The following is a 244846-nucleotide window of genomic DNA, read 5'->3' on the forward strand; positions in this document are numbered from 1 at the left end:
CTCGTGAGCATAGGCAAAAAGAGTGCGGTGTGTGTGCGTGCGGGGTAACTATGGCGAGGACGTGAGAGAGGCCAAGAGGAAGAGAAGTTGGCAGGCACTGGTAAAGCGCCGCAGCGTGTAGACTGGACAAGGGCTTGGCAAGCAGCCTCAGCAGGAGGAGGCAGCGCGAGGTTCCCTTCCCCCTACGCCCGCCCGTCCGCCCGCCCGCGGCAGCCTGTGGCGCTCAACCGCCAGCCAGCCAGCCGGCCGTTGGACAGAGTTTTGCTTGCTCCCCTCCTTGCTGCCTCTGCTCCTTCTCCCCCATGTCTCTGCCTGTGGTGCTGCCGGGCTCCTGCTGCCCCATGGCCAGGCTCTCGGCGGTTCCCGAGGCGGTCAGACCTTGCTCAGCAGCAGCAGCTGCCGCCGCCGCCCAAAACCCGTCGCAGCCTCTGCCTCTTCCTCTCCGGCCCCGCTGGTCCCGCTCCGGTTTGCAGCAGCCCCGGCCTCGCCCAGCCGCTCTTTCCCCTGCGGCTTCCCGTCCGGCCGGGGCCTCGTCCACTGGGGGTCCGGGGCTGCTGCCGGCCAGACCTCTGCTGTCCCTGGGGCTGCTGCAGCTGATTTTGGGTAGCTGCATGGTGGCCCTGAGCTTTGGGGCGCTGTCTCTCAGCAGCTCCCCGCAGGTGAAGAACTCCTGCCCTTTTTGGGCTGGCTCCTCGGTAAGTGGCCCCATGCAGGGCTGGGCCCCTTTCTTTTGTCTGCGGTTGCCTTCTAGCATATAATGATATCACTGGGACACGTGCTGGATCATTTTTGTAGGAGCTAATGTTTGTTTTTAGCATCCCCTGTATTATTTTATAATTAAGGCAGCGCTTCTTTTTTCTCTGTGCAGCTTTTATTGTGTTTGCCCTCACAACAACCCTTCGAGGATGAACAGTATTATCCCCATTTTCCCAGTGGAGAATTAAGGCAATGAGAACTGATTTGTCAATGGCGAAAGCTGATTCCTTTTTTTTTTTTTTTTTAAAGAGAGATTTAAGAGGAGCTGGAAGGAATGGAGAGTAATTTCTAGCAGAGTGGCCAGGTCAACTTTTGAGACCTAGTTATATCTGGTATTTGTTGCACAGTGGGATAATCTTTGAGATGCTCCAAAACTGTGATGTTTGGATCTGTATTATAAAAAAGAGCATGACATTAACAGAGCTGCTCATTAGAATACTTTCAGAGGTGAACCATTGGGAAAGTACAAAGAAAGAATCAGACAGTGATGTGTTCATTTACTTGACCCTGAAGGTTTTGTATTGATAGTCCAATAATAGAAGTGTGTAATACTTGGTTGGGTCACATGATCACTCTGACCCTTCATATCTGTATGAAACCCTGATATGGGAGAACCATACATTTGATAAACAGCCTCAAAATATCTCTCAATTACTGTTCATCCTACCATGTTAAACCAGCTAGATTAAAGAAGATATGTGGTTGTGGGTAAGCTTTCCCCCCCCCCCCCCCGTCACCAGCTTAATATAGCAGGTGTTTTGGCTCCTTTTTTGCTTTTCAAAAGGCTTCCTATTACCATATGTTCTTTGGTAAGTAACCTTCATCCTAATCCCAAACACAAAGCATAAAAGTAAGCCTCATTGATTTCCATAAAATTTGCTGCCTATTTCATATCTAATCATTTGCCTACATGTTGCATCTATATCTGTCTGTCTCAGAGGGTTACAAAGCTCGTTAATTTTCACGTAGCTATACACAAAGTTCTAACTGATGAAGCAATGAATTTTTAATATTTCAGAAAAATACATGGGAATCTTACAATTGTCTTCTAAGTTTTCCAGGTTATAATTCATGATTTTAAAACTATTAATATTTGCAATTTTATATCAGTTGGTTACAGAATGCCTGGTTATGAGTTGGCCAACAATTTTAGATATTTTTATTTTTGTGGAGTTCTGGCGAATGTAACCATTTGTTCCTGCAGAGATAATAGAGGTGGGGAAAGATGAGTACAGATTCAGAATCTAGTAGTAGGCTTTCTATAATCTTTGCCACCCTCTTCAGATTAATATACGTGTGCACTTATGTGCACTGCTACGCCTATAGGCCATTCAGGTTCCCTGTAGATACAGGTATTTTACACTTTGCAAGGTCTGACATCTTTTGGGGTAGGTTAATCACAATAGCTGGGTTTGCTCATAATGCTGACCCGTAGTGTGAGATGTTGAGTTCTTGTTGTCATGATGTATAGACCCAACAATGCTAACAAGCCATGGTTTGTTAAGTATGAACAACCCAGAAAGAAACCCCATGGAACCAGTTTGCTTGATCAGGCTCATCTCTTCTTTCCTAAACATCAATGGGATTTTTCTGGATTGTTAGTAAAGCAAAAACTCCAAGAGTGGGCTTGCTTGCTACTGCATGGCCACAACTAGGGTTGAACAACCTGTAGTTAGCCATTATTCTGAACTCAATCATGGTTTATTGTTGGTTTGTGAACTCTGGTTTAAACTACCAGTATTGTTACATGTGGAGCCAACTGTGAGTTGTTCATGGATAGTTTCACCAGGCCAGAGAGGCAGCAGGCAAGAGTGGTCGAAAAACCCTAGCTGCTCTACAGTGCCACAAAGGCATTTGGGTTACAGAGAGGGAGCAGGTGGAGGAAGAAGGAAAAAGCAGCCTTCATCTGCCAGACAAAACCTGGATAGGACAACTAACCATTGGTTAAATAAATCATGGATCGGTGATATGTATGAACCAGGTCTATATTTCAGTTCTTGTAAAATAAAGGTTAAATGTTTTCTTCAAGAAATGTAATGACTACTATTCAAAGCCACAGTGCAATCTTGATATGCATGGAAAATGAAATCCCTTTACTACATACACCCTTTCATGACTAATCACTAAAGCATATAATTGCAAAGCTGTTTCCATGTGAGCACCTAGAAATTTTAATACTTTAAGTTAGACCTTTGAGTGACTCAGAGATAAGAAAAGAATTCCATTTCCCATAATTTGTGTTACTGCAGTTACTGACTACTTCATGACCAATTTAAATGAATCCATTTTGAAGTTCCATTAATTTTGTAAATAATAATATGCCTTTATTCATTCATGTTCAGTTTACTTTCCCACATCATTAAAAATATTAGTAGTGACATGAAATATGAGAAAAGTTTGCTCTTAGAATTAATGCAAAGTTCAAAGGAATTGTTAAGACATGGTTGAAAATACATGTATATAGGTTCTAAATAGCACTGTGCTGACTCCACGCTATCGAGGTATTGAGGCCTACACACATATGCTGGTACATATGGAAGCCTCCCCTTTCCAGATGTTTATACTCTATGCACAATGCTTGGGGTGCAATGTGCCATGTACAATGTTGGGACCAGGGCTTCATAGTGTGGTCCCACTCATATCTTCAGGTATGTTGTTTAAATAATGCCGCAAAATGGCTATTGTCTATACTTACTGGCATTTGTTCCCCAGGGATTCAGACAGGAATCTTTCCCAACCCATAAATTGACATGCCAGGGATTGAATCTGGGACATTTTGCATAGAAAGCATTTATTCTACCAGCAGTCTTTTATGTGTGTAACCCTAGTTGGATGAAGAACAATGTATTTATTTACTTTATTGCATTTCCGTAGCTGCACGTACAAGGTGCTTTTGGTTTCTGACACCTACAGTGCCCCATGTAGCAACTGATCGTTTAAGCATAGTGCCAATCAGATCATAAATTGTGTTCATCATCTAGCTGGAGAGGGTGGAACGGGGCACTATGACCTGCACTCAGTCTTCTCTCTCTCTGGAACAGTTGATTGACACAATCACTGACAATGCTAACAGATCTGTATCTACCACAGTCCACTGCTGTACATATGTAGAGGTGGATCAGGGCCTACATGGGTAAAGTTATTTACTCCCCAGGGCCAGCCCTACCATTAGGTAAAGGGAAGTAGTCTCCTCAGGTGGCAGATGTTGGGAGACGGCAGCAAGTTGTTGGAGAAGAAAAATGTGGGCTATGCGGCTTGCTCTTCACCTCCTAAATTAGCCTGCTCCTTTCAGGTGCAGTGGAAGATGCTATCCTACCATCAGAGTTGAAGACAGATTTATCTGCCAGTGCAGTCGGCTTTTAGGCCTGGGGTGCCATCTTGTTTTCTGCCTCAGGCAGCAAAATGTCTTGCATGAGTCCTGTGACTCCCTACCAATGATCATCACTGGTTGAGTCCTCAAACTTGAATCCTCAAATTTTCTTCTAATATTAGATGGTTTGCCTTGAATTTTCCCTAATTTTAGTCAGTTTTTAATAAAAAAAGAAAAGATCTAAAATAATATCTTAAATATGAAACCAGAAGTATTAGTTGTACTTAAATCTTTTGAAGTCAATGAGCAGTTCTAGTTGCTACTAACTCATCTCATTGATTTCTATGGCACTTTGAAATTGATTTCAAGGGTATTTATGTGCAACTAATTTTCTTTTGATATGAGCAAAAGAAGTAATCTGGAAATCAGCATAGTAAGTATTGAAGAAACTTAGAGAATTGTCAAACTACATGGGGCTTTTATCACATGACTAGGTGATGATGATTTCATATTTTTAAAAGATACTTTAAATTGTTTATATATTCTCTATATAGAACTAGTTCAATTTTAGATGTGATATTAAAAGTGATATTATTGAACTGGGATTACCTATAATGGTTTAAAGAAATGATATATATTTGTATTATACAATCATTTTTATCACTCTGTTCCATCAGAAAAAAAAGTACGCTGCAGAAATATATATTGGGCTAAGTAATCTAGTTTTGACAGCCTGTGGGGAATGATTTGACAAGTTGCTTATAACAGAAACCCAAATAAGAGTAGTTTCTTTTTTCTTCCCCACCCCTAACCAATTTTTGGAACAGATTTAAGTTATGTGATTTTGTAGGCTGTTTGGTGAATATTCCAGGGTAAAAAATAATACTTTGCTCTAGTTTTCTGAGATTATTTTGTCCTTAATATTCTCTCTTCATAGGAAGTGCCTGCTGGATTTATTTCCTTTTGTATTTTAAATAATTTCAGATAGTAAAATAACCTTGGAGGAGCGATCTAGGATAGGGAATCATGTAGCAATGCAACATTAGTTTTTCATTATTTATTATCAAGATTCATATCTTTCCTTTCTATAAATATCCAAGTTGGTTTATAGTCGAAATTAAAATGCATAATAGCAACAAACAGCAAAAATCAATACTATCAACAAAAAGACTAAGCTAAAAAACTGAAACGGCAGCAAAAGGATCAAGTTAAAAGCTTGATTAAGTTAAAATTCTGCCAAAGTTCATTAGAATAAATCTATTTGTGGTGAAGTCAGGCAGATCTTTCCTGGCAAGACTGTTTTCAACACAACTTAACATTTCTTTATATTTGTTTTTAGATTCTTTCCATAAAAATGCTTAAACCTGGGTTTCATTTCATCTCTGTGTTAGAGAAGTTTGTGTTTAATATACACTTGAAGAATGGGACCTAATTTATTTATTCTTCATTACTTTTTGATATATGCTTAATCAGTTGAAGAATAAAAGAAATAATGAAACAAAATTTGGCGCTTTTACCAAAGCAAGACAATCGGCCTCCTATAGTCAACACAGAAGGTGATTTTCTATATAGTTATAGTAGAATTTAAATGTGTGGAATACCCTTGAAGACAAGAAGGGCAATTTAGTGCTGTGCTGCATCCTTTGCTCCAACATGTGCTGCTCTGTTTGCTGACCCTCTTTAGCAGAGCTGTGCATATGTAAGTGATGCACATGCATTGTGTGCACAAGACACTGCAAGCTTCATGCCCAAAGTGCATGTTCCTGATCAGTGTGACCTGACACAGTAGATGCTGAGCTCTTATGCTTTAATCAGCAGAATTTTGCCAGTGCTTTTTAGAGCTTCACAATAAGTTACTTTCAGCGTGTAAATGATGAGTGATTCACTCTCAATTCTTCATAACTCTTTGTTTTATTGTTGCAGGTTATTTTATCAGGAATTATAGGATTAACAATATGGAAGAGACCAATGATACTTTTGGTACGTGTTGGTTAAAATGTGGTATTGGAGCATATCACAAGATTTTCTTGATATAACAGCAGTACTGTTAAAAGTGATATGCTTGCTTCCCTTTTAAAAATGATCTCTGAAGGAATACAGCCATATTAAGAAGTATATTTGTTTTATTTGTTCATGCTACTAATGATAGCAACAATGGGACTTCTGTTGCTATTGATAAGGGGTAATTTTGTATGTTGTGTTTAGCACTTTTGGCCTGCTTGAAGAATATTTCTTTAAAATACAAATGTGCTTATTTTAATGTAATCTATATAATTGGAACTCTATTTGCATACATGAAGTTTGGCCTAGTTTTGAACAATTGATTCAGAAAAAACCTATAATAAATGTGAGCTTACCTTCTTTCTAAGTATTTAATACTTGAGGTATTCGGTCTTTGTGGTTAAGCAGCTTTTGTTAGTGGCTTTCTAGTAAGAGCCTGAGTGTCGGAAGGACATGTAGTTTTCAGATAGCTTTTTATTTCACATAGTAGTTTTCCTGTTCTTATTGGTTGTTAGTTATATGATATAAGATTCCATTCCTTTTAAATACATTAAGATAATTTGATAGGTTATTTAATGACACTGGTCTTTAGATTCTTATAAGCAGTGATTTTTAGTTGATATCACTTGGTGTCTAGTGCTATTGCAGAAACATTGTTCTTATTCTATATTTGTTACAGTTGTATAAGAACATATGTTTGTACATTATTGTTTGGAGGAAGGGTGTACATATTTAATATTATTTTATAAAATGCTTTCCAAAGAGAGATTAAGGGCTTAATCCTGCTAGATAGAAACCTCTGATCCTGAAGGGTTGTGAGTATCCAGTGCTGTACAGGGCAGCTGCCACTAGGGAAGGAGGAGCGACAAAGGTGATTTTCGCTTCTTTTTTTCTTCTAGACTGAGCCCATCTAACAGAGGTGCACTGGTGGGGGCACTGGTGGGGAGGCGCACTGGTGGGGACTAGACTGGCCTTCTCGTATCCTGGCCTCTCCCCACCCACCGGAACGCCCCTGTTCGACGTGGTCTTCCAAGGCTGCTTTTGTGATCTCAGAAAGCAGCTGGTGGAGTTCTTTTCATGGCAGCTGCAATGGGAAGTGGACAGGGTAGCCCCCCTCCCAAGGTTGTAGGAGTTTCTATGGTTTTGGGAGGGGGACACCAATACATTCAGTGGTCCCTGAGATACTGTCAAGGGACTATAGGATTTCTTTCCCTGGTCAAGCAAGTGGTAAAACCCACATATTTTCATGACTTCAAGGTATTTACATTTTAGTGGATGATACTAGCACACGATCGTTCTGGGGTGGCACATACACAAGTTTAGGCTCAATCCAACAGAATGAGTGGATTAAATTCTGAATCCAATTTTTAAAATTGTGAGTAGCCCCAAGAAAATAATTTGCAATAAGACCAGTGTCTAGTGTAGTGTGCCCTAGTAGCTGCTGTGCCATCAGCTTCAGTATACCTGGCTTTGCTTATCCCAAGAAAGTCAGTTAGACCCTATGATGCAGCTTTCTTTGTTTTTATAATATTTATGGTTTAAGACTAAATCCTATGCATGTTTAGACAAGAAAAGGTCCTACAGCTCCCAGCATTCTCAAAACTAAATAAAAGTTTCTACTCTTTATGGTTTTGATCAGAGGAGTTTCCTCTGTTGGATAAAGGTGTTTTCTCTGTTAGACAATCCTCTGGATTTAGTCCTGCAACATTCAATCTGCTAATTTTACATAAACATTAAACATGCTTGAAAACAATGATTAATACTACTTGTTTATAAAGGTTTCTGCTCTTCAAGAAATTTTGTGTTTAATATTGACTGCTTTGTTTCCTCATACTCGTTTTCTATGGCATAATATTTCTTGTGTGTGTGTGATACATGTTTTCATAGATGTTTACTTCTTTGCTGAAAATTTTTTACTCCCTTTTTACCATGATAAACATACTTTTAGATCCTTAACAATAATGTGATCCTGCTTCATAAAGTTGCTTTCAGGATATAGAACAAAAACAACTTTAAAACGAGTAACAACAACTATAATTGTTGTGAAGAACCCAGAGAAAGTTGGCTATTGGGCAGTATACAAATGTAATAAATAAATAAAATTTAATAAAAGGCAGTTGAAAAGCAAAAGTAGAGAATTGGGACCTATTTTTGCTGGACCTAAATGCTGCATACGCATCAATATAGGTAGAGAGCTTAGCAGCTGATGCTAAATTGACATCCCTTTCCAAATAGCAGTCTAGTGTGAAGTGAGATTGAAGAAACAGGAGCTTGTAGTTGATGGAAAGATTGTAAAAGAGAAATAAGTGACTTCTTATGAATAGAAATGTTCCGTTCCTCCCTTTCTTGGAATTTGTATATCTGATTAACAAGTTGATGATTGGAAAGTGCTTCTGTGCAGGCCAACAGGGTCTTCAATTTACATCATTTCCTCTCTTCAGTTGCAGTCTCTCCCTCTCTGCTGCATAGCACGTAATTCAAGCAGGGCCCTCAGCAATCAGGAGTAGCTTTGGGGACTGCAAGGGGCTGCAGTGGGAAGGAGGAGGCAGGAAAGCTCTGTTTTGCAATTCTGCTCACTGTCCTCTGGATTCAATCCATATATTTGTCATGTCTCCTGGTAGAGGCAGAAGTGGCCGTGGATCAGGACACATTTTCCTTGCTGTTTGTTTAAACCTTTATTCTGTTTTTATCATATCCTTCAACGAGTGTCTGTATGAGATTTACCTCAAACTCTCTAGAGTGTCTCCAGAGGGGTGCACAGTTAGATTGAAAGAGCCAGCAAGGCTTGGCTTTATCTGGCACCTGCTGGGGCCCAGGAAGGCAACTGCTGTAGCACCCTGGTCTTGCTGCTGTTTTTCCCTCTTGCCGTAGCCGTGTCCCAGAGAAAGAAAGCAAATGAGTAGCAACAGGAAAAGCAGCCGCTGCAACTACTTGCTTTTTCACATGCCATCTCGCGCTGGAAGTAGTGGAAATTCAACCACCACTCAAAGGGAACTTAGGAATCTGTCTTATACTGACTCAGAGCATTGGTCCATCTAGCCAATATTGTCAATGCTGACTGACCGTGTTTTGAGGCTGGATTCTTTTCTAGTCCTACCTGGAGATGCTGGGGATTCAATTTGGGACCTTCTGCATTTATTTATTTATTTTATTTATTTATTACATTTTTATACCGCCCAATAGCCAAAGCTCTCTGGGCGGTTTCTGCATGAAAAGCAACTGCTCTACTACTGAGTTACAGCCCCTCCAGGGAAAAAGGGAGAATTGGGCAAGTAGTGGCTGTTGATGCTGCTCCCCCAGAGGGAGGAGGTGAGGTCAGGGCTGGAGCTGGTCTTTAGTTAGCCAGCTGCCCTGGGACAAAGCCAGCAGTCAAGACTAAAGAGTAAGTCAGAAGCAAAGGACAAACCAGGAGACATAGGGCCTTGCTAGACCAGGCCTTAGCACGCCTTCCAACCCGGTTTCCCTGCTGTGCGTCCAGATGACGCACAGGGGAATCCGGCGGCAGGCCGCAGTGAGGCCTGGTCTAGTGCGCCATAAGCTAAGTCGCTTATGGCACGCTTTTTCCCCAGCTCCGGCCTCAGGCCGGGGCTGGGGGAAGTGTGGAGACTTCCGCAGCTTTTCGCGGCTCCTCACTTACTCGCGAGGAGCCGCGAAAAGCCGCGGACCTGGTACAGCACTCATAGGAGCGCTGTGCCCATCGGCGGGGGTGGTGGAAGAGAGGGGAGGGCGAAGGATGGGAGGGTGGGTGGCACGGGGGGAGGGCGGGTGCGATCGCGCTGCCGCCGCCCGAGCAAGCAGCCGAGCGGCGCTTGCCTGGGCAATGCTGCCCCATCCCGGGCATTGCCCTGGCAAGCGCCGCTCGGCTGCTTGCTCAGGCGGCGGCAGCGCGATCGCACCCGCCCTCCCCCCGTGCCACCCACCCTCCCATCCTTCGCCCCCCCCCGTTTAAAAAATAAAAATAAAAAAGCCACTTACCTTCCCGGAGTCTTCGGGCCACCCGCGGCCCCTTTAAACAAACAAAAAAAAATGGCGGACGCCGCAGGGCTTCCGTCTTCCCTGCGGCTCTGCCGTCTGGAAGCGTGGGGGAGGCGCGCTAACGTTAGCGCGCCTCGGCCCCGCCTCCCTGCCGGCGTAAGCCGGCAGGTCTAGGAAGGCCCTTAGTCAAGGAGTAAGCCAGAAGCCAGGACCAAGTAATAACCAAGGATATAGGAACACACCATACTCAAAAGACCTTATTGCTTAAGCAAGACTCAACTGGAACGGGAAACACTGTTAAACTCCTTCCTGTCCCAGAAGATCCAATGGCCAGACTACATGGATAGAGTCAATCCAGGCCCTAAAGGTGCCACCTGTAATTTAGTGGGTTACCACACTGGGTAGTTTTCCACATATCCCAGATGGAGTAACATCTTCTACTCCTTGTTGCTGTCACCACTACTACTTGTGGGGACAGAGGCTGAATGCGAAGCAATGGCAAGGAGGAACGAATTCTGTCTCCTTGCTTGCCCACTTGTGTTCTTGCTTTAGGCCAGAAGTCATTCAGAAAGTAAGCAAGCAAGCAAGCGACTTTTCTTGCTTCTCCTTGTTGCTTGCAGCAACTTTGATGGTGAGGAACACCAAGGAAAAGTGGCTGATGGCAAGGGGTGTGTGGACACTGAGGGTGTCTTGCCTCTCCCCAGTGCTGAGGCTGGCTCTAGAAGATCGCATAAATGACTCCCTGAAGCGTCATGATGTTCTGCACTTGCTCAGCAGGAAACCTGTATTGTATTACTGGGAGACATTTTTCTGCCCAGACAGCTTTGGCTATTGGGCAGTAGAGAAATGCAATGAATGAATGTAAGTTACTCAATCAGATTAAAATTTGCATTTGTTATCCCTCTCAGGAATAACCTCTGGAAGTAATCCTGTATCTTGAAATCCAATCTGAATAAAGGTTTATCGAATGAATTGGGATTTCCTGAATAGTCTCAGATTTTAAATACATACAGTCAAACATCCAGGAAAGTGTTGGGGCATAATCCATCTGCTTATTCAAATTCACTGTGTAATTTCCCCACTTTGAGACTCAGCTAAATAAATGTGTGTTGTAACAACAGTGTATTCTGTTCTATTTTTGGTAGTAGAGGAGGAAGTTAACCGTAATTGAATCTTCCAGATGTGCTTGTGCCCTTGCTGGAATATAAAATAATTTTGTTTATATTTTACTATTTGCACTGTAAAGCATCTTCAGCAGCTGTCCTTCACTGCAGTGTGAATTTAGATATTTTATCCTGAGGTTTCATAATATTGAATATACTGAAAAACAATGTAATAAGTATAAGTATTAAACTGAAATAAGTATCAAACTCTGCAGACAGTATTTAAAAGTTCCTATACAAACTTGTTGAGATTAGGATCCTTCATATGGTTATAAACTGTAGGAATTTGTCAGAAACAGCATATATTTAGGCGTATATTAAATTGAATACAATGTACAAAGTATGAGGCATAGAAGGCAAAAGTAAAATATGGAATGATGACAAGTTTGGGATGTTTTGGTAAGATGCCAAGTCACTTACAATGTGTTGCATTTTTTTTATTTTGTTCCAGGTTAACTTGTTTGTTTTGCTTTCTGTTATCTGTGTTCTCTTGAATCTGGCGGGATTTATTCTTGGATGCCAAGGTGCTCAATTTGTGTCCAGTGTACCTAGATGTGATCTGGTGAGGAATTTTACTGATTATGTCTGAATTATAGATAGTTGCAGTTCTTATTATAATATAAGGCTTTAACAATCTTGGAAGACTTTAAAATGCAAATATTTTATATCAAAACTGCAACATAAAATATATCATCTCTCCCATACTAATTTATCTATTTTTATTCTGCTTTTTTCTTTTTTTTACTCATGTGGATCACAGAGTAGCTTAGGGTGCAGTCCTATTGTGATTCCTGTCAGCCTCTGAAATTGGAAGCTGATGGAAATCCTATCCCAAGTGGGAGCCTCCATGCTAGAGCCCATCTTGCATTTCTGCTTGATGGGTAATTTCGCCTATCTTGCAGCAAGTGTCTTGGAGAAGGAGGGAAGGAGATTCGGGTGGCCATGGGAAACAGCATAAGGCAGCTGCACTGGTCCCTCCCATTCCCGGGAACACCACCTTATCCCTGTCTCCACTCCGTTTTCTGGGTGCAGAGAGGTAGCCAGTGTGATTCTGGCTACCTTTATCATCAAATAATAAACAGACCAATCTGTGAACCTTTGAATTCTCTGTTCAAATCCTATTCCTGTACTCACTTTCCCATCAGCCTTTGGCTTTCTCACTTATTCTGTAACCATCAATTGACATGAAATCTTAGAGTGGAATTACACAATGACTCACTTCACACATTAGGGTAAGCGACTGTGGGTTAAGTAATGCATACTGGCTGCCGTTTTGAATATGCAAGCTGTGGGAAGGTGGGGTGTTGCAGCTTGTTGTGTCAAGTGAACCTGGCTATTGTGGGCTGTTATATGGTTATTCAAGAGTTGCTTAACCCTCAAATAACCCATGACTCCCAGATTCACATGACATGACAAGCTGTATTATGCCCCCACAACAGCTTGCATATCCAAAATGGTGGCTAGCACCTATCTAGGAGCTGCACAGGTTTATTAATTCATGGTAACTTCATTGTGATGTGCAAAAGTAAAATATGGAATGATGACAAGTTTCTTTTGCAATAAAATAAAATAAAAATGGCATACCCGTGATGTATTCTGATCCTCTGTTTTACCCATATAATTCTAATGCTTTTAGATTTGGGCTTATGCAATCTTCTGTTTCATTATTCATTATTTAGTAGATATACACAGCACAAATTTTCATGTTTTTTTAATTCCAGCCGACCTATATAAGCAGTTTCCCCCCATATTTATATGAGGTAATATAAACTGTTTTGTAATGGCAGGCATTCAATAAGATGACCTTTTGGGATTCTTGAGACTTTAAAAGCTTAGAGATTTTTTACACACTTCCATCAATGCTCAATATAACCAAATATGACATCTGCAGAAGCCCCCATATGATCGGGGCTAGTTCTTTAATCTATATTGATGAATTGAAAGATTTTCTGATATAGACAAATGTGTAAAATGTGACATATGTAATAGCTACTGTGTTACACATGACAGTTATTCATGTAATATATTTATTAGGTCAGTGATTGCTTTATGAATTTTAATTCTTTGCTTCACTACAGTGCATAAATTTTGATGGTAAACTGTAAAATGACCGAAGTGACTAATACAAAATTCTAACTACCTTTCTTGGTATTAAAGGTTGACGTGGGTGAAAACAAGTTTTGTTTCTGTTGTGAAGAATTTCTGCCAGCAAAATGCACAGAGAAAGAAAATGCATTGAAGCTGTATCCAGTCCAGTCATGTAGCGCAGTTCACCTTCTACTCAAGGTGAGGTCAGCACCTAATCTTGACTGCACTGGCAATGAGTAAACTGCTGTAAAAACAACAGTGGTATTGCGTAATTCCTTGATGTATAGTAATGTTGATTGCCTTCAAATGTGTTACGACTTTTTTTCTGAGCACTTCTCCATTGTTTTTTGTTCAAGGCATAAAGAGGGGAGGGGGAAGAAGCTGACAGAGAGGACTTATAGAATAAAGGTAGAATTTTCCACAACATTTTGGTAAAGCTGGTGATAGCTCACTGATTTCTTCTTGTTTTGTTATAAACTGCTCTGAGGTTCACAGAATTTGACTCCATATAAATTCAATCTCACACCTGTGGATGGAGACATGACCAAAATACTTGAATATGTCTTTAAGGGCCAAGCACTATAATATAATATTCACGTTTTTCCTTGAGTGCATCAGATTCTTTTATAAATAGCCAGGGTGGGGTCTCTAATCTGGACCAGGACCCTGGGGTGAGAGGTAGAAGGGCTTGAACCCTTGTCTTCCCCCTTGTAGTCCAGATCACCACACACACACACACGCATACACACCACATATCCATGCTATATTGCATGGGGAAAATACTTGCACACAACTACAAACCATGTAAATAATGAACTCTGTGGTTGCTTCTGGAGTCTTGCTGTAAACAGGCCTTCTCAGAAATAGACATGGGCCATCAACCATGCGTTATGATTCACAAATAGCATGTGTCATTAGAGCCATGTGAGAAGCAGCCCTAATCTAGTGTTCTAGGAAATCTGTATAAATAATCATTATCTTTAACAAACATTACAGGATTAGAGAAAGCTATTACTATTATATTTGCTTATATGTTAGTAGCAACGAAACGTTGTATATCTGGATTAAGGGGAGGAAGATGAATAAAGTGCACACTAATGAAAAAGACAATACCTGAAAGGCACAGGGTTTTAGGGGGTATTGGCAAGCTGAAAGGCAGTACTTGTCATTATGATACGCAATAGCTGGTCTGTAGTTGGTAGGTTTGTCTGTGTATTTCAGAAACAACAAAAAAGATAATAATGAGTGCAATGGAATAATTAAAATGTAACCATCCTTTGTCTTGAAAGTCAAAAGACTTGGTTTCTTATATAGATGTCTGTTGTGCTTTATAGAAAATGTCCAATTAAAAAAAATGATGCTCATCCTCTTTGTGTCGTGTATTGACTCACCTTTGTATACGTTAATTACTTTTGTAGTCCTTTTTTTGTTCCACAGAAAGTTCTCTTTGCGCTCTGTGCTTTGAATGCTCTGACCACCACAGTATGTTTGGTAGCTGCTGCCTTACGTTACCTGCAAATATTTGCCACAAGAAGATCCTGCACAGTAAGTGAGTGCCAGGCACAACATAGATTCCCTTCTGCACCTCTGCTTTTTAAATACTATCTTACATGAATTCTACCTATTTAAATAGCCTTTTTAAAAATAAAAACACTTTTTTTTTTACATTTTGTTAGGAAGAATCCCATGTTCATGTAGAGGATGCTGAAGAACCAGGTCACATTTCTGATCCGGAAGATTTTGTGCCACCTGTCCCCCCTCCATCATACTTTGCGACGTTTTATTCTTGCACACCTAGGATGAATCGCAGGTAAAATGCTGACACTCGGATTGTTCTGGATATTTTGGGTCACTGTCTGATAACTGATTTAACCAACTGCACTTCTTCCTATTAGTGCTGCCACTTTCCTTGAAATCACGATTTAGGTGTGATTCTTCCCCACCCACCAAGTGGTACCTACTGTAATTCTAGACTGACTGCAGGCTATAATTTTGTGGTTTTCATCTAAGAGCTTTGAGACATTTGAGTCTGTTTAAGAGAAATGTAGTAATAAAGTTGTGTTCCCTTGAGCCAGGATAGAAACTGATTTCAACTATTTCATGTTACATGTGCAGCACGTAGGCCATTTGAAACAGCTAAGGCAGATTTTAAATCACGTTTTCCATTTAAACCTCGGATAATATTAAATAAAAGTGCATGTTAATAGCTTTTCCTGAGCAGTAAACATACTGGGTGCATTTGGATGATAATGGGGCGGGGTGCGTGGGTGGGTAGAGAAGCCATCATGGCTTCTTGTCCTGCCCTTGTGCGCGCTGTCTGCATGCTGGTTGTTTACATATCTATCCGCTCTGCAGCAGGGTTTGGCGTGTCGTCTAAACCCGGTGTGCAGCAGGGGTGGCTTCGTATCCACCCTGCAATGCCTAATGCAAGTTGTGGGTTTTAAGATGGGTACAAAGTGATCCCTGTAATGTCGCGTGCTGGGATCGGACTATACGCCAACCCGTGCTGCAGTGTGGGTAATTATGTAAATAATTGGTGCATGTGCGGCATGCACGGGCAGAGGGAGAAGCCACGATGGCGTCTTTTCCACCGATGACTGATTAACGTCTAAACAGAACCTTAGGTACAATAATTATATACAATATAGTATATTGGTAGTCTCTGCTGAGGGAGACTTGGTTGGCTCTCTCTCTCTTTTTCTTCTGCTAGTAGGCAATTTTATTTAGACACTGGTTTGCTGGGGAAGGGGTTTTAATTAGTTTGGAGATATTTACTGCTGTGTTTTCAATGGTGTTTTTTATTGATTTTATGTTTTCATCAACATTCTCTTTTTTATTATTAGTGCTTTGATCACCATTTTGGCAGAAAGGCAGAATATGCATTTAATAAATAAATAAACAATAGAAAAATATTTTTTATAGTTAATAATATCATTTCTATGTTTGCAATTTAGGAAAATGGTACATTGCTGATTTGATTACTTTTCTTCATTACGTGGGTCAAACTATATTAGATTAATTATATCTATAAAATAAAAAGTACATCGTATTTTTATTTCAAACATGAACTTTTGTTAGGTGTTTTTGTACACATTCAAAAGATTGTTACAAGGTACACATTCAAGGGACGGTAATTGCAGACCAAGTTCCTGGAACTTTGTAGTTTCCTGGGCTGAAATAAGTATTCCCATTAGAGGGGAAGTAAATGTTCCTGTTTGGAGTGATAAATGTAATAAATTAGTAAATTGCAAGTCTTAAGTAGTTTAGGGTGCAATCCTTTGCATTTTAGACAGAAAAAAGTCCTACGTCTCCCAGCATCCCCCAGCCAGCATGCTGCGAGTTGTAAGACTTCTTTCTGTCTAAACATGCATAGATTTGCACCCTTAAGGGCATGAAATAAACATGTAGCAATATCTTGGTGGATTGTTCTGGTGAGAAACTGGACAGCATCTCCTGGAACCAGTGCTTAGATCCCAATGCATATGATTTGTCAGACCTTGAACAGCAATATCAATTTCATAATTAATATGTTTAGTAAATGAACTGTTGTGACATATTTATAATATCTAGTTAAAAACCTGTTCAGTTAAGAAAAAAAATGCACCCTGGCTTCAGAGTCATTTTGGCATTCTGTTGATGATGTTGCATATCTTAACTACTTGTATACCGTCCTTCCACTACAAAGCATGTAGTGGGGGGAAAATCAGGGTTAATTGATGTTGGCCCTTAAAGGGAATTTTAGAAACTATTGCCTAAATTTTCAGATGTAGAATTCAAATTCTTCTTCCTGCTTCTGTTCCAGTGCTGCAATCCTATAGCACATCCTTTTAAAATCAAGTGCTTCCTTCTGCACTAGTTCCTCGTTCATTGTTTAATTGACTGCTGTATATTATATTTCCATATAATATGTACTGAGTCCTCTAATCCTGAATTTCTCTGCATAAAATATTACTGAGTCCTCTGTTGTGTGGCGCTCCAGGTGTAGCACTGCAACTCCCATCAGCCCTAGACAGCATAGCCAAAGTAAGGGATGATGGGAATTGCAATCCCACAACATCAAGAGGGCAAATTGTTCTCCATCCCTGCCTTAAAACCTTGTCACTGTGAGACCAAATCAATTCCGTGTGAAACAAATTATGTTTAGACATTCAGCTCTTACCAGGCACTGAAGTAAGCAAGCTATATACAAACACTTCATTTTATACATGCTGAGCATTTCACTGATACCTGCAATCTTGTTGTCTTACCAGTAATGAAAATACTAATTAAGTAATTGCTAATTAAAATAACAGTATTAGCATTAAGGCTTGCACAAGAGCTTCCACATGAAGACTAAGGAAGAAGGAAAACAAAGTGAATACTTTCTCAGGGTTGAGACTGAATACAGAATTATGTGATAGAGTAGAATTATAAGTTTGGTCAGAGGGCAAATGTGCAGATTGAGTTGTTTTATTTTACGTTTTGTTGGGGTTGGAAGAATTCTGAATATGAGTTTGGCAAGGAAAATAATTAGGTTTATTATCACAGCTGATAACTTTCCTATTGATTCATCATCCTAACTACAATGTCAGAAAACAACAACATCATCATCATCATCATTATTATTATTATTATTATTTGTATCCCGCCTTTTGCCCAATACTGGGCCTCAAGGTGGCCTTACAAAGTTTAAAACATACATTGTAAAACCAAGGAAAAGAAATGGACAATAAAATAAAATAAAATAAAATAAAAATAAAAAAAATCATTGTTATGGCAAATCCTACCCTATAGGCCGAAAATGTTCTTTATTTTTAATGGAGAAATGCTCAAAATTTTCACTCATTGTGTACATGCAATGCATCATTTGAAAGTCTGTGGTATTAATAAAATTCAGCACTTAATTGAGGCCAAAATTTCCTGTTGATCTCACAGTTCAAAAAGAAAGGATGTCCATGTTGTTCTAAATAATGGACTGTCTGCTTCAAAGTTTTTAAGACCTCTGTGATATCACAGTAATTGAGCCACTGGTAGCTCTATGCCTTGTGATACCTGGGAGCTGACCTATAAATCTAGGGTCACAAAGCTCATTCACAAGAATAATCCAAGTCCCCTGCGGTATCAGAGGCTTCAGAAGCTTAAAGAGAGGCATAACAAGCAAAGCATAGAAAAGTAAAAAGGAAAGTTGAGTAAGGTGGGGGTTATTCAGAACAAATCTTCTTGAATCAAATTCAAGAAATTTTCTTTTTAACTATTTTTTCTTGTGGGTTTGTTGTATTTTGTTTTGGAAAACTAATGCAATCTTTTTTTTTAAAAAAAAAAAGTATGGTGGGAGTATATGACACTCAGGTTTGCAAACGGTCATGGATTGTTATCATGATGAGCCTTTAGTCAGTCTTTATAATAATGTGCTATGGGTTATGACAGTGGCAGAGCCTGCAAATAAATCCTCAGGCATTGATTAGCTGAACAGATGGAGTCCTCGGAAAAGTGGTCTTCATGTAACTCCTACCCCTTCCTGCTGTCCTCCCCCTTCTCTCATGCCTACACTTCCACTGGCCAATGGCCATGCCCCAGGCAGCCACATGTTTGACAGTAGTGAGAAAGGGGCGCTTTACATCAACAGCTCCTCCACCCAGCGGGAAACTAGCCAACCAGTGTTTCCAGTTGGGTGGAGGAGCCCTTCTCTCACTAAGGCTGTACATAGAACTGCTAGGAGGTGTGGCCAGCAGGTGAATTCATTTGAAAAGGATTCATTTGAAGTCTCCTTCACATTCTAGATGCTAGGAGTAAAACCAAGCACAAATTTTCAGAGGAGGTCTCCTTTGAAGAATGTGAGCAGTGATTTTGACCAGAAATAAAACCTCCCATTGGTTTTGGGACAGACAGAATTGTGTTAGTATGATAGGCAGGTTGAGAAGAAGTCCAAGGAGGTAGGAAGCCTGGAAGTTAGGATGGTCTAAGGCAGGGGTACACGGAATCAGCAGTGTAGTGAGATGAAGGAAATTAAGGGAAGACCAGGCAGAGGCCTGGAAAAAAAAAGTCAGGGAACTGAGGAAAGGAGAACCTGCAAACTTGCTAAGGACCGTATTTGTGGCAGAAAGGGGTGGAGGCGTCTGGGTAGCATGCTGGCTAGGATTTTAGATTTGTGATTTAAATTTTCTGAGACGGTTAAAATCTTTGTTGCATTATTTATCATTGTTGTTTTTCTCCTGCTTTATTGTGTGTGTCTCTTTGACAACATTTTGTTATAAGGCGGCATATAAACATAATAAATAAATAGGAGCTAGGGTGGTTGAATGAAGCAGGGTAGAAATAATAGGAAAGAAATTAGATGCTTGAGGAAGCAATAGCTGGCGGGAGCAAAGGAAAGGTCCAAGGAAAAGTTAAGAGGGGTCATGTTATGCACTGGAATAGAATTTCTACCTTTTTTCTGACAGAACTATGCTTTTAAAGACTATGATTGGCAGAAATGTAAAAGTTGCTTTGGTGAAACAACAAAAGCTGTAATTGTTACTATCTTGCCTATGATGCAACTTCTATTTATAAGGGCAGAAAAAGCAACAATCCTATAGAGCAGCGGTTCTCAACCTGTGGGTCGGGACCCCTTTGGGGGTCGAATGACCCTTTCACAGGGGTCACCTAAGACCATCGGAAAACACATATTTCCGATCGTCTTTGGAAACTGTATTGACTGAACTATGTCATGTATCATCTTTTGTATTATTAAAGCTATTGTTATGTATTATTTTCATTAGCAAACCATCCCATGACAATGGATCGTGTAGAGAAGAACGAAAATAATTTTATGGTTGGGGGTCACCACAACATGAGGAACTGTATTAAAGGGTCACGGCATTAGGAAGGTTGAGAACCACTGCTATAGAGGGTTAAGAAACAGGAGAGGGCTGTAAGCTGTGAACAAGCAAGAAGCTCTTGCCCTGTTTTATGCCTGTAAGAACAGCCTGGTACAAAAAAGGGTTTCCTGCGATGAATATAAATTCATGGGGAAATTTTTACCTCTTGAAGTCACAGGAGTAAAGCCAGAAAAAGATGAGCACACTGTAGGCAAAAACAAGACAGGCTATGGTTTCCAGGTTCATATCAGAGAAGACACCTGCACTTTTGAAGAGATTCACAGAAAAGGAAAATTCCACCAGGTGCAACGTCTCCAATGCATGTAATACTATGAAGAGAAAAGCCATAACAAGTGAAATTCTCACTTCAATACAAATTCATACAGGCGTACTTTCAAGATAACCATGGGAAGTTGGAAGCCAGGCTCAACAGGTAGTGGAGAAAGGAGGTGAATGTCAAAAGCCTATTTGAACTAACCAGGAAAATCTACTATGGTGGCATAGAGCCCCACATACCCATGCTCCCTGTGTGTGGCATAAGAGACTGGCATGGTGGGCCTACTTCTATCCCAAGAGTGGGGGACCTTAGGCCCTCCAGATGTGGTTGAACCACAATTCCCGTCATCTCTCACTATTGGCCATGCTGGCTGCTGGGGTAATGGGAATTGGATTCCAACAATGTCTGGAGAACCACACATTGCTCACCCCTGCTTTACCTTCTTGGGTTAGTATTTTTACCCTGGCAAAGGTATTTCCATTGCTGACTAGCAAGATGAGTAGGTTCTGGCCTTCATTTATTTGGACTGCAGTCAGGCATCAACAGTACCTAGTCCATCAATATAATATAAAGCTATATAATGTGTATCTTAGCTGGCTTTTAGATTAGGTCACCTTCATTTATGTCTATGTCTTTCCCTTCCTTTCCTCCAGATAAGGCAGCTTTATGAGGTGCCTGGAGACAATCTGACCACTTTATAGTATGAGGCAGCAGCAGCAGTTGCAAAGACTCACAAAGGGAACATGGAAATTGCTTGAACTACTGGAAAGAAAATTTATTGTCCAGCATGAAAGACTAATACAATTCAGGCCATTCCTTGACTCTTCACTTAGTCTGATGGATATACCATGAGTCATTCCTACATGAATTCCCTTAATCAAAATGGAAACAGAAAGCAAGGAGTGTAGAACCAAACCAACAATTTAATGGGAAGCCTGAACTGGAATATTCTCTTATTATTGCATTCAAGAGGCAGCTGGACAACCATCTGTCAGGGATGCTTTAGGGTGGATTCCTGCATTGAGCAGGGGGTTGGACTCGATGGCCTTGTAGGCCCCTTCCAACTCTGCTATTCTATGATTCTACTTTTCCTAGCCCCAAATTAGGGCACATCAATTCAACTTAACACGGTGTTGAGTCAACTTTTTTTAACCAACGTTTTTGTTAGCTTGTGCCTCTTCTAGGCGGGCTGCTTATCTTATTAGGTTGCACCTTTTTGAATATTGGTAAACATTCTTATGCTGCAGAGTTTGGGGGTGGTGAAGCTAATCTTTTGAAGCTTTTCTGATGCTATTTTTTTAATGTACATGTTACATCATTCTATTTATTGTCCAGTTTTTTTTCTAACTTTTCACCACTTTTCTATTTCAAACACTCAAAGCAAATTACAAAAGGTATAGACAAAAATAATAGTTTCTCCATCCTACCTTTACTCCAGATAGAGGTCTACAGGAGAAATATTTGTTAGTCTTCAAGAAAATAATTAGATTCTTTTTTTTTTAATCCTTAATATCACAGGCACTAACAAATAGGAGACTAAGGTACTTCTGAAACTATACAGTAGGAATAAATGCAAGTGTTGTTTTCTAAACAAAATACCTTATCAGCAACAGGAAATGTAAATTTGAATGCTGGGAAAATGTGATGGCCTCCCCACTAATGTGAGAGGCCATCTTGATGGGGAGAGGATTGGATTCAATTTATAAATGTAGGGAAATAGAATCCCATGTTGTTTTGATAAGGACAAATGAGTTGAATTGAAAGAGTCTTTTTACATGTTATCTTATACCTTCTGTTGGAGCATAGTGCAAGGAAAGTGCTCTTTGGATTCAACTCTATATATTTGCCCAGTTTCACTAGCCTTGTCATTGTTAGATTTGCTGGTGAATTTTACAAAACCCTCTATTTTGGGAGTTAAACTGCTGTGGCTGCATTTTTGACTAGACTCCATCCCATCCAGGATTTGGTCTGAAATACATATGCAACAGCCTCTCATAGCTTTCGAGCTGCAAATGAAGGATCTTTGTACCACCAGTCCAGTTTGTGTTACTTACTAGAGAGGAAAAGGGACGGATGAACTGACCAGAAAGTCTTTAGGCCCAAAGGCTACAACAGAGTCTTCATTTCGTATTTGATGTGTCAGGGAAAGATGGGATCATGGGAACACAGTATTTGTTGGTCTGTTAGTGAAATGTAGAAATAGGAAGCAATGCATACTTGTGAAAGACCCCTTCTCCAGCTTAGCTTAATCAGGATTCTCTAAACGTATTGGTCATGTATAAGGCATACATTTTAAAACTTGCAGCAAGTTATTAGATTGCAATATTCATTAACCCCTAAAATCAAAATGTACTATGTTCTCATTAGGACACTATGTAAGAAGTATTTATTAATCAGTGGCTAAATTGCATAATGATAAGGTTTCTGCCTTCAAATTCCCACATTCTAGAAATGTATGTAATCAATTAAACATCCACTTAAAAACCCAAAATCGTTAAGCAAAGCCTCATGTGAAATGCTTGCTTTGAGAGTTACTTATCTTCATGTTTGTTTTGTTCAGTGATAAACAGGACAGAGAATGTTAAAAATAGGATGAAATGTTAAACACTAGGATAATTACATGCAATCAAAACTGACATTTACGAGACACAGTAGGCACATAAAAATGGAATCTTAGCATGGTTTGCATTTCAGTAAAGAGAGCCTAGAATGTATTCATAGATACCCATTCTCAGGACATCAGAAATAGATTTCATGAATTTTTCATGATCACTGCACTTGGTTCTGACACTACCTGATCTAGAATTAGCTATGCCGCAGTAGAGATGGCTTTATGTACCTGCAGCCTAAGTGTGAAAAACAAATGTAAAAAATTAATAGAATATTAGCAGCACAGAGCTGCACGGGAGGGACTCCCTATCTGGCGTTATAGATACCTTCCTTGCTAGCCCTCTACTGAGTGTGTGTTGTGTAGCTTGCTTAAAATTAAGGATGTTTCTGGCTATGTGTGTTTTCCATATCTCACACTATGGGTATCTAGGATTTCGAGTCTAACTTTCAGCATTCATTTAGCTGAGCAGTGATAGAAAATATTTGGACCCTCTATACTTTTGACTGGATTCAGTATTAAAATGCTTTGGTACAGTTCTTTCTTCACAGAGAATAATTCCTAGTTGGGTTCTTTTAAATGCCTTGTGAAGATTTTTGAAAGAGCGTTCTAGAAATTGTTCTTCAATTAAAAAAAAAAGATTGTTAATGGTCACTGAGTTCTTTGGGAGCACGTTTAGTAGAAAAGTCAAGAGTTTTTTTTTATAGTTGATACAAACTGTTTCTCCCAGGGTTCTGGGTTCTGATGTCATTCCGTTACCTCATATTTATGGAGCCAGAATTAAAGGAGTTGAGGTTTTCTGCCCACTTGATCCCCCACCTCCTTACGAAGCTGTGGTGAGCCAGATGAGTCATGAGCAGGTACTGTTTACTGGATTCCACGAGCTTAATGTGCGTTCACAGCAGTCCAGGATAAACCATTTGATACTTCAGTCTATTGAATTTGCTTTTAGTAAGGGCAAATGTTTATTAAGTTTTAAGATCCAGCAAAGTCGTTCAAACAGGAATGAAAGATGCTTAACCTAATGTGGATTATATGCTTCCTAAATCTGAGTGTAACATTTGAAGCTGATAAATAGAAAATATTATCCTCAATTTTAAATAAATTTGCTGGCTATCTGAGCTTCTAAAAATGTAGAAGGTATTTAAGTATACATTTTTAATTCTAAAATTTAATATTTTTCCCTTGGGGAGGAGGTACTCTTCCTTGTTTGCGTAATTCATTCTAATAATAAAGATAATTTGGTTTTAAACAATAGAATTTAGGCTTCTTTTTGTGTGTGCTTATAACCCCCTTCAAGTATGGCCCAAGAATGATGTGCTTGCTGCCTCTTTAATATGGGTTGGTCTTTGGGTGAATGGTAGGCGTCTATTTTATTAGCATGCTTGAAGGGCTGTTAAATTGCCTCTTTGGTAGAAAATTGGTTATATTCTTTTATGTGTAAATATTATAAAGTGTAAAGAATGACTTTCTATTTTTGATACTGTTAATTTTCTGTTTAGGAAGGTGCATTTCAGATTGCAGATATCGCAGAAACTGTTAATGGCCCTCCAGGACAAAATGAATCTCAAGGTAAGGATGGCTTTTTAAAGTGTTTTGTTAGGGTTAATGATAAATAACAAAACAATATGATCTCCCCCCTCCCCTCTAATTGAAACGTTTTTTTTCTTTCTGGAACATGTTTCCTGCTATGGTTTACAACAGTATAGCATCCGTTTTATTTCTTCCTTTTCCGTATAGACATGTTTGTTGTCTCTGACATTTGAATTGTTCACAGTTTAGGGTACTAAAGGTGAATCTCCCAGCTTGCTACAACACTCTTACCTTTAAGGTTTTCTTCCCATGGTATCGTCCTTACTACCGTATTTCTCTTAATTTATTCAAATTCGCCTTTCTAAAATCCATGGTTTGTGTTTGACTGTTTTTTTTACCAAACTGTTTGTCAAAATCATGAATTCTAACAATGTGTGGTCACTTGTACCCAATGTTCCCACCACTTTAATATCTTCAGTCAACTCCTCCCTGTTAGTAAAAAACCAAATCCAAAGTAGTAGATCCCCTAGTGCCCACCTCAACCTTTTGGAAGAGCAAATTATCACTAATATAAGTCAAGAACTTTTCTGACATCTTGTGTTTGGCAGAATTAGTCTTCCAACAAATATCTGGGTGGTTGAAATCTCCCATCACAACCACTTCATGGTTCTTCGAGGCTTCAGTTATCTGCTTTAGTAAATATTCATCTAGCTCTTTTGATTGATTTGGTGGTCTGTAGCAGACACCTAGCAAGATATCGCATCTGTTAGGTTGCCCTTAACCCAGAGGCTTTCAACACTTGTGTTTCCATCAGTCCAGTGGACCTCTGAACACCTAAGTTCTTTTCTGATTTACAGCACTACACCACCGCTTCTCTTCTGTTGCCTGTTCCTTCAAGCTTAATGTTCCACTGGTGTGATTCATCCCACCATGTTTCTGTAATTTCTATTATGTCGTACTTGCCTTGGTGGCTTATGACATCCAGCTCATCTTGCTTGTTTCATGAATTAGTGTAGCGACATATAAAATAATAGGTTATACTCACTGTGTTCAGTCTTCTTTTCACTTTATGCTTGTCTTTTCTTTGTTAAGCTAGTTAATTCCAATACACTTTGCTTTCTTGCTGTATTTAATCCATTACTTGCCAATCCATTACTTCCCAATGGTCTTATAACTACCACCCCCTTGCATTCTAGTTTAAAGACCTCCTGACCAGGTTAGCCAGGGTCCAGATGGGGAAGATCTCACTATATGGTGATCGCGAGATCCTCCCCCTCAGTCTACATGTGGCGCGTGACGTCCTGGGAGTAAGAGGACATTACGCCTGCCATTTTGTTTTTGTTTTTATCCGAAATGAGCGCAAGAGCACTCCTACAAGAAAGGTGTTTTTTTTTTAAAAAAAAACATCTTCCTGATCCCCCCACCCCCGATGGGCACAGAGCTCCTGAGTAGCTCTGTGCCCTGTGCCTGGTTCCCGGCTTCTCGCACTTAGTTGTGAGGACCCGGGATGAAACCGGGACAGCGGCCCACACCTCCCACGGTCTCGAGACAATCCTGAGACCGCAGGAAAAACCGGGATTAAAGTGTAGAGCCATATCCCGGGGCAAGGGAGGCATCATCCCTCCCTTCCCCTGAAATCCCCTGTGCGCCATGTGGACACACAGGGATGATCCTGGGGCGATCCCCGGGATATCGCCCCGTCTAGCGATGCCCTATCTTCCAAAGATGTACTTTCCCTCATTAGTAAGATGAATTCCATCTCTGCAAAGCAGCCCCTCATCTCTGAAGATTGTACCATTGTTGGAAAACCCAAATCTCTGCTGCTTGCATTAGTGTTGCAGCCAAGAGTTCACTTGAAAAATTTCCCTTTCTCTTGATGATGATGATGATGATCATCATCATCATAATTTCTTACCCGCCTCTCTCTTTGGATCGAGAAGTATTGACCAGAAGTATTCATGAGAATACTACTTGGGCGCCAAGATCCTTCACTCTCCTGCCAAAGACACAAAGTCACTTTTGATATGTTGGAGGTCATGCCTTGCGGTATCATTTGTGCCCACATGAATGAGTAGAAAAGGTCTGTGATCTGCAGCTCCATCAAGCCTTGTCAGTCTTTCTGATACGTCTTGGATTCAGGCACTTGGGAGACAGCATATGTGTCAAGATGAAAGATCAGTTCAACAAATGGGAGTTTCTGTACCTCTCAAGAGCCACGCCATCTTTGTTTGCTTCTTCTTTCTTCAGCCAGTGAAGAAAGAGGAAGCTGCTCATCCTTATTGTGGGACAGTAGCTTGAGGCAAAGCAGCGGGAGGGGAAAACAAATTACCAAATAAGGGATTTGGGGGTGCGTGGAGCTACTTGCTCACTCTGAAACCATGGACCATGCGTTGCCTGAATATGCCTCCAAGTGAAACATGCATTCCTGATATTTAATATCCATTGCTTTTCACTTGATATAGACTTTTGACAAAGGAGCATTCCACAGAACTGCCTATACTGCTCCAATTAGAATGGATTTTGTTGCTCTATACTTAGTGTGGGTAGAATATAGCAAACAGCAGCAGTAGAAGTGACCATTTTAAATACATTAAAGTGTAACAATTTCAAATAGATTAAAGTGTAACTTCAGACTAATGCAAAAAAAGTATTTTGCCTATGAAGGAGTTGTGAAAGTTTTGTTAAATATGTCTGTGAATAAGCAGTGGATTTTAAGATAGAGATAGAGATAGTTTAAGTTATATTTAGAATAAATTCATTTTAGTACTGTATAGAAATAATGTATCCTTTCAAGGAAAGGCTGACTTACAGAAACTTTACTGTTCACTGAATGGATAAGAACAGACTTACATAGATTAGGACTGACTCATAGTTTCTTTCTGGTAATATAATGCTAATGCAGTTAGAAATGGGGGGGGCAAGGAAGAAGTATGTTTAGGACTGATTCTCTTTGTCTATTTGGCAGTGCTTGGCAACAGCATTGATTGCTTGTGAAGTTGCTGGATGACGCTAAATCTATATGTAGCAGAAACTCTGAAACCTGGCTTTCTTATAGAAGGAAGCCACCATATCCCTGGGGCCAGGCAAGGCTTTTGACTTCTAAACCAGAATAACTTATACTGGGTAGTAATATCCCCGCCCCAACCTACTGCTACTCTCTTATTGATTGTCCTCTGAAGGCTACCGATAAAGATATTAGTAGAAGGCTTTCTCAGTTCAAGATGTTGATCTCAGAAGCAAATAGAACTCTGCAGCTCAGGTGGATTTTGTTTGGAATTATTTTGGAAAATGCAACTATTTATTTTGATAGGTAGTGGGCCAAGATGATTGCACATGCACCCCCAACCTTACTTGTTCTTAAAGCCTGTTTTATCAATTTGGTATCATAGAAGAGTGAACTGAGCTTGTTATTTTTGCCCACAATGGTTGCTACTTCATGCTTGACAGATAAGCAGAGGTGGTGCCATTGATTTTTTTAAAAAATTCCTTCAGTCTTTCTTAATTAACTGCTTTGTTCCTCGCCCCTGCTCTTTGACAGATATATAATATCAGTGTAATAAAATGTATTTATTTTTATTTGTGTAATGGATTTGTAACCACCTTTCGGGGTAGATTATCTTCCCAAGCTGGTTTACAATAATCAATAAAACCACCTAATAAGATCATATAAAAACAACATTAAATTATTAAAATGTAAGATCACTCACACTGGAAAAACCATGATAGCTGCACATAAATCAATAGGTCTTATGAAAGCAATCAGATAAAAATAACAGCAGCAAATGAAAACTTTAAAATAGTGGCAGCTGGTAAAAACAGTTACAGCACTATAATCACTCAAAAGCTGACAAAAATGAAAAAGTCTTTAGAGCCCAACAAAAAGCCAATAAAGAGGCCTTTAAAATATAATGAAAAGGTGGTTCTGGATAGGCTGAGGAAGGAGAATCCTGGATTGGTAGGATTTCTAGACATGAAAATGGGTACCAGAAAAAATCTGGAGAAAATACAAATACACAACAAATACATCTTTACCATCTTGTCTCGCCTTTTTGGATTCCTCATATTACTGAATTAGCCCTGGAAAATGCTTCTGTCCATATACATTCATTTTCATTCATTTTATTTATGTCATTTCTACTCTACCTTTTAGGGCAAACCCTCATAAGGTGACTTACAATAAAATGTTTTAAAGCAATGCAACAATGGAATAAATAATATGTAATAAAAACAGCATCAGTAACGGGCTGGCTGAGGGCCAATAAACTAAATCTTGGCAAGACGGAAGCCCTGTGGGTGAGTGATTCCCTAGTCGGGAGTTAGGCTCATTGCCTGTTCTGGATGGGGCTGCAGTGCACTCCCTCTGAAAGATCAGGTTCGTAGTTTGGGGGTACTCTTAGATCGTCTGTCACTGGAGGCTCAAGTGGCCACGGCGGCTCGGAGTGCCTTTTACTAGCCTTGGCTGGTTTGCCAGCTGCTGCTTCTCCTGGACAGGGATAGCTTGGTCACGGTGGAACAGGCACTGGTAACCTCAAGACTAGATTACTGCAATGTGCTCTATGTTGGGCTGCCCTTAAAGTTGCTCCAGAAACTGGAGCTAGTGCAGAATGCTGCAGCTTGGATGTTGTCTGGAGCTGCCCCTTTCCAGCATGTAACTCCTTTGCTGAAGGAACTGCACTGGCTGCCAGGCCAGGTTTAAGATTCTTGTACTAGTGTGCTAAGCCCTAAACAACTTGGGACCAGGATACCTGAGAGATCACCTTCTCCCCTACCAACCTACCTGATCACCGAGGTCATCCGAGGGCCTGCTCCTGGTGGTTCCACATAGACCCATCCTCTGATTGGAGTCCACCAGGGGAAGAGCCTTCAGCGTGGTAGCCCCCTCCTACGGAATTCCCTGCCTCTGGAGGTCAGGCAGGTGCCAAATTTGTATTCCTTTCGGCACTTCCTGAAAATATCGCTGTTCCAGGAAGCCTTCCCTTGATGATTAGCCACAGTTCACTTTGCATTTCGCTTCTTTTAAAAATCTATTTTTAATGTGTTTTTATTTTATCTTCTACACCGCTGCAAAATTTTGAATGGGGAGTGGTATATAAATATTGTAAATAAATAAATAAAATAAAATAAAAACAATTAAAAATAGAGCGGGACCCAGCAATAAAATCAATAAAAATAAAATTGGCAGAATAAAAGTGTCTTTAGGGTCCATTTAGACCACATAAGAAGGGACCATACACAGTTCTTAGATGAAAGAAGTGGTATGAGTCCCTAAGAAGAGCTCTGCAGGATCAGACTACAGCTTTAGCTACTCCACCATTCTATTTGCTCAGGAGCCATCCAAATGCCCATGGGAAGCCTACAACTAGGGTGTGAGTGCAACTGATATGCAGAAGTATACTGCTTCCAATTCTGGAGGTAATACTTAGCCATCATGACTAGCACTCCCATGAATTGGTCTGATCCCCTTTTGAAGTCATCCAAGTCGTTGGCCATCACCTCCATCTTGTGGTAGTGAATTCCATAATTCTACAAGTATGGAACCACCACTGAAAAGGCCCCGTCCCTGGTGCCTGCCAACCTGATCAACCAGGCCGAAGACCACGGCCTGGGGCTGATCTTAGGGCCGTTACAGGTTCATGCAGTGTAGGCAGTTCTTCCGATAACCTCATCCCAAACCAACCATTCAAGGCTTTCAAGGTTAGTGCCAGCAGTTTAAACTGAGCTTTGAAACAAATGGGTAAAAAGTCAAACAGATGTGCAAATGCATTCTGATGGCTGAATTTTGCGTCAGCTCATGTTTTTTAATGATCCTCAAGAGTGCATGAAGACTATTTTGTTGTTGTTGTTGTTGTTGGCCCTCTCTAAATGCTACCAATAATTGCAGTGGTTTTAAATAAATGCTTAAATAAATTCGTGTGTGTGTTGTTTATGTAGGGGGAAAGGTTTGTGGTTTTTTGTATGTAGGCTACTATAAACCTAGCAGAAATGAATAGATCCGGATTCCTCTCCAGTAGTGGTTACTCTGCAGTCTAATATGCTGTGTCACTTTCTGTCAGAATCATACAGCCAGTGCTGGAGTAGCAGCTGATACCCTGTGGCAGGAAGCCTGGTGTTTTATTCCTCTAGGAGTGAAGTTCATTCAAATATTCACATTCCTGACTTGCGTATTTAAAATATGAGAAAATCCTTATTTTTAAAATAAAGCTTCCCAGGCTTCTGTGAAAATGACATATTAAAAATACTTGCCTGTAAGCATATCAGTTTCCCTTTAATCTTAGTCCAGTAGACCTACTGCATAGACAGTAGAGTTATATATTAAGGCCATAGCTAGGTGCTATATAAATAAATAAATAAATAATAATAATAATAGACCTAAGGTTTATTCCTGGATCATCCAGGGGTCAAACCTGTTCATCTAGGTGACACACAGGGGATCCAGTGCTCAGGCAGGGGCAAACCCTGGATGATCCCAGGATAAACCTTAGGTCTAGCTGTGGCCTATGATAAAGCACCCATTTAGTGTCTCCAGCCTGGTTTGCTATAGGATGAAGCCCACTTTCAGTGCTTACTTAAGCCTTGCAAGAGATGCATTCTCTGTATGAGTTGTTTATTCTGAGTCTAATGGCTTAGTGGATAAGAAAGGAATTTGGAATCTTGTGTTGAGGTTATCACAAGGCTCTCAAGTCAAGTGCAACCACTTTCTTAGCCATGCTTTTTAGTTAGTTCCCTTTCCTTGCATCCTTCTCCAGTAACTGCTATTTTTCCTTGGAGTAGTCAGGTCTAAGGTTGCTTTCTCCAACTCGGTGTACTGGTTCACATGCTAGTCAGTTGATGTACTACAGGGGTGCAAAACTTCCAGGTTGTGGGCTAGATCCAGCTTGCTGGGCACCCCAGTCCAGACCGTGGAACCTCTAGGGGTTCCTCTATGAGCAAGCTAAGGTTCCAAGCCGTGCGCCCTGAAGGAATCCCCTCAGAGGGCACCCTCTCCCCTCTTACCTCTGATCTGAGATTGGAGATCAAAACTTTGTAAGACTGCCTTGAGGCCCAGTATTGGGCAAAAGGCGGAATACAAATAAATATAATAATAATATAATAATAATATGTTCCCCACTTGAAATAGCTACTTTACCACTTGGTTGAAGCACAGTCCATAATATGTGTGCTCCATACCTTTAGAAAAAAGACCCCGTGTTTGTCATGACACCTGTGTATGTGAAAATTTGCATATGCGTGTGAATGGGAATGTATTACCACACATTTGTCCTAAAATTTGTAAGGTATTTTATTTATATTTTGCTTTACTGAGTAATCTGAGCATAGTAAAAAAATATTTCTCATGAGTACCTATTGTTGATACTGATAGCAATCAGTAATTCTACTTTTATAAATATATTACTGTAACTCGTAGTCAGGGTTGATAAAAATCAAAGATTTTTTAAAAATAAAATTACAAATCAGACTTTAAAAAAAATCAGATTCTGAAATTTTCTTAAAACAATTAGTAAAAAATAGAGCCTTGGTCAAAGATATCATCATGAATACTAATTATACAACTTCTAATTATATTCCATGAATATCTAGACAGCAGTTTATGGAGATGGGAGATAACTTGATCAATCCGATTCCGCACTGCAAGTGGTGTTCAGAAGTGCTTGCTTGCTCCCTTGCTCTCAAGGCCTTGCCTCTCTCTAAGTGCAAAGATAGAGAAGGTCAATGACCAGAGAATTTAGGGAGATGGAGTAGATCTAAACAAGGAGGAGAAGGAGTCTGGATAAAGATGCAAGGGATAGGGAAAGGGAATAGGAAGTGAAACCAAAAGTGGACACAACGTATTAATGCAGTCCTGACTCCTGAGGAAACTTCTGCTAAATGTATCCTCCATTGTAGAAGGGAAATACCTAGTTAACCATTCAAAAATCCATGTATATTTTGTTAATGTGGTTGTTTCATTATTCTTCTGATTAATTTTCCTTTTCCACAACCTTATTAGTACAATTTAAAAGCCTGTTTGGTGATGGTGACACATCATGGCAAAAACATCATGATTAATAGAACAGTTGGAGCTGGTTCATCTCCTGAATGACTTCACAAATTCATTCTGCTTTAGTACTAAGATTACCAAATTATCATCCCATTTTTTGATGAAAATTAATCCAAAATCAATTCAGAATAATTGCTTAATACAATAATGTACCTCTACTAAAAATGATAATTAAATAGAATCTTCCTCACCAGTGATATAAACTGTTATTTAAATCATTAAAATTCAGTGATTTGGAGAAACAATTTAAATTATCATTTAAATCAATTTGATTTAAATCAAATCAACGCTACTGGTAACTTTACTCTTTGAAAATGTAACTCATTTCCAAAGACGAAGTTTTTTTAAAAATGCATTGCTAGGGAGACAATATTTGGTTTAAAATCACCATGGAAATCGAACTAAATTTGCAATACATCTCCTAAGGATCTTTTTATCTATGTAGTATGTGCAAGCTTATGCTAACTGGTTTTCCTGTCTGTCTGTCCCTCCCTCCCTCCCCCCCCCCCTCTCTTAAATAGATGGAGATCCTCTCAGTTCTCTGACTAGAGAGGCCACCTTGAATCCAGATCCTAGTTTGGCACCTGCAGGAAGCTGCAGGAAAGTCCTAAAACCTCTCAGGAAACGATCAAAAAGTGATCCCGTGGTGCATGGCTTTCCATCCAGAGGTGACTGATTTTCCCCCTTAACATAAATATGCTCTATTTCTTTGTCTGAGGCCAAACAATTAAGGAGGCATATTTGCATATAATGGTGCTTGATCTCCAGTGGGACTGATGCTTTAGAAGGGCATGTTATCTAATGTAAAAATAATGTGTATATCTACTTTGTTAGTGTGTGTAATTTGACTCATCTCAGATCCCAGTGGAATTTTGACCCATCCCTAGACATGACTGGCGCCTAAAACCCTGTGCTTTCCCTGTGCTATCAAGATTAGCCGCTGCCACCCCGCAGCAGTGAAAGAGCGGGATTTTGGATCATTGTGGCAGCAACGCGCCACAAAAGAATCATAGAATAGAGTTGGAAGGGGTCTATAAGGCCATTGAGTCCAACCCCCCTGTTCAGTGCAGGAATCCATCTTAAAGCATCCCTGACAGATGGCTGTCTAGCTGCCTCTTGGAGGCCTCTAGTGTGTGGCCATAAAGACAGCCCCATTGTCTTGCTCCAGAGAAAAAAGTCCTTCTCTATGCAAGACTAAATAATATTTAAACTCCTTTCTTGCCACCATCACATTTCAAGGTAACCAGATGTCTGAGTTTTCTGGGTCAGGTTTCATGCTTCTAGCATAGAATCAAGGCTACTTCCTTGAAATTAACAGAATAACCAGAGAGGGGCTGTAAGTATTGTTTAGCCTGAGTATGGAATAGCTATGTTAAGTCACAGTAAAAATGGATGCATATATCTTTGAAAGAAATATATCTTCACTAGCAGTTGCCTTTTTCTGTTTTTTTAAAAGCATTAAAGTTTCATATTTTTAAGCTAACAAGATTAGCAGGTACCCTTTTTGTTGCTTTCCAAAAATAGGTGACCTTACTTCTGTATTATAAGAGACCTTGTGTACATATTTTCTGCTGCTTGATCTTTAATAATTTTAATATAATGAAGTAACTTTTGCTCTGGTCCCCATCCCATTGCACTAATAATCCTCTCCCTTTTTAACCTCAACTGTTTGTCATCACTAGCATCTTTGTTTTAATTTTCATTGGGTCTGTCTTCACTAGGCATCACCAGCAATGAATCCTAGTCCTGTGCCCAGTTTAACTTTGCAAATCTGTCTATCTACTAGATCACAGTTTGATTGGCTGGTAGGATTAATGAAAATTTATCCTAAATAAATCCATATGCAGATTCTGACATTTCTTCTTGGCTAGGATGATTAAAATAAGCAGGTCTTCTATCCTGCATAAGGGAATTCTTTCAATCGTTCACTGGTTGGTCCATAGAGGCAATTCGCTCCTGTGACAGGGGGACATTCATATATCAGAACCCACCCACCACACTTAAATCGCAAGTATCCATGGTGCAGTTCTCATATCACACTGCTGATGTGATAGTAAAAGCAGATTTTCTCTCTTGTTTGGTCCTCTGGTATGACTTCTGACAATCATTACCAAATTGTTTCATTCAGATATTATATTTGACGTACATTATTTGATTATTTCCTTTTAGTTATGGGATTTCACGCTCTGTGTCTTTTCTTTGAAGTTACCCAGATGCATCAGTGATGCTTTCTTTTTGTCTCCAGCTCCAGTGCTAAGTTGTGAAGCTGCCACTCAAACAGAATTAAAACCACAACTGGCTACTGTCATTTTGCGAAAGAGTTTGAGAGCAAAGGCTTTGCGCTCGAGGCCTCGGTCTTTGATAGACTATAAATCATACATTGATACGAAGCTGCTTGTGGCAAAGTTCCTGGAGCACTCCTCGAGCAGCATGACCCCTGACATACACGAACTAGTGGAAGACATAAAATCTGTCTTGAAATCAGATGAAGAGCACATGGAGGAAGCCATCACCAGTGCCAGCTTCCTTGAGCAGGTAGTTTATTATTGTAGCTGAACTCCTAAATGTTTCTTTTGGCTTCCGGAATACAGATTCCGTTTGCAGCTGTACTTTTGGAAAGCACATCATCTGACTGATGAAGCCATGATAAAGGTCTTGTTTTGATAAGACCTTTATCATGGCTTCATCAGTCAGATTAGACAATTCGGGGTTCCATTCGTTGGAGGGACTGAATGAAATGCTGGAGAAACCTATTGAAATTATATATTGGTCACTTTTTTCACTCTGGTGAAACTCCCCCAAAACTCAGAGCTAGTTAAAAGTGGCAAGACGTGGTGGGTGTTTTTTGTTGTTGTTGAATAACTAGTTACCTGAAAAACAAGTTTCCAACCTCACCCCTTTAGCAGCGTCAAAGAGGAAGCAGGACAAGCCTGTACTAACTCAACTTTCCCCAACTTAGTGCCCTCCAGATGTTTTGGACAGTTCCCATAACACATGACCATCCTAGCTGGACTGATGTGAGTTGTAGTCCAAAACATCAGGATGGCATTAGGTTGAGGAAGGCTGTAGTAATTATATATGGGAGTAGTGGTGGTGGTAACGCAAGAAAGAAACACCCTTTATCCAGAGCTAAGGAACAGGATTCGACTCAGTTGGAAAATAACTAAAGGGAAGATGGTATTTATGGTTAAAGCTGTCAGAGAAGTTTAACAGTACATAAAAATATGGGTCAGATGTAGCCCCGTCTACCATTGGGCATCCACAGCTCTCTGGCTGCAGATGGGAGGGGGATAGGCTGCAGGGGACTCTTGCACATGCAACAGTGCAAACAGGTGGGAAGGTGGGGATAGAGCAGGGGCCTGAATTATCTCTGAACTCTTAATCTCTCTGCCACTTTTGATTTCCTAAAATAGACATTATTTCCGATGTGTAAGATTTCATGGGGAACTAGGAGCAGAAGCAGAAATGGCCCAGTTTTTTAAACCAGCCATCCTGACATGTTTCTTTTTTGCTTTTAAAAATTACTTTTAAGAAAGTAAAAAAAAAAGTGAATACAACTGGATTGCTGAATAATGCTGGAAATAGGAATGAATGCTAGGGCCCCACCAATAATGTGACCAGGAGTGAGAGTGCATACACCCTGTAGTCTTGGGTTTTGGGTATGCCATGAATAAAAACATATTCAATAGGGTGTATGCTCAATTTCCAAATTTACATGTAACTTTAGTATTTTTCTTTATATTGCATGACTCATTTTAAGTATTTGAAGTTTAAATTTTCGTTATGAAAAGTGACTCCTTAAATAAGAACAGGTATGGAGAGGTTTCATAAGGAACACTTAACAGTTTTTCAATTGTAATTTCCCCTTTTGCTGTGAAGGTGATGACCCCTGCTCACCCATCCACATCAAGAGCCCATACACTGCCTTTCAGACGGCACCCAGGACTCCTGCATTTGGATAGCTGTGGGGATGTGAGTACTTTCACTACTGCAGAAACCCGACTGCTAGACAGGAGAACTCAGAGGACAGAGAATGAACGACCTCATAGTCTCATTGGAGTTGTCCGGGAAACAGTGCTCTGAGCTCATATCTGTGAGACTCCTCCTCAGATGCAATGGATTGGATCCGATTTAAGTGTGTGCAACTGGGCTAGTAGAAGCAGACTTCCCCACCCCTTCTTCTCCATGGCAGCCCTCCAGTCCCCTGAACATACTACACAGAGGGTTGGGGAATCCTGCAGAAAATTGGGTGGAGGCATCTTCCGTGAGCAGAGACCTTCTATCCATGGAAGACAAATCTTGGATCCAACCCAGTGAACAGACTAGGAAACCATTCAGTGACAATGCAAGTTGATGGGGAAATCACTACTGCTGTTTTAGGAAACAATACTTAAGGACACTCCTGGAGGAAGATATATAAAAACCTCAGTATGTTCCGATTCAAATCTGTCTTTAAAACAAGGATATTCAGGTGCAGTTAGCATATTTGAGAAGCACTTTTCTCTTTTTTGGATGTGGGGAAGAAACAAGACTATGTACATTGATGTTTATAGAAACAATTTATTCTTTCTACTTAAACTTATTGGAAGCACTTACTATAGGTCTCTGGTTTCACGTTTGATGAATAGTTACAATTGAGTGGTTTTTGTTTTGTTTGTCTTAAAGAGAGTAAAGGACAGAATTAGCCACCTCTGCGGACTTAATGGTGTTAAATGAAGGAAGATTTCCCCCGCACCCCATCCCTCTGTTGCAGAGCAGCACTGCTTCGCTGGGTATCAGTGGAGTGATGCGTTCTGTAGCAGGCACAGCACATCCTGAAGCCCACTTACTCAGCTGGACAAATACACAACAGAGAAATCATATTGTCACATTATCCACGTTAGGGTAAAATTAGCATCAAAATAAAGCGATCTCATGGGCCTTAGCTAGACCGGGCGAAATCCCGGGGCGAACCCTGGGATCGTCCCTGTGCACCCACATGATGCACAGGGGACCCCGGGATCAGGGAGGGATGATCCCTCCCTTGCCCTGGGATCTCACCCTCCACTTTGGGCCCGGTTTTTCCACAGTCCCGGGCTGAGCCTGAGAGCGCGGAATGTGTGGCTCATTGCTGCAGATTGACCCAGTTCTGCACGATTACTCGCACGGAGCCAGGAGCGCTGCGCCCATCGGGGGTAGGGTGGGGGGAGCAGGGAAATTAAGTTAAAATTTTAAAAAAAACTTACCTTTGCGCACGACTGTCTTCTTTTAAAAATAAAAAATGGGCGCGATGCCTCTCCTCCTGAGGTCATCGCACCTTACGTGTAAACGGAGGAGGGATCTTGCGTGAATCACAACGCGAGATCTTCCCTCCTCCGTCGTGGGATAGAAGGTAGGTCTAGCTAAGGCCATGGTGTTCCTTTGAGCCATGGGCTGAGCCCAGCTATATTTCTTCTTAAAGCTGCTGCATTCAGCTGATCATTTGTCGTCATGTTTTCCTAAAGGGAACTTACCTGCTTGAAGGCTGAGGAATGGAGGGTGGGGGCAGCTTAGGGTTGCTGTGCTCAGCTGGCTTTGTGCTTTTTTCAGAGCTTAGCCTTGAAGATGAAAGGTTGAGTTAAATGTTGTTCTGTGAGAGAGTTGCTTCCAGAGCAGTCTTACTTCTTGCAAAATCTGTGTCCTTGGCCAAAATGTAAGTCCTGTGGCCTTGGAGGGAGTTCTTGCAAACAGTCTATACTAATTATTTGACGGCTCTTTCCTAAATATAGGAATGATTTAGACTAGCATCTGCTTGAATCTTGCATGTTACAAAGGCACTTCCATGTTGGAAAATTCTCAAGGATTCATTGAAATATTCACAGCGACCTCAGTGGGGAGAAGAGTTGCCTAGCTTCTTTTTTACTCACTGGGGGCCTTGCTAGACGAGGCCTTAGCGCGCCTTGAGAGCCAGTTTCCCTGCTGTGCGTCCACATGACGCACAAGGGAATCTGGCCCCAGGCCGCACTGAGGCTTCCTCTAACGCGCCATAAGCGAAGGCGCTTATGGCGCGCCTTTTCCGCAGCCCCGGCCTGAGGCCGGGACTGCGTAACGTCTAGGAAGGTCCATGGCTTTTTGCGGCTACTCGCTTACTCGCGAGTAGCCACGAAAAGCCACGGACTTGGCACAGCGCTCATACGAGTGCTGTGCCCATCGCGCCAGGGGGGGTTGATCCGGGGGGGGGGGAGATGGGGGAGAGAAGGCTGGACCAGCAGGGGAGGGGGATGGCGGAGGGCGGGAGACGGCGAGGGGGGGGGCGGAGGGCGACGATGGGGACGGTGGGGGGGGCGGAGGGTGACGACGGGGACGGTGAGGGAGGGCGGATGGGGGTGCTTAAATAAAAAAAAACCTTACCTTCTCCGGTGGCTTCGGGCCCCACATGGCCCCTTTAAAACAAACCAAAAAAAGGCCAACGCTGCAGGGCTTCCGTTGTCCCTGCGCGTCAGCCGTTTAGGCGGCTGGGCGGCGCATGTTAAAGTTAGCGCGCCGTCGCCCCGCCTCTCTGCCGGCTTATCCCGGCAGGTCTAGCAAGGCCCTGTGAGTGTAGTTGACACCATTTGTGTGCACCTCTCCCTCAAAAAGAGTGAGTGTTTCCCAACATATTCAGAATCCAGAGTGACTCATTATATTCTGTTGCTATAAAAATGAAAGTGCTTCATTTAAGGCAAAGCTTCTTAAAGGGAAGGTGAATTTACAGTTGAGCAGCATTTCCCGTTTGGTTATTGATTTGATTAGAGCAGGAGCGGATCTATGTATTCCCCCCCCCAATGACTTACATACCGTATTTCTTTGATTCTAAGACGCCATTGATTGTAAGACACACACTAATTTCAGTACCACCAACAGAAAAAAAGCTTTGATTCTAAGAAATAATAAACGCACCTGCGATTTTAAGATGCACCCTGTTTTTAGAGATGTTTATGTGGGGGGAAAAGTGCGTCTTAGAATCGAAGAAATACGGTATATATGTTTTTCCCAACAGGAGTCTGTGGGCTTCATGCGAGTATCAGTGCTACTTCAATTTTCTCAAGCTTCCTGCTGCTCGCCATTGCTCACCCACATAGCTCAGCTCTCCAGCTGCTCATAGGCCTTAGCCCAAGAGGTGAACATTGCCAAGACAAGGAGTTGGAAACGTTGGCCTGCAACTCCCATTGCCCCTAGCCAGCATAGCGAATTACAGCCCAACATCTGGATGGCCATACGTTAGCCACCCCCTGGAGAAATCCGGATGATCTTTCCCCCTAATGTATAGAAAGTGGTGTGCTAATGCCTTAAAACTTGCTTTTAGGCAGGTCTTTAGGCAGGCCTATCAGAAATTAAGCCACTATTACTTTACGCCAGGAGTGGGGAGCCTCTAGCCTGTGATGCCTCCTCTCCTGTGCTGCAGTTAGACTTTTAAAAAGCCAAATGGGTGGTTTGGGCAGCATTTTCAGAGAGGCACTGCTGGGGACAGGAGGGGAAATCACCACCATTCCCATATTCCTTTTCAAAGGCCCAACTGCCAAGTGGGAGAGGATTTGGGTGTGGTGTGGTATGGGTGGGTGTGCATGAGAGTGGGGGTGGGTACCCACTAGTTTACTCCTGTCCACTTTTGCAGACCCTCTCCCATTTCTGACTTGTGACCCCTCCCCTACCCAAAGATTCTCCAAAAGAGAATGTAGCCCTCTGGCTGAGTTTTCCGCTCCTGGTTTACACACTCTTCACAAAGGAGACAATAATAACCATTTCTGTTGTGGTTTGAATATTTAGAATCAGCGCGTAACCTTTAAACAGAGAGCAGATCTACACGGAACATCCTCTTTGCGATTTCTGGGTTTTGTTGCATTATAAAAGATTACCATAACAGCCTTACTCTGGGTGATATTGTAGTGCAATTCAGAGTATGTTCATACAGTGAAAAGTCTGGTTCTCTCTTCTACTACCCCCTGAATAGGATTTTGCAGGGAAATATCAGTTGGTTAGTATCTGTACATTGTGACTGTCAGCAAATTTAATGCTTGTGGATTGCTGCCACAATCTCTCTTTGCACCCCAGTTTCTAGCCCTGTTGGGATTATTTGATCTAGGAGTAGATTCCAGGCAGGGTCAAATCCCAGTCTTCGTCTAGCTTAAAAACAAAATCAGTCATGCTCAGGACATGCAACAGCACCTTGGTAGCACAATTATCATCAGAGGCTCCAATCACTGGTGCGATCAACCATGTATAACAGTCATATTTCCTTGCTTCAGGACACTGATGTTCACCAAGGGTTGGGAAATTGTGGCCTACCACATGTTGGGCTAGAATTCCCATAATCCCTCACCAGTGGTAATGCTGGCTGGAGTTGATGCAAGTTGGAGTCCACCATAATCTTGAGTGCCATAGCCGCTTCTCCTCTGCTGTAGAGTAATAGGATATAGACTGAATAGCAACAGTATGATGTAACAGGTCCATCCTAACAGCATTCCTCTGGGGATATATTATGCTCCCTGCAAGGCTGCAGGACCATTGAGTAGTGACAGTAGTTATCCTTGAGCACATTTTGGCATGATAGCATAAACCCATTGCTTGCTGCCTGTTCTGAGTGATCATCTGTGCAAACACTTGGGTTCTGTGCCTATTCAGAGCCAGCTCTGGGAACTCTTAGGACCTGAATGCATGGAAGCAGGCATTGCAATGAGGATTACTTGGAACCCTAACTTCTAGAGGTAGGTCTCACACTGGGTGAAGTTGAGAAATCCAAATAGTGGAGAATTCAACAGTTCACAAGGTTTTCCACATGGTCACGGGTGTTAGACGGACTAAGACAGTACTTCCCCCACCTCGATAAAGATGTTCTAATGCTAGATTATTACAACTGCCTCTTAGATGACTTCTGAACAATGCATCTTCTACCTCTCTCCTGAACTATTTTTTGTCTAAAAATGATAGCTACAGCTCAGTGCAAAAAAGAAATTTCACAGAAAAACATCTCTTAATGACAGCTCTCAGGAAAAATGGGACTGATTAGAGCTCGGATCCAACACAGAGCTGCTAGTGGAAGGATACTGCTGGTGGAATGTGGGACCCTCCGGAGGAGATTTGGAGGGCACCTGGGAACCTGCAGTGTGGAGGAGAGGATGTGAATGTCCTAATCCGCCAGCAGAATCCCACCACTGGCAGAATGATGCTGGATTTCAACCCTTGGAGCGGGAAGTGCTCTGCCCAATATGGATGTAAGGTTTATGGAGTTCAGAAATGTTGTGGAAATGGGAACCCACTGATAAATAGGTAGCTCAGTAGGAATTAAGACTTCCTAAATCAACATTAACGAAGTCTTGGTTGTATCTACTGCCTTTTTGTTGTTGGTATGTTTGCTTTTTATTGTTGCAAATCTTACAGACATTAGCACTCTGTTAAATAAAGGAATGTAGCACACATAAATACATCACAACAAAACAGAGGCCAACAAAAAATAGTAAAGTAAAAAAAAAAATCAAATCCCCCAGACCCACTGCTGCTGCGTTATAGAGAAATGGGGGCTGAGACTTGTGACAAGAGTCTGAAAAATTACATTCAGTAGGTGTGCAGTATCAACATTCCAGGCTCTCTCTCATATATATATATATATATATATATATATATATATATATATATATTAGAGCTCATCAAGTTTAGTGTTTACAAAGAACAATATTGTTACAAATACAATACTATACTTCTCCCGACGCTTTTCAATAATTTCTATTCACCTTTACAGAACAATAGTACAACTTTATATTCTTTAGTACTGTGCTCTCCCTCTCGTTTTCTCTCTCTCTCTCTCTCTATATATATATATATCTACACATACAGACACACACACTTGCCATCTTCAGACACCAATTTCTTTTTATTCCCGGAAGTACAAAGAACTCCCTTCCCTATCCCCAAAAGCCCTGAACTTGGAAAATCCCAAAACATATTGCAAATTATAATGCAGTTCAGACACACACATAGAAAAATGGTAAATCAAGAGGCAATTTCAATCTTGTTGTAAACATGGTAGAGTTAATTCAGCATACAAATAGGCAACTATCATCCTTGCAGGATTTTTGCAAACTGGAAGGAGTGTAAAATAAATTGTTCCTTTCATCCCATAGAGAATGTCATGTTTCCTATAACAACAAAGAATGTTTTAAACATCAATTTCCAAACAATTATCTCACTTTTCACTCCATATTCTTCAAATAATATATTCTAAATTGAGAACTCTAGGGTTAGTTTTTTAAAAAAAATGGACTTTGAAAATCAGTTTGCAGGATAGGCTCCCCTAAGCTGCATGACTGGCATTGATTTCTGTGAGTGCAAGAGCATTGTTCCCAACTTCCAGAGTCACGAGAATCAGCACAGCTAAATCCACATCTGGTTGTCCCAGCCCCTGCAATTGTGGGCACATGTGAATATGCTGAGGAGTGGCTACTGCTCTGTGAACCAGCCCATTTGTCAACTAGTGTGAGAACTTGCTGCGATAGAGCCAGAAGAACAGGCCAGAAGAGGTTTAAGACATGGATGATTTTACTCCAACATGAAAATATTTGAAAGATGATAATGGTGATTCAAGTTAAGGACATAAGCAAGTTTATACAACATTGGTTTTATTATTATTGTTGTGGTTTTAATTATCTGTCCTATTCTCAGTTGTACCCAACTATCTTGGCCTGTCTCACTGAAGTCTGAAAAGAAGTGTCTTGGGTAAACCTGAAATAGAAGGAGATCTATTCTGGGAGTCAACGCTGTTGAGAAGTAGGTTTTGAGAGCTACCTTAATCAGTCAATTTCTGGAAAAGTTGCTCTGTATATAGAGAAATGGATTTAGAGCAGGGGACGTTTTGTTTTGATTCAGCGAAGTGAAGAAAAACGAGATTAGGAGGAAGAGATATTATGGTGTTTCTCTGATGGAAAGAAAAGGCTATGATTTAGCTGGGGCTGGTAGGAGGAAGTATAGAAATATACTATCTACACTGGTTACTATACATATATGTATAGGGGCGCTAATATATTATGTATGTGGTCTTGTGTAAAATGGATGATCTCTCATTAAAAACTGTGCTTATGGATTGCTCTCAATCGGAGATAACCTCAGACTAAGTGCAAACTATCAATATTAACCTGGAGTACTAACATTACTGTGTCTGGTGATTCTACAGCTTTTACTTAATACGGCAATTCTGCAGTGTCGTCGTACTGAACATATTCAATTCCTAACTGATGTGTGCATATGTGGATGAGTATGACTTCTATTTTCTCCGAAGTCATTAGTCTTTCCTACTGCAGTCCTCCATTTCAGAGTTGAAAGTTCAACCCCTGCCTATGGGCCTCAGTCTAAATCCTCATTTTTAGGCCATCTGTGGGTGGGGAAGGGCTTTTGGACTAACTTCTATTTTCATCTCACTACATATAATTTGAAAAAGTGCTGAATTAAATTAAATGCCCAGAAATCCAATTGCAAAAATAATACTTTATTTTGTTTGTTTTGCTTTAAAAAGAACAAAGTGGTTTTTTTAAAAGGACTTGTTTATTATATGTATATTCTGCTCTTATAAAGAGCTCCTAGTGGTCTCCCATTCAGGTTGCTGATCACATCCAAACCACTTAGTTTCAATAAAGCAACACCATCAAATTTGGTCCAAACTTTCTATGAAATTTAAATATACACAGCCCAACCCTATGCAGAGTTGCCCATTTGTTCCACTGGGTTTAGGTGCATCAAAGAGGCCAGGATTGGCTTGCTAGAGTTGGCCTGGCTGAAAGATTCTATTCCCCCGCGCCTGTATATCGGTTTCCTATAACACTACTATATAAGCAATATAATATATTCATGTACAACTCTTTTGTAAATGAAGAAAGAAACTAGCACTCCAGTCTTGTCACTATTCCTATGTTGCAGAGCCACTTCTGGCAATGCATAGGGATTGGGCGCATAGAGCTGTAGTAATTGCAGGCCTCCTAACAGGCTGTTTGTATCACAGTTATCTTAAGTGGTTCAAGGTTCTATCGCAGTACCAGCCTCTCACCCTCCCAGAGCTTCTGTGTTTGTTGTAGGGGGTTGGGATCCACATGCATTTACATATAACACCCATGCAGGGCACTGAATCCCAAGGAGGACACCATTACATATCTAATGCAACATGTGTGCACAATGCACGTCCATGCAACATGCAAACACTCAACCTGGTACACCAGTGTTGCCCTGGCCTGAACACTAAATTGGGCTGCCACCTTACCCCTTGTTATTCCGCATTTCCTATTTTCCAACACCCCCACACAATTATTAGATTCCAGAAGGGTAACCATGTTAATGGTTATAGCAAAACTAATAACAAATATTGGGGCACCTTAAAGATCGAGACATGTATTGTGAGTGAATCCTTTATGGGCTGCATCCCCCCAAGGCATATGCCAAATAAATAAGTGTTTTAAGGTGCCACAGGACCTACACTTTTGTGTTTTTGCCAAATAGTTTTACTACAAATATTACAGTCTACACTGACCTTGATTTTTAAATACCATAATCAAAACTTTTTGGAATACTCTTTCATTGCACAAGCATCTACAGTAATTGAACATACTCTTTTAGCATCCCATACGTGGGATTAACTTTACATATATTTATATATATTTATATATATATATTACAAAATAAATTAAATTTATACCTTCCACTATTCTATTATGGTCCAAAATTAAAGAGAAATTGTCTTAAAAAATTAAATACAAACTTTTGGACCAAAGATATGTTAAAAGTAAACTGGCTCAGAACAACAAAACAATTTAGAACTGTATGTAGACCTGTTAAAAAATCATAAATATCAAGCCATACAGTTTAAAAATGTGACAACCTATTAGGCCACGTACACATACATACACAAAATGAAAAGGCTTAGAAAGTCAAGATCTGACAGCACTCTCTCCCCACCCACGACCACATTGTTTCTGCTGGATATTTAGTATTTTATCACTCAACCTTAGAAAGAAAGTAAGAAATAGAAAAGCCATTTGCAAAAATCATGCTGCACCTAAAAAATAAAGGACTTTTGGGAAAGCAGGCAGGGAAGCTTACATCCCAAGGAGTGAAATTGTGAACGCACATATCCCAGAGGCAATGTACATTTTAGTGCCGGAGAATTTCCTGCATGGGATAACTACCACCTTTCATTGACAGTCCCCAACATTAGGGAAGGTAGTGCTCACCTGAAAGTTGGGTTAGCAGCAAATTTCCTTCTTCAAACATAACTCAACTTTTTCCTTAGGGCAAAAATTATCATCTTGCTGCTCTCCTGACATACATAGCATAGCAACATTATAGGATAAGCAGGTTAACATCCTACTCTTAAGAGGAGAATTTTACCCCTTTGTTTGTTCTATTTGGTGAAAAGAGCTTTCTAATTTATTTTCAGTCAGCGTACCTGTGTTTTCTGTCTTAACACCCGCAGAAGCACAAATGGCAATGTCACTAACAAGTGCATGCGTGTGGGTGTTGTGTTGTGTTAAAGAAAACCTTGGTTATTTTTCTGTTCTGTGAAGAATTGCATGAAACTCTAGTACTAAAAAGGTGCAACCAAAAATGCCATCTTGTACACAGCAGAATGAGAAAAGGTGAGAAAAGAGAGTGAAAGAGATGTTGCTGCAGACACCAAAATGCAGCACAAGAAAACACCACCACTAATGGAAAATGTCCTCCATCCACACCGGGAGGGTGAGCTTTAGATGTAAACTGGTTGTTCCTGTGCAGTCAAGAGTCTGTACATGGCAGCTGGCATGGTCTTCATATGAATCTGGAAGAAGGAAAGCAGGACGGAGTCAGTAGTGTTTCCCAAAACATTAACAAAAGAAGCTAGATATCTTGAGCTGGATCCAGAATTTGCCTTCTGCAAATGGAATGGCACCACCACCACCACCACCAACAACACCTATTCATACCCTGCTTTTACCTCCAAAAGAAAGGAAACCTGCAGCAACACACACACACACACACACAAGCACAAGACAACCAATATGAAACAAGACTAAAAAACCACACCCTACAATAAAACTTAGTGGGGTTGGAAATAGTTTTCTCTCCCCGCTCCTTCCCATGGCAGCCCTCCAGAGAGTCAAGAGACCCTGCTGAATGGGGTGAGCTGGGGGGGGGGATGGGTAATTCTCCCCCGCCCCCAAATCAGGCAGAGGGACCTTCCAAGAGTGGAGCACTTCTTGCAGAAAACAGATCCTGGATCCAAGCAATAAACTTTTAATTGAAATCAGTATTTCAAAAAACAGTTAATAATTAATGCAAAATCCATAAACAATACTATATCGACAACAAGGGGATAATAGTGGAGCTGAAAATACACAGTTACACCCCTACTCCAGCAGTAAGTATTCTGAACCATTTAGTCATACAGTTAAAGGAGACAAATCCACACTGAAGAAAGAAGCCAAGAGCCTCTCCACATGAGGCTTTTATTGAGTGCTCATGATTTTTCATTCACAGTAGTTTGCGGGTCCTTTACATGTTGCCATCTTCCAGAGCCTCTCCTGTGCTTTGCAGCCATTATTGCATTTTTTTCCTAACGAGGAATCTTTGCTTATTTGGCATTGCAGAATCCTTGTGCATTTGAAAAATTTCACTATACCAAAGCGCCACCTAGTGGTTGTATAATGGCATATCTAGAAAGGCAGAGAAAGAAAAGCCCTGGACAAAACATGTAAAGGAGCCAATCTTAATCCTGCAAAGAATCCGAAAGGAGAAGCCTCAGTAAAGGTGTGGTTAAAAGCCCCACGAGAAGAACTAGGCACAACTGACCTATTCAATAATAGCACTGGATACAAAAGGACCAGCATGTCAAATCTGCCCTTACTGCAGGTTAATACAAAGATAGAAAAAAGGGGTGGCCACACTCTGCTCTCATGCCAAATGGACAAAGTTCCAGAGGCAAATGCCTGTAGCAGTGGTCGCAACTTTGAAGCTCAGACATTCATTCAATCGTCTGTCATCCAGTGGAAGCTCACACTGGAGGAAGGATAATTTTTGTCAATTCCCTCTCCCCTTTCCCGTCCCAAGCATCCCCCCCCCACTATTCTGGTGGGTCCCCGAACTCTCTGAAGCAGGGGGAAGGAGGAATCGGCAAAAATCACCTCTCCATCATCACCATCCTCCAGGAGTGTCCCATGAGCAGAATTCCAACCTCAGAGCTCAGAGTCCAACCCTTTGTGTTCAGAAGTGAGGGGAATGTTCAACAAAAGGGGAAAGAAAGCAGCAGATGTACTCTCAGAGAAGATATATTACCTGAAAGAGTTTTTAGTTTTGTGGAAAGGCTATTCCGCTACCAACATGTATTACCTAATAAGTCCCATTGAACTCAGTGGGACTTACTTCCAAGAAAACATGCATATGATTGAGTTGCACTGAATATCAACAGATGCTGACATCCACTGAAAGGGAGCCAGTGTGGAGTATATAAGGTTATCTTTGGTCTTTTTAGACCTGGAACCCATCTTTTAACCACACCCTGCAACACAGAAGTAACTTTTGTTTATTTTACAATAGTAATTCCTTTATCTCCTTCTCACTTTTGCTATCTGTATTTCTCCTCTCCCGCCATCTTTTATATAATTTTCTAAAACAACAAAAAGGGTACACGAGTGTGGCAGCACTAGTGTGACCCACTGTAGGTTAGGCTGTAATCCAGTTGTGGGTCACTTGAAACCCACCTGTTGAAAACCACGGTGGTAGTGACCAGGGAGATCCGAATTCAAATCCCTGCTTAGTGAGGAAGCTCACTGGGTTATCTTATCCCTTCACCTCAACTTACCTCACGACTTTGATGTGTGGATTAGCCCAGAGCTCCTTGGAAGATAGGCAAGATCACAAGTGTGATAAATGCACGCGGCTAGAGCATGGCCATTGAGCCTCTTAGTCTCAGCAAAAGCCACAGAGCCACACTCAGTACCAATGGGTCACCTCCCCACATTTGCTAATATTTTTCATTCAGTGACAACAATTACGACGACACCAACATTCATATGAGATTGCCAGCTCCTACCTCACCAACCGCATTGGAGAGAATGTGAACAATCTTTTCGTGAGGGGTTGCTACAACACTCTGCCCATTTATTTCAATAATTCGGTGGCCCACTCGTACCCCTCCTCGTTCTGCAATTCCTCCTCTCATAAGGCTACAGATCTGGAACAACATCAGACAAGAGTTAGGCACTGAAAATATAAAATGGAAGGTGCTTCAGTTAGAGCAAGAAGCAGCCCAAACATCATTCTCCCTTGATTACTGCAACCTTCCCCAACCTGGTACCCTTCAGATGTTTGAGACTCCAACTCCCAAGATTCCTGATTGCTGGGTGGGACTAAGTTGTAGTCTCAAACATCTGCAGGGCACCGGATTGGGGAAAGCTGAATTACTGCAACATCACCTGGGACCTTGTTTGCATGGACCCTTTGAATTTCGATGTCAGTGCTCGAAATATGTTAAATGGAGCCATTCACACATTTAACTAAGAATACAAACTCTGGATCATCCATTCACTAGAGAAGGAGCAGCAGATTCTCCTCCCCTTCACTACAGAGCCGATGTAATGAATTAACTGGGCACTCTGTGCTGGTGCCCAATAGTGCAGCGGCCCTGCTTGTGTGACTGCATTCCCCCATCCCTTTTGCGGAAGCAAGATCACAGGAACGTAAGGAGCTACTTTGTACTGAGTCAGACCATTGGTCCACCCAGTTCTGGTCACCGCACCTAAAAAAGGATATGATAAGAGCTGGGGGAAAAAGTGCAGAAAAGGGCAACTAAAACGATTAAGGGGCTGGAACATCTCCCCTATGAGGGAAGGTTACATCAACTGGGATTGTTTAGCTTGGAAAAAAGGAGGCTAAGGGTGTGTACAAAATTATTCATGGTATGGAGAATGTGGCTACGGAGACATTTTTCTACCTCTCTCAAAATACTAGAACCCGGGGTCATCCCATGAAGCTGATTGGTGGGAGATCCAGGACAAATGAAGTACTTCTTCACACATGGTTAAATTATGGAACTCACTACCACAAGATGTACTGATGGCCACCAATTTCGATGGCTTTAAAAGGGAGGTTGGATAAATTCCTGGAGGAGAAGGCTATCAATGGCTACCAGCCCTGATGGTCGTGTGCTACCTCCAGTATTCGAGGCAGTAAGCCTGTGTGCACCAGTTGCTGGGGAACATGGGTGGGAGGGTGCTGTTGCACCATGTCCTGCCTTGTTGGTCCCTGGCCGATTGGCCACTCTGTGAACAGAGTGCTGGACTAGATGGACTCTTGGTCTGACCCAGCATGGTGCTTCTTAAGTATTCTCAACACTGACTGATGGTGGCTCTCCAGGGATTCAGGCTTTTTCTGCCCTACTTGGAGATTGAACCTGGGGCCTCCTGCATGCAAAGCAGGCCACGGCTGATCACATGAACAGGGTTTCCAAGCAGGTGTCTGCAGAGAGGCCCAGTCTCATATGCTGCATCAACGCTATGAGGCTGAAGAAGGACCTGCCGCTCTTCCAGCACACAAACAGAGCATCAGCCATGGAGAATGGAGGGACTGGGGCACAGAGCAATAAGTCACTGTGGACTGCCTTGGTTGTAAACAAAATCTGTTTATGTAAAGAAACATTCATTTAAAAACGTAAAGCATAGTTCCTTGGAATATGACTTAAACTTAAACTCAATAATTTGGTGGATGTATAGTAAAGTGAACTGACACGGTAAAGAGACATGTAACTGCATACTGGTTTTGTCATAGAAGAACACAGCATCAACTTTTTCTCTTGGGGCATGGCCATACTAGAAATGGGGTGGGTGGTGTTGACATTTTTTAAAGTGTGAAAACGTTAACATCTCTCTGCTGCTGCATAATGCGAGCCAGAGACACTAGAAACTGAAAAAGCAATTCAAGCAATGCTTGTGAAAATGTGTTACAAGGTACAAGCTATGTGATCCCATCTGACTTGTCAAAACGTAAGAATGCTTCTTGCATGTCTTATAGAGCGTGCTTTTGCAGATTTTGTTCAGAGTCCATGTATCAATCACATCAAGGGAAGTCAAGGATCATATTTACCAAATCACCAGCAGCTTTAGCATGGCATCTTTGGATTGCATTTCCTTACCACTGAATAACTATGGCCATGCTTCGCACTTCTAGGATTAAAGAGCGTAGCAGACTGTACACTCAGCAGCTCTCATTTTACAAATGAAGCACTGGAACGTTGTCCCCAACCTGCCTGCCCCAAACACACACGCACACACACTCTTTGTGTTGCATTACCCCCATGACCTCAAGCAATACAATTAAGATCTCACCATATGGCTCCATTGTTAAATTCCCAAATGCTATTCATTCATTCGATTAACCCTCATGTCCTTAATGTTGTCTTAATCTAGTATGCAGATAGTGACACTTTGGGCTGTACACATGTGCATAAAAGCAAAGTGTTTTGTAATTAACTGTTCATTTTGCTTTTTAAAGAAAAGAACTACAGGATAATAAACTGTTACGGATGCCAAATGCTACTTACAATGCCATTCTGTACACTGAAGCCTAGCTGATATCTGAGGTCTGGTCTTCTGATGAGGACAGTAGTTACTGGAGGACATCTCACTATATTCAGCTTAACCCTGGCCTGGTTTTTCAAACCCTTAAAAACAATGTGGCAGACAGAATTTTATATCATTTTGGCAAAAACTCTGATGGGACATTAACATGAAAGTTATACTTTAGCAGATCAACTTGATGTGCACTTTGGTAGCATTTTGCTTAATTTGTTCTGATTTATTTTATTTTATTTTATTCATTTATTTTATTTGTACCAAAAATGCCACTCAAGGCAGATTACAACCATTAATAAAACTTATAAACAAATACATTAAAACTCAATTAAAACAATTAAAAACACAAGAATAGAGCAAAAACAGCATCCATTTACACACCAAAGGGCCACTTGAATAAAGAGAGGGCAGAGAGGGGGCAAACCCAGCCTTCCTTGGCAGGGAGTTTTACAGCCAGGGAGCAACCACCGAAAAGGCCCTCTTTTGCATTGCCACCAAGCACGGCTCTGAAACCGGTGGTCTTGAAAGAAGGACCTTTCCCGAAGATTTTAAGAACCAAATAGGCTCTTAAGTGAGGAGGTGGTATTTCAGGTAGCCTAGTCTTAAGCCATATAGGGTTTCATAGGTTATAACCAGCACTTTGAATTCTGCCCATAAACAGAGCCAGTGAGCTGTTGTAACAAGGAGTCACAGTGCTCCCTGTAACCAGCCCCAGTCAACAGTTCGGCTGCTGGTTTCCGAACAGTTTTCAAAGGCAGCCCCTTACAGAGAATGTTACAATAGCCCAAATGGGATGTAACCAAGGCACGTGTGGCCGTGGCCAGATCAGACATCTCTAGATGGCACACTAACCTCAGCTGTACAATGCACTCCTGGCCACTGCTGAAACCTCAGCAGTCAGGTTCAAGGCTGGTCCAGAAGTTCACCCAAACTGCAAGCTGGAATTTTTAGGGGGAGTGTAATGCAACCCTACTTGAATCCCTATTCCACGACCTGCCTTTTGACTAACCAGGAGCCCTGGAGTCTTGTCTGGATTAAGCTTGTTTGACCTTATTCAGTCTATTACTGACATCAGACACCAATCTAGAACTAGAACAGCTACCTTGGATTTGGATGGAAAAGAGAGACAGAGTTGGGTGTCGTCAGTATACTAGCGTCAGTGAACCCCCAAATGCCAGACAAGGTCTCCCAGAAGTTTCATGTATAAGTTAAATAGCATGGTGCCTTGAGGGCCATGGCATCGAACAGGAATCCCCCAGCACCAACTTGCCTCTCCAAGGAGGACTGGAGCCTCTGTATAACCTTGACTCCCAGTCCCATCTCAGACAGATGTCTCAGAAAGATGCTGTGGTCGATGGCATCGAAAGCAACCTAGAGGTCCAGAAAAACCAACAGGGACATACTCCCCCGGTCTAGTTCCTGGAGTACATTGTCTACCAATGCAATGACCAAAGCAGTCTCTGACCCATAAACAGGCCTTGAAATGGATCTAGATGAAATGGATCTAGATAATCCACATCATGCAGAAATTCCTGGAGCTGTAAAGCCACCACACTCCAGCACCATGCCCAAGAATGGAATATTAGAGACCAGCCAGAAGATATCCAATACAGTCGGGCTCAGGGACTGTATTGGATAAACAAAAGCCTTATCGCTGTCTCTTTCAGGTAAGATGGAACCACCTCTTCCCATAAAAGAGACATTTACCACTCCCCTTGCCCACTCAGCCAGCCCACACCCTGGCTGCTTTTACAAGCCAGGAAGGGCAAGGGTCCAGCACCCAAGTGGTAGGTCTCATTCACCAAGGGTCCTGTCCACATCCTCAGGTTTTACAATTACAATGATCACAACTTAAAAAAAATGCAATGCAGATGTTATGAAACCTCTATATAAACAATGACTAATGCAAAAATCCATAAAGGAAGGGAGCACATCACACTGACTCACATGGTTTCCCCTAAGAAAAATTACTAGAGTGGCAAGGGATTCAGGCACACAGGAGTGGCTCACACATCACTTGGGAAACATATGCATTTGTCCTGAGCCACTTCATTTGCAATGAAACAGAGTAGTGAGCATATGCAAGATCCTATGAATTAATCAGGATTAAATAATCTAGAAAGTACCACTCACTGGTAGCCATGACCACCAGCATCTAGAATTATTTGTCAGGAAGCACTTGAAAAGTGTGTATGTGTTTGGTGACTGTGGAAAATTCTACCCCTTTATTACTCTAACCAAAACCACTGATGTTGAATCTACTGCCACAGAATAAGATGGCAATGAGATGTTAAAAAGAACCATTCCATTTCAGACCACATGTGAGACATCACATTTCTGAATGCTCTACTGTGCGATAATTAATATACAGATTATATAAATATTTCATTCTTGCAAACAGAAAAACCGGGAGCTGTCTAGGCTAGAACCTCTGCCCCAGATGTGCTAGTGTTGTTGCTTTACAAGCAGATTGAAGGGGGTACAATCCATGCTACCGACTCAAATCCTACCAGCTCATTCTGCTGCATTCATAGATATGGCTGAGTATGAACGTGCAGTTAATTTGTGTTGAGTAACTGGAGATAATAGGAAAGGAAAGTCTCTAGTCCAGAATTAGCACGATTTTTCACAGGTCTGCCCGCTACTGACCGAAGAGAGAAACACCCCACGTGTGGAACCTGGTGGCAATTATATGTAAGAACACCTCCTTTCTCTTTTAAAGGAGGCTTTAGTTTGATCTTACTGGTCACAAATCAGTGATAGCAAAGACCGAGTCTTTAAATTATGTAGGGCTTCAGTGATTTGAGACTTTTTATGGAACAGCTCCTTGAATTGCACCTTCAGGGCTACACAAAGCCAGTGTAAACTCTGAGGCACTGGTATCAAGTGCTTCTGGTGGCCCATCTCTGTGAAGATGACCCAGGTGCACCTTCCAAACAGGCCTCAAGAGTAGGGTGACCATATGAAAAGGAGGACAGGGCTCCTGTATCTTTAACAGTTGCATAGAAAAGGGAATTTCAGCAGCTGTCATTTGTAGGCATCTCGCACCTGGTGAAATTTCCTCTCCATCACAACAGGTAAAGCTGCAGGAGTTATACTGCACCTGTACTGTGACCAGATTTAAAAGGGGGCAGGGCACCTGCAGCTTTAACTGTTGTGATGAAGAGGAAATTTCACCAGGTTCCCCATATAGACAAATGACACCTGCTGAAATTCCTTTTTCAATACAACTGTTAAAGGTACAGGAGCCCTGTCCTCCTTTTCATATGGCCACCCTATGACTCAAGAGCAGGCCCACGCACAGCACATGGCAGCAACTCATCTCAAAGTCACAACGGGTGGATGTCAGGATGTGAGGGGGGTGCCAGAAGCCCAGAGTGGAAGTGGAGGTGGCTATACGTAACACACTCACAAACAGACCAATACGGCCCAGATCTATGAACCAAACCCCCAGAACCCCAATGGCTTTATGAACAATCCCTTTTGGAAAAGTCAAAGTAATACTAATTCCTACTACACAATAAATATGGTCTAGAGAAAAGGTAGCAAGAGAAAAGGGGAGGAGTGGTAATGCAGAAGAAATGGAGGTGGCCTGCTTTTAATACAGCCTCTGACCACCTTCACTTTAGTACAGACTGACCAATTCACACAATTTCAGCCTATCCTGTTTTTGTTAACTACTCCATTTGATATAATTTGATATCCTTTTTAACTCAACATCACCAAATGTCTCTATCCCTACTAGTACATATGTGAAGTACAGGCGGTTTTTATCATGGCCTTTTGCAAAGGCAGGAAAATGACGTTTGCCCAAAGCGACTATATACATACACCACAGACCTATTCATGTGTTTAACCTTTCCCTTTATGGTCTATTTTTTCCCTGCCAGGGCCTTTTCCTCCCTATCAATATTCACAAGGGTTATATGTGAAACGAACCCCCAGAGAGCTCCAAATGCCAAAGCCCCCCCCCCTCTCGTCTCCATCTATACTACTGGGCTCAGCTTGTTTGTTAATCAAGCAAGGAGGCAAGAATGTGCATGTGGGAAGCCAACGCAGTAAATAAAAAGGCAACCCTGACAGGAAGAGAGGCATTTCAGCAGCCATCTGGCATACAAAGGCCATCAGACATTTTCATTTTGTTTTATAGCTTCCACTTTGGGGCGGTTGGGCTTTATTTATAGTCCAAAATGTGCCACCCTATCCAGACTCAAACATCATCTGTACACCATATGTTTGCCCATTAGCCTTCCCAGTTTGCGGGGGGAATGAAGGGAAGTCCCAAGTTGCCATTTCGATATGTATTTATTCCACAAAGGCCAGCTCTGCTGCTAGCAGGCGCTCTCCGTCGTATCATATACTCCTTTTTTATTTTTAAAAAAGGTCTCCTGGCATATATAGTCTCACATTATAAAAATCCAACTCTCTTATTTATAGATCCTTTGGAAGCAGTTTGTACAAGATGTCTCCTTTTGCGAGCGCTGGTATTTATACTAGGCACATTTGTAGAACCAATGCTGTCTTTCTGGATATGTGAATAAGAGCTTTTCGTATCAGCAGCCAAAAAGATTTTCATTTTTGATCAGTGAACTACTTGTTTAGGTCATATGTATGTATGTATGTATGTATGTATGTATGTATGTAAAGTCTGCCTTTCCACGTAAGTGCTGACGGAATCTTAGATAAATCATTTAAAAAACACATCCATATCATAAAACCCATTCACACTTTTCACTTTTAAAGCCCTAGACTGCTCACCTGAAGGAGCATCTCCTTCTCCAGGTGCCCCTCCCCCCCCCACCACCAAAGAAGTCAAGGTGAGCGGCTACGAGTGGGAGGGCCATTTCAGCGGTGGCACCCCTTCAGTGGGATGCCCTCCCTAGAGAGGCTCACCTGAGGCCTACATTATGCTATTTTTCAGCACCTGGCATTTTAGGAACTGTTTTTAGTGTTTTTAGATCTCAGTATTGTTTTATCTCTGCTGCTGGTTCTTATTTTTTATTTTATTGTGCACTGCTGATGGTTTTATCTTGCTTTTATTAGATTTACTTCATTGTTTTATTGCTATTTTGTATATTATCTTTTTAAAATGTACTCTACCCAGAGAACTTCCAGCAATTTAAAATAAAGAAATACCAGACTTGTTCAAGAAAAGACTGAAGTGAATAGAATTGTTTTTACTCGGTGCCTAAATAGCAGAAGTGTTGATGCTAAAAGAACCTGACTGGAGAGAGCATTCTAAAGACAGGGTGCCACACAAAAGCACGGGCTGATGTTAAGATCATTTGTTACTCATGAGAAGGTGCAACAAGTGCATTAAATTCCCATCCAGACAGGCAGTTCAGAAAGATGCCATGATTACAGTAAGCCACTGAGAGGTCCAGGAGCAGCGATAGGGTCATACTCCCCTCATCTATCTACCAGTACATATCATCAACCAGGGCAGTTTCAGTATTAAAACCAGGTTTAAAGCCAAACTGAAATGGGTCAAGATAAACTGTGTTCTCCAAAAGCACCAGGAGTCTGATCATCGCTACATCTTCAAGCCCCTTCCCCTAAAAGCGGACCTTTGTAAGTGGCTGGTAGCTGATGCAATTGTCAGGGGCCAAAGACGGCTTCTTCAGGAGCGATCTAACAACTGCCTTCTTCAAGGCACCCAGGACCACTTCTTCTCTTTAATGAAGCGTTTGCCATCTCCTGAATACAGCTGATCACTTCCCGCCATCCAACCTGATAATATTTTTTCAACATAGAAGGTCTCAGATGATGTAAACTGGTAATGGACCACCCCTCTCTCCAATCAGCCTCAGATTGCCATCAACTTGCCCAGCAGAGAACATTTGATTAATTGTATCCCCTGTATGAAAGTAAGGAAGCCCTTAACCATGTATTAATCCCTAGATATGCAGAACTAGGCCCATGGTTCCTGACCTGATCTATCAATGGGGGCAGCATGGAATATAGGAAAATGCCTCATCAGACCACAGGTCCATCTAGCTCACTATTGTCAACACTGTCTGGAAGAAATCGCTCTCCAAGGCTTCAGGCAGGATTCTTTCCTCATCTTACCTGAAGAGGCCGAAGATTGGACCAGGGATCTTCTGCATGAAAGGTATGAACTCCACCATTGAGCTATACCCTCGACTCATAGCTCCAGTCAGAAAGCAACAATTAATTGTTACATTAATTGTGGGTTGTTATTTTACTATACATGATACACATGGTGATATCTCTGTCTATAACTTTGATTACTCCTGAAAAAAAGCATTTACTCAGTTTTTTTAAAATTCATTTTCAAAGAAATGTAATGCTCAGCACTTTGTGGACTTTCCCTCTTTGATTGGGAGTAGTGCTTTGGTTTTTAGCTTATTCATTAGTCACAATAGTATCGAACAGATCATAAATACTTACCAGCCTTCCTCAACTTGGTTTTCTCCAGATATACTGTCCTGGGATGTTGGGAGTTGTAACCCAATAAATCTGGAGGACACCAGGTTGAGAAAGGTTGATCTATTCTATGTAGGCATTTAAAAATCCATAAGCATTTACATGAACAAACAAATCAGTGATATCAAGTCAAGGAGGTGCATTCTCAACCAACCTATGCATTTTGCAGGGCTCCCTGACCCCTGCTGTTTTATGCAAGGCAAGGGGAAGGAGAAGGGTGCATTTAAGTTGCTATAGGGTGATATAGGAAAAATGAGTGACCTGTATGGCTTAGAAAGCAAATCTAGTGAACGTGCAGATACCTGGCAACAGGACACAAAAGCAATGGGATATTCAGACCAGTGAAGAGGGAATGGCTCTCCCGAATGTGTAAGAATTTTCCATCTACCTTTGACTGCAGATGCGTACCAGCAACAAATGCCTATTAGTTGCACACATGACCCTTTTGGACACATGCAGCTTTGGATCAGCCTCTCATGCTCTGGAACAAGGGGACAGAATTCCATTTCAGAGAAGCTTTCAGAAGCTGCATTCGAGTGGTGGGTGGGACCAAAGGAAAAGAGGGTGGAGTCAAAATCCCCCCAAATACTTGCATATATTTAATTTAAAGCTCTCGCTGCCAGCACCCTTGGAGAAGGATTTCAACCTTTCAGGATGGGGGGAAATGCACAAAAGCCAAGAAATTGCCAAAGAATTGGTGGTTGAGGGAAAGGAGGCATGGGTATATTGGGAAACCTGGAGGGCCACATTAGAGGGCACTCCCAGGCCTGAGTTCCCCACCACTGCTCTAGAACTCCATCATTGTCACACTGCCTATCCACTGCAGAGTTTTTGAATTCCATTGGCTTTTATGGGAACTGAGATCTTGCAAGTGACCTTTAAGATTGCAGCCTGTGCTCTTGCTATCACGATTGTACATTAGTATGAAAAGAACAGAGGCAAATGGATCATCTAATTGCTGAATGGCCAAAAATGAAAGTTAGACTTGCTGTTCTTGAGTAGAATTCTACAGCAATGATTTACTGTCACCTTCTATCACTCAAAACAACCAACCTTTTGTTAAAAATCGCTGGACTTCAGCAATCACTGCATCCATTTGAACAAGGTAACGAAGTCTCCAGTTTGCTAGCTTGATTCCACTCACATCCTCACTATTCAGTTTAGAAGCAGATGTACACTGCTTTGCATTTTGGGTTGCCAATATGTGGGTCATTTACTGTTAAGAAGTAAAGGCAGTCCCCACAACAAGGCAGATCCTGCAGTACAGAGGAGACATGCCGAGGGTGGTGGTGGTGGTGGTGTCTCTATAGCAACATGATAGCAGCAGCATTTCTCTAAGCGAAGCGAAAAGGGAATGCAGCCTAGCGAAAATGTCCTCAAGACTGAATCGTATCTGTTCATTGGGGAAGGGTTTTTAGGATGTTTTAATCATGTATGCTATGTTTTTAATCAGTTTTTAATGTGTTTTATATTCACTGTTGTTCCTCGCCTCGATCCAAGTGGAGAGGTGGGTAAGAATTTATTATTATTATTATTATTATTATTATTATTATTATTATTATTATTAGTCTAGCAAAAGAAAAGGACACCTGCGGCATGGGTGAGGCGGCAACTCTGCCTCAAAAAGAAAGAGAGAAATGGATGAAAAAGAAAAAAGAATGGTGGGATAACTAATCCCGGTAACACTCAGAAACATAAGAAGGGTGACAACGGAATGATCACAGTGTGGACTGTGATCCAGAGCAGCCATCCCCTAATGTAAACCAGCAGATTCTGCACGATGGCTTTCGTCTGCTGGCTTGAGTTAAAATGAGCATACGGACAGAGCGCAATAGCTGAAAAGCTGCTCCATGCTTTAACCTGCCAAAGAGCTGACAAGTTTGGTCAACGTCTTTGTTGGGATGCACGTGATCGGGGGCCCTGTTTTAAATCAAGTGCATTTTCCGTACCTTTATGATACTCTGGCATGTAGAGAGTGGGAGGCCAACCAAGCTAGTCCCATTGATTGACATGATCTGGTCCCCGATGTTCAACTTCCCAGATTTCTCAGCTGGTCCTCCATGCATCATATTGGCAATGATAACTGTAGGCAAGATGGATCCCCATCCGGACTCTACAATCACTACGCCCAGAATTTCTCCCTTCTGCTTCTCAATGAAAACCTGAATGGGAGGAACAAAAAATGAGAACCAACAGCAGTCATTCTCCTCCATGAAACAGAGAAAAGCAAACACATTTCTGCCTCTTCTGCAATTAAATCAATGAAGGCATTTGAAAGATTTACTTTAAAAATAAAAGAAAATACAAAGTTACTATGTATGCAATAGCAGGATGGATTATGCAAGGAAACACAGCAAGATTATTACTATGGATCTAAATGCTTCCAAATTACAGCTATTATTCTATGTGTAGAGTTTAGCATTTTATCTAACAAACCAGCTTCAAACAGAGTGAGTTTTTAAAAACAAGCTCTCTTGCAAACCCTGTTACATCTGCAGAAGTGAAAACTGCCAACTGCATTAACAGTTTATTTTCTTTCTAGTCACATTGCACTAAAGCACAGCATGCCAAATATTTGAAAGCTGTTTCTTAAACAGAATGCATAGCATATGGTAATCAATCCTGTGCAGATAAATTCAGCGCTATCTGTTCCCTCTTTTCGAAAACTAAAAAAGAGGGGATGGGGGAAAGGAAAGATGTTTTGCTGGTATCCCTAGACTCCAGGGCTTAGATGGTGAAGAGCATTCTGCCTTGCATGGATGGAAGCCATTAGTGAGAAACTCCAGTGGCTGTATAATTGTTATTAGCATTAGACTGCTCAGGGGGGTTATTAGCTCAATGGTATTGTGACTAAAATGGGGACATACATCTTTGCAGTTTTCAGACTTAGAGAAGTGGATCAGGTCATCGTTGTACATGTCCTGGGTGTTAAGCAGATCGCTGTATTCCTTCTGGCTCAGGTCTTCTGGATTTATTCCATTGGCCCTCAGAAACTCCTGGTAGGCCACACTAAAGGCCTGGCCTATGGACTGTGCAATTAGCTGCGCCTGTAGCCATCGCCAACGGAAGGAAGAAACAGGAACAAAAGCAGACATTCCAAATTAGTGTCTGATACCAAGCAGAAGCCAAAAGAACTAAAAAAAAAGGTTGCGCAAAGTGATCATCAGCTGTGGGTGGAGGTGCCGCCACCAAAAGTGCTGTACAGTATGATGTGAGTACATCACACTGGCTCTTTGTATGATGCCTCAAGACCACAAGGGGAGGAGCACCCAAATGGTATGTGGGTCCCAACCTGGGAAGCTGACAGTAATTTCAGATCAGCCTCTGTAACTCCTCTTGTTCTTAGCTTGCTGTCTATTCAGGGAGGTCACAGAGCTTTATCATACAGCACAGGTAAGCATGTTCAGCTGGCTTTGTTTAGGAGTGTCAGCCAATGTTTTTCACTCACTTTGGCTTTTCCCCTGGGCTGATCTAGCCTCACACAACCAGGCTTCCCTCTAAAACAAAAAGAAAAGCACTATCCGATTTGCCTCCTTCTATCCAACTTCTTCCTCCTTGGTCTACTCATTGCCAGGTCATGGTCATGGTCAAGGTTATCTTGCAGCCAACATCCGCTGCTTAGTGGATTGCAGAGAAAAGGCTGGTATCTAGCTTTGGTGATGCTGTCAGCATTTGATCCTGCTGCATCTTCTCTTCATTTAACCTTTGTTGTCCTCTCAGCAACTCCTAGAGTGGCACCCGGAGGAAAGGAAGCATTCGCCTCCTCTGTCCCTGCCTTGCTTCCCCTCCACAGCCCTCACACAGCCCTCGCTAGGGTAATCTCAGTTTTGAAGTCCCGGCTATCGCAATGGATGGCAGGCCAGGCCAATGACCAGACTAAAGTATCGTCTTCTCTTGTAACAGGAGCAGTACAAGAGCTTGACCCTACTTTTATACTTCATGCCCATCACGTCTTCCCGGTGGTTGCATTTGAGAGACAGTGGAACAACTCTATTATCATTTTAATACAGAAACATACAGAAACAACAAAGCTCCTTACATCCTCAGATTCAAAGACATGGCAGATCATTTTGTACTGCCTCTTCCCATCCTGAGAGGGATGAGATGCCTCCACATTATCTTGGGAATTTGATCTTGGCATTCGCCTGCGAGCCATCAGTACGACTATATTCCCAATATCTGCAATGTATGAAATGGTCCTCAGAGGGTGATCCATCATAGTTTCCTAGAGAAGACAGACCCTTACGTTAGTGTTCTTTATCGCCCACATGCAACAATTTAAGAACACTGGCATTCAATACACACAGACACTTACGTTTTCCAAATTAAAGGGAATTTTCATCACCTCCTATAAAAGCAAAGAAGAGTAGAAGTTCCCACCTGCCAGATCTTGGATTCTGGCAGTATGAGGTCAGGATCTTTGGGCCTCTTTGCAGAGTGCATAAGCAGCTGATCTTACTTTGAGCCAGGGCAGCTTAGTAGATTTCAGTTATACATGTAACCATATTAACATAGACATTTTTAAAAAAAAATACAAAAAAACATGCTTACATAAAATGAAAGTACTATAAAACATTTAGAATCCAAACATTTTATTCTTCCTTAAACTGTCCTTTCTTGGAATAAGATTCATTCTTGACCTTTCCAATAGTAAGTGATTGCAAACAAAAATACCTCAGACTTTAAAGTAGGAAATGGGCTTTGTGATGTGAACAACAGGAACAAGATGACAAGGTAAAATAAAGCGACACTGACTCATTTTGCCTCCTTCCAAATGATCTAAAGCATGTTGATTTCAGGTTAACGCAAGATACGAATGGAAATATATAGCCAAGGGATGAATCAGTGCTATAACAATACTGTCCAATTCTGGTTAAATGGTCAGGATTTGCTGTACCTGAGTGTCTGCATTCAGCACTTTTATTCTCTGCGTTGAGATGAAGAGGTCAACTTCTGTCATGGGCTGAGATTCACCTTCAGGGGCCTGCAATTAAAGTTAGCTTTAATTAGCAAAAAAAGAAGCTTTTGAGGAGAAGCCTTAACTTAAACAGAATATGTTAGATCACAAAACAAAAGAGCATTAAGGCATAGCCACCAGGAGAGCAATGCAAAATGTAGTATTAGACAGCAGAAGCTAATAATAAGCATAAAGGTATGGAAACATAGGTGTGAATGTGAGTTAGAGCGCAATACTGTGCACAAAATTGTTAATCCTGTCTAAACCTCTCGTCCATTATCTATCTTCATGTACATCTTTTCTTCCCAGTATGAAAGGGAAGCTAGAGAGTGGGGCTCAAATACACCCTCCCCTCTCTTCTTTCCTGCTGACAGATTTAGGATCGCCTTAAACCAGCACAATATAAACCTCTTTCAATTAGGCCATCCTTTCCAAATGTGTTGGACTACAACTCCCAGTAGAGAGGAAGGCAAGCTAATGATGCCCATGTGCCCACCACTCATTCCCCTTTCATGCCAGGGAGAAGAATGTTCATTACAAACAGGGCCCCATCACTGCATTTGGTTATAAGCCGAAGACCTCTACTTTTCACACATGTCACTTGAAAGACTCGCCTTTATGTTTATTCATTTTAGTATGAGCAACTTAAGATCAGACTTTATCTAGAAGGTTCTGTAAGACCAAGTCACAAAACTTGCAAAATTGGTATACAATTCCTGCCCCTTATCATCCACCCAAAACAAATAATCCTGGGAGAGATTAAAGAATTTACAATGCAGTTCTGGTTCAAGGGCCACTATGATCAGAATCATAGAATCATAGAATAGTAGAGTTGGAAGGGGCCTATAAGGCCATCGATAGAAGACAATGGAAGTATTACAGCACTAACCAAACAATGAACATTTAAGAGCACAATTTTGTACAATAAAAATTGGTCAATTTTTTAAAGGCACCAAAAACTTCCACTAAAATCCCAGATTGATATGTGTTTAGTAATCTTAGGATGTAGTTTTGTATATGCAAGTAAGCTTTTCTTTTTTGCATTCAGCAATTTGATACATCCATAAATCAAATGAAACAAATCTTTCAATACAAGTTGAGAAAAAATATACTTTTTTTTAAAAAAAGCGTATCATTTAATATAATTAAAACCTTGATTGATCAGCTCTATATTGGAAGATTCTTCTGGGAATAGACTATTTTTTTATTGGTCAATCTGTTCATTATGCTGCCATCCTTCTAACATGAAATGACTTAATGGCAAGCAATGAAGAAGAGCAAACCAAGCAACTGGTTATCTGAGAACTGTCAACTTATGGTTGTTCAAACAAATTTGAAGAAAAAGCTTGCTAGATATTTTTTTTAATTGTAAAAATCAAAAGAAAGAAATGCAAAAAAATTAAAACAGAACAAAAAACAGGCAAAACATCAAGCTGATGAGGTTGTACTGCACCTTCTTTCTGCTTTTGGCTAATTTCTGGGCCATCTGCTTAGCATGGAATAAACAGAGACAGGAGAATGGTTAGAGAAGAACTTGCAGAGAATCTAAATCAAGCAGGGATCTACAACATCAAGATCGTGACTACCAGGCCTAGTCAAATTCCAGTTCTGTTTTATATTTTAAAGGCCACACAGTATATTAGATTTTATAGAGTAAGCCTGTACAAGACACTCAAATTGAGAGAGAGAAAGAGACAAACAGAAAAAGGAAAACATTTTCCCTGGTAATGAGAACTTTAAAAAGAAAGAAGACTTGCTATCTCAGTATAAAGGAGATTCTGCTGTCAGGAGAAAAGATGGTTGTGCTAAATTTGGCTGTTGCTGTATTGAAGTCAAGAGAAATGTTGTTTGTTAAATCAGCAGAAGTGAGAAAAGCAATCCAGCCCTAATACTTTGACATACGTAAAATCCATCTTAGCCTAAACATGTTATTTAGAAATAAGCCCCATAAAAATAATTGGGGCTTATTTATCTGGGGGCTGCTTGAAACATCCTCAGCTGAGTGGTTTGCCATGTAGATTTCCCCCTCCTGTTGCAAGGAAAATCTCATTGCTCCAAACATTTCCTCTTTTATGAGGTTGTGGTTACGGGACTGTTCCATATGGGCAACAGCCGTATGCCTATGACCAAGGCAACTGTCCAACTCAACCTATCCAGGATAAATAATTAGCAGCTATTTGGGACCAGAGAACATAGACACACAGCAGTTCATGTTTTGCTTTCAACCATACGAAAGCATCAGCGGAAACAATGCAAACAACACCAGTCCTTAGTTAAAACTGGAAATGAGTTCTGTTATCTATGGAACTATTTTCTAAATGAGGAGTCTGTAGCAGCCCAACACCAACACACCTTTTAAAAGAAAAACACCCTTCACTCTTATGCAAGTCTCTGCGTTGCCTGCAAGTCTGAGATATTATTCTAAATTTTATTTATTTATTTGTTACATTTTTATACCACCCAATAGCCGAAGCTCTCTGGGAGGTTAACAAAAATAGTAAAAGGCATATTAAATAAAAAATATTATAAGTAAGACTTTACCTTGACAATTTCTAAATATAAGGTGTGGTTTTTTTTAATCCTCACAGCTTCCCTGCAGTCAAAAATGTTTCTTCATCTTTGAGGAAGAATGTGCCAATTATAGGGGGAAATATATTGTTGCAAAGTGCCCTGAGCACTACAAATGTCACAGAAAGATGGAATATAAAGATGTTTAATAAATAAATGAATAAATAAATAAATATGGGTCAGAATGCTTCAGCTAGAAATAGATGTCTCTGGTTTCCTACCTATCATTCAGCTATACAGGATCTGCTTATGCTAAACTGCAGATCAACAAACATTTAAGAGCTATATTCACCTAAGGAAAGGGTGTTAGGGGCTGACTAGGGACTGATTATATTAATGAACATGGCCTACCATGGAAGGAATAAAAATATATAGGTACGGATAGAAGTATATCTATTTATATCCCGCCTTTTTATATCCAGTTCTTTTATGCACAGGAGTTCTGAAGAGCACACCACTTAAATCACACACACATCCACACACAAGTGCTTCTCCAGTAACATTAATAGACTCACATGAAGATCCATTTATGTTCATGGATCTGCTCCCTCCCATTGAAGGGAATGAAAATGCTGGATTAACTATAGTACATAACACTCTCATTTAATAAACCAATAATGGTTTTTGGTATCTCAAAGAGTTGGCAATGACTGGGTTCAGACGACACAATAACCAACGGTGGGTTATTGTGTCATCTTCGGGACTGTTTCTCACCATGGTTGGTTATTTGGCCAAAATAACCAATGCAAATAACCAACACTGCGCAGAATGATTTGAACAACTGTTGGTTATCGTATTGTGTGCCAGGCACCGTTGACTATTTCGTCGCACACACTTGGTTATTTTCAGTGACTACAGAGTCCCCTGACAAGAGTGACCAAAGCAGTGGCTGCTGCTCTAGTCCAGCCGGCAGAACTTGCCATGGCTGATGGGATACCAATGGGAGGACTGAGGGGAGGAGGAGAGAGGGGAGGATGTGTCAAACAAATCGTTGACTAATAGTCAACTCGATGCTGGCCTTAATTCACAACATGGTTGATTATAATCATGTTGTGTGGGGAGTACCCCCTCGATAGTCAACTGTGGAATTGGCTATTAACCCATCGTTGACCACTGTAACATCTGAATGCAGCCAATATGATCTCGTGCAATTCAGCTCCATGCTGGGACCCAACTAATTAAATTAACGATTATGTCTAATTCACCAGTAACTCCCACTGGGAACTACTGTAGATTGGTTGATGAAAACATGGCAGCAAATGACAGTGGGAATGAGGCCAATCTTGATTTCAAAAGAAAGAGCCACAAAATATTTGCATTTATTTCACCATATTTCATACAGGACATGAGGTATGCAAGACAATCATATAGGAGTATGAGGAAAAAATAACAGTGTGATGCCATCGCTCCCCATGTTTTGGAGATCAGTTTGCTGAGGGTGTGGCAGGCTGCCCAGAGAAACGGATATATATGCACATACGCCAGAGGCCCTGTGAGTGTTGGCCAAACCACATATTATGGCGGTCATGGTGATACTGATGAAAACTCCTGCCTTTGTTGCGTTTCCTGTCTCTCCCTGTAATGTGCAGTTTCACTTAATGTGTCAAATGGCTAGAGGAAGCTGTGCAGTCAGAGGTGACGTCACTTCCCCTTTAAATCATATGTCACTATATCAGTGACATACATACACATAAATGAAGACCAACAGCCAGATCCATAAATGAGTTAAATTGAAGTGCAGATGTCAACTGGCTTGGCCTCAACTGACAAATCCATATATAAGCCATCACAGTCCACTTCTTTATGAATGCTTCAGGTGTTGGTGGTGCTGCAATCAGTGGTTGTCTTGCTGTAACGAAGATTTACCTTGGATGTGATGCCTAAACAAACTGACTCTTCTACATCTGAACGGCCTAGAATTGCCAAACGCCCTCTCCATGGCACTGTCATGCTGTGGCTCAGGATAGGTTGTGTTGTCAGGTATCCTGGTATCAGTGCAAAGATAACACTCCCTTGGCACAAGGGCTGGGACCCTTCTGCTAAATACCAGGCACCAACCACAGCAGCCTATCACAGTGTCATGCTACCACATTTGTGAATTTCTGTATGAATTGCTGGACAAAATGATGAATCCTTGGAGATATCATGAGACATGTTTCCCAAGGATACAGCATATTGTTGAAATTATCAATTTGATGGGTATTTTTTTTAAAAAAATATGTCTATACTTTTTATAAACTCTGGGTTTAAATCAGATATCTACTGCAAAATACAATCTGAAACATCTTAAATCTTACAAACATTTATTAAAAAGGGGAGTATAGCAGCAACTCAGGAACCCTTCCAGTATTTTCTATCTTTCTCTGTATAAGTCTGTCTCTGTTGTCGTTGCCCACTCCAAAGTCAGTGCGTATATGTGAATAGTTTCTTGCTGTGGTATATCTGCTTTGACTGATCACATAAGACTTTTCAACAATGGGCCAGATCAAATACAATATAATGTTGTCTAGACGTTAAAACAATTTGGAGATGGATCCAGTCTCCCACCATATTCTTCCCTCAACCCCTCCACAACTGGCCTTTGCCATGTGCACAGAGCTGCACATATAGCACTGCATACATGCATTTCCGTGCAGAACAGATGGACTGGATGATATGTGAAATGTTTATAAGAAGTGCAAAAATAATAGGGTAAGATCTAATGATGCTGCAGCATTGGTTTACTCGATGCTGGCACTGATTTACACTAGGGCAATGTCACTCGTGCTAGCCCTGCAACCCCTACCCTTAACGTCCCCAGGGACCCTGTTTATCCACAGATTACTAGCAATGATATCATAAATTCCAAAATTGAACAATTTCACCCACAGAGCATGAAGAAAGCACGTTGGATGTGAATATATGACCTATCAAACCCAATGACCTTTTGAGGCCCATCATAAGATTACTACCAGAATATCTTTCAGAAGGGAGTTTAGGCATGCATCATTCACAACTGCAGCTTTGAAACATCCACAGAAGCAGACAGCAAGAGAAATTCCTCACCTTGATTCGGCTCACAGCTTCCTGAGCCTGCATCATTCTCACATTCTTGGATGGAGTTTTGTCCGAAAGCAGCTGAGTAGAGCCAAGGTAATTGGCAGCAAAAATGATTCCATCAATTAAATCTTCAGGATCGCAGGGCCCAGGAACTACAGTACAGAAAAAAATGAATTATTGAGCAAAATGTTGTTACTAATGGGAAAGAGACAGACTACACCACTACTTGTGCCAGTGTGTGAAGGCTGCAAATGCAGCTTTGGAGTAGCTGAAATTCATCATGATAGCAAAAGATCAGATACGATTAGAGGAGACAAAGAAAGACCAGCCTCTCTGCTGCGGAGACTGCACTCGGTAATCTAATCTGACTCTTACATTCATTTGTTCTGTTGAGACAAAAGTTCACCCTGAAGCAAAATAACCTGAATAGATTTTTCCCTTTCCTTTTCAGAAAGGCACAAAGCACGCACATGTCCCCGCCTGAACACTGCCCTTCACGCTTTGATCTAATGTCAGAAGCCTAGAAACAGGGAGATCTGGAATGGCATAATCAATGCTGTGTGCAACAAAGAAATTAGGGAAATTAAATAAATCTCTCTATATTAGCTTACTCTGTGGTACATCCTGCTTCCAAGATTCAGCTTTTTAAAATTAGTGGCTGATGAGGTGAGAAAACGAAGGGAAGTTGTGGAGCAGTAGTACATTTTGTAGTGCAGGCGCTCATCATGACAGGCTCCACAGCCATGCCCCCAAGGAGATCCAAAATTCAGGCAGCTCAGTTGACATTTATCCATCTATTTATCTATGTGAGTGTGCATTATCTGTGTGTATGTGTGTGTACACCCCACCCCTCAAAGAGCAGAAGTACTTAGCGTAATACCGAATTTATTTATTAGCTGACAGTCAGAGAAGAGTGAGCTGGCAAAGGACAGTGTAGCAGTTAGCATGTTGGACTTGGGCTGGCAAGACCTCAGACTGCATAGGAAAGGGAAACACCAGGACACAACATGTACCCAAACAGCACAGGAGGACTAGCTCAAGATTTTCTAGGCGCTTCTTTTCTCAGCAGCAGGGAGAAAATCCATTTCCCCCCAGCTTCTGTGAGGACTGCAGCTAAAATCAGAGGAATAGAGAAGTCTGAGGAAGGTGGAAGACAATGTCATCATCCCTGCTAATTAAAAGAAGTCACTGCACTTTGACCCTGTGAGCCCTGGCTTCACTACACTGCTGTTGTAGAGGGTTAGGTGGTTGGGAAAGGGGGGAAGGTGGAGGGTTCCATTCTCACAGCCCTGTCAGTGTGAGGTGGCCACAAAGGAAACTCCAACCTGATTAAGCTTTGTATACTTTTGTGCAAATGCTGCTATTCAAGCATGTGCAGTCACCTGCAAAAAGCTGTCATGAATATGCACGCTACGGCCTTTTCTTGGTCTGAAGTGGTAATCAGACAGTATGGGCTTGGCTTGGCTGGAAGCCACCAATCGCTGAGCCATTGTGAAGACTCGAGGTCCTACATCCTGACCAACAGAAGCCCTGCCCAGCCTCCTTCTGGAGATAATGATTGGGTTCGCATGACCACAGGAATAAAAGAAGCCATTGTGGCTTCTTTCCCCAACCCCGTGTGCGCCCAATTGTTTACATAATTACTGCACTGCAGCGCAGACTGTCATGTTGTCTGAACCCTGCGCACAGCGGGGGTGCCTTTGTACCCACCCTGCACCCCCTACTGTATGTTGAGGGTTGTAGGGTGGGTACAAAGCAACCGCCGCTGCGTGCCGGTTTCAGACGACATGCCAACATGATTTGCTGCACTGGTAGTTATGTAGGCAACAGGGGCACATGCAGCACACACAGATATGGGGGGAGAAGCCATGATGGCTGCCTTTGCCCCCATGCTCATGTGAACCTGGCCACTGTCTCCTTTCTCAGACATCACTCATGTTAACAAACTCTTTTCTGCAACAAAGAAGGCTACACACTGATGTTTAGATAATGTCCAATTCTGTGTCAGTCACTCAATTTGGCACTTGGCAGGTAAGCCCACAGATGCATCTTGTAGGCGCAACCTTGGAAAAAATATTAATCCAACCTCACTCCCTCCTCAAATAGCAGCTATTGCATTTGACTCTCAGATCCTAAAGGGTCTGCATGATCCATAACCTTTGAAGTCACTACTTTGCCTTAAATCTGTTTAGCCTCTTTCGATCTACAAGGCTGTGACATTTTCCTAAAATTATTCGAAAGGCTATTTGCTTGGCTTACTAACAAATGAATTAACTGACTTGGTGCTTTGAGGAGTATACAGTTTAACACAAAGGAAAAACAATAGTGCACTTAGCCCTCTTTGGACAGAGAGAATTTCAGCTCAGACATACTGAAAAGGGATTTGGAAGAAGGAAGTAGAAGTTGCCAGCTAATATACTGCATAGCTTGACTTGCAGAGTAAAGCTATTTCATTTGCTTCTGTTGAACTCAGTGGAAGTGGGCAGGGGCGGTGCTGATAAAGAGATGACATTATACTCAAATATAATCAGGATCCAAAGAAAGGATATGCATGTGTGAGAAAGGACTTCATGCATTGTTAGAATTTGGCATTCACTTTCACTACAGGTGTCCAATTGTAAAAGTGGCTTGTTTCTTCAGCAGTGTGAACTGTAGCCATGAAAGCTGGCTGTTCACCTAGTCCTTTCCCATGCATGGGTAAGTCTCCTTTGGATTTTAGCCTTTTCATCTGCAGCATTCCAGTCTGCTTATCCAAAATATAATGCAACTTCCCTCTTTGAGAATGAATTTACGAAGGTTATTTTCTGACATTAAAAAGCAAGTTCTGGTAAATGGTTGCATAATCTTTCATAAACTGCTCAGAGCGCTTTGGCTATTGGGCAGTATAGAAATTAAAATAATAATAATAATAATAATAATAATAATAATAATAATAATAATGCCCAAGACAGCAAATTATGTATTCAAAGTCATCAGAAAGATAGAATTCAAATCTGAAAGTCTGTATTGTAAATATGTTCATATGTTAAATCTTAACAGCTGTTGCTAAGAAATGCACAGGACCACACTGGTATGAATGCACTAATTTTGTCAGATGATAACAAATGGTTATTTAAAAAAAAGCCAAAAAGAGTGGGGTAGAATAACTCAAAGACAGAACTCATTTTCTTCAATACAAGAAAAATTCACGTGGCATGAGACAGAATAGGGATGTATCATTTAGAATTAGTATTCAACCAAAATGGCAGCTACATAAGAACAAAACCATAATTGTAATGGTGTAAACCCTAAGCCACTTCTATCTGCACGCACACAATTAAGACATAATCGTCCATAAGTGGCAGCCCAATCCTAAGTGTCTTTTTATAGGAGCAAGTCCCAGTGAGTTGAATGGGATGTATCCTCTACTAAAAACAAAACAAAATATAGGGCTGCAACTTAAGCCAATTTATGTGAACTGCCCAGAGCGCTTCGGCTGTAGGGCGGTATACAACTGCAATAAATAAATAAATGTATGGTTGGCTTACGAAGCTGTGGAACCTAGTATAAGCAATATTTTACAGAGAGCCATCAGAACTTTCTGAGTATTTTCTGAACAATGGTATAGGGTGGCCTTCCTCAATCTGGCACCTTCCCAATGTTTTGGGCTACAACTCCCATTATCCCTGACAATTCCAATGCTGTCTGGGGCCAATGGGAGTCCAAAATATCTGGGAAGCACCAGGTTGGGGAAGACCTGGATAGACCGAGGTTCAAATCCTCACTCAACCACTGAGTGACCTTGGGCCAGTCACTATCTCTCAGCCTAATCTACCTCACAGGTTTATGAATATAAAATGGGTGTGTGTGTGTGCGAAGGAGAGCTAAGCACACCATCTTGCCTCCTTAAAGGAATGGTGGAATATAAATGTAATCAATCAATCAATCAATCCTTCCATGCACCCAAAGTGTATGATTATATAAACCAAAGCAAGGAAAAATCTAAGTCCTGGCTATTTTTGTACCAATTTCTGGTGACCTAACTGAAGATTATTTTTTAGCTGATGATTTTAATTAAAAACCAAAGGGCTTGTTCACATACTAAGTTTGAAAAGAATTTAATTTACATCCAAAAGCATGCAGACAACATTATTACTCATTATTATTGGTTTCAAAACTGATTTTCAGCATGCACAAACAAACCTGCTTGAAAGTGCTTTCAAATCCCAGTCCACTTTTGATCGAGTGCATCAATAGAGGCATGTTAGCTAATTGGGATTAATGGCACCATGTACATGCCCTAAATTTGATTTAGACAACACAGGTACATTTTGGTAAGGAAGCTGCTAGTCATTTTAACCTCAAACAAACAAAAAGCGAATACTTACAGGTATACTAATAGGAATGGCTGGAGTTACAAAACAGTATGCTTCAAGCCTGAAAATGCATATGTCCTCTATGTCACATTTAAATAGAAATGATCACATGGATTATTATTATTATTCTTATTATTATTATTAACTTAGATGCAAGAATTGTTTTATAAATCCTTAATTCACATAAGTACCATCTTACATATTAATCCTGCAGATGGCAACACACTGGCCTGTGTGCCAACCTAAAGCTGACCTCAGTGGCACCAGAGCCAACAAGCCCCAATTGCTCTCCAGCCAGTCACTAGGCAAGTGGCACTTGTTGACACCACTACTGTATTTCTTTGATTCTAAGACACACTTTCCCCCCCATATAAACATCTCTAAAAACGGGGTGCGTCTTAGAATCGCAGGTCATTTATTATTTCTTAGAATCAAAGCTTTTTTTCTGTTGGTGGTACTGAAATTAGTGTGCGTCTTACAATCGATGGCGTCTTACAATCGAAGAAATACGGTATATAACTTTTGAACTAGCAGCAATTCACCAGCCTAGAGCAGAAGGTGTTAAACAGGGGGCAAGACTTTCTTCTAACTAAATATGGCCTAAGGAGAGCGGGACGTATACTAGACTTAAAAGTTTTGATAGCGCTACCCTTAGGCCTGCTTTACATGGGCCAAATTAGAGATGACATTAACCACGTGATTGCCTTGTCAGTTTGCTTTTTCTCTCTCTATGGGAAGGGGGCTTTAACACTGCCCCTGCCACGGTCCCATCCCAAGATCCCTTCCCGTTGCCATTTGCATCAGGCCAGAAGCTCCTCTTGGCACTTGTGGGAGCTTTCCTCCTGAGGAAAACATCCGCTGTGGGGTGGGTGGGTGGATCCAAACTGGAACTCTGGCAGATGCAAAAGAACTAGCAGCGCTAGAACCTTCTCCAAGATGTGCCAGGGTGGATGCTTCTCTCTTTATTTTTTTAATCTTGCTGGGAGTTTTTATTTTAAAGCGTTGTTTTAAAGCGTTTTGTTTTAAAGTGTTCAATGGTGTACTGGCTAAAGTGTTGGACTGGGAGTCGGGAGATCCGGGTTCTAATCCCCACTCGGCCATGGAAACCCACTGAGTGACTTTGGGCCAGTCACAGACTCTCAGCCCAACCTACCTCACAGGGTTGTTGTTGTGAGGATAAAATGGAGAGGAGGAGGATTATGTATGCTGCCTTGGGTTCCTTGGAGGAAAAAGGCGGGATATAAATGCAATAAATAAATGATGGAACCCCCCAATCTACAGTCTGAAGTGAGTTCATTCTTCTACTTCGGGATCCTACCACTTCATTCTGTTCTATGCGAAAGACCAGGTCTCAGAGAACACTCACTCTGGGAAATTAATAAAGAGATTATATGAAATGAGATAATTTATAAATCAAATAATTGCTGTAGTTATTTCAATAAACTTTTGTCCCACTTTATACTTATATCAAAAGATTTTAATAACTTTTCTTTTTGAAAAAAGGTAGGTTTGACAGCTTACCTTCAACATAGGTTGGGAAAGAAGCCAAGCTTTTTCTTGACTGTAATTAAGACAAACAGGATATCAAACCAAGCTAAGCATGCTGAGGTACGCATTAAAAAGCCTTTCATGCAGAACTGGCGAAGTTATTCATCACACAATGACAGTTGTTACCCAATCTCTAAGGACAGCCTATTAAAAATATGTATAAATGTTTCAAAGTATCAGTTAATTATTAAGAAGTTACCCTGGAGTGTAGTGTACCCCATTAGCATTAATAAGGCATTTCCAGACTGCCTTCAGTGAGAATGGCAGGTTTTGCAAGTGCAAAAATGTTACCAATACACCCCCTGGGTTGGATCCAGGATCTGCTTTCCGTAGACGGAAGGGCTCCACTCACAGAAGGTGCCTCTGTCTGATTTGTGGGGATCCCGCTCCCACTCCTGCCCCATAGCTCAGCCTATTTTGTAGGGTTCCCTAACCATCTCTGTAGTATTTTCTGGGGGCTGGAGAAACTCCCATGGGAAGGAGGGGGTGGGGAAATCCACTTCTGCCAGCCCAGTTGCCCACATCTAAATCTGGATCCAGTCCCATGTCATGATAAAAACAGTGGTAAAGAACTCAAAGATGTACGTAAACATCCAGCAGTGTGCTAAATGATTTACAGGCCCACTCACATGCCACTAATCTCTCCCATTGCTGAAGTTTTGATATACTTTTAATATACCTGTACTGGACTCAGGCTGCAACCCCTAAGCACACTACAGAAGTAAGCCCCACTGAATACGATGGGACTTACTTCCACCTAAACCTGCATAGGATTGCACTACAAATGTTTACAGTTCATCATAAAATGGATTGGTGATAGAAAGCTACAAGGGAGATAATTTGATTTAAAATTGGCTAATCTGGATTTAGCACTTACTTCTTCAAAACACAGTTAAATTCTAACATGCTTCTAGAGAGATTTAAAAAGTTTACCACTGGAGCTTTATTTCAGTGGACTCCTACTGCTGCAGTTTGCAACTGACCAGAAGTAGTCTGGTGTTAAATTTCTCTCTCAGCAAGGATCAGCAGTAGTCACTTTTACTCCTAAATTGGCAGTGCTGACAAGTGAAGGATTTTATTTGCTGAAGTAAACTACTTCTATTTGAAAATATAGGTGCGAACAGGATCTATATTTACACTCAGTCAACTCTCGTATTAAGTTCATTATGCTTATTCAGAGAGGTATTTTTCATTTAAAAATATTCTGATGGGATGATAAAAAGGTTAATTTTAAAGAAAAGAGCTATGACAATACCACAGTATCTTGGAACAAGAAAATAATTCATCCGTGACTCATGAGAAAAATGGCAAGTGGAAGAAAGAGTTACTACCAAATAACTCAAGACCTCCTGCTGACAAGACGATTTCAGAAAATTAAGTGTTGGGGGGAAATGGTGACATTTATTTTCACAGGAGAAACGGCTTCTGTGACCATCTAATCTATTACACTGCCTCTATTTTTGATACTCCTACACTGATATCCTTTTAAATAATTCATCCACTTGCCATGAGCAGATTAAAGTGGTTTATGTTCTGTATTCAAGCAGGCAGAGATAATAAAACGGAACAACAAATAGCATTTCTGAGAAAAGCTTAGTGGCATAAAGTACGTAGTCTTCAATTAACTGATATAAAAGCTTTGCTATCATTATGGGTATTGTTATTACTATAAATCTTGATTCTTTCCTTTGGAGAGTATAGTTTTTACAAATTCCTATCACCCTTTGTTACAAATATGTTTGTGTAATCTCCTGACTGACACTGCCTCCATTTAGGCATATAGCTTTACACAAAAGCTAATTACGTAGAGGCAAAACTTTTCTTGCCTAAAATCAACAGCATTGGCGGTGTGGATTCATCCAAAGAAGAGGCTGAAGAGAGAGGGAGAGATCTTGCTCATGAGATGCTGGGTGCTTCCAGATGGAGGGCTCCTAGCACTAGCAATCAAAAGACAGCTATTCTATCTTTTTCTCCTTAACAGATCTTTTTTTTGTGGGAGAAAAAAGAAGAAGAAAGAAGTAATAGTGGTGGGGGGAGTCTTGTATAGACGCACCTGCTCTGAGGGCACTTTCCTACTGCCACATGCCAGTATGTGATACCATGAGAATCTACCCTGAGAAACTCCACAAGTGATTCAAAAATGTGACTGGTGCTTTTTAATTAACAATTATTCTTAAGAAAGACATTTCCCAATTGGATACACTTAGAGACCTGGTTCACACATAATGTTAAATAAACCATGGATTGTTGAATTCTAGGCTCTTATAATGTTAATCATGAACAACCCAGAAAGAGAACCTGTGATTAGTTGTTGGGTTGTAAACCATGGGCTGTCATTCCATGGGAACCCAGAACTGGGGTTTCTTCATGGGTTGTTTTGCCAGACTACAGAGATAGTGGGCAAAAGAGGTAAAAGAAACCACACACAACTGCTCTAACTTGCCAGTACTACAGTACATTTGGAATATATGGAGACAGCAGGCAAAGGAAGACAGAAATAAATAACCCAGGAATTAATCCTGGATTAAATAAACCAATGGTTATTAGCATTATGTGTGAACCAGATTGTGTGTGGCTCCTAGGTTTGTCAGATACCTTTTGACATACATTTTAGGTATCAGGTTAGAAACAAATATTTCTAAATATTTCCAATCAGTGTGGCATAAAGGCAGGCTGCTGCTGCCAGTGAAGAGGGGGAATCGGACGGAGGAGACCAAGCAAGGGAAGTGAAGAAAGGACAGGGCTGCACCCCATGCAAATTTCAGAGGGGGGATCCACTAAGCATGAGCCTAATTTGAATGATTCAAGAGCCCCTTTCTGGTGAGGGGACTAAGGGGCAAAAAAGCAAGAAAGGAACAGGACTACATATTTTATATTTTATAACTCATGTTTTATTACATAGGGTTGTCAGGCCATCAATTGGGCCAAGAGATGGGGACACTTCATTGCCTCATCTAAGAGCTCCCTAGGCTAGGGATCACTTCTCTATGCCTATGCCCAAGCTCCAGGCAAATGAAGTAGAAAGAGTTTAGTGTTTCTGGCTTCAAGAAGCTAGAGAGTCTTCTACTCTATCACCCCAACCCCAACTGAGTCCCAAAGAATTAACATCACTCCTGCCTTTAAGGGACTGCAAGACTCACTCCTTATATGCTCTTTGGAGCAAATGCCCCAAACCCTCCCCTCAACACATCCTGTTCCTCATCTGTCAGTTCCTCCTGCAAATTTCTCTGCGTTTCCTTCGGTCTCAGCTGATGAACTGTCTACAATACTGCGCTCTTCGAAGCCTTCCACTTGTTCTCGTGATCCGATTCCTTCTCGCGTCTTTATTAATCTTATCCCTGCTATCCTCCCTTCCTTGCTTCATATTATTAATTTTTCTCTGTCCTCTGGTTCATTTCCTTCTGCTTTTAAACATGCTACAGTCTCTCCTATTCTCAAGAAACCTACTCTTGATAGGCTATCTCTGTCTAACTACCGACCTGTCTCTTTGTTGCCGTTTGTTTCAAAGATCCTGGAGCGTGTGGTCTACTCTCGTTGTCTTGATTTTCTTTCTAGTAACTCTGCTCTGGATCCTTTTCAATCTGGATTCCGTCCTTTGCATTCCACTGATTCCGTCCTTTGCATTCCATCTTTGCATTCCACTAAGATTACCAATGATCTTCTTACTGCCAAGTCTAAAGGCCATTATTCCGTTCTTATTCTCCTTGATCTAACTGCAGCCTTTGACACGGTTGATCATGATCTTCTTTTAGATTCCCTTCATGACCTTGGATTTTGTGGCTCTGTCTATAACTGGTTTGCCTCCTATCTAGCCGGTCGCTCTTTCAGCATGTTGGCTAATGGCAGCTCGTCTTCTTCTTTTCCCCTTTCAGTAGGGGTTCCGCAAGGCTCGGTGCTTGGTCCGTTGTTGTTTTCTTTATACATGTTGCCCTTGGGTAATCTTATTCAATCTCATGGCCTCCAATATCATCTGTATGCCGATGATACATAATTATATCTTTCACCTCCGGATCTTTCTCCTGATGTTCACGATCGTATCTCGGCATGTCTTTCAGATATCTCAGCTTGGTTGCTTCATCGTCGTTTGAAACTTAATATGGCAAAGACAGAATTGCTTGTTTTTCCTCCTAAACCTTCTCCTCATCTCTCATTCTCTCTTACTGTCAATGATGTTACGTTTACTCCGGTCAAGGAAGCTCGTAGTCTTGGCCTTATATTTGATTCCTTGCTCTCCTTTATTCCTCATATTGAGGCAGTAGCTAAATCCTGTCATTTTTTCCTGTATAACATTGCCAGGATTCGATCATTTTTGTCTGTCTCTTCTGCCAAGACTCTTGTTCATGCATTGGTTATTTCTCGGTTGGACTACTGCAATCTTCTTCTCACTGGCCTTCCTTCTTCTCACATCAGTCCGTTGGTTTCTGTTCACCACTCTGCTGCTAAGATCATCTTCTTGGCTCGCCGCTCTGACCATGTAACACCACTTCTGAAATCTCTTCATTGGCTTCCAATTCACTTCAGAATCCAATATAAACTTCTCCTGTTGACCTACAAAGCTTTTCACTGTCTAGCTCCTTCCTATCTCTCCTCTCTCATCTCACACTATTGCCCCGCTCGTGCTCTTCGCTCCTCTGATGCCATGTTTCTCGCCTGCCCAAGGGTCTCTACTTCCCTTGCTCGGCTTCGTCCATTTTCTTCTGCTGCCCCTTATGCCTGGAACGCTCTTCCAGAACGTCTGAGAACTACAAGTTCAACCGCAGCTTTTAAAGCTCAGCTAAAAACTTTTCTTTTTCCTAAAGCTTTTAAAACTTGATGTTGTTCTGACTTTATACTGTTAGTTTTACCCTACCCAGTGCCTGTTTACCCTACCCTGTGCCTGTTTGCATTCTCTTCCCCTCCTTATTGTTTTATTATGATTTTATTAGAATGTAAGCCTATGCGGCAGGGTCTTGCTATTTACTGTTTTACTCTGTACAGCACCATGTACATTGATGGTGCTATATAAATAAATAATAATAATAATAATATTACAAAATAAGCAAATATGCATTGTTAATCTATGAAAATAGAGCTTCTCAGAGTTAACCAATACTCATGCATTTTAACAGTAGACTGCAGCCCTACAAAGACTGGATTTTGCTTTACGAAAAGACATTTGAAAAGCAATTCCCACTTGTGCCCTAAGGAAGGTGTTTTAAAAGAAAACTATTTCAACAACTCTGAAACACTGACTTTAGGAATATTTACTTCACACTAATCAGTAGTGCCGCCAAAGGTGCTTACATCCAAGATCACAGATTCAGTCTATTAAACATAACTCCGCCTAACAATATCAATGCTGCATTCCTAAATCAACTCAATTATTCAAGTCTATGGAAATTATTAGTGAGTGTAAATATTGCTATCTAAATCTTAAAATGTTGTAACATACTATAAATAAATCATTATGTTCAGAAGACAAATACAAAATTAATAACATTTCCAGATTATTTAATGTACAGAACACAATTAAGGAGTCCTATATATATAAATATATCCTTCTAGAAAAAACTACTACTTTAAGAAACACAGCACTTTACCTCTTTATTGGTGGGGGTTTCTGCAGTACCACAGACATCTTGGTGATGTTGCATACTTGATGATTCGGCACCTTGAGGTGAAGATGAATCAGGAGAAGGAGACTAGACATAAAAAGATATACAGTGAAATAAAATCCCGAGGGAACAATAAAAGGTGTTTCTCTGTTTTTGTTTTGAGATTGAAAATTCAATACACACAAAAATCCAGTTAAAATTTAACATGCAAAATGCCAAATTTTTTCATATTTGTATTTACTGTGAAGCTAATCATATTAAGTGTAAATCTGTTTTGAATCACAATCTGCAAAGACGTAGAATTAAATAATTAGATTCTTCTTTAAGGCATTAATTTGGCTGCACATATGGATAAAACACTGAATGCAAGATGAGTGACCTTAACAGAGCAATCCTACATATGTCTACTGAGAAGTAAGTCTCATTAAGTTCAACAGGGTTTACTTGCATGTAAGTGGGTACAGGACTGCAGTTTAAATATATTAAGATTAATAAGAGGGGGGGGGGAATCCAAGTTTGTGCAGTTTGTACCTTTCCCTATTCCCTAGTATAGCAAGGTATGCTTTAATACTTTGCTGTTATATATGCAAAGGACCAACCCAGCTCTGTCCTTATTTCATTTACCATATACAGAGTTCAAAATGGAGCCAGTACATTTTCAAGAGTAAGGATATAGCTCCTCTTCCCACCTCATTTCCAGCTGTCTTTGGTTCCTTCCTTCTCTACCCTGATGACCTTTCTTACACTGTCCATGAGCCAAGAGACTAAGGCAACGTGGTGCCCTCCAGATGTACTGGATTACAACTCCCATCACTTCAAGCATTGGACTAAAATTCCCATCACCTCAAGCAGCATGGCAATGGCCATGCTGTTCTGGTCCAACACATCTGGAAGACACCAGGTTGGGGAAGGCTGGACTCCAGAATGGTATAAAGGCACAGGAAGCAGTTCTGTTGCTGGAAATAAGCAAGTCCGGCACAGTCAGCTGCCTGGATGGGAGTCTGCTTAGAAAACACATTTTTTTCTGAACAATTCATATACATAGCTCCAGATTAAGGACAAATTTTACAGATATACTCCCATAAATGTAGGGTGAGAATATGTTGTCCTGCCACCCCACCTCAAATACTAGGTATTCAGAAAAATGGGTATAAAAAGGAAGTAGATTCCCACTCAGTATCGATGGCTTGAAGCAGTGGCGAGCAATTCCTCCAGCTTCCCTCCTGCCAAGGTCTATTTTTTAACCATTCTCTCTATGCTGATGAGGCAATGCATGAGGAGAAAATGCCCGATGCCACAGACTATGGAGGATAAAGGCTAAAAGAGCTGGAGACATACGACAGTTTATCCAGAGAGCCAAAGGCAGCTTGAAAGATGGATTACTGATAGCGATGCGCACACTCATCCCACTTTTGCCTCTGGTAAAACGGTTTTGCAGTTTTTTTTTTAATCATTTTTTAAAATTATTTATTCATTATTAACATTTATATACTGCATTTATCTGCTAAATCGTTATCAACGCAATATGCAAGAATTTACAGTTTCCCAGCTTGCAACATTTATTTATTTATTTTATTACATTTATATACCGCCCCACAGCCGAAGCTCTCTGGGCGGTTTACAACAATTAAAAATAGTAAACATTAAAAGTATACAAAAATTAAAAAAACATAAAAACAGTATAAAAACAACATCAGTTCAACCAGAGTGACAAGTGGGATAAAAGAAATACACATTCATGAGAAGCAAACTCTTCCCCTACCAACACCACTTTCACATTTTTTTTTAAAAAAACTGTTTTTCCCTCTACAGTCTAACATGTGTTTCATGTTTTTAAAATATTTTATTTTTGCACTATTAGCAGGGATGCATAGCTGCTTTCCAGCTATGTTGCTTATACGCCTACTGTAAGATCTTATGCACACTGTAACATAAACAACAAAAATACCATCTTCATTATTAAGCAACACTTAAAACTCACAGTTCTTTTTCAAAAATAAACAGATCTATGCAAAAATATCCTACTTATCCTACCATACATTTTATAGTGGTACACTAACTTTTAAGATTTGAAATGCAGAAATAACCAGAACACCAGGACAGTCCCAAATATCAAAATAACCAGTAAGATAAAGGATGCTTCTACTTCATCTGTATCGATAGAAGTCAGAACAACACACTATTCTTTGATATAATGCAACCATATTAAACGTTTGGAATAGCACAGAGCCAATGCTTCAGAGGGTAAGTAAAAAATTCTCTAAATGGCCATTTATTTTCCTGCCAGAATTCACCTACCATTTCCCTAAGATACTCAGCCTGATACATCCAAAAATTCTCCATTTTGACTTTGCTGCTGTTCTGTTTCAGCTACAGAGTCGTCTATTAACTAGCAGGTGCCAGTGAATTACTTTTTCCAGTGGTGTTTTGTGCCTGGGACCTGAAAATGGAGCTTGTAACAGGAGATGTTGTTAGTGTCCTACCTATATAGATCAACCTTATTTGTTACTCAATGGCTGTAAGAAGGTTATCCTATCATAGCTGAGCAGACCTTATTCCACAAAACTGTCATTCATTTATTCCTTTCATTTCCTGCCTTGCAGGAGCACGGTTGTAGCATAATTATAACACAATTGGTCTCTTCTAAAAAATAATAATGATAAAAAGACTACCACTTTGTATACTGTGAAATGTGAAGTGATTAAAGGCACCTAGAATGTTTTTTAAAAAAAACTAAAGGAGAATTTGTAGTTAGACACAATTTAAACAAAAAACAAGCTTCATAAATTGAGAGCAAAGTAGAATTAAACATGTACCAGTTTATTGCAATACTTGCATTTTTGTTTTAATTTTTAAAATGCAGCAGTATGAAATGCAATGTGAACGAAACATATTCTTGTTTTAATTCTTTATGTTACTATAGTCAGGTGATTTACTTAGGAAGGGCAGAGTAGGATCTATGACATACAGCATGTTCCATCTGTTCTGGACCAAAGCAAAGATGGGCAAGATTTAGATCGGTGGAATAATGCTTTAGTCCACATATCTGGAAGCCAGCAGAAATCCAGCAGGCAAAGGGAACAGATTCTTTGGGACATCCTCTCAAGGATGAGACAGACTTTGATTTCTCACTGCAGTAACAGGAATGACTTCTTCCTTATTGCTAATGGATAATTAATCTATACTGATCCAGCATCAATGTATAATGGGATGAAAGGCTTTGCTGTGGAGTAAAATGTGTATGTTCACGTTTTTGCTAGTTGCACAAAGTCCCCATGTTTCACCATAGAATGAAAAAATTGATTAGACCATACTGCAAGCAGCTTCCAGTGTAATCAATTTCCCTTCCAAAGGAAACTTGAAAAACGAAAATATTCTTGAACAGTGAGACATTGCTGCAAGGAAGATGTATATGGCATCAGAGCTGGTCTGAATGATAGTTTTAGTTTTTTGAGAATATTTGGCTTTTATAGTGCTATGAAGCTCTATAAAAATCTGCAATCCCAGAGACCACTGTAGGGTATGCAAACAAAGTAATTTATATACTGCAAACGATTTGTCCCATCTTTGTGAGAATCCTGAGCCATGAAAGCTCAAAATGGTAATACTTAGAGTTATAACAACATTTCCTTGTGGTACTCCAAAATCAGCAGGATTTGCTTTAGAGTCAAAATATTTAGGATAATGCTGCACACTAATTTTAACTTTCCATACATTACTTAGATGTAAAATACAAATTTATCAAACAAGCTTTTCATGGTAGTTTTGATAGTCCTAGATCGTTTTTTTAAAAGGTGGTATCTTAGTTGGCAAAACTCTGAGTATTCAAGCACTTAATTGTTCAAAAATTAATTGCTGCATAATTTTAGTTAATACTATCAATAGAAGGCCCAATGCAATTCCCATCTGTGTTCCAAACACTGCAGCTCTAAGACTTTTGCTTAGCAGACATTACGCACATAATCACATCTGTATAGCTGGTCACATTCTTTTAGGCTCACGCGGCACCTGAAACCTGCTCAATTATTCAGTGCAGCCTTCTCTATTCCCTTTATTAATAATAGATCAGCCCTGCTGTGGAAAAAACGAAGCTGTGCAAAGCTGCCCTAGCAGCAGAATGAGAGCTAAGGAAACCTGTTAACACAAAGGTAGGTTACACATGAAATGATTATCACCTAAAATGGGAGTGAAAAAGAGAAACGTGCTCCTAAAAAATGTTAAATTCCACTTCACAAAACCAGACCATCCATGTGCATCATTTGCTAAGTGCCACAAAACAAATCTATGCTGTCTGAGGTTTGCAAGCCAGGGAAGAGCTGTCACAAACTGTTCTTCCGCACCACTGAGCGAGAGGCATTGGGTGTAGAAAATTGTTGCTCCATTGGTCCCAGTAGATGGGACACGCAAAGTTGGCAAGGGATACCATTGATTGTGTCAACATATAATTGGAGAAAATGCCAGCCTCACATGCAATGTCTTCAGCAGGAATTCATGAGATCAAATCAAAATATGTATTAAACAAGTGGTTTCTAAACATTTATTAAGGGAACCTCCGTCCCATGGAATTTCACATTTGCTCAGACAGAAAAATGTTAAGTGGGAGCCTTGAGTGTTGCAAACTGTGTATTTTTCTTTTGGGGAATCAGGATGCAACCCACAACCAACTTGACCCAAAGGAGCCCAGCTAACTCATTTTTCTAAAGTAAAGCTTGTAATACATAGCCTAAGGGGAGATAGGCAAAAGAGCATTTGTGAGCACCAGTGTGCTCTTAGTGTGCTCTTGGCACACACCCCAGCATGCTCTACATCTCCTACTTTTTAAAAAATAAATAAATAACAACTTTAGAGAAGGAATATATATATGGGAAATGATCCAGAATGAGAGATAAAAAAAGATGGGGGGAATGAGTTGGCTGGCAGAACAGTGTGGAGGGAGAGAGAAAAGAGTTCACCTTCTGTGAAATGGGTTTCTGTTGGTGATGAAACCTGGTTTCAAAAGGGTTGTTTAGGCTATTGGGGCTCAGATCAAAACTCTGCCTTGAACTCAAGCCTTCTGGGCAAGTTACTAGTCCTTTGTGACTAGGCAAGCTTCCCATGGCAGCCATTTTGGGGTGATGCTCAGGTCAAATTGCCTAATGTGCCCACAGACCCCAGCATAAGGATTGCAGGAAACTGCCTTTTCAATCCAGTGGAGCAAACTATCTTGAACGATTTAATTTAATTTAAAAGCTCATATCCTATCTATTCAGAGAGGGAATCTTTTAAAAAAACCAATTATATAAATAAAACAGCTTGTAAGGACTGTAGTTAGCCATGAGGGATATGCATGATAAAGAGTTATTAAAACATTTAACCAAATGCCTTCTTAAAGAGCCAAATTTTCATATACTACCTAAAACAGTACAGTATTGGGGAGTGACAAATGTCTGGTGGCAAAGCATTTCAGAAGGCTCCAGATCTTGAGGTTGACTGCCTAGCTTCACAAGGTTGGAGACTCTAAAGTAGTGCTACTGCCAGAGCCTCCGGGGAAGAGCATCCAGTTAACATCAGCACCTTGAATTGAACCTGGAAACAAACTAGCAACCAACGCAATTCAATTCAACTAGGCATAACACGGTCAAAATGCCTAGCTCCCACCAGCAACCTTGCTGATACATTTCACACAAATTGTACCTTCTGAATGATGTCAGCCCCATGTAGACAGTGTTACAGTAGTCTAATTTGGTTGTACTTTGGGGCTGAATAACTATGACAAGATTTGCCTTGGTCTGGAATGGTCATAGCTGGTGAGCCAGCCAAAAGCTCGGAAAAAGCACTTCTCACAACCAATGCCACCTGCATCTCTAGCCACAGAGTGTCAAGTCAAGGAACATTCCCCAAACTACAAACCTAATCTACCAGAGGCAGTGCAGCCACTCCAATACAGGTGGCACACCTAACCCCAAGCCTGGTAATTCACCTACCAATATTACTTCTATCTAATATGGCACTACTTGTCAAGCCATATTTTTGTCCCATTTGAAACAATAATTTTTGCATTCACACGGTCTTTACATTCAGAATATTAAGCATTTTCCCCTTGGAAAAGACCTGAAAGGTGCTTCTTCTTTTTTTAATGAGGTAGAGATACAAAGAAAACAGGAAGAGAAAAGTCATTTTTTCCTTCTTCTCTAACAGAGTCATGTGCAAAACCTGACAGAGTTACATTTCCAGTATGAGCCAAAAAGTGTAGGGTTTTTCTGTTGAGTGGGACAATATCTTTCTCAACCCATCCCTCCTATCCAAGTTCCTTGAACATAAAATGAGGAGGATTCACCATGGGAACATATACACACAAGAGATGCATGGTACCGCAAGCAGCTCTGCAAAATAAATAGACAGAGAACTCCCTGGGGATAGCAAACCTAGTACAATAAGAAGCACAAAGGGTAGCTGAGTTCTGCCTTGACCTACAATCTAGTATATTTTATAACTTACTCCAAAATAACCCTAGTAGATAAACAGACAAAAGAATACACTCAAAATCAGGCAAGATACTAGCAGCAAGTTCAATAAATCAAATTCATTAATTTTTAGCACTCTTCATTAAGAATTTGGGCAACAACCGTGCATATAGTTAGGTTGCTTAAATCATGCGGAAGTGAACGGTGCATACAGAAAGTCCCGGCTTTCTGCAGGATTGGAACCCTACAGCAAATGTTCTGAAGCATCCAAGTGGTACTTTGGTATACCAAACATAAACACAACACCAACGGGCAAATGAGGAATACCTGCTCTGCACAGCAACTGAAATCAAGCACACAATTTTTGAGCCAAGATTGACAGGAACTAATGCATGAAACGATGTTACTTGGACAATGGAAGGAAACAGCTCTGCTATCTAAGTGACTGAAAAAGTCATATGCATCAAAAGGAACATCAACAGCTATGCTATTACAGCTTCATATGACATCAAGCTTTAGCTTAGCAACACATTGCATATGACAAAGCAAATCCATTAGTGCAAATGTTTAAAGTTAATGTAAGGATTTTTTCATATCTAAGCTATTTTTAAAATATATATGTTAATTTCTTTTTAATATCAAGGTGAAAATTGTTGGGGGGAGGGCAGTTTTATGAGATGTTGACAGGTTTGTTATCAAAACATAATCCAGCAGTTTTGGCATACTTACATCTCCCTCTAGTGGCCTCTGATCCTCACCATCCCTGGTTGGGCTGATATCTTGTCTCATCACCCAAATGGGTTCTTTGGGCTCATCAGGGGTATAAGGAGAACGGATGGTCCTTGTCTTCACTTCCTCAATAGCTTCCTTAATGTCTTTGATGGCCAGTGAAATTGCATCCCTTTTTTCCTTGCTATACCTTTGCACTGTTTCTCCCACATTAACAGGGGGTCTAGAGCCAACTGAAAGTTGACTGTTGCTTTTGTGACGCACATTAGCAGGAGCGTTACTAGTGTCCACATTCTGCTCTGCTTCTGGCATGTCTTCAGCAGCTTTGTCTAGACTCTGAGAACTCATGCTCTGCTTGACTTCAGCCACAATTTGGTCAATATCTTCCTCTTGTTCGTAACTGTCCATTCTTGGATAGGGAGCAAACTCTGCCTCCTTCTCAGGACTGTCGGACTCTCCGTCTGAGCGCTCATCATAATGGTGGAGGCGGGCACCCAGGGCTTCCTTGCGGTAGTTGTCAGCCTCCTCCCTCTCTTGCTCATAGAGTCTAAGACCTTCCCTGATATCAAGGTCAGGTGTGTCACCTATCTCCTCATACACATGTTCCTGAAGCCCATAGTCGGCATAGGGCTCTGCATATTGCTCATCTTCCCCTCGGTGGAAGAGCCGGTGGGTGTACACATAGCCTGAATATGCTGCATTCATGGCTTCCTCATGTTCAATGGAATGAAAGTGCAAGTGGTTGGGAAGAGTCCGGTTGTGAATAGTTTCAGCATGTTCTGCCTCAGCATTTTCAGTGTATTCCTCTGCCTCAGGCCTGTATTGAACCGCATAGGCACTCTCATCCTCATTCTCTAGCACTCTATCTGCTTCATAGCCATCTTCTGCTGTGGCTATGACATCTCCCTCAGCAGTATCGGTGTGATTATGGAAGCCGCTCTCTGTGCTAGCTGACCGTGCTAACGTGCCCTCCTCTTCCTGTCTAGAGTGTCCTTCATGGCTCCCGTTGGCACATCTTGGGTAATGAATGGCATACTGTTGCTGTTCCTCCTCTACCTCAGAATGTTCAAGGTCAGCCTCCACAGACTCATTCACCTCTCTATTCCCTAGTTCGTCATTGACCTCTCCTTCAGGTGGCCCCTCAAAGTGGTTCATGGCAGGTTCTAGAGAGTACCCTCACTTATTCTACTGACATTTTGTGTGTTGAGGCTGTAAAGAAATAAAAAAAACCTGTTATTACACAACCACAAGAAAGGAAATATTTTAAAGCCCTGCAAAATTAATACAATAATATTGGGGTGAAACGAGGTTTAGGCACATGCAACTAAGCTGGTGGAAGTGGAGTTCCCAGTCCCCTTCTCCTCATGACAGCCCCTCCAGCCCTCTGAAAATGCTACACAGAAGTTCAGGGGATCCTGCTGAATAGAGTGGGGCTGTGGTGTGAGGGAAGAATCCCTGGAAATCGAATAGAAGCACCTTCCATGAGTGGAGTCCTTCCATCAATACAATGAGAAGCTGGATCCAAACCATTAAACCAAACACCAGGTGGCATTTCTGCATTCACAGAAAATCAACTTGTATTATATACTGTAAGAATCACAGATAAGAGTCAGATACTACAATTTGATATGCTCAAAAGTCTAAATCAAGTGCGTTACCAAAGGAAGAGCACACTGACGAAAATGGACAGAAAGTATGGGATATGATTACTAGCTGACAAGCCAGAACTGAATAGGCAGGTAGATGAAACAGTGAAAGAAATGTTCTACAAAAAAGAAAAGAAAAAAAGAGAGATCTGCACATAACAAAGTACTGAAGGACAAAGCCAGGAAAGACAAGATGGTAGTTAGGGGGCATAAAAATGCAAGGAAGAGGGCTGAACCTAGAAGGACAAATATATCCTGGGGAAATACAGTCAAAAAGACAAATAGGAAATATTGTAAGACAGACAGACTACTGAGAATAAAAGGACATAAGAGATATCTGGTAGAAATAGAAAAATAAAATAAAGAGTACAATCAAAAGTAAGCACATTGATTCAATCCCAAAGGGAAGAAAATGTCCTAAAAGCACATGGGCTATCCCTTCAATCAACAGCTCTCGCTTCTTTAAAAAAACCCAAAAACACCTTTCTAAGAAAAATGAGAATTGGACATAAATGTCTGGTTTGGAATGTTTCTTTTCTCTGCTTTGAAGTAAAAAACTTCAACTAAGAACTATTAGGAAGCCCTGTAAAGAGAAACGGAAGGGGGGGGGGGATGACACTGCTTTTGGTAAATGTGCTTCTTCCCATCCCGTTCCCACTGTAAGACAGTTAAAAGCTGTTTTTATTCTGCTGAGCGTGGCTGAAGGCTCTGAAATGTAGCATTATAAATAAGGCAGGCTTTGGAACAGGAACAGTCATCAAGCCATGCACTCAAGAGTAAAATATAAATGGTAGGCTGTGGTTTATTGCAATTTAGAGAAAAGGAAGAAAGGTGCTTGTCAACATGAGTGTTTATAACTTGAAATTACTATAAATGGATGTGCCGTGCCAATAAATATTTAACACACTCATAGCATGATGTGCAACCATAAATCTGTGAATCTAGCAATGAACGGTGTAAATAACATGCAACCATTCCCGCCAGGTCCTCTGGGCTCAGCGCTGGGAAGAAAATTTTGTCAGTACTGTTTGCTAGGTGTGGAGGCACATACTATATTTTAGCTTTGGCTACTGAACCAAGAGGTATGCCACCATCTCTAAAAAGTGGCTGGGATTATTCACTGGAGTAAAACAATCTAAAATCAGTGCAGGATGCTTCCTATGCTGGGCATGGGAGGGACCCTTCGCAGCCAAGCGATGCAGGGGGCAGTCCATCCTTAGCTGTGACCGTACCACAAGTCTCCAAGTGTTTCCTGGGCATGTTTATAAGCTCAGATTAAGAGGGAAATGTTCTGCATAAACATCTATCCTCCTCCAGCCTTGGAATAGAGGAAGGATGATACGAAGGCTTTGTTTGTTTGTTTTTTACATTTAAATCCCACCTTTCCCCTATAGAGCCCACATATGATCCCCTCCTCTCCATTTTATCCTCACAACAACTCTGTGATGTAGGTTAAGCTGAGAGTAACAGGCCCAAAGTCACCCAGTGACCCAGATCTCCCAAGACCCAATCCAACATCTAACCACTATACCACACTTGGTGTAAGAGGAAGTCATTGGTCTTGTGGAAGGAAGTCTGAAGTTGGCCTTGGCTTCCTCTTCCATAATCAGTGCTTCTATTCTTGAGCCTGCAAGCTACTATGGAACATTCTTTGAAAAGATAATCATGGAGGACCCACGGAACATTTGTAGTTTGGAGGTGGCCTTTGGGTTTTCATTCAGCCATCCCTGTTTTACTTTACAACCGCAACCTAACTTTTACAAAGGTATGGACAAAAAAACCTTAAGGTAATGCCATAAAAGAAAAGTGTGTATGTGGGGGAAGGGGGGGGATGTGCATACTTCAGCTAAAATCAAGTACTTGACATCCAACTAATTTCACTAAATTCACACATTCAAAATTTGCAGATTAGAAGTTTGTGAATTTACACTGAATGTTCTCATTTGTTTCTGTTCATTCTCCAGAATGAAACACACGTTCTTTAAAAATGCCTATCTCCTTGCCTCATCCTTTAAATTGTTCTAGCACTTTAAGACAACAGCTCAGTAACAAATCTCTGTCAACTTGGATCCAGTAAAAGGTTTGTAATTTTCATAGCTGTCTCATGATATTGGATTCTGTACTTGAACAGCCTTAAAGGGACGTGGATTTTTACACTGCACTTCACAGCACTTTCTCCTCATCCAAAATTGCATGAAAATGGACATCCAAGAGCAGCAGGGGGTTCACGGGATCAAAATTTACTAAGTATTTTGTAAGCTGCCTTGGATGCTCACAGTGGAATTATTTATTTATTTATTTATTTATTACATTTTTATACCGCCCAATAGCTGAAGCTCTATGGGCGGTTCACAAAAATTAAAACCACAATAAAACAACCAACAGGTTAAAAGCACAATTACAAAATACAGTATAAAAAGCACAGCCAGGATAAAACCACGCAGCAGAAATTGATATAAGATTAAAATACAGAGTTAGAATAATAAAATTTAAATTTAAGTTAAAATTAATTAACTGAGAGAATAATAAAAATAAATTTATTATTTATCTTTTAAATATTTATTTATTTGTCTTTTAAATAAATAATTAGATATGTATTTCACACATCTGATGAAACAGGCTGCTTCCTCTGAAAGCTTAGGCCTCAATGAGGCCCATGAAAATCCTCCAGAAAAATTACTCCTGAATCCATATTAGGATCTTGAAAAACATTCCTATTAAATTTAATGGTCATAAAAACATTAAGTTTTAAACTGTTTCATCATACTTTGCTCACCCCCAGAATTTGAACAGTACATGTTATGGGTTATTTTGGCCCTGCAAACACATGCTCAAATATTACTAGCCCACAAAAATGTTTACTAGCCCACAATGATGAACGTGAATAATTTGTGGCCTAGAAGAGACCATGAACTGAACTGTGTGCAGCTTCCTTGCTTAGACATCTGAAAACAACCCTTATTCACCATAGGTGACCCATGCATGACTGTTTAGAAGCCAAAACTAATTAAAATTTTAAGCTTGAGAATGGAGCTTTTAAAAGTATGGTCTGGAGAGACTTGTGATTACAGAACCAATGGAGGTGTTTTTATGCTGAATCAATGCTGTAAAAAACCCCCAATGCATCTTGAGTACACATCCTAAAATATTCAAACTAATTGTTTTAAAACGTTATCAACTGCAACCACAACATGCCCAATTTGATCAAAGAAGACATTTTAACATTACAGATTATGCCATTGTAAGGCTTATGTGACAGCAGGGCTCCATAGAGATGGGTCAGCTTCCTGGACAAGCATTTCCCATTCCTGGATGGGGCGCTGCGATCAGCAGTTCCCCACATGCTTTCCCAGGACCTGCACATTCCGTCCCTGGGTGGGGCAGGGGGGAGGATTTCTCCTGTGGCTTGACATTTAAAGCTACAGGATAGATCCCGCCCTGCTTTCCAAGCCAATTTGTGGCAAGTGGGACGGCTGGATCTCTTCTGCAGCTTTAAACATCATGGATTTTGGGGTGGTGGTGGAAGGATTTCAGGGGTGGGGGTGGAAGGATCTCTCTTGTAGTATGATGTTTAAAGCTACACAGAGATCCTTCCACCCCCACCCCCAAAATCCTTCCAACCCACCCCCACCACCCCAATATCCACAAATGGGCTTCAGAACAGAGGCCCATTTGTGGATATCGGGGTGGGGAGGTGGAAGTATTTCTCCTGCAGCTTGGCATGTAATGTCAAGCCACGGAAGAAATCCTTCCACCCTACCCAGGGATGGTGACTGCACGTTCTGGGAAGCAAACGAGGATCCGCTGATCGCAGTGCCCCACCCAGGGATGGCATGTGCATGTCCCGGGAAGCACAGCCACACATGGTTGACTATGTCATCCAAATGCACCCAGAGTGTATCATTTGTTAAATATCAACTCTGTAAAGAAACCACACAGAAGGATATAATCAGGTGTTAAAGGTGCCTGCCACCTAATCAGATTTCTTCTATTAAGTAAAGGCTTAAAGAGAGAGCACTCCAAAGAACAGCCCATATGCAGGACACCACAGGAAATTTCCAGGATTAAACTCCAAACAGAGTTTTTACTTATCTTATTTTAAACAGTAGGCTATCTTTCACTTTATGGCATTTTCAGTATTTTAGCATCTTCACTGAGTTCAGAATAATATGATATAGGACACCATTATTCCCATTTCATAGATGCGTGGGCCAAGACCAAAAGTGACCTCTCCAAGGCCATCAAGAAGCCTGTGACAGAGGCAGGCACCTGAAGTCAGATGTCCCTAGCCTACATCCATCCTCTGTCTCCAGTGGGCAATAACAGAACATTAATAATTTGACAAATAGTTTTACATCATAAAGTCTGAAAAACCAAACAATTACAGGGGCTTGGCGGGGGGGAAATGAAAGAGCTTTTCTGGCAGTAGCTCCATAATTTAGTGGTTTAGCCAACCGAACATAAAAGAAGCAAAAGCCATTTTCAATAGAGAGGACTAAATTTAAGAACTCGGGGAAAGCATGTGAATGCCGGCAGAAAGAACACTCCTGCAGACAAAAGTGGCTTGTATTTCTGTAATGTTCATCAGGTCCACACACAAAAATTATGAATAAAACAAGCTCCCTTCTCCCCTAAATGCATCTAAAATTAAATGCAAATGCCTCCCTGTAATTTTCCATCCGCAACACAGAAGCGTGAGGTGTCACATGGCTTTGCAAATAAAGACATACTACGCCTCAGAAAAATGCACCACTCTCCCATTAATTACTCACAGCAGCAGCTGTGCTCTAAGGTTCTGGCACACAGCAGAAAGTGCTTTCTAAGCACTTCTGGCTTTGCGCGCAAACCTTGATGGATGGCTTGGCCTCCAGAAGAAAGGAAATGAACAGGTTGATTTCTGGTGTTGCTGGCTGCTCGCTGAAGGCCAAGCTACTCTATTGACTACACACAGAAACAATTCACAATTTGGACCGTTATTTCAATCCAATATGTTAAACTGATCCCTGTGTGTGCCCCTAAGCACTCAGATTCCATTACTTCCAATGTCCATACATGACATTTGATGTACTAAGGTATGAGGGGTTTTCCTTGACCCAACTGAGTTCCTACTTCCCATATACCAGTTGGCTCTGATTATCAACATTTAGAAAATTCTAATGCTTGCTTCGACAGCACTTAGTGCATTGGTGAGCATGGGATGGTAACTGGCCCTTCTCCATCAGCAGTCATGATGTTGTAGTGAATGTAGCATACCTTGAGGTCAAAGCAACTCAGTAAATAGCTGAGAGGGCTAGCAAACGTCAAGCAACCTTCTTTTTTTAGCCTTTCTTTTATAAATGTATTTGTACTTCTTTTCATGTATTTGTATATTTCAAAAGTGCCTGTATGGAAATATTTCACAGCATCCAGTTTTCTCTGAAATTCAATTTATTCTTCTGATGGTTTACAACAAATGGCCTTTGGTAGAAAGAATTAACACAGAGTTATGTTGTTTTCTAGTTGCAAAGGAAAAACCTCAATTACTTTTCTAATGGGAACTACATAGGCATGCAGTGATGAATGAATAAAAAGCTCACATGTGCGCAAATACATTAATAATGTGCTCTCAGAATTGTTTGCCTTGTTCCTCCTAAAAACTATTACGAAAAAGATCACTATAATACTAGCAAAGCTTTTTTTAATACTTACTTGTTGCCCTTTTGATGGACAACAAGCTCTTACCATCTTCCTTTGGTTAATGAAACAATTTATTTGCAACACATATAGTCAACAGCTTTCATGCTAATATATATCTCATCACAAAAACAGTAATGTTAACTATGTTACAGAAAACTATTTTGACGGTATAAGGAATTTCATAACTGAAATCTTTTATGTCTTATAAAGACATTTTTTAATGTATTTCTGCCCTGTCATTCAGTATGAAGAAGCCCCACACAAGTGCCTACTTCTGAGATGGACAGAAAGTAGATCTCCAGATGGTTTAGATTTCAACTACCAGAAGCTAATGCCAGAATAGCCAATGGTTAGAAATGCTGGGAGTCCAAAATATCTGGAAATTCCTGCCCATCCCTAGTCTTCTTTGTAACTTTCCGTGTATTTCTTTCACACACACACACACACACACACACACACACAGAGTTTGGTGAATGTGCATGGAATCCTTCACTCAAAGCAATTTACATTTCTGGGCAAACAAGAACAAGCACTAAAAATGTCCCACTGAGATTTTCAGTGATTCATTATAAAGAAATAAAAGAAATTAATAGATTCAGTCTTAAATGTACATCTAAGCACTTCCATACCTTTTAGCTACATTATTCTGTACATGTATTTCTCATATTTTAATAAATCTAAAAAGGATTCAAATTTAAGACTCAACCTACCATCTTTTCCTCTCCTTGTGCAATCTTTAAAGTGAAAGTACATGAGCAGCACACTATTTACTGTTAAACTACCAATGGCAGTTCTAACATCAACTAGAAAACTGTAGCATTCTCAGTTTGTGACATCATTGCACATTCCACACTACTAACACCATATTCTACGGTTATCCATCAAAGATCAACACTATCAAAGTAAGCTCCCCCAGCCCTGTTTCCATCTTTTATTTTAGGCTCTGGACAAAGGAAAGTGAAGCATCCATTTTGAATTTGCTTCTAATTGGGGAGACATGGTCAGTAGAATGGCTCCAATCACATATAATATTTTCCAGATTTCAAACCATAATTTGGAACCAAGTTGGGAATGTGCCATGGACTCCCATTCCCCTCCTGCCTCACCATTGCATTGATTCTCTAAACCCTTTCAGTTTTGCTCTAGCTATAGTCTATCATTATATCCAAATAAGGCAAGATATTAGCTCTCATCAGAACTGCCTCCAAACCATGGTTTCTAAACACAAATCATGACTTGGTGGCAATTTCTGGTCAGTTTGCCCAATTCCGACATCATGCCAAACTATGGTTAGAACAAACCAGGAATTTGTTGAGCGTGCAAGGCCGCAGCATGTCCCTGATTTCCAAACCATGGACTAGAGATTCTGTGATCTCAAATAAGGCAGAGTTTATCATGACTTTAGCACAAGCTTTTCTTACTCAATGAATTTTGGCAGCAAAACAGTTTCCCCCATTGCATTAGTTAAACTGTTGTGTAAGTGTTGGTTTACTCTAACACAATGTCATTAGCATTAGTGCCAGAACAGTGTTGGATACTACTCCAAGAGGGCTACTGTTTCCATCAGACACCTTTATATCTGACAAAAAACAACTTATATAAAAATGTGTTTATGTGTAATAGATTAATCTATGTGTAATAGATTAAAATGTTTATACCTGGTTAAAGTCTAGCAGTGCAAAATTACTTTTATATATCACCATCTGAATCAAGGTGGGAAAATAATTCATCTGTGTTTATACTACTGCAGGGAGCTCCTAGACTCACCAGAAGCACTGAAGGCTCCCTTCTTCTGCACTGCAGTGCACTCAATCTAGTTTATTGATTGACTGATATATATTTTTAAAAGGAAGAAGAGGATAAACCACAACATGGCTATTCCCTCAACCACAGACACCTCCACAAGGCTATCTCCATTCACAACTCCATCAACATTAGCTAACAGGTGAGTTTGACTTTCACAGAAACCAATTTCACAAAGCAATCTTAACAGTGATTAAATGCGCTGAAGGAAGGATTGCATTTTCCTAGGAAAAAAATACTTTACTTTTTTAGTGTTGGGACAAGGTGGTATCCCCACAAAAGTAGTACCAACATGAGGGACGATACGTGGACCGTGAATCATTCAAACGATATGTAGGTGGCAGGGTTGACTTGATTTAAATCAAATTGATTTAAATTATGATTTAAATTGCTTTGCTGAAGGACTTAATTTTAATTATTTAAATCTCAGTTTAAATCACTAGTGAGGAAAATTCTATTTAATCATCATTTTTTGTAGAAGTACATTATTGTTTAATATAACCTTACTACATATTCAGAGATGAAGATTTCATAAGAAAGCAGGTACACACTAAGCAATTATTCTGAATTGTTTTCAGATTAATTTTCATCCAAAAATGGGATGATAATTTGGTCATTTTAGTACTAAAGCAGGATCGTTCAGGAGATGAACCAACTCCAACTGTTCTATTAATCATGATGTGCCAGAATCACCACTACCAAACGGGCTTTTAAATTGTACAAATAAAATTGTTTTGTCTTCTGGTTAATTTTCTATTTCAGCAAACAATAACATTAACTAAACATGCACTTGTATTTTCGAATGGTTAACTATGTAAACCTCTTTTTAAAAAACCTATTTTTCAACCACAGCAGGTAGTGCTGTGGTTCATATTCCCAAATGGGGTCTCTTTTACGGACTGCTGCTGCCATGCTAGGTATTTCCCTTGCACAATGCAGAGTATATTCAGCAGAAGTTTCCTCAGGAGTCGGGATTGCATGAATATGTTCTGTTTGTTTTTGGTTTCATTTCCTATTGCCCTCCCCTCTCCCTTGCATCTATATCCAAACTCCTCCTTCTTGTTCAGATCTACTCCATCTCCTCAAATTCTTTATACACCGATCTTCTCTATGTTCACACTTAGAGAGAGGCGAGCTCTAGAGAGAGGGAGGGCTCGTGCACTTCCAAAAACCACTTGCAACACAGAATAGGACTGATCAGGTTATCTCTCATCTCCATAAACTGCTGTCAAGATATTCATAGAATATAATTAGAAGTTGTATAATTAGTATACATGATGATATCTTTGTCCTAGGCTCTTTTAACAATCCAATTTAAATTATAAAAACACTTTGATTTAATTTTTTAAAATAATCCAATTTTTAAAAAAAGAAATGCATTGATTTTTACCAACCCTGGTAGGTGGTTGAGTTTTACGCAAGGCCCGTTCACATAAATATCCAGAATAGTTATCGTTTTTCCTGCTCATGAAATAATTTTGTGAGAAAAACAAAACTGCAATGTAAGCAGTTAATTTTTAAACCTAAGAAAGCAGACTAGATGAACATATAGTAGTGATTTTCAAACTTTCCCCCTTGCGGATCATTTTAAAATTGCGGTAGACCATTTTAATTCCCCCCTATAAATCAAAGCACATCTCTAATTTATATTTTAATAACTTTTTTCTTTGGTGCCAGCATCATAGCTGAATCCAATTAGCAGCAGAACAGAGTACTAAAAGCAATTCTTAAAATGCCTGGCAGAAAAAGGAAGTCTTCACTTGGTGCCGGAAAGAACATAACGTAGGTGCGAGGCAAGCATCTTTGGGGAGATAATTCCACAAATGGGGTGCCACCACTGAAAAGGCCCTGTCTCTTGTAGCCACTGACCAAGCCTCATTTGGCAGGGGCACTGAGAAGAGGGCCTCAGATCTCATTTCTGTTTAGGTAAATATTTACCATTCCTTATAGTAAAAACAAACAAGTAAATAAAATTTAGCATCAAACTTTTATGCATTCCATATTTCAAACATGTATTTATTTATTTAGTGCATTTCTATTAGGGGTGTGCTCCGCTCTGTTACGGATCCCGGATCCGAAGCGGAGCAGGCCAATCCGGACCTCCGAAGCCTGGTTCCGGAGCAGAGCAGAGGAGGTCCGGATCGGCTCAAAGTGGTTCGGAATGGTCCAAATCGCTTTGGACCATTCCAAAGCTTCAGAGCAAGATAAGTGGGGAGGGGAGATTACCTGGCTCCCCCATCCGCTGCCGCTGCGGTCCATGTGGTGATGGCGGCAGAGCCAGGTAAGTGGGGAAGGGGGGGCTTACCTGGCTCTGCCGTTGCCGCGGTCTGTGCGGCAGCGGATGGAGGAGCTAGGTAAGGGGGGAGGGGGGCTTATTTGCCCCCCTTATCTGCCCCCCTTCCCCACTTACCTGCCTCCGCCACCCACCGCAGAGGCAGGTAAGGGGGAAGGGGGGGCAGGTAAGTGGGGGCCGAATATCGATTCAGACCTCTGGATCTTGCTCCAGATCTGGTTCTGGAGTGCATTGGGGAGGTTCCGGTCGACCTGAACCGGTTTGAGCCCGATCTGGAAGGTCCGGATCAGGTTCCGAAGCGGTTTGGGTAGGGGGTGCACAGCCCTAATTTCTATACCACCCAATAGCTGAAGCTCTCTGGGCAGTTCACAATTAAAACCATAAAATACAGTATGATAAAACATAATATAAAACTTCTAATAGTTTAAAACTACTTTTAAAAGTTCAAAATCAAATGTTTAAAACAGGAATACTTAAAGTCATCGCTGTCAAATGTAATCTGTTGAAAGTGAGTGAGTGAAGGAGCATGCAAGTGGTGCAAGAACACCCATCAAACTGACAGAGGGTAAAATCCAGTAGTTTTTTTGTTGTTGATCATGGAACTGCTGCCATCAGCAGAACCAGGAAGGGGGAAGATTCCTCCTCCCTCCTGCTGTCCCCATGCACCCTCAAAATCTGCTCCAGAGGGTTGGGTGACACTCTGGAGCAGATTTTTAAGGGGTGCAGCAGACAAGGAGAGGGGTTCTGCCCAGAAACTGCTACAACCTCTTGAATGGACAAAAAGCACGCTATTTTAACATAGTTAAATGTTTAAATTGCTATGCATTGTTATGCTTGCTTACATTCAAAATTCATAGGATAAATTAATAATGCTAACATTTCATTAATTAGTTTTAAAATTAGGTTAATTATTAAGTACACATTATTTGAGGGGAGGGAGGAATTGACTTTCCCCCCAGAAACTGGAACTTGCAAGCTTAAAATGTTAGTGGAAAGCAGTGGATTAGTGATCAGCACGTTCTTCTCCCCCCCCCCCCCCCCCGCTCTCTTATCCCTCAGACAAAAGAGAGAGAGCACCACCCTGTTGCTAGGTTTAAAGGATTTGACACAAGTTTAAATAATACTGTAAAGAGGCAGGTGTTAACACCAGCAGCCTCTCTCTTGTTCTGCTGCCAACATATCTGAATGCCTCAGAGGCCCCAGCATACTTCATCCACAAATAGCATTAAGAGAGAATAATATTATTCCTCAGAGGGAACGAGGATAAATTTTTTAAATACAATTAATGTTCTCAGGGTTACAAACGACATCCGCCATAATGTTCAAACACTCATAAAAAATGTCTTGTGCCTTTTAAGTAGTAATACTCCATAATAGTTCCTAACATATTCTGCAAGTTGGTGAGGCTTTGGACATGATCTAAACGTAGAAGTAATGGATGCATGAGAGACTAACATGCATGCTTTTGCTTTTACAGGATTTGTCTGAAAGAAGAATTCTTGAATCTTCTCCAGAAGGAGTCACATGAGTTCCAGGCACAGTCCATAGATCTCACAGCAAAGGAGATCATCGTGCAGATTTTACCCAGGAAATATAAAAGATGGGCAAAGCCTTCATGCATCGTCTAGAATTAATACTTCTGTCTAACATCTGAAGCAGCTCTAAGGCAGCCATGAATAGGATGCTGTTGATGGAACAATTTTCATTGAAATATTATAATCTGCCCCTCTAGGCATGAATGATAACAATGTATGGCGCTATTTTACTTAGGGTTATGTGTTGTGCAAAATATAGTCTGATTTCCAGTATTGGTTGCAGGTTTGTGCGGAGTCTTAGGCAACATGTTCTCAGGAGGACCCCTCTGTGACTTGCCCCACCTCTTCCTCACTGCTGTTGCTGCTGCCCATTTACAGACAGAGAAGGCAAAATAAGACAAGTAGAGGTTGCCAACCTTGTGCTCTTTGTACCCATCACTGCTCATGTGCTTGGAATAAGTAGGTGCACAGGAAACAGCAAGAAAGAGGAATAGCTGAGTCAGGGGGCTCTGGGGATAGGGAAAGGGTCACCTGATGCACCATGGGCCTTGGCAGATGCCAGCAATGCTGACCCCTGGCTGGGGCCCTGCCAATTCCAAACACCCCAGTTCTCAAAAATCCACAATGGTTCAGGGCAAATGTGACAGAGAAGAAATAGAAGAAAGTATGGAAATGTGGAACAAGTGCTGGACTATGGGCAAGCAAGAGTAGTCTTGTAAAAATAAGGAGCTATGCATTTCCTGTCCAGTTCTCCTCTCTTGAGTTAGACCAGTTGTTCCCAATTTTTTTTCAGGTAACTGCCCCCTTGGTTCCACAAACTCATGCCCAGTGCCCCCTATCCTACACTATAAAAATCATTATTCAGAATGCCCTTTAAATGGGAAGCACCCGTCACAGGCTTGCCGAGGTAGGTAGGTAAATGAGAGCGAACGCCTCTGTTTTGCAGCCGGCGTGGCGGGGCACACCAAACAGGGTATGTCTCTTCATTAGTGTTTTGGTGCTTTTGAAACATTTCAATTCACCTTTAAAAGGACTCTTCTTAAATGCTATTAATACATGTGTGGATTCTTCCCCTATATGGCTTGGGACCAAACTACCTTCTCCCATAAAAAAATGTCCCTGGGTTTTAAGACCTTCTGAAAAGGCGCTTCTCAGAAAAGACCACCTCAACCACCACCCCCTTGCCTCTTAACGCCCCCTATGCAATCCCACCGCCCCCAAGGGGGCGGTACCGCTCACTTTGGGAACCACTGAGTTAGACAGACATCCCCACAGGCATAAGGACTACAAACGTCCTTTTCTAAATTTCTCAGGATGTTGAATTTCATGCCAGATCCAAAGTTCCATGCAGTAGTGAATGCACCATGCTTCCATTCTTCTGTAGGAGGTTTGGCCCACAATTTCATACTGCTTTCTCAACTCCTCACCCCAATCCCATCTAGTCATTAACTAATGCAATATCTTTAGTACCGATTCTATACATTGAGCATTTAAAGCTTCCTCAATTACTTTTTCATTACTTTTTGTAAATAAAGTAATTGAAAGTGGACAGGAATGTATGATTTTCATCCTACCTCAGCAAGTTGATTACTCATTAGGCTTAGCACTCTGCCAGCCTTAGGCTGGCACAGCGCTTAGCCTAATGAGGGCTATTTTGCCAGGGAAAGAATATATCTGCCTCAATACTTTGAAATAAAAAGATATGCCTAAAATTTACCTCCTGACAAGTGCCTTGTTCAGCTTGAACTCAGAAAAAAATACAATACATTCTCTGATCTTCTTAAAGAGCCAGCCAAAGAGCCTCAAAACGAAACCTAGCTGCTCTCTCAAGTTTGTATTCAAGTTTTTAATGACCATGTACAGATAGCCCATTTTAAACTATGAAAAGAATGTATCAACCTCATTATCTTTCAAAAGACCCAAGTGTTTTACCTTTTGGTTCAGGACATTTTGTCCTGGAACTCAGCTACAGGAAGAAAAAAGTCAGGCTTAGGTTAAGTAATAGAGATTCAGTGTCAGTGAGATAAATTCTGTGAAGATGCCAAACACCGATTTCAAAATACTCAGACAAGAACGCAGAACCCTAAGGCCAATCCTACCACAGAGCACATTGAAGTGAGTTGTGCTATGAGGGCCTAATAAATGGAAGGCAGGAATGGGGCCTAAACAGTGCAACAAGAGTGTTTAAAATGTTGGCCCCAGCAGGGGGTATGCGGAAGTCATTTGGACCCTGCTTAAAGCAGTAAGATGTCTTATGCTGACACTAAAGTGCACTCTGGTGAAAATACGACAACGAAAAATAGCTTACATGTACAGAGAACCTGTGGCTCTCTAGATTTTGCTGGACTAGAACTCCCTTGACCATTGGTCATGCTTGCTGGGACATATGGGATTTGGAGTCCATCAATATCTAGGGGCCACAGGTTCCCTGCTCCTAGATTATTGGCCTTACTCAGATTCCTTACTAGAATTCAACACCTGACTGGAGAACAGCACGCTTGTATAACAATCCCTGTGAAGAAAATTAGTTCAGCAAAAGAAAGGGGGGGGGGTAATAGATCTATTTCCAGGTAATCATGGGCATGGACCATACCACCTTTAAGGTCCTAACCACCATACTATTTCATTTTCAATACACATCTTTCAAATTCTATTCATGTTTTAATATACTAGTCAGAACTTTAGATTCATGATGGCAAATAAATTGATCTATGCTGTGTCAGATTTTAGTTAATTCTAAGCATCACCCAAAATAAAGATTTTCCTAGAATAGTTTACCGTTCAACAAAATTGTCCTCTAACATAACAATATTAATGGCTACAAATTACAAATTTATACTGGGTACTTGTTAAAACTGAAGAGAATACTTTTCATATGCACCACTGAAACATGTGCTGGTGAGCCAGAAGCAATCACAGCTCGTTATAGCATATGTCTTCAAACATTGCCACCAACATTACATTTTTGCCCTGCTCTTTCTCTAAGGCAAAATACTGTATTCCATTGTATTCTCACAACCAGGTGAGAATTGTCAGGTGATTTAGAAATACCACTTAGCCCAAAGGTCACCCAGTTTGCCTCACGGCTGAGCTGGGATTAGAACATTCGTATTCTTGGATCAAGTCCAACACCAGTTACACCACCTGATTCAATCATATCACCTTATTAGGTCAAGAGATGAATGAACCTTTTGCCCATGATCAACTCTCAAACTAAGGATGCTAGTTGCAAAAGATCAGATAGTATCAAAAATAGAAATAAATCTACTCGGAGTATTCTGTCAGGTGGTCCAGACCCCAAAGCTACTAAATATATCCAACAAACCACTGTGAAATCTCTACCAACTTAACAGCTAGCACCTAATTTACAACAAGATTTAATCCTGTTAAAAGGAAGCCCAGACTTAATGAGATGGGATGATCCCACATCTACTGACTTGCCCATGTCTACAGTTATTTCTTCAAATCCACCACAGCTGAAATTAGAAAAGGCAAAGTATATACCTACAATAACTCATTCATTATCCCAGGCTAGAGACGACGTTTGGGACTTGGAGGAGTCTCAACTCTTTGGTTTCTTCTCTGCACTCCCACAGAGGCAGAGCAGATTAACATCATAGAGAGATTAAACATAGTGAAAACTAAGCTTCTGAGACTTTTTACAGCTAACAGGAAATTAGATAAATCACATGAGGATCCAACAGCTCTACCATCACCAACCTCTAAAGTGCTCTCTCCTGTCTGCATAGTTAAAAACTCAGAGCAAGTTGGAGCATTTAAAACTATTGATCCTCATCCCAAGGAAGGACTGGTGGTTAAGCCTAATGCCCCCATACTAAATGTTGATCTTACTTGCTTAAAGGACTGGGTTGGTTTCCAGTTTCTGCAACCTCATGAATTAGGCTTACCTCTTTTCTCTTACTCTCCTCGTAGGTCTTTTAATAAGCAGATTTTACCAACTAAGAATGACAGCGGTTTTTTAGACCAGGAAGGTGTGTTGGAGGAACTTAACCCTACTGACTGACTACCTAAGACGCACAACCTTCCACATATGTCTTTCTTGGAACATAGCAGGCTGGAAGAGGAAGATTAGGGACAGATCATTTACTAATTACATCCAACCCTTTGATATTGTTCTGCTCCAGGAGACTTGGGCTTGTGAACAGATAACTTTCAATGGGTATATTGCTACATCACCGGCAGCAACTAAATCCTCAAACAAAGGTAGGCCCAAAGCAGGATTGCTTTGTCTGGTTTCTGCATCCCTTAATGTGGAGGTGGTTGCACTCCCTAATTGTGGAACTGGTGCTATGGCAACCCTAATTAAGAGTAGCTGCCTTCAAGTCTTATTGTTTAACATCTATGTCCCTCCAATTACATGCAATTCTGGCAAGAAAGCCCAATGGGAAGAACTAGAATAGTATATTACTCATACTGAGGCAAAGTTTCCATCAGCACAGGTTTTTATGGCCGGTGACTTCAATGCCCGGATTGGCCCCGATGATAATATATTAGCAGAATCTCGACATCTTAAAGGAATTGATCACACAATAGCGCAATCTCCATATACCAGACACTCTAAAGATGCTACAACGAACTTTGCTGGCACATGTCTAGCTCTTGCATGCCAACATAATAAAATCATCTTGAATGGAAGCACTCCAGGCAATACAATGGGTGAGTTCACCTTCAGTTCTTTGTTAGGGAGTAGTGTGGTTGACTATGTCCTTGTTACCCAGTCATTTAGAAGGGCAGTTCAAGCTTTTTATGTTGATGATTATACAGATAGTGATCACTATCCTTTAGTGACATTAATGAACCCTCCCTCAAAGATTCACTTGCCTATTGGACCTCCATTATTGGACTCCTCTCTGCCTTGTGTGAGAAGGATTAAATGGACTAATAGAACAGAGGGTAAGCTCATCACTTTTATAAAATCCTCTGCCTGTCTTGAATCATATGAAAATATTCTAGCCTCTACTGGTGAAGGAAAGCTGTATCACTATGAGGTGCTTATTTCTGATATCCAAAGGAATCTAGGAACAGATAGCAATCTGGCCGGTGCTAAATATTATAGGAACAAGACCTGGTTCGACCATGATTTTATGTTGCTTAAGAAACAGATTAGCCAGGTTTATTCTATATACCGTAATAGGGGTGATAAATGTCTTCCTGAAGTGTATTATAAACTGAAACGAGAATATAAAGCACTTATTAAAGTATGGTAAATTAGAGGCTACCTAGTTTCATTGATTGTGCAAGGCTCAGTCGCATCATGGCTCATTCATATTTTGATTTGGATGTTCATATCTTGGGATATGATCATCCAAACACAGCTAGCATGTGAAGCAATCCTCATTCCACAAGAGAACAAAATACTCTTATATACATTTCAAAAAACTAGCAAAAAGGAGCCAGAGTATTTGAAAGGGGATATCATCTAACCATGGTATTTTATTTTGCTTCTCTTGCAATTATAAAGACAACCCGAATCTGGGCATCTTATGTTCATCTCTTGAGGTTGCCCTCCTATTTAATTCAAGCAATGAGTGGCTCCGTGTTGGCTGAATTAGCTGATCAGAGACAGCTGAGCACACAGTCTGCTTGCTTTCTAAACATAATTAAAACCTTAATGAAGAATGGCATTCTCTGAACCTACATCTCAAAACAGAAAGAGGGATGAATTTACTAAGTATGCCATGGCCAAATTAGGGCATTAGCTCCAGTAGTACAGAGATAGTGCAATTTTCTTCCCCTTCAGATACAGATTGATCATACCCTAAGGGATGTAAGGGTTGTCATTGCAAATGGAAAGTCTTATTAGATGCTAACCAAATTTGCCAAAGTAATACAGAATTAAAACTAGCAGCTTAGGAAAAGGTGAATAAAATGAAAATACAGCTGAAACATTTTAGAGCCTCATCTCCCTCCAAAAAGAAAAAGGAATATATAGGAACACAATTATTTATTGCAGAAATGAAGTTAGAAGAGATACTTTTTTTAAAAAAAAAAGCACGGTTCACCTCTTTGTGTAGGAACTAATAAAAAAGTGAGGGAAACAAGTAAACACAACACGATAGTCAACAGTGGGGTAAACAGTGGAATAAACAGTTGTTTATCTAAGGGTTACTCCCCACACAACATAATAATCAACTATGGTGTGGATTAGGATCAGTGTTGAGTTGACTCACTCACCCCCACCCTTTCTCCCATCTCAGCCCTCCCGTTAGTATCCCATCATCTATTGCTGCCGAAAATCTATCCTGCCTGCTGAACTAAAGCGGCAGCCATAGATTTGACCACTCTTGCATTGCAATGTCTTTGTTTTTGCTTGCTTTCATTTTATCCAGTTCAATGTTTGCTTTGGAGAATCCTGTTCTACTGAAGCCCTGAGCCACTGCTATGCATATGCAGGACTAGTTGGCTTTTTTGCTTTGTCTTATAAGTACTGTTTCCAAGATTGTTCTGTTTGTTGCATGTTATCCCTTTCCACTTTTTGTAAATAAACTTACCATCTATCGTAACTGAAAGTGTGTGCTTTAATTGGCCTGGTACTAAATCCAGAGTTTTCCTACTGGTTATTCGAACTGTTTAAGGTTTTAGGCCTAGGGCTTTGGAAGAGAGGGTGCTGGCTTTGGGCCGTTGTTTCATAAACCTTAGGGTTGTCCTGTTAACATCTGAGAGTTCTTTAGCTCAGACTAAGATGGATATAAAGGGTGGTGGCAGCTACCTTGCTTGTATTGAACACCAACCAAGCAATATTTTGTCCCTGCCTACACTGCCAGGAGTTAGGGTATTCCCCTTCCTCCCTTCATATTCTTAATGCTGTATATTATTACTGTGTTTTAATGTTTTATTTTTAATATTGTATTAATATTATGAATCACTGAGAGCTTTTATTATATTCAGTGGTATACAAATGCCACAAATAAATAAATTCATATTGCCTAACACGGAATTTGTCTTGCTCAAAGCAGCTGCACATTGGGTTGATATTTTCAGCAAGCTGTCTACCGCAACCCAAAGACCTCTTTCTTGGTCAGTCACCACCAGGTCCGACACCATCAACGTATACATGAAGTTGGGATTCTTTGCCCCAATGTGCATCACTTTACACTTTCTTTACATTGTTTCTTAATAAGGTTCCATGAAATTTATGTAAGAGAATACTATATTTTATCTTTCTGTTTCTTTTCCAACAGAAGGACCAACCTTAGCCTTTGCAGCTGTAAATCTAAATCTACTTCTGAAAACTTTAAATTGCTATTATTCTTCAGGGACATTTCACTGGTGTAAAGAGCCAGGCTTTGTCCCCTTTCAAACCTGAAACCATGCAAAGATACTTTTTGTCCTATCTTTTAAATAATTCATCTTCGTCCAAGGTTAACTTCAGAAACCTCTTTGCGATCTAATCTATTGCTCAACAGTTTTGTTTTGTTTTTTCCTGGTAGAGAACAAAATTGCCTTTATTTACATTTTTTAATCTTCCAACAAAGTTAAAAGCATGCTTTGGCCTTTGAAAACTGTTTAGAATTCAAAAGAGATTCATTTAAGGTCTCTATGGAAACTGCCCTAGAAAATTATATGATTTAAGAGGGTTCTTTAATCCAACCAGAAGGAGTTAATAGAGAATAATTTGTAGCTCAACAAAAAGGACAACTTTTTTCCAACCGGATTCCAAGCACTGCTTAAGCCCTGAGTACTAGTCCTTCACACATCATCTATTCCAGTGCAGTCCAACCCATTTAGGGTGCCCTCTAAACGGGTTGGACTAAATTTCTACTATTCCCATTGGCCATGCGGGCTGGGGATGAAGGAAAACTGGCATACTATATAAACTGGGTTGATTTTGACAGTTTCACTATTTATAGCGCTGTTTTGCTATTCACTTAATAATATGGGAAAGCAGTAATTTGAACCTTTCCCTCCACACAGCAGGGCAATTTAAGAAAGACAGTTCAAGGGACAATTACTAATTTCCCATCCAGTATCAATAGGAAGCAATAATTTAGACTAAATATGCAAGCAGTAAACTTTTATTTGATGTTGTTAGGGTCCTTTGCTGAAATAAGGGCTGTATAGCTTCAGAGTTCAATCTGATCAGGGGACTCACAGTCAGGTCTAAAGCAAAATGAAAAAGTGGAGAAAAGATATGGATATTCAAGATGTATTCTTCTTATGAGGGAACTGGAAGTAAGACTGAGAAGTGGGCAGTAACTTGAGAGGAAAGTGTAAGAAAGCAAAAAACTACGTATGTGCATTTGTCTGGGGTGGGCTGGGGCAATTTAACAAATGCATTTTGCGGCTTACAGTATTCACTAGTACTTCTTCTAAGAGGATGAAAATATACCTCAAAGTTACATCAATCCAAGGAGTGCACTTCACTTACTCAGCCACAGGTATCCAATTTATTTTAAAACACTGATATCCCACCTTTCCGTTGTTTCACTACAGCTCCAATATCCCCAATGAATGCAAATTTTATTAGGAAGCACTCACTCTTTCAATTGGGGGATGTTTGTTAACATACACTCCCTCTGCTGGCTGCACTCTGCAACACAAATAATAATGCCAGAAAATCTTTTGTGGGCCACTGACCACTTAATTTCTCAACTAGTCATGCAGAAAGTGTTTACAGTCCAAACATACTGAGCTCCCAATCTGTCTTCAATCTTAAAGTGTAAATGTTTTCTCATTTAAATAAGCAGGAAAGATATTTGGATTGAAAGCCATTCTACAGGGAATAGCACAGGATTTAAATTCAAATAAATGAATAAAATCAAATCACAAGTCAGAGCTGCTCAGGAGACCTATAACCTGCCCACCTATGCTTTTCAATGCACTCCGTGCAGTATATTCAAAGAAGCCATTTGGATTGCTTGACCTTTTGCTCTAGTACACAGGATGAACAACACCAATCACATTTGTGCCTGATTTTCAATCTGTATTATTTACCAGAGAGAAAGGTTTCCATGGCACAATACAAAACACAGAGCAACAGTACCACAAACATGTCTTCTGAAAACAATCAGTGAACAAACCAGAAAAAAACTCCCAACATAAAATGGACGTCACTTCAAGGTGTGCTAAACATTTTGGAACAAATGCAAAGCAAATAAGGCCAGGTGGCGCAAGCATTCCATTGGTCCTCCCTCAAATTCAGCAATATATTGTACAGGATATCTAGGACCATCCACCTTGAAAGCACTGTTCCCATCCCAGTGCAGCATTTATTTGATGCCCATCACTGTAAAGGGGGCGTGCATGTCTCTGTCACATTAAGCCGACGGTTTGTGGAGTTGTAGGAGTATGTTCACTTTGCCTCTCTTCCTCTTTCATGTTCTCTGTCCCACTGAGGCCATAGCTAGACCTAAGGTTTATCCCTGAATCGTCCAGGGGTCAAACCTGTTCATCTAGGTGACACACAGGGGATCCAGTGCTCAGGCAGGGGTGAACCCTGGATGATCCCAGGATAAACCTTAGGTCTAGCTGTGGACTTAGACAGGGATCTAAGTTGGTTAGTTGTTGTATTAGTAGCTAGGTTCTAGCTAGCGCAATGAAAGGTCTGGTGGCCGCTAGGTTAATTAGAGGGATGAAAGAAGGCTTTTTCATTTGCTCTATGAAGAGCTCAGCTAAAGGTTTTCCAAACATCCTGTCCTCTGAATAAGACAGATCAAGGAGATGTCCAGAAAAAGGCAACCAAAATGATCAAGGGCCTAGAACAACCTCCCTAGGAAGCAAGGTGACAATGTTTGGGGCTATTTAGTTTAGAAAAAAGACAGAGTAAATTGGAAAGGCGTGATGGATGTGTATCAAATTATACATGATGTGGAAAAAAAGGATGGGGAGAAGTTTTTCTCCTTCCCTTATAATAGAACCTAGGTTTCTCCAATAAAGATGAATAGGGGGAGATTCAAGACAGATGGTACTTCTTCACAGAGTTCATAGCTAAATGATGGAATTTGCTGACACAGGATGGAGGGCCAGTTCACCCGACACAAGGGTGGTTAAGAATCCACAGTGGCAACCCTACAACAGGCAATGGTTTCTGGGTCATTTGTTAACCACCCAGCCTCACCAGGTTCAGATGTCCCAACAAGCTATGCCCAGTGAGCATAATTATGTAAATTGGGCCGACAAGCAACCAGCAAGTGCAGGGTGGTTAACAAGTCACCATATCTTATTAACCACCCTTGTGTTGTGTGAACTAGGTGATGGTCACCAACTTGTATGGTTTTAAAAGAGGATTAGACAAATTCATGGAGGAAAAGGTTAAGCCTACTGTACCAGAGGCAGTATGCCTCAGAATACCAGTTGGTTTGGGAATACAAACAGGAAGGCACTATTTCATTTATGTCTTGCTTGTGGGCTTCTCATGCACATGTGGTTGTCTACTGTGAGAACAGAATGCTGGTCTAGATAGGCCTTTGGTCTGATCCACCATGGTTCTTCTTATTTTATTGCAATGTATTTCCATCACGTGCTTTGGAGCAGGAATGCGGTATGCAAGCATTAAGTTTGGATGTCATCAAGACAATATTCTATCAATTATGTTTCAGTTGTCAACCCTCTTTCCCTATATTCAGAACTCTTAGTTTACAAAAGCAGTTTCACTTTCTAATTAATACCTGTTACTGACATCATTTTCAAAATTTGCATATTTTTATATGTGAAGAAGAAATCTTCAGACACCTCAAAAAGTGATAATGGAGATGAGATATATAAAGCATGTTGAGCAAGAGAATGAGAAAATTAATTCTGTGCCAAAGAAAAAACACCTGTTTCCCAAAAGTGTAAAGAACTGAACCAGTAAATAAAAGGTTGGCAAGTACTTCCCAACAATGTCAGTTACTGAGCACAAAATGCCACAGCCTAGAAAGAGATTTCAGTTTGAAGAAATGCAACAACACACAATACTATCAGTTCCCTCCCAGCACTTAAGAGTTAGAATTCTAAACCCTCTCCACAAACACCCAAAGCAGGGAGACAAGACACTTTGCTGGCTGTTTCTGAACCTCTGCATCATTTAAGCAAATGGTATTGTATTATATTTTGTCAAAAATGAAAGACAGTAAGAACAGAAAAAGGTTTAATTAAAAAATGAAAAATGGATATACAGTAATAAAGAGGAAGAAATTAAAAGAATGGTTCATTGTCAAGTGGAATTAAGACTTGCTCAGAATACAATAACAAAACAGCAGTTTTTTTTTTAAAAAAATGACTTAATTTAATAATGGCATGGATCTGTTGCAGGAATATTTATTTATTTATTACATTTCTATACCGCCCAATAGCCGAAGCTCTCTGGGTAGTTCTTCCACCTCAAGAAACTTAATACGTCTATAGAGAGATCTAAATCCCAATAAAAGCACCATAAATTGCCATGGCTGCTTTACCACTGGAATGTCTGCAGGTAATAACAGAGAAATCTCTCACAAATCCTCAGTCTGGGCTTTGTGATTTTTGGACCTATGTCCCAAAATACCTGAGATTTCTTTTAAATACTGGTGGGAAAGGATTTTTTTTTTTTTTTTGCTGCTCCTACTGTTCCTTCTCCTATCTATTGATGGCACTCAAGGCAGCTTATAAAGATAATTAAAACTGGTTATAACATAAAATACATTAAAATACAATAAAACAACACCCAACATAACAGACCCACTTACAGAGGCTATGGAATTCCCTCCCAGGGGAGGCTACGTTCACTCCCTTTCTGCTGTCCTTCCCCTGGCAGGCAAGGCCTTTATTCAAGAAGTTCGACATCTTGAATAAAGGCCTTACCTGCCAGGGGAAGGTTAGCAGTGAGGGAGCAAACGTAGCCTCCCCTGAGAGGAAGTTCCACAGCCTTAGAGAAACCATCAAAAAGGCCCTCTCTTGTGTCAACACCAGATGCACACTTGAAGGCAGTCGATTCAAAAGAAGGGCCTTTCCCTGCGAAGGCTCTTATGGAAGAAGGCAATCTTTCTTATCATTTACAACTTATATAGTGCCAACACTGTATTTACCTTTATGGTTACAGTTTCCAGATGTAACTTTACAGGTCAGATTTATATATCAAATAACATTTATTTTCAAATAAAATTAGTACGACTAGTGCCACGCTACTGTTGCTTTACACGGAAGTTTGCTGCCTGCCTCACCTCTGAAAAAATATCAGCTTTCAGTCATGAATTCCCAATCAAATATTGTATCTGGTGCTGGAAATAAAGTCTGTGTCTAGGCACTGGAGAGTATTTACAATTCCCTAATCTGCTCCCCTTTCATGGCTAATTCAGACCAAATTTTGTTTGCTATTTTGTCTGTTGCTCATAAGGGAATAATTCAGCCTTGCTTTCTACAATTCTCTGAAAATACAATCAAAACTAATGGACAAACTAGATGAGACACCATTCACATAATTAGTGTGTGAGGGTTTTTTTTTAAAGGCATGTGTGGATCCCTGATCCTGATTGTGATTCTGGGGGAGGGGGGCATTAATCATTTGCCCAACCACCACTACTGTGGTCCTGATCTGGATTGGGGAGGCATGCCTACTATTTGAATAGGGCAAAAAGCTACAATTGGCACTAATGGGAGCTTTCCTCACAATGCAAATAAGTGCACACTGCAGCAAGGAGCAGTGGTTAAAACCCTCGAGCCAAAAAATAAAATAAAAAATATTTACTCAATAGCTGGGTGAATGATGCCACATCTTATTTGGTCCTCAGTAGCGCAAGTTGAGTACAAACTCTCTGTAGAACAGATTAAGAACTCTGTTCCACAGAAGGCAGCTTCTGAAGTACAAATTAGCAAAGAAAAGGGCAAATAGCACATAAGAAGCATTTAGGCAGATGTTACCTCAAGGTTAGGAGGGGAAAGAGCGATAAATAGAAATATGTCAAGCTTGAAAAAAATCACCTTTGGGAAACTCTTTTTTTATCAAGGACAGAAATGACCTAAATAATTACAGGGACAAGAAGACTTCCAATCCTGCAGAGGATACGAAGTGAGAATCCACTTGAGAGGTATGAAAGGGTTCGGGAATGCATTTAAGGCACTTCTGAACATGGCAGCACATACGCACAAAGAGGCCCGTTTGCCTTCTGTAGTCCACACAAGGCAAGACCAGCCAGTTACCTTACTAACTGTGTAGTTTGCATCACACAAAATAGGGCAGCCCGTTTACTAACAGGGACTGGCCGGCGAGATCACATTACGCCAGTCCTTTTCCAGCTTCATTGGCTGCTAGTCCAGGTCCGGGCCCGATTCAAAGTGCTGGTATTGACATTTAAAGCCCTAAACGGTTTGGGGCCAGGTTATTTGAAGGAACGCCTCCTCCCATATGTACCTGCCCGGACCTTAAGATCATCTACAGGGGCCCTTCTTTGTGAGCCCCTGCCAAAGGAAGTGAGGCAGGTGGCTACTAGGAGGAGGGCTTTCTCCGCTGTGGCACCCCGGTTGTGGAACGAGCTCCCCAGAAAGGTCTGCCTGGCGCCTACACTGTACTCCTTTCGTCGCCAGCTGAAGTCCTTTTTATTCACTCAGTATTTTAACACTTAATTTTAACTTAAATTTCACTGTTTTAACTCTGTATTTTAATCTTATATCAATTTTGCTGCGTGGTTTTATCCTGGTTGCGCTTTTTATACTGTATTTCATAATTGTGCTTTTAACCTGTTGGTTGTTTTATTGTGGTTTTAATTTTTGTGAACCGCCCAGAGAGCTTCGGCTAGTGGGCGGTATAAAAATGTAATAAATAAAATAATAATAATAATAATAATAATAATAATAATAATAATCAGCTGCACCCCCAGGCACCTTACATATTATTGACTTTCGTAGAAGAGAGCAGAGGCAAGGGGGTAAAACGGCATGGAATAAATATACCCTGTATAACAGCAGCAACAACTTTTGGCCTATAACTCTCATCGGCTCTAGCCAGCATAGCCAATGGTGAGGGATGATGGGAGTTGTAGGCCAAAACATCTGCCACTCCTGCTATACAGGATATGCCCTTTGTTTCCTACACAGAGGAATTTTCGGTACTTATAAAAGTGCTGCAGTGTTAAACTCACAAATCTGCCTTGCAGAAATGCCCACATTCAATCAGCTTGCTCACCTGATATGAGAGGGATATTCTACATCAGCCTTCCCCAACCTGGGGCTGATGGAAGTCCAAACACGTGGCGGTCACCAGGTTGTGGAAGGCGGCTCTACATCATGCAACAATTTGGAAATGCAAAACAAAATCAACAATAAGCTAAAGACTTTTTTATTCACTCAGTATTTTAACACTTAATTTTAACTTAAATTTAAATTTTACTGTTTTAACTCTGTATTTTAATCTTATATCAATTTTGCTGCGTGGTTTTATCCTGGTTGTGCTTTTTATACTGTATTTTGTATTTGTGCTTTTAACCTGTTGGTTGTTTTATCATGGTTTTAATTTTTGTGAACCGCCCAGAGAGCTTCGGCTATTGGGCGGTATAAAAATGTAATAAATAAATAAATAAGGCCAGGCTTCGGTTCTGTTGTATGGTTGCTACATGCAGCAAGAGGGGCAGACTTTCTTGCAGAATTTGTTGTTCAGCAACAGAAAGATCAGGGACAAATTTTCCAAAAGATTTTATTCTGCTTGTAGCTGGAAATGTATGATGAATACAATAGGAGGGGGAGATCTATCATATCAATGTGAAACTGCAGAAACCTAAGTTGGACATGTTTAAATTAGTAAACCATTTTAAAATTAAATTCTGACAAGATCCTTAATGTATCCCGAAAGGAGCTAGACACCCACAGTCTGAACCTTACATTTGCATCCAACTCTGTTATAGGAGAAGGAACAGATGGTTTCTCCTCACATTATAATTCTTATTCATGAGACTGCACTGCCCACAAATGTACTAAACTTGTTGTGCCATGTATGTATCATATGAGCAGCCCTGACCCTCAACTTTATCTTGCATTTTATATAACAGCAATTCAACAAAAGACACGGATAACAACACAATTACACGGATTCAATTCCAGTGAATCTGGATTGTGGCTGATGAGTAGTGGCTGATTGTAGTTCCCCAGGTCACAACCATTGTGTCTCCCCACCCACCCCGGCCTGCATGTGTATACACTGTCTCTCAGCACACTTTAGTTTTCACTGATGCAAAGCGCACAAGTGTCAAATGCATTTGCCTTGTAAAGTGTGAATCAACCATGAGCAGTCAGCAGCCTTAGCACAGCGCCCAAATGATTTCTAGGAAACAAGGAAGGGTGGCTTTTATGAATCACAGGAAAGAGGGAGCACCAGACCACAAGCTCTGTTCAAGAAGCATCAGCGCAAATGAAATAAATAAATATATATATCTGTCAACACCATCAAAATCAAAAGCACACATCAAATACACATCTATACCAAAGAAAGGGAAAATATGAAATTGGCTTAGACCCCAAAATGAACTGTAACATTTACAGAAGACCGCTCGAAGCAAAAGACCTTTGAGCAATACACATATGATAGATGGTTTGATTCTCAGCCATCAGAAGCATGGTTAAGATTTTTGCCTCATTAAATCTCCCAAGGTCCTAGAGGGCCATCTTTCCTGTGTGTCACACTCTAACTACCATGTCAAAACTTTTCTATACTTCTGTGCATTCTGGAATTTTAGCAAATTTCAACCAGTAAATTACATGGAATCTCACTAGTTAGGGTTTTCTCTCCCTCCCTGTCTGTCTTTGGCACACTGATATGACACTGGGAGATTTTCAACAGAAAAATTAGCTGTACAACACTCATTTTTGTTTTTTATTTAGCTTACACTCTGCTTTCTGTTAGAAAACTTAGAGCAACTTAACAGTTCCAGGCACCAGTCACATCCACATTACCAATTAGTTTTGACCATTAGCTTCACTATTACTATAGGATTAAGTGTTCGAAGACCAATTATTCTGCCCTGGATGTTATACATCTCGATCGAACATCAACAATATACAAAGAGATTTTTCAACCCACATCACCTGTACGTGGTATGCTGCACAGAATAAACCTTGCCTATCCAGTCTTGAAGTAACCTGGACTGCCTCAAAGGTTTTTTGCTGCATTAGGTGAATTATTCTCCACCACATAACCCTCCCACCTTGTGGCTTTGCCTCCTATGCTGAACGTAATAACAATAGGCAGCAGCTCTCCAGGACATAACTGAGCCCCACCCCACCCCTGATACTCCAGGATCATTGCCTAGTTTACTTTTATGGGTGAACTGAACCTGAGGGTAAGATGACTGACAAAGTCCAATTCAGATGTAATGGGAAATCATGGTTTCCCAGTAAGAATGAATTGTTGCAAACGTTGAGCAACAGGGAGCTTTGGCTATTGGGCGGTATAAAAATGCAATAAATAAATAAATAAATAAATAATCACCTCTCCCCTTCCCTCCTCTTTCTCAGAGAAGATGGGAAACATCTGCTTCTGATTTCAAACAAACCACAGTTGGCTATCACATCTCAACCTAGAAAACTGTGGCTTGTTAAAATTCTGATTAGTGAGAACAGGCAAGGTTCAAATCACAGTTTGAGATTCTAGTTTGTTCTCACTAACTTCAGTTTAAACAAATCACATTTTTGCCACTTCATATGTCAAGTAGTCAGAGAAGTATGTGAACCTAAGGCTCACCACAGCTTTTTCACATAGCAGAATACCATGGCTGAACTGTTAAGTATGTAGCACTTGAAAAATGGCATACCTGTCTTTGAACACCTCACCTTCCAAGCACCAGTGTTTGAAAAGGAAGTACAAAGCTTACCAATTTCTCACGATGCAGACTGCCTTTTCCCCTAAGCACAGAAAATCCAATTTATGAGAAAAACACTGAAACAACAAACAGCCACGTGGATGTTTGCACTGAGTGTTGTTGTTTTCCCAAAGAAGCCAATAAAACATGTTTTAAAATGTGTAAATACATTAAAACATTCTAAACAGAATAAAAGGCACTGGTTGGCAATGAGATCTATTTATAATTTTTGCCATTTGTCTCCACTGTGTAAATTCTTCAAGTGCCACCATAAAATATTCAGAAGTGCCAAAAAACTGTGCACTACAAATACCTATGTTGTCCTACATTATCATTTACCAGCACAGAACCATGAGGTATAGAGCTATCACCCTTTGCTAAATACAGAGATAGGCTGTAGTAGAAATGTATAACAGTAGCAGCCACATTCCCACTGAACATAACATGGTGCCAGGTGGTCTGGCATCTACAGTGTTCTTTATTTTTATCTACAGATTCTTCTGGAAAAAAAAACAATCAAAAAAGCTCCTAGTGGAGCAAGACGTTTTATTTCAAACACATAAATTTGAGGAAAACAAGACATGATATTTATCTTTACAAAACTAGCCCTTTACCCCCACCCTCAAAAAAAACCCATATCTTCAAAAAGCCATTTTAATTCAAGTTATGAGAAAACAAGGGGAACAATTTACCTCTGCCCCTCCTTCAAATTCCTTTTCAAAACTCATCCCCTTTGTGAATCCACAACTACATAGTGGTTCTATCTGCCGATGAAACATCATTTATCAGTGGAACTAATTTCCCCTTCCTCTGCAACCCCACCAAACCTGTCCCAGGGGATTAAGGGATGGAGATGTAAAGGAATGGGAAATTCTGCTGCATAAGATAAAGTCCACTCATACAATGTTGGGAAATTGTTCTGAAGTTATGGGGCAGAATCCAACAAGGTGCTCATATCCTTGCCAATTCTCTTATGCGCCACCAATTGCATTGCACAAACAACAACACCGCACTTGTGCAACAGCAATTTAGTGCATCCGAGGCAATCGGAATGAGCGGAAACCCTAGTTTTTGGAAGGAGGTAGTGCCACGACACAGTGTCTGTGCACACTCCCTACTCAAGCTAGCGCCACCACTTTATGAGCCTGAGGTGAGGAACAAACACCACCTTTCTACAAACTATGTGGAGAAAGGGGTTAAACAGGAATAATTTCAGGAATAAAATAATGCACTGTGAATTATATGTGCTGATGCTGAATTAATGTCAGAATGGGTGTTATATGTATATAACTACAGATGATAAATGCCAAGGAGACACGTGGGATTTTTGTGGTAGTAAAACAAACTGAATAAAAATTTATTTCAATGTTCACAAACTTTGTTTCATAATAAAACTTTTCAGACCCTTGTTAAAACCTCTCATCCAATCCTTTCTCTCTTCTCATACACACTTTCCTTTCTCTCACACCTTCACTCTTGAACTTTCTTTATTATCAGGATTGTTTAATATACACCAACAGACTATCTGCACACTACACTCAAAAGACACCCCTCTTTACCCTGATCTTCTAATTTTCCCTCCTACCAAAGTACTTTAAAAACACTCCCCTTATCACCTCAGTCATTTCCTTATATATCCTTCTTCCCCCTCCTAAGATATTCAATCTCTACCCACTCAGGTCAACATTCTAAACACAATAGACTTACAAATCCTATCCTAGTATGGGATATAGCTATTAATGATAAATTGACTTGTAATATTAAATGGAGAAGAGGTATAGCTAAAACAAATGATTTTGAAGGAATTTGGAAACAGTTCCTAATATTTGTGTTTTCTAAGGGAAGTGGGAAACCACCAGCAGAAGAAAGTATGAGATTTTGGAATCAGGAATGAGATCCCAAGGTGGGGGGGTGCACTTATATGTTAAGTTTGATTATGTTATAAAGATATGATATCGATGTTATTCAACAGTTATGTAGTATGTTGTTTTTGTTTTAATTGTAATGGTGTATGTTTAAGTATTGTAGAAAATAAAAAATCTTAACACAATATCCGACCGTTGACTATTTTAACCCATCATTGACTATTTAACCCACAGTTGGTTATCATGTTGCTCAAACCCATACTTCATACTATGAACATCATAAATCGCAGTTATGGTCTTAATTACATAATATACAGAACTTATTTGTAAAAGTGAGTACACATTTATTTCCATGTGTTTGTGGAAATATACATTTAAAGATAAATTCAAGTATTTCCATACTGCATTGCCTATCAGCTACTTCAAAATATAGCTGCAAGGCTTTTGACCAGGACCAATAGGTGGGAAGTTCTCCTACTGATTCTTAAACACCGTAACTGGTTACCAATCTATTTCTGACCATTTTAAACTCTGGGTTACTGTGAGCAAGTTCTCATTTGGCATCTCCAGCTAAATAAGCAAGGGACTGTCCATCTCTGGTTTGGTTAGCGTGACATCCAAATCAGGAACTCTGGCTTGTCTCTTCCCCAGAGTCACAACCCAGGGGTTGTTACTGTCTTATGGCTCTGGGTTGTCAAGGGAGAGACAAGCCAGGATTCCAGTTTGGATGTCACACTAACCAAGCCACAGATATAAGTTTCTGTTTTGTTTAGCCATTCCCACTGGCAGGAGAAGCCAAGCAGGAGTGATTGAGACACATGCACTAGCATGCTGGCCCACTCTGAGTAACCCAGTGTTACTCTGGGCTGGTTTGGCATGCAAACTGGGCCAATGTGTGTTTTGTTTTGCTTTTTTGGGTCCAAGAAAAGACCTTTTTATTTTCATAGGTTTTTAATTGTTAAACTATTATGATTTTGTTGCTGCCCACTTTTGTTTTAAGCCTTTTGGGTGCAAACTAGTTTATATAGGAGAAGGTCCCATTTAACTCAGTGGGACTTGCATGCGAGTAAACATGTTTAAGATGTTTTTAGGATGTTTTTAACAATGTATATTATGTTTTAATTCAGTTGTATGTATTTTATCATTTATTGCTGTTCCCCGCTTCGATCAAAATGGAGAGGAGGGTAAGAAATAAATTTATTATTATTATTATATGATTGTGCCGCATATTTTTTTAATTTTGTTATAGTTGTTTCATTTGTAAGCCATCCTGAGAATATTTCTATATTGAATTAAGGCACAGGAACGTTTAAAATAAAATAATCATATTATTATCAAGTGTGCATTGCTAGTATCTATCAATGAAGCATGATAAACTCCAATCCAAACAACAACAATGAAAAGGGGAAATCAAAATAAATTCTTGCAAATTCACCTTGTTCAAGTAAGGATTGAGGAAGCTGTCTGGGCATTAAATTGGATAACTTTATGGTTCTCCTCCATTCCAACTAAAGACATGATACAATGCATATTTAGAAAGAAAAAAGTCCTACAACTCCCAGTATTCCCAGCCATGTTGGCTCAGGAATGCTGGGAATTGTAGGAGCTTTTTCTGTCTGAACATGCATAGGAATGCACCCTAAGTGATCAAGAGGATTGAGCAGACTCCTACAATTCGACCAAATATTACAGGAGGCCACTGGCCCACGGTCTCGTATACCCCTTTGTCATAAACATTCTTTGTGATGCTTTAAAAAAAAATCTCCACCACCAAATCTTTTAAGGCACTGTTACAATCATGACATGAAGGGAGGGAGGGAGAGAGAGAGAGAACGAGAACTGAGGCCTGGGCTATGCATGCTTTTGGTCTCCTAAAACTAGTTACCAGGGGCATTTATTTATTTATTTATTTATTTATTAAAGCTACTTCTATACCAGTGGTTCCCAAATGGTGATCTGCAGACCCCAGGGGGTCCACATAACCCACCCAGGGGGTCCGTGGCACCATTCACATATTCACCATTCATTTCTGGAGTCCACTGACAACGAATTCCTACCAGAAGTAAAATAAAACATCACTGAGCACTTGCAACTAGCTTCAGAGATTAGTTCCCTACATCTAATCCTGAAAACTCATGGATAAGTAATCCTTTTGAATGTGGTGATATACAACTAACAACTCTATCTGCGGAAGAGCAAGATGCACTTGCTGACGTGACTTGTGATGATTCATTGAAATCATTTTTCAAAGAATATAAATTGGAACAATTCTGGGTGAAGGTTTTTCCTGATTATAAGAAGTTAGGTGAAAAAGCTTTGAAACATCTAGTTCCCTTTTGTTCCACATATCTTTGTGAACAAACATTTTTGACATTTTGTTATATGAAGAACAAGCATAGAAATTGGCTCAATGTTGATCCAGATTTGAGATTAAAAGTAGGAAATATTGAACCGGATGTGGAAGGGATTGTTCAGACAAAAAGAGGCATGATTTCTCCCATCACGTTTAGGTTTAGTAGCTGCTAGACATGTCATAATTTGTTCAATTGAAAACTAGACATTAGTAAAATTAAATTCGTCTTTATATTCCTAACTAAATCATTGTCATTTTTTGCATGATAATATCACAAATACCACAAATTTTATGGTCTGTTTTTTAGTATACCTAAAATCCTTTGCTTATTAGGGGCTACCCCTTATTTTCTCCAAAAAATTGCTTTGCACAGGTAACTACCATAGAGATAGCAAATTTTTCAAAAGTAGGGGGTCGATGGCTTGTCATTTGAAAAACAACGGGTCCGCAGTACTTAGCTAATTGGGAACCACTGAGCTAGATAGATCCTTCCATCATGGTAGCTCAGGGTCCTAACAATTACTTCTTCAACAATGGTTTTACAACCACCTTCTTTAAGGTAAGAGAATAAACTCATCTCTCAAGCAGGCATTTACAACCTCCACCACCAAGACAACCACTTTGACCTTTTATCAGCCTGTAAGGACAAAGGTCCAATAAGCAAGTAGTAGTCTTCACCCCTCCAAATAATTTGTCAGGCCGAAGGATGAAACCCATCTTTTAAAATTGGACAAGGAGGTGCCTTAATCACTACCACAGAGCTTGCTCTTAACTTGGGAGTCCAAACAAATTAAAGTGAGCAAAAATGAAGCAAAGAAGACCAATGCTTAAAGCCTATGCATAATTCAATGGTTAACACAGAACGATTCTAAGAACAAAATTCAAGTACTTCTTTACTGACTGCTTATTTACAAGAAAGAGGCCAGGCATAACAGCATCATGTACCAGAGAATAGAGCACTCATGGGGAAATAATTTGTGCTACTTTTTGTCACTGTAGAATTCAAACAATGCTGGTACTTTTTCTTCTTCCAAAATTATAGACATTATGGGAAGACTATTATAAATAATATAATATACAAGCATGTAAAAACATGTTTTACTTACCAACTGGATGTGTTTCCCTGGAAAAGTAGATGAATAAAAGAGTACTAACTTTCAGTAACACAAAAACAAAAAATCAGAATATACAAATAAAATCAATCTAGAATCATGAATGCTACACAGATCAACATACTTCCTGATATTAAGCCATTATGTTCTATATGTTTCATGTTTTAAAACACTTTGGGTTGTCAAACCACCACTAATATTTTGAAGTTAGAATAAAATCCATATTTTGAATGATTTATACATAATGATTTTAATGAAGACTGCTAAATCCCTCTTTCCTGCTCCAACCATGACCCAGTCGCAGTCAGAACCTGTTTTTTTTAAAAAAAAAAAATTATGTGAAGGGCCAATATATCCAGCCCCAGGAAATGTGCACAAATGCCCCCCTTTTTTAATGGCTTCTCCCCACCACCACACACACCCCATGATCATCCAAACTCAGCCAGTAAGTGTTTGAAATAAGGCAGCATTCAAAACCCCTATCTTCAGTCTGAAATTGTAGAGCCAGAAGAAGGGTGTACAACATGCTTTTTCTGTGCAATGAAATACTGGCATTTGAACAGCACTCTTTTAAAAGCCAAACAGGGGCAGAGAAGAGGGAGAAGTTATGTGGAACTCCAGAAGCACAGGCTGATTCAAACATGTGGCATCCATATTTAAGTGTAAAGAAGCTGGGTGAACGTTTCCTTTCAAGCTTGTCTTCTGGCAAATGAAACAAGGCTCTGACCACTTTTTTTTTTTTTTTTTTTTTAATTTTTATTCATTTTCAACACTATATAAACATAGATAAACATTTCCAAAATATAACTGAAACTAACACAATAAGAAAAAAAATACATCAAATATCTGCTGCATACATATTGAATAATTGTTGAGTACAAATATCAAAAACTATTACATATACCTTATCACTCTACAACATCTTCATTCTTAACATAAATGTGCACCCCCCACCTCGGGATCATTCTTGAGTCCAAAATCTAATCATTTCTTCTGCTGGTGGTTTCCCACTTCCCTTAGTAAACACGAACACTAGGAACTGTTTCCAGATTCCTTCGAACTCATTTATTTTAGTTACGCCTTTTCTCCACTTAATATTGCATGTCAGTTTATCATTAATGGCTATGTCCCATACTACTTTATACCATTCCTCAATAGAATATTCCCCTTGGATCTTCCAGTTCCTAGCTATCATCAATCGTGCTGCAACCAACAAACTCGATATCAGCTCTATAGTTCCTTTTCCACACTTTATATCTTCAAATAGTGACAGCAATGCTATTTTTGGTGTTTGTTCTATTTTCATTCCCACTATTTCTTCAATTTCTGAAAACACCATCTTCCATAATCTTTGTACATATTTGCATTGCCACCACATATGTAAATACGTTCCTTTTTCCCCACATCCTCTCCAACAATTTGCTGAATGTTGATCACTTATCTTATTCAATCTAACCGGGGTTAGGTACCACCTCCATAAAATTTTAAAATAATTCTCCTTTATTCTTACTGATAAACTTCTCAACACTCTTTGTTTCCATAGTCCCTCCCAGCTCTGTCGCCCTATTTGTATCTTCAAATCTGATTCCCAAATCATTTTCTCTGTATTCTCTCTAAACTCCTTCTCTAACAATATTTTATATATTTCACTCATTAATCCTTTTGAAACTATACTACTTCCTTTTCCTTTCTCCTTACTTACTACTAATTCTTCAAACCTCGTCATCTTTCTGCACATTCTATTATCTTTAATCCACTTTTTATTCCATTGCTCTAATTGACCATATTCTAGCCAAGATAGCTTCTTCTCCTTTAACAAATTTTCCATATCTTCTCTTGTTTTAATATCTCTTACCCAATCCTTTAATTTTATTTTATTTTTCTCTTTTAATATTTTACATAATCTACCCTTTAGATCCTCTGGGAAATTCTTTAACATTATTATCGGTGCTAAGGGAGAGTTGCTCGGAAGCAGCTTCCCTTTAAATTTACTCCAAATTTCCCATTGAGTCCTCAGGAGTGGATTATCTATACTTCCAACCCACTTTCTTCCTCCATCTTTAAAAAAAACATTCTCCAGATTCATCTCTACCTTACTTATAATTTTTTCTTCCATCCAATATAAATCTCCTACTCCCATAATTGCTTCTACAACATGTCTTAATCTATTTGCTACGTAGTATAATTTTATGTTTGGGAGACCCATTCCCCCCTTTTTTTGGCTTAGGTACCAATTATTTTTATTCACTCTTGCTCTCTTTTCTCCATTACAATATTTATTAATAATATTTTGCCAACTTTTTATCTCGGTTTCTGATATTTTTATAGGTAACATCCTAAATACAAAATTAATTTTAGCTAATATCTTCATTTTTATCAAAGCTATTCTCCCAAACCAAGATAAATTTAATCTTTTATATTTTTCCAATTTCTCTAGTACCTCCTTCTTTAACCTCGTTAAATTTTCCCTTTCTAAATTCTCTAGATTTTTTGTAATTTTAATTCCCAAATATTTAATCTCGTTCTTAACTTTCAATTCCATTCCCTTAACTTCCCAATCCTTTGGGAAGTTTGGCTCTGACCACTTTAACAAGGCTCTGGCTTATATTTGAATACACAAGGCTCTGTTATGCCCTATGAAGGATCTCTCCCTGAATGGGTTCTGCACCTGCAGTGGACTGGACCGAGCCCCAGGACTGTTATCTCATCTCAAATTGTAAGTTCGTATGATTTTAAAAACTGTATTATTACTTGTAACAATTTTTCTTCTTATCACTCTGATAAGCACTAGCAACTGAAGAGTAAAAATAGAAGTGTTGTTAGAAGTGAGAACTGATAAAAAAAGAATTAACAATTACCATATAAAGTAATAAAGATCTGCATGAGTTTAACTTTAAAGCCTTCTTTGTATTATTTTACTCGTTATCCAAATGTCCACAGAAAGCAGTACCAGCACTGAGGATTATGGAAAAATATGAACTGTCTGGGTCATTCTCCAAAAAGGAAGATAATGCCAGACAGCCCAAAGACCATCTACTTGGAAGGCCTGTTCTCCATTAACTTTTCAAAAAGTTATAGAATCCCATACAATAATGACATTTGACTATTCTCTGCTGTCTTTCTGGCATCTTTTTAAGGGAAACAGCAGAGAAAGCAAATCCAGATTATTTTTTCATATGGTGTATTTAGTGTGATTTGCCTTATCTCTAAACATTTAGGCGAAGTGAAGCTGACCTCTGAATACTCTCACTCATGGTGAAATTGCAGCAAATTATATCCTGACCATAATCACATGTACAACATTTTGCAAGACATGGCAAGTTGTGAGATCCCCTTTCCAGACAGTCAGTTCAGTGTGCAAACACACACATTTGTAGCATGGGGTCAATGTCCCCACTTGCCCAGGCCTTTAAAAATTACCACTGATTTAAGAATTCTTCACTTGTTATGTAGTTAGTTTGATCTGAGACCAAGCCATTTCACTCTCTGGCAAGTAAGGAGCCTGCAGAAAACACTCTTACAACATTTCATTTCATTTATTATATTTGTATAAAGCCCATAGTCAAAGCTCTTATGCCTAAAATCAACAAAAATAGTCTGCACATCCAGAGCCCTGCCAGTTGACAATGGCCAGAGTGGTTTCCTTTTCTCCCAGCAGTTTTTGAGTCTTTAATCACCACCCCTGCCGCTGCCCACTCATTAATCCCATGGGTTGGAAAATACCTATGCCAGCTCCAGGTTGGAATAGGTGAGGGGCTTAATCAAAGGCCTACTGAAGAATCGAATCCAAAGCTGCTTGAGATGCCCCCAGAATGACCAACTTTGGTGCATTCCACTGGTGAAAATACTGCCAGTGGCGCGCCTAGCCCCACAGAGCTTTCTGCCAGTGGAGGGCACTTACACCCCATCCTAATTCCCGTCAGCCAGCTGGCCTAGAGAGTTAGGATTGATCTATTATATATTTTGTAAATAATGTAATTGTATTGTTATATCTATATGTCTCTTGTGAATCCTGCTTTGAGGGCAGTAAATACAAAAAAGGAATAAGTATATAAACAAACTTAAGTTGACCTGACCATAAACACTTTCATGTGACTTTAGGCTCCTCTGAAATCAACATGCTTAATTCAATATGCAGGGTTGAAGGGTTTGCAAAATTTTGCATCCTTAGATTTAAATGTCTGTTGCCCTTTCAAACTATCTCAAGCTTGAAATGTAGCAACGGAGGCAGGGCATAAATATTTTAGAGAAGGGACAAGCACAACTTGCATTAATGAAACCAGCTGTATTCTATAGGTCATTAAAATATCTCTGACAGATCAGGGCTGCACATTACAATTTACAGTACAGTGAACAGTATTCAGAAGCAGAGCTAATTTTCAGCTATAGTGTTGTAAAGTCAAACGTTCAACATTTTCATTAAAAAAAAAAGAATTTTTGCCAAAAGAACAACAAATCAATATATTTATTCTGAAACAGTTTGCACTTTTTTCTGCCACAATCTTTTCAAAGTATCGCTACTTAAACTATACTTTAATTGGCAGCTTACACTCCATTCCCAAATTCCAGCAAGATTTTTAACTGTCTCTTGTAACATATAGAATTAGTCACAGGTATTTTTAGAAGAACCCAAGGAAGCACATATTCCACAGAAAGTCAACACTATTTAAACAACTGAATTACATACAATTCATGCTGTAAATAAAGGGAATTGAGGTACCTGCATGATTATGAACAATACAGTTAAGTACAAATGCAGCAAAATTGTAAGAAACTCAGCTTCCCTGTAAGAAAGAAAACATAGTTTCTAGTCTTTAAGAATGCTAAGAAATAGTTGGAATAGAATTTTCTATAATCCAGGGCATGGAATCAGATTTTGTTAGTGGTCCACTATCTTCATTCCTCTGTCTTAGGCCTTAGCTAGACCTAAGCTTTATCCTGGGATCATCCTGGGGTCGTCCCTGCCTGCTCCCAGGATATCCTGTGTGTCATTTACATGAAGAGGGATGACCCCGGGATGATCCAGGGATAAACCTTAGGTCTAGCTAAGGCCTTAGAGACCTACTCAGAATGGGCTTCCCACCATCACCACCACTTTTTCACAAATTCCAAGCCTATTTTTTCTAGTTCCTGAAAAAGCAAGCATTATGTTACAAGTGTTTGAACAAAACAAATCTGGATTGTGCAGAACATATCGATCTGATTTCAATAGCAGAAATTTGGTCTATAGACCCAGAATTTGGGAGCTTTAGTGAAGAATATCAGAGTGCTAGAGTTTATACTGCTGGAAAGATTCAAGCCCTACATTCCTATAGTTAAAAAGATGCACCAAATTTTAAAGATGGAACTCAGTAATTGCTCAATATGTTTTTCAAAGAAGTATTACATCTTTGTACCAATGACAAACTATGGTTTATCCTTAGTAAGCAAGCCTCGGGTTCATGTGCTCCCCCCACATCCCTCCACCAGTGACATTGCCATGAGATTGGAAGCTTTCACTTCTGCTTTAAATAACTGTGGTTCAGCATTACATCTAACAATCCATCCCTGGTGACATCAGATCAGTCCCTCTCCTCACACCCATTTTTCCTTTCTCCATGCAGAGAGAAGCACAGAGCTCTGTGCCTCTCACTGCATGGAGAAAACGACTAGCCAGCAGTTGGAGAAGTGTATTCTCCAAGCATTGGCTAAGCTGCTTGTCAGCTTTGCTCACCACTCATCAAGGTGTGTGAAAGGAAACCACAGTTAAGACTAAACATAGATTAGAGTTTCGATGTAGTGCTAAACTGCACTTAGTAACACTAAACTGCAAATCAGAAGCAAAAGCTTCTAATCTCTTTGCAGCCCTGCTGGAGGAAGAAAGGGGAGGGGGAACCACATACGCCCAAGGCTTGTTCGTGCAACAATGTTAGAAACCATAATTTATTCTTACATTCATACGCATCATATGTGTATTTACATTCTCATATAAGAGGACAAATAGAGCAGTTATGCCATAAGAAACTAAAAGATGAACTACATACTGACTGACCATGTGTTTAAATGCAGGTGTAGGCAGAATCAATCACGTCTACAATAGAGGAAGTCGTGCAGTTTAAACTGAAAAAGGAGTGTCTAGGTGGGCACTGGAATCCTTCCCTTCCCTGCCCGCCTCCCCACCCAACCTCATTTGTCCCCTAAAGTCATTCTACATGGGACCAGGATACCTGAGAGAGTGCCTTCTCCCCTACCAACCTGCCCGGTTACTGAGGTCATCCGAGGGCCTGCTCCTGGTGGTTCCACATAGATCCATCCTCCGATTGGAGTCCACCAGGGGAAGAGCCTTCAGCGTGATGGCTCCCCTCCTATGGAATTCCCTGCCTCTGGAGGTCAGGCAGGCTCCAACCTTGTACTCCTTTCGGCACCTCCTGAAAACATCTTTATTCCAGGAAGCCTTTCCTTAATATGCAGCCTTGAATCTCTGTATTTGCTTCTTTTAAAATTTGTTTTAACTGTTTTATTCTGTTTTTATTTTACAGGACATCCTCAGGGGTCCTTCTCCGCGAGCCCCTGCCAAAGGAAGTGAGGCAGGTGGCTACCAGGAGGGCCTTCTCTGCTGTGGCACCCCGACTGTAGAATGAGCTCCCTAAGGAGGTTCGCTTGGCACCTACATTATATGCTTTTAGACGCCAGGTGAAGACCTTTTTATTCTCCCAGCATTTTAACAGTCTATAAATAAATTTTAACTTGGTGTTTTAAATTTGTAATTTTGCATTGCTGCTCTTTTTATCTGGTTGAGCTTTTATATTGTATTTTATATTATGGTTTTATACTGTTGTTTTACACTTTGAATGTTTTAATTTTTGTGAACCGCCCATAAAGCTCCAGCTATTGGGCGGTATAGAAATGTAATAAATAAATAAATAAATAAATAGTATCTTGTACACCACTCCGAATTTTTTTAATGGGGAGTGCTATATAAATATTCTAAATAAATAAATAAATCATGATTTGTTGTCCACTATCAGAAGAGATCCTTGCTGGGAGAAAGGCAGCTCTGTGTGTGTGAGAGCGTTCACAACTCCCATCAGTGAGTTTCTTTTGCGTTTTAAATTGCAACCTCCCACTACTCACCAATTTACATGCAATTAAAGCAAACCCACATTTAAAGCCCACAATGATCTCAGTGAGGGAAATAAAAAAGGACTGATCGTATTCTGGATTTTTTTTTAACTGAAAGCAACAGCTCCTGGATTTTTCAGAGAGGGAACTCTCATAATATTTTCTCGAATTTATTTTTGCATTTCCCATCTCTACTCTTCCCAGTATCTCAGTCCTCAATGAATCAATTTCCTTTTCATCCACCATTGGATAATCATTCAGAATATTACCGCTTTGCTTTCAACAGTTTTTGTAAAGTTTCCAAGGCAGACCAGCTGACTACAAAACATACATCATAATGCCTAATATGTAACATCTTGAAATGCAAAGGCTTTTACAAACAGTGGTTTTATCATTACTACAAAAAATCTATAATTTTGGTAACCCAAACCTATGATGGAAATGCAAATTGGATACAAGGGTGATAATCCACATCTATATTTTGTCAGCAAGTTTAGCTTTTCCTTCTCATGTAGACTCACTGGTAACCTAATCTGTTTTTCAGTAATTGGGCATAGTGTAAGTCTATAGACAGAAACATATATGTCTAATTCTCTAAAATGATGTATTTTTAAAGCGAACTAAATGTGACTTTGCCACAATGTTAAGAGTCAGCAATGAAAAACTACATCTAGGCTGGACAAAGGCCAATTATTGGCGATAACATTCAGGTTCTCTTTAAAAACTATAATACTTTTAAAATATATAAATCCCATGCATAAAGGCACTTCTCAACCACAGTGTGTAAATGAGTGTGGCAGTTGCTAGACGAGGCGTTAGCGCGGTGTGAGGCCCCTCCTGTGCATCCAGATGACGCACAGGGGATTCCGGGGTCAGGCCGGGCTAAGTCCTCACTTGAACCGGGATAAGCAGATTCGCATATGGACGGGCAAGGGCATCGGGGACGGGCCTGGCAAGTGGGGACGGGCATCGGGGATGGGCCTGGTGGACGGGAGGGGGGGGAAGAAGAACGGGGACAGGGCATGGTGGACGGGGCGGGGGAAGAAGAACGGGGATGGGGACAGGGCCTGGCGGACGGGGGGAAGAAGGACGGGGACAGGGCCTGGCGGACGGGGGTGGGGGAAGAACGGGGACAGGGACAGGGCCTGGTGGACGGGGGGAGGAAGAAGGACAGGGGACAGGCATGGCGAGCAGGCAGGGGGTGGGCACGAGCAAGTGGGCAGGGGACGGGCATGGCAAGCGGGGGGAGGACGGGCAAGCGAGCGGGCAGGGGGGGCATCAGACATCGGGGGTAAATCAGGGGGAGCGGGGAACCCTTTATTATTTTTAAAAAACACTTACCTTCTTCGGTGGTGCGCTCCTGCGCACATGGCCCTTTAAGGGGGGAAAACCTGGAGCACGCGACAGGGCTTTCCCTTGCCCCGTCGCGTGTTGACGTCTGGAAAAGGGCGACGGCGCGCGCTAGCTGTAGCGCACCGTCGCCCCTCCTCCCAGACGGATTATCTCCTAGGTCTAGCAAGGCCCTGTGTGTGTGTGAGGATATCACTAGCCTTATTTTCTCTAGTCTATAGTCTGAGATCTGTAGAATAAAACATTCAGCTAAATATTTTAAACAAAATCTATTTCAAGTAAACACCTAGACTTAGACAGCAATCCCACCAGACAGCGTTTGGGGGGTGGGGGTAAGACAGATGGGTCTCCTGCCTCTGAGCTCAGCAACAGGAACCTGCTGCCCACCCCTTCCCCATCCCCCTTGTAGCCAGTTTACAGAGAACTGAGCCAGCAACCTCTCCACACTCAGATGGAGCATGAATGTGACGGAAAAAAGGTGTTCCCGGGGGCAAGAAAGGGAGGAGACTGGCTGCCTGCATTATACTATCTCCTATTGCCATGCCAGCCTCCTTCCCTTCCCTACTGAGGTGCTGCATTTCACCCACCTAGGCTGCCTGAGTTCAGAGCCTGCCAACCATAGCCACCGTTGTCATTCACTTCAAAGGGTGCAATCCCGTCCATGTTTAGAAAGAAAAAAGTCCCGGAATTTCCAACATGCCCCAGCATGCTAGCTGGGGGATGCTGGGAATTGTAGGACATTTTTCTGTCTAAATATGCATAGAATTATACCTTAAGACATTTTTTTTTACATTTTACACAACTAATGCCTCACCAAAGAAGAATATCATTGAGTTCAGTGTGAACAAAACCGGATCTTAATGATGCTCTTCCTTTATTTTATGGCAGGGGTGGGCAACATGGTCCTTGTGGGTACCAGTGTGGCCCAGGACACCTTTCTTGGTGCCTGTTGAGGTGCACTACCTCTCCTAGCTTATATTTTAAGCTAACGTATCTTCTAACGAGCAACTGGGGTAGCTTCAGAAAATTTGGAAGAGGGGGAGAAAAAAGTTTAAGTTCTTGAAATAGGTTTCTGTTATCTCTGGCTCCATTCAGAAGACACTTTAAGCCATGGCTTTAACCATGGCTTTTTGCCTTATTCACCGTGGTTAAAGCCATGGTTTAAGGTGTCTTCTGAACAGGGCCTCTGAAAACTATGGTTTCAAATGAATTCTGCCTTGTACTCAAGTATTTTGGGCAGATTAGTTCTCTATTGTGACTAGCCCCATGGCAGCCATGTTGTGGTGGTGCCCAGGACAGTGTCTCAAATTGCCAAATGTGCCTACAGGCAACAAAAGGTTGCTCTTTCCTGCTATATGGCATCTTTTCAGACATTTTTATTTCCAATACATTACTTAAGTCTTAAGAGGACCTATCATTAGTCTTCTGGCAACAGGACTTCGAGCCTCACTCTGTAAAGAGTTCATTCCAAAACATTATCTTTGCTGGTCTCTTCTGAACATTCTGAAGTTTGTCTGTATTCTTCTTGAAATACAGTAACAAAAATTGGATACAATACCAAGGCCTAATCAGATCAGCACCAGATCTACTACTGTGGACAAGAGGATCACAGAAGAAACGGAGTAGCCTTCATAATTCATAATAAAGTGGCTAAAGCAGTGCTTGGATACAATCCAAAAAACGATAGAATGATCTCAATTCGAATTCAGGGTAAGCCATTTAACATCACAGTGATCCAAATATATGCCCCAACCACAGATGCTGAAGAAGCAGAAGTAGATCAGTTCTATGAGGATCTGCAGCACCTACTGGATAATACACCAAAAAGAGATGTTATTTTCGTTACAGGACACTGGAATGCTAAGGTGGGTAGTCAAATGACATCTGGAATTACAGGTAAGCATGGTCTAGGAGAACAAAATGAAGCGGGACATAGGCTGATAGAATTCTGCCAGGACAACTCACTGTGCATAACAAACACTCTCTTCCAACAACCAAAAAGACGGCTTTATACATGGACTTCACCAGATGGCCGACACCGAAATCAGATTGACTATATCCTTTGCAGCCAAAGGTGGCGGACATCTATACAGACAGTAAAAACAAGACCTGGAGCTGACTGTAGTTCAGATCACGAACTTCTTATTGCACCATTTAGAATCAAACTAAAGAGAATAGGGAAAACCCACAGATCAGTTAGATATGAGCTCACTAATATTCCTAATGAAGATGCAGTGGAAGTGAAGAACAGATTTAAGGGACTAGATTTAGTAGATAGGGTCCCGGAAGAACTATGGACAGAAGTTCGCAACATTGTCCAAGAGGTGGCAACAAAAAACATCCCAAAGAAAAAGAAAACCAAGAAGGCAAGATGGCTGTCTGCTGAGACACTGGAAGTAGCCCAAGAAAGAAGGAAAGCAAAAGGCAACAGTGATAGGGGGAGATATGCCCAATTAAATGCAAAATTCCAGAGGTTAGCCAGAAGATATAAGGAATTATTTTTAAACAAGCAATGTGCGGAAGTGGAAGAAGACAATAGAATAGGAAGGACAAGAGACCTCTTCCAGAAAATTAGAAACATCGGAGGTAAATTCCAGGCAAAAATGGGCATGATCAAAAACAAAGATGGCAAGGACCTAACAGAAACAGAAGAGATCAAGAAAAGGTGGCAAGAATATACAGAAGATCTGTATAGGAAGGATAATAATATCGGGGATAGCTCAGACGGTGTGGTCAGTGAGTTAGGGCCAGACATCCTGAAGAGTGAGGTCGAATGGGCCTTAAGAAGCATTGCGAATAACAAGGCAGCAGGAGACGATGGTATCCCAGCTGAACTGTTTAAAATATTGCAAGATGATGCTGTCAAGGTGATGCATGCCATATGCCAGCAAATCTGGAAAACACAAGAATGGCCATCAGACTGGAAAAAATCAACTTATATCCCCATACCAAAAAAGGGAAACACTAAAGAATGTTCCAACTATCGGACAGTGGCACTTATTTCACATGCCAGCAAGGTAATGCTCAAGATCCTGCAAGGTAGACTCCAGCAATTCATGGAGCGAGAATTGCCAGATGTACAAGCTGGGTTTAGAAAAGGCAGAGGAACTAGAGACCAAATTGCCAATATCCGCTGGATAATGGAGAAAGCCAGGGAGTTCCAGAAAAACATCTATTTCTGTTTTATCGACTATTCTAAAGCCTTTGACTGTGTGGATCATAACAAACTGTGGCAAGTTCTTGGTGGTATGGGGATACCAAGTCATCTTGTCTGCCTCCTGAGGAATCTGTATAACGAACAAGTAGCAACGGTAAGAACAGACCACGGAACAACGGACTGGTTTAAGATTGGGAAAGGAGTACGGCAGGGTTGTATACTCTCACCTTATCTATTTAACTTGTATGCACAACACATCATGCGACGTGCTGGGCTTGACAAATCCAAGGCTGGAGTTAAAATTGCAGGAAGAAACATTAACAACCTCAGATATGCAGATGATACCACTTTGATGGCTGAAAGTGAGGAGCAGCTGAGGAGCCTTATGACAAAGGTGAAAGAAGAAAGTGCAAAAGCTGGGTTGCAGTTAAACCTCAAAAAAACCAAGATTATGGCAACTAGCTTGATTGATAACTGGCAAATAGAGGGAGAAAACGTGGAGGCAGTGACAGACTTTGTATTTCTGGGCGCAAAGATTACTGCAGACGCTGACTGCAGCCAGGAAATCAGAAGACGTTTACTTCTTGGGAGGAGAGCAATGACAAATCTTGATAAAATAGTTAAGAGCAGAGACACCACACTGACAACAAAGGTCCGCATAGTTAAAGCAATGGTATTCCCCGTAGTAACCTATGGCTGCGAGAGCTGGACCATAAGGAAGGCTGAGCGAAGGAAGATAGATGCTTTTGAACTGTGGTGTGGAGGAAAATTCTGAGAGTGCCGTGGACTGCAAGAAGATCAAACCAGTCCACACTCCAGGAAATAAAGCCAGACTGCTCACTTGAGGGAATGGTATTAAAGGCAAAACTGAAGTACTTTTGCCACATAATGAGAAGTCAGGATACCCTGGAGAAGAGGCTGATGCTAGGGAAAGTGGAAGGCAAAAGGAAGAGGGGCCAACCAAGGGTAAGATGGAGGGATGATATTCTGGAGGTGACAGACTTGACCTTGGGGAAGCTGGGGGTTGCGACAGCCGACAGAAAGCTCTGGCGTGGGCTGGTCCATGAAGTCACGAAGAGTCGGAAACGACTGAACGAATAAACAACAAATTGCAATTGATCAAAGATGTACTACTTTCTCCTTAAGAAGTCACCTTCCTCTTTATATGTGTTCCACTGATGATTGAAAACTTTTCTCTTTAAATATGCATTTGCCTCCATTTAACTTTATTTACGGATGGCTACCATTTGTGTGTGTGTGTTTTTATCTTTGCTGCTGCTATTAAAGTGCTTTAATTATGTGAGTGTGTTTTGTATGCCACTCTAAGAGACCTCTTTAATAATTATTTTAATAATAATAATGTTTAAATTGGACTATATCTTATTATTTAAAATGAACTGCAAGTCTCTTTTCCAATGTAGCCTGTTTTAAAAGCAAATTGAAAAATAATATAGATTAAAGCAAAACATTAAAATCTCTGAAAACTGAATTGATGACCATCCATCAGGCAAATGATCCAGTATCAAACAAAGGACTGCTGGCTTGAAACCACTGATTGATAAAATTATAGGCCCTGTTCAGGAGACACCTGGCTTAAACCATGGCTTTAACCACGGTGCTTAAGCTAAAAAGCCTTAAGCATCATGGTTAAAGCTGTGGTTTGAGGTGTTTTCTGAACAGGGCCACTGTATTATAGTATATGTTAGGATCCCTCTCCTGCATCTCAACAGGCAGCAGTTCTCAAGTTATTACTATTTATACTTGCCAACCACCAAATATATAAACATTTACTTCTCAGCTCTTAGAAAAACGCTGTTCTGCCCCAAATCTACTAGCTTTTGCTAGAAAGTTCAGGTCCTTTCTGCAAGCGAAAAGAGTATTGCTCCAAGTTTTGCATATGTACAGAAAAAGAAAAAGATACAAACAGAAATACATGGTTTGAAATAAAATACAATTTCTGTGGTGGTTTGTGCAATTAACATCTAAGTATCGTCCCACTAGAGCTTGACACAAGTCATAAGCAGAAGGTTTTACCTGCCCTACCAGGAGATGCCAGGGATCCAACCTGGGACCTTCTGTATGTCTATGGCCCCTCCCCAATGGGGTTTTAAAATATGTTTTACTATTTAAAAACAAATAGAAAGTCCTCAACCATCTCACCTCATAAAGTTAATTAGAGTATGTACAACCATCACACACTCTCCACCTCAATTCCATTGAAATGCTATTCCTCTGAAAAGAGCTACTTGGCTTCAGCAATTATCTCCCCATCCCTACCCACACCTGCAACTCCATTTCCAATCATCAATCTACTTTTCCTCTTCTTCTCTTTTTTTATCCTATCTTGGTCTTCCTTTCTCTTTTTTATTCCATCCAGGGCTTGTCTATATGGCTTGTTTACCCCGACCTAAATGCACACATTCACGTTTCAGGACAAATGACGCAGCCATCCTTTCACCATAGTGCCGGGTTTTTAACCCGATAATGCGCATATTCGTAGTTGCGATTTACCACGACTTTTGGATGATGTCAGAGTTTGCACTGCGTTATGGTTATGTGTCTTTGGGGGAATTAAATCGCATTTTGACATGTGGGCGGAGCTTTGAGGGTAGGATAATGTGACTGGCCGATTTCCTGATTTCCCCCCTATCGGCTAACTCATTCCTTTCTGCCGGTTTTAGTTTGAATTCTCTGATTCTGCAGAGCCCAGCAGAGAGAGCTTATTAAAACAAAGAGGGGGGATTGGACATCCTCCTCTGCTACCTCGTTCCTTTCCCCCCTGCTCCTGGTTTGTCTGTTATATGAATCTGTGGAGCTCCACATATAACATTTATAGCTTCCATCATCTCTACTCCGTAGCATCTAATCATCGTATATGCATGCGCACGTGCACTTTTATAACTGCACTATAAAAAAAAATCAGGAAATAAATCGCTGTTGCTGCTGCAGTGAGATACTCTTTACCTAGATTCGGATCAATGAAAATTCGGGTTTATATTTAATGAGGAGCAATCCCGTTGTCGTATAGACGGGGGCCCAGAGCAAGTCTTGGGGAATTCTCAAGGGAGGATAGTGAGTAACAGACGTTCTCAACTGTATTGGATTTTCTACAAACAGACAAGAGGATTCTCTTGGTTCACATGCTTGCATGCTTGCATAAGAAGTAATCTGGGACTATTTTGTTGCCATTATTCAGCAATGGAATTACAAGTTTTAATATAAAAACAGGAGCTAAGTGGAAATAAATACTGCTCATTTACGCAATCCTATACATGTCTACTCAGAAGTAAGTCCCATTAACTTTCGTAAACCGCCCAGGAAGCTTCGGCTATGGGGCGGTATATAAATGTAAAAATAAATAAGTATAAATAAATAAAATGTACATAGGACTGCAACCCAAGTTATTTTTTGCAGCCTGATCCTCTGCATCCTCTGTAAGTTCTAAATTATGAGCATGGTACTGCAGGTTTAATGAATTGCCCACTACATTCCACTCCACTGACTTGGCTACTCTTTTAGCTCAATCCTGTGCACGTTTTGTCATGGACTTTAGCTTCAGTGGGAAAGCATTGTGTACATGCTCAGAGGTACTTTCTCCAAACTTAGCCCTAGTATTAAAAACAGACTTCTTGGCTGAATTGTGATGAAGTCTTGGCACAAATTAAGTTATGAAGTGGAGGAGCTTGCACATAACAAGAAGGATGTAGCATCTGTTTGATGAAGCATTGCTGGAGGATGGAAAAATCAGGAGGGGTTGTTGGAGGGGAACAGAATCTATGTGACCTGGTTGTAGTTTTGTGCAACAGGTGTGGTCAGTGCTTAATCTCTGAGACTTTAATCTGTGTGGGATATATTCCATTATTAGTACATGTATGAAGTAGGGTAAGATGCAATTGCTAAGTGGTGAGAGAAAAGCATTCTGAATATGCACAGAGGCACTTTTTATTTCACTGGTGTGTGTTTTTCTAACATTAATGAAATGTAAATAAATTGTAGGAATTCTAAATTTGCATGAATACACTCACAGATATATTCATACACACATTTATTATTACATTTTTATCCTCTTCCATTACATTTTCCCCTTGCAAAGAACCCAAAGCATCTTACATATTTCTCCTCCTCTCCATTTTATCCTCACAACTCTATGAGGTTAGCCTGATAGTTAGTGAGTGGTCCGAAGTCACCCAGTGAGTTTCATGGGCAAGTGGGAACTAGAACCTGGATCTCCCAAGTCATACTCACACACACACACACAAATCTGGCGTGGTCATTTTGAAGCTTTTTTCTCCTTTGAGTGCTCCATAGCTACTATGGTACAGCCTATGTGATGAAGTCTTGGCACAAATTAAGATATGAAGTGGAGGAGTTTGCACATAACAAGAATGTAGCATCTCTTTGATGAAGCATTGCTGGAGGAATGAAAAATGAGGAGGGGTTGTTGTTGGAGGGGAACAGAATCTATGTGATCTGGATGTAGTATTATGCAACAGAACTACAAGGGGTGAAACTGGACCCCAAATCTCCCAAAGTTGCCAAGCATACTAGTGGGCCCTAGTAGTATATACTTATTAGTGGGTGCTAGTAGTCCTGCTTCTTTCCCACTTTTTCCCCCTTAGCCCCCCACCAGAGGGATTCATGAATAAAGCAAATATGGCACACGCATTGTGAAACCCCCTGCTGAAATTTGCATGCACACCCCTAATTGGCCACCTCCTTCCCCCTCCCCGCTGGCGGTGACTGTCTAACCGCATAACTGGGTTGGGTCCCTCCTTTGCGCTACACTGATTAGCTGAGCAAGGCTGTCCATCATCTCACTTGCAGAGGGGCTCCCCTGTTTGTTTGGCTTGAGGGACATTGATTGCTATTAATGCTCAAGCTTTGAATATTTTAGAATTTTCAAAATGTTCTGTATGTCTACACTGCTGAAGCTTCAGTCTAAAACAAAGATTAGCAAATTCAGTCTGGTGGATCTCTAGCAATAAGACTTACACTACTGTATTTTTATATAAGATATATGTGTATATGCATGTAAATTTACATCATGGATTTTTCAAGTACTGAACAACACCCCTGAGATTGCATATTTGAATGTTTTCCCAAATCAAAATCTCCCTTCATACGAAGTAGAATGCATGGAGAAGGCTTAGCTTTTTCACATGCTAGCTTTCCAAGGTTAAAGTAGTATAGCTCCAGGAAGACCATACCACTTAATAATACGTCTGAATGCAAGAATCAGCCCTAGTTCACTGTTGACAAATTCTTACATTTGTAATCTTTGGCAGAAGGCTGGGGGGATGAGAACCAACTTGCAGCACATTGAATATAGCAAATTGCCCTTTCCTTTTACCAGTTTCCACTTCAATGACCTAGATGTCATTGCTTAAAAGCACAATTCAAACGCTTCTGTAATGCTCTACTGCTGTTCTATTCATTACTCTCAAAATGCTAATGCATTCCATGCTTGTGGGGCATCTCTTAAGAGACTGCCTCAAGAAAGCAATTAGTAAAAATGTAAACAGAAATAAACTACACAAGTCAGAAGAAAAAACAGAATATCTAAGTGAGTGATGTCACAGGGAAGTATATAGTTTCTCTGTTGAACATGCACCAGTTGCTAGCTATTGTCTTAGGCAAGCTACAGTGCCTCTGATCTGTTTTGTTAGAACATAAGAAATTAAAAATAGGCAACAAATTTCTGAATAAGGCTATGTTTGCAACCATTTTCTACCTTCTTTCGTAACACCGTTCCAACTTCTTCATGAAGTCACAAAGTCATAATGGGCAGTATCCAATACTTTCCTTGTGCTAGCAGGATCTACACTGAGATCCTAACAATTCCTGAAACTCCAGAATAGTGCAGGTTAGTACAGCTCACAAAATGGAGCTCTGCTAATATGTTCTATTCTGGAAAGAAGCGTTTCCACTTCTTTCCAGGGTTCCTTTTGGAAGTGATAGTTCTTGTTGTGCTCACGGTGGGTCGCGTAAGTGTAATAGAACCAGCAGAGGCACAGTGGCACTACTGGATACTGCTCTGCATCTCCTGCTCCTACTTTTGTTTCCCATTGCCCGGATCCAAGGGCCATGCAAAAAGAAAAAGGATACTAGAAAGAAACAAAAGAAAATGGCAACTGCGCCTGCAAAAAAGAGGTGCAGATTTGATATGCTACCTCCCAATATTGGACCCATTTTTGCAAGTCCAATCTTAAAAACTCATCCAGGGTAACACGTTCCCTCAGCATCATGTCAGATTAGGTCCCATAGTGAGTATGTGAGTATCAGCAGAGTATTCTCTGGTGATACTCACTTTTTCCCTTTCAAGCATTCAAATACTCTCTACAGATGCTTTGCATTAGTATTGCTAGATCAATAAGCAAGCCCTCCCTTATGAGCACAGAACTACCCCTAAGAAAGACAAAAAAGAAAGGCAGTCGTATTGGCCATAAGAAAAGTTCCAAAATCCATATAGTGCAATACCTTTGTCAGGCCAACATCATGCCTGATGAAGAGATCTGGAGATCTCAAAAGCTTGCACCTTTTTCGTGATCTTTGAGTTGGCCTAATAAAGGTATTACACTATATGGACCTTGAGAAACAGTTGAAGATAACAGACAGCACCTTAGGGGTGGGAGGGAGAGGCAGGGGAACAGATAAACTGGACCTTTTCATGTATTGATATAATCTCATAGACTTCAAGGCAATTAATTCCATGTGAGTGCTACTTCATCTGCATTCTAGTGATGGTAAATTAACTTCAGAGACGACACTTTTATTTTGCTGACATGTACATGAACTATCATCCTTAGGTCCCATAAATTATTTTTAAACGTAACTTTAAAATAGGCAGCACAGAAAGGGCAGTACAGAAATGGGCAGTATAGAAATTAAATAAATAAATAAAACTACAAAGCAACCAACATAAACGTTAAGGCTCTAACTTGAGACAAAAAGGTAGAGTAATGAGATACTTGTGTGATGGGGAAGATACATTAATTAGATAAAGAAAATAGTAAGAATAACAGAAGACTGTTAATTCTTATACGGTAAAATATTTTTTAAAATATGATTAACCTGATCAAATTATCCTACTAACAGCAGCAACAAACATAGGAAAGGCTACTTTATGCTTATTGGGTTAAGATTTCCATTTGTTTGTTATAGCAGTTTCTTCAGTAGTTCTGTACATTCTACTCGAAGATTTGCTCTTTTTAATTATATCACAATAAACGTTTAACAACTCTTCACTACATTAGGTCTGCTTTAGGGGGGGGGGGAATCACAGTTCCTATATGGGGAAAAGTAATATGAGCTGCCTATGTGTATTAACATTCATTTCCCCCCTGCCCAAAATTATTCTGAATCATCCTCATCTCCTAATGGACTCACGAATGTATGCCTAGGCCAGGAGAAAATTGTAGTCTATTTTAAGTACAGAAAAGAGTAAGAAAATAAATGCAGAGGACAGAAACTGAACTGGATATAACCTCCATTAGCATTGTCACCACCAGGTAACAGAATTTTTTTTCCAGGGTGACAAGAAAAGCAGCGTTAGAGGTGAAATATGCCTAGATGGAAAGTCATGCCATTTCCTTAGAGAATCAGAAAGCTGAACTATATCTTCAGGAGCAAATGCTGCAGATCATATAACCATATTAAACTGCCTTAAGGTGCAATCCTATGCATCTTCAGTTGTAGGACTTTTTTTCTGTCTAAACATTAATAGGAATGCACCCTTATACTGACAGACCATTGGTCCATTGAGCCCATTCCAAAAATTAGCAGATTACAATATTTCCCCATAAATTTCTGCAGATGTATATTGTTGATCTATATTGAACATAGTCCTGCAGTTTTCATATAATGTGCTGATCAAATTAAAGACAAAACATAATTTTATTTTATGACTTCCTTCTAAAGGATCTTTCCATAGAAGGGCAAATTTAAAGGACATATGAACACCTAGATACTTATTCTTATTTAGCACATTAGCTGGTATTAATTTTCACACCTTATTATTCTGTTCTAGGAAAAACAATTATGTGTATGTTTTTCTCTAAAATGTGATTGGTTTTCCTAAAACATTTATGAACCATGGATTTCTGGAGAAATCCACCATCTCAACAATTATAGTTCCAAATGTTTCTTCTTATACATACATATTCTTCTATTCACTCTCACTAACATAGAATCATAGAATAGTAAGTTGTTTAATTAACTGATAAAAAGAGAAGTTATAAAGCTTGGCCATTAACTATGTTTAGAATCTAGTTCTAAATGTATTGTTGCATTTACATCTGGATGCCCCATTGATTTCAAATAAGTATCTTTAGGATCACAGTATTAATGGGGAAGGGGGAAATCAAACAGCAGAATCCATTTTGAGTTAAGCTGAAATAAACCTTGTGCATTGTAATATGAAAAACATTTCTGCTTCTTACAAGCAACACTCTCTTCCTTAGAGTCCACTTCCCCTGGCAATCTCAATTTATATCCAACAGGTCAACCTATGAAAATCTTTTCTTTACCAGCTTTATAAAATGCTAGGCTTTACATCTGGCAGAAGACTAAGCAACAGTCAAAAGACATTAGTCCTATTTTAAATCAAGCCAAACGCATTAGTGCTAAACAGAAATGTAGCTGCAAGCTAGAAGAGCTACAAAAGAGTTACCTCTGTGTATTATAGGATACTACTACTATCACTTAGCAAATTCGTTCAAATCCAAACCTTATGCCCCCTTTTAATTAAGACTTAATTCAACCAATATCTAGTCATCTTAAAGGAAACACAATAGTGCTATTTTGAGTCAACCTGTGTTTCAACTTTGCTATTTATCACAATTTATAGTCTCAAACATCATGTGAAAAAGGTAGTTAGCTTAAGTTACCCAGTGAGGTCCATGATGATTTGAATCTGGGTTTTCCACAGCAAAACCAAACTTTCTATTAAGGTTGCCCATTTTGTCCTGGCAGGATTCTTGAACCTTTTCTGAATACCACTGGCTGGTAGCTGTGCTTTAAACAGAAGCAATAAAGAGCCCTAAAATGGTTATATATTTAGAATAAAGGTATAAAAACATAGTTTAAGATTAAACTGTTGTTCCCTGCCACGATCCAACTGGAGAGGCAGGTAAGAAATAAATTATTATTATTATTATTATTATTATTATTATTATTAAAAGACAATCAAATCTTGGATATTATAGTTTAAAAGATTGTTATCTCAAATGAGGTCAATCACAATGTGGAAATAACTCCTTGGATTTAACTGGACTTTCTTCCCTGTGCAGCCCAATCCTATGCATATTTACTCAGAAGTAAGTCCCACTTGCATTAACTAGTGCTTTCTTGCAAGTAGGTGTGCATCAGGTTATAGCTGTGCAACACAGTTCTATGATTGAGACTTGCTTCTGAGTAAACAATGTGTCCAAATGGGCTTACACCCAGGAAAGTGTGCCTAAGATTTCAGCCTTAATGTTTAGGAATGGAGATACAAGTATATTATTCAAAACCTTCTACCAAAAGGAACAAAATAATGACACCAAATGTATGCTTTATGACTGAAGTTTCTGAATGACTTCTATATCCAAGACACAGATGAAACGTTTTCTATTTTGTAATATTGTTCACACACACACACACACACACACAAAGATATACAAGACAAAAAAATCTATTTCTCAAACTCTGAAAGTATGACAATATTGTGTATGTGCTTCTGGAGTATGACAGGCATAGGCTGCAAACACTGAAAAAGACTTCGCATTTTGACATCAGTGCAGTAGGAAGGTAAGGTAGTGTGACTCAGATATTGTTCACTTGATGTTAGATGAGTCTCTGAAATACATAAACAAAGGGATGTCTAAATGTCTTTTGATGATGCATAACCCCAGTACTGAAATAAGCAGCATGCCTCAAGGTTAGAATTTATGCCATGTATCTGGTCTGCTCATCGCTCTTGTATTTGCTTATACCTAATTTGCAAGATCAGGAATGGGGGAGAGAGAACATCTTTTTGTCTATTCTTTCCAATATGTATTGTTGCTTTTAAACTAAACTCAATACACATTCAAGAAATCTTGAAGTTTCACCAGTTAAAGAGCACTAAGTGCAGTCTTCTCCCAGTTATTGCCTAGCTGCCCTCATCACAACAGTAAAATAAAGAGTCAACTATTTCAATCTTCCCCACAGCTATAGGAAACAGATTAAAATCTACAGCACCGCCAGAATGAATCAAAGCAAGGCCTGGGCTGCACTAGGATGAGAATAAACTGTTGCTTTAAGGAATAAGGCAGGCAGGCACTTCTCTTCCCTGGAACTGATCTGTGTCAACAGCAGCAGGTCCTCTCTTCCCAAGCCAAGCAGCGACAGCAACATTCATAATGACAGTAATAAGAATAGCAGCAATAACAGCACCATGACAGCAAGGTGAGGGGAGCCTTTCCCAGGAGACATGCGGTCAGGAAGGGGAACCAGCAGCGCCCCCTTCAGAAAAAGAAATTGCCTGAATCTCTCTCTCTCCCCCCACCGCCCCCAGGACCTCCTCCCCGTTTGCCATGTGTGAGTGCCCAGTTGCGCTTTGCCACTCCCCACCTCCTCCACACCCTGAAATCCAAGCAAAACCACCAGGCAACCCGAACATCTCTCATTGGTCCCATGCCAATAATAACCCTTTCCGATAAACACACACACACACACACACACACACGTCATTAACTGTCGTCGTCCTCGACTGCATGCACCAAGGCTTGCGCGGATGCGCTCGCCTTGCCTTTCCACACGATGCCGAGGCACATCCATCCACCTCTCTCCGATGCTCGCTCGTTCTCCCACACGCCGACCTCTAAACACACTCATGCACACATTCCCCCCGCCCCACCTCCACCAGTGCAGATGGGCACAAGTTCCTCCCACAACCAGCACCGAACCTCACACTGTTTAAGTCCGGGGGTCGGTTGCCATTATATTCGCAACATCAGCTAACAGGGCGGTTGTGTAGGTCCCTTGAGGAAAGAGAACGGTATTAAAACCCCACAGAAACCAGACAGGTTCGATTACGCATCCACACACGCTGCCGCGCATGCACCCCCCGCCGCATGCATCACTCATCCCCAGCCTCATGCAACACCCCCAGGCCCCCCTGCTTGGCAAGGCGCGATGTTGGGAGAGCCTATTCGCCGCGCCTCCATCATCAACCTCGAGGGCCACCGGCTTTTGCGCCTGAGGAGTTATATTTTCCCTGCCGTCCTCGCTCCTCCCTCGATTCAAAGAGCCATCATCCTCCCATCCCCCTCAGAGCGAGAGAGAGAGAGAGAGAGAGAGAGGAGCCGCCGCCGCCTCGTTATTACCTTTCGCTTGGAGCCTGTGCGCTAACCCCACTCACTGCGCACACGGCTGCGGGCGGCAACAGCAGCTGCTTCTGCTTGGCGGCGGGCAGGAAACCTGGGAAGAAGCTGTCCCTTCAGCCGCTAACCCGGCCTCCCGCTCCACCATCTTCCTCCACCTCTTCTCACTCCTCCCAGGCTGGGCTCTGCAGCCACCCGCGGCAGCGCCTCTTCCTGCCCCCGCCTCCCGCCCCTCCCTCAGCCCGCCTCCCAGGCTCTCCGCGTGACTTCGCTGTGGGGACGGGGACGGGCCCGGGCGCTCGGCTTGCTGTCGCTTTCTTCAGCCGCGGCACGCCGCCGTGCTGAGCCAAGCGAGGGACGGAGACCGACTGCGACTGGCTGGAGCTGCCCCCGCCAGTTAAGGCCCCCTCCTCCAGCTGCAAGGAGTAGCAACGGCGGGTGCGCGGGCGGGCTGGCGGGAGGACCAGCGGTCCTTCTTCCCCTCACGGCTGTAGTATCTCGACATTCTCTGCCAAGCAAGGTCAGCAAACGTAGTAGAGCCGATGGAAGCAGAAGGCTCGCTGGCATAAGCGGCCAGGGGAGCAAAGAAGACGGAGCAGCTCTCTCGGCCACGGGCCACCCAGCCTTCTTCTCACACGTCGGCAGAAAGGCCTCGAAAAGGAAACAGTTCTCTGAATGTTGGTAAGGGTTTAACCCTGGAGCCTGTCCGCATTCCTATTAAGTTTGAAATAATAATCAAGGACAGTTATTCCGAGAATATAAAGAATGCATTTCCCTTATCTAGATAAAGCACAGTCCACCCTAAAATTGCTGTATTACATACGTACATACACATAAATTAGAGAGAGCCATAGCTCAGTGGTGTAGTAGCACATGTTTTATGTGCAGAAGCAGGACTGTTCCAAGACATTTCGCTGCCTGAGGCAGAAACAAAATGGTGCCCCCTCCTGTCCCATGCCCTGAAGCTGACTGGACTGACAGATGAATCTGTCTTCAACGTTGATGATGGGGAATGGGTGAAGATTCACAGCAGTTTGGTTATAATTCGCATGCATAGTGTGCACTGCTACAACACACCTGTTTACCTTTCTTGTGTGTGCTTTTTGTTACTTAGCGTCACATTCCATGACGTTTAGAAGCCTACACAGAGTAGTAGAAGATCCTGGAAACTGAATAGCACTAATGCTGTTCAAGAAGTATTATGAACTCCAACAAAAATGTGTTTGGAGTAAGAGGTTAAACACACACGTAGGAATAAGGGGGGATTCAGATACACAAACAGTTCAACTGTCTTAAGAATATAACGTATATTTTATGGCATCACTGACCTTATAACATTGACAACTTCACATTTTTTAGTTTATTATTGCATTTATATCCCGCCTTTTTTCCTCCAAGGAACCCAAGGCAGCGTACATAATCCTTCTCTCCATTTTATCCTCATAACAACCACCCTATGAAGGAAGTTGGGCTGAGAGTCTGTGACTGGCCCAAAGTCACCCAGTAGGTTTCCATGGCCAAGTGGGGACTAGAACCCAGATCTCCTGACTCCCAGTCCACTTTAGCCACTACGCCACACATGACTCATCCTAGAATGATTTCATTCATCGTGGAAACATTAGTGACCTGTCTCTAGAACTGTCTTTCCCAGCCTGGTGCTTTCCAGGGACTCATCTACACGGGCACTTTGCCCCGGATTGTTTCGGAGTGGTGGCAGGTGATCTACATGATGCAGCTGCCACTCCGAAGCAATCCAGGGGCAAAGCCCCAAAGCTCCGCACTGAAAAAGTCGGATACTTAACCCGGCTTTTTTAGCTTGGAGCAAGGCTCCGCGCCTGTGCAGAGCCTAGTTAAGTAAAATAAAGGGCGGTTGGAAATCCCACCAAGGAGAGAGCACCCTGTTCCTCCCCTCCTTGTCCCCCCCCCGTTAGCTGTAAATGCAATCCTTCACATTTACAGCTTAAAAAAAAAGTCCCATTAAAAACAAAAAACAAAACCCTCTACCCTTAGAAGAGGGGGCACAGATGCTCCCAGGTGCCCCTGGACTGGCTGTGTGAGTGCGCAGCTGGGTGGGCGCAGGGGCAGGAAAGCCTGCAACTGCACTCCTTCCGATGTGCAGCATTATTGGGTGCAGCATTATTGACAACATGAATACGACGGGCTGATGTTTTGGACTGATGTCCAGCATTCTGGATGTCCAGCATTCTGGACCATTGGCAATGCTGACTGAGTCTGATTGAAGTTGAAGTCCAAAACATCTGAAGAGTACCAGGTTGGGCAAGGCAGCTCTGGAGAGTGCCTTTAGCAATAAAAGGAGAAGGAGTATGGTTGATCAGGTGTTAGGGTTCTAGAGGAGCCTGGACTACTCACTTTACTTTTCATATTGTTATCAGCCACTTTTTACATAAACTAACAATGCAACTTTTGCATGGTTTGAATTTTGAACTACAGCAAAGTTATTTTGGAATTGCATGCTTTTCCTTGAGCTGTACATTTTGTGTATGGTTGCACATTTTTTTTAAAAAAGCCCTAATATCATCAGAGAACATTTCTAGTAGATCTGATGACTGAGCAGTGATAAGGCCTGTCTGGGCATCAGTCTACCCGTCTGTTGTTTCTCATTGGGTAAATTGGTATCCAGACAATGTCTTTCCACCCATAGCTGCAACTGTCAGTTCTTTCCGTGACTCCCTTCACCTCTGTAATGACCCTTCTGTTCTATAGGCAACACACAATATATTCAGGTGCCTTCACTAGGGGTTTATTTCCATGAGAAAACACTAACTTCTGTGGAGCTGCATGGCACACCGTCTCAGCTCCAAGGCCAACACTAAGAAAGAGATGGGAAGAGGTTCCACATGGGCCTCCTGTAAGAGCTAAAACTAGCATTCATATATATATATATATAATCTATCTCTGTGTGTGTCTGTCTCACAATAACTTTCACAAATAAAAGTTGTATTTTATTGGAGATAGTGAATTAAACATAATTTTATGGTGAATGATAAATATTAGATAGCATCTTGTATTCCTTTGTGGAAGACTGAAATCTTATTGGAAACGCTGTCTGTTCACATGATCAAAGCTAATGTAATAATGTAGCACTGTGAGATTTTATTCAGGAAGGTGTGCCTTACTTCTGTTCCATACTGTTCACGCCCTAGGTATATATTGGAAAACATTCCTGAGTCACAAGAAAATTATGCTCAGTGCAATAATGTGGATACCTCTCATCCACTTACTCTATTTTCTAAAGAAAAAGTAGCCCTTTTCTTCATGGTAGACAGAAGGGGGGGAATGTTTTCTACTCTGGTAATGTTAAAATGCTGGGCATTTTAGGCATATGGAGCTTCTTCCTTAAAAAGAGCACATAGTTATTCCTCACTTTAAGCACATAGTTATTCCTCAGTTTAAGTTCTTCAGTGACAACAATATAGAAGTTTAGGTGTGTTAAAAGTTTGTTAAACTGAAATAATGATCAGTGGTATGATGGGTTACCAAGATCAACTTTAGATTCATACTGACCATATTGGGACGAGAGGTCAAATGGACTACCATACATGAACAAAAATTGCCTCTCTCTTTTTTAGAAACTTGCCAGAACACTCAGAAGAGAAACTTCTGGCCAATTATTTGATCAGTTTCACTGGGGTACCTCCACAGGGAGCAGCAGATCCCCACTGAAATCAACAAGATCACACATTTATGTAAGAAGTTGATTATTTATTCCCTTTTTTAAAAGTGGCAGATTTGTGTGTGTACCGTATGTTTACAAATATCAAAGCCTCAGAAACAAAGGAAAGGGACTCAAAAATAATTATTTCTAGATGTAATTTTACATGGTATAACCCAGACAGAGGTAAGAACTTCAGACTGTAAACTTATGCATAGTTACCTAGAAGGGGCCATGGCTCGGTAGTGGAGCACCTACTTTGCATGCATGAGGTTACAGATTCAATCCCCAGCACCTCCAGGTAGGGCAGGAAAAACTCCTTCCTGAAATTCTGGAGAGCCACTTCCAGACAGTGTCAACAGTACTGGGCAAATTGGATCAGTGGTCAATAAGTTTCTCACCTGCCCAAGGGTCTCTACTTCCCTTGCTCAGCTTCGTCCATTTTCTTCCGCTGCCCCTTACGCCTGGAACGCTCTTCCAGAACATTTGAGAACTACAAGTTCAATCGCAGCTTTTAAAGCTCAGCTAAAAACTTTTCTTTTTCCTAAAGCTTTTAAAACTTGATTTTGTTCTGACTTTTATACTGTTAGTTTTACTCTACCCTGTGCCTGTTTGGTGCATTCTCTTCCCCTTCTTATTGTTTTATTATGATTTTATTAAATAGCCTTGCTATTTTATTGTTTTATTCTGTACAGCACCATGTACATTGATGGCGCTATATAAATAAATAAATAAATAATAATAATAATAATAATAATAATAATAATAATCTCAGTATAAGTCAGCTTCTTACGTTCCTAAGTAATCCCCATTGAACACAATGGAACTTGACAATAAATACGTATAGAATTGCTCTGCCAAAGACTTAAATTTCCCTCAGATTGTAGTCTTGAGCAATTTCTGCAGTAATCCTATACACATTTACAACTCAATGGGTCTTGTTTCTCAGTAGGCATGGATAGCATTGCACTGGCTTTCTAACTGTAGCAACCTTATTGAGCTAAGTAGGTCTGGTCCTGGTTTGGGCCTAGACTGAAAATCAGCAGGGAAACCCATATAGGATCTAAATAGTAAATAAATGATATTGGCATAAGCATGACTTTGTGTTAAGATAGGCTAATTATGACAAATGGGTTTCTTAAACAAAATATTGTTTATAACTTTAGTATCAAAATAACTGCTGTCCATATTGCCTCAGCCAATTATTCATATCACATCCAGATACTTTCCGCATAGTTCTCTTCCTGTTTAATCAATGGTGTTTTTCCTTGTTGGCCCAGAAAATGAGATGGGGTGGTATGGTAACTTGTTCAGCACGGTGGATCACTTTCCATCCAAAGGTTTGTGAACTAAGGAACATTAGCTTCTTTTGTAATAGGAATTGCCTTGCTAGATCAGAGCAAGGCAAAGCAATGGTTTAGTGTGTGTGTGTGTGTGTGGGTGAGAGTGCAGCTCCAGGATTTATTTCAGAGCAGGAGCAATATCATCATCTTCTGAAGTGCTAAGGTATTGAGGGATCCTCTTTGCTCTGGCAAGTGAATGAGGTGATAATGAGGCTTTCAAATCATACTTCCTTCCCCCTCCAACATTAGCACAAAGGAAGTCGGAGAATGAGGAAAATAATTAAGCAGAGGCTAGATATGTCTTTCCTTTTCTTTGATGTGATTCCTACTTCATACTAGCAGTTCCAATACTTCTTTGCAAGATTGTTTATTTTTCTAATTAAAAGCCAAAGGCTTCATTTCAGCTGGCTGAAGTTTTCGTTTGTTAAATCTCAGTATGTTTTACAATTTGAATCTATGCAGTTAGATGTAAGCACCATTGAGTTCGATGGAAGTTTCTATCAGGTGACTTGCATAGGATTCTAGTCATGCTTTGTAAGTGTAATTGGAAATTTTTATTAGTGATTTGTTTTGGATGCCTGTGTTTTATGATGGAGTTTTAACCAGAGTGGTCACTCCTTTGAGTATAAATAATAGAAAGTGTGTGTGTAGACAGAATGTATGGGGGGGGGGGCGGTATTCGTGTATGTATATAACAGGGATTGGAAATGTGTGCCCCCCCCAGATATTGTTGGACCACATCTTCCATTGTCCCTCACTATTGGCTATGCCAGCTAGTTGCAATAAAATTCCAACTATAGGTCATTGGCACTACAGATGAATGACTTGGCCAGCATATTTTAATTTTTGTATTCATTCAAGTCAAGCACTGCTAAACTGAAAGGCTGAATGTACAGAAACTTGAAGGAAGTGAGCTGGAACCAGGAAATCTTTTCTTCTTGAGACCTGTCAGATTTTCCAGTCACTCCATGGAAAGCTGAAGAATAAAGAGTAAAATAGTCTGTCAATGTTCCACAAAGAAAGACTACTTGGGCGAAGAGTTAGGGACTGGGTAGAGGTTTCTTTTAGTAGTAGTTATATAAAATTACAGTTTAAATAGCATTTTCAATTAAATATCTTTAGCCATCTGAAATAGGACATACCAGAAGTCTAATTAAATAATAATAAATCGTTAAAATATCATGCTTTCAAACATAATATATCCAGTTGCTTTATTTAAAAAGTGGCCTGGAATCTGGTTATGTTGAAAGTAATTCTTTCCATACCATATACTGCCTCAGCAATAAAAATGAATGTATACTTGATAAGATCCTGACATGTCATCCCCAGTGAGACCCTGATATCTTTGGAACTCTTTACCTGCTATGGCTCATTCACTTGGTCTGACATTGCTATTGTTGTGGCGACACTGTGTTTACTGAGCAGCCAGGTAGTCATGTGTTGTGATGCTTTTAGCTATCTAGCCTCTGTTTTTTTACTCTAGTTCTCATAAACCACTGTGCAGTTTAATAACTGAAGGCTTTAAACTACACTCTACAGAACCATTTAGAAGTGCTTATTTTATCATTTATATCCTGCTTTTAGATAGGACTCTCAGTTGTCTTCAAACCAAGGGACTGACTTGGTTCATGCAACATGGCATGGTTCGGCATGGACTATTTAACCCACTATGAGCTTTGGTGCCCGCAGGTACCATTTTGCAACCCACTCAGTGGTTGCCATATTATGTAAATCCAGTGAATGTGTTCTAAGGTTTAACCCTTGTTTATCCCTTGCAAAATCGCCAGGTTTGCACAACTTGACAACCCCCAAGAAGGAAATCATATCTGCAAATAACTTATGGTGGGCTGACATGCCTATAACGTCCACATCTGTACAGCTGCAGCAATTCTATAGTATCAGAACTCATAGATCATTCACTGAATGCCAACAAAGTTTGGTTATTTAAGCCAGTCTATACAGACCACATGTGATTAATTCCTCAATCACCATACTTGTGGTTTAATCAATGCTTGGGTTATTTTGTTTCCCTTCTCCTTCACTTGCTCCTTCCCTGTATCCTAAATGCATTTGTGGCACTGTTGTATTGGCATGTAGAGTGGCTGGTGTTGTTGTTTTTTACCACTCACCATCTCTGTCGCCTGGTGAAACATCCCTTTGTTTTGGGTTTGCATGTAATGACAACCCAGAGTTTAACAACTGAACAACAAAATCATAGCTTCTATTTCTGGGTTGTTCAGTTAACAAACCATAATTTGTTAGCACAGCCAGGTTTACACATCACAACAACCCAGAATTCAGCAATCCATGCCATGGGTTAGTGTTATATGTGAACCCCAGGTCATTGAAAGACAAACTGCACATTACACCAAAATGCATGTAATAAAGCCTCAACGGCTTGATTTTAAGTGGAGAAGCAGTGGGGAGAGGATGGTTATGCCTTTTCCCACCATCCTTTTTTCTGTTGTTGCTCAAAATCCCATCCAGCTACTTTCCCTTCACATGAGTTCCAGGTGTATAATAATGCCCCATATGAACTTGTCTATATACTGAGCTCGTCAAAGACTCTTTTTCTGCGTTTCCCTATCTTCAGAAGCAAGATGAGTTATGACCATAAACAGGACCTTCTTGGCTGTCGTTGCCTCTTTGGAATGCTCTCCCCATGTCACCTATTCTTTTGTTGGCAGGCGAAGACATTTTTGTTTCCCCAGGGATGGATGGATAGATAGAAATGCTTTTATTCAGTCACTGCTTTGCTTATATTGTGTTGGGTATGTCATGTTTGTTTGTTTTTTGATACATTTTTCATTACGAATTGTTGGGTGAAAGTAAAAATACTGAACAGAATGTGAATTTAACAATAAAATCAGCAACCACATGGAATTCTTTAGGGGAAATGCAGCTATATGTGTATATGCAGCATCTCTGTAAACCGCCCAGAGAGCCCTGGCTATGGGAGCGGTATATAAGTTTAATAAATAATAAATAAATATAAATAATCTCCCCTCAAAATCACAGTCTCCCAAAGATGACTTTGATCTAACCCCATCCACCCCCGGTTGTCAGGGCTTCATTTGCCCTACTGACTATTTTTATAAAGTGTTAATGTGGGATGAGTAGGCATACAAATTTAACAAAACTCTTTTGCTTCATTGAGATACATGTGGTTGTGCACCCATGTGCAAGGGAGGGTGAGATTGCTTTGTATTGAGAATACACCTAGGTAAAAGAAAAAGTTATAATTATATTGCACAAATAATGTAATGCTCTTAACATGCACTGCGTTTGTAATTTAACCCTTACAGTGTGGAAAAGCTCACTCTTCCACACTGAAATCCAAAACAGCCTCCCTGCCATATTGATAGTGACTGAGGGCATTTGAAGCCTGTTCATGCAGTGGTACTTCAGATCATATGCTGTTATTCCTCAGGTACATCTATAAATAACTCCGAAGGTTTGGAGACAAAAGGGAGAATTAGGCAATGGCTAAAATATGCCATGTGGTGACTGTCTAAGAGGGGAAAAACTAGATAGGATTAGTTCTGCTCTTATTAAGGTGCCAATCAAGGATTGTCTCATATATTACTGAGTTTATTATCCTTTTGTGAATTTTTACAGGAAACCTAAGAATAAAGTAGGAAGTAAAACTATTGCTGTCAAAATTATTATATTTCTTTCTATAGGAAACCTTCCCCTAAAAATCCCTTGTAAATTCCATCATTTTTTTTTACCAGTCACCTCTGCAATATCATACAGCAGGTTTCTAAGGACTGAGCAACATATGAATTGGAAATGGACTGGATCCAACAGTAATAATTATTTCCAGTAGAATGCTGAAAAAAGTCCGTAAGCCCCTGACTTGTATGACAGCTGTCACTCAGAAGCATATGGAGCAGTCAGCACTGAAGCCTCCTGGTACTGCAGCTTCACCACACTCCTCCTGACAGCTGCCATTCAAGGGACTGGAGTGAAATATACAATGCAGTCCTGTACTATATCATGTACGCAAAGAGCCAAGTTATTATCACCCAGCACTGCTTGTTTCCCACTGCATTGAATACAGTCCAGACCTGTGGAGGTGCCTCAAGTTGCATTCTTAATATGCAAGCTATGTATGGGTTGTTCAGATTAGCTTATCTTCAATATTAACACTTACGTTAATGTTTACAGCAGCTGTGCAGAACCTCTTTCAGCCCAAGGGGTAAATTCAATTTCAGGTAAACAGGGCTGAAGGCCAAAGGAGCATGGCCAAAATAAGACAAATACCAGTATATTTTATCTTAAAGCTCTTAGTGTCCAGATTGAAAGATGTTTCAATCTTTTAGAATGGGGGAAAACCATGCAAGAGCCAGGAAACTACCAAATGACCACTGGTTAGTAGGAAGAGGATGTGGCCCACAGGCCTATTCTCCACCCCTCCACAGTTGGGAGCCTCAGGGACTATTACAATTCATCAGTCTTACAAAGATGAAAATAAACTGAACTTCAGGATATAGTTACATGGAAGACTACAATTTTAGGAGAATTTTTATTTAAAAACTGCCAACATTTAACAACAAAAAAGGGACACTATTTTCCATTTTATACAGAAATATAATAACTTATCACTGTGCTTAGTATATTCTGTCACTAGAACATTATATATAAACACACACAAAAATCCCAATACACACACACACACATCCAAATGTACTGATAAATAAGTGGAAAATTCATTTTGCTGTTCATTGTCACTGTTACCACTATGATTTTACCTTTTAAATTTGGAAGACATCTGCATAGGGATGGATAGAATTCCAGAACCAGTCTGTAATATTGTTTATTATAAGCATAAGGTTAAAGAAAGAAAAGAATTTAATGTGAGTACAAAATATTTGAGAAAAATCAAGGCATAACTTTCTTTGCAGAAAGGGGAGGTTGGCAGCTATCATTTTACTTCTACCATGATGACCAGCTATGTCAACATTTTAAGCAGGATGAAGTTTCCACTGCTGTCCAGACATAAGCAGAATTTCATAAAATTGCAATACGCAGCATCAATTTAATTGCTAGAAAGATGCCAAACTTATAAAAGAGTTAGAATAAAGAGAGAATGAGTGGAAGAGAGCTATGCATTCCTAGGTAGTTACAGTACACTTATAGAAGTACTTTATGTAGCTACATTATACCTAAATCTTAGCAGCAATATAAACCAGTGGGGGAGCTGATAGAAAAGTATGCAGTTTTTTTTTATTGCACTGAAATATGTACCTTGGATTTTGAACATGGAAAAATCAAAACTATTCAACACCAGTGAAAAAAGATCACAATGACATACTGCCCATGTATTTAGGTTGTGTCCATGTGAACAGTTTGTGCTAAGCATTACTGTAGCACAACCTTCCCTAATCTGGAGCCCAGATGTGTTGGACTGCCCTTCCCATAATTCCTCACCAGAATGGTCAATGGCTAATGGCTGGGACATGCTGTACATAAAATGAGTTTTACTCTTGAACTGCACCATGTTTTCAGCATATTACTGCATTTGATTTAATACTGACGCTATCAACAATCCTACTGTATTTTTGCAGCAGAAACCAATCCTTATGTGAAGCAGTTTCATGTATTCACCTATGTCCCACCCCTGGTATATGATGGCCAAAACTCCCAAGAATGGGCCAGTATCGAGGACCTGAATTCAAGTGGCTTTTATACCTTGGTTAAAATTTGTAATCCCATCCCAATTTTACTTCTCCACCATTAAGGAAACAGCTAAACATTCAAAGGGCAAGTGTAGATACACTTCTCTATTTAAAGAAAGGCTTTTGTAAGGGGGTCTGAAAGTCTGTGAGCATAAAAAACATCCCAGGACAATTCTGGAAGTAGTGAGCAGCATGATTAAACAAAGAAAGGAAAAAAGATGTAGTTCATGAACAACTGTTACTAACAAAATTCTGAGCAGAAAGAAATAAGAGCCAGTGGATATGGGCAAGTATCTTTTTTTTCCATTAGCTTCAACTGCATCACATACAACAGTCAAGAACAAAAACTGCAATTGTGCATTCTATTACAAGTTTTCTTGTGTAGTTTGATGACTCACTAGACTGCAAAAATGGAAGACTCTGCTCCAAGCCAACTATTCCAATTGTCCAAATATCGTAAGCCTGGTACAAAAACTAGTTAATCATGCTCAGCACAGTCATGTTAATTGATCCCAACTCTAAAAAACTATTAACCATTGGTGATTTTTCTTGCTTGTTCTTCTTAATGGGAGCTTTCACTTATGATGGAATATTTTTATTAGAATGGTGGTTAAGCTTCTCAACCACTCTGTGAGATATTTTAGGCTGAGACAACAAGGCCATCCAGAAAGCATCATGACAGTTGGGTTTTTTGGACTTTGGATATGGGAAACCCAAGTACAAATTACAGCTCTAGCCACCACACTGCACTTCATCCATAGAGCCCTTCATTGCCTTCCGCCAATGGCATTCTTCTTGATGGCACACCAGTTGAAAAGACCAAGTTTACAATCTTTATCAGGGAAAGGGCAAGTAATTGATTGGTATTCACTTCATTTGTTCTTTGCCCTATCCAACAGTTTTAGGGCAGTGTACAATAGTTTAAAAGATAATATAAAATTACAACACATGCTCACATAAAACCCTCCAGTTAGAATAAAAATGTTCATTAGCTGCTGTGGACAATGACTGAGAGGGAATTCCAAGTTTCTCTTATATTTCTGCCAAATAGCCTGTTAAAATGGTATAGCTGCCATTCAAAAATTGCATATGGTTGGCATCAGTGAGAATATCTGAGCCATAGTTGAAGTCAATAACCTGTACTGATATAACTTTAACATTCGTTATAGTAGAAAGATTGTTTATTCTTTACTGGATTAATAGTAAGCCAGCTCAAAGTATCAACTTTATTTTTCCTTGGATCTAAATTGAAATTCTTTATATTAATGTGTTGTAGGTAATTTATTTCCTATTTGTCACTGCTTATTGGAAGGGAAGCGAAATACTAGAGGACAAAATCCTTCCTCGCATCCTCTGGAGGAATAACAATTTCACTATTTGGACTTCCTATTACTTTTGTTCCTGTATTTCATTTCATTGCATAACAAATGAATAATCACAATGGTATATTTAGTCCTCTTTTTGCTGAGCATTATTTAGATAAGAGGTGACAAAACATCAACACTGAACTTGACAAAGGCCTGATTAAAATGTAACAGGAAACTATGGTTTTCCTGTTATCTGAAAGACATGGCAAGCCTTGGGTATCTGTCGCTCCCCTTTCACTGCCAGCTGAGGAGATTGGGGGAACTATGGTTTAAATAACGGCTAGTGAGAACAAGCCAAGATCAGATGACATGGGAAATTATGGTTTGTGGAAAATCAAAACTGAAAGCTTCCAATCTTTTTATGGGGATGAAAGACAAAAAGAAAGGGGAGAATGTATAAGTCTGTGGCTTGTAACAGTTCATTCACATTGCAGGAAACTATAGTTTACTTTTACATCTGAACTGAGCCATAGCCTTGTTTTATTCTAGCTTCCAGTACAATCCAGATGAAAACCTCTTGCATTAAAATTTGTGGAGGTTTTGCAGCAGCAGTGGATTTATGGATTGCATTCATTGTATTATTCTGTAAAAGTTAGAAATTTGCATTGATATTTATGTTGTAATGACACTAGGACAAGAAACACTGGGCTTTTTCACTCACACACATACACACTGAAAATATAATGTAGGAGTAATTGGAATATAACATAGGAAATTGCTCAGGACTTTTGAAGAGATGAGTGGGAAACATTTAATCTTCTGGTATAAGTACCACTTATTAAGCCATTTTTACAGTTCCACACAATGAAAATAACAATGCTTTTTCCAAGCACATATCCATTCAAGTATTTATCAAATGTAAATAGGACATTTGGCCGTAGTTACATATGCATGTCTGCAATCCCCCGGGGTGCTGCTAGTGTGTATCTTCCACTCATTTCAAAATTTTAATTTGGCCAATTTTAAACACCTCTTATTTCATTACAATAATATTACACCATTGGGTCTCTTGATTATAGACATCATTCAAACTTAACACACTTTTAGACTGCAATACTATGCACCCTTACTTGGGAATAAGTTTGTGGAATTCATTATGACTTATGTCTGAGTAAAAATGCATGGGATTCTACAGCATGCTCATTAATTCTGGTTGGATTATGCTCCATGTTAATAAGCATGCTCCAGATATCACTGGGTGTCTTAATCACAAAATAATAATACCTGGTTTATATTTTTCTCTTATTGTTCCCCACTCCATAAGACTGATCTATGTGTGATCTGGGGACCAGAAGTTGTTTAGGTGTTATAATGAGTCATCAAGAGCAGCAGGAGTTAATAATTTGTGCTGCGTGATCTCAAGTCCCCATTCAGGAACCCTCAGGTGCAAAGAGCTAAGCACTTAACTTCCAAGATGAGGCCCACAGCTACTTTATTTAAAGATCCAAAATAAACTATATGTATGCAGAACAAGAGCAAATGGCAGATTTTTTAAAAAGCTGTTAACCAGTCACAGCATTTAGTTAGATAGCTAAATTGTTAAGAGTCTATTGTTATGCATTTAGCATTTAAGTATTTACACATCATAAATTATATAATGGTAAAAAAAGAATCTAAAGCACTAGATAGTCTATGCCCTGAGTAAAGTAGCAGTACAAACTAGAAGTCACAGGGAAGAGTCAGAGTTTCTACCACTGACCTCGATATATACCAAAAGCATCACCTGACCACACATGCCCATTTCCTTCGTTTAACAATTATACAGTGGAAATGGCAGAATGGAGTCCAGGCACTGGAGAGCTTTCTGACTTCTAAAACTGCTGGAAACATTTGTTTCCTTAAAAAATTAGATTCACTTAATTGATGCAGTTCTTCTTTTCAAACCCTAAGCTTTAGGTTCTTGATAAAAGACATGGCCTTATCTTGGTTTTTGGGAGGTAGTCAGTGTGTATCTGTAAAAGACCACTCCCCTCACCACCATTGTTACACTGCACTCTTAGAGAGAAAGCTATTTAGGACATCCCACAATGTTGGGTGGTGGTGGAGTGTGTGTGTGTGTGTGTGTGTGTGTGTGTGTGTGTGTGTGTGTGTGTCTGTCCATCAATACACACTGGCCTTGTCTTCTACCAAAACCTGCATTTAAAATACGTTTCAGAGTAGTGGGTTCCCCTCACCTTATATTTAATATCAAAAGTGTCTTAATTTCCACAGAAGTACTGTCAGTGGAGGGTAACGTGTCTAAGGTGCTTTTAAAAGTCATATCCATCTTTCACTTGGTCGATTTTGAGATGTCTAGAGTAAATATAAACTGACAATCTAATTTTCAGCATTACAGAAGAAGATACTAAAAACATGGGTCCACTTGTGTATTTTGCAAAAAGCATTATAGTTTGGAATGAGACTAAAAGCACAATTATTATTTTTGTTATCAAAAAATATTAGTAATCTCAATAAGTTATAGAGCACCTTCAAAAACTGCTTATTGGAGTTGGCTGTACAGCCATTTCCTGATACTGGCAGAAATTATTTACTTTAAACAGTTACAAATTGCATTTAAAAAAAAAAAAGGGTAGAGCAAGTAAAAGTCAATCATATTATGCACTTAATATTCTAATTATGTAACACACCATGAGGGAGATGCAAAACTAGAATCAGATTTAAGGTATAGGGGTGAAACTAACAGCATCACAATATCACTATGGTTTCTTCTTATACATATGTTTGCTATGTAATGGGAACAATGCAACTAATAATAAATTATGTGTGGATTATTCATGTGTCCATTATTAACTCTTGCATAATAAAACAAAACTGTACTTAAAAAATAAAGTATAAGCATTCTGAGAATTGTTGTAACAAGGCGGAAGAAACAGATTGACTGTTACAAGCCTACAACACAAATAAAATAGCTTCCACTGGTGTTGGCTATATTTACATGCACCACATTGAAGACAACATCACCACAGTTCAATACATTCCTGTGTTGAATTTTCGTGTTCATATTACCACCGTATTGCTCAAAATGGCAAAAGTATCCACTCTGGTCCTTTTGCTGTCTCCCTCTTCCTGTTTAACTTAAAGCAATGGGAAGTCACGAAGAGTCGGAAACGACTGAACGAATAAACAACAAACCATAAGCTTTAACAGGGAAAACTCATTGGAGGGATGACCAAGCCACACAGCTCATGTTCCCTTCCCATGAAGACAAATAGATTTATCCTCTAGCAAAAGGTTCTCACACAGCTGCTTTCCATTACTTAAAAATACAGAAAAACAAAACAAAAAGAATATGGTTCAACATGGTATTTACCATGGCAGAGCTTAATATTGTGTAAAAACAATATTTTTACACAAAGTTAAGGGCTAGTACAGATTCAAACATTTTATAAGAAATGATGTCACAACAGCCATCTTATACATACAGCCTGTTTTATCAGTGAGATAAAATAGTTTTTCAGCATCAGTTTTATTTTAGCAAGATGAAGTGCAATTGCTGAATCAGAACTAGTCAATGTGAACATTATTGCAGAAAACATTATTTAATGGTTGTTTGCTTTTGTTGACCTCACTGTTTAATACTTTTAAATAGCATTCTTATTTCTGAAGTTTTATGTGACATTTGCAAATATCTGCAATTCAGATACACCAAAAAAAGGTGCTACTGCAAGATCTTATCAAGTGTGCAAGGTAAAATAAGACCGTTGCGTTTGTTCATATGTAATGTACAGTGCAGAAAAAAGTAGACCTATCACTCTCTGAATTCTTAAAGACACACATGCAATTTGATGCTCAAGGATCTTTGATGTCATATCTGTATTAACTTAAACAACAGTAAGAATGAAACAAGAGGTTAGTGCTGAAAGGGTGGTTAGGTATAATGCCCTGGTTCAATTATTAAGTCTGAATACCTTGACCTCTAACACTCTAAATGTTCAATATAGCATTACTTAGCACTGCAGAGCTGTGCTAGGTGATTTTTAATGTATGGTAATCACCATTGCCCAGAGGCACAATTAAATAAATGTGACTGCTGCTTATATAACCCTGCCCCAGTCTGGGATCTCAAACCAGTCAAATTAAAAGTAAGTGTTTAAAATTTGTGAGTTCCTAGTTACGCAATGCCACAAATCTTCACAGTAGAAAATACATTGCTAAGGAAAGACTTCAGACAGGTATTTACACAAGCTATTCAGAGTATAACTATAAAAACGTGGTTTTTTTGGTTAAAAAATGCTTCTGTTTACCTGTATGTCTAAACAATTCATTAGATTTTAGAGGAGAAATTACATGTTTTGCTATGAACTATGCTAATTTATCTTAATTTTAATTTTGCTTACAAAGGAATCTTTGTTTTTAGGTACCCAACATTGCAAGATTTCAGCTGCAGAAAAGGCAGGAGAGAGGATTTATTTGCTTTTTCATTCAAATTGTTAATCAGTCATTTCTATGAATCTTAAAAAGGCACTCTTTCCCAGCCACTCTTGCCTGTATCGCATTAAACCCCTTAAGGTTCTCCCCTACATTTTGCAAAGCCATTGAGGCACGTTTAAAACCCAGAAATACTTCTCTATTTGACTGCAGACTTAGAATGTGGTCCCCATTTCTGCATACCCAATTCTTACTGCCATCACTGGGAGGCACAAATGCATATTTGAGGGCAGAGTTTGACCTTATGTCTATGATAATGGAAGGGCTGCCAAATTTAATAAGCAGAGTTATCTCTATTTATATATAGCTCCAGGGAATCTAGCTGGGCTTCAGTTTAAAAATCAAAGAGGAAGCAAAAATGGATTTCAAGTCACGTTTCACTATTATCTTTGAAAGCTTTCATAAAATCAATCCAGCTCAAGCAGAAGGGGGAATTCTCTGCCCACCATGAACAGTTGCCTTTATTGCATCGCTGTTTCATATATCCCCCACCTTTCCCCATTGTACATTTATATGGATAAACCTGAGGAATGGCAAAACTTAAAGACAAACGAGTAAATCCTCTATGGAGGAAATTGTCCATTGCACATCCTTGAATGATCTCAATGGTGCTTGCATGGAAAAACCACAGGATCCCATTGCAACGAATGCATGATCTGAGTGGTTAGTGGACTGTGTTTTAAGTGAATTCATTTCATAAAGATAAAATGTAATTATATGCTGAGTCAAGACTGCCTATACCATACCTGTATTTTGAGTAACATTACTGGGTGCATTAAAAGCCAAACTGTGTGGCGCTTCACACTTTCTGGGAATTGTACAGCTACAAGAAATCTATAGCGGACTGGGGCAGATTAAACAAATAATGCCCTATTCCTAGGTGGACATCTTGCATTTTGCTGGTATTAACATTTAAAGCCCTAAACAGCTTGGGGCCAGGTTATCTGAAGGAACGCCTCCTCCCATATGTACCTGCCCGGACCCTAAGGTCATTTTCAGAGGTCCTTCTCCGTGAGCCCCTGCCAAAGGAAGTGAGGCAGGTGGCTATCAGGAGGAGGGCCTTCTCTGCTGTGGCACCCCACCTGTGGAATGAGCTCCCTAAGGAGGTTCGCTTGGCACCTACATTATATACTTTTAGACGCCAGGTGAAGACCTTTTTATTCTCCCAACATTTTAACAATCTATAAATTTTAAATAACATGGTTTTAAATTTGTAATTTTGCATTGCTGCTGTTTTTATCTGGTTGAGCTTTTATATTGTATTTTATATTATGGTTTTATACTGTTGTTTTATACTTTGAATGGTTTTAATTTTTGTGAACCGCCCAGAGAGCTCCGGCTATTGGGCGGTATAGAAATGTAATAAATAAATAAATAAAAATAAATTTCCTTATCTTCCAGTCAACCTCCAACTTTGTGAGACCCAGAGAAACCCTTAAGCATCAGTATTTTTCCTTTGGCCAATTAAATACTTGCATGGGATTTAAGCTAACTATTGCACTGCTGCATTCAGACAATGGAATCAAGTCCTAGGATGCTGGCCATGCTTCTACTACTCCTACAAGAAGTGGGGGGGGGGGGAAGCAGAACACATATCTTCTCTTTGTGCAAGGAAAACAGGCTTAACAATTCTAATTGGAAACATTTCATGGTAGCTGGACCTGTCCAGCTGGTGGGTGGTGTGAGAAATCCAAGTAAACTATTATTTTGTGAGCCCATTTTAAAAGTGGCATATTATTTTCAGACAATCAGGATTTGTTTTAAAGTCTTTCATGTGTATGCCGAAACACATCCACTCTCATGGTGTTGTACCCAACCCTGACCAACCACCAGCAGAACAGAAAACACTGGTGGAACAGTTTCCCTCTCTCCCCAGATATGCTCTTGGAGGGCTGGGGAAACCTTCACAGTACATTTGGAAGTGGCAGGGGCTGAAGAAGGAAAGGGAGCATGGGGGAGTCTACTCATGTAATATTATATTTAAGCCATTGGCTCCATAATTAGTAGTGCTGCCCTGTATTATTGGCTTGAATTGTGGGGCTCCTTATATATGTAGAACTTCTAATTAAGCCATGCTTTTCCAATTGACTGTAGTGTATACAGATTCCACTGGGTGCACACAAAGCTGCCATTTTGATTAAAGTCAGTGTGCAAACCTGCTCATACACAAGGCCCTGCTTTGGAGTATGTATGGAGACTCATACTGAAGTTGTGTTCACTGGGCTGTTCTCATACATTTAGCATAATATTACTACAACGGCTTAGGAATCTTAAATGTAGGTCAGCTTAATGAAATACCAGAACAAAATCAATCATACTTCACTGTGCTGTTAGCAATAAGGAATAAAAGCTTGACAACAAGAAAATTAATTGTCTCGCCACCCAGTGTACATTTGATGGATTTATAAATAAAAAGAAAAGTCACAAGGAGGAGGCTGAAGAGAACAGGCATTCTCAATGAAAGAAATCAGAACATCTATAAAGAAAAACTTATTTTTTGTTGTTTAAACACACACAAAAAGGCCTTTTCATCCTAAACATCTGTAGTGTTTATCTATGGCATGTTATACTTATGAAGCTTTGTGTAATTCTATGGCGTTCACAATATGTCCAAAATATACATCATTAACACCGATGTAAGTAAATGAAAATAAAAATATGACATGCAATGAGGAACTATAATAAATGTAAGTGTACATGGGTGAGTAAGAGAGATGGTTCTATCTTTTTATAATTCTCCTGTCATTTCATATTTCCTATACTCCATTAGAACTGGCACTACAATGGAAATGTAAGTCATAGTAAAGTCATCATATTAATTCAAATTTGAACTGGAAACAGGTTGACTGCAACCTGAACTTTGATAGCAAAGCAGTGGTACAATGGAAGCAATACAAAGATAAAATGAAAAGACTTGTACTCAAAACCGATCAGGCCGAGACCCTGTCTACACTAATGTTTGGGATGATTATCCATTGTCTTCAGTGGCCAGTGCCTTTGATTTGTTAGGGGAGAGAGATTTAGAAGCAAATTCATTTTGAACCTGTTGCCCCACCTTCCTGTTTTTCTGGCACACCAGTTGTAGTAGCTACTTAAAAACTTTCATTCGTCTTTATTTAAGGAAAATATAGTTTAGTTTGTACTAGAATTAAGGAGTTTGTGATATGGAGAGATGCAGAAATTCAGAAAAAACAACAACCTTCAGATTAACACCAGGGTGCTTTTAAAAAATATAAGTTAAACTAAACCCATTATCGTCAAATGAAATTCAGCACTGATAGCAACAGTGAAGGGTTGAAAAGTGGCCGGTGCCATTATGAGCACCTGTGTTTGAAAAAAGAATATTGCACTAAACAAGGGACCCTGCAATTTTTTTAAAAAAAATCTCCTTCACTGACCTAGAAAAGAAACCAGCCATTTTCTGTATGCACCAGCAAACCTTGCCTGCTCTGCCTCCCTACAAGATGATAAAACATGATCGATGAACCTGTATTCCACTTCCAAACTGACAGAGTCCTGCATAGGAGCACGTTTCAGACGTTTCGTTTCTTGAATGTAGCCTTGTTTGTTGGATTCAATTAAGCCGTCAATATCCATGGCTTGGGTCACAGGACCAAGTGCGACACCAGGGTGTAAGTTATTCAATGTTGCATCAGTATTGTCTGCAACTGTTGACCAGGTGCATGGATGTAGAAATTTGTTCTTTAAGTGGTGCTGAAGGTAAAACACATGCCGTCTGCAAAAAATAAAATTTTAAAAAATCAGAGAAAAATCGAACTTCCAGCACTTCTTATATTACATCTTATATTACAGCTGATTAAAGAATATTTCTTTGCTCTTCCCCCAAACATAGGTTACCTCACACCTTAAGCATTTTTAAAACAAGGCTGGCTTCCAACTTAGCAAATTGGACATGGTATACAAAAAATATCACTCTGATCATTTTGTAAATGAAAGCACAAATGCAACCCCCTAAATATATTGCTGTGAGTTTCATGAAAAGGGTGGGTGCAATGCAAACAATGCAATGATAAAATGAAAAGACTTGTACTCAAAACCAATCTGGCCAAAACCCTGTCTGCACTGACGTTCTGGATGATTATCTATTGTCTTCAGTGGCCAATGTCTTTGATTGGGAGCATTTGTTATGGAAGAATATAAACCGCTTCACTTTTTAGTGACTAATCTGAAAGGTATCCAACAGGCATAGCAAATATTGTAAGAGTCAGGGCCTAGTGGTTCATTCCAACACCACAATGACCCTGTTCAGGAGACATGCTAAGCCATCGTTAGCCGCTAACCCTTTTGCAGCAAATGGTTAGTGGGCATGTTTAAACCGTGGTTATACAGCCACCATGGTTAGAAATGGTTCATACGACACACTAAGCCATAATTTTTAGCTCAAAATGCTTATCCACTGTGGTTTATCGTGTTGTCTGAACAGGGTCGATATCTTCTACAGTGAAGCTAACAAATAATGCATCCAGTTTCTTTGCAGCTCTCCATTCAATGCTTCTTTTGCATTTTGTGAAATTTAGCCCACTATCTGGAAATATTAACATTAGGGGTGAAATCCAACTTGCATGAGCATAAGGCAACTCATGCAACAGTTCTTCCCATTTCCTATCTCCCCAATGCAGCCCTCTGTGCCACCTGAAAAACTTCCCCAGAGGGTGCCAGAGATCTACAGAACATTGTGAAATGTGTCTTACTGAGCAGCAATGAGAAGGGGAAATCTAAATAGGGAACCTTATGTGAGTAGTGCAAGATCCTTCCACCTGATTTCAGATGATTTCTCCCCTCCAATCCAACACAGTAAGACGCATTTCACACAATGTTCTATAAGTCACCCCATTCCCTGGAGAGCTTTTTGTGGGGGGAGTTACAGGGGGCTGCAAGAGAGAGGAAGGGAAATTCCATTGCACAAGCTTGCCTACTGCTCATGCAACATTGGGTTTCACCCCAGGCTAAAGCAGCCTTCTGGGAGAGAAAATTCTAAAAAGTCATGAAATTTGACGGGTGTTATGACATCAAAAGCCATACCTTGCTGCAAGATCAAACCTCTTCTAGGTGGGAGGTAGACTTCAAGCAGAATGCAAGAAATAATAGGTACATCTGAAGTATGGTGGGTGGTGATATAGAACAGGGAAGTTCACCTCCTTCGTTAATGGCTTTTAGATGTCAGCTCAAGGCAGTCCTCTTCAGGAGAACCTTGGGTTGCCCTGACAAGAACTTTTTCCTGTTTCTGCTGCTCTGATTAATGTTGCTACTAATTATCAGGCATTTTGATATGACTTTAAATTGTAATGTTAGCCACCCTAGAGACATAGGTTCTAAATGTTTTAGAAAACAAAATAAAAAGGAAATTTGGGTTGATTATAAAGCCACTGAGGTTCAATAGCAGCTGCATGAGGCCACTTTTAAAATGAAGCTTGTGCTTCAACACAGCAAAGTATCTTTGCCCTCAACTTGCAGGAAATTTTCCCCACATCACCACAAGCCTCACGGTTTGCAATGGCTTGGAGAAATTAATCACATCTGATGACACATGTAGCTCGAAAAAAACTCCTGCCTGAATCCCTGCAGCGCTGCTGCCAGTCAGTGTCGACACTACTGGGCTAGATGGACTCAGTATAAAGCAAGTTCCTATGTTCCCAATACATTTCCTTACCTGTGACACCACAGGGTTTCATGGCCAGGGTAAGTATTGATTAAATCAGTGCAGAGCTCTATTTCTTCCTTTAGAAGAAGATGATGATGATCTGGCCATTGTTCTTCTGCGCAGGCAGCTCCTGCTTCATCATTTTCTTCATCTTTTGGAAGACTGGGTGCTTGCTGATTGGCCACTGGATTATAGATCTGTAAAGTACAGTCAGCTGCAGTTCTGCCAATCAAAGACTTTAATAAAAACTGGCGGTAATGGAATCCACTATGGTCTGAAACGTGCATGGAAACCCAGTGTTTAGTGGAAGAAAGTTCATCAAGAAGAATCTGCAAAATCAAAAGCAGATAGTAAGATTAAACTGCCCATCAGGCAATGGCCAGCTTTCCCTCAATCTTTACATTTTCCTATTACGGCAGGGCTGGAGTATCTTTTCAAAGGCAAGGGCCACATTCCTTCAAGAGAAAGTGGTCTGGGAAGGGGGGGCATGTATAAGCAGTGGTCAAGGACAAAGCCAAAGATGGGCAAGACCACATTTGCTTTCTCTCTCTCTCACTTTCTCCCTAGTCATGCACTCTTTTCACAAGCTCCACCCCCCCCGCCCCTCCACCCACCTACCCACATGCACCATTCATTTTCTCTTTTTGAAACACAGCTATCCATTCACACACTCGCTCACACACACATCCAATTCTTCCATCCATTCTCTACTTGCCACACTCACAAAGCCATCTTCCTCCAGTTGTGTCTCCATTTCTGTTCTGTTTGCTCAGGGAACCTTTGCTTTCTCCACTGAGGGTAAGGAGACAGACAGGCTCATGTGCAAGCTCAGAGACTCAACTACAGAGTGCCTCTTTCCAAAGGATGTTACACTGCTCTAGCCAAGGGCCTCCAAGTTCACTCACATATGCACCTACCTACTTCCCAGTCTCTCTCTCTCTCCACTCAACCTTTGCTGAGAACAAAAGAGTGAAGTATTCCCAAGCTGACAATGTGCAAGAGGGCCTTTTCTGTGGTGGCTTCCCACCTTTGGAACTCCTTTCCCTGGAAGATCCAAATGACTGCTTCACTGCTTGCATTTAGAAGGGCAATTCCTTTTAATCAGACCTTTGAGCTTTCCTAGATACTTAGCAGCTGTGAGTTTTGTTGCTCGCTATTACTTGTTTATATTGTTTTACTGTATGTAGTGTATAGTGTTCTGATCTCCTTAGGGAGGAAAAGTGGGGTATAAATTATTTTAAACTAATAAATAAATAGTCTTAATTAAGAACGTTATTAAGAAACTATATCTACCCACTCCTCTCTTTCCTTCCTCCTCCATTCTCCCCAGTCCACATTAACTCCTACTTCTTTTCTTCAGGCTCCTCTTCAGGACAACATCTACACAAATTTACTGATTTAAGTGGCAGGAACAATGGCGTTGTTTTGGACCTTCCCACTTCTCCAAAAATGAAATTACTGGGATTGGCAACCTGCCCATTGTAGCAAGTATCTGTGGATTTTCATCAGGGCAGGCTGTTTTATACTTTGTCATCATTTAGCCAACACAGGTACTCCCCAGACTTAAACTCTACATTTCAAATGTAAGCCTCTGCGGCAGGGTTTTGCTATTTTATTGTTTTACTCTGTACAGCACCACGTACACTGATGGTGCTATATAAATAAATAATATTAATAATAAGGTATCCTGGTCCCAAGCTATTTAGGGCTTTGTACACCTGGCCTGGTAGCAAATAGGCAGCCAGTGCAGTTCCCTCAGCAAAATAGTTGCATGTTGAAAAAGAGCAACTCCTGGCAACAGCAGAGCTGCTGAACTCTGCACTAGCTCCAGCTTCCGGAGCCGCCTTAAGGGAAGTCCCACATAGATGCATTGCAGTAATTCAGTCTTGAGATTACTAGTGCCTGTACCATTGTGGCCAAGCTATCCATGACCAGGAGAGGCTGTAGTTGGCCAGCCAGCCGAAGCTGGTAAAAGGCATTCTGATCCACCACGACCACTTGGGACTCTAGTGACAATGATGGATCTAGGTGTATCCCCAAACTACAGACTTGATCTTTCAGAAGGAGTGCAACCTTGTCCAGAACAGGCAATGAGCCTATTTCTCTGACTCGGAAACCACTCACTCACAGGGCTTCCATCTTGCCAGGATTCAGTTCCAGTTTATTGCCCCACATCCAGCCCATTACTGTGTCTAGTCAATGATCCAGGAATTGTATGGCCTTTCATTCAAATGTCACAGGAAGATAGAATTATGTGTCATCAGTGTACTTGTAGGACTTAGCTCCAAATCCCCTAATGATCACTCCCAGCAACTTCATATAAAGGTTAAAAAAACACTGGGGACAAGATGTTGTCCTGTGGTACCCCACAGCTCAATTGTCAAGGGGCTGATGAATGGCCACACAATGTTATCCTCTGAAATCTACCCCATAACACAATAATTCCAATATCTATCCTACGGTGTTGCTCCAAAAAGATACATGGATAGTTTCCAGGAGGATACCATTAGTCAAACCAATCACAGCACAATCTACTGAAAGGCTATGACCACCTTTTCCCATCTGGCATTTTCAATCATTCTTTCCCAATGCGTTATTCACATGACTTTCTTAATTTAAGTTTCTATTCAAGTGGGTGACCTTCAAATACAACATCTTTCTTTCACTTCTTCACACCACCTTCTCCAACCTGGTCAGCTTTCCTCAATGGCCATGCAGGCTGAGGATAATGGGAGTTGCAGTACAACATCTCTGGAAGGCAACATGTTGGGGAAGGCAATTTTAACAGGTCCCTGTTTTCCACAGAGACGCATCTATTCAACAATTGCTGATTCAGCAGAAGGAAAGGATTCTAGCATCCGATAACTCAAAATGAAAAGCAGGCTAGTATTTGGCAAGGGATGGCTCCCAGCATGGAGAGGGAACAACAGCAATTAGGAATTTTAGGGCATGAATTCAACATTTAAAAATAAAATAAAATCCTGCAGCAGGAAGAATAAGTATGTGACCTGTATTTCTTCACAGACACTATTACTTCTAAGCCACCTATGATGGGAACCCCCTGCAGCCACATGCAGACAGCAAAAATCCAGCAAGCAGCTGAGGGCTACAATTAAGAGAAATTTCAGGAAAGGGGGTTCTGGAGAGCAGTCAGAATGAACAGGAAACATCTCTTAGAGAACAGCACTTCCTTCCAGGCTGGGCAACTAGCCTGTTTTTTTAAGCACCCAGGAATGACAGGAGAAAGGTAGCAAGTTGACAGCAGCATGAGAGCAGAAAGTGAGAGCCTTGCATGGCCTCACAGTCTCCTTTGAAAACTGTCCCCCCTGAAAAATATAGCTGAAGTTCGGGCCAGAGAAATCCTGGAGACTATGGACAGTGGCTTGGGCTCCTTCCAAGTTTGAAGTTACACACACAGAGAGAAAGAGAGAAATCGCTCAAACAGCCTTCTCCAACCAAGTGCTCTCTATGTCTTGTACAATTCCCATCATCCTTAGCTAGCATGGCCAATTGGAGATGGGATTTGTAGTTCAACTCATCTGGAGCCATGGTGGCTGGGGGAAATGGAAGTTGTAGACAAACACACTAGGTTGAGGAAGGTTGCCATTTGTGAAGTCATGAAGAGGTAATAGCTTTACCAGTTGGGGTTAGGGTTAGGCAGTCTTGGGACACAAGGCCTTAAACATCTACCCACATAACAATGCATGTATAGCTCTGTTCAGGCATTCAACTTGAATGGGTATAGTGGGGTGGTGCTGTGCATGCTGGCCCCGTTACAACTTCCACATGTATGCCAGCCAACTGAGCCATGTATGTCCTCAATCTTGCCACACTGAGCAGCAAGGTCTGAATGGACATGCCACTCCTGCTTGCTTGAATATAAGCAGAAAATTTCGCACGATGGGGGAACTTGCACATGTCATTTTGAACCCACTGGAAGTTGGGTACAGCTACTGGCAAACACTCTATTTTATAATCTGGTTTTCTAGGACTATGTGTAGTAAGACTTATCGTTGAACACCGTGTATGAAGTTCCCTAAGTGTAGCATAAGTAACAAACTTTAAGCTGCAACCTTCGTTATTCCTCTGATTAAGCCCTGGAACGGCTGCCATAACTTTACTGGAACTAGTTTTTCTTTTTAGAAGCAAATCGCTACCAGCCCTTCCTCATGTTTGAATGAAAGTCTTCACTCCCTTTCCTAGCTCACTTCATTGTCCGTCCGTCCTTGAAGTCTCTTTTTATTTGGGAATTAAGTGACAGGGCTGCTAGACTACCTGACTTTCTCTTGGGGCCCATGACATACTTCCCAGGTTATTATTAAAATGTCTTCATCGAAGATTCTCAGGTAACAAGATGGAGATGGGGGGGGGGGAGAAGAGAGAAGAGTTTGCTAAATGATTTCCCTGCAAGGAGCTGAACACAGCTTACAGCTTTTGCACACTCAGCACCCTTTCCTTAGAAATGCTCAGGCAGGGCAGCAGATGATGGTGGAGATGAAAGAATGCAGAGTCAAGCATAGCTTGGCGGAAGGTCAATGGGCCTGCATAATAATAAAAAAAGCACCAAACCGGCTTCAGAGATGAGAAATTGCAATGTGAAAGTCATACGGATATTGTCCTTTTAAATTTTAGATGGGGCAATCCGTTTTAAAGAACACCCCACCGAGTGCTGCCCCGAAAAGGTGGAACCATCTGCTTTTCAAACAGGCATTTCTGTTCCTGTTGATAAGGCATCTTTAAAGCCAGTTAGCCCACATTCCGGTCGTTTGATGTCATGCTAATTCATTAAACCAGCATAAGCTGAGCTGAAGGATGTCCTTAGATATTTGAAAGGCACTTATGAATACCACTATGGTGTTTCTAAACTGTTTGATCTCTTTGAACCTATATTAATACACGATTTGCATTTTAACAATGCATGCTGACTTTAGAGAACACAGGCAGCAGAAAGCCCAAGGATTGGGCTTTAAATAATTGTTGTACAACATTGTTTCTTTTATTCTAGCAGGAGACTTTATGGGTTTTTTCAGTGCATAATTTATCTTCACCACTCTCCTCCCTCTTCCACAATCTCCTGTCTCCCTTTGCCATGGTATAGACTTGAATTACCTACCAAGACTGTTGTTTAGTGCTCTGTGCAGCCGCTAGTTTGGTTGACTATTTCTGTGAATCAGCTCAGTACAGAACATATCATTATTTTCACACCTCCTCAAAAGCTCCTTAGCCATTAGTGATGAAATTCAATTCAAAAGATTTTCATATTATTTTTTTAAAAAAACAACCCACTAATGTTCCAGCTCATACAAATTCTTCATACAAAGTTAAAATGCAGAACTTCTATTCCCATACCTTTGTACTGAGTTTTGCCAAGTTCTGTAAGACCCAGATGCGATGGGACCAGGCATTATAATTACTTGGATATCTCCCAGCAGCTTCACAGCAAACATCCATTTCTTCTTTCACTAACCGCTGTATTCTTTCTGTAGGTGCTGATTCCAAATTCCCTTTAGTCACAAGAGTGGGCAAGGAGTTTTCCTGAATTAGTTGTTGCAGCACCCATCGTCTGGTTCAGTGGCGTAGAGAGTTAAGAGTGCAAAAGCCAATTTAAGAGAGAGTGAAAACATTTTACTTTGTTTGTTACTTCATTATACCAGTCTTTAATTCATAACAAACAGGAAGTTGGAATGGAGAAAAGAAGTACACTAACCTTGAACTAATCATCAGTCAATACTCTAAAATACTTCTTATGGCAGTGAAGTGCTTTTGTCAGTCACTTCAGGCAGTAGCCCCTGATTGACAATGAATTCTTTTAAAAAGCATTCCAAACTAGAACTTCCTTTTGAAGGACCTAGTCTGTACTCACAAGGAATCAACTTCATTGGGCAACTCTTGTTCCGACATTACCAGTCATTGGCACACAAAGCCCAGGCATATCCTGGCTTATTAAACCAGGTTTTGATTGTCCAAACTGGGCCACTCTCTCTAAAAATTCTCTCCACACCATTAATAATTGTATGACTTTCTTATGTTCCTTCTCAGACCATTTTCAAAATAAAAAAAATTAAGCTCCTTAGTCTTTCCTTATAGTTGCCCCCTTTTTTAGGAGATTCCTTTTTAGATGGGGTGACAAGAACTGTACATAGTAATCTAGATGTGGCCACATCACAGATTTATATAAAAGCATTATGAAACATTATGTTCTAATTTCAACTATTTGCCTAATAATTTCCAATACTTAATTTGGCTTTTTCACAAATTCAGGATACAGGGCTGTATCCAACGTTAGTCATATTAGAGTAGACCCACTGAACTAAATGGGACTTACATTATACTAACATTAGATATAATGTTTTCAGTGAGGTCTCCATCATGACCTCATTTCTTTCCTTGTTAGTCACAGCTGATTTAGAGATTCATGAAACCCAAAACATTCATTTTCAATACAAAACCCTTTATATAATGGATATGATTTTCTACAACAAAGAGAACATTACTATAGATAGCTGGTAGTCGTCTTTGTTCCCAGATAGCAGCTGTCCCCCCAATATATATATATATATATATTGGGGGGACAGCTGCTATCTGTATATTATATTGAAATATATATATTTCAATATATTATATTGAAATATATATATTTCAATATAAAGGGAGGGAGGAAACACAGAGGAAGACAAACCTATGAATCCATGTTTCTGGACTCTTTGGAAACTTAGTTAGTGCCAATTTTCCAAGATGTAAATCTTTAACTGGATTTAAAGTGCCAGATAGTATTAGTTCTTTCCTACAACAAGGAAAAAATAATAAATTAGAACAAACACATTTAAAGAAGATAAACACTTCAGCACATGCTTACTAGTAAATAATAATAATAATGTATCCAGTACATAAAATCATTTAGGGAGTAAACCTATGCATATTTAGACTTTTTCTGTCTAAACATGAGTAGGATTGCACCCTTAAACAATTAAAAAACCTCCATTAAATTTACAATAACGTAAGAGGCACTAACACTAAGTCCTGTTGCTTTGAAATATCCCAGGAGTAGTCAAAGCACTGAACTTAATGAACTATTAAAACTATTCTTGGGCAGCCTTGCCTTCACAGTAGGAAGCGTTGCCACAGCTGGCATACAAATTCTTCATGCCCACTTAGGCTTCTCCTCCTTCACAACCAAATTGTCACTTTTAAATACACATTCTAGATTTAACTCCCACCCTTTGTCATGCATACATATAACCCTGGAAGATTTAAAAATGATAGCTGCACAGGTGTAGAATGGCCTTGTGCTTTCAGGTTGCAGAGCAGAAGGGAATTCCTTGTGTTTAAGCTATTGTCAGCAACAACACAGCTTATTTTGTGCAGATCATGAGGGTTTTTTGGTGGTGGTGTTTTTTGTGAAAACACTTGCCAAATAACTTTCAGTTCCCCAAGGGAATACACAAGGCTCCTGCAGATGTCCACTGATAAAATAAAACAAATGAAAATATCTGTTCTTAATAAAATTAACTCCTCACTATTTTGTCTAAGCAGAGGGAACTTAGTATATAAATTTACAGATTTTTAAAAAAAATTGAGAGAAAAGAGTGATGTTACGGTGTTAGACAGCCTTCTCCAACCTAGTGCCCTCCAGATGTTTTAGACTACAACTCCCAATGCCCCTGACTATTGACCATGATAGAGGGTTGTAATCCAAAACATCTGGAAGACACCAGGTTGGGGAAAGCTGGCATAAGCTGATATAAACAAGTTACATTAAAGCTAATATTTTTTCACCAAACTCCCAACAAACCACTATACTCATTCTTCTCTTCACCTCATCATAGCTCTTCTAGGGCATGTATACACCATAGGGTGCAGAGGGAAGGAGGGGGAGGATCACGGACTTACCGGCTTCCGCAATCCTTTCCCAGTGTCTAGACTGTCCCGCAATGTCCAGAAGGATGTTGTGACCGCCATTTTTTTTAAAAAAAACAACTACTAAGGGGAGTGCATTTGCACTCCAATGCAAAAGGTTTTTTTTAAAATACCCAGGCCCTGTTCTCCACCCCCAATGGGCACGGACTGCCGCCGTACAGCTCTGTGCCCATTTCAAGTGCCCCACTACTTGTGGGGAGGATGGGACTACCCAGGAGCAGGATGGTCCCGGGACCGTGGAAAAGTCAGGTTTGCTACAATCCCCTATATCCTGGGGAAAGTCCTTGCTCATCCCGGGTTGCCCCTGGGATCCCCAGTGCATCATGTGGATGCACGGGGACAATTCAAGGACTACCCTGGGATATAGGGCTGGTGTAAACATGCCCCTATTTAGGGCCAGTTCAGATGGAAGTACTTCCAAGTATTAAAATGAGTGAAAGCAGCAAGGAGATAATGTATGGCAACTGTACGATCCGCTTTTGTGATGCATGTAGATACAGGAAAAGCATAAGCAGCAACCATATGCGTATGGAGCAATACGATGCACATACAATTGCTATGTGTGACCACATGGTTTCTATAGATTTTCCTACATGGAAATGCATATGGACAGGGAAATTATAATGCTTGAAGCTGCCTTTGCAAACCTTCTCAGCTGGCTGAAAAGTTGTCTGCTTCCTACGCATTTTGTGCTTAATACACTCTGACCTGGTTCACACATAACACTAACCCATGGTTTATTTAACTCATAGTTAGCCTATGGTTTGCTGCTTTACTGAGGGTTTATCTGGCAAATAAACAAACTGTGGCTTGTTTTTCTCAATCCCTGGGTTGTTTGTTTGCGTCCTCCTTTGCCCACTCCCTCCTAGTATCCCAAATGCCTTTATGGCACTGTAGCACTGGCATGTAGAGTGGTTGGTTTTGACCAGTCTTCCCTTCCACCTCTGTAGCCTGTAATGACCACCCATGGTTTAAGCAACTCAGAATTCACAACCCAACAACAAACCATGGGATATTTTTCTGGGTTGTTTGTGATTAACAAACCATGATTTGTTAGTGTGGTTGGGTTTGTGCATCATGACAACACAGAATTCAACAACCCGTGGATTAAATAAACCACGGGGTGGTGCTATGTACGAACCAAGTCAATACCTTATGGGTGAACAGCATTACTGCTATTTTCAAAATATTTAAAAGCAGAGAAAGATTCAAAACCACAAACCTAAAATTAAGCAAAAAATGGGACATTTGCTTCTTATGATATATTCCATAGCTCAGTAAAGCTATCTGTGCTGGTGCCCTTCTGTAGAAGCTGAAAATATGATTTAATAAAGAGGAAAGGCTTTTACAACAGAAAGGGGGAGGGAAATGATAAAAACAATTTTAGTTTTCTGCTGCAGGCTATTAAGGCACTTTTCCTATAAAACAAGCTGCAGATTATTTTGCTCTCTAGTTCAGCTTTAATTTGTATGTGAAGAAGTAACACAAGAAATTTATCCTGACCTTAAACTTTAGAAAAAGGAAAGTTAATTAGGATTATTAGGAGCAAGCGTTTGTTCCTGGGATTCATATTTATATGCATTTTGGATTCCTGCTAGCCTGAGCTAAGACTGATCAGTCAGAATCCCATGCACCTCACAGATAAAGGTTTCCCTTCATATTCAGCAACAGCACTGGAAGCGGAGAATGTCAGATCCAAACCCCCAAAGACTCAACATGCAAGCCCTTATCTCATCATTTATTAATGGAAAATACTTGATTGCAAGCATCTTAGCAAAACACAGCACTTCAATATAATACATATGAGGTTTTCAACTCCTTGAGCACTTTTACGTGAGTCAGGACTCAAATGGAACCTTTTCTTGTGTATATTGCAGATTTTACGCCACCGGGAGAACTCTGCATGCATTCCTAGGACCAATCTGCCTGCTTCTATTGAAAATATCATGTCCAAGAATGAAATATGGCTATCTGTGATATCTGATGTATGGCAACTTGACTTCTATGAACTTGTCCACAGTATGGACAAAGTTTGGACCATATACAAAAATGATCCAACGATATGCTACACAACAGGGGGAAATGGAAATCCTAAATCTGATATGAATAAACATCTTTTCTGGCCGGTTCATATCATAATGATCCAGGGTATCCATCTCCTTCTCATGCAACATTTCTCATATTTATTACATTTATATACTGTCCCATAGCCAAAGTTCTCTGGGCGGTTTACAATATCTTTTCTGGCCCTTCATATGATAATCTGATTCAGGATCAAATTCTTTGTCATACAACATTTTTACATCTGCCTAATATTCCAACTTCCCGTTAGAAACAAGAGGAAAACATATCAATCGGATGGGAATAATATGATTACAAAATCGTAAGACTACTCATCTCAGACTTCAGGCTTGTTGGTTCTACTTTATTTTGTACTAGAATCACAAGATTCACAACTAGGACCGAGTACAAAAGCCATATACTTAGAATTAAAGAACAAAGTGCCTCTGAGCATATTCTGAGCCTACGCTGAATAATTTGTTTTTGATACCAGAACTGAACTGAACTCACCTAGGTTTCTTCATTTCACCTTCTCAAATTAGATAGTAAAAGTCTTTTTGTTGTTTCATCAAAGGATTAACTTATACTCTGGAGCAGTTTTATGCCTCTTATGCAGAAGTCAGATCTGGACTCATCCACTATCTCTTGCTTTACTTAAGTAGATTTGCAATGACACCGATCTTCGCTTTCTGGTTACACTCCTTAGCAATCTGACTTATTCAGGCATAAGTTAGTACTTAAATGTTTTTACAATGCTTTCAGTGTTCAAAACTCTTCACATCATTATCAAGTAATCCTTACAATAGCACTGTAAAATGGACTGGTATTATTATCCTCATAGAGCGGACTAGGGACTCAGAATGAGGAACACTGGCTTATTTAAAGCTATCTAGTGAGTTTGTGACTGATATGAGACTTGAACCTTTGAGATCACAGCTTGTTCTCTTACCCGCTACTCTACAGCAGCTGTACAACTTCATGCAAGGGGAAAGGTGACAATCCTCTTCGCTTTTTCCTTACAATTTTACCCATTAAAAAGTCTTGCAAAATGGAGGAGGTGCAAAAATTGCCTGGATTAAAAATGTATATATGAGGAAATAGAGCAGGATATTCTTTCGTAGCAATCAAATAGAACCGTTAAGTCTCTTGGGTGTGTTTACTGGTTTATACCTGGGGTAGGCAGCTTCCAACCCATGGTATAAATTTCAAGTGTCAAGTTCTGCCACTGAACTTCAGCAGCAAACCACTCTGTTTTAGAAAAGGTTTTACTCCACTACAGAGAGGTAAAAGGGTCAAATTTAGCCTGAAATCCAAAACTGGTGGCAAACTGCTACTTTTTTTTTTTTTTTTTTTTTTTTTTGCCACAACCAAATTTGGCACCATGGTGGCAGGAGTGTGGCCAGAGGTGTGCAAGTCTGGGGATCAAAAGTGGCCCCCATATTACCCAAAACTTTCCACCCCGAGTTTATAACTTAAATATTTAATTTATTTTTAGTATTTGTCCCACCTTTCCGTAAAACAAAAACCAAAACAACAACAACAACCCTACCAAGATAAACCCCCATAAAAACATTAAAACAATAACACTCATTTAAAAACAATTTATAATACCAAATTAAAAAGATGTATCTTGACACCTTTTCTAAGAGCAGAGAGACGGACCGTAACCCTAACTGGAATGCATTCCACAATTTGGGAGTGATACAGAAGAAAACCCTCTGCGTGCTCATTCCAAGAGGCTGTTGGAGCCGGCATAGAGATGGGTTGGGATCTACATATTAAACAGCACTGCAAATCTTACAGCTACCCTCATGAAGCCTCCAGATAGGAGCCGGAAGATTTGCATCAGCTCTTATAATCTGCATTTTGTCATGACTGCATTTTGCTCCTGGTGTTATTTGAGAAGGACATAAACTACTTAGGGTTGATTGTAAGTCTTGCGTGTCAAGAAAAAACTTTCGTGCTAAGCAGCAGTTCTGGATCTCTCCCTGCTTCCATACTAAGGTTAGGATCTGCCTTTCTAGCTTTGTCTCTAGTAGTTTTATTCAGCCTTCACTTTTTTGCCTTATATTTTCTTCCATTCTGGAGTTCAACTCAATACTTCTATATAAGCATTTCCTTTCTCTTTGAGGTAGCCACTGCTGCTCCTTTCAACTGAGCGCTCTTAAATAAGAGACAGCACAGTCCCTCAAGCTCCGTAAGTATTAATACAGCTTTTGTGTTAGCTCATTCTATTATTGCCTTCTCATTCAGTTTTCATCGCCTTTATGCACAGAAGAATTTACAGCCTCTGTCCTGGTTGAACTTTAAATATGTTATTCACTGCAATGTGTTAAGTGTCAAGGGTTTGGATGACACAGAACCTGAGCTGAGGCTGATGGAAATTAGACAAATCTGATTAAGGAAGAACAAGTGAATGACCTTCATTCAATGAAGGAAGGAAGATTGGCATTGATCTATGCAAATCCATACGCACAACTGCAACTATTTGACATGCACAGAAAAACAAATGGTCATCCTCAGGCCTCAAGTTGGAAGGAAAGATACGTTCTGCATATTCTAGTGGTTGGTAAGTGCCAAAATACAGAGCATTGGTAAGGCAAGCATTTTTTTTCATTTACACTTGACTTTTTTTTAAAAAAAACCCAGGTTTTTAATAAAACAGTAATGTACTTGGCTAAGGATGTATCCAACAGTGTTGTTCCACCAACGGAAGAACTGGCAGAACAGATTTCCCCTTCGCTCCCACGGTCCCCACCAAATTTGTTCTGGAGTGTTGGGGGACACATGGGAGGCTGAAGTGGGGTGGTGAGGATGGGGGAAGTCCTGCTGCAGGAGCACACTGCTGCTCATGTGATGGTTGAATCCAACCCAAAGTGTTTTGGAATCACAAACTGATAAGCTCATCACCAAAAATAATCCCAGGTTCAGATCTCTGCCTAGCTATGGTGCTTAGTCAAGTCACTCTTTCTCAGTTTACTTGACCTCAAAAGGCCATTGCAACAATAAGATTATTTTAAAGAATGTTGCATGCTAACAAATGCTACAGAAATTATCAATCACTTAAATGAGAGCATTTACAGTATTGCCACTGTACATTTATACTTCAGGAGAGTGGTGTTCAACCTGTCCTTGGAGAGGCTGCACTCCCCCTAAACAACAAGATGCATGGTTTGTGGGTGGCTCACAGATTAATCATTATCACTAGAGGCATGAATGGCTTCTGTGGCTCAGAGCACTTTTCACCACTGGTAGTCCAACTATGAGCCTACCTCGACAGGAACAGCCTTGCTCCAGTGATCTATGCCCTGGTAACCTCCCATTTGAATTACTGCAATACAATGTACATGGAGCTGCCTTTAAACATAGTCTGGAAACTTTAGCTGGTACAGAATAAGGCTGTGAAATTGCCAACTGGGGCTGGCAGTTGCAAAGATACTATACCTATACTCTGTCATCTTCACAGGGCTCCTACTTGGCAGACAGCTGAAGGAAGCCATTTTCACTAATTCTCCACTCCCGCTGCAACCTGTATGTTCCCTGAAAATCAGCTCCAGAGAGTTAGTGGATCCTCTGGAAGAGGGTGGGAAGTGGTACTAAAGGCTGCAGAGGAGGGGGTAATTAGCAAAACTTAACAAACAGCCAGAGAGCATCCTGAGCTAAACTCCGCTCAGGGGCTGTTCCATTGGAAGGAGCAAACTCTGAATCCAACCCAGTATTATGTTACAGGGAGCATACAACTCCCATGTTAAAACAGCTTCACTGGCTTCCGGTCTGTTTCCAGGCACAATTCAAAGTGCTGGTTATCACCTATAAAGCCCTTTACGGCTCGGGTCCAGGTTATCTGAAAGACAGTATTCTCCCATATGAGCCTGCCTATTCTCTGAGATCTTCTGGGGAGGCCTTTCTCTCAGTCCCACCAACATCCCAGGCACGCCTGATGGGTACACGGGAAAGGGCGTTCTCGGTGGCTGCTCCAAGGCTCTAGAACTCCCTTCCCAGGGAGGCTAGGCTGGCTCCCTTTGCGCTACAGTTTCAGAGGCAGGCAAAAACTTTTTTGTTTCAGCAGGCTTTTGGAACTATACTGGACCTATGTTAATGCATTGGATCCTGCCCCCCTTTTAACCTATTACAGTTTAATTTTTTTAACACGTTTTTAATTTTACTGTAGGTTTAATTCTATTTTAACTTTTGTAATTTATATGTATATGTTTTAATTGTACATGTTTTAATCTTGTAAACTGCCTTGAGTCCCAGTACTGGGAAAAAGGTGGGATATAACAACAACAATAACAACAATAATTCTGTCTGCACAAAAAGGAGGCCTGCACATAACGGGTTGCATTTGAATGTCATGATAAAGCTCCACCCACCCACCCACCCACCTCCTATTCTTCTCTTTCGCATCCACAAGGGAGAGTTTTGCTTTGGTTTTCAGTTAATCACAGTTTGGTTTTATGCCTGAGCCCCAAACTATGGTTATTCTTAACTATGGTTTGTCAAAACAAACCAGCTTCATCGACCACAGTTTGCAATTGCCTTGTTTCAAAGCAAACCACAGTTATGAGTATGATTATTTTATTATTTATTACATTTATATACCGCCCCATAGCTGGTATGAAATGCAGTTTGTCCAGTTTGGATGTCATGACAAAACTGTGCTTAATCAAAAATATCTATTAATTCATTTGTAATGTTTATATACTGCTAAATATAATAAAACCCCTAAAGCTTTCAAATTCTTCCTTACAGTTACAACCAGAAGAGAAGGCAGGGGGCCTAGGGGAAGGCAAAGCTCATGCCCATTACAAAAAGCACAGTTTATCATGACATCCGAACACAACCATTTCTGTTTGCACATTAATAATCAGGAATGAATGGTGGACTACTGCATTTGCTCTATAGGTGCAAGTTTTTATAATAAGCAATGCTGCAGCAAAAGAGAAAAACCAGTGAAAACTCTGAACTTCATTTCTCAGTTAGTTCTTTGTTCACACTTCAGGGAAATGATCCATTAAGGTCACAGTTCTAAGCACATTTACCAGGCAGTTAAGCCCCACTAAACTCAATGGGATGTCCTTCTGAGTAAACATATTTAGAATCAAGCTGCAAGAGACATTCTTTTAACCTAATTTCAACTGTAAGTGTGGATATGTGTGTGCATGTATCACATACAAAGATACAAGTTACATTACATTTTAAACTGGAAGTACAATTATGGTGCAATCTTATGCAGAAAAAAGTCCTACAACTCCCAACATCCTTAACGATTAAAAAAAATCCCTCCAAAGGAGAGTCATATGGTCCAAATAATTGGTTCTGAGTTTTGCACATGGATAGGCATTTGTTATAAAGCTGACATTCCAAAATAAGTTGTAAATGTATAGATGAATCCAGCTACTGCTAAGGGTATTTAGTCAAAATAAATCCTCTTCCCCAGGTGTCTGGGTGTACACAGAAGATTAATATTCATATACTGAAAATACTATTATGAAGTATGGAAGGTGGTAACAATATGGACAAAAGAAGAAATACTCTTAAAAGGTTTTCCAAAGTACCTTACCTGAAAAGATTGCTGGTATTGGGGTGGGGGTGGGGGGAGAAAGCCTATGGCTCACTCACACTTTGGACAGCTACCAGAAGTTTTTACATCCACATTTGCTGAACATACCTTACATTCCATGCAGTAGTGAAATCTGGGTTCAGTAGCAGCAACGTACAGGTGATATCTATCAACTCTAAAAAGGAAAGAAGAAACCCATCAAAAGCTATTGAAGTTAATATTTCTTACATCTTTACACTTAGCTAAGCCTCTCACGTGACATTTGCTGCTAATGCGTTCTAAGAATGACCCTGCCAAGAACAGTTTGTTTGTTTGTTTGTTTACACCAAGGGTGGGTAACTCTGGGTAGTATGGGGAACAATTCCACTCATCTGACCGTGGGCTGCACTACCCCCACTGCAAAAAACGATAAAAGGGGGAAAACAAGCTACATTTGTCCCTTCCAAATCACCATTGCTGCTACAAAAGCTTAGAATGGACAACATTTGACCATGCTATGCCTCTGTAGCGGTTTGGTGGCAAGCTAAGGTAAGGGGGGGGTAGTGATGGCGGCTGCATGTTGCCCACAGTGTGTTACCCACTCCTGGTTTAAACAATGATGAGATCCTCACCCTCTTCTCTAAACTTCTTGGCCCGAGGAGTTCCTCTTGACAACAAGTAGGCAAAATGGGAAGAGTGAAATACTTGGGGTACATTATTTTTGAATTAACCCAGTTAAGATATCCATTCAGGGCTCCGTAATATACTATGTAGTACCCTGCACCCTATTTCAGTTCTTCTCTTTTAATTTTGCAACTACCGTACTAGCAGAAAAAGCACATCCTGTAGTTAGCATGCAGGATGGCACATTCCCTCCTCCTCCAAATGACTCTTCAATAACTGACCTTGCTATGGAACTAAAGAGCTTCAGTGCTAAATAGCTCCCAGCTTAGCCCATCTCACGGGGTTATTGGGAGGCTAATGCACCATTCTAAGCTCCTGAATACAGGAAGAGCGGAATGCCACTGTAACAAGTATGAAGATCTAGCCCTTTTTCAGGGTACCCAAACTAAAAGGACTGCTCTAACTACGTAGGATCTTATAGGGCCCCACTGACACCCATTCCATCTTCCCAAAGAAATCTCCTTGCAACATCTGAGGTGGAGGGGCTGCAGATATTCAGCAAATTTGAACAAACTCATTTCTTTTACAGCAGCAATCGCACTGAAAAGCAAATAGCTTTCCCTGAGACTGAGCAATTTTGGCTTGAGGGTTGGCTGTCTGTTAGAATCTGCCAGCAGTTAGTAGCTACTAGAATTTGGCTCCATCAGTGTAAGAAGAGTGAACTGCAGTAGAAATTTATTATTATTATTTTATCCTATTGCAAAACTTAAAAGTTGCAGACTTATTGTGGGCCCCACCATGATTATTTATGTTCCCCAGAGAAATTCCAAATACCTATTCTTTGCAGACTTTTCCACCTGTTTGCGGGAAAATCTAAGGTCCCCTTCTAACATTATGTTCACACAACTCATTCCTATTCCACTAGATTAAGAATCCCTGGGATAGCTCAGTCTTGCATTCTGGCTGCTAACACCACCAGGGAAACACTAGTCTCCAGGAAGACCAATACTGGCACATTAGACGCTTCAGCACTGCTTATTCCCAAGTAGGGTGACGTTTCTCACACTGCAAAAGAGATGCAGGAAAAAGAGACACTGCAGTAGCTCCATTTTGCTGGTTTAACATGGGCAGGGGCCTACGGGCTTCCAAAAGTTCAGGCAAAATGGGGGTGGGAGATTGCTCTTCCTCTTCTTGGAATCAGAAGTACATGGCAAGATTGGGTGCCAGTTTTCCAGCAAACAACATAAGGGGGAAAAAGAGCACTTTCAAACATTCCCGCTTCTTCCAGCAGAACCACAGCCATCCTGGAACATTCATGAAATGTGCCCCTGCCTTTGAGAGAAAGGGTCCAAATTTCTGGTCACCCACTATTGTACTGCATGTCTGGTATAAGGCTAGCCAAAAGGATGGTGGGAGCACCTGAAATAGAACTCAAAAGACAGCAGACAAGTCTCAACCTAAAGCTCTGTAAAAAATAATAATTTACGCAGGCCAAGTAAAAAAACAGAAAGTCATCTAATACATTTTGACTGGTGTTCTTCAAAGGAAATATGTTAACTCTATGTTGTAAAGGCTAGCCAGCTAGAGAAAATAATTACAAATAATAAGGTTGGCTAAGAAAGTAATCCTATGACTGCCTAGACAGCATCTGGAGGGCCACAGGATAGTTTGGATTCCTGAATCCGAGGTGGAAGACAAAGCTCCAAATTTGGAGCCAGGTGTCCAAACTCCCTGCCCTCCCCCTCGCAATGGGCACAGTGAACCATGCCAGCTCCAAGCTCTCCAAGGTAAAGGGGGTGTTCCGAAGGGCAGGGAGAGGACTGGGGAGGCCGGCTTATGAGGAATAGTCTGGCCTCCTTCCTGACGCCTGGGCTGGATGGGCGAAAAGGCCCATCAAGCCAAAATGCAGAGTGGGAGGAGCGTGGAGGTGACAATCACCTCCACTGCTCCTAGCATTCTGCATTGCATGGCTGTAAACCTCCATGTTCGGAGACTTAAGGCCATCCCCAGAGGATTCTGCCCTAAGAAACCTTTCCAAAAAAACTAAGAAGGTAGCAAGCCACCAACTGCGCTCCAGGTTTTATGAATGCTTTACTATATAGGTATAGATAGAAATGGTGGAAAACAGCTGTTACATAGAATTTTGTCTATACTAGGGGTGTTGAACCTCTTCTAGCCCAAGGATCAAATTCCATTTCAGTGAAGCTCTTGGGTCTGCATTCCACTGGTGGGAGGAGCCAAAGGCAAAGGGGGTGGGACCAAAATACTAGCCTATTAACTCTTAGGAGTAGAGACATTTCAACCTTTTAGAATGAGGGGAGGAAAAGTACAAAAGATGAGAAACCACCAAAAGAATGGTGTTCAGGGGGAAGGAAAAGGAAGTGTGGTCTTCTCCAGAAGCCCTGAGGGCTGGATTGTGACCCCAGATTTGGCCCCTAGGCCTGTGCCTTGGCACTCCTGGTCTAAACTGAAAAATACTTAAATAAATAAATAAAAAGCAATAGTCAACAACTCTTGCCAGGAGTCTGAGAATATGGCTCACTAATCTTCTTGGATTAAAAGAATTACAAAACAAACCTTAATATATCTATCTGCATAATTCAAAGGTTTGCCATTATATAAACTCCAGTCATCACTTATTCAAAGTATAAAATTGGGTAAACAAAGTAAGAATCAAACCCTGTACATTCAGAATGGCTAATAAACACTTGTTTTTTCCATTCAAAGCTTCAGTTGTGAACAACAATTTTACTAAGGAAGATTAATAATAGGACGAGGATTAATCTCAGTCTTATTTTTCTGACACCCTCTCAGTGATACTTCATCTCCTAGATGAAAAGAAAATTCAACATCCATCTATTATCTGTGGTGGATTAGGATGTTCTTGCTTGTTGTGGGATTCTGCCAGATAAGTATAATTAATTGTAAGATACCAAGCCAGAGTGCAGAGGTATATGCCAGAACCATCTATTACTTCTTCTACATATCAATGGTTTATTTGACTCAAAAATAGATCAATCAACGTGACCAGAGTACAGCAACAAATTATTAAAAGGTTCTTATAGGATATGCATGTATTGAACACTCTCCAGAGTAAGTCAAAACTTGGAAGAGTAACAGGGATTATCCACTCATCTTTTGCTAGAACCATTAGAAAGCAGGAGAATTTCACCCAAATTAAGAATTCTAATGATCCTTGCTGCACATAAGAATATCACACTACATATTGAACAAACATTTTTGTTTTAGTCAAATTAATTTCTTCAGCTTTTCAGTTGAAGCAGCCTTCCCTCACCTGGTGCCCTCCAGATGTCTTGGATTACAACTACAATTCCCCTCTTGGTCGGGAATAATGGGAGTCGCAGTCCAAATCATTTGGAGAACACTGGGTTAGGAAAGGCCAGCAATGCTGTTCCAACCTTCCTGGAGGACTGGCAAGGTAAAAAGAGGATCCAGAAAGGAGTAGGAAAGGATCCTTATTTACAGAAGGGAACAAGACCCATTAAAGGCATCCACTAAGGAGAGGAGGTAATTCTTTCCAATTCCCCCTTCAGCTTCCTGCATCATCTCCCACAGTGATTCAGAGGATCTTCTGCCTCCGAGAGCAGCTTTTCAAGCGGGAAGGAAGCTGCAGGGGGAAGGAAGAATCAGCAAACTCCACCTTCCTCCCTTACTTCTTCCGGAAGGAGCATCCAATGAGTGTTATTTTGCTCAAACCATAAAGTTAGATGTTTGGGCATGCTGCAGAAGTGGATAATCCAAGAAAAGAGGAGGTAGCGATATGTGAATGATAAAGATACTGACTGGCTTTGTTGAAATTATGAAACAGAATCAGATAGTTGTTCAATGGTCTAATCTAGCCTTCCCAAACCGGGTGCACTTCAGATGTTTTGGACTCCAACTCCCATTATCCCCAGGTAGAATAATGCTGGCCTACTCTGACAGCGAGATTATTCCCTGTCCTTCTACCAGAAACAGATCTTTTGGACTGGAGATGGCAGGTTCGAAACCTGGAGTTTTCTGTAGGCAAAGCATGAGCTCCTCTACTGGGCTATGGCCTCCTGCAATAAACTGATTTATTAACGTTTGTTTGTAAAATTAAGTGTAAAGCTACTCGGATTCCAGAAGAGGTCTTCTGTGGTACTATAAAAAATTCAGCAGTTTGACATCCCAGTTTAAAATATCCACCAGAGGCTGTCTTTTGTCCCAAATCCAAGGCAGAACACAGACTGGAATGCATCTAAATAATCTTCTTCCAAAACCATCTGAAGCTGAGAGGTTTTTCCAGAAAAGACAGATCATAGATCAGACAATAGTTATCTAAGTTCTGAAGGTCCAAATTTGGTCTCTTTAGTTGGTTCACACTATTTTTTTAAGGATAGCAGTGACCACACACCCTCTTGAGTCATTTACTGTCTCCAAGATCCAAGTCTTCAAACCCACTCTGGATGGGTTTTAGTAGCCAGGACAGGCAAGGATCCAGTGAACAGGTAGAGGTGCTACCTGCCACCAAAATATGTCAATGTTGGTGCCAGGTGGACCTCACTGGGGAGATCGTTCCAGAATCAGGAGGTACTAAACTACTAAAATCAGGGGGCCACCACAAAGAAAGCCCTCTCCGTTGTTGCCATCCTCTGAACCTCCCTCAGAGGAAGTGTTCAAGGGGGGGGGGGGTCTCAGATGTTGATCGTAGTATACAGGTGTGTTTATACTAGGAGAGGCTCTCTGTCAGGTATTGTGGTCCTGGGTATTTTCAGATTCAAGGGCCCTGTAGTCCAGCCACCAGTATTATCACAGTTGAAGGACAGATTGGAAGAAGAGGTAGAAATTTACATGTTAACTCGTTCTCCCATCATCAGCTGTCTCTGTCCCCTACCGCCATAATCACATTAAACACATTAATGAGAGTTCCTTCATTGCCCTGATTGCTTATTCCTCCCTTCCTGGCCTCTAGCAACATCCTGGCTTTATAATTTAGCCTAGAGTTTAAAGCTGTTTACAAAGCTTCCAAAGATTAAAAAAATTAAAAACCCAAATATAAGGTGATTTCCATTGAATAAATGTCTGTTGATGGAAAAGGACATGTATGTTCTAGAACCCTGTCATGGAGAATGAAAAGATAGCTTTTTTAACCATTTACAAAGGTTTTACATTTAGAATACAGCTGAACAGGGCTGTTTTCAACTGAGATAAGATGCACATTCAATGCTTATAAAACTTCTATGCTCCACATGTCTCGGGTCTCATGTGTACTGATCAAGTTGCTTGTGGTGCGCACCACATCATGCCTGCTTTTTCTGGCACTACCAAATTGACACTACAGTATTTACTAATCAGGGAATATGGTGATGTTCTCTGTAGATGCATCTTTAACCAGTTTACTTGTACAATGGCTTAACTACTAAAACATTTAGCACTGTCAAAAGATTTACAGTCTGCTGTAATGGCCCATGATCTCTTTTCAGGCTACCATGAGTGAAATTAAGCAGCTAAATCAACCACTATCAATGGCACACATTTATTTTAATGAAGCTGGATTGGCCTATTGTCTATAATATCCAACAAAATAAGGAGTTGCAAAATACTTCCAGTTCTTAGCAGCCAAGTCCTGCAGAGAAAATGTTTATATTCCAAAGAGGCCAGCAAGACTTTTAAAAACTTGGTCAGTAAGCCACTAAAGTGAAGTATTACATTGGTAAGTTACATTGGTAAGTTACATTGCTTAGTGTACAGCTGACAATTAGCTACCATTCTACTCTGCATAATGAGCATAACTTACAGTAAGAAATGAAATGGTGGGACCCTTGGTAGCACACTGTGACAAATTTGTGACACTTTGAAAATAAAGTTGCTCAAATCTGTCTCAATCTAGACACCACAATCAATCCAGTTCCACTAACAGAGGTGTACAAAGCACCATCTGGTTCAGTTTTATTGGATGAGTTTCAATTGTTGAAACCCAATGATGTAGACAAAGTGCTTGGCCAAGTCCAGTCAACCACCTGTGTGCTTGACCCTTGCCCTTACATCTTATAGGGAGCAGACATCTGGCTGGCTCCAGGAGGTTGCAAATTCCTCCCTGAGAGAGGGAATGGTGCCAACCTCTTTAAAGGAGATGGTAATTAGGTCACTCCTGAAAAACCTAACCTGGACCTAGATGATGTTAACAGCTATAGGTCAGTAGTCAACATCTCCTTCCTCAGCAAGGTGTTTGAGCATTGTCACTAGACATACAGGTGTACCCAGTGGCATGGTGCACTTCTGTCAACTTAGGCTGATATACCAACTATGTCCTTATTTGGACAAAGATAGCCTAGCCACAGTTATCCTTCATGCATTATTTAATAATAATAATATAATAATATATTTGTTACCCGCCTCTCCCTCTGGATTGAGGCGGGGTACAACACAAATAAAAACACCATAAAATACATACAACTAATTCAAACATTTTAAACCAGTGCATCATTAAAAGCAGCACACCATTAAAAAAGGCATCTTAAAATTCAACTGGGTAGGCCTGCCGGAAGAGATCAGTCTTTATGGCTTTCTTAAATTCTGGAAGACTGTTAAGTTGACGAATCTCTCCCGGCAAGCCATTCCACAAACTGGGACTACCCTTGAAAATGGTCTGGAAACTTCAGCTGGTCCAAAATAGGGCAGTGAGATTGTTAACAAGGAGTGGCCAATGTGATCATATTATGCCAGTGTTTTTCCATCTGCACTGGCTTCCAGTCTATTTCTCGACCCAATTCAAAATGCTGATGTTTACATTCAAAGCCCTAAATGGCTTGGGCCAGGTTACCTGAAGGGTCTCTCCTCCAATATATGCCCAGACCCTAAGATTGTCTTCAGCAGCCCTTCCCCAGGAGCTCCAACCAAAGGAATTGAGCTGGGTGGCTACCAAGAAGAGGGCCTTTTCTGTTGTGGCAGACTGGTTGTGCAATGAGCTCCCAGGAGAGTCTCACCCAGCACCTATGTTATGGTCTTTTCAGCACCAGGTGAAAATATTTGGCTATTTTTATTTTACAATGTAGTTTTTAATAATTAAACTTTTATATTTATCTTGTTGTATTTTACGTTTTTAATAGTTGTGAACCTCCCAGAGAGCTTTGGCTATTACACAGTATAGAAATGTAATAATAATAATAAAAAAATGGAAATAAATCCCATCAATTTTAAAAGAAGTTGGATTCAGTTAGGTGTGCTCAGAATTGCAGCCTATACATTCTTCTCCAACATTTTCACGATGGCCCAGTAAAAAGTACTGCTTTAACTGTTTCGTGTCTCTCAAGAAGAAAAGGACAGCATTTCTTTTGAAGATGGTCAGCAAATAACTCTGTAGCACTTACAAGTGATAAAGTCAGAATATGAATGAGTTGGAAGCACCACCTTATTTAAAACGCTGGATAACATCAAGAGCAAGATGCTATTTTAATAGTTTCTACTTTTTCCAGGCATTTCCAATGTTAAAAAAAGTAACTTTGAAGAATCCTAACACCATTTCATAGGAAGTTAGGAATGACATACTAACTAAGCAACATGCATTTTATGGAGTAACTTACCTTCTTTGTTGAGCCATTGCTTTCTTTGTCTATAGTGAAGAAGCTTGTTATGGACATATGGCAACAGAAACTTGACACACCAGCTTTCCACTCCAAGTTTGTTTTCTACCAGGACTATTGGACTCCGGTTGTATCTGGCTTCAGGACAGGGAATTAATCCAATTTCATCTCTTAAAACAAAAAAGACAATACAAATATAATTATACAACTATTTCCTCCTTTTACTGTTTATTAACCATAAGTCAAGTCTGCCAATTTTGCTCACTTGGTCTATCTTCTTCATCTCCAGTTATCCTACACTTACTTATGAGTCTCTGCCCTTCATCCTGCCTGTCTAGTTTTTGTTTGATTTGTAGTAGCAGAAACACCAAAACTTGAAAGTCTCCTCTGATGCAATTAACAATAAAATCTTATACATGTTGACTCAGAAGTAAGCCCCACAGTATTCAATAGGGCATACTCCCTAGTGCTTAGGACTGTATAAGGCTGCAATATATACTTAAGAGCCCCCACTGAATTCAATGGAACTTACTACTATACTCAGGGGAGGGGAAAAAGGATAGTATTAAAGTGTAATTTGGCACAGCTAATAAAGCATTTCTCCTTAAAGTGCATATAATTCCTAACATTGTAACCCAAGGGGTCCTTTCCTCCTCAGTATTATGTGCAAATACAAGGTGTGTTTCATAATTTGCTTCATTACCTTGTCATGGAAATTCACTATTCTATATATGACTAAGTCCTCATGCCCAGATTATTTGCTTCCATGTGGCAGAGGGGAAAACATGTAGTTTGTTTCCATCTATTTATCTTTTAAATGAAGAAGAGCAAGGCAATTTTAAGCATGCCAGAATTTGAGCACACAATACTGAGCTAATGAATAAAAAAATTCAACTGCAAAGCGTTCTTATAATTATGATTATCCTACGCTTCCTCCAAGGACATACTGACATACATAGTGTGTGACCCACCATATTCTCACAAAAACCCAGTGATAAAGGTTAGGCCAAGAGACGGTCATTTGTTCAAGGTCACCCAGTAGGCTTTGAGTGTGAGTGGGAATTTGAATCTGGGTCTTCACAGTCTTAAGTCCAGCACTCCATTTCTGAGGTAGGCAACCTTTTTGGGTCATGGGCACATTTGGCAATTTGAAAAACTGTCAAAATGGCTGCCATAGGAGGTGTGGCAAAGGACAATTATCTTGTCCAAAAGACTGAGTACAAGGCAGAGGTGGGATCTGAGCCCCCACACACTAAGCAACTCCTTTAAACCCATGGTTTTCAACATCTGCAGAAACTTATTTCATAGGTGATCCCAGCTACCAGTAAGTAAATGTGTTATTCTTTTTTTTTCTTTTAGTGAGAAGCGTTGGGCACCTTGGCAGGTACCAAGAAAGGTGACCAAAAGCACAGTGGTGCCCATGCACACCACATTGCCCATCCCTGTCACTACGTCACATTGGCTCTCTGTCCCTTCCAAAACATAAATGGAAAGCAATAGATGGTAAGTTGGGGGAGAAATTGGTAGAATTGAGGAACTTATTGTTTGGAAGCTGAGCCATATTGATGTAGCACAATACAACTCAGCCAAGAGAAGAAGAGATATTTATGGTCTGCTGCAGCTTTTCAGATTTGTGGAGGAAAATATTCAATCTGTGAATGAGTTTCACACACATAAATGGTTTAGCTACCATAAGGAACCATTTCAAGCAGCTCCTACATGGCGTCCAGTTCATTTACACCAGCAGTCAAAAGCAACATTTAATTTTTGCACACGAATGTTACTGGAATAACTGATGTCAGAAAATTGGAGGTTCATAAAAGAGCCACACAGAACAATTTGAGGCTTCTTTTCTTCCCTTAAATCCATACTTCACAAAAATAAAACTGAGATGCTAGTATTTGTCATTAAGCCAGAGCTGCTCCAGTGTACAAGACACAAAGTAAACATTGTTACCCATTTTAAGAGGCAGAGACTCTTCATGATCAAAAAGTATATTTACAAGTAGCTGATTGCAAGTTAAATGGGCTGAGAGCGACTGAACAATGCATATTGAAGAATCACTACAAAAGACATCTTGTTTACAGTATGGATAAGGCATCCACACAATACTTCTACAATGCGAACCCATTTACACAATATACAATATATCTGATCAGACCTACCACTTGCCTGCTTAAGGCTATAATCCTATACACACTCGTCTAGGAGTAAGTGCCATTGAATTCAATGGGGTTCAAGAACTTTATTTCTGAATAGACATGTATAGAATTAGACTGTCAATGTCCTAGATCAGGGGTGGCCAGAAGGTAGATCTTCAGATGTTTTGTAGTTGCAATCCAACACATCCAGAGGCACCAGTATGGAGAAGGCTAGTATATTTCTTAATTCAAGAATTAATGTAGTATTTCAAAAGCAATATGTGGCAACCATGGTGTAAGTTAAAGCCAGCATCAAGTTGACTATTAGTCAATGTGTGTTTGGCTGACACATCCCCCTCCCTCTCCGCCCCCCAGTCCTCCCACTGGTATCCCATCAGCCATTGTAAGTTCTGCTGGCTGGAGTAGAGCAGCCGCTGCCGCTTTGATCACTCTTGCCAGGGGGCTCTGTAGTCACCAAAAATAACCAACTGTGTGTGACAAAATAGTCAATGGTGCTTGACACATGACACAATAACCAATGGTTTTTCAAATAATCAACTCTGCACAGCACTGGCTATTTGCATTGGGTATTTTGACTGAATAACCAACCGTGGTGTGAAAAAGTCCCAACAGATGACACAATAACCAACAGTTGACTATTTAACCCGTTGTTGACTATTTAACCCACCGTTGGTTATTGTGTCATCCGAACCCAGTCATAGTGAACTGAGGAAAATCAGCAATTTGAAATGCTTCAAGCACAGGAAGCAGCATTCATTTCTTATCCCAATTAGAAATACTGCAGAGTGTACATCTAGTTAAAAAACTCCACTAGCAGTCAGGGGTAGTCCCATTGCTATAAAACTTATTTTATGAACTAACTTCAAAATGTCTGTGGTAAGAGTTAGGATCAAGAACACTGCACACTGAATTTGGCAAATTAAGCAGATTCTTAAAAATAGAACTTAGTGAGCCAAGGTGGTTTGTCCTACTTTAGTCAGAAAAGCACAAATGAGCAAAACATGTCAAAAGTATGAGTGAAAAATATGAGTGTAATGTTTAATTTATAACTGCTACAAAAATAAAAAGTTACCTTCCTTTAAAGAGATTAAAGCAATCTACTTGAAAGCAAGTTTAAAAAAAAAACAGTATGAAAGACAACACCACACAACCTGAAAACACTGCTTGAAAGAAGTTGCCTTTGTTTATCACAGAAGTAAATGTGCCAGGAATCTGAGATTGGTGCAGCTTCTTGTGGTGTGCTCATGCAGAGATAAACATCTATTTGCAACCAAGCAGTACATCAACCCAGCATTCACTCACTGACTAGGAGAAGAAGTTTCACAGCTCTCATCAATGTCTCTTACTGAAGTGGAAAGAACAACTTTATTTGATCTCAGCCCCACAAGTACATTTTATTCTAAAACTAACTTCGCCTTCCACTGCTATACTCAGCAGTCTGTTCTGCCACCACTGAAGGGCTGGTGGATGTGGGAAGCTTGGACTCCGATGAAAAAGAAAGTAGAAATCACCGAATGACTTCTGTAGCTTTCAAACAACTGCTTTAAGATCCAATATCCTATCCATTGGGAACATTTATGAAATATTTTCCCCTCCAGCCACTCACATGCTACAGTTTAAAAGTCAGTGCGTAAACAAGAGATGTTCCATTTATATTCAAGATTTGTAACCCAACTTTTGCTTGCAAGTACAACGTTTATATTTATTTATTAATTCTTTTTCTTTTATTTGTTCATTACATTCTATATCACCCAATAGCCAAAGCTCTCTGAGAGCTTTACTAAAAGAACATTTACAGTTTATTTGCTACAGCAACAGGGGATGATCAAAACTAAGAATACAATTTTAAAATAAGATCAGAATCAATACAAAAACCAACAACCCAGTAGCAAATATCAAATTTAAAAAACTATACCCTGCCAAAGGAAAAAAAGAAAAAGAAACCAGCTGAAAAAGAAGAACCTTGGCTGCTCACCAAGAGGCAAACTTCTTTTGGAAGGGTTTTTTCATAGTCTTGGTACCACCATAAAAAAGGCCCTGTCTCTTTTGCTCACTCTGCCATACTTTCAGATACCAGGGAGGAGATGAAGATGGGTCTTTGTAGAAGCAATTCTTAAGATTCTCTGATCCCAGAGTAATTAGGACTTTAAAGATTAAAGCCACTTTAATGGAGCCGGAAAACAAAATTGCTAAACAACACATACGAATATGAAAGTTATACATCCCAATCTGCCAGATCCAATGAATTTTCTGAACAGGCTTTAATGTCAGCCCCATGTACAGCAAGTTACAATAACCCAATCTGGAAATGACTGGGGCAGGTATCACTTCTCTAGGAAAGGGTACAGTTAGTACACTAGCTGAAGCTGATCTAAGGCACTCCAAGCCATTGCTGCTACTTGACCATCCAGGAACAGGGCTAAACCTAGCAGCATGCCGAAGCTGCAAACCTGATTTTTAAGAAGGAATGCAAACTTATCTAAAACAGGCTGAACACTACTATTAGATCCCCCGAATTCCTAAACAATTGTACCACCACCTTGTCTTTACCCATTGACCCAGACACCAATTTAGAACTTCTATTATATCATTGGGCCTAGAAGATGGAAATAAAAGATTGAGCTGGTACCACCTGATTATATCCTCACCAAACTCCAGATGACCTCTCCCAGCAGAAGTTTCCAATTCCCAACCCAGCAAGGCAGAACACACAAGAGAAATCCCCTGCCTTCAAACAGGCTCTACAAGAGGTTTAACACTTTAAAAAGAACCTCAAAATGGGTTTTCCTGCCCGTTATTCCAATTTTCACTGTACAACAATGTGAAAAGGTCCCTGTAAGCACAACATTGTAAAAACCAGTCAATGTTTCAAAGTAACACAATACCTATCTAAGAGCTGCATAAAAAGAAAAGAAAATTCTCACGCATGATGGAAAAAATGGTTTCTAAGTGTCTACCATCTGTCTATGCTGCTAGGAAGACATTTATCTCAAGCTATGTGTTAAACAATGTGCCAACGCTCTGGGTCATGCATTTTTATTGCCTGCTTTCAGAAATGCACTTCCCCTCTACATGTCATGGTGGACACCATGGAGATACAGCAACTGATGCTCACCTTTCTTTCAGCATGTGGAAACATCAATTTTTAAAAAAGCACGAGAAGGTGGGGAAAGTGTTGTCGGCTTTTATTAATTTTATCACCATTTTGAATTTCAACCACCTATTGACCTCAGAAATTCCAACTTTTGAAACTGAGGACACAAAACCACATTAAATTCCTTTAAACGTGATCTTTACAAGTTTAGATCTGAGGACTTATACACATCTCTGTCACTGACCTTCAGCAAGTTATTCCCACCTAACAACAGGATAAATCCACACTAATGTTTCAGATGCCATCCCTCTCAACGTAAGATTGGTTAATGATTACTATGACAAAGAGACCACCTGAAGGTGCTTTATGGATGTCAAGTTCCTATTAAGAAAGAGATACCACAAAAGTATTTCACACGTCATTGAAAAATTAGAAATGGACACGGTCGTGCCCCACAGTAAGCATCTTTGGAGAATTTTGGAACACTTGCGTAAGGAGCAATCTTTGGAAAATAAATGTTTCCCACCTACTCCACAACACTGAATCTTATTATCACACATCCAGGAAAAGCCTAAACAAATAAAATAAAAACAACCTTATGTAATATCACATACAAACTTTGAAAGTTACACCCAGTAGCAAATACAGCGTACTTTTACCTTCTTCGGCACACTGACATCTGTTTCATTAACGTACAGTACAGTCATGTCATAATACATGATCTTGCCGTACTTTTATGCCAAGCCGCGCTTCCATTTTGCAAATGGGTGTTATTCCCAAATCTCTCCCGCCCCTCCCTCGCTTCCTTCCTGAAGTTACTCTCACATACAGGGGCAGAAGTTCGGCAGAAGGAGAGAGAGGTTGGCTGAAGTCAGCCGCATCACCTCCTACAGTCAAGAGGCGCGCGAACTTTGCCGTGCTCCAAGCAACTCAGCCGGGCCCCCACGGGTGCTGCTTGGGAGAGGGTCGGGTCCTGCTACGGCCGTCCCCAAGGAGAACGGAGAGGCGAGGGTAAACCCGGAGTGTCCTATTCCTTTCTGCGCCCGGCGCGCGCTCATTCACTCACATGTGGGGGTTGCGCTTGAAGGCGTTGTTGATGTCCTTCACTACCCTCTGCACGAGCACCGCCACCTCCTCCGGAGACTCGGCCATCTTCGGTCCCCGCCGCCGCCGCCTCCTCCTGCCGCCGCCGCCGCTGCAGCTTACTACTGGCGGTGGCGGCAGCGGCGCCGTCGTCTCGCATAGGCAGGCCGGGGAAAGCAAAGCGCATCCGGGTCAGCGGCCCCCGCAGGGCGGAGCACGGAACTTGGAGAACCAAATAACCTGACAGGGAGGCGCCGCCTCTTCTTTTCGGTAGAGTTGCAAGGGGGGAAAGTTAAGGTTCCGAAGCTGTGGTTGCTGTTACTCCCAAGATTCGTCCTGCCTACTTGCTCTGCCTGTCCCCTCTTCATACTTTCTCCACTAGCTTGCTTAAGTAACATTTCCACAGCCGCTCTTTTTGGTAACTCTTACAGCACAATCCTATTCAATAAACAAAAAACTACGGTTTACAAAACAACGGTAAGGCTCTACAGTTTTCAACCAAGCACTAAAAAGCAGGGAAATTGGGAGTTAAGGCTCATAAGCCTTAATGCCACATCCTTCCTAAGGAGGCAGAAAGTGCCAGTGAAATTCTCATTACTTGGACGCAAGCCCCGCTGAACTCAGTGAAGCTTACTTCCAAGTAAGTGAAGGATTACTATATTACTTTTGAGTAAGCATGCATACAAAATAGTGCAGGGTATGATCTAGCCCAACCTTTCCCAATCAGATGCCCTCCAGAGCCAGATCTACACCAAGCAGGATATGACACTTTGAAAACGTTTTGAAAACTATATGGTGTGTGTCCTGGGCCCCAACAGTTGTCACTACTGTTATAAACTGTTTGAAAGCAGTAGTGTAGTTCTTGCCTAAATGTTTTGGATTTCAACTCCCATCAGCTCTAGCCAGCATGGTCAATGATCAGGAATGCTGGGAGTTGTAGTCCAAAACATCTGGAGGAGAGCAGGTTGAGGAACTCTGATTTAGCCAAACTTTGAATACTTCAGAGCCATTTATTTCAACTGGAGTTAAACGTGCTTACTGTTCCTGTTGAAATGACTTGGATTTAAATGTGCTTTTCTTTGGTTGAATCATTCCCACAATAGAAATACTAGGGTGCAATCCTGAGCACACACTTACTTGGAAATAAGTGCTGTTGGAGTCAATGGAAGTAGACACAAATAGGTAGAGTTGCCTATTTGTAATCTTCACATATTTACAAGAAAGTCCAATTGAACTGAACACAGACAGTTCCAAATGCATTTGGTTATGATGGGAAAATAAAATTTATGGGAAATGAGGTCAGCAATATTTCAGAATGCTTGAGTTTCATAATGTGGTATAATCTCTGGTACAAAGTGGCAAAAGAGATTAAGCAATTTCGGACAGATCTGTTTGTGGAATAGAAGCTCTCAGTTATATGAGCCTGTGTTAGAATGGAAAGATACTTGATTCAAAATCTTAGAATATGATTATGCCACAATCTAAACTCTGAATAGTCACTTTGGCTAGTGCTTGGATTCACTGCTCTTCACTTATGTGACCTATGCCTGCTGTGCTGGTGAACAAAAATGAATGGGTGAATTCAGTGACTAGCTCATTCCAAAATCAAAATATCCTGATCTGAGTCTGAATTCTTGATGTCCATTACTTATCACTGTCCTGGTGGCAGATGAATTTGTAGTGTGCAGTAGCAGATAAAAGCACCAGGAAGCTGGGATTGAAAACTACAGCCCATTTTCTGTTGGAATATGTGTAGTAAATCGGTGTTGGGTCAGTCTGTTTCAGAACTATTCTAAACCTTGGAGTTCCCCTGAGTCTGCTGACAACTTACTCTTGTGCATAAATGATACTGTTTAGGCTGAATAAGGACAGTCACTCTCGGACAGCTGAAATTAATATCAATATATAGTAAGATTTCTCTGACTGATTGTCTGGTTTACAGTGTGGAAAACTATTATTTTGTAATTATTAATTGGTCCCTTACTGTTCTGTTCCCCCCCTAACAATAACAATTAATCAGTGAATCCAAGGACTTCTAGATTTAGGGGTTCTTCCAGATTAAGTTTATGACATGTGATCATCCCGCTTCATTCACAGAATTTTACAAGGTGGTTCAGATATCAAAAACTTCCACCAGTAATCCTCCCGGGTTTTCTGATTGCTTTTTTTTCTTACAGCAGAAAATCTGTTAATGAGAAAAAAACAAGAATAGCTGCACAATGCCTTCTAATCTGTAGCACTAGGAGCCCTCTGTCTGGAAGCAGATTTCAGTATTTGCAGATGATCTTTTGCATAAAGCTTAATAATATATATATATATATATATATATATATATATATATATTTGCTACCTTTCCCAACATATCTGCAATTTGAATACATCTAGACTTCCTCCTTCTGTTGCCTCTTTTTCCTGGGAAGATTTATTCATTTATTTGATTGTACCCTGCCTTTGTACCAAGAAACACAACACTCAAGACTTGAACTGACTGATTTGTGTCATATCATTGATTGTATTTATTTACCTTTTTTTCTTCCTACTTTTTGTTTATTTTATCAAGGATTTTCTGTTGTATTTATTTTTCTTTTGGGAGAAAATAAATCAATTCAGATACAAAGTGCTTGCATCATGTACTGGATACAGCAATTGTTCCATTGGCATAACTGCAACATATCTCCAATCCCAGCATAATGTGAGTATAAGGATTGCTCTACTTGGCTGCAATCCTATGAATGTTTACCTGTGAGTAAGCACCATTGAACACAGTGGGATTTATTTCAAGTAAACATCAACAGGATTGCACTGTAAGGGTGCAATCTTATGCATATTCAACCACTATGGCTGGCTGGGGAATTCTGGGAGTTCTTAAACACAGACAGGGCATTAGATAAAACAACAACAGGATTTAGCCAGATGAATTAAATACAAGCCAGAATGCAAATATCTTGAGAAGGTAACAGAAGGACAGCAATGATCAGTGTGTCATAACACTCCTAATAGCGAAATCAGGTAGTTGTGTGCTGTCAGGATTGTAGGCAAAATGGGGCCTCTGTACAACAAGAGGGGGTATCAGCACATTTGGGAGAAATGCAAGGTTTGCAGAATAACTCCTCCAAAACAGCCCAATTAGGATTGAGTGTCTTCAGTAGCCACAAAATTGTGTGACAGTTGGAAAAGGAACAACATTAGGGGAGGTGGGAGAAATACACTATCCTGGAGAACAGCATGGCTGACTTCCTGGAACTCTGAACAGTGGTGTGACTATTAGGAAGAAGATCTCACTTGTTCCTTCTAATTGCAAACTTAGGGGGTTCAGTTTGGAAGCAAAATGGGGCCATCCAGAAACAAGGTTGTAGTTTCTTCATACACAGAGGATTCAGGCCTTAGCTAGACCTAAGGTTTATCCTGGGGTTGTCCCTGCCTGCTCCCGGGATCCCCTGTGTGTCATTTACATGAATAGGGATGACCCCGGGACGATCCTGGGATAAACCTTAGGCCTAGCTAAGGCCTCAGTTTCAGTTTCCTAGTGAAGAGTGGGAATTGGGGACTATGAAAATGCAGGAATTATTACATCTGGAGGGAAACCTCACCAATGTGAAATTTTAGTATCTATGTGACAGCTGTAATGTTTGAAGTAGACTTGAATCTACTGCAATTTTCTATCACTGTGCACTGGAACTGAATTTTCCAAAATAAAGATACAACATACTTGCTGTTTAATTTCTCTGGCATATCATGAATCCACTGAGCACATGAGAGTATCATCCTACCTATTGGATGGACAGGAAATTTCACCCCACATAGAGGTGGTATATTAAATTTAATCAGAAATGCTATGTTCCTCATGTGCTGCCCCCATTCTGTTTGCTTGGCTCTGATGTGCCTAGATATGAATCACGACTGCTGTGTGTCTATTGTGCTGTTGATCATAATACATCAGAGGAAGAAGGAAAGTGAGAGAAATATTCCATCTCTCAGATGTGGAAGAGATAACAATCAGTGCAATCCTATACATGTGTACTCAGAAGTAAACCCCATTCAGTTCAATTGGACTTACTCCCAGGAAGTACAGGATTGCAGTCTATTATCTTCCAAGAAAGCTCTTAAGCTGCATAATGTTCTTTATCTTCTATACCCTTTTATTTCCTTGTAGCGATTGTATGAATCCTTTCCCATTTGCCAACAACCTCTTTTTAAGTGTATTTCTTATATTATACCACCACAAAAACAAAGTAAAACAATTTATATGCAAAAGGTACAGTAACCTCTCTGGAGCTGGCAAGCTTAGGGCCCAATTTGAGCCAAGGCTTGTTCACCATCTTCTTTTCTATAACAATGAAGTGATCGACACAACAGTGTGTCAAAGCGCATACAGAGTGAATTTCATTCAGCAGTGAGTATTGCCACAACCAGGCGTTAGTGCAAGTTTCTAAGGAAGAGAGTGTATTTTTAAGGCTCTAGTTCAGTTTCTCAATTTAGAAATTAAGGCCAGAAAAATATCGAAATATTGTTGGCTTTATATTAATGAACAGAATATGTAACCTTACTCTGCCCGCTCTCCTTACAACGACGGGGCAATGATACATGCTTGCCACGGTCCCTTACCTGCGAGGGCTCGGCAGAAAAGTAGTCCCGGCCTTGGGCGTAATGACACCGAAGTTCGCTTCTCCTCCTCTACAGCATCTTATGGTAACTATGGAAACTAGCGTGAGCGTCGAAGTAGGAAGGCTGCTCGACAGCCGTTGCTTTCGTATCTTAACTGCGATAATTAATGAAAGGCTTGGAAGCTGTGGGAAGTCGTTTTATTCTTATTTTAGTTCTAAGAAGTGCTGTGGCTGTAGGGTTATGCCGCGGTTAATTTTAACAATGAAGTAATGGGAAGGGAAAAGGGGGTGAGGGGAGGGATATTGGCTGGTGCTTACCTACACTGCAGCATGAACTGAACTAATACCAAGGGATTCGAGATACAGTGAAACAAAGACCCTTGGGAGTTGTAGTCAAAAGGGACTTTGGAAGATGGAATTAGGACCTCCAGATGTGATGGAGCGCAAAGGAGCGCTGACTTTGCGCTCTCATTCTGCCTTCTATGGGAGGCCCACTCTTGTTTACCATTGGTAAGAAAAAAATATTATTGACTCTCCTGGTGAGATTTTGTCTAATCCTGGTGTTAAACTGACATGACCGTGTTCATGTCAACTGCTAAATTCTGTTGTTATTGTTGGTTGTTCTCTTTATATTGTTCAATATTTTTTTTAATGTTGATTTCAGATTTTTCCATTTAGGCATTTCTGTGTGTGTCCTAGCATGGTCTCTAGTTAGAAAAGTTTTTCTGTTTCTTATTGTGCTTTTCTGGAAAAGCTGGAAGTACCCTGAGAAATATGAACAGCTCTGCATACATGTGTGTATGTTTTGTTGTGACTTTTGTGTGCACCTCTTCAGTAGTATCCCTATGACTTAGTACCCTTTTTATTATTGCAAGGTATTACAATAGAGAGGCTGAACCTAAGGATTATGACATACATCAAATTCCTTTGGGCTCTAAAAACTTATGTCGCTCCACCTATTGGCGACTTGGAACCATAGATGAGGTAAGAAAGTGACTTTCTATTACTTCCATTCAGTACTGATTTATTTATTTATTACATTTCTATACTGCCCAGTAACTGGGGCTGTATACATTCAGTGTCGAATTAGATATGCGGTATTGGCATCCATTAATGTTTCCCAATATTCTGCCACACAATCTGATTTATTATACATTGTTTGTGACAAACAAACAGATGGCAGTGAACCAAACTGGGGGAAGAGTTGGATACAGTGCATCAAACTTGTATTGCTTTCCCTCTAATCAGAATCTTCCCCAGAAGTGGGGAGAAGTGATGTATTTCCATCACTTCCACAATCTCATGTCCATTTTTTCTTAATTGTCAGTGGTGGGCACATTCCTTACCAGTATCTTTAGCAAGTAAATGCCACCCTCAGAAATTGCATGAAAAATGGACATAAAGCCACAGAGTTTAGAGGAGACTGCTGCACCTCCTTGTCTTCCTATATTTCAATAAGACGATTGATACAGGCAAAGGAAGGTTGGGATAATGCCGGCTTATTGAAAACAAGCCCTGTCCTATGCTTGTCTGGGTAAAGAAATCATGGTGACAAATATGATGAGTTGGAATAAGTGGGGAGGTAGTGGGGGTATAGGGCTCAAGCACTGGGGAGAGTAGAGGTAATAGAAGTATAACCTTTCATAAAAATGGGGAAGCAATACAATAAGCATTTCCCTACTTTTAAAAGAACACTGACAAATGCACAAATAAGTGTACATTGCATAAACTGACAGTTGCTGTGTTTCTAAAAACTTTTAGAAATGGATAACCACTAACCAAGATTACCTGTCTCAACCCTATACAATTAAAGAATATAAGGAACTAGAGATTCGGAAGCCTCTGTTAAATGAAGAAAATTTTGATGTAGCTGTTATTGACAGGTATTTCTGGGTGCCTTTGAATCCATATTCCTCATTCAAATAATACTTCATTATGGATATAAGATATGAATTTCTTTTTCCATTCCTTTTTTCTGTCTATTCTCCATTATGTGTCCTCCAAAATATTGAATGCCATTAATATTGGATTCCAAGAATTCCTATACGTAATCTAAGGCATCTATGATAGAGCTTCACCAAACGAATATTGGTTCAGCTGGTGCTAAGCAGTAAAGTTAAACATTTGTAAATGTTTGAACCAGTCTGGCACATTTCATCCAGTAGAGAGCAGTGGTGACCATTTACAGAAATGCACTATGATAACCCTGGGAGCAATGTTGGCTGTGTCAAAAGCAGCCACATGTTGTTACAATATGAAAACATGATGGGGACTTTTTTTTGTCTGCAATCATACACACTTTCCTGGAAGCAAGTCCCATTGAACTGAATGGGACTTATTTTTCAGAAGACATGTATAGGATTGCACTGTCAACAATTACATTTTATCTAAACTATACTAAAATCAGTGTTGCACTTAATTATTTTGATTTTACTTGTATCCTCTTTCTCTTTTTTTGCAGGGAGACAGGGCTACCAGAAACAGGTTTTGGAGCTCTATTGCCACGTCACTCTCCAGATCACTTTAAAATGTTAGTATTTGCAAAATTGTGATAGTTAGCTAAGCTTAGTGATGATGTTCAGACTCTGTAGTACATCCACTTTGAGGTTTGGAAAGATCCAAAAAATCTTCACAAAAAAAGTGCTATGTTTGCATCAGATAACATTTTGCATCAGATAATATGTTCGCATCAGATAATATTTTAGGGGTTGTGTTTTGCATTAGAATATTGATAATATGACACTTACTTTCAATTAAGGAAAAATAAGAAAAATATTTTTATATGGCCCTTCTGATATGTTATTTCCTCCTTTGTTCTGCCACCAGTAATTAGACACAATACTTTGAAATTACCTAAGAAGACTGGAAAACGCATCTCTTTACAATATGTTTTGGCAAAATGTTGCATTATGGAACCCTTCAGTTTGTCTATTGCTCTGACCTGATCGAATGAAAAATTTCATTGGTAATTAAGGCTGCAATCATATGCATGTTTAGACAGGAAAAAAGTCCTACAACTTCCAGAATCCCTCTAGCCAGAGAAACCAAGAAGAGGGTGTTGACTATCAGGAAACATTTAAAGCTGGGATAGGGAACCTCTGACTCCCAGGCTAGAACTGGCCTGCAGTGGTTTCCCATCCCCCCACCCAGTTTCTCTCTCAGATATCAACCAGTGCTCAGTGCTAAGAAAAGGCAGGCTTTTTCTAGTGTTGATCAGGGAAACTGTTCTCTTATCTCCAATCAGTGGTAAGAGCAGAGTTTCCCTGTTCATTTCATTTCTCCATGCACAGAAAGATGTCTCTCTGCATTGAGAAAGAAGTTGGCCATCAGGAAGCAGAGCTTCCACTTCATCATCTTATTCTTGTAGCTCTCGCTGCTGTAGCTGTTATCTGCTACTTCTGGCCATGTCTATGTGATGCCGCTTTGCATCCTGATTCCCCTGAAACCCTGCAGCATCACTACTGTGAAGTGGAATCAAAATACATGGCAGGACTGAATGCGGGCCATCCAACTCGAGGAAATTCACAGTACCGTTGCCAGACGGCGGGAATGGGAAACAGTGAAGACCTTTTCTTCTTTTTTTATGGCAACTTTACACACCTTGAAAGCCTGTAGCAGTACATCTGTGCTGCTGCAATTCATTTAATTTATGTGTTATATAACTTAACTGCCCTTACTTTCATTCCCTAACTTTTACACCAGCATGGTGGCCATTACAAGTCTTGTAGAACCCACACCCTGCCTTAGGTATGCCCACTTTCTTAACCTGAACCGAAACCACCACTGACAGACGAAGAAACAACATGGTGATATCGGAGCCATTGAAAAAGTTGCGGTAAAATGACACTTAGAAAAAGCACAGTTTCTCAGGGAAAAGCCCAGTGTTGCTGTGAGTTGATGGTTGCGTCATTTAAAAACAGCTTGTGCAAAGAACAGCATCTATTTGGTTTTCTTGAACCTGTATGATAGGAAATCTCCGTAGATTGCCGTATAAATATAATGGGGTTTTCTCCCTGTTACCATGCCACTTTTTCAACACAACTTGCTAGAGCTTGGGCTCAGCTTCTGCTGTACCTTGGGGGCAGCCAGCAATGCGTTTTATCAGCTTTGGATGATTCACAAGCTGTGCCACTGTGTACACACTAGATACATTGAGACTACCGTATTGCACGCTACATGGGATTGCTTTTGAAGATAGTTCAGAAGCTTCAGCTGTTACAGAATGCAGCTGTTCCTTGTGGGGGGCAGGTGATTGGAGCACATAGCTGAACCAGCTGCATTGGTTGCCAGTGCACTTCCAGGTTCAATTCAAAGTGCTCTACTAGTTCAATGGCACTGACTTCTTTTCCTTATTTGGTAAATGTAAATTCCCTCAACTTCCATCTTTACTATGTCTTTTCTAGTTAGACTGACCTATGTGTTAGCAGGTGGGAATATAATCATACCATTGAATGTGCATGAATGTGTTTTTTTCAGAACAAAAATCTGTAAAAGTAAAGTTCATGTTTTTAGACTTTGGCTTAGTTCAGACAATACATTAGTCAATCCCATGTGAAAACTCCATTCAACAGTTGAGTTTTTAGGAGGTAGTCCCCACACAACATGTTCTAACTCCACCGCTGTGTGACTGTGGGCTACTGTAGAGTTGAGTAAAATCCATTGCAACATTTGATTGACAGTTCTTCTGCCCTCTCTCCTCCCCTGGTCCTTCCGATGGTATGCCATCAGCTGCAAAAAAATACCCAATCCTGGCAGCTCTTCTAGACCGGCACTTCCTCTTTTTGCCGCTCTTGCCAGGGAACTCTGTAGCCAGTGGGAAAAGTCAACTCAGTGCAATGGAAAACTCCATGGAGCCCTCCACACAACACGCAGCACAACGGTTGTGCAGGAACTCTCCTCTGAACAGTGTGGATATTCTGCGTGGAGTGTTTTCCAAAAACTCCACCATTGCGTAGAGTGTTCCGCCAGACAACACATTTCTCAATGGTGATGTAAAACTCCACTGTGGAGTTCTAAAACCACCATTGAGAAACATGTTGTCTGAACTGAGTCTTTGAGTTAGTGTTTGATCTACTGTCCCCATTTGAATAATAGACATTCGCCGTTTAGTGAGTTCATATTGCATAAGTCCACTATGTGCACCCCATACCTCAGAGTAAAGGCCCCTTAAGACCTGCTTTGCCATTGTACATGTGAGTTCATGTATGCATGTGAGTGAGGACACATAGAAACAGTGGGTCTATCTGCTGAAAATATATTTTCTGATAACTATGAGCTTACTTACTAAGGAACAAATATATTAGCTTGTGAATTTATATTTGTTAGAGAGCTCTTAGGGATGGGCCAGTTAAAAATGTCACACAGAAAGCTAGTCTTACTACATATCTTCTGTTTTACAGGCTTTTGGGCACAACATACCAAATAGATTATGTTCCACCATATGACTATGTACCATATGTAAGTATATCAGAATAGAAAGGGACTTTTCTGCAATGCTCTATGTATCAATAGTACCAGGTGAATGCAGTGTGTAAACTGGCACTAAGACATTCAATTTTAAAAATATTACTTAGCAATGGAATTGGACAATAGGTTTCTGTAAAAGTTTTAACATGTATTTTATAGTACAAGCGTTTGAGCTTGAACTTGCTCCTCTCGGGATCAATTGACAAATCACTTGAAAATAGTGTTGTTCTCTGTTAACTTTTCCAAGATTAAGGGCACAATCCTATACATGTTTAGACAGAAAAAAGGCCTACAACTCCCATCATGCCCCAGCCCATCATGCTTGGGGTTCTAGAACTTTTTTCTCTCTAAACATGCATAGGATGGCACCCTTAATGAGAGACATTGATACATTTATTGATTCTCTGAAAAATCAAATATTTACATTGTTCTCTTGAGAATGGGCACATGATCTTTAATTGGATTTAAAAAAAAATTGTTGTATTTATTGACATCAACTTTTACCTGAAAATAAAACACCCATGGATTAAAATCATCAAGAGAATGCTGATGTATTTCTGTGTGTGTTTTAAAAAATGAATTTTTTATAGAGTACTGAGCCAGTAAAAGAGGAAGAAAAGAGTGTTGATGAGTAATGATTTGGTCTGGATTCCTTGCTTTATGTGGCAGGGATTTTAGCATGAGAATTGTGGCCAGATATTTCTGTAACCATGGCAACCAATACAGAAAAGTGTTTGTGTCTGTGCACATAAAACGTCAGCTATCATGATGGAAGATCTCTCTCTCTCTCTTTCTCTCTCTCTCTCACTCACACACGCACGCACACACACACACAGAGGATATATGTAAAACGTCTTTCCCGTCTTAGTTTCCCTGACATCTCATGTGCCTTCCAACAGACCACTGCTTAGGCAGGCTGTCTCTTCACATGTCTACCAATATGGATGATGTTCTCTTCCTGCCTCCTTCCCAGTCCTTATTTGTCAACTCAGTACTCTGCCTCCTGAGTATTTCAGCCCTTATATTTATTGTTTCCTTAAGCCTAATGCATCCTGGGTGCTGGCCAACCAGTCTTCAGCTTTTATGCCATCTCATTACCCAAGTGTTCTGCTCTTCTTCCTTCCAGAAACATAAAGGCCATTTTATCCCGAAGTCCTATGCAACTCTCTTGGAAGCCTACCTCACCCCATGGTTTTCTCATAATAGTTGTATTGATTGACAAGCCTATACAGATGACCCCTCCTGTTCAGTAGTTAGAATGTTTGTGAACATTCCATCCCATCACATGATTTGAGCTAACGGGTGGAAATGAGGGAGAACAGACCTGGCATGCTTCCCTTATCCTATTATTTAAGAAAACTTTAACTGCTGTGCATTTGCCAACTTTTTGATAATATTATTTAGAATTCCTTTTCTTATGTTTTACTGGTTTTGGAGATTGTGCTTTACATATACAGATTAAAAGATGCATAGTCTTTTTCTATTAAAATAGCAAACATATATCCAGAACTGTGTGTTCTGATTATTTAAAAACTTAAGAAAAATACCCATCAGACAAGAAACAGTGTGGTTTTTATGTTACTAGTATATAGGAGAATTCCTCTTCAGTGTTGTTCATAACAAAAATGTGCCATGATTCTTCATAAAGAAATGAGTGAAGTTTTCAAAAAGTTTTTATTTTGCCACTGAGCTATAATTATTTTATATAGCTTATGGACCCTCAAACATGGTGAATCTTTTGTTATGAGTTGAGGTTTTACGTTTATTGATCGTAGCTTCTCTCAAGCCCTAGGCAATAACTACAGTATTACATATTATTCATTTATAAAACTCCTCCTCCTCTGATTTATTTATCAAACATGGGCATCACCAGAGGGGCGGGGGCAGGAGGGCAAGCGCTGTATCCAGACAAGTAGCTTGCCTCCCCATCTGACCCCGATTGCTGGAACCCTGTGGTTATTTGCAAGGAAAACAATTTTGCACATACAAATTATTTAATTGAATCATAAACTAAATGTTAAGATCTGGTTCACACATAACAATGGAATTCCGTGGCAAATTGTGGGTTAATTAACAACCCAAAGTTAACCAAAGAACAAATCATGGATTAACTTTGGGTTGTTTAACCCATGAATAACCCAAAGGGTCCAGGTTCAGATATCACACTAACAATTTACAAATGGGTCGTTCATAGGTTGTTGCTGCAAATTGGAAGTGGCTCATGCACAGTGCACTTCCTCATAAATTATGGATTAATTAACCCATGATATTCTGCTGATTGCCTCTGTGATGTGCGAACGATCCCAATGGCTATAATCCAAACCATGCTTACTTAAAGCAAACGTGATTTCCTTTTAATCTAAAGAAGCCTTAGTTGTTGCTTAAGGACCTAGGAAATTGGGGTATGTGAGGGTTTCCACTGAAATGAGAGAGCTTAAATGCCTCTGGGTATGTGTGAAACACTGCCTCCACCTCCAGCAGTTTGGATCTCCCCAAAGGTTTCTTTGAAATATAACATGTTGCCCTGTTTTAGCATAAATAAACACAACACTTGTTTTTTAAATCAAACATAAAATGGGAAGTAAATGCATCTTCTGGATTGGCCTGTTGTCAGCACCTTGCATACTTGGGCAGCTCTTATAGCCCATGTGTCCTGGCAGGAGTTATCAGGGCTGATGTCGACCCTGCTCCCACTAACGTGGGTCTCCACCCAGCATTGCCACCACACCTGGGGGACCTTACTTCAGATATGCTTACACAGAAGTGGAGGGGCGACAGTAGACTCGGGTGGGAGTCCAGCAGCTGCTCAACTCTGATCAGTGCCAGGCAACTGCCATTTTATATTCCCCAAAGTATAATGTTCTGTGTCGATATTGAGCATTGCATGTTGGGAAATATAAGATGGTGGCTGCCTGCACTGATTGGAGCAAAGCAGCCACTCAGCTCCCATTCAAAAGTGCCGTTGCCATACAAGCACATCCGGGGGAAAGGATGAATGAGTGGCAGCTGCAGCCAGGGGGTCCAAGTGGTAGTGGGCAGTGGCAGCCATGCTGGGCAAGATGGCCAATGGTAGTAAGTGTAGTGGCAGCTACACAGTTGGCAACAGGGGCAGTATGCTGAAAGCCTACTGAGAGCTGGTGCCAATCCTGTTTTAGGTTTACAACATTTGGCCCTTTAAAGTATGCTTATTTTTAATATATAATCATAATACATCAGATTCCCTAATGGCAGATTGAAACCCTGCTCCGAAAGGGCCCTGAATTGCTCACAACAACCAGGGATTTTTGTTAACTTTTCCAAATACAATTCCATTATGCTGTGTAAAAATGGGTTGGTTGGTTTTTAAAGAGACTGAAAAGTATATGTGTTGCAGCTCAGATAGAAGTAGAGACCTGTCATCCAGGGAAAATCAATTTAGAAACACTGCTACACATGGACATCTCTGAATCTGGGCCAGATGGTCTCATAATAGACATTTAATTGGAAAAGAAAATTATAATCAAAACTATATAGTTTCTGATACATTTTAGTTTGACATGTTGTCTCTGTTATAGTCAAAGTTTGTTTCTCAAATATTTCTTGTTATTAATAACATATTCTAATTCTTTTCTTTAGATTACACCTGATGTAGGTGGCTACTCTGTAGTTCACAGAAAATGTCATTCTCAGTTTACCGACACAGCAGATTACAGAAGACATGGTATCAACACATGGCAAGATGAGAGTGGAGTGTATGCTAATGCAGATCTAAAGCAAAAAGTATTTCCTGTAACTAACCCTATACCAACAAATGTACATGAAAATGATTCTTAAGCACTAGTAACTCAGGAAAAATAAAGTTTCTGTATCTATTAGACTCATTTAAACAACACTGCAGCGTTTAGTATATTTAGTTAAGAATAAATGTATACAGTTGTATAAAGGACATACTAAATTGGGATCCTGTTACTTTCCCTTGTCAAAACAGCAGGAATATTTTTAATTCTACACACACACACTCACACACACACACACATGCACCAGCCACTTAACTGATCCTTTTATCTGAAGTTGCTCGGAACTGAATGTGGGACCTTACAAACCATGTATACTATTACTGAGTTATGATCACTTCTGGGTGTGTGCTTAACAGGCAGGGTTGTTGTTTTTCCACATGTAAGTATTGCTCACATGAATAGATCACTTGCATGAGTTCTTTGCACAAATAAGCTATGGGAATGCGCTGGCTGACTCTTAACAGGCTATTTTTGCAATGCATGAACGTACCTAATTGCTAAACAAATTACTTGGAAATCAAAGTACAAGCAGTGACAATAACACAAAACATCTCAAGCAAGCATCAAACTTTCCCTTGAAGGATTCTTTTTACACAGAGAATGTAAGCAGAGTTTGTCATTCTTCACTGAAGGGGCCCCTTTGAATAAATGGAGAAAATGGAGCTGGAGAGTTTGAAAAGCTCTTTTATAAAGCAATAGCATAGCCAAGATACTTCTCTAATAAATGATCAGTACCCATGGGTGTTAATCTATCCCGCACTATCTAAACTTACTGCATTGAAAAAACTCAGCTCATTAAAGCAGGGCCAGCCCTCCCAAGAAGCAGGATGAAGGCCCACTTTGGGCAACAGAGCAGGAGAAGCTTCCCCACCACCACCAGAACACCCTGTGCCGTGGCTGCTCCAGAGAGTCCTGCTGCCAACAACGTTCTCAGGAGCTGCTTCCTGACTCAGCAGCACAACAGCAGATGCTCCAGAGGTTCCCAATGGTTCTGTTCTCTTGCTGCAGCAAGTGCCACAGTGGGAGAGCAACCAGTGGGTCTCTTCGGAGCAGCCACCTGCCCTCTGGCTCTGCCTTGAAGATCTTCTCAAGGCAATTCAGAGGGAGGCTGGGTAGGTAGTCTCTGAAAAGTCATATTGGCCAGGTCCAAATGCCTGACTGAGAGCCCATTCTTAGAGACAGGCATTATGGGAAGGGGAGTCCCTGGAGATTGCCTGCACCATGGGTGACCTTCAGGGACACCCCCTCAGAATGCTTGTCTCTAAGGAAGGATCCCTTAGAGCCAGTCAGTTGGGCCTGGCTGTGTGTCTACAGATTTGTGCCAACTGCTTTTTATGGCTGAGGCAGCTCTTCAGAGAGCAGTAGCAGCAGCAGTGGTGGCAAAAGGGAGGGAGAGACAGAAGGGGAGAGGCAGTGCGTGGCAGGGGGAGACATGGTGGAGGTGCGCATGGGCTCTTGCTCAAGCAGCTGGAGAGTCTACGTCGGCCCTGCTTAGAGCCACCTTCAACTCACCAGGGTGGAACAGTGTGTTTCTGATGTAGAAGGCAGGAATGCAGTGGCATTCTTCCTATAGCAGTGTCAATCTGAGTTGAAAGCATTCTGGACCAAAGTCACTGATCTAGAGGGCCAAAGCCAGAGAAACTATATACAATTTGTAAGGCTCGCTGAAGGACAGGATGTGAAATGATGCCTTGATGGCCTTCTTCAAGAAGTACTCAAGTTGCCTGTTGACTATGGGTAGCATCCAACTGTATCCCTGCACTAGTATTAATAATATTGTACTAATGTAAACCAATGCTTGTGCAACATAACTGGTAATTGCTAGGACAATGGGGGAAAGTGGCAATTTGCTGGTGGGATGGGTGGAGAGTGACCTCAAGGATGGTGAGGAGTGTTTTGCCTGTATTGTATGTGTTTTGCCTGGTGGTTTTGGGAGGTGGGGCGGGCAGGTGTTTCTCTGAGTATCACCAGTTGCTTTATGTGAAATAGGTATTTTGTTGGGCTTTGTGGGGCAAATATGTAATTTGGCATTTGGATCTCAGACTCCACCTCTGCTTTGCACTCAGTTTCTTGGCTAAGTTACTTGTCCCTATGTCATTAGTTTGCTTTCTGTGAAGTGGCTGTTGGAACAGAAAACCATGGATTCAAAATATTGGATTCAAAATATTGGTAGAGCTCAGAGCCCATCTCTGCCTTGTACTTAGGTTCTTGAACAAGTTACTTTTCTTTTAGCCTCACCAGTTTCACTTCTCGGAAATGGGTGTTTTATGACTTGCCATGTCCACCATGGAAGCCATTTTATGAGTGCCCACAATACTCTTTCAGAATTTTAGACGTGCTCACCAACCCAAAAAAGTTGGAGACCCCAAACATATACAATTAAAAAATCTTTTAATAAAACATTAACAACAAAAATAACACTTTATAATATGTACAGGATGTAGATAATATAGAACATGCATTGTAACACCTTGTGTTTTCAAGAGACTTTCTGATGTTTTACAGTAATTTTAGGTACTGATGGTTTAACTACCGGGAGTGACAAAAAAAGGGAATACATAATGTTAGCACTGCTGTGACATTTGCTAACAACCAATTTAGTATGTAGACCAGACTGATATTACAGCATTGGCTAGAGAAAATATTTGGAAGTCTGTTTTTGTGGGGAAGACTGGAAAACAATCCAGGACAATGTTGTTTTGGGTCCCCCCTTCACTTTCTTGCACATCTCAAAATAAATAAGGAAAGGTAAAACACTGTGGTTATCACTGCTCTCAAAGCCTGGCTGCTGTATTCATTTCAGCGTTTTACTTAGAATGTGGCTTGGCCTCTATTTCATTTGTTGTTAATCAGAATGGAAGCTCACATTCTTATCGCTGGAAGAATGTCACTCTCTTCAACAGAAGCGGGGGTGAGAGACTTGGATGTTGGCATGCTTCCTGCTGTTTATACAAACCGAATATACAGTAAGCAAAAAGATGTGAGGTTTGACCAGATTTTCACCGATATTTTTCCCACCAACGCTTGAGAGCCAGCTAGTATCAGAGTACCATATAACACTTAATCAGAAGGAAACTGAAAATATATATCTTCCTAACCGCATGTTTATTCAAACCGAATTACATTTATGCAAAATCACCATTCATACAGATGGTTTCAGAAGAAAATAGCATTATTATTATTATTACTTTATTTTATATAAACCACTATAAGGCCACTTAGCAAAGAACTATTGGTCTACAATCAACTGCACATGTGTTCCAGTACTTTATTAGGAGGAACTCCAGATGCTTGGAGGATATTGCTTTTTTAAACAAAGAAGTAGAGAAATATAATTATTTTGTCATTGGACATTATGGGACATGTTTATCACTGGAGAGAGGCAGACATAAAAATGGTTCCAGGATGCAATCGTATACTTGATTAGACAAAAAGTCCCACAACTCCCAGCATGGCTTGCTGGGGCATGCTGGGAGTTGTAGGACTTTTTTCTGTCTGAACATGCATAGGATTGCACCATTAGACATGTAATACAATGTAAGTCACTTTTTATGTGGTTGATGTTAGTATAAAAACATGGCCAGTTTGTATTATTATATCCTGGTTCAAATGTTATCTGACAGATCAACTGTTTCATGTGCTGGAGCAGGCACAAATTTATTTATTTGTGGGTTTGGGGTTTTTTTTGGTTTTTTTTGGTGAATTTATTTACCATCCTTCATCAAAAATATCCCAGGATAGGTTACATAAAATTTTCAACAAAACCAGAACATAAAACAAAATATACCCATCCGCTCTCATCCATTTGTGACATGAGCTCTCCATGTAGAAATGTGCACATGAGGGTCCTATTTATGTAATTTTTGATCCCTTTTTTAGGTGGAAGAATCAGTACAAACTTCTATGTGGAAGACTTCCAGCATGTTGTATAATGAAGTAATCAGACGACTGCTCCAGGCTGCCTCAGCACAAGCACTGTAAACCAGTCTGACACCAGGAGAGTTATGTGAAAAGCTTTTGAGTAGCCACAAATACTGTTCATTAGAGTTGGACCAGAAGATGAGTGGAAAATCTATTCATTCCATCAGGAGTTAACATGCTTGAATACTGTGATATGCTTGAATACTTGGAGTGGAAGCATAGATCAAGGGTACGCATGGTCGTACATGGTCAAGAGCTCCATGGACTTGTTCCTCCTCTTCTCCATTGCAACCTGCTTGTTTACCTGCTTCTCATTCTGGTCCAGACAGTGCTAATGGTGAGAAGGAGCAGCAGCAGATGCCTGTCAAGCAAACAAGTGGTAGTAATGATGAAGAAGAGGATGAGAGCAATACCCTATTTCTTCGATTCTAGGACGCACTTTCCCCCCCATATAAACATCTCTAAAAATGGGGTGCGTCTTAGAATCGCAGGTGTGTCTTAGGTTGTTTTTTTCTGTTGGTGGTACTGAAATTAGTGTGCGTCTTACAATCGATGGTAACTTACATTCGAAGAAATACGGTAGCAGCTGGTGACAACGATGGTGAGAAAGTAGATTCACTGAGGGAGGATGCCCATTGAGGTGTCTTGCCCAAGGACCCTCAAAAAACGAGCCAGCATTGCATAGATCTTAAAATAAGATAGAATAATGTGTGATATTTTTTCTTGAAGGGAATCAGGGATGTAGTAACAATGTAGATGTGACAAGGGAGTTTAGTGTGACAAACCTTTGACCCAGCTGCCACCTCAGATTCAGTCCTTGGGTTCAACCAAGAAATTTACTCATTTCACATCCAAACAAATTTAATACCTAATAAAATAATTTGTTTAGGTCAGGGATGGGCAACTTGTGACCCTCCAGTGGTTTTGGCCTTCAACTATTATAATTCCTCATTGTTGGCTATGCTGGTTAAGGTTAATAGGAGCTGTAGGACACCATGCCCTAGCACCTTGTCTAATATGTATTGTTCTGAATCTTTCTTCAACACTGGTGATAGGAGAACATCTTCCACAGTATCTGAGGACAAATGCCTAGCTTAGAGGGTGCTGGGCGGTCTGCATGGCGCACACAATGCTGACTTTCAACACCTCACTACTACTCCATGTTGCCCCTGCTGCTTGAGGCACCTACCTCACTCTGATTAATGGTAGGGCGAACCCTGCCTGAGGCCCAGTTCATATGTTACTGAAATGGTGTGTTAACTAACAAGGGGACATCTACACAGAGCTTTTACTCCAGTTCTACTCTACCCACAACTCAATCATGTCACATGACGCACTTTCCTCTCCATAGCTAGAGCAGTGTTTCTTGCCCTAAATCTTTTTTTCTTTCCCAAACTCATTTTGTGGTGGATTTTCCCATCACTGTGGATTTGGTAATTTTGGAGTTTGTTTGACCTCAGCTGATTTTGGGGAGGGTTGGTGGAAGCAGGTGCTGATTAGTCAAAGGGAAAGATGCATGGGGTGGGGCATGGTGAGAGCAGAGGGCTAAACATGGCTAGCCAGAAGTAACTAATCACCTTCCATTGCTCTTTGCTGACTAGAGGAGTGGGGAGGAGAGCCAGCCCTGATACTTTGAAACTGTGCTGTTGTGAACATGGGCTCAATTGCTGCCTTTCCACTCTTTACTTCTGCACTATTTCACAGTTGTGCACTTTCAATATATGGTATTTCAGGCTTCTTCTTTTTTTACTTCACCTGGGCTTAGGGTCGCAGCTACCACCATGGGGGAGAGAGAAGGGTGCAAAGGTGGATGTTTGCATGTCTCAGAAATAACTCCTCCATTTAATTTTATGAGCGTGTGAGTGAAGGGGGAAGCCTGTTGATTCAAAGCTTCACAACTATGAAGGAGCACAGCTGAGAGTAGATGGGCACCTGTTGATTTGAAGCTGTGTAGGTGTGTGGAGGCATCCTTTCATTTTTATGGAGCAGAAGTACAAAAAATAATTTCAGAGTCCCATCATTTGTCGCTATTTGCTGCACATTATGGCCATGTAACTGATCCTGCAAAGTTTCGGGGTGGGATATTCCACATTCAATCCTGCCCATGTATCGCGGTGGTTGTTGCTTTGCAACTGCAACGCTGCATGTTTCGAGGGGGATCAGCAGTGAAAGTGGTGCCATGTAGACGGTCCCCAATAGCAACAAGAAATTGGTTTGCCTTGATTCAGTGACACATTGTCTCCTAATTACAGGAGGCTATGCTTATCACACCATTCCTTCCCACATCAGAATTGGCGGCTAGATGGGGGGGGGAGCACTAGTGTGGGAAGGAATGCTATTACTGGATACTGCCCATGATCCGAGCTTGAAACAGAACCACCAGGAAGCATTTTTCAGTGGCCATCATGCCTCTTCTCTAAAGTATGAATTGGAGCCTGAGGGAACAGAACTCTTGGCTATCTGTGAGATCCCCAGTTCTCACACCACGAAAGGATCTCTCTTGGTCTACTTTTATAACTGGAGCTCTGGAATAGGAGCAGTGACTATGTGCCCAACTCTGACTTTGAAGTGGAATCAATCTTCTACATCCTTTATTATCCCAACCATTTTGCTACGCACTCTCAAATGAGGGAAATGGGAAGGAGGGCTTCATCATTAGTTAATAATGGCAACAACATGCATCATCGTCACCATCAATTTGTGAATGAGGCCCAAACATATTACAAACAAATGCGTGCTATAGCAGCCAGACAGCCCAGGCCCTTTCAGTTAAGAAAAGCTGCTTGCAGTGTGGGTGGTTGGGAGTGAAGAGGCAGCTGGAGAGATTATGCACATGTGCTGAACCATTTCCCTATCTGCCATTTTTCCCCTGGTTCAAATCACTCCTGCTGGCTTCCCCCCTTTTTTATATATGTTTTGCCTGCATTTAAAATCTCACGGGGTAAAGACCTCTCTCTCTAGGAGGTGGATTCGGAGCATGGAAATGCCAGATGGGAAAAGAATTAAGTGCTCCCTTCTCTGCTCTTGATCACCCCGCCCCCCATTGGAAGCAGCTTTTCTTCATTTAAAGCAGAGGTGGGCAAGTTCTTTGGATTGAGGGCCACATGCCCTCATGGGGAAGTGGTTGGTGATCATGCTGCTTGTGAAGCCAAAGCAAAGAGTGAGCAGGAACACCTCTTTTCTCCCCACCATTTACTATTTCTCCTTCACACACTTACGCAAACACAGCATCCCCCTGCAATCCTGACACAGCCAAAAAGCAGCACAGAAACAGCAATCAATGCTGCATCTGGAATCCTGGGGCTGGAATGAGGGTACAGTCTCTTCCCTCAACCCACTGCAAACCTGATTAAAGTCAAAGTGTAAACTACAGGGCAGGGAGGGGACTCAAGATCCCACCAGGATTTCCTGGGGGTGGGGCAATGCTCCCACCAGGATTTCCCAGAGGGGGCAATGCCCAACCAGGTAGCATCAGTAAGCTCACAGCCTGACTGGCAGATGCCTGAGTCGGTATCCAGTTGTCTGTATTCTTATGTGATTGGAGGTCAGTCTAAATTACCTCCAAGCAAACTCTCCTTCTTTCTCAGGTGCCCAGCACATCTTTTTGCAAGACAAAAGCCACTCTCCTTTGGTGTCAGGTTTAGCCTTCCCCAGATTCCTTTTCTCCTACTGTGTCAGGCCTTGTAGGACAAAAAGACCTTGTAGGAACTACGGTGTGTGTTGGTGGGTGGATGCCTTTTAAATATGTCTGAGATGTGTGTGTGTGTGTGTGTGTGTGTGTGTGTTACTATGTACAGCACCATGTGCATTGAGGGCGCTATATCATCATCATCTACACAATGAGTCAAAAGCATATTACATGTCAGACATTTTCAGACTAAGCACAGGAATAGGGTCTTGAGGGTATGTGATACATTGCTCTGGGTCATGGTATATTGTATAGGACTATGGATGGTGGGGTAGTGTGTAAACTATCATAATATAATTAAAATGTAATATTTTTGTTGAATACTTGTTATTTTAATACGTGGCTTTAAACACTCTAGGATCCATCGTTGATGAAGGATGGTTTCCAGAAATAGAAATATATGCATACATGTAAACAAATAAGCCTAGCTCCCCTATTTCCAAGTTTAGCCCCATCCCCCCTCCAAAAAATTGAGAAGTCTATGCTGCTGATTAAAGTTGCTGTCCCAAACAATCTTGGCTACATCACAATTGCCTTTGGGGTTCAAGCCTTCCCTCCGTGATCCCAATGAAGATTGCTGTCCCCGCTGTGCTGCCAATAGCAGCAACAGAACAGCTACCTTTCCCCCATGGCCAGCTGATGGCTGATGGGCAGGACTTCCCAGGGAGAGCAGCTAAGAACCACATGTGGCCTGTGGGCCATGGATTGCCCACCTGTGATTTAAAGGAACCATTGGGCTACTATTACACGTACGGGCATGTAACATGTAGCTTGGCATGAAACTGTAACCAAATCCTTAGCTAAACCATCTAGTCATATAACCAACTGAGAAGATCTAATTTAATTCCGCCAAAGGATTATACCTTCACAGATGCATTGCACAAAAGAAAGTCCTATGACAGAAATGTAATCATGACGATAGCATTTTATGCCACACAAAAGCTTCCCTCTTCCCTGTCTTTCATCTTTAGTGGATTAAGCGTACTCTTAGCAAAGACTCTGTGCTGAACAAGCAGGTCTTAAATGGTGTTTGCCTCTGTTTCTGTGGCAACCATCCTTCCTTAAAAGTGAAGCAGTAACAACAACAAAAGCCACCTGAAAAAATGTCTGTTCAGCAAGATCAGCTGGCTCTTTATGTACCTATATATTTTGTTCCTGAGGCTCTAACTAATGTGGTGGTGACATGACTTGTGTTTCAGCATGGATCTACTGCAAGCTTTAAAGCAGAGAATGGGGTGAGATGGATGACTCTCTACAGTGGGTGGCCTTCTCAGTAGTGGCACCCCAGTGATGGAATAGCATCCTCAGAGAAGTTTACTTGGCACCTACTTTACTGTCCTTTCTGTGCCAGGCAAAGATCTGTTTATTTTCCAACATTTCTAGATGCGGTTTTTAATCTTGCAAGACTGTTTTATCCTGCTCTTACCATTTTGAGGCTTTTAATTTTTGTTTTTGTTTTTTGTATTTACACTTGAGTTGTTATTTTTTTGCAAACCATCTGGGAATAGGACAAAAGGGCAGTATAAAAATATAATCAATAACTAAAGAGTGGTGAGACTTTTCCCCACCTACCATTTCTGCTGCAGAAATCACTTCCTTCTAGATGACTCTCCAGGCTACGTTTACGGCTAGTAATGGGGCCATGAGAAGAAGCTGTGGGGAAGGAAGAGGCTGGGGGAGGAGGCAAAGGGTTCCTCACCCTTCTGGCACATGTCTGTATTATTTGCTAGTTGCTCCTTTACGTGCACAGAAATGAAGCCATTCTAGTTGCCCCTTGATTATATTTGAAAGGGGCAAGTGGTAAATGACATGGTGCATGTATATTTTCTCCTTGGGTATCCGTATGATAGCACAAGCTGCTGTGTCAGAAGCTGTTCTCATAGGTCTCAGTCTTACCTTGACATGGTGGAGGAATATGTGGGTGGAGGAGCATATAATTAATAGTTTTACTGCTTTTAAATTATATATTGTTTTAACTTGGTTTATGGTTTAATTTGTTTTTAGCTGTGTATGTTTACTGTTTTTATACTGTATGCTTTTTATCTGTATGCTGCCCTGAGATCTTATTGATATAGGGCAGGATATAAATGTTTTAAATAAATAAATAAATAAATGGATGTGTGAAGTGGGTTCCCCACACGGGAGTCACATGGGAGAGGACAAGCCAGGATGTAGGCAGCATAGCATAAGCAAAGGGTAGAGAAGTAGCAGGGTACAGATAAACAGCAGGCGAGATGTAGGAAAAGTCAGCACAGAGCATGTTCTAGGTACAGCAAAGAATGAACTTTAAGCAGGAGCTGATCACCAGCAGCTCTTTCCTGCTGTGACGTTGAAACCAAAGAAATCAGAGACGCTCAAGTTGCTTTTGGTGAGTTCTCAGGTCAAATAGCCTGGAAGTCCAAGGTAGGGCTACATTGACAGCATCTAAGCTAGACTGACACAATCACTCTCCACTTTTCTGAGGAGGAGCAGTGTGAATTTGGCATCCAAGCTTATGGGCCTTTACTAGTGCTCACCTCACTAGTTCTGTTGTGTGCAAAAGGGAGAAGGGGAGTGCTCTTTCACTCCACCTCATGAAGAAGATTGCACTTGCAGAGATTAGTGAATGCTCCTTTTTCTAGTTTGTCTAGGACCTCATTAATACTCACTGTGCCAGAAGTGATTTCACATTCCTCACACCAACAGAAATGTGTGGACACACTCCAATCTCATGGCTAGCTAAGTTTGTAACTGTACCTTGTTTAAGCCTTGTTTAAGCTAGCAGCCATCTTAATGTGGAAGAAGAATCCTGCTTCATCTCAAGGTGATTGATCCCCTTTCACTCCTCTCTTTGGGGAAAGTACTGAATACATGATGTCTCTGGATCATGGTGTGTTAATGGCAAACATTTCCCATTTACCTGCCTATTTCTGTAATTACCCAGAACAGGGATTTGAAGGAAGATTCACAACATGATGGCTTCAATCCATGTAGTGAGTGCTTCCAAATTTTGCAACAGGAAGGGGGATTAGTTGTCATAGCGAGGCAATTTTGGGTGACATTCCCATGTAATGAGTGCTCTGGCTCAATGTTGCCACTTAGGAAGGTCATCCTATTATAACTTCAGTCACCCCTTTCATTTCTCTAAACCCACTTTTTTGGTGTCTGCCGGCTTTCTTTCTTTTTGCATTTGCAGCTGGGGAGCCTAAACAAAGTACATTCATTCCCTTGTTGTGGGAATAACATGGCAATGCCACCCTGGATTTTTTCCTTTCAAGGAATAACAGATAATGTTCCACATGGGCTCCCCCCGCTCACCGATCTGCTCTCCTTCTCTGTACAAGTTTGGCACTTCTGTGAACAGGCCATGGCCATTCCATCTGCTTTACTGGGCCATTTGTTATTAAAGAGGAGAGTGGAAAAATGCTACATGTAAATGTTTTTCTCTTCAAGGCCCTGGACCTGAAACATAAATGCTAAAGAAAGGCCAAGTGATTTGTTTAAGCACTGCAAGATGACATTTGGAATCTGCCCCTGTTGTATAGACTTCTGGTCTGCTAAACGAACAAATGTTGACAGCTGAGCTAGTCAAAACAGAGCTAATGGAACTCAGAATATTATCCAGAATTTGTTTAATGTTTTCAAGGATTCACAATTATTTAATTAGTTTTGCATTCTGTATTTTTTAAATATTTGTTCAATTTTTTAAAAATGCAAACTTCTCCCTCAAAAGCTAAGATGCTGCTCATTAATAGTGTTGCCATTTATTAACCAGCCACATGCTATTATACTTTTAAGACTGCAATCCTATACTCACCTACCTGGAAGTAATCCCCAATGAACTCAGGAGAACTTACTTCTGAGTAGACATGTTTATGATTTCACTAGTCTTCCAGTGCTGGAAGGGATTGAAAAATGTGCTGCCTACAGAGACTGAAGGCCTAACGCTGATGATCAGTTTGAGGTTTTGAGGTAAATTGTATTCATTAGTTACCCACCAGTGCACAGTGTTTGAAATATTGCAAGTTACCGGAAGGAGGCAGTGTTGCAGTTAATTAATCCATGGGAATTTTTAGCTTCATCCCACCAGCCTTATATTGTGCTGCTGCAGCGAATTCTATGCAATGGACTAAAATGAGGCGGACATTATAGCCTGCTTTCCCTGCAAAGAACTCCGATGACGTTGACTATGTCCTGCTGTGATTGCGGTTCTTCAGCTCCTCATAGCGAAATATTTTGGTGCTCAGAAAGTCTGGTTCTTCTGGTCATGCGAAAGCATATCGCTCAAACTTTGAGGTTAATCCCACGTACACTTTTGTTCTGGTTTACCCTTGAATTATCCCATTTCAGTTATATAGTGCTTAAATAGTGCTTACATAGCATATGAAAACTTGTAAACTTACACCTCTGCTGTAGCGCGTTGCGGAGATCCGTTGAGGTTCACTCACACATGTTGTTATCCCCACCCCCAGATCTTCTTTGTACCTCCTCTTACCATTTATTGGTTGCTTGAAATGGGGACAACTCCCCCTCTGACAACAGGGATTGGGATTTGCTTCTCTTGTTACTGAACACCAAAGTAGAACGTTACATAAGACTGCAGTCAATAAATCCCATTGAGTTCAACGGAATGCATTTCCAAATTAGATCCTCTCGGATTGCAGACTTAATTTTTGCAACTTTAAAAAGGAAAAAAAAATGGGTGTGTGTGTCTAGAGTGGGGGAGTGAAGCGAAGTAGGAAGTGGCCATCTCAACTCCCAGTGTACGGAGGAGGAGACTTCAAACACAGTACCTCCAATGACAGAGAAATTGAGAGGGAAATCATAATTAGTGAGAGGATTAAGCCATCTTTTCCCATGTGGGGGCTCCCAATAAAAACTGGACCCCCCATTGTTAAAAAAAGAAAAGAAAATGGTACGGAGATGCAGGATCCCCCCCCCCATGGAGAACGTTTCCATCTCTGCTTCTCCCTGTTTGTGTCTCCTGCCATCCCTCACTCAGCTTCACACGCTCAAAGGAATGGAAGTACGATCTGTGTCCAAGAACAAGAGCAACACATGTTTTTAGGGAGATGAATCAATAAGGGAAGGAGCCCCACCGCCATGGAGAACAAGGAAGGGGTAGGGGAACGGGGCAGAGTAGGATGGACAAGGACACACACAGGGGGACACACACACACTTATTCAGAAGCTGCCAAAGGCCTTCGCTTGAAACTGACAAGACATTTGGGTGAAACTGACCAGCCTTGTATTGCTTTGAATAGTGCTCTTCAGGACCTAAGAACCAGTGGAAAACTATAAACTGTAAGGTTTAAGGGAGGAAAGTTTTAAAAAATCATATATAATCAACGGATGAAACAATCTGATTAAAATTTGGAATATGAAAGCCTTCCTTAAGACCTTCCACTGTGCCAATTTGGATCTCTTTATCTTTAAAAATGAGAGTGCTGCTGGCAAGGAGGGTGCATTTCCCACATACTTCGAAGCAAAGGCTCCGTTAAAAACACGTACACACAGATCTAAAGAGTCTCCTCCCCCCCACCTTCCTTTCCTCCCTCACAGTCCTGTGTATATGTGGGTGAGGGTTGTTGCTGCTGCTTTTTGCTATTAAACTGGGGATTAGCAGGGCCTGTTTCCCCCGCAAGGAGAGAATGGGGGATTTTGGAAGCAGGAGAAGGAAAGGTTTTTAATTGGCACACACCTCTCTTTTGTCAGCAATAACCCCCCCTTTTGAAACCATGCCTACAAAACAGTGCAATGAAACGATGTTTGAAAATACATGTTAAATAGCTTCATCCCACCAGCCTGATATTGGTCTCTTATGTTTAGGGACCCTGGAGCCAAACATAATTTGGTTTTAAAAGCAGAATTTGGAATGGAGAGCTAGAGAGTAAGGTCTCTCTTTGGACCCTATCTGATAGCTTCATCCCACGTACCTGCTTCCCTCAAGTTATCCCCTACAGTGCTAAGCTGTTGCCGTTGTTGTTGTTGTTAGCTAAATCACACCCTGAGCGGCAGCGCTCCTAAGATCCTTTGCATACCAGGAAATGGATTTAAGGGGGTAAAAAAATCATAAAAAATCAATGGATGACCCAATCTGATTCAAATTTGGTATGCTTAAATCTCTCCTTAATATCTATTATTGTGCCAAATTTGATGTCTTTATCTTTAAAACTTAAGCAGATGTAAGCATTTGTTTATTTTTTCTTTAAACATATCAAATCTTGCTCCTGTGCCCCCAGTGGCCGCTCGGAAAACAAAAAATGATTCGCTCCAAAACTAGTAGCAAAATAGGTGGATTCTTTTGCCTTTATAGCACAATTAAAGCAGGATGCACGGAAGTACTTCACAATAAAAGCAGATTATAAACTGGAAAACTTTGGAGTCCTTTGCACGCAATTTGCAGTGATTGCACAGTATAACGCTGGTGTGATAAAGCTCTAATCCAAGGAAAGTAAATACAAAGCGGGGCAAGGGAACTTGGGACAAGGAGGCAAAGAGGGGAGCTAGCTGAGTGTATGTATGTTTGTGTATATTTGCACTTATTGTGGAACCCTGAAAAACCTTGTCCACTCAAAACCCCAATGAACTTACAGTCCACAATGCAACTGCCAGGTTGCCTCACTACAATATGGGTCTGCCCTGTAGGTCTGAAAGGGTAGGCCACTTAGGTCCACATCTCCAGAAATACAGTGATGCATGTCAGGTGGAAGACCCCTAGCACACCTCTTATGAAAAACAACCAGGTTTCCAGGATTGAAAGGCAACAGGAAGTTATGCCTCATTTGCCAAAATAACTAAATTGGCTTTGGTTCTATGTGCCATGACTTGGGGAGGGGCACCATTTGCTGCTCCCCCTCAGGTAGCAAAATGCCTTTGGCAGACTCTGGGTTGAGAGCACAAAGAGGCAATGATTTTGGGTGAACTCAGGATGGGCTAAAACAAAGGTACAATAGCTTGACTCATTTCGTTAGATTCCTGGTGACTTGGTTGAATTAAAGCCAGTTGACTAAGAGCTCCATTATTTTTATTATTATTATTATTATTATTATTATTATTATTATTATTATTATTATTTATTTATTTATTTATATAGCACCATCAATGTACATGGTGCTGTACAGAGTAAAACAGTAAATAGCAAGGCCCTGCCGCATAGGCTTAATCCATCACACCTGCACATTTGCCCTGGTTTACCCTCAAATCATCTGCCCTCGTTTCCATACCATATGAAAGCTTGTGGACTTATACCTGTGCACTTATATGTCCCAAGCGTCTTTATACCTTTCCTGTACTGTGCGCTGCACGTCATAGAATCATAGAATAGCAGAGTTGGAAGGGGCCTACAAGGCCATCGAGTCCAACCCCCTGCTCAATGCAGGAATCCACCCTAAAGCATCCCTGACAGATGGCTGTCCAGCTGCCTCTTGAATGCCTCTAGTGTGGGAGAGCCCACAACCTCCCTAGGTAACTGATTCCACCGTCACACTGCTCTAACAGTCAGGAAGTTTTTCCTGATGTCCAGCCGGAATCTGGCTTCCTTTAACTTGAGCCCGTTATTCCGTGTCCTGCACTCTGGGAGGATCGAGAAGAGATCCTGGCCCTCCTCTGTGTGGCAACCTTTCAAGTATTTGAAGAGTGCTATCATGTCTCCCCTCCATCTTCTCTTCTCCAGGCTAAACATGCCCAGTTCTTTCAGTCTCTCTTCATAGGGCTTTGTTTCTAGACCTCTGATCATCCTGGTTGCCCTCCTCTGAACACGCTGTTCAGAGCTGTTATCCTACTGAGGTTTACTATCACCTTGTTGTTTTCGCCATCGCCATCGCCTGTGTTTGTTTTCCCCTCTTCTTCCCTCGCCTTCCTGCTCTCCTTTTGTGCTGTGTCTTTTAGAATTGTAACCTGAGGGCAGGAGCTGTCTTTTAATTGAACTGGGAGTCCTTTTGGCTAAAGAGCCAGATAAAAATGCTTTAAAATAAATAAATATGCAATCCTATGCATGTTTAGACAGAAAAAAGTCCTCCACATTCAGCTTTGGTACGGGAGTTGTGGGACTTTTTCTGTCTAAGCATGCATAGGATTGCATCTTAGGAAAAATAACTTTAAGAAAAGATACATTCCCAGCTTCTTCCCAAATGGTCTTTTCTCATATCTTGAGATTCTCAAAGGGCCTGAGATCCTTTGGGGAGGCTTTGGTCCAGGTCCAATTATTTTTGGAAATTTTATCTTGAAGTGCCTGCAATAAGGCCTTTTTGGCAGAAGCAGTATTCATGTAAAACAAAACAAAATGATGAATAGAAAAATACACATTTGATGTTGATTTCTTTATTACTGAGAAATAAATCATTATGCAGATCTTATGTCATGATAAGTGAACTACCCTGTCGCAATTCAGAACCAGGCATTAGCCCAGCAAAATGAAGACTTGGAAGGAAATTCTCATATTCCGAGTTTGTGGATTATGACTGAAGTTTACCACAGTCAGAGCATTTCAGAAGTGCATCTTGGAAACTTGACTGGTTTAGTGTGTTACTCATTCTTTACTCCTGTGTGTCATGACATCATGCATCATGATGTGTTGTTTCTACAGAATTAAGTGAATAAGTTACGTGGGTGAGACAGGACAATAATTCATAGGAAGGATCCGAAGCCTTTTCAGAGTAGGAACATATTTGAAACTACAAAGGAAAGTGTGTGTGTGTGTGTGTGTGTGTGTGTGTGTGTGTGTGTGTTAACAGAGCTGGCCCTAACATTAGACAGAGTGAGGCAGCCACCTCAGATGGCAGATGCTGAGGGCAGTGGGGCAGCAGTGAGGTGTTGGAGGGCAGAGTTGTCCCATGGACAAGATTCAGCTATCGCTCTGGTTGGCTTCTGTATGTGGAATGAGTGTGTGCCATTTTATCCTTGGCTTCAGGCAGCAAAATGTCTTAGGCTGTCGCTAGAGATTAAGGAGGTGTGGAAGAAAAGAAGAAAGACTCTTTTTCAAAATGGAAGAAGGAGCAGAATCAAGAGAACAGGTTGCAGGTTTCGAGGATGAAAGAACAGGAGAAAGATAGAAAAATAGGAAGAACAATTAGGAATACATCAAAGAAGTGGAGGAAGAAAAGATGAAAAGGAGAAAAGGAAAGGAGGTATCAAGAAAGAAAAGGCACAGAGAAGTAATTTTATTAACAGAAAAAATGGATTATAGATTAAGTAAAGGAGATTGCAAAGGAAGGGCAAAGAAGAGTATTAAGTAGAAAAGAGATTATATGGAGAAGAGAAATTGGACTAAACCAGATCAGAAAAATGGGTCTGCTTAAAGCAAGAAAGAGCAAGGGAAAAAGGATGAAACAAATGCAAAGGTCTCTGTGATATCCAAACTAGTTGAGAATAGGAACAATTGGAAGAAAATGCTGAACATCACGAACTACTTCTCTCGGCAAATGTATTTTTCTAATTTTACTATGTATGACTGGTGCTGGTATGACAGATGCTTAATCATTTTGTAAAGATGTAGAATCTATCATTGTTAGGGCAATGAAATCTCCTCAACCCTATTTCAAGATGATGATTGAAAGAGACTGTTGCAAGACACACACACACACCACAACAAAAGTAGCATGCGACAACTGAAGAGCAACTGACTGATTCTTACACTAAAACTATTTATATTGAAACACTAAAAATATTTCATGTTTGAGGCTTTGGAAACTGACAGATAAGTTTGGACAGGTGCAGAGCCTGATGTGAGACCATCTGTTACTCTTCCATAAACCATCCTATGTGAACCACAATCTTAAAAGCTCGAGTTCTTCTTCCTTTGTAAAAACTCATCTTGTAAAAGTTCAGGGCGCTGGGTTGCCTTTGTATTAAACAAAAACTGTGCTTTCTCTGCAGTGGTGTGGCAGCGGCTAATACGACGCAGAGGAAGGGTACGGGGTTTCTGGCAGCCATTCAGCTCGCGGCACCCATCCCCTGCTCTCTGCCTAGGTGACCAATCAGGGTTTGCCATCCTCCTGGGGAACGCCTCCACTGCGACGCCGGAACAAAGATAGTCAGCAGATGCGCTGTATTCACCTCGCTCTGGTGAAAATGTCAGAGTAAGCCCAGACTTTTTTTAATTTTCAGCTTCACAGGAAAGCCCCATGATGGCTGCGACGTGGCTGCCTGCGTCGTATAACCAACACAGCGCCACCGCACACCCATTGTGGGGCTTTCCGAGCATATAGACAGCCCCCAAGCAGGCCCTTTATTTGGTCAGCATCATTTGTCTCTGTTTTGAAGTTGCAACAATTAAAAATTACCAATATTTTATTTTTCAAATTTTCAATTTCTTTTTATTTTAATTTTAACCTGAGCATTGCTGTTTTTGTTTGGGTTGAAAAAAAGGGATAAAACATCTGAAAAAAGATTAAAAATACTTATTTCAGCAGATCACTTGGAATCTTTAGCAAATTTCTTCTGTCTCTGCAGTGACTTCTTGATTATATATTTTGCTCATATAACTGCTTACTGTCCATACATGTCAGAATAATTTCCAAGAAATCCTGTCTCATGAAACATTCCTTTGTTCTTTCTGTGAAAATTAGAAGCTGGAAAAGTATCTGGCATGGCATCTGAATCTTTTGGTGTGCTTGACACAGGAGATAGAAATAAGTAATGAAAAGCAGCTGTTTCTGATAAGGAAGACATTGTTATTGCTAGGCATATGTGACTGCAGAACTAATCCAGGAAGAAAAGATGCACAGCTTTCAAAACCATTGATGCCTGGGAAGGCTGTGGAGTCTGGGTTTACACTACAGAAAGTAACAAGAAAATGGAAGTGGTCTTGAGAAGCAAGGTCAACCCTTACTTACTTGTTCTGTCTTTACCAAAAAATTGAGGTGCTTAACAATCTTCATTTTGCTATTCATGCTTTTGCAGCTGGTTCAGTGGAGGGTGGTGACCAGGACGACCCAGTAGTTTTATTAATTATATTGATTAACCACCCAATAACCTAGGTTCCAAGGCTGAAGTTAAAATCGCAGGAAGAAACATTAACAATCTCAGATATGCAGATGACACCACTTTGATGGCTGAAAGCGAGGAGGAGCTGAGGAGCCTTATGACAAAGGTGAAAGAAGAAAGTGCAAAAGCTGGGTTGCAGTTAAACCTCAAAAAAACCAAGATTATGGCAACCAGCTTGATTGATAACTGGCAAATAGAGGGAGAAAATGTGGAGGCAGTGACAGACTTTGTATTTCTGGGCGCAAAGATTACTGCAGACGCTGACTGCAGCCAGGAAATCAGAAGACGTTTACTTCTTGGGAGGAGAGCAATGACAAATCTTGATAAAATAGTTAAGAGCAGAGACACCACACTGACAACAAAGGTCTGCATAGTTATAGCAATGGTATTCCCCATAGTAACCTATGGCTGCGAGAGCTGGACCATAAGGAAAGCTGAGCAAAGGAAGATAGATGCTTTTGAACTGTGGTGTTGGAGGAAAATTCTGAGAGTGCCTTGGACTGCAAGAAGATCAAACCAGTCCATACTCCAGGAAATAAAGCCAGACTGCTCACTTGAGGGAATGGTATTAAAGGCAAAACTGAAGTACTTTGGCCACATAATGAGAAGACAGGATACCCTGGAGAAGAGGCTGATGCTAGGGAAAGTGGAAGGCAAAAGGAAGAGGGGCCGACCAAGGGCAAGATGGATGGATGATATTCTGGAGGTGACAGACTCGACCTTGGGGGAGCTGGGGGGGGCGATAGCCGACAGAAAGCTCTGGCGTGGGCTGGTCCATGAAGTCACGAAGAGTCGGAAACGACTGAACGAATAAACAACAAACAAACCTATAAATTACAATACATACCAACAAATTTAAAAATACAAAAGTCAAAAACAAAACAAAGAAAGTAACCTATTACAAGAGCTACAAGAACTTAACATGATGTATTCCGTCTACCAAACAAACAGGGAATACTGGGGCTTGTAATCCATCACACCTGGAGGGCACCATGTTGGGGAAGACTGATCTATATATGTTGAAGTATTAAGATTATTGTCGTGTCCTGATCAAGACAAGGGGGAAGCGGACTGCAGAAGCCACACTGACTGGTTGGTCTGAGTCACATCGGGTCAACCAGGGCAGGGTCATGGCAGGCTAGCATAGGTGCAGAAGCTTTCTGAGGCTTTCTGAAGGCTAGCCAGTCTGGTTCTGCTCTTAGCTCCACCCTCTTCCTAAGGAGCTGTCTGAGCCCGTAAAGGCTCCTATGGCATAACAGTGGTGGGGGTTGCACCAGGTTAGGTCTTCTGCATTCAAAGTGTCCAGCAGCATTATGTTCTCTGGTCTCAAAGGTCCCAGAGAGGGAGGACAAAGACTCCTTGAGCAGCAGCTCCTTGCTATCCAAGACTTTCACTAACTTTGAGAGGAAGGACGGTTGAGGCTGGAGAACATGAGAATGATGTTAAAAGGCCTGGGAGAACAGAAAAGTAAGTCTATCACAGGGATTTACATTCTTGAAGTGCTCAGCTCACACACTGTCCTGTTAACTGCATTTTCTCTCTTTTCTTTTCTTTCTTTCTTAATTCAATTATTTTATTTTGCCTTTCTAGCACATATTGTTATTCAAGGCAGCTCACTGAAGGATAAACATAATTAAAAACAATACCCTAGTGGCGGGGGAGTCTGATGGCTCCAATTTCAGTGGGGTGGAGAATCCATTCTAGTCAGGACAAAAAATGGGATTAGGAAACCACTGCTACTAAAGGGTTTATGCTGCTAGCATAAAGTATTTATTTTTTTATTTATTTATTATTTATTACATTTTTATACCACCCAATAGCTGAAGCTCTCTGGGCGGTTCACAAAAATTAAAATCATAGTAAGACAATCAACAGGTTAAAAGCACAAATACACAATACAATATAAAAAGCACAACCAGAATAAAAACCACGCAGCAAAATTGATATAAGATTAAAATACAGAGTTAAAACAGTAAAATTTAAATTTAAGTTAAAATTAAGTGTTAAAATACCGGGAGAATAAAAAGGTCTTCAGCTGGTGACAAAAGCAGTACAGTGTAGGCGCCATGCGGACTTCTCTGGGGAGCTCATTCCACAACCGGGGTGCCACAGCGGAGAAGGCCCTCCTCAAACACACGCAAACCTGGGGGTCCATCCATGCCCTTTAGCACATTTATTCATTTCATTGCTGCACTGTGTACTCATTGGCTGATTTATAATGTTAAACAGTTAAAAACAAAAACATGAATCAGGATGTCCCTTTTACAAATATTAACAATCTGTCTGATTTAACTTACTTATTTTCTGGCAGAGTTTGGATTTTTTGTGGTTCTTCTTTTTTTGACACTTATAAAACAATCCCTAATGGTATGCTGAAGCTTCCTAATGGAAATACAGAACACCACTCCAGAGATAGCTTCAAAGGACCACAAAAGGCTCTGATATTGAATCCAGATAGAAATTTCATCCATGATCCCGGAATATGCTCAATGTGCCTACATTGTGGGCAGGGCTAGCAAACATGTGCAACATCTGAGCACGTTCAGAGCATAGTATCCCTCTTCTACTTGAGCTTCCTCTACACATGAGTAATTCATTAAAAACTCTTCCATTCACACACATTCACCCCTCCCATTGCATTTTCCTTCCCTTTTCCTGTTGTTTTCCCCATTTTGTTTTAAACTATAATCTCGTTGCAGGCACACACCTGTCTATTTTCTCCTGTGTAAATCTGAAAGGTGTCATATGTATTGATAGAGAAGGAAGAGGCCTCTTGAAATGGCATATGGTTGCTAGATCAAAACATTCAGAATAAGGGGATATTCATGTTCCATGAACACATGATGCTCTGTAACACAATATTTTTAGTCTGACCCCTCTTAGCCTGACTTCACTCAGTCCCATTGATTTCAGTGGATCTACACAACATTGCTCAGGCACTTACACATAGTTAAAATAACTTTTAGGCAAACAAAGATTAGCCAGCACTCCTTTTTTAAAGGAATATATTAATTAAAATATGGTAGATTGTCCCAATGGTTAATTTAGCAAAATTGATTCACTTCTGCCAGGGGTGGGCAAATTCCAACCCTCCTGACATCAAAGCAAAAATTTGAACAATTTTGGATCCCATTTATTTCTTATGTGAAACAATATAATTTGGACAGTAATAAATATAGACCTTTTGCATGATTGTTGTAAATTTTAGCTGTGGACACTGGATTGTTATGTATCTATTCTGAAAGTCAGGAAAATAAGGAAGACTTAGAATGCTGGGTGATTTTAAGTTGTTTAGAATTACTTCAACATCCATTTATCTTTTTAATTTGTATTTGTTACTTTTTTGCAACATGTGTGATGTTTTATACAATTGTCTATTTATAATAATCTTCTTAAAGTAATTTGTAACTTGTAATAGTGCAAAATAAGGGCTCCCATTGTTTGCAACCCTGTTTGTGCACTATTTCCTTTTACACGGATTCCCACAACTTGATCCAAGCTCTGTTGCTCTGTTGCTCTGTTGTGATAGGTTATTGCATCTGCCATATCTACATTGTATCTCACATTTATCCAGTATGATCGACATTGGCAATACTTGAAGCTATGGATGATTCCTGTTTTACAACAAAGCAAGTCACATGGAACTGAAGGAGAACAAAGCTCCCAATATCCATCATCCATCTGCTCCCCCCACCCCCGGAAAATGCTATAAGTCAGGGGTGACATCTATATCTATTCCTTATCAGAATGGAAGGAAATGTTTTCAGATGTCACTAGGTGGAGAATTTAAGAAGCACCCAATTACCCTAGAAACTGGAAAGATTTATTTTTTGCTGTGTTTGTTTTTTATTTCCTGGTTTTCCACAAATGCGGCCACAATACTTTCCATCTAGGAAAAGAAAGCAGGAGGAGCATGTTGCTGGCTAAGTGTGTTGCTGGAAATTGTAAACAAATATAAAAGGAGGAAGACTGGGTGAGATGATGGAAACTGGAAATCCCAGATCAGCATCCTTAGAGAAGGATAGGTGACAAGTGTGAATTTTCTGGCCCTTCACCTCTGGAAAAGTTTTGTTAAAAAATGGGGGCGGGGTGGGTGGGGAGGAGAGGAATGGGGCCGTTCCTACCCCCCTTTTTAATTTTATAATCGGTATCTGTGGAGCTCTGCAGATACAAATAGTAAAAACAAAAAGGGGGGAGGAATGAGGCAGCCAGAGGCGGATGCGAGAGGGACTGGGCAAACCACATCTCCTCTCTCTAGTTACCTGGCCCTCTCCACCCACCCCATTTCTTTTTATTTTTATTATCCGTATCTGCGGAGCTCCGCAGATATAGATAATTTAAAAAAATTAAAAAGGGGGAGGAACAGCCTGTTCCTCTCCTCCCACCCCATTTTGTTTTTTGTTTTTTAACTTTTCCAGGAGCGCCGGGGTAAGTGCCTGACTTTTTCGGAGCAGAGTTTCCAGGGTTTGCCCCTGGACAGCTTCACAATGGCGGCTGCGTCATGTAGATGATGTGCCGCTACTACGAAGCCACCCCAGGGCAAACCCTTCATGTAGATATGCCTCTAGTGAGGTGTGTCTTTCAGAAATTATTATTGCTTTGATTTCTGTCCTGCCTTTCAATTCAGAAGGATCCCTGAAGGCAGCTTATATAATAAATATAAAAAACCACATTGGCTTTGGAACCGTTTCTACCATTTGGACACATAACATTGTTCTGGCATTCACTCCCCCCACCTCACCCTGCCCCACCTAGTTACCAATTCTTATTAGTTCATTGTGAGGCTTCCCATTGCCATTCATCTCATCTCACTTCTCCAGCTGCTAGCAATTGGGTGGTCAGTTGCCTGGCTGTGGTTGTTTTAACCCCCCAGGACTGGAGGTTTAATTTTTCACTGTCTGGGGTCAGAGAATAAGGAGCCACGTGCAGAACCTGTGTCTCAGACGACATGCCTTTGTATGCTGCCCAGAGAGCTTCGGCTGTTGAGCAGTATAGAAATGTAATAATGTCTTGCAGACGTGCCTCAACTTGACTTACTGCAGAATTCAGTCAAGGCCACCCCTAAGGTGAATGCAAATACATTGCAAGCTGAGAGAGAGAGAGAGAGAGAGAGAGAGAGAGAGAGAGAGAGAGAGAGAGAAAGTGCATGTTTTGTGCATGGCAATGCACCTGCCAAAAGATACCACCAGCCAATGCTGCAAATAATTTCCTTCCACTACATTTCAACAGAGTTGCTGTAGATTTTTCTTTTGCACAACTGACCACAGAATCCTGCACATTTTCTCAAGAGAACACTGGCAAGTTGCCAAAAGAAACAGACATGGTGCCCCATGTTCAACATGGCCAAAGTGAAAATTCCATTCAGATGAAGTCCAATTTCAGTGAGGTTTTAGCCACCTTATCTATAGCTGAACTTGTGGTTCTTGTCCTGACCTGGTGAATGTTGTCGCTCAATTGCTGGAAAAAAAGGGAGGGGTTCACTGTAGTTTTTCTTTCAGCTTTATAGAGTTTTAAGATGTATTAGAAAAGATGCAGGATAGATCTGTTGGTATCACACGATGAGTAATTATTTCCATTTTGTTTCTGCTGTAAATCACCGTAAGGCAGAAGCAAGCCGGGAATGTGTCTCCTGTTGTTAAGGTCATGCTTGATGCTTTTAATAACAGTGGTAAGTTTGCTCACAACTAATGCCCAGGAGCTTTTTCCTCTTTGACTGTTTAAAAGATACTGTCACTTAGTTTATGCTCTTCAAAGTTTTAACGCTCTGTAAATATGGATCTAAAGATCTCTTTCCTGTATGTTCTATTTTTCCTTGGTATTTGTTTCTGATGCCATCATGCTTTTTCTGGGAACAACTCTGTACTAAACTTAGATCTCTCACACTCACACATATGGGTTAAATCTAACATTGTGCATGTGGATCTCCTCTCACAATGGGTCTTCCCCTTGCTGACCTCCTCGCTGTAGTCCCTATCCCTCCAAAGCGGGGGAGGGGCACAGGGAGCTGCAGGGGGTGAGGCAAAATGTATTCCACTAGCAGTTTCCATTCCATTGGTTGACTGCTAGAACTGGATTTCACCCATACACTTTATTAAGAGAATTGTACCTGACAAGATAGAGTATCAATACTTGGGTACAGTAGGTCAAGGACTATTGAGAAGCTGTTTGATTGAAGGCCAGTGTCACCCTGGGCCTAAAATAGTAGGGCTTGGGTGTAGGGTGGTCACCTTTCCCCTTCAGCCCATTTGCCAGTACTGAAGAAGCAGACATATCAGGCTACAGGTGCTGTTGAGTTTAGGGGTTAGCCCAGTTGAGGGTACCATTGCAACCAGGTTCTCAGGGATATGAACAACAAACAAGGGTTCAGCTCCAATGGGCAAAGTCAGACACATCAATGTTTGAATTCCAGGATGGTCAACATGTCTAGAAGTAAAGTCATATGCCAATCAAGGCATGGAGAGATCCCACTGAGCTAGGGCTGGAAGCCAGACAAGCTCCGTTTGTATATTGCTCCAACAACTGGCAGACTCAGGCTGAGCCTTAAATAGGACTTGGGCTTCCTAGAGGCTGCTAGCTCCTCCCATATACTACATTTAACCTTCTCCCTTAAAGGGACTGTTTGTTTTGATGCCTTTGGCTGCAACAGCTTGGGTACAGTAGGTCAAGGACTAACTGAGGTGTGGTGGGGCAACAGGCTCTGAACCACAGACCCGGCCGAGGCTACTCCCTGCTCAAGCTAAGCACCACCGCTTGATACGCCTGAGGCAAGGGATAAAAACCACCTTCCTCCAAACTATGTGGAGAAAGGGGTTTAAAATGGAGAATGGATTTTAATATATATAATAATGCGCTGTGAGTTATATCTGCTTAAGTGAATGATTGTCAGAGTGGGTGTTATATGTGTAAACTTAAGATGATAAATGCCAAACAGACACTTGGGCTTTTTGTGGTAGTTTAAAAACAAAACAATCAAAATTTATTTTTAAAAGTTCATAAGCTTTGTTTCAAATAACAACATTTAAAACCCTTTTTGAAATCTTTCATACAATCCTGTCACTCATTCACATACGCACTTTCCTTTTTCTCACACAATCACTCTTGAACTTTCTTTATTCTCAGTATTGATTAATATACATCCACTACGTGCACACCACACTCTAAAGACACCACTCACTACACTGACTCTCAAATTTCCCAGAACTTAAGTACCATAAACACAGAGAGCACTAAAGACTCTAAGAGTACCTAACAAGTCCTCCTGAAAAGCTTTTTTTAATCCCCTCAGTCCTTCCCTTATATATCACTCCTCCCCCTGACATTCTAACTCCGCCCACTCAGGCCAACATTCTAAAAACCACAGACTTACAAACCGCAGACATACATTTGGAATTGACTTGTGGGGTGTAACGCCACATGTGGTGGTCCTTGAAATTTGAGAAAGGCAATGCAACCTCCTTCAGAAGCAGGGGTGGTGGTGGTGGTCCCAGGGGCTATTCTGGGTTGAGGGCTCTGAGCTGAGCGCTGTGTTGATGTATGCTTCCACAGCCACATCTTTTTCTGGGTCTGGTGGAGGATCTATATCACAGGCTTTCCTAGGGGAGAAATCCTATTTCCTAGTTATTAAGGTGCAATCCTCCTTCCCTCAATCACACCATATAAATTATTGGAAAGCCAGTGTGGCTGTTTAAAGTATTTTCATGATAAGTACCCTATTTCTTCAATTCTAAGACACACTCCCCCCCCATATTTTGTTGTTTATTCGTTCAGTCGTTTCCGACTCTTCGTGACTTCATGGACCAGCCCACGCCAGAGCTTTCTGTCGGCTGTTGCCACCCCTAGCTCCCCCCAAAATGGGGTGCGTCTTAGAATCGCGGGTGTGCCTTAGGTTTTTTTTTTCTGTTGGAGGTACTGAAATTAGTGTGCGTCTTACAATCGATGGTGTCTTACAAGTGAAGAAATATGGTAGTAATAATAGTAACATGGGCTTCATTTGTTTCTAAATCAGTGTAACTTTTCCCAACTCCCTTAGCAGCCCATTTAAAATGGATGGCTTGCAATTTCTGTGCAAAAACCAAAAACAAACAAAACCTCTTCATTTGTACTTAGTTTCAGACACCTGTTTTGTTCCAGCACTGTAACCTGGAAAACACACGGAAATCCAGGCCAAGAAAAATGTTTATAGAACTTCTTAGAAAGAGAAAGAACCAAACCTCCTGCAATTTCAGGTTTTCAACCAGCCTTGTATTTCATACAAAGGTATACCTGCTAAGAATCATAGAGGTTTTATAGGCAATAGAAAAACTGACTTGTCTACCAGAAAAAAATTGGCATGGTTGTTGGGTATGTGTGTGTGTGTGTGTGTGTGTATTTTGCTTTTGGGCCAGTTGTCGGAAAAAATCAAAAGGCAAGGCTGTTCCTACCCATCCCTCAATGACAGCTGTTATTTTTAAGAGCTGGTCAACGTATGTAAATAGACCGTTTTTGAGGTGGTTCCAGGCCAGATTTCAGAAATTGTTAGTCTCTAGCTTCTCTCCCAGAGTCTGGGCTTCATCCTGAAGCACTGTCCAGATACCAATTTTTTTGATTTCAAGAAATTTGTGAGCACTGTCTAATCTGGGAACTTTCTACATCAAGTCTGTGAAGCCTTCTTCTTTTAATGATTTTGTATTTGTGCTCAGGGATAGGAAACATTTTAATACTAGGGGGACATGATGCTACTTTTCCCTGTAATCGCAAGAGTGTCGAAGGAAACTGAAATGCTGCTTGATTGAGGCTGGCTAAATGTCATTAAGACTGTAGCAGTTTGTGTCCCATAGCCTTGATGGGAATTCATCACGAAATTAATAAATATGGAGGAGCAATTCCACTTGGTGCTGGATGTGTGACCATCTCTACTCCAGGATTGGAGGTATCCCTTCTTAAACAGTAATTCTACTGCCATGTTCTTATTTGTTTTACAACAGTTCTATTACTCTTTTGCCAGACCATACCCTAGGCAGCCACAAGAATGTGGTCCAAATGTGTATGTTGTTTTCTTCTGGAAAGAGATCTGCTATCTTGAATTCCTCCCCCACCCCACCCTAGCCCCAGTCTAAGAAATTAGACTACATTTTTATTTCTGGATGCTCAGAAGGGCAAATGCTCCCCAACTCACATGCCTGAACAAGATTGTAAACACAAGTATTTTCCTTCAAATATAGAAAAGGACATACCAACTGGGTGCTTTGACAAATGGTACCATTTTTGTTACATAGGAAGGATTTAGCCAAGACCACTTAAGCAGAGGAGTGAATGAACAGGGTCTTTATGAATCTTATTTATCACATTACTAACAGAAGCCTAATTTAGTCTAATTTTGTCACAATGACACCAGAGATAACCACAACCACTTTGGGATGTGTGGAATTGCTAGCATTTATATTTTTGACATTGTATTTGGAATAGCTGGAATACATTTTCATCAGTCTGGCTGGTGACAAATGCTATTGAAAGTATACTTTGTGTATATTTTTTCTTGTCTGTGCTTATAGAATTGAATGGGACATATTTGCATTTCACCAGACCTCTGTCACATATCTTTCTTACTTTACTTGAAATCCCAGTTCCCAATCTTTTTATTTCAAATAGCTTTGGCTAATGGGCGGTATAGAAATAAATTTCGTTCATGTTAATAAATCTAGAATATAGTATTTGAAAATAATTCAATTAGGCTGCAATTCTATATCCTCTTACCTGTGAGTAAGCTCTGTTGAACTGAGTGGGACTTATTTCTGAGTAAAGCATAGGATTGTACTGGAAGAAGATTCCTCCCCCCCCCCCCCCAATTGGTTATAATTCAGGATCAGGGCTCAAATTATAGGGCAGAAAAGTAAGGACTTTAAAAATTAAATCCATAAGCCTACACTGTAATTTTAGTCAAATCACACCCTGCATAGCCCCCTAAACCATGGCTAAGTGGGCTGTTACAAATGGTAAGGGGACCAGGGACCTTTTGCCCCTTCTCTCCACAATTCAATTATTGCTCATGAATGACTTTATCAAATGAGAAAAATTAGGTGACTAAGAAGAAGTATATTTTCTGTCTACTGAGGCCAAGTAAAGATCATGGTAAAACGCCTACTTTTTATTTTGACAAGATGATGGAGTTTTGCTGCTCCCATCATATTCAGTTCTTTTGATGTGGCAGTTTTTGCATTTGGCATCTTACATAATTAATCTTTTCCTCTTCTGTACCTTATCATTGGCTGTCATCATCATCCATGTTTTTTTTCTATTTCAAGCCAGTCAGGGAAGCCACAGACTAGTCATTTTCCCAATAGCTGAAATCTGTTTCCTATGTATCATGAGCGAAAAACAAAAAGAAGGCAAAACAAACCAGAAATGCTAGGTGGAATGGCAATTGCTTAAAGGGCTGGGAATTTTGGCCTGCTTTGAGTTACCCAACATATGGGCGGGCCACTGTTTTCAAGCATTGCTGAAGCCAGCTGACACTGCAAACCACAGATGCAAATATAATGTTGATTTTAGTCTAAATAAAAATAGCTAGAGGAAGCAGGCTGGTCTCGTGGCTAGCCATTAAAAAAAACAGGAGTAGGCATACTGAAAATATTGACCTCAGTGTTGAATTTTCATTCTAGACCTATTAAGACCTGGAATCTGTAGCATCTTAACTATGAAAATTAACAGAAGAAAGATGATGCATTTGGATGAAACTCTAAGCAGGGCCAAATTATTCACCACACTGCAGGCACATATTGCATTAGCCTGATGGCCCATTCTCTATTAAAAGAGCTTGAACACAATTATATTTTTAAGTAAATGTGGGTAAAATCAGGCTGTAGTTGTGCCACATACGTGTTCAGTAGTAGCTCTGTTGCTAAAAAATAATGATGCCTGGAGACCTTTCCAATTCAAGACTGGCTACTTCAAGGCAAGAGGATTTTTTTGTTCTTTTTTTTTTTTTTTTTGGCAAATTTGTCTTCCTACCACTCCCTGCCATTCTATTTTGGTTATTCCCTTCTCCAGACTTCAGAGTTGTTAGATGAGCAGCGAGGGAAATGCAATTGTCACCATAAATGCAACTTACCCATCACCTGGTGTATTTCTTTAGGCCAGAGAATGAGGTCCCACCTTGTCAGTGAATTAATCTATGACCGCAAAAGTGCGGTGGGGTCTGGCATTTCCAAACATCAAAATACGTCACATTGATACCAAACTGGTCATTCAGTTACCATAATAAACATTAGCTCCCTGCCATAAAGAGTGAGGCATGGTAATAGGAATCCCTACAGTTTGGCTGATGTGGATTGTTCTTGAACTTCCCTATCAACAACAGAAAGTTTGAAGCCCATTGTGTAGAAACTTCCCCAGTGCCAAGTATTCTCATCAGGCATAGAAGCGGTTCTCCCATGAGCACTCTTTGGCAAATGTTAGTGACTTTCCATGGGATATAATCATTGTGAAATCTGAGGAGTTCTCTTTCTCCCTCTAAAAATAGCCTAGATCTTCATGACAACCACTGGATCATTGTTGTGAGCACTAATCATTATCTGGCAGCAGAACAACCCCAGTCTGATATATGAAGTCAACACCATGATGACACAGCATCCCAGATGCATATACTCAGCAGTTATACGATGGTTTGAAGTCATGGCTCCCAATCATTTGTTAATGATTTGCACCTTTGCTCTTTTTGTCCTCAGCAACAAAAGGGAAAGTCAAATATTTGAAGTAAACATTTTAAATATTCTGTACGTGGATTCATTTTTCACAAACCACCTAGAACATTCTGGACTTTCATAGAATATTTTGAAATCTTCTGGCCTTTCGTAGAACAATATTTTCATCAAACCCCCATGAATGTTCTCTGCTATTTTTATTTTTTATTTTACGATCATGTGAGCCAGACTGAAGATGCAAAAGTAGAGGCCTTATGATGGAGCTGATGGAGCTAGGCTTAACAATGGACCAATGAAGTGTTCTGGATAGCTCTTGGGCCTTTAACAGAAGGGGCTGTCTTCACAGTGCAAAGTTGGCACCGCCTCTCTCCTCAACCCTGTGCTTTCCCTCTCCTGGGGTGGTGTCGGGTAATCCTGACGCTATGGAGGGAGTGCTGGGTTTCTGGACGGCCATCCAGGTTCCAGAGCTTCCCCAACCCTCTTCCTGGTGGAAGGCAACCAATCGCTGATTGGCCTTGGAGCGACGTTACACAGCTGGAAGCACTGTGTTGATGTCTCTCTCTTTGAAAAAGAAGGGGTCATCTAATTGGCGGGACGCAGATCCACAGCCACCGCGGGGCTTTATCTGCATGTAGACAGTCTGTTGATATGCAGAAATCAACACGTGGATTTTTTTTACATAACAGAGAAAAAAGTATTTCACTTCCTCATATTTTCACATCTAACTGCAGTAAAAGGCATAACTACAGTGGTCAGTTGAAAAGTTGGCAACCCTTAGAAAGCCACAATACATGGCTGTTCTGCTTGGAGACTACATGTTATGCATGCCTGAGGCAATGAGGCATAGGCTCAGCAAGACTATGTCTAAAACATAGTTTTTCCCCCTGTTTCCTTTCTTTAATCCCAGTGATAAATACTCTGGGACTAAAGTAGCTTTAAGTAACTCTTATCATGAAAGGTTTTATGTAAATAACACCCATGAAGAGTGTTATCTATATCCTGAAGTTTGTTACTGTGGAGCTGTTATGTCTTTACAGTGAAATGCCATCAGAGATAACATTTTCATTTCTGTTATGCTACAATCAGAAACTCAAGTGAAGCACAACTCCATTAGAATCAGGCCCTGCAAACTGAGGAAGGGCAAAACAGAAAAGCAGGTGTTAACCAGGAATCTTAGGAGGCTGGTAGATCATACAGCAGAAAAAGGCTGACAAGACATGTATTCAGTAATGAGGGCAAGGAAAGGTATATGGTGTGGATTTATATGAAGGGATTGGCTTTAACCAGACCAGCTGACAGTTATGAGCTCAGGAACAGTACCTATGTTAGCTTTATAATATATATGCTGTAGCTTCTAGCTCTTGTTTAGCTGCAGAGGTTGTGGTGGTTCATCTGCAGTATCATTGCAGGCTCTGATGGTGCAGAAATTAAGGCTCCATTGAGGTCATTCCAATCCTAGGGTGGGCTAAAGGCTCCACCATAGGAAGTGAATTTGGAATACAATTTAGGAAAGTTAAATTTTGTTCAAGATATGTCACTCCTGGGCACTAAGCTGACTGGCACGTGTAGAAAGGGTGAAGTATCTTCAAGAAGGAACTAATACTACATATAAATACTTCTCTCCATTTACAAATTATCATAGCAGCTCATTTTTCTTGCTATGCTGAATTGATTGATGCACGATAAAACTTTAAGAGCAGAATATGCAACTTTAAGAGCACAATATGCAACTTTTTTCAAAGCGGTACCATTTCTATACTCAGTCTTCACTGAAGTTTTAGGGAAACAACTGACAGCACAATTTTATACATTTCTACTGAGAAGTTTGTCATTATGTCTGAACCCAGGCAAATTGTGATTAATCTTATTATGGTTTAGGGAAACAAGGAAGTTCTTACCATGGTTTCTGAACCTGGCTTATTTCAGTAAACCATAGTTAAAACTAACCACTGTTCTGGATTCACACAAAACAACAAACCATGATTAACTGAAAATTGATGCAAAAGCTTCTAATCTCTTCCTCACAACCATGCGGGAAAGCACATGAGTCTGATCCCTACGCATATAACTATTGGTTAGTGTTACATGTAAACCCAACCATTTGTGTCTGTAACAAATAAATCAGTCTTCAGTCTTCTGAAATAGTGGCTTTTTTGCCTTCATTTTCCATTAAAGAAATGTTTGCAAATGTGTGATCTCATAGTTAAATCACAGTTCTTGCGCATAACTTGCTATGATTTCTTTTTGACAACACTAGAAACTGAAATGATATTATATTATTATGAAATATCATGTCAGCACTCTGAAGTGCTTGTCTGGGACATTTTAAATGTGTGAATGCAGCCACATTTATTTTTCTCAAACATATATCCAGTGATTTGTAAAACAAACATTGGCAAATGAAATAACTGTAAATCTACAGTTACTGTTGTTCTTGATGGAGTTCAGGATTATGTCAGTATGGTCCAGATTATTCTCTGCTCAGTGATGAAAGTAACTCAGATGAAATCCGTTTGGCTGAGAATTACAAAAAATAAATCAGTAAATATTGTACTGTGAATCAAGTCTTATAAATCAGTCTCTCACTGGAACAGGTCCATGAGAAAGCAAATGAACTGAGAATTAATCTGATCTTTGAATTTAGTATAAAATGTCCACTTTTCCTCAGAGGAGAAAGATATATGATCACAGCATTTGTACAACATCAAAATATAATTTAAAAAAAAAAACTGTAAGGAATCCCCCAAAGGGCTATTTACTTCTTTGGAATTCTGGCTCTTTTTAATCCAGGAGAACAATTCAATTTGCTACAAGGCTTAGAAAGTCAGCCAGCCCAGATGTCTAGTATGCTTCCCTAAAAATATTTAATAAGGTCTGAGGTCTTTCTCATCATCTGGGAGTCCAAGAATAGATCTGACCGAGTGATCATCATAATACAGGAAGGGTCTGCCTAGACTCCTTTAAAATGTGCAGACTGACCCTGTGAATGTTTAGTCAGAAGTAAACATGTGTTCAGTGGGGCCCTCTCCCTAGAACGTGTGAAGAGGACCCCAGCATTAATCTTAGTTTGATCGTATTAAAGACCTCTCTGCAGAATCTGTTCTTTGTGTAATAGTGTCAGGACCACCAGCTGAGCAGCATCTCAAACTGGGAAACTTCCAAGGCTCAAACTGGAAACCTATTTTCTGAGCCACTGCCCCCTTGAAAACCACAGATCTGCTGGGCCCCAAGCAGCTCCACCAATCCCCTGCCTTGCTCCACACCTCCCTACATGAATTCTCTGCTCCTGTATGTACGTCCCCTTCTTACCAGAATATTTTGTGCAATCAAGCACCTTGTGTGTGCTGCTCAGACTCAAGGCTTTGCTGCTTTCCTGTCTGTTCCAATTGACATCAGCTTGGCTTCTTGACAAAGCATCTGCTTCATCCTTTAACTCGACACCATCGCTTGACTCCTTTGCTTGGAAAGATACACCCAGGCAGTACTAAAACTCCCCCGCTGCTTGACCACTAGGATTCCTGTTCTTGCCTCTCCCAAGCATAACAATACAGTCCTCACAAAGTACATTTGTTTCATATTTGTCATGCAAAAGCAGTATATCTTCCTCAAAGTTGTGCTTTGGTGCTGCAGAGACTGTGCAGTAATTTTTTGTTTGCCTCTGAGGTTTTTAAAGGAGAATTATATCCCATCTTTCTGTGAAAAGTAGTCCA

General features: G+C 40.6%; 4 protein-coding genes across 7 annotated transcripts; 2 read left to right on the top strand and 2 right to left on the bottom strand.

Moving 5' to 3' along the window:
* The first annotated feature begins 302 nt into the window (after positions 1-302).
* ENTREP1 (endosomal transmembrane epsin interactor 1) lies at positions 303-37275 on the top strand. Of its 2 annotated transcripts, XM_063129320.1 has the most exons (11): positions 303-695; positions 5990-6046; positions 11657-11767; positions 13363-13491; positions 14731-14838; positions 14970-15103; positions 23745-23874; positions 24517-24586; positions 33107-33253; positions 34831-35120; positions 36465-37275. In XM_063129320.1, exons 1-11 carry the CDS (start codon positions 303-305, stop codon positions 36666-36668), a joined length of 1773 nt encoding a protein of 590 aa, XP_062985390.1. In that variant the 3' UTR covers positions 36669-37275. The 2 variants fall into 2 exon arrangements, with proteins under 2 accessions (XP_062985390.1, XP_062985391.1); XM_063129321.1 differs by lacking the exon at positions 5990-6046 and having other exon boundaries at positions 521-695.
* Positions 37276-44042: 6767 nt separating this feature from the next.
* Positions 44043-145043, bottom strand: APBA1 (amyloid beta precursor protein binding family A member 1). Of its 3 annotated transcripts, none has more exons than XM_063129322.1 (14): positions 144840-145043; positions 86841-88049; positions 79654-79755; positions 74048-74087; positions 68178-68323; positions 64018-64050; positions 62505-62591; positions 61923-61955; positions 61647-61832; positions 60475-60654; positions 59557-59769; positions 51130-51249; positions 48625-48765; positions 44043-46374 (listed from the first exon to the last, which is right to left on the bottom strand). In XM_063129322.1, the coding sequence occupies exons 2-14, from the start codon at positions 87993-87995 to the stop codon at positions 46303-46305; spliced, it is 2508 nt and encodes an 835-aa protein (XP_062985392.1). In that variant the 5' UTR covers positions 87996-88049; positions 144840-145043; the 3' UTR covers positions 44043-46302. The 3 variants fall into 3 exon arrangements, with proteins under 3 accessions (XP_062985392.1, XP_062985393.1, XP_062985394.1); XM_063129323.1 differs by lacking the exon at positions 144840-145043 and adding an exon at positions 144200-144219; XM_063129324.1 differs by lacking the exons at positions 61923-61955; positions 144840-145043 and adding an exon at positions 142380-142558.
* Positions 145044-162500: 17457 nt separating this feature from the next.
* On the bottom strand, positions 162501-197131 carry PTAR1 (protein prenyltransferase alpha subunit repeat containing 1). The gene is made up of 7 exons (XM_063129325.1): positions 197022-197131; positions 190700-190869; positions 182640-182706; positions 173670-173774; positions 172340-172553; positions 167000-167319; positions 162501-165064 (listed from the first exon to the last, which is right to left on the bottom strand). The coding sequence occupies exons 1-7, from the start codon at positions 197105-197107 to the stop codon at positions 164719-164721; spliced, it is 1308 nt and encodes a 435-aa protein (XP_062985395.1). The 5' UTR covers positions 197108-197131; the 3' UTR covers positions 162501-164718.
* A 4886-nt stretch (positions 197132-202017) lies between these two features.
* On the top strand, positions 202018-210979 carry CFAP95 (cilia and flagella associated protein 95). Its single transcript, XM_063128560.1, has 6 exons — positions 202018-202152; positions 202518-202626; positions 203404-203525; positions 204104-204172; positions 207042-207099; positions 210724-210979. Exons 1-6 carry the CDS (start codon positions 202055-202057, stop codon positions 210919-210921), a joined length of 654 nt encoding a protein of 217 aa, XP_062984630.1. The 5' UTR covers positions 202018-202054; the 3' UTR covers positions 210922-210979.
* Positions 210980-244846: the final 33867 nt, after the last annotated feature.

The sequence above is a fragment of the Elgaria multicarinata genome, chromosome 6, assembly GCF_023053635.1.
Source record: "Elgaria multicarinata webbii isolate HBS135686 ecotype San Diego chromosome 6, rElgMul1.1.pri, whole genome shotgun sequence".
NCBI classification, from domain to species: domain Eukaryota; kingdom Metazoa; phylum Chordata; class Lepidosauria; order Squamata; family Anguidae; genus Elgaria; species Elgaria multicarinata.

Bases quoted from the DNA above. Each gene is read 5' to 3' on its own strand.
- ENTREP1 (XM_063129320.1), top strand. From the start codon at position 303: ATGTCTCTGCCTGTGGTGCTGCCGGGCTCCTGCTGCCCCATGGCCAGG. The intron at 6,047-11,656 runs GTACGTGTTGGT...ATTTTGTTCCAG, and splicing joins AGAGACCAATGATACTTTTG to GTTAACTTGTTTGTTTTGCT. The intron at 15,104-23,744 runs GTAAAATGCTGA...TGTTTCTCCCAG, and splicing joins ACACCTAGGATGAATCGCAG to GGTTCTGGGTTCTGATGTCA.
- APBA1 (XM_063129322.1), bottom strand. From the start codon at position 87,995: ATGAACCACTTTGAGGGGCCACCTGAAGGAGAGGTCAATGACGAACTA. The intron at 74,088-79,653 runs GTAAAGTGCTGT...TCTTAATTACAG, and splicing joins AAACCCCCACCAATAAAGAG to TCAAGAAAAAGCTTGGCTTC. The intron at 51,250-59,556 runs GTACGGAAAATG...ATTGTTTTTAAG, and splicing joins CATGCCAGAGTATCATAAAG to GGTTTGAAAAACCAGGCCAG.
- PTAR1 (XM_063129325.1), bottom strand. From the start codon at position 197,107: ATGGCCGAGTCTCCGGAGGAGGTGGCGGTGCTCGTGCAGAGGGTAGTG. The intron at 173,775-182,639 runs GTATGTTCAGCA...TCCTTGTTGTAG, and splicing joins ACTACTGCATGGAATGTAAG to GAAAGAACTAATACTATCTG. The intron at 165,065-166,999 runs GTAAGGAAATGT...TATTTTTTGCAG, and splicing joins GAAACCCTGTGGTGTCACAG to ACGGCATGTGTTTTACCTTC.
- CFAP95 (XM_063128560.1), top strand. From the start codon at position 202,055: ATGGAATTAGGACCTCCAGATGTGATGGAGCGCAAAGGAGCGCTGACT. The intron at 202,627-203,403 runs GTAAGAAAGTGA...AAAAACTTTTAG, and splicing joins GACTTGGAACCATAGATGAG to AAATGGATAACCACTAACCA. The intron at 203,526-204,103 runs GTATTTCTGGGT...CTTTTTTTGCAG, and splicing joins GATGTAGCTGTTATTGACAG to GGAGACAGGGCTACCAGAAA.